This window comes from Pipistrellus hanaki, assembly GCF_964339955.1.
Source record: "Pipistrellus hanaki genome assembly, chromosome: 7".
Taxonomy (NCBI): domain Eukaryota; kingdom Metazoa; phylum Chordata; class Mammalia; order Chiroptera; family Vespertilionidae; genus Pipistrellus; species Pipistrellus hanaki.
In genome coordinates this window covers 87,367,955-87,647,715 of record NC_140509.1, presented here as the reverse complement: position 1 = coordinate 87,647,715, position 279,761 = coordinate 87,367,955, and the positions used below count along the sequence as shown (strand labels likewise).

At 57.5% G+C, this 279,761-nt stretch overlaps 4 protein-coding genes across 10 annotated transcripts in view; all 4 read left to right on the top strand.

Moving 5' to 3' along the window:
- SFT2D1 (SFT2 domain containing 1) overlaps positions 1–7,428 on the top strand; it is a 10,281-nt gene extending 2,853 nt beyond the window's left edge. Inside the window, exons 2-9 of one of the 3 annotated variants that reach the window (XM_084890962.1) lie at positions 1,236–1,258; positions 2,223–2,309; positions 2,901–2,983; positions 3,092–3,173; positions 4,624–4,659; positions 5,390–5,448; positions 6,388–6,417; positions 7,032–7,428. In XM_084890962.1, coding sequence (XP_084747088.1) covers positions 1,249–1,258; positions 2,223–2,309; positions 2,901–2,983; positions 3,092–3,173; positions 4,624–4,659; positions 5,390–5,448; positions 6,388–6,417; positions 7,032–7,181 — 537 coding nt within the window. In that variant the 5' untranslated portion in view covers positions 1,236–1,248 and the 3' untranslated portion in view covers positions 7,182–7,428. The remainder of the gene's footprint in view (positions 1–1,235; positions 1,259–2,222; positions 2,310–2,900; positions 2,984–3,091; positions 3,174–4,623; positions 4,660–5,389; positions 5,449–6,387; positions 6,418–7,031) is intronic. The other 2 variants (XM_084890964.1, XM_084890963.1) reach the window with 2 other exon arrangements.
- A 26,188-nt stretch (positions 7,429–33,616) lies between these two features.
- On the top strand, positions 33,617–40,025 carry TBXT (T-box transcription factor T; the record flags this gene model as incomplete). The annotated part of the gene is made up of 8 exons (XM_084889759.1): positions 33,617–33,834; positions 34,122–34,386; positions 35,146–35,280; positions 36,474–36,535; positions 36,634–36,695; positions 37,935–38,111; positions 39,001–39,130; positions 39,767–40,025. The coding sequence occupies 8 exons, from the start codon at positions 33,617–33,619 to the stop codon at positions 40,023–40,025; spliced, it is 1,308 nt and encodes a 435-aa protein (XP_084745885.1).
- Positions 40,026–66,444: 26,419 nt separating this feature from the next.
- On the top strand, positions 66,445–223,452 carry PDE10A (phosphodiesterase 10A). Of its 5 annotated transcripts, none has more exons than XM_084890946.1 (23): positions 66,445–66,712; positions 107,909–108,043; positions 177,508–177,636; positions 182,236–182,264; positions 183,019–183,139; positions 184,286–184,335; positions 192,263–192,403; positions 194,049–194,204; positions 195,720–195,770; positions 196,643–196,701; positions 198,444–198,495; positions 199,854–199,996; positions 202,315–202,407; positions 204,544–204,730; positions 208,144–208,286; positions 210,581–210,664; positions 212,044–212,194; positions 213,458–213,613; positions 216,302–216,474; positions 217,889–218,011; positions 218,856–219,015; positions 221,862–221,950; positions 222,671–223,452. In XM_084890946.1, exons 2-23 carry the CDS (start codon positions 107,995–107,997, stop codon positions 222,789–222,791), a joined length of 2,460 nt encoding a protein of 819 aa, XP_084747072.1. In that variant the 5' UTR covers positions 66,445–66,712; positions 107,909–107,994; the 3' UTR covers positions 222,792–223,452. The 5 variants fall into 5 exon arrangements, with proteins under 5 accessions (XP_084747072.1, XP_084747069.1, XP_084747071.1 ...); XM_084890943.1 differs by lacking the exon at positions 66,445–66,712 and adding an exon at positions 67,797–68,005 and having other exon boundaries at positions 217,889–218,000; positions 218,935–219,015; XM_084890945.1 differs by lacking the exons at positions 66,445–66,712; positions 107,909–108,043 and adding exons at positions 84,962–84,976; positions 126,044–126,129.
- A 5,265-nt stretch (positions 223,453–228,717) lies between these two features.
- LOC311626044 (uncharacterized protein C6orf118) lies at positions 228,718–245,669 on the top strand (the record flags this gene model as incomplete). Its single annotated transcript, XM_084890866.1, has 10 exons — positions 228,718–228,742; positions 230,518–231,149; positions 232,103–232,225; positions 232,794–232,853; positions 233,177–233,301; positions 234,553–234,611; positions 239,654–239,841; positions 243,100–243,153; positions 243,653–243,714; positions 245,451–245,669. 10 exons carry the CDS (start codon positions 228,718–228,720, stop codon positions 245,497–245,499), a joined length of 1,377 nt encoding a protein of 458 aa, XP_084746992.1. The 3' UTR covers positions 245,500–245,669.
- Positions 245,670–279,761: the final 34,092 nt, after the last annotated feature.

The following is a 279,761-nucleotide window of genomic DNA, read 5'->3' as shown; positions in this document are numbered from 1 at the left end:
GTGGGGGTAAATGGATGGGTGGGTGGATGGATGGATGGGAGGGTTGGTGGGTGTGTGGGTGTGTGGGTGGGTGGGTGTGTGGGTGGTGGGTAAATGGGTGGGTGCATGGAGGGGAGGTTGTGGCTGGGTGAGCTAGCCAGCAGAGGCTGAGGGTGAAGTCATAGAAAGCTTCCCTGTAAGGTGGGGAGCGCGTCAGCAGGTCTCGGGCGGTGGAGATGGTCTCGGGCGGTGGAGACGGTCTCGGAGAGAACAGGGCTCTCCATGGAGGGAGGGGAGGCCGGTCAGTTCCCTGGGGCTCCAAGGGTTGGGCCTGAGGCTGGGAGCCGGCCGTGATCCAGGGCAGGGGAGGGCAGGGAGGAGGTCTGGAGGGGGCTTGCTGGTTGGTGGCAGCTGGCAGTGGGGCCTTCCACCCACGGCCTCCGTTTGTTTCCAAGGCTGTGGCGGCTGAGCCTTCGAGGAGGGCCGGCCAGAGAGGGCTGTGGTCTGTGCTCCTCCACTTTCTCCCGTCCGCTCGGTGGTTCTGAAGGAGGACGGCAGGAGCTCTGCTCCGAGGTGCCTTAGCCGAGGCCACGTGTTCCTGTTTCGGTGCCGGAGGCGCGCCTGCACAGCTGTGCCCTGTGGTGGCCAGTCTCCCTTCTCCGCAGGAGCCAGCGTCTCCCGCTGGGGCTCGCTCCTCCCTCAACCGGCCGTGCTGTGTTCACGCTGTGTGCTGGCCACCAGCTGGTCCCGGCCGTGTGTGTGTGTGTGTGTGTGTGTGTGTGTGTGTGTGTGTGTGTCCCCGCCCACCGTGACCCACAGCATGCAGGGGGAGCCATACGCTGGGAGGAGAGGTCGCTAGGGTCTGGTTTTCCTGGTTTTGCCCGTCGCTAGGCACGATGGGGGATCTAAAGTGGGTTAGAAAGCGCCCTGCCTGGTTTGGCTCAGGGTAAAGCACCGGCCTGCGGACAAGGTCCCGGGTTCCGGTCCAGGCAAAGGCATGTGTGTACCTCGGTTGCAGGCTCCGCCCCCGCCCGGGCCTTGGTCAGGGCCGTGCAGGAGGCAGCCATCAGTGTGTTTCTCTCACACCAGTGTTTCTGTCTGTCTGTCCCTCTCCCTTCCACTCTCCCTAAAAACCACTGGACACATATCCTCGGGTGAGGATCAACAAAAACAAAATAAAATGGGTTAAGAGTGATGGGTGTTACTTTGACACAATCCTTATTCAGTTATTTTTATCTACTTTCATGCTACGTAAGGATTCACAGATTAATGGACACAGGTAAGGACATAGCAAAGGTATTGGAGCTTTTGCATGTGAAACTGTCTGTTTTTACTTCATTATTCTTGGAAACACATTATCCGCAGGCTTGTTAAGTCTGTGCTGCAGTGTTGGACATTTCAGTTTTGGTGTGTAAGCTCTCACGTGTGTTTCTCCTGTCCCGCCTTACTGGGAAGCTGTGTGTTACTGGCGCCCGTGTACCGGCGTGTGCCCGCTCACGGTCACGCATGCTGCTCTGTCCTGCCTCACCGCGGGCCCAGGCGGCTCCACCGGCCCACGGTGTTAGCCCTTGTGTGATGAGCAGGAATCGCCAACCTTTGGACCTCCCGGGCCGGTGGTCCGCAGACCCAGCTGGGGACGGCCGCTCTGGAGTAGGTGGTTAACCACAGGTGGTTAACGCTGGCCGGCGGCCCCAGCTCTCCCAGCTGCTGCAGTGAGCACTGTACAGTGGAGGCTGTCAGTCAGGGTGTCCGACGGCAGACACTGCTGGCTGTGCAGGTCCCCATCGCCAGGCCGCTGTGCCCCCGGCCTCCAGGCTCTGAGCCGCTGGCGGAGGAAGGTTCCAGAAGGCCTCTCCAGCCCCACCCTCCCCGCAGGCACCTCATCTCAGCCACCCAGACAGGTGCTGGGGGCGGCGTGAGCCCTGTGTGCCATGCCGGCTCAGCCTCTGTGAGAGCTCGCCCGCCTTGCACCTTCCCCTGCTTCTCACACCCCGTGCTTTACCGTCTGTCTGACCTGGGTGCCGTGTCCGTGTGGGAGTGACGTGCTGTCTAACGGGGCACTTCCGGCATCGCGCCCGCCCAGAGGCCAGCGGTTCCTCGGGGCCGCCTGGTCCCGGCCGCCTTGAGCTCCCCTGACCATCGGGCCCTCCTGCCGCGGGCCCGGGGACACACGTCCCGGTTCGGGGACTCCCTGGGTGAGTGTGAAGACGGTGCTGTGGCCCCAGCGCCCTGTCCCCGCCCAGGTCCTGGACGCCTCCTCCCTGAGCTTCAGCACCCGGCTGAGGTGGTTTGCCATCTGCTTCGTGAGCGGCATCTTCTTCTCCATCCTGGTGAGTGGAGGCCGGGCCTGGTCCTCAGCTGCGGCGGCTCCGAGCGGAGCGGCCTGCTCCGTCCGGGAGGTCAGGCCGGGTGGGGCCTGTCAGCCACGTGAAGGAAGGGCAGAGATGTGCAGAGATCTCTGCAGGAGTTAATATCGGGGGCTACGGATTAATGTTTCCTTCAGTTAAATCCGAAGGAGCTGGAGCCAGTAAGTGAGATGTTAATACCTTTAACTCCCTGTAAAAGGAGGGTAAGTAGACGAGACTTACCACACGTGTGAGGAAGCTGGGCTGTGACTCAGCTGTCTGTCCTTGTGACAGACCCAAGATTCAAACTGGCAAGTAACAGTGAAGTTAACATTGAAATGGCCCGGGGCCCGCATCGAGCGCACTTAGGCCTAACACTCCCGTATCCCGAGCCCCCAGCACGGCTCTGGGAGCACGGCTCTGGGAGCACGGCTCTGGGAGCACGGCTCTGGGAGCACAGGTCAGGGAGCACGGCTCTGGGAGCACGGCTCTGGGAGCACGGCTCTGGGAGCACTGCTCTGGGAGCACGGCTCTGGGAGCCCTCACCGTGCAGCCCACCGCTCTCCGTCTCCGCAGGGCACGGGGCTGCTGTGGCTGCCGAGCGGCATCAAGCTCTTCGCCGTCTTCTACACGTTCGGGAACATCGCCGCCCTGGCCAGGTGCGTGCGGGCGCGGCTCCTCCCGGAGGGACGTGCTTCCGTGGCTCTGATCCCGCCACGGCCCGTGTTCCTGCCGTGAGTGTGTGACTCCTGCGCCCCTCCCCACAGCACGTGCTTCCTGATGGGGCCCTTCAAGCAGCTGAAGAAGATGTTCGAGGCCACGCGGCTGCTGGCCACCATCATCATGCTGGTGAGTGACGGGGGCGGGGCCCGGTGATGTGCGTCTGGCCAAGCACCGGCTGACCTCTGCCTCCCCACCACGCCGTCCCTCAGCCTGCCGTCCCCTCCCTCTCGCTGCCCGTGGTGGTGACCGAGGCCCCACAGGACCGGCCCAGCGGGGCTCCGGGGGAGGGAGTCCGAGCCGCCGCCTGTCCTGGTCCGGCCACGCGCGTTCTCGGGGGCTGGTCGCCTGGGGCCTCTCGGGGGCTGGCCGTTGTTCGGTGGCCTGTGCCCTGCGCTGCCCTCCGTCGCTGGCTCCAGCTGCGGGCTGTCCCTGGCCATCGGTCCCACTGCGCCCAGGGCTCTCTGGTCTCTGGGTGTTGGTGTTAGGAACATTTATTTCACTGTCACGCGTGTGGTGTTCACGGACCTCGCTTTGGGCGTGCTGGGCAGAGGGAGCCCCGCCCCTCCCGCCGAGCCTGTCCTGTGCTGCCCTGCATCTCTGCACAGCGCTCCCCTAAGCTGCTTTGAACACGCCTCTGCAGGTCTGTAGGTAGGAAGTGTTCAGGGTAAAGTGGTCTTCTCCCCCCTCCTGGCAGAGAGACCTTTCAGCACAGTTCTTTATTCGTGTCCTTACTCAGTGTCCTCGTCCTCGTAACATTGTGTCCATTGTGTCCATGGGCCTCCTGACTGTCCTGCCGGCTCCTGGAGCAGCAGGGGTGTGACGGCGACCTCTGAGGGGACGGACGCGGTGCCCGCACTGTTAGACCCCGCAGGCCACGCTCACTCAGGTGGCACCCGAGCCCGAGTGCAGCGCCCTGCCTGCACTGCACTCGGACGGTTAGGACACAACCCTCCTGGGGCTGCTCGAGGCCCCTCAGGTCTGACGGTGCTGACTCCGCACTCCTGGCCGGACCTGTGCACAGCCTCGCTGCTGCTGCTGGCGGGATTGTGCCTGACGAAGGCGGAGGCGTGCTGGCACTTACACTTTCTGAGTGCCGCCCCCCACCCCCAGCACATGACAGACATGCTCTGATCTGTTCACTGCAAAGGAAGGAGCAGGTGGGCAGCTGCTGTCCTTTCAGAGAGGAGTGACCGAGGCCCAGACCTCCTGCCTGTCACTGCCCCGTCACTGCCCCTCCGTGGGCCCTGCCTCCCGGCACCGGGTGGGCGTGGGAGCCGCTCTGGGGGCAGGCCTCCTGGCTCCGGGTGGCACCGCTGTGCTGACCGCTGGCGCTGCTGGTCCTGCGCATCAGCATCAGCAGGTGTCCTGAGTCCTGCAGACACCGCGGCGCACTCGGAGAGGACATTCCGGGTGCTTCTGAGTGCAGGGCGCTCGTCGCCTTTGGGGTCTGCTGGCCCGCGGGCCGCAGAGCGGGCGCCTGGCTGCACTGCCCTGGTGGCATCCACGCCAGCGGAGGCGGCGATGTGTGCCCCGTCCAGCTTCTGCGAGGACGCCCTCACCGCTCTCTCCTCCCCAGGTGTGCTTCGCGCTCACGCTGTGTGCTGCTCTGTGGGTGAGTACGTGGGCCCCTGCTTCCCCCTCCCTGTGCCCTCCACGGAGCTCCCCGCCTGCCCTAGACCGCCGACGGTGGTGTCCCCAACGCTGGGGGGGACAGACCTGCCGCGGTGCTGCGGCTGGAACGGCCGGGCTGGCTGTCCTCACTGCAGCCAGGCTGCCGCCCGCCCGCCCGCCCGGGAGAGCTGACACCACGCCCGTGGTGGGAGGGAGACTCCGAACAGTCCTTTCAGGTCCCGGAGGATTGCCTTCTGGCTTTGGAACGGGCTAGCAGCCGTTTATAAGCGGCAGATTACATAAAAAGCAAATAAATGACAATTAAAAATGGACAAGGAATTCTAAAGGTGGATCATGTAAAAAATCATGGAAACTGTTTATTATGCATTATAAAAAGATCCCAATCAAAGGCAGTTTTCCTTCAAAAAATAATTCAAGAAAAGGGGCAAGTGAGACTGAGTAAGATCTGCAAATTCTACGGAGCGGTCAGCTCTGCTAGTTCCGAGGGGGCAGCGGTCACGTGACCCCAGCCCTAGCCGTGCAGAGGCAGCCTGTGCGGCACCAGGCGTGGGGAGGAGTGAAGTCAGCGGTGCGCAGTCAGGCTTCACGCCTGCTGGCGTGTCCTGGTCACGCTGGGCCTGCAGAGGGAGCTGCCGGCTCTCTGTGGAGGGAGAGGGCACAGGAGGTGGGAGGGTCTGCCGGCTCCTCACCGCTCTTGTCTCCCGCTCCAGTGGCACAAGAAGGGGCTGGCCCTGCTCTTCTGCATCCTGCAGTTCCTGTCCATGACCTGGTAAGTCCCGCCCGAGAGGAGTCCAGCTCCTGCGCCTGGAGCAGCTGCTCCGAGCCGGGCTGGAGGCCGTGGGCTCGGCTGGGGGGGTGCCTCGGTGGGCCAGGCCCCGGACCTCCGCTGAGGGAGTCTGCCGTGGACTGCGGGAAGCAGGGAGGTGCGTGTGTGCACGTGTCGGGGCAGGGGAGGGGTCCTGTATAATCACACCAGGTGCCGGTACTTGTCTCTGAGGTTGAAGAAGTGATAACACGTGTAGGTGATGCTGCAGGAGTGCCGGAGGGTGTGCTCTGCCCCTCGCTGGGCAGGCGCTGAGGTTCTGGTTCCGCTGAGGACCGAGGTGGGAGCAGCTGTGGTCCTGCTCTCTGTGCCCGGCACACCCTCCTGCCTCCCTGCGTGGCCCTGAGCCCTCACGGCCGGCCGCACCCAGTGAGGGGCCGAGTGCTCTCCTCCCACCCCCTGCATCTCCAGCGCAGAGTTTGGTCTTTTCCTCCCGGGGCCAGCCCTCCTGCTGGCTGTTTCCCAGCCTGGGCCATCTTTCTTTGGCCCGTCTTCCTTTCCGCCCGTATGTGTACCGTCAGCGGATGTTCCCCCGCGGCCGGGGGCTGCTGGGGGCCGACCCCCCTGCGTGTTCTCTCTCCGGCTCTGGGCCCGCGCCTGGCCCTTCCTCCTGAGCCGGTCACGACCGTTACAGCGTCCCAGCCTAATTTGCATATTACCTCTTTTTATATAGATAGATAACTGTAAAAGGGTAACTTCTTATTACAGCAGCTCAGACTGGAGCAGGCTGGGTGCTCAGAGTTTGGGCTCGGGAGGGTGCGGGGCCAGCGTGTGCGTTTTCAGAGGCGGCGGTGCTGAGCTGCTGGCCCGGTCTCGCTGGGGGGGCTGTGCCGCTCGGGAGGAACTGCGTGAGACTGCGTTTCAACAGCTGCCCTTCCCTTGCAGGTACAGCCTGTCGTACATCCCGTATGCAAGGTGAGCTGTGACTCCCTCCGCGTCAGTTAGTGACACAGAAACCATCGGCTTTAGTCGTTCTCACAGCAAATTGTGACTTAGATGGCGGACTCTGTTCCCACAGGAGACGGTATTCTAAGCGGGATGGGTAAAAGGAAGTCAGTGTGGGGGCACCATGTGACCGTGCTGGCGGGTGGGCTGGGAACGGACTCCTGTCTGGTCAGTCGCCTGGTCCTTTGCTGCCGGCACCTTGGACGAGAGCTTCTGGATCCTTCCACGACGACAGAGAGTCGCTAGATGGGCCACGGAGACTCCAGAAAGACAAATTCTATTTTTTTAAAGAGAAGTTAGTGAGAGAGTGAGGTCTGGCACGTGGGCCGTTCTCAGCCGTAGAAAGGTCTGTCCTGTGTCAGCCGCTGCCCTGTCCCTCAGAGACCTGGGCTTGTCCTGGAGGGCAGACTCGCCTGCCTGGCCGCCCGGGTGGCACGTGGAGGCCGCTCAGCTCGCTGTAACGGAGGCCGGTGCGAATGAGAAGCAGCGAGGCTGTGGCCTACGAGCAGCGGAGGCAGCGGGCAGCGGCAGAGGGGTCCCTGCGCTGGCAGATTCTGACCTGGTTACCACCCCTCCCCCCCCAGGGACGCCGTCATGAAGTGCTGCTCGTCCCTCCTGGGCTGAGGACAGACCGGGCCCCGCCTGTGGAGTGGCTGCTGGTTCGGTGTTTTCTGAGCCGGCGACCACCCTCCCGCCGTGCCATCAGCACACGGACCGCGGCCAGTAAACTGTGACGCTTTCCCCGGAGGCCGACCAGCCCACGAATGCCTGTAGCGTTCTAAGTCCTTCCCAGCCGCACTGAGCTGTGAATATTCAGGGATAAGTCTCCGCTGCACGAATCTTTCTGGCTTTTCTAAATGTTAAGATTTAAAAATACTTTAATGTGAAAGTTTTTACTTTAAACTAAAAATTGCTTATTATATGTAATAAAATAATATATAAATGTTTACAATTTTAAAATAAGCCCATTCTTGGATCGAATTTACAGCCTTTTAAGTGGGCGGAGCCTTGGTTCAGTGGAGTGAAACTTGGGACTCCGTGGGGAGAGTGGGGGCAGCAGGCGGGCAGGTGGGGGACCAGCCGCCGGCCACCCAGGAGCCTGCTGGGGGGGGCCAGAGCTAGAGCATTGGTGGGATTATCACCAAGGACACCCTGGAGGGCCCCTGCCCCCGCAGGTCCCCCGCCCCCCCCCCGCAGGTCCCCCCCAGCCAGGTCCCTCCCCCCAGCCAGGTCCCACCAGGCGGAGGAGCTGCCCTTGCTGCCTGGGTCCATGCAGCCTGGGGGCTGGGGCCCCTCAGGCCGTGCCCACAGGCAGTGGTGCTTGGCCCCTTCCCGCCTCATCCCCAGGCCCCACTCCTGACAAGTCCTCCACTCCGACAAAGCCCCCACTGCTTCCCCACCTGTCCCCCCCACGCCGAAGTGGCAGCACCTGGAGCCAGTGCTGCGCCTTCAGAGCCTGGAGGGGCCTGGGGGCTGGGCTGCCCGCACTCACCACTCCCCCACTCCCTCCTTCCCCCCATCCCCACCTCCCCTCCCCCCAGGACAGGAGCGGGTGGGAGGGGAGAATGAGTGACAGCTGGGGCCGGTCTGGAAGCTGCACTTGCACTGGGAGGAGGGGTGAGTGTGGGGTGGTTTGGGGGTGCTGCTGCAGATGGGGGTGCTAACCCTCCTCTCTTCCGCCCCTCCCGCTGCGGTGCCTGGGATCCTGGCCCCGAAGCTCCCCAGCTGGAACACGGGCGTTGGGGTGCAGGGGGCGGCCAGGGGCTGGGAGGGGTGCCTGCCCCTGGGACCGCTGGCCCAGCTGTCTGAGTCCCCCTCTGACCTCTGGCTGCTGTGCGCTCCCCTGGGCTCCGGGCGCTCCTGCTCCATCAGCCGGTGTGAGATGTAACCGAATGTTCTTGGGGAGCAGGCGCTTCCCTGCGACTGATGTTTAAAATTCATTTGTGTTTATTGATTTCAGAGCGGAGGTGGGAGGGGAGAGAACACCAGTGATCCACCGTGACTGAGCGGGGTGGGTGGGGGCTGACGGGCTGGCTGGTGCACCGCGTCCTAACCGCTCAGGACGCAGCCCCCCTCTGAGGACCAGGGGCGCCCCCCAGCCAGGACCTAACTGGGCGTTCCCATCGGAGCCCACAGGAACCTCAGAAAGGCCCGGCTCCTTCCTGCTCCTGACCCTCAGGCACAAGGACCCCTGTGCCCACCCGCGCTGGGCAGCTGGGCGTTCCTTCCGAAATGCCGGCCCAACGTGAGCGATTCACACGGGGCCTGTCCCCCATCCGCGCCCCAGCCCGGCGTCTCCGCCCGCCCCCGCCTCCGGCTGCGGCCGCCCTGGACCCGGGCAGCGTCCTGGCCGCGCTCCTGCGGGCGCCGGGGCACAGGAGCCCCGGGGAGGGCGGCGGGCGGAGGGGCGCGGCCTCCAGCCCCGGGAGCGCCCGGCGGGCTGAGGAGGGAGGACCGGCCGACGGGGAGGGCCCGGGACTGGGGCCGCCGCTCCTCTCAGCGCTGTGGGGGCTCCGGGCTCCTGCCCTTCCCGCCGCCCCGCTCCCGGCCCCGGGCCCCGCCGCCGGGGAGAGACCGCGGCACCCGGTGCCGCCCCGCTCCAGCCTCCGCCCCGCTCCGGAGGCCCCTCCCTGCCGCGCCCCAGGCCCGGCCCCTGCGCTCCCTCTGGCCCGGCCAGCCCCGTGCGCCCCGCGGGGACCCCGAGGCCCGCCGCGCGCTCCCCCGTGCCCCACCCCGCGGCCCCCGAGGGCCCCCCAGAGAGGCCGCCGCCCCGCCCCGGGCCGCCCTCTCGCCCTCCGACGCCCCGGCCTGGCGGCGGGTCCAGGCCGGGAGGCGGCCCGGGGGGCTGGGCATGCGCCCGACTGCGCTCCCGCCGCTGCCCCGCAGCCTGCAGGCCCCACCCGCCGCCGCCCCCGCTCCGCTCGCTCCCAGGAGGCGCCCAGGCCCCGTGTCCAGTTCTCGGCGTTTAAATAAAAGACAAGCCGGGCCTGCCTTTCTGTTTGAGGAAGATGCGGACGCCCGGCCAGGAAGAGCGAGGTCCCCAGGCGTGCAGAACCCTCACTGGGGCAGAGGGGGGTCCCCATGGTGGCCCCAGTGTCGGGGCTGCAGTTACCGGGGTCAACGTTCAGCGATGACCAGATATGACGACTACGATGAGGCCGGGAGAGCTGCTTCCAGATGCCCCCAAAGAGGGGCCGCCAGGCTCCGGCTGGCCGCTGTGCTGTCGAGCCGCAAGGACTTCCTCCTCTAACACTGTTTCCAAACTTCTGACCTATGTGCACCCCTTCTATAATTTTCGTAACGCTGAGTACCCCTCGTACTCATGAAAACGTAGAATTAGGCGCAGCTAAGCACGGTGCAGTGCATATCCCACCAAACTCCCCGCACCCCTGGGGGTGCGCGTACCGCACTGGGAAACACTGACCTAGAACATCCTTCTTCCGCCAAAAGCAGTTCCTGGGGGCAGGCACAACCATCGGAAGCTGAAGGTCAATGTGAGTGACGGGCGGGCGGGCGGGCGGGCGGGGCTGAGCCTGGCACGGGGCACGGGTGCTGGCCGGCCGGGGCAGTCCTCACTGGCCGGCTGGATCTGCCGTGGGCGCTGACTGGCAGAGCCAGGCGCCCGCGCCTGGGAACGGTGCCCGCTCTGCACCGACGGGGCCTCGGACAAAGGCCCCTTCATGCTTCGAGCAGACAGTCCCCCTCTGAACCCTCAGCGGGTCTGCGGAGAAACACCGGGGTGACAGAGGGCGAACCCCAAACCTCGGAGGAGATCCCTGCGAACAGTCGCCTGTCTGTCCTAAAGCACAGCTGTCCCAGCCCCGGCAGCTGCGGCGCCCACGGCCCCTGGCCTCCTCCAGGGGAGGTGCCGTCTGAGTGACGAGCGTCACTGGACTGTGGACACAGACTGGGCAGTGAGGGCCAGCGCTGGACGAGGCCAGTGGGGGGAAGAAGGACCTCTGCAATGTTTTCAACAACAGATTTTTTTAAATTGGAAAGTCCCAGCACTCTCCCTGAGGACGCCGTCTGTGCTAAGAGCCTACCCGCTCCTCGGAGTCACACCCTCCCGCAGACCGGGAGAAAAGCACGCTCACGTGTTGTAAGTGCAGCACAAAGGTGACCTGCCGACTCCCGTCCGAGGAGAAGGTGGTGCAACAGCACCAGAACCACAGCTTCTGCCCCGCGGAGCCCCAGGGCCGGGGCAGAGCGGGAGTGGACACAGGCCGGGAGGGCGGGACCTGAAGGTCTGCACCGGACCTCAACCTTTGCAGCTGCGGGGCGCTGTCCAGGAGGCTGTGGTACTGAAACCTGAGGTCTCGTGGGGACAAGCGAGCCCCCTTCTGGCCACGGGTTCTCGCCCGGCTTCTGTGTGTTCGAGACGTCAGTGACCTTTCCCCTTAATTAAGATGGAGCCCGGCCCGGGTGGCTCAGTGGCTGAGCACCGACCTATGAACCAGGAGGTCAGGGCACAGGCCTGGGTTGTGTGCTGCAACCCTGGTAGGGGGCGTACAGGAGGCAGCAGATCCGTGATTCTATCTTGTCGCTGATGTTTCTCTCTCCCTCTCCCTTCCTCTCTGAAATCAATGAAAACATACCCCATTTTTTGAAGCTCATTTGGCCCTATTGCTCCCATGAACTCGCTCACACTGTATGTTTGACTCAGACGTGGGGAGGTAAGGAAGCTGGGCCTTCCTCTGTGGGTAACTGCTGACTTCCCGGTGGAGTGAACACGAGCCCGGTGTGCTCAGGGGGAGGCCTGTGGCTCAGGAGGTCACGAGTCTGGAAAGGTCCCCGGAGAAGCCCACGTATTTGGGCAGAGGCCAGGCCTTGGGGAGCAGGTGCGGGTGTGGCCTGAGTGCACGTGACACGGACCTCGTGGTCTTTAACGTCCTCTGTCCGGGCCCTCAGCTCATCCCCGACGCCGGGCCACGGTCGGGGCAGTGACCAGCCCTGTGTCTTTGCGGGCGCCTGCAGCCTGGCCGGCTCGAGCCGAGCTGAGCTGCCCGTTGGGACACAGCTCTGAGCCGAAGCCACTTGCACATGCGTGAGCCCTGCGTGCAGCCTGCCATCCGCAGCCCCATGGAGCACGTGGCAGCTGGAAACCCGCCCGGGACACGAAGCCCATGCTGTCCTGGGTCTCACATTCTTTCTGTCCACTGCTGAGCTGTGCGGCTCCCGGTTCTTGGGCGCCCTCTGGAGGCGGGAGGGGGAGCGGGCGCGGCCGTGGGGGCCGGGGAGCAGGTGCGGGCCTTGGAGACCGCAGCCTCCCCTCACGGCCACGGCCACGCGAGTCGCAGGACAGCGGTGTGCAGGCAGGTCCCCGGATGCAGTGGCGTGGATTTGTGGTAACTCTGGGGCTTCCTGTGTTCTCTGAAGGGGCAGGTTCTGCAGCCGAGGGGTGGGAGGGGGTGAACACGGAACAGTGAGTGCGCCTGCAGCCCGGCCGCCGGCCCCACTGGAGCGCGGGGGTGAGGGAGGCGGGTGGTGGTAAGGGGTGTCAGCAACGAAACCCGAGTCTTTGCTCTTCCTCAGCCACACGCTGCCCGCTGAGCCGCCTGCTCGCCCTGTGCTAAGGGTCAGGGTCTGTAAGAGGCGACACCAGACACCACACCGGGCCAGAGGTGCAGGCGTCAGGGAGTTAATGGTGTAACCCTCGGAGGGATGCCGGCTGGGCTCATGGAGAAAGCTGAGGCAGGTGAGGGGTGAAGGGTGAAGGGGTGAGAGGGTGAGGGGGTGAGGGAGCTGAGCTGGGACTGGGGACCGGCGAGCAGACCATGGGCTTCAGACGGGCCTCTCCCTCTGATCGCGCCTGGGGCGGCGGAAATGAAGCCAGCTGAGGTGCTGACCCGCCATCTCTCCATCTCCATCAGCTGGACCCCAAGGAAGCAAGATAAGAGCAGCTCCCTGATTGGGACCAGTGGTTAGAAATGCTAAGGGAAGACCCACACGGTTCTTAAAAAGAGGAAACCCCCAAACATCCGTACTGGGCAAGTACAGGCCCTGCCACCCAGCACACCTCCCACCCCAAACACACACACATGCCGCACACACACACACACACACCCCACCCCCAAACACACACATGCCACGCGCGCACGCGCGCACACACACACACACACACACACACACACACACACGGGCACACACACATTGCCCTATCACTCACAGGCACACATCGTGCAGGAAACAGGCGGTGAGAGCCAGGGGCTCCGGCAGAGACAGGGTCCGCCTGAGGCCTGGAGCACAGAGCGCCTCACACAGGTCCTTTCTGACGCGGGGGAAACCACGGCCTGGCTGCATCTCACAGGTGAGAGCGGTTACTTCCCGGCGCGGGCGAGACCAGTCAGGATTGCTGTCAGACTGAAACACTCTTCTCACTGACAAGCCACGGAGACTGTGGCAGCTGCCCTGACCCCCGCCTGCCGCCCTGCCGGCAGCCCCCTCTGTCCCAGGTGCGCTCTCCTGTGCAGGGGGGGGGGGGGGGGGGAGCAGTGTTCGTTTTTTTGGTTTTTTAAAAATAGATTTTTTTAACGATTTTTCAGAGAGAGGAAGGGAGAGGGAGAGAAACGTTGGTAAGAGAACGAACAGTGATGGCTGCCTCCTGGCACGCCCCTGCCAGGGATGGAGCGCCCTCATTCTCCAGACGTCACAGGTGGGAGAGACGAGGGCCGGGCCGAGGAGGGAGCAGCCTGCCTGTGTCCCGCGGGTGAGAGCAGAAGCAGGCACAGGTCACAGAGGACTGGGGAGGGAGGTGGAGACGCTGACCAGAGCAGACAGTGCGTAGGACAGACACGGAGGACGGATAGCGGCTGATGGCCGGAGGGGGCAGGGCTGGGTCTGCAGGGAGGGGGCAAAGGGAGGGAGATGGGGGACATCTGTAATAATGTCCACAAAGAAAAAAGAACCTAAAAAGAGACACGCAAAGTAAGCCCAAACCAAGCAGAAGGAAGGAAGGAATAGGGATAAAAGCAAGATTAAATGAAATTGGAAACAGACAAATAATGGGGAGACTCAGAGCTGGCCGGTTGAAAAGGTTAACTGACAAACACGTGGCCAATGGACAGTCACTCCTGTCAGCCACGGGGCGGGACTGTCACTGTGAATGTGAGGCATCGGCCGCTGGCTCCGGGCCTGCGCGTCCACCTGTGAACCGGGAGGTCAGGGTTCGATTCCTGATCGGGGCAGGAGTCAGGCTCTATCCCTAGTAGGGGGCGTGCAGGAGGCGGCTGATCGGTGATCCTCTCTCATCATGGATGTTTCTAAGTCCCTCTCCCTCTCCCTTCCTCTGTGAAATCAATAAAAAACATTAAAAAATAAAAGATAACACAAGAGACAACTCTATACCATAAATTTAACAACTTAGACGTAACGGCCAATTCCTCCCCAGACTGCCACGCCCACCCTGCAGCCGATGTGAGAGAGCCCCTCGAATCGCCTGCAGCTGCTCAGGAAACGGATGGTGTCATTTCAAACTCCCAAAAGCAATCCCCAGGTCGGTATGACTTTCCTGGAGAATCCTGTCCAATACCTGAAGAACGAACATAAACTTTATACAAACTTTCCCGGGAAATAGGAGTGAACACCCCAGTTAATTTCACGGAGTTGCTTTCAATCCAATACCAAAACCAGAGACCCTGGAAAACGAGCCAAAAAATCCCACCCCCAACCCAAAACACCTGCACAGCAATGTTCCTCCTGAATACAGACCCAAATCCTCAACAAAATGCACAATACAATGTGGCCGTGCACAGTCACACCGCACAGCAGGCTGGGTCTGCTGTGCAGGGCGGGCTTGGCGTCTGGTGATCCCATAATCGAGACCACCCACCAGAGAGAGCATGGGACAGAGGCCCACCCAGGTTCCGGGTACGAGCTGTCAGAGTCTCGGTCAGAGGGACACTCACTCCGGGCTAAGGATCTGGAGGAAGAGCCCTCACACTGCTTCAGGGGACGGCTAACTGTCCCTCCGAGGCTGCCCTGAGGGGCGAGGGGGAGGCGGGTGCTGGGCCCCTTGGATTTAACGGTCAGGCAGGCTGGCCCGGAGCCGCTGGGAGGAGGGGAGGCGGCCGGTGGGTCTCGGGGTCTGAGGGTCCAGGGAGGAGCAGCAGGTGCCAGGCCCTGCGGACCGGGAGACACCGGGTCTGGAGGGCAGAGAGGCTGAGCTGAGGGTGGTGGGGAGCGCAGAGGGCAGGGGGGGCGCTGTGCCCGGGGCCTAGCCAGGCTGTGGCTCTGTCTCTGGGTACAGAGCCCCACAGGGCGGAGCAGCGAGGGCATGAGCTTTGCTTCCCGTCACAGCCCCCTCCCTCAGGCACAGCCCCCTCCTCCCTCAGGAACAGCCCCCTCCCTCAGGCACAGCCCCTTCTCCCTCAGGAACAGCCCCCTCCCTCAGGCACAGCCCCTTCTCCCTCAGCATCTGCCTGCCTCTGGGTGTCTGCCGCTGAGGAGGGGCCGGCTGTGTGTGTGGTGCTCTGTCCCCAGGGCTCATTCCCCGCCCGCCCTGTGGGAGCTCGTCTCCTGATAGCGGGGGCCTCCCCGTTTACCAAGGACCCAGTGTGGCCATTCCCGTCCATTAGCTGCCCAGGCAGGTGGCTGCTGGGGGGCAGCCGGCAGCCCTGTGGGGGGCAGTGCAGGGGGGGGATGGAGGGGGATGGGGGGACTTGCCCCACAGAGGGGAGTCGCCCGCGGGGAGTGCAAAGGAGCTTAAACTGTGTCCCTCAGAGGCGGATGGGACTCTGGAAAGAAAGTCTTGAAGACCAGTTAGAACCAGGCCGTACGGGAGGGGCACCAGGACTGGGGTCCCCACCGAAGGGAGACGGCACACCGGGCGGCGGAGGAGGTGCTGCCTGGGTCCCGGCAGCCAGACGAGGCTGGGGCCATGGGTGGTCCCCGGCCAGCGGGCGGTGTTCTGGGAACCCGTAGAAATGCAGGGTCTCAGGCCCCGGCCGCTGGGGGCGGGGCTGTGCACCTGGAGGGCTGGGGCGATGCCGTGCCCATGGCGGGGCCCTGGGTGTGGGGGCACAGGGGCGGGGGGTGAAGACACAGCCCCAGCCACCTGCAGACGAGGTGGGGTTCTGCAGAGGCCCCTGGATGTGCAGCACCCCGGGGTGGCCCCCACCTGGAGGTCAGGCTCGGGGAGGTCAGGCCCACTCCCCGTCAGGGATCTCCCTCCGCCCCCGCCCCCCACCTCGATGGGGTCAGAAACACCCACCTCCCTGAGGGCGTCCTCGGTGTCAGTGCTCCGGCTCCGCTCATTAGCATCCGGAATATGTGCATGCGGCGTCTGCGCTGAATACACAGCCCAATCAAAGCCGCTTCCCACCTTTTGCCGCTCCTCCTGCGGCTGTTTGTTTTAAAGCCGCTTCCTCCCGGGTTTCCTTCCTTCCAGGAACTCCTCTCCATTTTAAAGGACAATTACCCCTTATTCCCCGCCGACTTCTGAGGACCCTAATGGGGCCCCAGACGCACTCCCGCCTTTAGGGCCGGGAGCCGCCCTTGATGACCACAAAGGCCCGGTTCCCAGCCGGTGCCTGGGGGGGGGGGGGGGGACACTGAGCCGGCCCGGGAGGTCAGTGTGGAAAGGAGGGTCTCTGGTGTCTGTAAGGACATTAAAGAACAGGTTTCCTCCCCGAAGTAGCACGCCCGGACAGAAGACTGAGAACGGCTCTGAGCGCAAACACAGGAAAGCACTGAATGTCCAGTGGGAAGGCTAGGGTGTACCGAGGCACCTCTGATGCTTCCAAAAGTCAAAATTGGGTGTGTGTGTGTGTGGGGGGGGGCGGTGGACCAACACTGTCTGCCTCTGAGACCGGTTCCTGGCGGCGTCAGTAACGGCTTTAATGGCCTTCTCTCCGTTTTCTCACGGCCAAAGGCCTGACCGTCTCCAGCTTGGTGCCCTTGGGGACCCTTGGCTCCAGCATCACTCCCAGGGAGGGGGGGGGGGGGAGGGGGCATGTGGGCTGCAGAGACAGTGCCTTTTGTGAAGGTTTAACCGTCCTTTGTCCCTGAAGCGGCCGTGGTCTCACCGAGAAGTGAGGGCCAGGCAGGTTACCTGTCGGTCTCACTGAGAAGAAGTGAGGGCCAGGCAGGTTACCTGTCGGCCGTGCATCCTGGTCGAGGCCGCGGAGCCCTGGTCTGTAAAGTTTAGTCAAGACTCGACCGCGGGGAAGTCTCCGGCCCTTTCCCATAAGCCCCTGCAGACCAGAAAGTTCTGGACTGGACTCCAGAGGGGGTTTGAGCTTAGCATTGCAAATCCTAGGGCCCCTGGCCCCTCACCCACTCAGCCTCCGTTTCCTGCCTTGTGGGTGGATGGCTGAGCAGGGAGGGCGGTGGGGGGAGGGGGCTCCGTGGGGCGGGGGGCAGATGGGCTGGATCTCATTTGCTATCGTGTTTGGGGATTCTCTCCGAGTAGCATGGCCTCTGTTAGGCCCCGTCGTCCTCACCAGATCCTGGGTCCCTCCCTCGGGCACAGAGCCCAGGACTCCGCTGTGCTGGGCACAGTCCCGCTGGAAGACACGTCTTCACGGCAGTGAAATGAGGCTGGGGGGCGGGGCATGGCGTCGGGGGTGGTCCCCGCCAGCAGGCAGGTTTCAGGCCATTCTGTTTACAAGAAGCTTCATCGGGGTGAGTTTCCAGCTTAAAGTGACGCACTGTTTCCTGGCTCGGTATGGAAAGCAGGACTTAGAATTCCCAGAACAGCTGCCCCATGAGTCACCCACCGGCAGTTCGAACCCATCTGAGAGGAAGGTGGTGTCGCTGGGCAAAAGCAAAAACCAGTTATCTTCTGGTTTGTTTTCTGCGGCCACGCTGGATACATCGCCCTGCCATGGAAGGAGGCACATCCCCGCGGCAGTTCCACGCTGGAGGAGCACAGGATGGCGATGGCTCCTGGGTCTGTCCGGCGTTACAGGAAGTAGGAGCAGCAGGAATTTTCCAATCCGTTCAGGAGACCTGTGTTTCCCAGTGAGGAGAACGAGGACCGGGAAGCCGGGGTGACAACAGGCCTCTTCCCCAGGGGCTCGCAGGCCGGAGCGCCGAGGGAAGGAGTCCCAGTAAGTCTGGGTGCGCAGCCCTTTAAGAGGAACTGCCTGGGACTCCAGCCGCCTCAGCCTCCGCAGTCAATCCTGCTGGGGTTCACAGCCAGACATAATGGGGCCTCCCTTCCTGGCGCTGGGACCTCCCTGCTGGGGGCCTGGTGTGGCGCTGGGACCCCGCTCCTGAGGAGTGACCTCCACATCTGAGGTATCCCTCCGATGTTTACCCACCACTCACGGGTGGGACCCGCCTGCTCCGCCTTGCCACCCTCCCCACAGTGTCCACGCGGCTTCTCCTTTAGATACCAGTCGTAGGACTTCCCTGCAGCCGGGTTTCGGCAGTTCTGTGGTTGAGCTGTACTGGGGCTGTGGCTGTGGCTGTGGCGGTGGCTGTGGCTGTGGCTGTGGCGGTGGCGGTGGCGGTGGCGGTGGCTGTGGCTGTGGGAGGAGGCGAGGCCCACGTTACCTATGTTGCCCTCTTGGCCGGCAGCCTGGTCGTTCTGTCACTTAGAGGATTTGGCTGCTTTAACCGAGTTAGTTGGTTAAACATCCAGTCTGCTGCTGACGGAGCAGCGCAGAGCAGCGCAGTGCGACTCGGAATTTGCAGGCAGAGCTGGAACCAGGGCTGCCCCCCACACCCGCCCCCCATCCTCCCCAGCCCCGGCCGGGCGTTTATCTCCTGGGTGTGTGCTTCAGACCGCTGGGAACACGTGTGCAGGACCAGGCCAGCGACCGCTTTCCCCTTTCTAGAAGCTGCTGGCAGGGCTGCCGCTCATTTTCCACACCCAGAGGCTGCGCGGGGCGTGGCTGCTGAGAGCAGTCATCTCCCCGCCGTGGGAGGGCTAGGGAAACGCAGAGCCCGGTGTCAGGCCAGCGGTCAGCAAACTGCGGCTCGCAAGCCACATGCAGCTCACACGCCGCGGTTTGCCGCTCTGCTGACTAATGAGTTCGCCGACCACTACTTAGGCAGGGGAAAACCCTTCAAAAACATTTTAACAACGTCCTAACGGGTGAGGTAATGCCGTAGCAGTGGTCAGAAACTCATTACCCTCACCCAGAGGCTTTGACTTCAGGTGAGAGACATTAGGACGTTATTAAAATGTTTTTGAAGTGTTTTCCCCTAAGAAGTGGTCGGTGAACTCATTAGTCAGCAGAGCGGCGCACCGTGGCTCTCAAACTGCAGTTTGCCGACCACTGTCTTAGGCAGAGCTGGCCACGGGACGGCCACCAGTTCTGGGAGGACAGCAGGTCTGGGTCCGGCAATGAGCTCAGTCCTTCCACACAGAACGTGGGGCTCTCGGTCCAAATAAAGCCACCACCCAGCCCCACTCACCTACGCGATAGCGGGTCTCCCAGCCGCCATCCCCCTGATTTCAGGATCTCCATTTTTTTTAAATTGATTTCAGGAGGGAGGGGGAGAGAGAGAGAGAGAGAGAGAGAGAGAGAGAGAGAGAGAGAGAGAGAGAGAGAGAGAGAGAGAGAAACGTCAATGATGCCCTAACGCAGTGTTCGGCAAACTGGCTCGTGAGCAGCGGTTTGCAGTTCTGTTGACAATGAGTTTGCCAACCACTGACCTAACCGGTTTGGCTCAGTGGATAGAGCGTCGGTCTGTGGACTGAAAGGTCCCGGGTTCGATTCCGGTCAAGGGCATATACCTTGATTGCGGGCACATCCCCAGTGGGGGGTGTATGGGAGGCAGCTGATCCATGTTTCTCTCTCATCGATGTTTCTAACTCTCTATCCCTCTCCCTTCCTCTCTGTAAAAAATAAAATATATTAAAAAGAAACGTCAGTGATGAGAGAATCATGGGACGGAACCGCAGCCCGGACACCTGCCTTGATGGGGAATCCAGCCATGACCTCCTGGTTCACAGGTCAACACGCAACCCCTGCGCCACGCGGGTGGGGCTCAGGATCCCGTTTTAAGCCTGAAGAGGGCAGACTGTCATCGCTCCCATTTCCGAAACCACCCACACAGCCTCCTCATGGAGCGAGAGCTCCAGGCCCCGGTCCCGAGAGTGACACCCTCGGGACCGTCCCTCGGTGTGAGTGGGTGGCGGAGCGGCCCGGGGTGCAAGTGCCAGCCTGCACAGATCTCCGCGGTTCAAAGATCGTCTCACCCCTTATTCTCAGCAAACGTTTTCCAGGGACCGGTCATTGTCCTCCCGATAAGTACACTTGACATTAATATCAACTAGGTAATCAGTACAAACCTACGGATCAGCAATGGGGAAAAGGCCGGCCATTAAATAATTATTTCTGGAACCAGAGGTAATGGAATGGTTTTCAAAATGACAGGAAATCCATTTCCTTTGCTACGCTGCATGCATTAAGGGCAATAAATATTGGTTTCACGGCTTTGCCTGCAAAACAGCAAAACAATCCATTGTTTGATCAAAGTAGTGCAGTCCAGCATACGATTTCCTCTGACCCGGAACTCAGCGGAGAGGACTAGACCCTGGAAACTCACATTGTACCCCAAAACAGTGGCCAGAATCCACCGAGACACCCCCTCCCGGCAGCGGGCGCTGCTGTTTTGTTACAGTGGAGAGCTTTCTGCCGGGCACAGTGGCGTGAAGTCTACATTTATCATTTTCACGGACGGATGCGTGAGCTGTTTGCACGGCTTGCTGTGCCGTGTTTCAGACTTTCCTTCACAATGTGGTTCGGGCTCCTCTGGGCCACAGCAGCTGGAGGCAGGCTTTCTGGTTGGTTCCCTGCCCCGTGGGCCCGGGACCCTGTCCAGTTCTCTGCGCCCTCCAGACGGGCCGGGCCGGGCTGGGCCTCGCACCGGTGCCAGGCACACCGTCCCTGCGGCAGACGGGGCGGTGCTCGGGGCCGGGCTGGGTGGAGGGGCGGCCGCAGGTTTGCTTGGTGCCGAGCGTGTGTCTCTGTCTGCGTCCCGGTCAGGGGGCCACAGCCTCAGGGCCGTGGACTCGGCCTCCATGCAGCACGCCGGTGGAACAGGTCTTCCCTCTGTACGAGGAAAGCGTTTCCCACACAAAGTCAGAGCCGAGCTCCCGAAGACGCAGCAGCGCAGAGCAGGAGCCTGGAAAGCAAGCGCTGCCTCCGCGGAGGGCGGGGCTCCCTCTCCCGGGGCGGTCCCTGCACCCCCGCACCCCTGTACTCCCGGGCGGACCCGGTACCCCCACCCCCCCGGGCGGACCCGGTACCCCCACCCCCCCGGGCGGACCCGGTACCCCCACCCCCCCGGGCGGACCCCGCACCCCTGTACTCCCGGGCGGACCCGGTACCCCCCCCCCCACCCGGAGCAGGTGCCGCTGGGGCGTTCCCTCGGGAGAGTGGGAGGGATCTTCGCAGACCACTGGGGAGGCTGGAGGTTTCAGGACGCCGATGGGAATTTAAAAAGAGCTCTGGATGGCGAGGCTCCGGAAGTTTCCAGCAGAAAGCCTCGCACAAGGCTCCCTGAGCTCAGAGGACACAGCAGAAGGGTGTCCGCCCCAGGCCCCAGGCCCCGGGCCCCCTTGAGGTTCCTGTTGGTTCCCGTCCAACGAGCACATGCAGTGCGTACGTGTCCCCGTGTCCCTGAGACCAGACCAGGGCCAGGGGGAGCGATGGCGTGAGAGGGGCCGTGTCAGACCACAGGTGGGCCCGGGCAGGCCGGCTCTGACCCTGTTTGTGCCGCCCGGCTCCCTCGGCCCGCCCCCCACAAGCCGCCCAGGCCCGGGCGTGGCTGCTGCCCTCCACGGCTCTGCCGGCCGGAGCCTGTTTGGTTTGCGCCCGATGGCAAACACGCTCAGCACGGCCTCCAGGAGCTGCCCGGACGGATCGCGGGAAGGTGAGAGAAAATAGAACGCGATGGAAAGCAGAGCGGCTGGGAATGCACTCCAGCATGAGCGCTCGGAGAGCTCAGCCTGTGCCCCCGGAGGGCAAATGTGTGTGACAAACCCGCTTCAGGGAGCGGCCGGAGCCTAAAGAAAACAGGAGCCGCAGGTGTGCCCGGCGGGCGGGCGCCGACCCAGGAACCAGGAGGACACGGCTCGGTTCCCGGGGAGCCCACAGCCCGGGTGCAGGCCTGACCCCGGGTGTGTGTGTGTGTGTGTGTGTGTGTGTGAAGGAGGCAGCCACCCGTGATTCTCTCTCACCATAGATGTTTCTCTCTCCCTCCCTCGCCCTTCCTCTCATGTCCTCCATTCCTCTTTCAGGAATAATTATCTGTGTCTATGTTGCACCCCCAAACTTTGGGACGGGGCAGAATCCACGGGGCCACAGAGACGTGTCTTTTTCCACGCCGGGCCAGGGGGCGGGGCCACGCGTGGGAACACGCTGCAGCTGACGGAGCTGCTGGCCGTCCCCAGGTTCAGAAGCCCCCGTCCCCGCCCCCGTCCTGGCTCCGGCCCGGCTGCTGATGGCGGGCCCTGTGTGCCATCGGGCCGTCCCGCTGCGGGCGCCCCGTGTCAGCGGCCGGCGGCGAGGGGAGGCAGAGCTCCTGTGGCACCAGCGGCCCCAGGGCCTCACACAGCACACGCAGAGCGGAGGGGCTGGCTTGGAGCCGACGCGCTGGGGGCAGGTGTGGCTTTTCCGCTGCTCCTGCCCTGTCACGCCTGCCCCGTCCGGGACGGGAAGGGCAGCAGCGGGCACAGTGCCCGTCCGCTCAGGTGGCCTTCTCGCCTCCTCTCTGGGAAAGCCGCGTTCGCTCCCGTTCCTTCGAGGAAACGTGCTCCCAGGCTGCCGAGCAGAAGCGGCAGAGACGGTTAGACTGAACGAAGCTGCTCTTTCCGCCTTATTTCCCGCAATCCCGTCACAAAGCCGGAGGCCAGTGAGCCGGGGGCGGCGCGGTCCATCCCGGCAGGCGGCACGGTCTGCGGACTCCTCCCTCGCCTCGGGGAGAAGCCGAGGCCACGGCCGTGCTCACCAGCCGGCGCAGAGCCCGCGGCGGAGCACCAGCCCCTGTGGGCGGGGAACAGGCGGGTCCCCAGGTTTGGGGGCGCTCTCCACAGCTCTGGCTGCGGGCCCGGCTCTGTGCTAACCCGGGACCCGTGCGGGGGTGAGGGGCTCCCTCTCCCCAGGGGGTCGGCGGCCGTGGCCGTGTGCCGGGCTGTCCCGGAGGCTCCGGGGGCTCGGACCGGCCTCGCCCAGCCCTGCCCTCCGCTGTGCCGTGGGGAGAGGCCTGCTCGCCCCCCCCCCGGCCCCCCGCAGGCAGCCGCCTGAGGCCCCGCCCCCAGCTCAGCGTGGGTGTCAGGGAAATCATTAAGGCGGCCCACACCTGGGCGGCTTCCCCGGCCACTTTATGGCCCCAGGAGGCAGGTTTGACGCCAGGAACAGCTCTGCCAACAGCTGCGCGGCCGCTCCCGACAGTAAAATGTAAAGAGGCAGGGGCGGCTTTGAAGTTTACAAAAAGCACGACTTTGACCACTTCCTCTTCCCTCCTCAACGGGGTCCCAGGTGTGCTCCCCCCCCAAATCAGGGCTGTGGGGCTCCGGCCCCTCCCAGCCCCTGGCCTCTCCCGGGCCCGGCCTCTCCCAGCTTCTCCCGGCCTCTCCCGGCCTCTCCCAGCCTCTCCCGGCCTCTCCCAGCTTCTCCCGGCCTCTCCCGGCCTTTCCCAGCCTCTCCCAGCCTCTCCCGGCCTCTCCCAGCTTCTCCCGGCCTCTCCCGGCCTCTCCCAGCCTCTCCCAGCCTCTCCCAGCCTCTCCCGGCCCCGGCCTCTCCCGGCCTCTCCCAGCCTCTCCCGGCCCCGGCCTCCTGCTTCGGGGACTCCCGGGGAGGAGGCAGGGGAGGCCGCACCCCTGCGGGGACACGGGGCCGGGGACGCCGCGCACCGGAGCTCGGGCTCAAGGTGAAGGTGGAGGGCAGGCCGCCCGGCCATGTCCTCCCCTCTTCACTCTGCCTGGGGCCATTTTTAAGTCTGTGTTTATTGGTGTCAGAGAGGGAGGGAGAGGGAAAGAGAGAGAGAAACAATGATGAGAATCACTGATCGGCTGCCTCCTGCACGCCCCACACTGGGGATCCAGCCCGGCCTGTGCCTGACGGGGAATCGAACCCTGACCTCCTGGGTTGGAGCCCTGCCGGCCGGGCTGGGTCACCTTGCTTCTGTCAAAGGAGCATGAGGACATGAACCGAAGCTCCCATGACCTCTTCCTCCCGTTCCTCACCTCGGCGTCCATCCCTGAGCCATGCTCTCCTCCCGCACTTCTTGTCTAAAAAAGGAGTTGAGCATTCGAGTTGTCCTGTCACTTTGCACAGTGTAGCATGAACTGTCTCGGAGGTGTGCGCGTGCACGTGTGTGTGCTTGAGTGTGTGCGCGTGCTCAGGGTGGCCACAGCGTGGCCTCCGGGGACCGCGCTGGGCCCGGCGCTGCGTCTCCGGTGGGACCGCGCCCGCGGGAAGTGCAGCAGGTGCTGTTCGCGGAGGCAGCCCCGCCCTCGGCAGCGCGGTGTCCAGGGGAGCTTCGTGCGGAGGACGGCCGTGCTCTGGCTGGGGGAGGGCAGGCAGAGCGGACGGCGTGTTGAATCTGTGTTGGATCTGGAGCAGGAACTGGGGGCGCTGTGAAAGGCGGCTCAGAGCGAGAGAACGACGGTGCCACGGCCTCAGACCAGCCCTCAGCTCCTGGGCTCCGGTCCCGCTGGGAAAGCTGGTCCGGCCTCCTCTCTCCAGGGCTGGAGCCACCAGTCCGCGGGACACTCACCTGTGAAGGTACCGGCCGAGGACACGGACATGCAGTTCCCCGATGGCCCGGCACACGCGTGCTCCGGTACACGGGGGCAGGCACGGGGCGGTCCCGACGGGCACAGAGCCCGCGGGCGGCACTGGCAGGTGGAGCGGTGCCCCCACGGGTGGCGGGGAGCAGAGCCCGCACTCCAGCCTGACCTTCCGCCCACCCGCCCCCGACGGCGGAACGTTGTGCTCCCATGTTACTGGCCGCGTGGAGCCGCCGGCTCCCTGAACACGCACCGAACACGTCCCCTATGGAACGTTCCGGGCCCGCGGCCGCGTTGGGCACGCGTGGGCCCAGGAGACACCGTGACTTCTCCAGGAAGAGGGTCAAGGTCCAGGCCGCCTGCCGGCTGGGGCAGGCGCCCCTCGGTGAGCCGGGTCTGGGGACAGGCTGTCACAGCTCCAGGTCCCACCAAATTGCAGGTATTTTTAATTCTCAGATTCCCTCCCCCGGGGCCGGGGGAGAGCGGCCCTTTGATCCCCCGGCTATGCTAATGCGGCGCAGGAAGCCCCCCAGCGCCCCCCGCGGGGCTCGCTCAGCCCATTCATCTCCCTGGGCCTGAATAAGGCCGGACTTGAAAGGCCCGGTTCCGGCCTATTTACATCAGCTGTGTCCATCGGGAGGGACCGGCCTTTAGGAAAAGTGTCTGAGGGACTCGCTGGTTAATTAGGATCCACAGGCAGAGAGGATGGGGGACTTTTAGTTTCCCATGGTGTGCAGGTCCTTCTGTACAGGGGGGTGTGGGCGGGGGCGGGTGGGGCGGGTGGGGGTGGGTAGGGATGGGCGGGCCAGGTGGGGAGGGGGTGGGTGGGGGCAGGGCGGGCTTCACCCTCCTTAGGGAACCAGGACCACTCCTGCCATCACCTTTCCTCGCACAGCCTCTCACCCCTCACCAGAGCGCTCTCTAATCTGCGTTTGTGGCAGCCCGCCCACCTGGCGATGCCACCCAGCCTGCCAGGCCGCCAGACCCGCTGGTTCCCAGGCCACGCTGGTCCCTCCAGGACAGAACGTGACCTCTTTGGTCTCTCCTCAGGGTCTCTTTTACCTTTTATTTATTTGTTTGTTTAAAATATATTTTATTGATTTTTTACAGAGAGGAAGGGAGAGGGATAGAGAGTTAGAAACATCAGAGAGAGTCATCGATCAGCTGCCTCTTGCACACCCCCCCCCCTCCCCGCCCCACTGGGGATGTGCCCTCAACCAAGGTACATGCCCTTGACTGGAATTGAACCTGGGACCCTTCAGTCTGCCGGCCGATGCTCTATCCACTGAGCCACACTGGTCAGGGCCGCTTTTACCTTTAAATGACGCTGCTCAAGCTGCCCGGTCTTGTCTTTCTCGGGCTGAGCCGCTGTTGGTGTGACATCGGAAACGCTCACTGCCCCAGGGCACCGGGTCTGCTCCCGCGTCATTTTATAGAAGTTTCATAGTTTTGCATTCGCATTTAGGGCTGCGATCCGCTTTGAGTTCCTTTTCCTGGAAAAGGGTGAGGTCTGTCTGCAGGGTTTTGCAGATTGCTGGAGATGTCCTCCGTCGGCGGCCACTGCACCTGCCTGAAGCCACTTTCATCCTTCCCTTCCCGCTGCGCTGCGTCCTCACTTCCTGCGTTTGCTGGGCCCTCAGCGCCGGGCCGAGGACCAGCGCCGGGTGGAGCACCCCCGCCTCCTCCCAGGCTCGGGGGGGGGGGGGGGGGGGGCTCCACGCTCAGCCTCGGACAGGGAGGCCGGGGCGCCGGGCCTCGGTCGGTCTGTGGGTGAGGGCGCTGCCTGCGGAGACTGGCCGACGTGCTGGGGCAGCACCTGGCCAGAGGCCTTTCCATTTTTTAAAATGTATTTCAAATATTTTTATTGATTTTCAGAGACAGAGGAAGGGAGAGGGAGAGAGAAACCCACTGACAGCTCCCCAAGGACGCAGGGTGGAGGAGGACTGGGGGAGCCGGGCCTTTCCGTGGAGCCCCCGGACCAAGGCCCCTCAGGACGAGGGTGCGTGAGGGGGGCAGCCACAGCCAGGCTTTCCCAGCACAGAGTCCAGAGCCCACCAGGCCCGCCCCGTCTCCCTGCCCCCCCACTCCCTCCCCCCACTCTGCCCATCTCCCTGCCCCCAATCCCTCCCCCCACTCTGCCCATCTCCCTGCCCCCAATCCCTCCCCCCAACCTGCCCCGTCTCCCTGCCCCCCAATCCCTTCCTCCCACCTTCCCCCCCCCCCCCCCCCCCCGTCTCCTTTCGCCCATCTCCCTGCCCCGTCTCCCTGCCCCGTGTCTCCCTGCCCGGGTCTCCCGCTCCTGTGCCGGGGCAGCTCCGAGGGGCCAGGCCTGGGAGAGCGTGTTAGGGGAGGCCTCTCTGGCTGCCCCAGCCCCGGCGCGGAGTGACACCGGCTCATTGGGGGGAAAAGCGTGTCCAGGCGTGTCCGTGGCCCTGGACGAGGCCACGGTTTCCACGGAAGAGAGACGTGGCCTTGGTCGTCGCCCTCTGGGGCCACGTGATGCGGGTCCCCTTTAACCGGGCGCAGAGTGGGAGCTGGCAGCGCGGCGGGAGGGGCGGGAGGGGCGGCCGGGAGGCGGAGGCGGACGCTGTGGGGCCAGCGGCCCTCGGTGGCGTCCGTGCCCACAGCCTCCGTCTGGAACTCAGGTGATTGCTGGTCGCCCCACCCGCGCCCTCCCGGTGGGCAGGCGGCTCCCCACTCCTGCGGGACGCCCCGGGTTTGCCGCCTCCCGGTCCCACCACGCCTCCCGGTGGCATTCCTCAGCTCGGGCTGCCTGATGACTGTCCCCCTGTCCCCTCTGGCAGGCAGAGCGGTTGCCAGGAAGAGCTGTTTGCCAAACAGCCGGTGCTGGTGCAGCTAATAAAGGCTGTTTGCTTCCCCCGTGGTGGCTGTTTGCAGTTCCTTGGCACCTGTCTCGTCCCAGAGGGACGGGCGCCCATGCGGGGGCCACCGCCCTCGTCCCTCACCCGCTCCGAGCCCCCAGCCGTGCTGGCCCCCCTTCCCCCCGGCCGTGCTGGCCCCCCTTCCCCCCGGCCGTGCTGCCCCCCCCCGGGCCGTGCTGGCCCCCCTTCCCCCCGGCCGTGCTGCCCCCCCACCGGGCCGTGCTGGCCCCCCCCCCCGGGCCGTGCTGGCCCCCCCACCCGGGCCGTGCTGGCCCCCCTTCCCCCCAGCTGTGCTGCCCCCCCCCCCGCCCCCGGGCCGTGCTGGTCCCCGGGCCCCTGAGATGAGACGTTGTGTTGTTTGGTTGGCTCTAGGTGCTGTGTCCGCAGTCATCCCCCTCCTCCCATCTGCGGGGCCTGTGGGCACCAGGAGGGATGAGGTGGAGGGACCCTCGGCTGCCACTGGAGGGTCCATAATGTCACCCAACTGTGACCCCCGGCTCCCTGGCCGCTGGGGCTGATGGGGCCGCAGGGAATCCCCCAGTCTCCCCGCCTCTGTCCCCACGTCCCCACGTCCCCATGGCCAGGGCGGCACGCTGACAGATGTGGAGGGTGGGCGCAGTGGCCGGTGGGTGGACGGCAGTGGCCGGTGGGTGGACGGCCAGCGGTCAGGAGCACCCTCTCCCCGGCCTTGGCCCCCCTGTCGAGCAGCCTCGTAAGTGGCTGTGCTGTGAGGAGCCTGAAGGAGTAGAAGGAAAATCCGGTTTCCGGGGCAGCTGGGATGGGGTCCACAGGCTTCCCGCACAGCCCCGGCCACCGTCCTCGGGGGGCCCGGGGGGCCCTCGATGCCCCTCCGCCGCCCCAGCCCTTTCCCAGGAGCCGCGGGCCCGGGTGCCAGCGAGGCCCGGCCCCTGAGGCCCAGCAGCGCGTGCAGGGTGCCCCGGCCCAGCTGGCTGTTTGCTTTTCTCAGTTTGCTGCGACCCCGCGGGACCCTGAGGAGGGCTGGCCAGATGTGCCCGGGGCCGGGCTGGAGGTCCGGGGGCCGCACAGTGAGGCTCTGCCCCGGCGAGGGGGCGGGCGAGGGGCCAGCGGGGACTGACCCTGTGGGAGGGCGGCCGGAGGCCGGGTCGCCACAGAATAAAGTGACGATGCTGAACGGTGTCTGTGCTGAGCTGTTCCCGTTCTGGGCCTGGGACCCGTGACCGGAGGACAGAGGCCGTTCCGATTTGGAGAAAGTGTCACCATGCATGGACACACCGGTGCATGCACACACACACACACACACACACACAGGCGCACCGGTGCACGCACACACACACGCACATACATGCACGGGCACACCGGTGCGTGCATGGACACGCACGCACACATGCACAGGCACACTGGTGCATGCACACACACATGCATGCAGGGCACACTGGTGCATACACACACGCGCACACACACATGCACAGACACACTGCTGCATGCACACACACACATACATGCATGGGCACACCGGCACGCACGCACACACACACATACATGCACGGACACACCGGTACACACACATACACGCACACACGCACACACATGCACACACACCCTGTCCGGCGTGCTTTGCTTCTGTTTCTCTGAGAATCGGTTTTGGTGAAGGCTGGTTTGTCTCGCTGGAAGCAGGTGCTGTTTTGTTTGGCCGATGCCGAGGCTCCCAGAACATTCTCCAAACCGGGGTGATGGAACACGGGACGCTACTCTAGGGTCTGTGTCTGTGTTTCCAGAACTCTGAGGACTGCCCCGATGTCCCCCGGGGGCAGATGTCCGTTGGAGGCACAAAACCTCGGGGTGCACTGACCAGGAGGGGTGGTGGGATGTGGGCAGCGTGTACTTGTGTGCAACCACGCGTGTGCAAGTGAAATTCAGGGAGCCACTGAGCAGGCAATTCACTGACCAACTTATTACAGACCCAGCGCATCCGCTGGCGGGTGTGTGTGTGTGTGTGTGTGTGTGTAATTGTATGTGATTCCATTCCATTGTGTGATTTTTCAGGAGAGAAGATTCATAGGGTGTTTTTGAAAAATTTCGGTTTTTAAGGAGGTCTGTGATCCAAAACATGATAATACTGGGAAGTTTAATAAAGTGGAAGAAGTCACAGGTGTAGGAACATATGTGCTGGAGTGGCCACCATTTTCAGAAGAAAATGACTGAAATACAGTTTTTAAAAAGAGAAGCCATGTCTTTTCTCTAGAGCTGACCTTCCAGAACACTCAGGGTGACCCCGCTCCTCCCGGCCACAGCGCCCGCCCGGACGCCGCAGACGCCGCTGTGCGTGGCTCCTGCCCCCCTCCACGTGGGCGAGGGGGTCCGGGACCTGGCTGGGACCCTGTTTGGAGGCTTAGTGTCTGCTGACCGCTGGACTGCGAGCAGCCGGGGGTTTCCTTGTCCAGCTCCCACTGTATCGTCACCTTCATACAGTTATGTCCATAACTCCCTCTCCCCAGGGCTCAGCACTCGCTAAGCCAACCAGTCCCGTGTCCTCCAGTGTCTGTGTCCTCCTGTGTCTGTGTTCTCCTGTGTCCGTGTCCTCCTGTGTCTGTGTCCTCCTGTGTCCGTGTCCTCCTGTGTCTCTGTCCTCCTGTGTCCATGTCCTCCTGTGTCAGTGTCCTCCTGTGTCCGTGCCTTCCTGTGCCCTGTGTCCTCCTGTCCTCCTGTGTCCGTGCCCTCCTGTGCCCTGTGTCCGCCTGTGTCCAGTCTGTGAAGGCTGCAGCACCCGGCAGTCCCTGGCAGCCGTGGGCCGGGCTGCGGTGTGTGGGGGCCTCATGCCCAGGGCCTCCTCCTCGGAGGTTCTGTCCAGCTGGAAAGGGGGTGGGAAGGCTGGGGGAGTCTTTCTCACAGACGTGCCAGCCCTCCTCCGTCTCATTTCTCCTGTCTGTCTGGAGCTTGTAGGCAGCTCTTAGCTCCTCCTCCCCCTCCCAGCAGGTGCTGGGGCCCGGTCTGCCCCCTCTCCTGGCCCCTCCCCCAGGGTCTACCCCTCTCCTGGCCCCTCCCCCGGCCGGGCAGGCTTCTGCTGGGCCTCTGAGCTCCCCTGTCCTGGCCCGCCAGCTGTCCGCGTGCGATCCCCTCTGCTGGTCCTCTGCCGGCTTGTCTGTCTGCGGTATGCACGGGGTTTCCACGGGAGGCCACAGGGCCCGCAGGCCTTTCCCAGCCTCTTCCTGCTCGCTCTCCTTTCCCGCTGGTTCGCGAAGACACTGGCATCCCGCCCACGCAGAGTCCGCCCAGCGCCGCGCCCACACCGCCCCCGCCTCCCTCCACACCCACACTCAGCGCGTCTGACGGGAAACGGCCTCCGCTGGGCCTCCTGTCTCAGCACCCCCCACGCTCCCGGGAGCAGGCGTCTGTCCCTCCAGTCTCCACTGCCATGAGCATCCACCCTTGCCCAGCCTGTGCGGCTCAGTGGTTGAGTGTCGACCTATGAACCAAGAGGTCAGGGCCCAGGCCCAGGCTGTGGGCTTGATCCCCAGTGGGGGACGTGCAGGAGGCAGCCGGTCAATCAATGGTGTTCTCTCTCGCCGATGTTCCTATCCATCCCTCTCTCTCTAAAAATCAACAAAAATGTATTGAAGAAAAAAGTCAACTCTCTGCAGTTGCTTTCGCACCGTGGCTCTAGCATCAACGGGTGCTGCTGCCTTCCCGGGAGCCGGACGGCTGAGCGGTCACACGGTCTCACACAGGAGACCCCGGTGGGCAGCGCTCCCTGCACCCAGATCGACCCAGACCCGACTGCACGGAGGAAACCGAGCTGCCCGCCGGACACCAGACCACGGCCAGCCTGTCAGGGAGCAGGTGGCTCCTCTGCAGCCTTGAACTTCCAATGAGCCATGGCCCGAGTTTCCAGGAGAAACGTCACAACCAGAGCTAATGTGTGGACGCCCGTCACGGAGCCACGCCCTGTCCTGTGTGCGGAAGCCGCTGGCTCCCACGGCCACGGCCACGGCCACGGCCACAGGCAGTGAGGTGAGGTGGGCGTGGTCTTGAAGTGCTTCCTTCCTGTTGGTCCTGGAGCTCCAGCCTGCAAAGGCCACCTCCCGCCCGCAGCGCAGGGACAGCTGTCCACGCTCACGCCACGGCCTCGGCTGCCGTGGGGGGTCAGCCACCACGGAGCTGGGCCACTGCCCTGAGAAAAAGACTAAAAACAAGCAAGCAAACAAACAAACAAACAAAAAACCCCAAACAAGTCTTCATTCTTCTCCACAAACAGAGACGCCCAGCAGCCCGCGGCCTGTTAACCAGGGTCGGCGCTGCGGTCTGAGGGTTTATGGTGCCCCTTTAAAACCGTAAACTTCACTGGCCAGTAAACCACCGGGGCAGGGACGTGACGTCTGTTAAGTCCGGGCCGCCAGGCGTGGGAAGTCGCTGAGCAGCGTGGGAGAGAGCTCGCCTGCCCGCGTGGCCCAGCGGCTGAGCGCGGACCACGATCCCGGGGGTCAGGCACAGGCTCCATCTGTGCGGGGCGTGCAGGAGGCAGCCGTCCACGATTCTCCCTCGTCACCGACGCTTCTCTCTCCCTCCCCCTTCCTCTCTGACGTCAATAAAAAAAATAAAAGGAGGGGAATGGGGAGGAACACAATGAAAAGGCGAGGAGGACACAGAGCTGTGAGCGGTGGCAGTGCTCAGGTTTTTATTTTCACACACACACACACACACACACACGTTACATGCATGACATTCTAGGTCGAGCACAGATCACATCAAAAAATAAATGTTTTCCTTCCGGAAGAGAAGGCGCTGAGCACGGTGCCCCCGCCCGGCCTGAGCCTGTCCAGCTCCCGCAGAGAGGGAGGGGGGAGGGGGAAGGGAGAGGGGGGAGGGGGGCGGTGGGCGGTGGGAGGGGGACGGCCTCTCTGGGACTGAGGCTGAGTGCTTGGGATGTCTTGTAAAGTGCTCCCTATTTGGGGGATCCCCCTATTTTGTGGGGAACCCGTGGCATCTCGAGGCCTCTTTCTGTTCTCTCCTGGCCGGGCTTCCCGAGGGGGAGATCTGGGGAGAAACGGCTGGAGCGCCCGCCTCCAGGTGCCTCCAGGGGAGCAGCGGCCAGCACCGGGCCGTCCTTCCCGGGGGGCCAGGGAGCTTCTCTGCAGCCGGTCAGGCACCGGCCGCCCCAAAGGCCGAGCGGAGACCAGTCCTGAGGACGGAGAGGCTGCAGGGAGAGGCCGGGGAGGCGCAGTGAGGGCGGAGGCCCCGCTCCAGCGGCTCAGCCTGCGCCCCGCGCCCTGCGCTCCGAGCCCCACGCTCACACTGGAGCGCAGTATTCCGGCGTTCGAAGGGAGCCGCCTCTGCCGGGCTGTGCTCCCTGGCCCGGCCCCGGCGCTGGAGCGGAACGGAGGCCAGGCCCATGGGGAGCGGCCTGGGGACTTGGGGGTCGGGAGCTTCCTCCAGCCCCGGGACGTCCCCCCTTCTCACCGCAGGTGGGGCCGGCGGTGTGCCCGCGGGGATAGCCCCCAGCCCGGGCCCCGGAGACTCCGCCCAGCCCCCCCGCCCAGCCCCGGGGCGCAGGGGTAGGCGCTCTGGAGCGCGGGCCGGCGGCCGGGAGGGTCACGGGGTGCAGGTCCGTCCGGCCCCAGAGCCGTTTCCAGGGCGCGGGCTGCTCCGTATCGGGGCGCCCGCCCGGTGCGCCGGCTTCTCCCAGGGGCGCGGAGGCTGGGACCTGAGGCCGCTGGGCACGGGGGGGCACGGGGGGCGCGGGGGCGCGGGGAGCAGGGCCTTGCACCTCCCAGCTTCTCCTGGTCCCGTCCCCTGGGGCGGCTCCTGAGGAATGCGGTGTAAAGCAGCCGGACCGCTTCCTGCCCATCGTCACCTCCTGCTCCCGGGGAGGGGGGGGAGTTCCCACCAAAAGGCCATAAACCCGGTGCTGGGGCCGGGCCGGGGCTGCGGCGGGGAGACCACCCAGCCCCCTGGCCCGCGGGAGCCCGGGCCGCCCCTCGGCCGCTGCCCCAAAGCAGAGCAGGAACGGGGCCCAGGCCGCGCAGCCCGGCCCCAGGCCCCTCGGGGAGCGCGTCCGGAGAGGCTCGGGTTGGTGCGCCTCTGTCTCCGTCTCCGCTCCGAGGGGACGGCCGGGTGGACACGGCCCCTCCAGGCGGGAGGGACGCGGAGGGCTGGGCCGGGGGGAGGGGGTGCCGGGGCTGGTGGGGGGGGGTCCCGTGGGCTCCCGGCGGCACACCTGTGGGCCGGAGCGCCGTGGGCGGCCGCAGCCCCTCCGCCCTGGGACAGGAGCCCGGCGGCCGCCCACCGGCTCCGCCCGCTTTGATGGAGGCGCACACATCTGGGGGCGGGGAGAGGGCGGGGGTGTGGGTGCCGGGGAGCCCGGCCGGTCTGATGTGGCCGCAGCCAATGGGCGGCCCCGGACTTGAAAGGACGCGGCCTGCCCGCCGCCCCAGCCGCCCCTCCGGCCGCTATTTATGGGCCAGGACGCCACTCCGAGCCGCTCCGTCCGGAGGGAGTTCAAGTGGAACCCCCGCCCGCCCGCCCAGCACCGCCCCCCACCGCCCCGGGCTGTGCCGGCTCCTCTCCGGAGCGATCGGGGCGGCCGGGGCGAGGGCGGCCGCCGGGTGGGGGCGGCCGGAGGATGAGCGCCCCGGCCGAGGGTGCGGGGCCGGGCCCGCAGCTCCCGCAGCTCCCGCACCGCGTGGACCACCTGCTGAGCGCGGTGGAGAGCGAGCTGCGCGCGGGCAGCGAGAAGGGCGACCCCACGGAGCGCGAGCTGCGCGTGGGGCTGGAGGAGCGGGAGCTGTGGCTGCGCTTCCAGGAGCTCACCAACGAGATGATCGTCACCAAGAACGGCAGGTGGGCGGCCGGCGGGGGCGCCCCCGGGTCCCAGGGTGCCCTTCTGCTCAGTCCCCTCGGGGGAGCGCCCGGGCCGTGGTCTGGGGGCCCTGTGCGTGGGGGGCGGGGAGGGTGTTCCAGAGGAGTCGGACGCCCTGGCCGCTCCTGCCCCACGGGACCTGCACCGGTGGCGGCGCCTGGGCCGGGGTGCGGGGTTTGGGGTGGGGGTACGAGGGGGTCTGGGACCTGGAAGCCCCCAGAGGGCCCTGTCCGCCAGCCTCCTGTGGCCCCGGCCCCCGTGGTTCCAGGCGCATGTTCCCGGTGCTGAAGGTGAGCGTGTCCGGCCTGGACCCCAACGCCATGTACTCGCTCCTGCTGGACTTCGTGGCGGCGGACGGCCACCGCTGGAAGTACGTGAACGGCGAGTGGGTGCCGGGCGGCAAGCCCGAGCCGCAGGCGCCCAGCTGCGTCTACATCCACCCCGACTCGCCCAACTTCGGGGCGCACTGGATGAAGGCGCCCGTGTCCTTCAGCAAGGTCAAGCTCACCAACAAGCTCGGCAGCGGCGGCCAGGTGGGGCGCGGGGGGGGGGCGGGGGTGCGGAGGGGGCCGGGGCCCAGGGGCCACGCCCTCCCCCGGAGCCCCCGGCGGTACCTGCGGCAGCCCCTGACCCTGACCCTGACCCTCAGTGGGGCGCAGTGCTGCCTACAGTGGCCCTATGTGAGGTGACCAGATCGCCCCGCTTTGGGTGGGACAGTCCTGATTTCTAACAATTTCCCCCGCGTCCCTCAGCATTTTAAAAAGTCTCGATTTTTTTTTTTTTTTTAAACGCCGAGGGACACCGGAAAAATTGCTAGAAATCAGGACTGTCCAGCCAAAAGCCGGACGATCTGGTCACCTTACCTATGGGGGTCACAGCACGCCCGGGGGATGCAGAGGGGCGCAGCCTAACCTGGAACGGGCAGGTCTTGTGGGGGGCTCATAGCGCCCCACTTCTTAGGGGCGACGGCCCCCTGGCGCGAGCGGCTGCCCAGAGGTGAGAGGCCCCGTCCGCGCTGAGCGTCCTGAGCTGGACCCGGGCCTGTCCCCGCAGCGGCCTGAGGCCCGCAGACCCGGGCCTTGGCGTCGCCGGAGGCCGTGGGCCAGGATTCCCTGGTCCCAGGGTGAGGGTCCCAGGCTGTCACCGGGGCCCGGGGCTGTTGATGCCCACTGGCCTCTGGCTCCTTCCTCCTGGCCCGGCCGCGCCCCAGGGGAGCCCGCGGGGCCGGCAGCAGGGGCAGCGGCGCTGGGACCCTCCCCGGGACACGTCTCACTCCGTGTCTGTCCCCCCAGATCATGCTCAACTCCTTGCATAAGTATGAGCCTCGCATCCACATCGTGAGGGTGGGGGGCCCGCAGCGCATGATCACCAGCCACTGCTTCCCCGAGACGCAGTTCATCGCCGTGACGGCCTACCAGAACGAGGAGGTGAGGGTGAGGGGCGAGAGGGGCGAGGGAGAGGGGCCTGCTCCCTGGCAGTCCCGGGGGGATGGCCGATGTGTTAGCGGACCTCAGACCCAGCCTAGCTGGTGCCTTTACAAACACGTGAGGGTTTTTGTCACCAAATGACTTTTTATTTTCAAAATTTACTTTTCTTGTTGGTAGTGTTACAGGTGGTGCCCATGCCCCCTCCCCGCCCCCGTCCTCACCCCCATGGCCGTGCCCATGGGCTGGGCATGAGTGTGCAAGCTCTTCGGCTTCTCCCTCCCCGTCCCCAGCCCACATCGCCAGCCCCACATCGCCAGCCCCACATCGCCCAGCCCCACATCGCCCAGCCCCACATCGCCCAGCCCCACATTGCCCAGCCCACATCGAGGTGCCGCCTGCTCCAGCCCCGTCTTGTTTTGTGGGTCAGCTCCTTTTGTCCACTGGGTCCCACAAATCAGTGAGGCATGTGACGTTGTGGTCCTCGCTTTCCGTGATTTCCCGTGACCACGGTCCGGGCAGCGGGGAGGGTCTCAGCCAGTCCTCCTGCGGGTCCCGCCGTCCGTCCCTCTGTGGAAGCGGCACTGGCTCACAGGGAGCCCGGCGCCCGTTTAGGGAAAAACCCGGGACTTCCCTCCACAGCTGGGTGGGGGCTCCTATTCCGGAACCTCCCCGAAAGGGCCCACGTCCGCCTGGGCCGGCGGAGCGGGTGTGGGCTGCCGCCGGGTTCGAGCTCGGGTGCTGGCTTATGCTCAGAGTGTTGTCCAGAGGAGGCCCCGTTCCTTGTGAATTCCACTCGGAAATCGGCCATGGAGAATGCCCATAAATGCCCTGTTCTTCTTGTGTGTTTTATATGTTTGTACTGATGTCAGAGGGGAAAGGAGAGGGAGGGAAGCATCCATGACGAGAGAGAATCACTGATCGGCTGCCTCCCGCACGCCCCGCACTGGGGACCGAGCCCGCCACCCAGGCCTGTGCCCTGATGGGGAGTCGATGTCAACCCCTGGGCCATGCGGGCCCCAGTGCTGCTCTGTACAGAGTGGCCCCTTCCCCAGCGTGCAGGCTGCCAGAGAGCCCCGACAGGAGCCGGCCACATCGGAATATAAAGGGCCGGACGCGGCTGCCTCCGGTCTCTCAGTGCCGGTAAACCCTCGCTGCCATCAGCATACGAGGACGTGTGACTTCTTGTTTTTCAGATCACGGCTCTCAAGATCAAGTACAACCCCTTCGCCAAGGCCTTCCTGGACGCCAAGGAGAGGTGAGCGGGCCGCCCGCCGGCCGCAGCGTTAGCGCCGTTCCTGCCCCCCACCCCCCCACCCCCGTCCTCCTCTGACGCTGCCTGCGCTTTTTGGACAGAAGCGACCACAAGGACGTGCTGGATGACCCCGGGGCCGGCCAGCAGCCTGGGTTCTCCCAATGTACGGTTTGTGGGCTGCCGGGGGCGGGGGCGGGGGCGGGGGCCGCCTGGGTCTGCGTGGGGCGGGCAGGCCCTTTGGCTGGGCAAGTGACAGACACGGTGGGGTGCCCGCTCCTCTCAGCCCTGTCTCAGCCCCGTCTCTGCCCCGTGGCCTTGAACCTCTGCTCCCCCCGGGGCGGTGGGCCTCGCCCGCCGTGGCACCCTCCAGGGAGGGCTGGGCAGAGGTTCCTGCCTCTCTCCTCCGCCCCAGGCGGCCTCCGCCGGTGGGCTGGGTCCTGAGGCCTGGGGGTGATTAGAATGGGTGCGGTGGGAGGGAACAGGCTTTTGTGGCCGCCCTGGGGTGGCTTGGTTTCTGTTACCGAGAGGCAGGGCCTCTGAGGAGCCAAGCTTGGGAAGGGGTGGCTTCTCCCATGGGCGCCGCTCTGGAAGGGCAGGTTAACGTGCTGGTTTGGGGGAGACGGGCGGCTGGGGGCCAGGCGGCTCCTAGTCCAGCTTCTCCGGGCGCCCGGGAGCCGAGCAGAGGGAGGAGGTCTGCTGGAGGAGGAGGGAGAGCAGCTGGTCTCCTCCGCCCGGCGGGGAGGCCGAGTGGCTGCACCTGGGGGAGAGGCCGGCCTGCCGTCCTCCGGAGGTGGGGGCAGCCAGCACGCTCCCCAGGCGATCCCCACGCGCTCCGGCTGCCCCTTCCCTGGGCTGCGGGCCGGACTGGGGCGAGCAGCCCCCTGAGGTGGCTTTTGAGCCGAGAGGCCAGCACCGGAGGCCTGGCTGCGGGCCCAGCAGGAGAATGAGCCTGAAACAGGAAAACAGCAGAACACGGGGTCCACCGCCCCGGAGGACAGGGGCTCTCCTGGGTGAGGGACGCAGGGTCACTGCGCCCGCCTGGCCCCGCGTTGGCCGTTGCGTTGGCTTCAGGCTCAGCAGCGAGTGCCGGGGGCCGGCCGGGGAGTCTGAGGGGCCGGGGCTGGGCTGCAGGCTCCTCGGGCAGGGCGGCTGGAACCCTGGTCCCAGGGGCCTGGGGACAGAGCCGTGCCCACGAGGCCCCCACGTGGCGGGACACCCAGTGTGATGCCCGGTGTGACGGCCGGTGCCCCCCACAGGCTCCGAGGACAAGGCCTCCCTGTGGGCTCTGCTGGCCTCTGGGCCGGAGGGCAGAGGGCAGAGGGCGGAGGGCGGGGGGCGGGGGGTGGGGGGCGGGGGGCGGAGGGCGGAGGCCGATGCCAGCCACCAGCTTCCGTCCTCACAGCAGGGGGCTGGCTCCTGCCCGGCACCAGCGCGCTGTGCCCCCCGGCCACCCCGCACCCCCAGTTCGGAGGCCCCCTGTCGCTGCCCCCCACGCACGGCTGTGAGCGGTACCCCGCCCTGAGGAGCCACCGGCCGGCGCCCTACCCCAGCCCCTACGCGCATCGGAACAGCTCCCCCAGTAAGCCGGCCCGATGGGGGGGTGGGGGGGGGCGCTGCTGGGGAGGCATCAGCAGGACCCAGAGGGAGGAGAGAACTCTCCGGAACGCACCCCAAGCCAGGCCTCCACTCCCATCCTCAGCCTGGAGCCCTGGCGCAGCCGTCCCACCCCCACCTCACCCACACCCCCACCCTGCGCCCCTCTCCCACCCGGCGCCCCTCCAGCGCCCAGGCCCGGAGGCCTCAGCCTCCCCAGGGGTGTGGGTCAGCAGCACAGCCGCCCCTGCTGGCTCAGAGCCGTGTTTGTCCGAGGGTGTGGCCCCGTCCCCGCAGCCTGTCGCCGGCCCTCAGGTGGCCGGTGCAGGTGTGAGCACCCTCAGGTGGCCGGTGCAGGTGTGAGCACCCTCAGGTGGCCGGTGCAGGTGTGAGCACCCTCAGGTGGCCGGTGCAGGTGTGAGCACTGAGCCCCAGGCTGGGCCCCCGGGTGCCCCCCTTTCCGTCGCTCCCGCACCGCCTCCCAGCCCGGGCTGAGCAGCAGCTGAGGACCGCGCTGGGGCAGCCACGGCCCGGGAAGGGAGGGGGTCGCAGGGCCAGGTCCCCCCGAGGCCGGGCCCGGGCGAGAAGGTCCTCCGCTCTGCAGGAAGGCTTGGGGACGGGCAGGGGATGGACGGAGGCAAAGCCTGGTCAGTGGGCACGCTGTCAGTGCCAGGCAGGGCGAGCCAGGGCACGGCCGCCCTCGGGGGAGCCCGGCTGGGTGCAGAGCAGCTCCCGCAGCTCCAGGCCTGGCTCAGGCTCAGCGCTCCGAGCCCCGCCCGCACCCAGAGCCTCGCCTGCGGGGTGGGCCGTGTCCGGGGTGTGCCCTGCGCCTGCCGCCCGTGGGGGACCGCTGACCGCCACGCTCTCGCCCGCAGCCTATGCCGACGCCTCGCCCGCCTGCGTGCCCATGCTCCAGCCCCACGAGAACTGGCCGGGCCTCGGGGTGCCCGCCCACCCCGGGGTGCTGCCCGTGAGCGCCGGCTCCGGCCCCCCCGCGGGCGCCAGGTGAGGTGTGCCGGAACCATGCGGCCCTGGGACCCTGTGCCCGCTGCGGCCTTGGTTCTGCTGGGAGGAGAAAGACGTTTTTGGCTGGTTTGGCTCAGTGGGTTGGGTCGGCCTGCAGACGGAAGGGTCCTGGGTTCGATGACGGTCAAGGGCACATGCCCGGTGTGGCGTGATCCCTAGGCCCCTCCTCTCTGCTGTGCCCAGTGCCCGGGGCCGGCCCCGCTGTCTCAGCTCAGAGTGCAGGCCTGGCGCCTGGGGGGGCTCGGAGGGACGTGTCCCCAGACCCCGTTCTCGGGTGCTGTCTCCGTCCCCGAGTCCCTGGGTGGGGGAGTCACACGGGTGCCTCGTGAAGCACACCTTTGGACTTGGGTTCCGTCCATCTGGGGTCCTCGGTTCCATCCTGGACTCTGGGAGCAAACCCTGCAGGGCCGGCCCGAGCCGCCTGTGTGCCTATGCTGTGCGCCCGGCTTCCCGGGGGCTCTCCTGTCGACAGGGGTGACGCTGACACGCGCCTCAGCGGGTCCGACATGGGACTGCGGCTGCAAGGCCCTGTCCCCGTTCTCGGGCGCTGGGTTTGGGGTCTGGGCCTGACGGTCCGGGCCCAGCCCGGCCCCTGACGGTGTCCTCCCCTTGCAGCCAGTACCCCGGCCTGTGGTCCATGAGCAGCGGCGCCAGCACACCAGGCGCTCCGCCGGCCGCGATGCCCCCGTTCTTCCGGGGGCCGTCCCCCCACCCCGCAGCCCTGGGTCCCCCAGGCCCGGCCCCCTCCTCCTCGGGGTCCCCGCTGTACGACGGGGCAGCCGCGGCCCCGGACGTGCCCGACAGCCAGTACGACACTTCGGCCCTGGCCTGCCTCATCGCCTCCTGGACGCCCACGTCACCGCCCTCCATGTGACCTCAGTCCTCCATGTGACCTGGTCCTCCATGTGACCCGGTCCTCCATGTGACCTGGGTCCTCCATGTGACCCCGGTCCTCCATGTGACCCCGGTCCTCCATGTGACCCGGTCCTCCGTGTGATCCCGGTCCTCCATGTGACCCCGGTCCTCCATGTGACCTGGTCCTCCATGTGACCTGGTCCTCCGTGTGACCTGGTCCTCCATGTGACCCCGGTCCTCCATGTGACCCCGGTCCTCCGTGTGACCTGGTCCTCCGTGTGACCTGGTCCTCCGTGTGACCTGGTCCTCCATGTGACCCCGGTCCTCCATGTGACCCCGGTCCTCCATGTGACCCCGGTCCTCCATGTGACGCCCCGGTCTCCAGGCCTCAGGACATAGTGACTCCTCGCCGTACCCGGGCCTGGGAGCCTGTCGGTCCAGGCACTCAGCGCTCACGTCCAGAAGGAAACATGTGACCACAGACAGCCCCTTGGCCACGGGTCCTGGCGGCGCGGCCGGGCCATGTATGTGCTCAGGGGAAGGACACGCGGCGGCCTCGCTCACCGGTCACGGTGAAGGCATTGCTGGGTCGGGATGCTGTCCCCCCGGGCACGGAGAGCACACGGACAGCTCGGCGCCGGACTGTGACGAGGGCCCGCCCGCCCGCCTGCCCGCCCGCCGGGCCTGGGGCACGAAGGACGTCAGCCGCCCGCCTGCCTGTCTGCCGGGGCGGTGGGAGCCTGGCAGCCATTGCTTGTCTGTCAAACCCGCAGCCGTTTCCGCTTGGTCCTGACCCCGCAGCCGACGACAATCAGCAGAAAGCCTCTCTGCACAATAAAGGCTCCGCACGCCGCTGGTGTCCGCCCCTTCCCTTCCCTTCCCTCCGGGGACGCGCTGGCCGGGGGCCGGGGAGACGGGGCCGGGGTGGCAGCTGGCGGCAGAGACCGGTCCCACAGACACCCCTCCGTCTGCTGCGTCCGTCTGTGAGGAGGCAGATGGGGGAGGCGGACAGGGGGACGGCCGGGGGGTGGGCGGACAGGGGAGGGTGTACGGGGGCGGCCCCAGCCCAGGCCAGCGCACCAGGGAGTGGACACAGTCGGTGCCTAAAAGACCCGCTGTGGGTGTGTAGGCCCTGGGGCTGTGGGGCCCCTGGAGGTATGGGGGCCCCTGGGTGTGGGGCCCCTGGGGTGTCCCGGTGACCAGGGCTGTGGGAACTTCCCGGAGCAGCGGGAGGTGCCTGTCACTGCCGCCGTCCAGCCCTCGCTCCCTGCCGCCACCCGCACCTGCCGTGTCCGGGACGCGGGTCCTGGGCTCACGGAGCGTCCCCGGACGGAGGTGAGCGCCCTGGGCTTTGGTAGCTGTGCTCCTGCTCCCGGCGGGCACGCTGCTGGTGCGGGCCTGCCACGTGTACCAGGGCAGCGTGGCCGGGCCAGCAGGTGTGGCCGTGGGCATGTCTGGGTGAGCCGCTGCCCGAGGAGGATTGGGTGGCTTCAGCCCGAGGGAGGGTGGCTGGGGGCGAGGGCCCTCAGGGGAGGAGCGGGTGGGGCGGGGCACCCCGTGACCATGGCTCTGGGACCCCTCGCTGAGCCCGGGTCCCCGTCACCAGCCGCTGTGGGGGCTGGGCCAGGATTTTGTGTTCCGGGGGTCCCCCAGCGCCACCCCCGCCCGGGCCTTCGGAATCGGGGGACCCACACTCTGTGTGGGCGACCGAGACCGTTTCACACAGATGGCCGGGCCTGACGGGCCGCGTTCCTACGGGGCCCATTGTTCACGGAATTCACATTTCAGCCAACAGGATGGGGTTTCGGGTCCCACCGTGGGGCCGAGGGCGTGCGGTTTGTGCCAAGGGCCTGGGTCTGAGCATCTGCCCCTCACTGGCCGTGGGACCGGAGAGCGGGTTCCTCCTCCGCCCGCTCCCTCTGGAGCCGTCGTGACTGACGCACCGGTTTCCGGTTTGCAGAGCCTGAGCTCCAGGGCGTGCTGCTGCTTCTCCTTTTAAATGCACGTAACTGACTTTACAGAGAGGAAGGGAGAGGGACAGAGAGCTAGAAACATCGATGAGAGAGAGTCATCAATCAGCTGCCTCCTGCACTCCCCCTACTGGGGATGTGCCCGCAACCAAGGTCCATGCCCCTGAGCGGAATCGAACCCGGGACCCTCAGTCCGCAGGCCGATGCTCTATCCACTGAGCCACACCGGGTAGGATGACATGCTTCTTAAATAAAACTGGTTCTGGAAACAGGAAGGGGAGATGCCACAATCACAGACACTCGGTGACGTGGGCGGCAGGCCCGTTAGAAGGCAGCAGCCCGAATAGAGCCCCCCAGCGCCTAACCATGTGGGAGGCGCCGAGCGGGGAGCGGTGGCCTCTGGTCCGGGCGTGAGCGGACTGGCCAGGCCCCCCTCACTGCGCGTTCCTGACACAGCCTGCCGGGGAGGTTTCGGGGCCCCCGCCCCGCCCCACCCCCATTGTTCTTCCTCTGGAAGGGAAGGCTTATTGCTGCCTGGTCTTCGTGGCTCAGGCGTAGAAACCTCCGGGCGTAACTGAAAGGTCCTGTTTTGTTCCGGGGCCTCCGACAAGACCCCCAAATGCCCCCCCCCCGCCCCCGTAAATCCCAGCGGGAGCCCCCGCGGGGACCCGCCCCTCCCGCACCAGAGGCCACCACGTGTTCCCGCTCAGCGCACCGCATCTTCCGAGGACGGAGGGGAGGCCGTCCTCCGGTGCTAAACGTGTTTTTCCCACCGTGCATGGGGCTCACCGCCGTACACGTATGTCTGCGCTTCCCCGGGGCGTGTGTGATGTTTATTACAGACACACACCTGCTCCCTCTGTGTGGCTACTTTCCATTCTGCTCCATGGATCTGTTTCCTGACCGCGTGCCAGTGCTTCCTGTCTCACTGCCGGAGCCTTGTAATAGTCCTCTCCCTTTTTAAAGAAGAGTTTACTGATTCTCAGAGAGAGGGGAGGGGGATGGAGAGCGAAAAATATCTCTGTGAGAGCGTAACACCCATCGGCTGCCTCCTGCACGTCCCCTACTGGGGATCCAGCCTGCACCCCGGGCATGGGGACCCCGGGCTTTCTCTGAGCCGCCACACTTGGGGATGAGGGGGGCCATGGGGAACCCCGGGCATGTGGGACCCCGGGCATGGGGGACCTGGGCATGGGGGACCCCTGGCATGGGGGACCTGGGCATGGGGGACCCGGGCTTTCTCTGAGCCACCACATTGGGGATGAGGGGGGCCGATGATCGCCCTCCGGTTGCGGACACACCTCCTCCCAGGCGCTCTGTGTGCTCTGCACTTAGAGGGCGAGTGTGAGAAATGACGGCCATTCCTCACCTCCAGGAGAGTTTTCTCATCAGGAGGGACATTCCTGGCGGAGTGGCTGAGGGAGGCAGGCTGAGGGAGGGCGGGCGGGAGCGGGGGTGTGTGCTCAGGGCAGGGGCACAGGGTGTGAAGGGCCCGCAGTTTCCAAGGTTTATCCGGACCTGGGTCCCAGGCCGCAGCCTGTAGGATGACTCCCGCGCCAGGCGTCTCTCGTACGGCTACACCTGCCTCCCGGGTCCGTTCCCAGCACGGCTTCCCCTTCAGGGCGAACCGGGAGGAGCCGCCTCCGGCACAGCCCGGAGAACAGCGCCTGTGGACCAGGCTGGGTCTGGGGGTTTGACATTGTTACTTGATAGATTGACAGGAGGTGAAGGCAACGACCCACAGTTTCCTTAGAACTAGAAACAGCCTCGCTCCGTCTCTTCCCAAGAACCCGACGTGCCGAGCGGTTCTGAGGCAGGAAGGATCCACTGGGAGAGCATGCATTGTACCGCTCATCACATACTACTTATTCATTTATCTAATATATCTTATTGATTTTCACAGAGAGGAAGGGAGAGGGATGGAGAGTCAGAAACATCGACGAGAGAGAAACATTGACCAGCTGCCTCCTGCACGCCCCCCCTGGGGATGTGCCCACAACCAAGGCACATGCCCTTCCTTGACCAGAATCGAACTTGGGACCCTCAGTCCGCAGGCCGACGCTCCATCCACTGAGCCACACCGGTTAGGGCTCATATTAATGATTCGTTGCAATGCGTAGTTGACTGTAGATCAAATAGTCCCAGAAAGCAAAGTTTCGTCGTGTTCCTCGCTCATGCTCCAGTGTCTGGTTTTGAAGATGCGCCTGCTGCCACGGGTGAAGTCCCAGGAAACGTCGGAGCGCGATGACCGGTCCTCACGCCGGGGTCCCCGCCTCGCTTCCCGTCTGATGGCGCCCGGGGTGAGTGTGCGCCTGGGCCCCTCGTTTTATCATTATTGCTCATGCTCCCCGTTTGGGCCAGAATCACCTTCCGTACCAGGACTAGCTCTCCCCTCGCCGGCCCCTGGTGTCCGTGTTTCGGAGTTGTGCCCCTCGCTCTGCCCGGCTTCCGGACGGCGGGGCGGGCGCAGCTCCCACTGGCCTGGGCCTGGGCGCGGGTGCGAGTACTTTGCCCCAGGTGAGGGCGCTGATGGGATTTTTAGAGAAAAAAACGTGTGAGCGGGAGCTCCTGAGGGTGGGGTTTTTGTTTAATTACTTCTCCGGCATCTTGGCGGGGACTGCGGGCGGGTGGACGGGTGTCGGAGGCGGTGATGGATGACTCCGGTGATTGCGGTCCGGACGGCGGGAACATTCCCTCCCCGTGAGGCAAACAGCCGTGTGTGCTCAGATGCCGGCCGTCGGAGGTAAACAGGCGGCCGGGGCTCCTGGGCAAACAGCAAGGCGCGGGGCCCGGGGCGCGGGGCGGGCTGACAGAGCACCTTGTCTGCCCTCGCTCGCCCTCGTGCCTGAGGCTTCTCCGGGCAAAAGGAGAGCCGTGACTGGGATTAACAGCAGGAGGAGGTGGAGACACAGAGAACGGGAGACGAGCGAGTCGGGTGCGGAGAGAAGGCTCATTGCTGCCTGGGTCCCCGTGGGCTCACGTGTGAAAACCTCTGGCATAACCGGGGCCCTTGTTTTGTTCCGGGCCTCGGACAGGTCCTCAAATGCTGCCCCCCCCACGTAAATCCCCGCGGGAGCCTCGCAGGGACCCCCCCCCCGTAAATCCCCGCGGGAGCCTGGCAGGGACACCCCCTCTCCAGCTCACTGGCCCAGGAAGGTTCAGAGACGTCCTCTGTGATCCCCACCCGGGGACAGCCACGCCGGCAGCCGGACGGAGACGCAGCTTCGGCGTCCACATACACAGGGAACATCCCCGAGTCACAAGAGAACCAACCGCTGCTACGTTCCAACATCCCATAGTCTTAAAACACCCGTGCGCCTAACGGAGGGCAGACAACAGCACACGGTGTGATGTTATTTATGGCGTGTTATTCCGTGTATGCACTTATCTGACAAACAGATGTGTAGCCGCGGGGCAGCCGGTGTGGGAAGCCGGAGAGGGAGGGTGAGAGCGTCTGGACGCCATGGCGTGTCAGGGCCCCATGGAGCACATGCCAGAGCCCTCTGACCATGTGACTTCACACGGACACTCGTCACGTGTCCGTACGCACCGTGAGATGGTGCGAAGCTCAGGTGAAAAGGGAGTGCCAGGTGCCTGAGGGCAGCCGGGGCAGCGGGGTCACATGGGGGCGTGCACGAGGCAGGAGGCTGAGGTCCGGGTGAGGAAGCGGGGTGAGTGGGGTGACTGGGGTGTCCGGGGCGTGTGGGGTGTGGGGTGGCTGTGAGTGGTTCTAGCTTCAGCAGGCACACCAGCCACGCCGCTGTTCCGAAGACTGGGTGCGGGCTGGGGCTGCAGAGCCCCCTCAGGGCGGGGCTCCCTCAGGGCGGGGCAGGGCAGGCTGGAGGTGGAGCTCCCTCAGGGTGGGGCAGGCTGGGGGCGGGGCTCTGGGAGGAAGGGTCCCGCTAGGAGGCCTCCTGCTGGGATTGGGGGGGGGGATGGGCCACGGGAGGCCTGGCCCAACTGGGGCCGGGGACATGGAAATAGTCATGAAACAGCCACTCTGTATGCAATGGACATATACCTATATATGCAATGGTCATGTACATACATGCACATTCATACAGCATATACACATTCCAAATATATTCACAGGGCTACATTTACATACATGGACACACACGCTCATATAGCATACAAACACATGGCCACACAATATACACACAGCACACACACATATCCAGGCGCGTGCACACATGTATATTTGTATATGTACGCACGTTCACACAGCACACATATACATACAATGCATATACATATTAATACAACACGCACGTATTCAGATACAACTATACATGTACACATTTATATATGTGCGCACATGTCCGTGTAGCATACACATGCTTGTATACACACACACGTGCACACATTCCCACACAGACACATATCCATGTGTAGCACGCACACACGCACACGCACACATGCACACGCACACACAGTTTTAACCGCTATCACAGTCTGTCAGGTGCGGCTTCTCCCCGTTGTCCACGAGGAGCGGCAGTTGGAGGGGGACTCTGCACTGAGGGGTACCCCCTCCCTCCCAGCCACTCTGCCTCCTGCCTCCCCCCCACACTTCCTCGCCTGGCCGTGTGCCCTGCACCCCGTCCTGCAGCTGCGACACGGCTCAGTCCCGTCTGCGCCCGCAGGGCAGCGCCCCACACCCGCCTCCCGCTGCTCAGCGGCGGGCCAGGGCTCAGGTCTGAGCAGGAGGGGGAGGGGGCACCCCAGGGCGGACACGGCCCTTCATGTTGGTCTCCCCACCCTGGCCAGGAGAGGCCAGGAGAGGCGGGGGGTGGACCTGGAGAAGGCTTATGTGACTCAGCGTGAAGGGCAGGTGCTAGTTTTCACACCGTCCTCTGGCCTTGTGTCTTCCCAGGGGAGAGGGAGGGGGAGGGGGTCGGAGGGCGGGGGTGGAGGGTGAAGGAGCAGAATCGCACTGGAAGGCTGGGAGCCACATGGGCCGTTTGGAGTGCCCCTGCCTGGCCAGAGGCACGCCAGGGAGGCACGGAGCCCAGGACGGCTGTGGGTCTGCACGGCTGTGTCCCCACCTGTGGATGGAGCACCCCAAACACGTCCCAAACCCGTTTTCCTGGCCGCTCCCATCTCTCTGTCTAAGGAGCCTCAGGGCGGCGGCTCCCAGCATCCCGTGGGGTCCCAGGGCTCGGCCGGGGATGAAGGACAGGAGCCGCCTGGCGAGGAGCGAGGGCCAGGCCACAGCCCTCTTCGCTGTCCTCCCTGCGACGCAGAGGAGGTCTGTCTGCGTCCCCCGAAGACCGTCTCCATGGGGATCAGAGGGCTGGCCACATTTGGGGGGCTGTGTGGTTGCTGGGCACTGGCCACTGTTTGCCGTTGAAGCTGTGGGTCATCGATGCCAACACAGATGTCTGAACCGTGTGGGGTTCAGAGACCGCCCCGCCCCCAGCGGGCAGATGGCATCCCTCTGTGAACCCAGGTCAACTGGGGGCACCGGACAAATGCTCTCCCTCCCCCTTCCCCCCTGGGCCAGAGGGCATCTCGGGAGAAAGGTTTCCCTCTGGATGCTTCCAGCAGTGGCCCTGGGCGGTGGCTTACGAACGCCGTCAAGAGCTTGAACCTGGGACCCAGGGCGGGGTGGGGGCGGGGTGTAGGGGAGTGGGGGTTGGGGTTGGGGTGGGGATGTGGGTGGAAGTGGGGTGGAGGCGGGGGTGGGGGTAGGGGTGGTGGTGGTGGGGGGGCTCTGGACAGTCACAGATTAATAGCGTTGGTTGTGATAAGTTTTGTGTTGTCTTTTTAAATGTGTACTTTCCTCGAATACTTTGCTATAAAAACACACATGCAAAGCTTCAAAGACTAATGCAGTAACAACCTCGCTGTCCAGCGTGCAGCTTGTAGAGAACAATCCTGCGAGCGTCGATGAAGCCACCGCTCCCTACACCTCCCTAACGTATTCTCCTCGCTGCGGGCAGACACTCCCTGGACTTCGGGGCTCGTTTCCATGGAAACGGCTATGTTTTGACAGCATACATACTTATTCCCGAATAGTATACCGTACTTTAAACCTTTTATTGGGCAGTAATCTTACACATACAGAAATGTTTCAGAAATAGCACAGAGACCGGTGTGACTTACCCCAGGGATGCAAGGATGGTTCAACATCTACAGATCAGCCAGCACGATGCACACGTAACATCTCACACTCTCAGCAGGAGCAGAGGAAGCTGAGAAGGAACCCAGCAGGCACCCAGGACACAGACCCCCAGCACGTGGGCCTGGAAGGCCGGTACTCACCATGGTCAGGGCCCTTAGGACCAGCCCATCGCCAACACCGGCTCGGCAGGAACGGCCAGAAGCTTTCCCTCCAAGGTCAGGGACAGGCTCACCACTTCCATCCACGGGAAGGCCCAGCCAGAGAAATTAGGCCAAAAGGAAAAACAGCCGGGCCGGCCTGGCTCCGTGGTTGAGTGTTGACCTACGAGCCAGGAGTCCCGGTTTGATTCCCGGTCGGGGCACAGGCCTGGGTTCTGGGCTCCACCCCCAGGGGGAGTGCAGGAGGCAGCCCATCAGTGACTCTCTCATCAGTGATGTTTTTATCTTTCCCTCTCCCCTCCTCTCTGAAATGAATAAAAATTACATTTTTTAATAGAAATTAAATTTAAAAGAGGAAGTGAAATGCCTCCATGTGGGAAAGGGAGACTGTCCCTGTCTGAGGGGACAGTGTCACAGGGCGGGACCAGGTGGGCTCAGTGGTGAGGAGGTGAGACAGATGGTCCTGGGATTACTGCTCATTCATCACTGTGTTAGCTTCCATTCCAGCAACTGTAGGCCCACTCTTGTCCTGCCTTGAATATAGAAAACCCTAAGGCCATGGTCGGCAAACTGCGGCTCGGGAGCCACATGCGGCTCTTTGGCCCTTTGAGTGTGGCTCTTCCACAAAATACCACGGCCTGGGAGAGTCTATGTTGAAGAAGTGGAGTTAGAAGAAGTTTAAGTTTAAAAAACGTGGCTCTCACAGGTAATTTCAATCATTGTCCTGTTGATATTTGGCTCTGCTGACTGATGAGTTTGCCGACCACGGGGCTAAGGAATCCATTGAAAACAGTTAGAGCTAACCAATATGCTCAGTAAGACAGCAGGACACAGAACCGATCCACAGAAACAGTGCGAACGATGGACTAAGGAAATGAGGAGCAATCCCCGTACAGCTGCACCAGAAAGACAAACGTGCCTGGCAGAGATCTAACCAGGAGGGCACTCTGGACACGGAAATGTGAGGGCGACGAGGGAGGCACTCAGGAGGCCAGAGGGTGAGGGACCACGGGTTTATTTATTTATTTATTTATTTGCTTTTAAGTTTTTTTTTTTTGTTTTTTTTTTTAAAAATATATTTTATTGATTTTTTTATAGAGAGGAAAAGTAAGGGATAGAGAGTCAGAAACATCGATGAGAGAATCATCGATCAGTTGCCTCTTGCACACCCCCTCCTGGGGATGTGCCCGCAACCAAGGTACATGCCCTTGACCGGAATCGAACCCAGGACCCTTCAGTCTGCAGGATGACGCTCTATCCAGTGAGCCAAACCGGTTTCGGCGGAACCACGGGTTTATTCGATCGTCCGCACTGGGTGGCTGAGCCCGGTGGCTCCAGCGCCCCAGGAGGGAGCCGGCGGCTCTAAGAAGACTCTGGAGGGATTCTCAGTGCAGATCAGAGGGGAGAGGCTGGAATGTGGTCCCCACAGGTGGAAGGTGGTCTCCTCGGAGGGACGGTCCTAAGGGAAATGGCCTGAGAAGCCAGTTCCTGGGGGAGGGGCATCAACTCCATTGCTGGATCCAACCCAACAGAAAACCACGGGACAAACACAGGTGGAGAGAGTCGTGCTCACGGGCTGGGAGAGTAAGTATTCACATGGCCGCACCCCCCAGAGCAGCCTGCAGACCCAGTGCCTCCCATCACGGCTCCAACGCTTCCTGCAGAGAAGCAGCAGCTGTGGGTCATAGCACACGGGTAACAGAATTACCGGTGAGAACAGCAGAGGCCGCGCGTGGACCCCGGGGAGGCCGGCTCTGAGGGGTGTGAACGGAGGGACAGGGAGGGAGGGAGGGAGAAGGAGGCCTGTTAGCTTCTGACTCAGTCCCACCCGCCAAAGGGGAACAAGAAGGACCCACAGGGCACCCTGACTTGTCAAAACGTGCTGTGCGGCTGCGATACTCCAAACGGCCACACGATGGCAGCACAACACCAGCCAGCTCCCCAGTGTAAAACCTCCCCTTCATCCACCCTCCGCTGGCCCGCGTGCTCAGTCCTCACTGGTCCCGCAGACACTGAGGGGTTGTTGCCACGCGGCACGTTCTGGCACTAGCGCTGCAGACGGGAGTTTCCGCCAGGTGGGGGTTAACGGAGCCTGAAGGGGAGCTCAGAGGGTAGGTCTGAGAATGACCGAGCTGGGGTTCTGAGAGCAGGCTGTGCTGGTGGGAGGCAGGACCATGGACAGGACTCAGCCATCACTGGGGTCCCCACCGCAGGAGTGCACCCCCACAGCTGTCCTGGGACGGGCTCCACGCACATCCCACACGTGGGCTCCAGCTGCCACTCACCGCTGTGGGTTGTTCAGCCTCTCTCTTGCCTGGTTGTTGTGTGACTTTCCTTTTGCTGTATGCATCCAGTTTATAAATCAATCAGTTTATATATCAGTCTATGCTAATAGAAGGGTAATATGCTAATTAGAGTGGTGTCTTCCGGACATCCTTCCGGACGGAGCCACAGGCTGCGAGGGCCGAGGCTCAGGCCGGCAGTGGCAGCAGCAGTGGGGTAATGGGGGCGGTGCCTTCCCTGATCCACAGGTCGCCTCCTGCAGAGGGAGGCCAGACTGGGGGCCGAGGCACCGGCAGTCAGGGGCGGTCAGGCCGGCAGGGGGCCAAGATAGGGGCGATCAGGCTGGCAGGCAGGCGAGCAATTAGGAGCCAGCAGTCCTGGATTGGAGAGGGATGTCTGACTGCCGTGGATCGGGCCTAAACGAGTGGTCAGTCATACCCGAGGGGCCCCAGATTGGAGAGGGTGCAGGCCGGGCCGAGGAACCCCCCTCTGTGCACGGATCTTGTGAAGGGGCCTCTAGTAATAATAATAGAAGAATGGGTTCAGACGTATTTAAAAATTAACATCCAGCCCAGTTTGGCTCAGTGGATGGGTCTTGGCCTGCGGACCAAAGGGTTCGATTCCGGTGAAGGGCACGGACCTCGGTGGCAGGCTCCTCCCCGGCCCGGGCTCTGGCGGGCCTCATGCAGGAGGCGCCCGATCTGTGTGTTTCTCTCTCACTGATATTTCAGTGCCCACAGCCGAGCGGTTTCCTTCGGAGTGAAACAGACGGGACCCTTTCTCCTGCGTCCCTCGGTCCCTCGGGGCCTGAGGGCAAGGAGCCTGGCCCGGCCGTGAGACCAGCCACACAGGAACCCAGGGGCCCGGCGTGTCCTCGGCGGGCAAGCCTCTCCGCCCACAGGGGGCCCTCAGGGTGCCGGCAGCGTGACCGGCAGAGCCGTTCCGGGAGCGGTCACACCCGTGGCCGTAAAAAAGGAGGTTTGGGGTCCGAGTTCTGACTCCCTGATCTCACCACGAAATTCAACTCTGACAGCGTTGTGGGCGTTTCTCATTATGTAACCGACAGAGATGAGACCACACGAACCTCCGTGGCCGCAGGGACCGCCCCCGCGGGGCCCTGCCGCCCTGCGGGCAGCCTGCCTGCCGAGCCAGCCCTCCGGCCACGCCGAGCCGTCCACGGCAGCCCCAGCCCCGGGCACAGTTGGCGGCCCAGCTGGCGCCGATCTGGGGGCGGCTCTGACGTCAGCTGGCAGGCCCGCTGGCAGCAGCCACACGGCCGCCCACACGCTCCCTCCCTCCCGCACTGCGCGCGGCTGCTTCCTGGTGTTCAGATTCCGCTTCTGCCGTTTCCCCAGCGAGAGAGCGTGTCCCCGCTCTGGCCCTCAGCCCGTGGGAAGAACACGTCGTTACGTGTGGACGCCTGCCATAGGGGCCCTTGGTGACACATTCATTCCTCAGAGCTTGGCGTAAACTTTTTTGGGGCTAATCCTCCCCCGAGAATGATGATCACCTGACTTTGCCGCACGTTCATCTTGCTGCTTCCGCGTTTTGGGGCTGGCCTTCTGGTCATTTGTTTTTCGGTATTTTACTATCAGCCTCTCAGTGCCTTTCTATAGATATATATATTTGCCTTTAAATTGGACTGTTTAGACCAGAAGTCAGCACACTAAGGCCCCTAGGCCCCAACCAGCATCTGGTCTGTAAGTAGACGTGGCTGGGTCATGGCCCCGTCCACGGATTCGGGCTCACAGCGGCCGGCTTCGTGCCGCCACAGCGGAGAGGAGGCTGCACGCCGAGTGTAACGTGGTTACTCCCTGGCCTTGGCAGAAAGCCCCGGGTGAGACCGAGCTGCGTCATCACTGCGCCTGGGCTTACACCTATTATCTTGCTGCTGGTTTTGGTTTTTCCGTCTGTTGTCTATTCTCCTCTTTTCCCGTCTTCCTTGGGCTGGCTGTGTGTTAATAACTCAATGTTACTGTGTCAGCTGCATTCCTCGGGCCTGCGTGGCTGCTCTGGGGTCGGCCACGGACCTTAAAAATGGATCAGGTCCCCTTCACAGAACGTGAGACACTTGTTCATATTCCGGTCCCCAAGAAGCCGGCGATGGTCTCCTGCTCCTTGTCCTTTTTCTCTTCTGTGCAGATGCGTTTTACCTTCTCGCCCGTTATAAACCCCAGAATAAGTTTTTATTACGTTCACTTTAAGCCACCATCTCTTAAAACCCATCTTCTCTGCGAGAATCCCTGTTACCTGTGTTCCACATTTCGGTTCTCCAGGCTGAGGGATACACAGCCCCTCCGCTCCTGCTGTGATCGCTGACAGATTCTAAACCAAAGGAAAATGGAGGGTCTGCACCATGCTGCTGTTTCTGGGCATTTCCACCTGCGGAGTCTCCCTCCGTCCACCTGGGGGATGACACCGTTATTCACGTTTTATAAATGACTGGAGACCCGGTGCACGAATTCCTGCACAGGTGAGGTCCGGTCCTCCTGAGCGATTGCGCACATGGAAAAGCACCTAAAACTGAAATCCCATAAAGCTTCCTTCGCTCCCCTCCCTTCCCCCCCCCCCCCCCCGGCCTAGCCCATGCAGCCAGAGCACATGTCTGTTCCTACAGCGGCTGGTGGATGTTGGCACAGAGGGGGGCTCCCCATTGTCAAACCCCTCCTCACCGAGCCCCTCCTCACTCGGTGATAGACAGGAAGATGAGTGGGGATATGAAACTTAAGAGATACACATGTGTGTGAGCAATTGCAGGCAGCACATGTTCTCTGGGCTCCTAACCCTTGTATGGATCAGAGTTTCTGTGGAACCCTAGCACTAATCCTAACCCTAACCCTAACTCTAAGGCTAACTCTAACCCTAGTCTTAACCCTAGTCCTGACTCTAACCCTAGCCCTAACTCTAATCCTAACCCTAATCCTAGCCCTAACCCTCGTCCTGACTCTAAACCTAACCCTAACTTTAAGCCTAACCCTAGCTCTAACCCTAACCCTAACTCTAACCCTAATACTAATCCTATCCCTAACCCTAGCCCTGACCCTAACTCTAACCCTAAGGCAGGCACACACAGGCACATACACACATGTACACACATGCACACGAGCACACACAGTGCAGTCCTCTTGAAGGGAAGGGAGGGAGCTGGCACCTTTGACGTTGCCATCTCAGAGTGTGCACTGTCCCGGGATTCCCCTCTCCGGGAGCCCTGCTATAGGCATGCGTCCTCAGAGCCCGTGGTGGCTCAGCCAGCACCAGAGCGCCTCCCTCTGTCTCCGCCCGGCCCGGCTGGGAGCTGAGGCATGCGTCTGCCACCAGGTGCGGGCCTCCAGCCTCCTTCAAGGGCAGGTGTGTCCCCTCCTGCAGGGCACCGCTGGTGGCCTTTGCTGGCTGGGGAGCCACAGGGGCGGAGCCAGGGCTGGCAGGTGCCTCCCACCGTCTGTGGTTGATGACTGGGCAGGACCCACCCCTCTGCCCTTACAGACCCCGTTCCTCCCATCAGAGCAGGCCTGCTCCCAGTTCCCCGAAGACACCCTCACATCTGCCTCCTTCGTATTTGCAAAATGGGTCCTTCCTTCCCTTTGGATGGAAACGTGAGCCAATTTCCTGGGCGCTTTCCTGGCGTCTGCCTCTCTCATTTTGTATAAAACACCGTTCCGCAGTAAGACCAAGTGTGACTTATGGTACATGATACGCAGGCTGCCCCAAAGGGGATTTTCCCGGAAGTCCCTCCGGTGTGAACCAGGGTTTGTGCTGAGGGACCGGCCTGTTTGCTGAGCCGCTGGCAGCCCGGTGGATAGGGGCGTAGCCAGGAGGGAGGCTGTGTTTGAGTGAGTCCTAAGGCTACAGTGTCCTCATGCTGACCTTTGCCCCTTCTGCTCCCTAAGGCTGCTGGGCCCACTTTTTAGAAAAGGGGTCTCACTGGCATCTGTGGGTTCCATTGAGGCACATCCTGGTGTGAGGATTCGGCTTTTCAGGCTCTCTCTTTGCCTCCCCACCTCCCCACCTCCCCGGCTCCGGAGTTCTCACCTCCATCTGCAGGAGGGAATGTGGGGATTAAGGCGTTGACCATAGCCTCCTGCACTGGCCATAGCTGACTCATTAACACCTTGAACCCTTGTTCTACAGTCAGTTCTCTGCAGTGAGAACTCGGGGGGGGGGGTAATTTGGGGGGGAAAAGAGGAGGCCATCTTCCTTGACGTGCAGACCTGGGTTTCCAGCTCAGGGACACCTGCTGCTGTTTTCTATTTATTTTATCATCTTATTTCCCCCAGTTTTCTTGAATAGCTCATACTTTTTTATTGGAAGCAGCCCATTGTCCTCACTGGCAGAGAGATGTGGACAAGGAACCCTGAAGGTTGGTCAGCCTTGAAGCTCTGAAAGGTCAGAGCCAACCACCCCCTGACTAGTGGAGACAATGGTAGCTGAAGCAACCTCCACCTTTCAGTCTTAGGTAAATCCTTGCTGATTGGCTATTATTGGAATTGTCTGCCTAAAGGCTATGGGTGGGTCCCACAGTCTTAATAAAAGGGACAGCAAGACCAGAGTATGGTAGAGTCCTTCCCCTGGAGTTGGGCTCCCGCCTGGCCCCAATATTTCCAAATCAATATTTTCTAGTCTTTCATTTGCATGCAGCCTCCTCCAGAGCCCGAACCCTGAGCACTGGCTGTGTGTGTGGGACACTCGCAACTGGTGCCCAACCTGGGGTATAGAACCTTTTCTTTTTTTCCTTATTTTTAAATTATCGTTCAAAGTATTGCAAATAGTAATGCATATGTCTCCTTTCCCTCCATTGACCTCTCCCTGCTCCTCCCCGCCACACATGCCCTCACCCCCCCGTATCTGTGTCCATTGGTGATGCTCATATGCATGCATACAAGCCCCTTGGTTGACCACGTACCCCCAGCCCCACCCCTCCCCTGCCTTCCTGCTGAAGTTGGACAGTCTGTTTGGTGCTTCTTTGTCTCTAGATATATTGTTGTTCATCAGTTTATGTTTTTTATTATCATTGGAGGCCCGGTGCACAGATTTGTGCACTGGTGGGGTCCCTCAGCCTGGCTGGAGGACGTCCCTCCAGGGGTCCAAGCAGAGGGACCCCATCAGTGCCAGATCAGTGTCCGGGAGGGACTGAGGGAGGGCTCCAGGGCATGCCCAGACTGCCTCACCCAGTCCGGTTGGGGCCAATCAGGGGCCAGGGAGGGATCGCTGAAGGGCTCCAGGGCACATCTGGCCCACCTCACCCAGGCCCAATCGGCCAGACCCCAGGAGTAAGCTAACCTACCAGTTGGAGCATCGGCCCCCTGGTGGCCAGTGTGAGTCATAGCAACTGGTTGTAGAGTTGAATGGTTGGATACTTAGCATTGTTAACGAAAAAAACAAAACGAAACAAAACAAAACAAAACACCATTGAAACCTGTAAAGAATTTTGGTGAGTTTATTTGAGCCAAACTGTCGACTTATGCCGGGAAGCAGAACCTCAATGGATTGAGATAATGCTCCGGAGAATGGCGGGTTACACCTGTGTTTATACATTGCCAAAAGAGGAGGGACATGGGTGGGTTACATGAAATCCATTGGTGATGGAGTAAGGAGGCGGGAGAAAGCAAAGCGGTGGGAAACCCCTGGGATTGGATAAAAAGTAAAATGATGGACGTGTACTCAGGTGGGTGCAGGAACAATTAACATGATAGCGAAGGAATTTGAGGCATCTGTCCTGGCGCCCACCACATTTGGTTATGCCCCAGGGGCTCCAGAAAAAGGAAGTTACAAGTTACCCAGACATCTCACAGATATGTTATCTTAGAGGCAAAAAGGCAAATGGGCTCAGTAAAGATCTAAGTTGATCTTTGTCAGGGAGAATATCGGCCTAGGACAGGACTGCCCACTATAACGTGTTTGTAGTTAGATATTTAATTTTCAAATCATCCTTTGTGGTTATTTTAGGTCTCTGAGTTTGCAAGACTGCCACACAGGCCTTCCCTGGGCTTGTCAGGTTAGCATGTGGCTTCACAGCATATTAGGCTTTTATTATATAGGATAAATGAGTGAGGTCATGTGATATTCATCTTTCTCTGCCTGGCTGATTTCACTTAGCAAAATGCTCCCCAGGTCCATCCATGCTGTTGCAAATGGTAAGAGTTTCTTTTTTCACAGCAGTGTAGTATTCTGTTGTGTAGATGTACCACAGTTTTCTAATCCACTCATCTGCTGATGGGCACTTAGGCTGTTTCCAAATCTTAGCTACGGTGAATGGTGCTGCTATGAACAGAGGGGTGCATATATCCTTTCTGATTGTGTTTCTGATTTCTTGGGATGTATTCCTAGAAGTGGGATCACTGGGTCAAATGGGAGTTCCATCTTTAATTTTTTGAGGAAACACCATACTGTTCTCCACAGTGGCTGCACCAGTCTGCACTCTCACCAGCAGTGTTGTTTCTATTTTTATTTTTTTTAAACACTTTTATTGATTTCAGAGAGGAAAGGAGAGGGAGGGAAACATTAATGATGAGAGAGAATCATGGGTTGGCTGCCTCTAGGGATCGAGCCCACAATCTGGGTATGTGGCCTGACTGGGAATCGAACCTTGACCTCCTGCTTCCTAGGTGGACGCTCAGCCTCTGGCCCCGCGGCTGGTGCGGCTGGGCGACCTGCTGCTGTAACTGGCAGTGGGAGCACCAGCCTCTGGCCTGGAAAGGCGGGGACCGGGCGCAGCTGCTGGCTCCTGCCACTGGTGACCTTGAGAGGAGCTGGAGGCCTGGGGGCCACAGGCGGGGAAGGGGAGCTCAGATGACTCTGACTTCACCAAGAGCCACTCCTCCCCAGGCTGCGGGCTCCGCGCCCACTTTAGCTGAAGGGCGCCCTGCAGGGTCCGGAGGGAGGAGCCCGGGCAGGGCAGGTGGCAGGCAGCCTGCAGAGCCTGTGTTTCCGCGGGGCGCAGCCTGAATGCCTGGGGGTCCAGGGTGGGGAAGGGGGGGGGGCTCCTGAGTGGGAGGGGCTCTCCGGGGAGACCCTGGGCTGAGCCGGCCTCCCCTGCAGAGCAGCCGGGCTGGGGACTGTGGCTGGGGCGGCAGCGGGTGGAGCGGCTGTTTGTCTTGTGAGATCTGCCTGTCCCCCTCCCCCCCCCCCCCCCCAATGCAGGAGCAGCAGGTCCCTGCGCCCAGACTGCGTCCTGCTGACGCATTTGCCGTGATTTGCATTCGCTGTGGCTCTGCTCTGTGTCTGTCAACAACACCCGCAAAAAGCAGGGGGGGGGGGGGGAGGAGGGAGCTCCTGACCTGCACCCCCCCCAGGGGGGCAATGGTGTGTGTGCGGCCCCTCCCTTCCCGGGGGTGGGGTGGGGTGGGGGCTGTTTGCCTGCAGATCCCGGTTTTCCCGGCGCCTGTCTGTGCACTGGGCCTGGGTCTGCGGAGGGGGGTGCAGGGGGGGAAGGGGAGGGGGCGGCGGAGTGATCGGGCGGATAACGGACCCCCGGGCGGGGGACTCATTGAGAAAACCGAGCGGACCGCCCACACCATTGACGCAGGCGGCTCTGACGTCAGCGCCGCGGGGCGGGCGGCCGCAAGGGGTGCGCGAGGGCCGGCTCCGAGCCTCCCCGCCCGCCCCGCTGCCGGTCCCCCGCCCCCCGCGGCCACTGCACCCCCCTCGGGGGACCCCGCGTCCCCGCCACCCCTCCCTCTCCCCGTCCCGCACTCTCCGGCGGCTCCCAGCTCTCCCTCCCCTTTCTCCCCTCCCCTCCCCCCTCTGCGATCCCCAGGCCGGCCTGCAGCACCTGCCCCCCCCCCCAGCACCCTCTGCTGGGAGAGTGGGGAGGGGCGGGCGGGCGGGAGGCTGGGTGTCTGGGGTGGGGGGGCCTCTGGGAACAGCGGGTCTGAAAGGTCCCGGGTTCGATTCCAGCCAAGGGCATGTACCTAGGTTGCGGGCACATCCCCAGTAGGGGGCGTGCAAGAGGCAGCTGGTCGATGATTCTCATTGATGTTTCTAACTATCACTCTCCCTTCCGCTCTGTAAAAAATATATCTAAAAATATTTTTAAAAATGGACCCTCTGCTGCCATGAAAGCAGCAGGAGATGAGACCCTCTCATATTTTGCCAAAGAAACGGTCACACGTGTGAGAAGGTTTGGGATCTTCCCTCTGACAATGTCTCGCATCTAACGGATTTTTTTAATGAGAAATAATTTCAGCGTCTTGGTTCCTGCTAATTTGGTGCATTGGCTTCACGTTACTCTGTAAATGGCCACACATTGAGAGGCTTCAGATAACGGAGTTTCTCCCCCGGCTCAGATCAAGGCGTCTGCAGCCTGCATCCCTCCAGAGGGGCTCCTGGCCCTCCTCGTCTCCCAGCCAGCCCCGCCCGCTCCCTCCGACAGCAGCAATTGGGGGGGGCCCTCCCCTTTAAGGATGTCTGTGGCTCACCTGGTCACCCAGATCAGCCATCGCTGGGCCGTGGCTCTGCCATCATGCCAAGGCGTCTGCCAGGGTCCAGTCTGTCCCTGGGAAATAGCTGCCACACAGGACCCGGAGGCATGGAGCCAGCGTGGTCACAGCTTCGCCACGCTCAGGGAAGACATAAACTAAGGTTCTCCCGCGTGACTGTGTATTTTATAATGTAAATTTTTATTTCATTTTATTTTCAGAGAGGGAGGGAGAGGGAGGGATGGATCAACGAGGAGAGAGGATCACGGGTCGGCTGCCTCCTGCACGCCCCCCACTGGGGATGGAGCCCACAACCCGGGCCTGTGCCCTGGCTGGAATCGAACTGTGACCTCCTGGTGCAGAGGCCGATGCTCACCACAGTAAACCTGCTTCTGCCCGCCCTGTCCATCCTGTTTGCTCGCTCACACCTGCAGAGCTGAGCTGGGACTGACTCCGTGGACGGCGCAGGGAGAGCCAGAACCCGACAGGACCGGACGAAGGCCGCGCCCCATTGCCGGGGCCCCCGGGCCTATAGCACCCCCAGAGGAACAGATTGGGTTCCAGACGCGCCGGCTCCGTCCGGAGGACGGAGATCAGAAGGTGCGTGTGCACAGCCGCTGAGCTCATCCCGCCCCCCGAGGCCGGGCTGGCGCCCGGCCCGCCCCAGCAGGAGCCAATCACCCCCTCAGCACGGGAGCAGCGGCCGCGCAGCAGGTCTCTCACGCGTGGGGATTGTTTTCTCTGAGAGAGAAGAGCGGCCACTGTAAACGGCACAAACACTTTGCAGGAGCATCCGACACAATCTGACACAACCATGTTCACATCCCCTGCGGCTCCGCAATGAGACATAGGACTCCTGACTTCTAGACATGTGACATTATGTGTATGTGCACATGTATGTGCATGCGTGTTTGTGCGTGTATCTCTGTGTGCATGCATGCGTGCTCACTTATTGCCTAGACCTGTCGCGGTGAGGTCCAAGGAGAACAGACGGCCCAGCAGCAGCGAGCACCCTGCTTCTCACATCGTGGTCTCTACCACCCCCAGGACCACCTTCTCAGCAACGGCTGACCTCAGCATGGGGTCGCCCTGGGGTCAGGCTGGGGTCAGGCTGGGGTCAGGCAGGGGCAGGTGCCCCGGAAACACCTCGCTGTGCCGGGAGTAAGGGAAGTTCAGAGGAAGCCGGACGCGCTGTGTGGACACAGGAGCCGGCTTCAAGGGACTCTCTCTGGCTCTTCTCATGGACCAAGAGGAGCAATAACCGCCTCAGAAATGAGGGAGTGGAAGGTGCTTTTGGTTTGTCTCACTGACCAGACACTGATCTCAGGACTGGAGTCCTGACCCGCTGGACGAGAGGGATGTGAACACACAGCAGGGCAGGCAGAGGAGAGGACCCTGGCGCTCGGAGACACTGCTGTTCCTGGGCCACCCGAGGTCGATACGGGACCACCGGCTGTGCGGGCGCGGGGTGGGCAGCCTGGGCAGAGCCGCAGCCGGGTGGGGGTGGGGGTGGGGCAGAGGAACCAGGAGCGTGTCAGCGGGTTGTGGCAGGGACGTGGGGGCTGGACACAGGTAAGGGTCAGGGGACAGCTCGCTGGCTGAGGGGACGTGGAGACAGAACAGGGGCACAGAGGGGAGTGCTCACCTTCCTGGGGTTGGGAGCACCGACCGGACCAGACCTGGCGGGTGGGGGGGAGGGGAACCGAAGACCGTTAGTTTTCCTGTTGGTGACACAGACACCAGTTGGGGGGGAGGTCCCAGAGGGAGTTGCATCCGTGCTGAGGGCAGGGGACGGGCTTCGGGTGGTGGCACCAGGGCATGTGCAGGTGATGGTGTGCAGAATCGCACCCGTGGAACCCGGACAATCCTATTCACCAGCGTCACCCATGCAGGTGACCAACAGGGAAGCCAGGGTTCCCGAGCCCTCCCCACCCCAGGCCGGGGCTGGCGGGGGACAGGCCTGAGCCGCACACGCACGCACACATCTCCGTGGGGAAGGGTGGGGGAGGAGGGGGCCTGCCCTCTGCCCGGGCTGTGAGACAGGCCGGCGAGGACTGGCTGTGCGGGGGGCTGCGCAGCACGGGGCTGGCACGTGGGTGACAGTGGGTGTGGCTGGGCCGCGGGGACGGAGCCCAGGGACCCCGCGGGGCAAGATCCTCCCGGCGGGGGCCAGGCCGTGAGAGGGGGAGCCCGAGCCGGAGCCAGGGGCCTCACGTCGTCAGGGAACAAGGGGATGGGGTGGGAGCAGATGGGTCAGGAATGTTTTTAAAAATATATATTTTATTGATTTTTTACAGAGAGGAAGGGAGAGAGATTGTCAGAAACATCGACAAGAGAGACACATCGATCAGCTGCCTCCTGCACACCCCCCACTGGGGTTGTTCCTGCAACAAGGTACATGCCCTTGACCAGAATCGAACCCTGGACCTTTCAGTCCGCAGGCCGATGCTCTATCCACTGAGCCACACCGGTTTAGGCTAGGAATGTTTTTTAAAAACATATTTTTATTGATGTCAGAGAGGGAGAGGGAGAGAGAGAGAGAAACACCAATGATGAGAGAGAATCGGCTGCCTCCTGCACGCCCCACACTGGGGATGGAGGCCGTAACCCGGGCCTGTGCCCTGACCGGGAATCAAACCGTGACCTCCTGGTTCAGAGGTCCCGCTGAACCCCTGAGCCCGCGGCCGGCAGGAGTGTGTGTGTGTGTGTGTGCGTGTGTGTGTGTGTTTTCACAGAGGAAGTGGCAGTGTGTGAGATGGGAGGACCAGGAGAGGAGTTGGAGGGAGAGGAGGGAGAGGAGCGGCGGGGCCCAGGGCCAGGGCACAGCTGGCCGCGGGCTCCGGAGGCCTGGGCAGGCTGCCACCCTGACCAGCCCTGACTGCGCCCGGGGAGGCCGGTGTCTGAGGGGAGTCTGGGTGTCTGAGGGGAGGCCGGGTGTCTGAGGGGAGGCCGGTGTCTGAGGGGAGGCCGGTGTCTGAGGGGAGGCCGGGTGTCTGAGGGGAGGCCGGGTGTCTGAGGGGAGTCTGGGTGTCTGAGGGGAGTCTGGGTGTCTGAGGGGAGGCCGGTGTCTGAGGGGAGGCCGGGTGTCTGAGGGGAGTCTGGGTGTCTGAGGGGAGGCCGGGTGTTTGAGGGGAGTCTGGGTGTCTGAGGGGAGTCTGGGTGTCTGAGGGGAGGCCGGTGTCTGAGGGGAGGCCGGTGTCTGAGGGGAGTCTGGGTGTCTGAGGGGAGGCCGGGTGTCTGAGGGGAGGCCGGGTGTCTGAGGGGAGGCCGGTGTCTGAGGGGAGGCCGGGTGTCTGAGGGGAGTCTGGGTGTCTGAGGGGAGTCTGGGTGTCTGAGGGGAGTCTGGGTGTCTGAGGGGAGTCTGGGTGTCTGAGGGGAGGCCGGTGTCTGAGGGGAGGCCGGGTGTCTGAGGGGAGTCTGGGTGTCTGAGGGGAGGCCGGGTGTCTGAGGGGAGGCCGGTGTCTGAGGGGAGGCCGGTGTCTGAGGGGAGTCTGGGTGTCTGAGGGGAGGCCGGGTGTCTGAGGGGAGGCCGGGTGTGTGAGGGGAGGCCGGTGTCTGAGGGGAGGCCGGGTGTCTGAGGGGAGTCTGGGTGTCTGAGGGGAGGCCGGTGTCTGAGGGGAGGCCGGTGTCTGAGGGGAGGCCGGGTGTCTGAGGGGAGTCTGGGTGTCTGAGGGGAGGCCGGGTGTGTGAGGGGAGGCCGGGTGTGTGAGGGGAGGCCGGTGTCTGAGGGGAGGCCGGGTGTCTGAGGGGAGTCTGGGTGTCTGAGGGGAGGCCGGTGTCTGAGGGGAGGCCGGTGTCTGAGGGGAGGCCGGGTGTGTGAGGGGAGGCCGGGTGTCTGAGGGGAGTCTGGGTGTCTGAGGGGAGTCTGGGTGTCTGAGGGGAGGCCGGTGTCTGGGGGGAGTCTGGGTGTCTGAGGGGAGGCCGGTGTCTGGGGGGAGTCTGGGTGTCTGAGGGGAGTCTGGGTGTCTGAGGGGAGTCTGGGTGTCTGAGGGGAGGCCGGTGTCTGGGGGGAGTCTGGGTGTCTGAGGGGAGGCCGGTGTCTGAGGGGAGGCCGGTGTCTGAGGGGAGGCCGGGTGTCTGAGGGGAGGCCGGTGTCTGAGGGGAGGCCGGTGTCTGAGGGGAGGCCGGGTGTCTGAGGGGAGTCTGGGTGTCTGAGGGGAGGCCGGGTGTGTGAGGGGAGTCTGGGTGTCTGAGGGGAGGCCGGGTGTCTGAGGGGAGGCCGGGTGTGTGAGGGGAGGCCGGGTGTCTGAGGGGAGGCCGGGTGTGTGAGGGGAGGCTGGTGTCTGAGGGGAGGCCGGTGTCTGAGGGGAGGCCGGGTGTCTGAGGGGAGGCCGGGTGTCTGAGGGGAGGCCGGGTGTGTGAGGGGAGGCCGGGTGTGTGAGGGGAGGCCGGTGTCTGAGGGGAGTCTGGGTGTCTGAGGGGAGGCCGGGTGTCTGAGGGGAGGCCGGGTGTCTGAGGGGAGGCCGGTGTCTGAGGGGAGGCCGGGTGTCTGAGGGGAGTCTGGGTGTCTGAGGGGAGGCCGGTGTCTGAGGGGAGGCCGGTGTCTGAGGGGAGGCCGGGTGTCTGAGGGGAGGCCGGGTGTCTGAGGGGAGTCTGGGTGTCTGAGGGGAGGCCGGGTGTGTGAGGGGAGGCCGGGTGTGTGAGGGGAGGCCGGTGTCTGAGGGGAGGCCGGGTGTCTGAGGGGAGTCTGGGTGTCTGAGGGGAGGCCGGTGTCTGAGGGGAGGCCGGTGTCTGAGGGGAGGCCGGGTGTGTGAGGGGAGGCCGGGTGTCTGAGGGGAGTCTGGGTGTCTGAGGGGAGTCTGGGTGTCTGAGGGGAGGCCGGTGTCTGGGGGGAGTCTGGGTGTCTGAGGGGAGGCCGGTGTCTGGGGGGAGTCTGGGTGTCTGAGGGGAGTCTGGGTGTCTGAGGGGAGTCTGGGTGTCTGAGGGGAGGCCGGTGTCTGAGGGGAGGCCGGTGTCTGAGGGGAGGCCGGGTGTCTGAGGGGAGGCCGGTGTCTGAGGGGAGGCCGGTGTCTGAGGGGAGGCCGGGTGTCTGAGGGGAGGCCGGGTGTGTGAGGGGAGTCTGGGTGTCTGAGGGGAGGCCGGGTGTCTGAGGGGAGGCCGGGTGTGTGAGGGGAGGCCGGGTGTCTGAGGGGAGGCCGGGTGTGTGAGGGGAGGCTGGTGTCTGAGGGGAGGCCGGTGTCTGAGGGGAGGCCGGGTGTCTGAGGGGAGGCCGGGTGTCTGAGGGGAGGCCGGGTGTGTGAGGGGAGTCTGGGTGTCTGAGGGGAGGCCGGTGTCTGAGGGGAGGCCGGGTGTCTGAGGGGAGGCCGGGTGTCTGAGGGGAGGCCGGTGTCTGAGGGGAGTCCGGGTGTCTGAGGGGAGTCTGGGTGTCTGAGGGGAGGCCGGGTGTTTGAGGGGAGTCTGGGTGTCTGAGGGGAGTCTGGGTGTCTGAGGGGAGGCCGGTGTCTGAGGGGAGTCCGGGTGTCTGAGGGGAGTCTGGGTGTCTGAGGGGAGGCCGGGTGTGTGAGGGGAGTCTGGGTGTCTGAGGGGAGGCTGGTGTCTGAGGGGAGGCCGGTGTCTGAGGGGAGGCCGGGTGTCTGAGGGGAGGCCGGGTGTCTGAGGGGAGGCCGGGTGTGTGAGGGGAGTCTGGGTGTCTGAGGGGAGGCCGGTGTCTGAGGGGAGGCCGGGTGTCTGAGGGGAGGCCGGGTGTCTGAGGGGAGGCCGGTGTCTGAGGGGAGGCCGGGTGTCTGAGGGGAGGCCGGGTGTCTGAGGGGAGGCCGGTGTTGGGGGGAGGCCGGTGTCTGAGGGGAGTCCGGGTGTCTGAGGGGAGGCCGGGTGTCTGAGGGGAGTCTGGGTGTCTGAGGGGAGGCCGGGTGTCTGAGGGGAGTCTGGGTGTCTGAGGGGAGGCCGGTGTCTGAGGGGAGTCTGGGTGTCTGAGGGGAGTCTGGGTGTCTGAGGGGAGTCTGGGTGTCTGAGGGGAGGCCGGTGTCTGAGGGGAGTCCGGGTGTCTGAGGGGAGTCTGGGTGTCTGAGGGGAGGCCGGTGTCTGAGGGGAGTCTGGGTGTCTGAGGGGAGGCCGGGTGTTTGAGGGGAGTCTGGGTGTCTGAGGGGAGTCTGGGTGTCTGAGGGGAGGCCGGTGTCTGAGGGGAGGCCGGTGTCTGAGGGGAGGCCGGGTGTCTGAGGGGAGGCCGGGTGTGTGAGGGGAGTCTGGGTGTCTGAGGGGAGGCCGGTGTCTGGGGGAGGCCGGGTGTGGGTGCCCCGGGTCCAGCCCTCAGCCCTCTGCCCGGCCAGCAGCGGGGGCAGCGCCAGCGGGGCCGGGTCCGCCAGGGGCTGGCCAGGCCCCCCCAGCGGCAGCGCCAGGTCTCCGCCCCGAACTGGGGCGCCCCCTGTGGTCCTCAACCCGCACAGCGGCCCCTCTGGCCCCGCTCCCCACACCCGCCCCGCACAGCGTCCCCTCCCGGGGGTGGCGAGGGGCGGGCGGGCTTGGCCGCCTGCTGTGTGCGGGAGGGGGGGGGGGAGCCCTGGGCCCGCGCCGCTCGGGGCCGGAGGGGGGCGGGGCTTCCCGGGGGGGGGGGGACCGGCTGAGGGGGGCGGACCGGCCCCTTGGGGAGCCTCGGAGGCTCTGACTCCCCCCCCCCCCCCGGGGGCCGTGTCCCCGCGGCGGAGCGCCCCCTGCGGCCGGCGGCCCGGGGTCCCCGCGGCTCCTCCATTCACAGGCGCCGCGGTCCGTGGATCTGTGAATGGAGCGGCTCCGGCCGAGCCCCGCCCCGCCCTCCCTGTCTCCCCTCCCCCCCTTCACCCGCCCCGTGCCCCTCCCCCTCCCCTCCGCTCCCCTCCCCTCCCCTCCCCGGGGGGGGGGAGTGGGGGGCCCAGTCTGGCCGGTGACGCCCATTGATAAGCTCACCCCGCTCCGGGCGGGCCGCCCTCCCTCCCCTCTCCCCCTCCTCCCGCGGGGGCGGCCGTGCGGGCGGGGTGGGTGCCCGCGGGGCGGCGGGGCGGTGCGGGGGCGCCGTCTCCCGGGAGCCGTGCCCGTGCTGACGTCAGAGCGGACGTCATCGCCCCCCGGTGGCCGCGGGGGAGTCCGGGCGCCGCTCGGCTTAAAGGAAAACTCCCCGAGTTCCCGCCGGAGAGGCCGAGCCCGCGCCCGCCCGCACCCGGCCCGCACCCTCCCCGCGGGCACCCCGCCGGCACCCACCCCGCCGGCACCCACCCCGCCGGCACCCGCGCACACACACACCCGCACAGACACACACACACACGCACAGAGACACACACACACTCACACACACACTCACACGCACCCCCGCGCGCACCCCGGGCTGTGGGTCCAAAGTTGCGGCGCAGGAGCACCGGCGAGATGCCCGTCTCCAGGGGGTCCGGGCACAGGGGTCCGGGCCGGTCCGGCCCCACAGGAAAGGAGGGACCAGGAGCCCCCTTTCGGAGAGGAGAGCCCCGGAGTGCGGGACCGGGCGCCGCAGCGGACGGAGCGGCTGGCGAGCGGGAGCCCCGGAGAGCGGGCCCTGGTTTGGCGCAGCTGCCCTGGAGCGGACCGGACCGGACCCGGACCCGGACCCAGACCCCGTGCCTTCCTCTCGGACCTGGACCCGGACCCTGACCCGAACTCCGTGCCTTCCTCTCGGACCCGGACCCCGGACCCCGGACCCTGGACCCAAACCCCGTGCCTTCCTCTCGGACCCGGACCCCGGACCCCGGACCCAAACCCCGTGCCTTCCTCTTGGATAAGCGTCTCAACTTGACCGGCGCTGGCCAGCGGGCTGGGCGGTGAGTGGAGAGTCACCTGCGATTTAACCCCTGGGAGCCCGGAAACTTAGTGCTTCATCCACTTTCCAACAAACTGGCCGCCGTGTGAGTGCGCGCGCGTGTGTATGTGTGTGTGTGTGTGTGTGTGTGTGTGAGTGTGTGTGTGGTTGGGGTGACTGCTCGGAGCCGATGCAGAGCGCAGTGACCCCCGTTTTAAGCAGGAGAGCCAGGGCTGCAGAGGGGAGACCGCAGCCCCCGCCCAGCCCGGGAGGTCCCCTGGGCCAGCCAGTGGCCAGTGCCCGCAGGGTCTCTCCAGCTCCGGGTCCCAGCCGGGTCCTGGGTCCTCCCGCGGCAAACCGCAGCCTCGGTGCCAGGCCGGTGCCAGGCCGGTGCCGGTGCTGGTGACGCCAGAGCGGCAGGTGCCTCCTGAGGCTGCAGAGAAGCTGGCGGCCCTCCTCCCTCCTCCTCCCAGCCCCGCTCCCTCTGGTTCTGAATGGGGACGAATCCTCCCCCCTCCCCTCTGCGCTGCTCCCCTCCAGCCCCTCCCTCTTCCCTGTCCCCCCCCTCCCCAGTCCCCCCCAGCCCCCCCTCCCAGCCCCCCCCCAAAGCTCCTGTGATGTCACTGGCAGGGGGTCCTGTCCCCAGCACCCCAGGCACCGCTAGGTTTTATTTCCTCCCTCCCACCCCTTTTCCACTGCAAGTCTCTGCCCCCCACACATGCTGCCCCCCACATCGTCAGGGCCGGGGCTCCAATGTATGCCCCCATCAGAAAGCCATCGGCCGAACCAAGGGCCCAGGCGCTTCTCCGCTCGGGTTTGATTTCTCTTCCCCTCTCAGCTCACCCTTCCAGTGAGGGAAGAGGGGAAGGAGGACGCAGAGAGGGAGAGAGGGAGAGAGGGAGACAGCGAGAGAGCGAGCCCCTAGACGGAGGCTCGGCACGGAGCAGGCTGCACCGCCCGCGTCTGTCCCTGCCTCCTCCTGCCTCCCTCTCCCTCTCCTCTCCCTCTCCCTCTCCCTCTCCCTCTCCCTCTCTCTCTCCCTCTCCCTCTCCCTCTCCCTCTCCCTCTCCCTCCCAAGTGCCTGCCCCTCTGGAAGCCCAGGTCCCTTCCCCGCCGCCATCTCCAGCCGGCCTCTCCCCCCTCTCCAGCCCCACCTCTCGCTCCCTCCGCGGGGGAGGCGGGGGTGGGGAAGGACCCGAGCCCGGGGCAGAGATGTCCAAGAAACGCAAAGCCCTGGAGGGTGGAGGTGGCGCCGAGCCCCCGCGCCCAGAGGAGGAGCCCGCCTGGTCCGGGGGACGCGGCAGCCAGGAGCCAGGTAGGGGGGGTAGGGAGGAGGGGAGGAGCAGGGCAGGGAGCCGGGAGCCGGGGAGCCGGGAGCCGGGCCTCTGCAGGAATGTCCCCGTCCCCTGTCCCCTCCGTCGCAGCGCCCCATGGCCAGGCAACTTGGGTGGACTTCCTTCGCTGCCGCAGACCGGTTTTCCGTGTGCCTTCCGGAACCCGGGGGTGGGTGGGGGCGACCCGGTGAGGCCGGGGTGGAGACCGAGGCCCAAACCTGGGTGCACGAGAGGCGGTGGGGAGGAAGCCAGGTGGGGTGGGGCGGAGGGCAGCAGGCGCTGGGCACGGGGTCTGGCCGCTGGGCGTCCTGGGCAGGGGTGTGGGCAGCCGGTCGCCGGGTCTGGAGGGTGGGGTGGCGGGCAGTCCCGGTGTGTGTGGCCCGGAGGGGCGGGAGGGAGGCGGTGGCCTGCCCCCAGGCTCCTCCAGCCGGCTGCTCGGCTGCATCATGGAGAAGCCTGCCTGTGCGTGGCCCTGACGTTGGAGGTGAGGCCGGCTGCAGGGAGGGGTGGGGGCCAGGGCACTCCTCAGCAGAGTGATGCCAGGCCTGAGGGAGGATGGGGTTTCCTGTGGGCACCGGGGTCCTGCCTGGAGTCGGGGTGCCCAGGAAGGAGCCCAGGCGGGAGGCAGGAGGAGCAGTCTGGTTTGGGGGAGCAGTAGGCCAAGAAGCCAGGCTAGCTTCCCCAGGCTGTGGCTCAGAGGCAGAGGAGAGAGGGCCAGATGGAAGGTTTGGTGCTGGCGCTTGGGGGCAGGAGAGGGGGCGGCCTCCCGGCAGACGGAGCCTGTAGGCTGTGGGGCTGCTGGCCGGGGTGGTCCGAGCAGGGCACCCAGAGACATGGGCGTGTGTCTCCAACATGGAGTCCCTGCCTGCTCCGTGACGTCATAAGACACACAGGGTCCCGGAGTCCTCCCTGCACAGGGGTCTGCGTGCCCAGGCGGGCTCTGGGCGCGGCCGTGGGCACCTGGGGCCTGCGGGAGGGCGAGCCACTGCCCAGGCTGGGCTGGCTCCCTGTGATCTCAGAGCCAAAGCCCGGGCGTTGCTTACCAGGATTTTCCTGGGACACTGGCATTTGGTAAGAAATTCAAATATTGCCAATGACTCGGTCCGGATGGTTGGTGTTTTTCCATCTCGGGGAGAAGGACTGGCCTTGCCAGGAGCGGCTGACAGCCCGTCAGCTCCGTGCCCGGCTCCTGGCCGGGACCCGGGCTGCTCTCGAGGCACAGCCCGCCAGCGGCGTCCAGGAAGTGGCGTCGTTACCGCTCGATGCCATTTGAATCGTCATGGGTGTGTGGCTGCTGGCTATGGAAATTGCATCTTAACAAACCTTTCTCGTCCTTCTTCGAGGGAACCTGTGGGGTTTGGGATGTGACAGCCATGCCCAGGGGTCCCGCCCTCCCAGCAGCTGACCAGCCCCCCACCCCGGGAGCCAGGCGGCCAGGGCACCCTGCCGGCCAGACTGGGCGCCCGCGGGCCTCCCTCCTCACCCCTCAGAGGCGTCACAGCTAGAAGCCGCCTTGTTTCGGGCCCAGAGACCCGGTGGTTCGCCTGCAGTCCTCGCCTTTGGCCGATAGGCATGCTGCCCGGTGAGGCCGTGAACGAGTCACGGGACCACTGAGTGTGGGCACTCCATGCCCACGTGTGTGGCCGCGTCTCCCTGGGCGGCGGTGTGGCGCCCCCTGGGGTGGTGCAGACCTGTCTGCGGGGCGGGCGCCTGGCTGGTGCTTGCTGACCTGCGGGAGGCGGAGTTCAGGTGGGAGCCTGAGCCTGCGTGACCGGGGTTGGGCACGTGCCCAGACGTGTAAAAGGAGCCGCACACGCCCGGGAACGGGGTCCCCCCCAGCACTGTTGATTCTCCAGCCCGTCTGGACCGCGTGCACCAGGGAGCAGAGGGAGGCCGACCTGGGTGCGCTGGGCATCAGAGGGGCTTCCTCCCCGTTCACCAGACTCCGCCGTGGCGTTGGTTCTTGTCAGCCGGTGCACGCACACCCTGGCATGTGTTCAATGATGGCCCAGGAGAGCGAGTCTTCATGGCGTTCATTGATGTTAAGACTGCCCATCAGCACGTCGGGCTGGCCTGGTGTCTTCACAGCTGGGAAGCACACAGGCGCCCGAGTCAGTGCTTCTCTGCCCTCCCCTCCAGCCAGGCCCGCGGTGGGTGCTCACTCCCGCCCCCTGTGGGCGTGTCCTGTCTTGGTGTCATGCTCCGGTTTTGCTCATCATCGTTTCTCTCTGGTTCCTCTGGGGGTGGGGGGAGCTCCTCACGGGCCATGCAGTGGCCATGCTGGTTCTGGTCTCCCTGACCACGTGGCTCCGTCCGGGTCTGTTCAGGGCAAGAGGAAAGCAGGCGGCTGTCCCAGCTCCGGCTGAAACTTCTCTGGATGTCCTTGACTTGTGTGCGTGTTTGCGTGTGTGTGTGTGCATGTGCACATGCGTGTAAAATCATGGTCTGAGTGTGGTCCTCTCGTGGCTCCCGCCGGCTCTGTGTCCTGTGTGTGTCCAGACTGCACCGATGGAAGGTAAATGTATAAACTGTTAAACGTATAAGGCTTTGTCCGTACAACGTAGGGACGTTCGGTGTGGAAATACGGACAATGTCGGACAATTTCTGTTTCGCTTCTTCTCTTCTTCATGGCTTTGAGCTTAGAAGTGACAGTGTCTCAGTGCCCAGGCAGCTGTGGAGGTGACGGGTGTGTGTGGAAGAGACTGACGAAAACAATGAGGAATTACAGTTATTGATGTTAAATCAGATCAAGAGAACCATCCTCTACTTAGAGACCTGGGTTTAGTCACAACATATTTCATTCGATCCTCGACACCGGAGCATAACACTCCCGCCTGTTTCCCCAGTCACACTCCAGTTAGAAGCCATCCGCTCGGCCACATGGGTTCTCTGACATCCATCTCCACCCTCCTTCCCCCACTCCTACTTGTTCTATGTTTTGTCTTCTAGTTCTTTCTTTCTTTCTTTTTCTTTCTTTCTTTTTTTTTTTAATCTTTATTGATTTCAGAGAGGAAGTGAGACGGACTTAGAAACATCAATGATGATAAGAGAATCATTGATTGGTTGCTTCCTGTGCATCCCCCACTGGGGATTGAGCATGCAACCCGGGTATACGCCCCGACCAGGAATTGAACCGGTGACCTCTTGGTTCATAGGCTGACACTCAGCTGCTGAGCCACACCTGGCTGGGCGTATTCTCATTTTAACTCTCCTTTCTTTTAAGATGACTTTTTCATTTGTTAAATGATACCGATCGCTTACTGTTAATCAGGAAATTCCCAGTTTGGACTCTCGGGTACTCCTTAGCGATGAGGGTGAGGTGAGCAGCGTGGACCAGGACGTTACCGGGGTGACTCTGTCCTCTCAGCATGCCCCACGCTCGAGAAGGCGCGGATGCCGCGGTCCCCTCCTGAGCGAGGGGAGCTTGGTCAGCGGGTTACAGGAACACCTCCCAGTGTCCCGCGGAAAGAGAAGTGGACACATGCCCAGAGGACACACTGCTGCACCGAGCGAGACTCTGGCTAAAAATATAAACGGCTGAACACGAAATTCCAGAACAGAAGCCAACTTATAACTGTACGCATTTCCATCTCGCTCAAATGCTGCCATCTTCCTTTTTAATTGAGCTGTAACGTTTCTAGAAAGTTCATCCTCTGAGGTGAACACTGTCAGTGAGTCATAGGTGGACGGTGTAGTTCATGTTAACACGTGTGCACACCCAGGTGGAAGTCTAGGGTGTTTCCAAGCTCCACATGCGCCCTGTGCTCTGCCCAATCAGATCCCTGCTCAGAGGTCAGTGATTTAATTCTGCCCAATCAGATCCCTGCTCAGAGGCCACAGGTTCAGTTCTGCCCAATCAGATCCCTGCTCAGCAGCCAGGACTACTCATAGCAGCTCCCGGTCAGACCTTCCCCATCTGAGAGCAGAGAGGGGGGTAAAAGAACATATTTGCCTGCTAGTCTGGCCCCAGATACCCCGGGACAGAATTCCTCCTGCTGATGAGGGAGGGGTGTCTCTGGAAGGAAGCAGGAGGGCAGCCTGGGCCCCAAGCACAGCGGTCACCCCGCTCAGTCCGCTCCGTCCGGCCCCGTGGGCCTCGGAGTCGGAGGCCCCTCCCGCTCCTCCAATAAGGAAGCCGCCCGCTGCCTTCCCTCTCTGGTCACACTCAGCACAGCCCCCTCTCGGCACTGAGGGCCCGAAGGAGATGCGCATGGGCGATGGACATGCCAGTGCTCTGTCCCCTGTGAGCAGCGACAAAAGCAGAGCCTTCCTGTCCCCCCGCTTCCTCCCCACGGGGCCGCACCCAGATCCCTGAGGCTGGCTGTTTTCTTCTTTTAAATAGTGTTGTTGTTTTGTAAAATATATTTTATTGACTTTCCACAGAAAGGAAGGGAGAGAGATAGAGTTAGAAACATCAACCAGCTGCCTCCTGCACATCCCCTACTAGGGATGTGCCCACAACCAAGGTACATGCCCTTGACCGGAATCGAACCTGGGACCTTTCAGTCCGCAGGCCGACGCTCTATCCACTGAGCCAAACCAGTTTCGGCTTAAATAGTGTTTTTGTTGTTAATATTTTTATTTTGATTTCTGAGAGGAAGGGAGAGGGAGAGAGGGAGAAACGTCAATGGTGAGAATCATTATTTGCTGCCTCCTGTGTACCTCCTACCGGGGTCCAGGCCTGCCCACTGGGCACGTGCCCCGGCTGGAAATCGAACCAGGGTTCCGAGGTCGACCCTCAGCACCGAGTCACTCCCGCGGGCAGTTGAGGCCGCTGCTGGTGAGAGCTTCGGAACGCCTCTCCCGGCCTCCGGGGCTCCCTCCCGGCCTCCCTGGGCGGCTCCTCCTCCCGGATCCTCCGGCCTCGGGACTCCCCTCCTCTTGTCTCCCCGAGGCCACAGCGCCTCCGCGGGCGGGCCCGCCCCCGAGTCCTGACCCCTGGCTGGTGTCTCACGTTCCCTGCGTGAGGACCATCCCAGTACCATTTGGGTCCCTCTTCCTCCCGCTGGCCCGGAAGATTCCAGAAGGGCTCGTTTCTGACACATCCTTGCAGCCCTCAGAGTAGCGAGTTGTCACTTGTTAGAAATGTAATGCGTGATCCTCTCCGGGCTGATTCCTGCTGACAGTCCCTATAGGGCGCGGGGAAGCCGTGACACCGTTACTGTGGACGTTCGCTGCGTGGCACAAGGGTTGTTCAGTACTTTGGTAGCCCGGGTCCCGTGGTGTTTTGTGGCTGATGGAGGATAAGGGTAGACGTTTGCACGGCAGCGGCGGGTTCACAGGGTGGGGAGTTCCTGAGCCAGAATGCCTACGTTCGGCCTCGCCGGTGTGGCTCGGGCTTGAGCGTCCACCCATGAACCAAGAGGTTGCTGGTTCAATTCTGGGTCAGGGCACACGTCCGGGTTGTGGGCTTCAACCCCAGCAAGGGGTGTGCAGGGGGCGGCTGATCAGTGATGTTTCCATCTCTTTATCCTCCCTTCTCTCTCTCTAAGATCAATAAAAACACACATATTTTTTTAAAAAAATAATGCTCATGTTCTGGTAAGGAGTTCGGTCAGGTGGTTGAAGGGCGTGTCTAGATGTTGAAGTTACACTGTGACCGTATGGCCACGTTTATACGTGGCGCCCGCTAGCCCGGCCAGTCCACGTACCCGCGGTTCCCCGGAAAGCCCTGTCCTCACAGCCTGCCACCTGTCTGCTGGGGCCACCTACGCCCCACGTGGCCTCACGTGGCCTCACGTGGCCTGCCGAGGACTACGTGTTGGCTGTGTGCCCTCACCCATGCCCTCACCTCTGCACATGGCCCTCCGCTGCTGCTTCTGCACCAGGCCTGGCCCGAGGCCCCGCGGCTGGGACTGGAGAGTCTGGCTCCCCGTGTGCTGGCCCCTGAGGCTGAGCCATGGTTCCCAGAGCAGCTCGGACACTGAAGGCGACCAGGGAAGCATCAGAAATGATGCTGAACCCTAACCCTAACCCTGTTGTTTCCGACGCTTCCTTCTAACCCCACAGGCCCAGGCTCGCTGCACTGCCCCCTCGCACACAGTGTCTCCGTGCCTTCTCCTTCCCGCTGAGCCTGCGCCCTTCGCTGTGTGACGGGCACGCACAGCCCTGCTGCTCGCTGCTCCGTGAAGGGGGCCGTGGACGCTGAGGCCCGGGGAGCCTGGCCCGAGGCAGGTGCCCGGCAAGCGGGAGCTGATTCGGGCCCTCTGTGCCAGGCCTGGAACCGTCTGCCCAGCTCTGTGCCACCGTCCGCACACCACCCTCTGCTCCCCACCCTGGGACCCCCCAGGCCACACGCTTCTCCCTCAGAGGGAGGGCGTCGGCTCTTGTCCTCTTATTGGTCTGAGCCGCTTGCCCCCAAAAAGATGCTGGGCCCAGAGGCCGGGGGACCTGGTGCCGGTCACTCCTGCGGTCACTCCTGTCCCCACGCAGCCTGGCCTGAGTCCTTCCTGAACAGGTGCTGCCGGCGGGCGGTGAGCACCGGCCTGGGACTCCAAACCCAGGCCTCCTGGGGGCGCCTGGTGCAGCGCCGGCCCTGGCACCGGGGCACCGGCTGTGGAGTCGCCATCGCATTTGCTTCTTCGGTGAGTCCGGGGCAGTCCGTCCGTTCGCAGCTGACACCCCACCGAGCACGCCCCGTTCTGTGAGCGCCTCGCCTTCCCCGGGAACCGAGGGCCCTTCGCCGTCTGGGCCATGAGCCGTGTCCGGGCAGGCGGCACCGGGCGGCGGGCAGACACACTCGTGGCCCGGGAAAACCAATGTCGCCGGCGGCGTGGCTCAGTGGGCCAGCGTCGACCTATGAACCAGGAGGTCACAGTTCGGTTCCCGGTCCAGGTTGTGGGCTCCATCCCCAGGGAGGGGCATGCAGGAGGCAGGCGATCCATGATTCTCTCTCACCATTGATGTTTCTCTCTGTCTCCCGCTCCCTTCCTCTCTGACATCAATCAAAAAGGTATTTTAAAAAGTGATGAACAACTAACAAAGGAAGCATGTCAGTCTCTCACCCCTTGAGCAGTGCCGTGCAGACCCACGTGTTCACTGGGTGCTGTAAGGGGTGGGGAGGGCACTGCTTTCTTTCTTTCTTTTCTTTAAAAAAAAAAATATTTTATTGACTTTTTACACAGAGGAAGGGAGAGGGATAGAGAGTCAGAAACATCAATGAGAGAGAAACATCGATCAGCTGCCTCCTGCACACCCCCCACTGGGGATGTGCCCACAACCAAGGTACATGCCCTTGAACGGCATCGAACCCGGAACCCTAGAGTCCGCAGGCCGACGCTCTATCCACTGAGCCAAACGGGTTTTGGCGACTCCACGCTTTCAAAGCACGAAAGGCCAGTCACGGAGGAAGCCAAGCAGCACAGTCTAATCTCGAATCGGAATGGTGGTTCCCAGCAGCCCGGAGCCGGCGTCTCGGGTTTCGGGCCTCCCTGGCCGTTCCCAGCTCCCTCGGGGCTGGTTCGCAGCCTGGAGCTGGTGGGCGGGAGGGGCAGCCGGCCGGCCAGGGCCTGAGTGGATGGAAACCGACATCAGGCTAGGAGCTCTGTGAACCTGCAGCCTCGGAGGAACATAAAGACCCTCCGCACGGCAAGTGGCCAGGCGGGGACGGGCTGCCTGGGCGCGGGTGGGGCGTGGGGCGCTCCCAGCCAGGACTTGGGGTGGTCTCCGCCTCCCCGCCAGGCGCTGGTGAGCCCCACATTGCTGAGCAGATGGCATGGGAACTAGGGACCCGGACACGTTACGGTGCGGCGATAGCGAGGGCGGCCGGACAGAGCCAGGGAGGCTCAGAGCCGGGGTCCGCGGGACCTGACCCCAGGAGCTGGGCCCCTCCACGCGGTTACCCGTCACTCAGGACATGGCTCAGAGCGGGCGGGTCTGGGGCCACCTGGTGGGGGGCTGGGTACACTCGGTGTGAGGATGGGGTACACTTGGGGGGGCTGGGTACACTCGGTGTGAGGATGGGGTACACTTGAGGGGCTGGGTACACTCGGTGTGAGGATGGGGTACACTTGGGGGGCTGGGTACACTCGGTGTGAGGATGGGGTACACTTGGGGGAGCTGGGTACACTCGGTGTGAGGATGGGGTACACTTGGGGGGGCTGGGTACACTCGGTGTGAGGATGACGGGTCTGGTGGGCCCCAGGGAGGCAGACAGGTGAGTGCTGGGAGTGGACGGGCCCTGGAGAGGAGGGGGGGTGGGAACGTCTGGATCGGTGGTCGGCAAACTCCTCAGAGCCCAAATGTCAACAGGACAACGATTGACATTTCTTTGGAGAACCACATTTTTAAAACTTAAACTTCTTCCAACGCCACTTCTTCAACATAGACTCGCCCAGGCCGTGGTACCTTGTGGGAGAGCCACACTCCAGGAGCCAGAGAGCCGCCTGTGGCTCAGGAACCGCGGTTTGCAGACCACGGTTCGGGAACACCGGGCCGCTCCCGCCCCTGCAGGTGCGAGACACCGAGGTGACTGGCAGGTTCTCAGCACCGTTCATGGCCATCATCCTCAGGTGGACAAACAGGGCGGCAATCAGCGGCGGAGACGGTGTTCCGGGAGGATTTTAGGTCACAAATGAGCGTTTTTGGCCCCGAGTCCCCGGTGGAGACGGGGCTCACCCAGCGGGCTGGCGGCCAGCCGGAGCGGGACGCGGGGAACCCGGGGGTGCCGCCCCGCAGGTGCTGGCAGCGCCCGGGAGGCGGGGACCCTCGCGCAGACAGCGGCGCGCAGACAGCGGCTGGACGGGGAAGGAGGAGGCGCTGAGGGGGAGACACCGTGCCCTGGGCTCGGACCCGCTGCAGAGAGGACGGGGGGTGGAGTCTGGTCTGAAAGAAAAGGGTGTGGCCAGCTGGCGTGGCTCAGTGGCCGAGGGTCCACCCATAAGTCAGGAGCTCCCCGTTCGGTCCGGTCAGGGCCATGCCGGGCTGGGGCTCGATCCCCAATGGAGGGCGTGCAGGGGCAGCGGATCCAGTGTCTCTCATCGATGTTTCTCTCTCTCCCTCTGCCTTTCTCTCTCTAGAAGTCAGTGGAAACATATTTAAAGAGAAGAGGGGGTTGCGCCCGGCGGGGGGCCGCGTCCCGTCAGGTGTCAGGTGGGGGCCGGTGGGTTGGCAGGGCCTCCCGGCCCCTGCCACGCCCCCTGCCCGTCCCCAGGCTGCAGGGACGGGAGTGTGTGTGTGTGTGTGGGGGGCCTGCCGGTTCCACAGCTGTGTCCACGGCCCGGTGGCTAGCGGTGAGCTATGAATGGCTCTTATTCTCCAGCCCTCATTCTCAGTGGCCACCATCTCCTTTCAGCGACAGCAGCCCCCGCTGATGTGAGGGGACCGAAGGGGGACAGTGTGTTAGTGCCTAAGGTCACATGGCCGCGCCGTCTCAGATTCAGGCGCAAACCTCAGGCTGACTCCCCACCGGCCGGCTCCTGTCCGTCTCCCCCACGGCCTCCCCTGCTGGGCCGGCAGGGGGGGCTGGATGTGTCTGCAGAGCCTCCGGAAGTTTCTGGGGCTATGCTTTTGGGAAAGACGTAGCAACCAGCCCAGCCACATGCTGCTCAGTGGCTGAGCGTTGACCTAGGAACCAGGAGGTCCTGGTTCGATTCCCGGTCGGGGCACACACCTGAGTGGCAGGCTTGATCCCCAGTGGGGGGCGAGCAGGAGGCAGCTGATTCTGATGATCGATGTTTCTATCTCCATCCTTCTCCCTCTAAAAACCAATGAAAACATTTAAAAAAGAAAAGACGTAAAAATCAAACAATCCGAGTTCTGTGTTTTGCGTAGGAAAACGGGTGCTGGCCTCAAACTTTGGAGAAAACTGGCTTTATTCTCTCATTTCATCCCCGACGCAGGCGCTGACACGTGTGAGCCATTGTCACTCCCAGGAAGCAGCGGCGTTTAAAACCGGGCCGTGGCCTGAGGGAGGGGCGGACCAGCCCGGGGAGGACCCGCCGGTGGGATCCCGGGAAGGGCTGCTGCGGGGCGCTGGGCGGCCTGAGGGAGGGCGCCCGGGTGCGGGGGTGTGTGTGTGCGCGCGTATGTGGGGGAGGGCCTGCAGGGGGAGCAGGTGTGCCTGCAGAGCACCAGCCTTCGCTGGGAAAGGGCCCGCCTCCCGGCCCAGGAGTGAGGCCAGGCTGTTCCCAGCCGGCTCCGCCCACCAGTGGGAAGCGGGTGGTGGACCTGCCCTGACCACGCTTTCCCCGGCTGGCAGCTGGCAGGAGGCTCAGGCCCTCCCTGTGCCCGTGATGGGTGTCCACTCGTGTTTTAACCAGCAGTCCTGTCCCACATGCGCAGGCCAGCCCGTCCGCCCCGTCCATCACATCCGAGGCCCCACGGTCTTGTTCTGAGGCAGAGCCACGCCTGGGAATGCTGGACAGTCGGTGCTCCCCGTGGGGCTGGGTCTGTGCTCCCCGTGCCGCCCGAGAGCACGGAAACCCGCCTGCAGGAGGCCCGGGAGCAGGGAGGGACTTGGGCGTTAGGAGGACGGGTGGCCCATCCAGGCTCTGAGCCGGTGAGCTCCAGCGTGACCCACCCGAGGCCGGGAGGCTCTGGCGAGGACAGTGTGACACGTGCCGTGTTCCGCCCGCTGCCTCACGCCCGTGTGCAGGCGTGTGTGTCCCACGGGGCGTGTCTCTCCCAGCACCCATCTCGAACATCTCGCTTCTCAACCTGATGACTCTTCATGCCGGTACCTGTGGGATCAGTCTCAGGACAGACCAAGGAGAGTGCAATGTGAGTTAGTTTCCTGTTAACATCTCAGGATATTTTGTGTTTTGTTTTTTATTTTGCTTTTGCTGTTTATAATTATTATTAAAGTTTCTTTCCTCCCTCCCTCCCTCCCTCCCTCCCTCCCTCCCTCCCTCCCTCCCTCCCTCCCTCCCTCCCTCCCTCCCTTCCTTCCTTTGCATTTCCTTTCCTTTTTGTTAAATTTTCATTTACATTTCTTTTCCTTTTAAAGTTTAAGTGAGAGCGCCTGCCCTCTGGTGGTCAGTGCATGTCATAGCGAGCAGCTGAACAGCTTTAACATATTATTAGCATATTATGCTTTGATTGGTTAAATGGCCGACTGGACAACCAGACACTTAGCATGTTAGGCTTTTATTCTATAGGATTAAGCAGTAGAATAGGCATGTACTATACATGTGAAAGGTTAAAACAGGGAATCATTGGTGGTCTGGGATGGGTTATCCAATTTACATTATTTCTTTAAAAAAATATATATTTTATTGATTTTGTACAGAGAGGAAGGGAGAGAGATAGAGAGTTAGAAACATCAATGAGAGAGAGTCATCGATCAGGTGCCTCCCGCACACCCCCTACTGGGGATATGCCCGCAACCAAGGTACATGCCCTTGACCGGAATCGAACCTGGGACATTTCAGTCCCCAAGCCGACACTCTATCCACTGAGCCAAACCGGTTTCGGCCAATTTACATTATTTCTAACGGGAAAAATGACTCGGTTTTGAACAGCCTTCTGGAAAGAGTTACGCTGGAGAAGTCAGCTCACTGTCCAGGAATAAAATGCCAGGAGGAGCCAAGGGACACCAATTAAAACAACGCTCCTGTTCCATTTCTTATAAAACTGTGTGTAGAAATTTATTGTATTTTTATAAATGCAAAAAGGTGAGATTTCATAATACTGCTTATTGGTTTACAGATAGAAATATTTATACATGTACATAGCAGATATCCTTCACTATGTGAAACCTCATTTATCTGAACTTGCTACCTGAACTTAAGAACAAGAGGATTTGGAGAGAAAAGTGTATATACACACACACACACACACACACACACACACACACATACACATATACACACACACATATACACACACATATACATACACACATACACACACACATATACATATATGGCTTTTGTGCTATTGTTTTATGAAAGAAGGACATTCTGGATATTTCCCATACCTTGCTTTATCAGCAGTACTTCTCAGAAGTCTTGCTGGGTAGGCTGTATGTCTAAGTTCCGTGTCAGCTGCATGACATTCTGCAGAGTAAATGTGCCACATTGTTCCACACTTTACTCATTCCCCCCTTGATGAGCATTTGCGCTTTCCAGTCTTCTGACACAAGCAATGCCGGGGTGAATGTTCTCGCACATATACCCACTGTGCCGAGGATTTTCCTTCTCCAACGGAAACTTTATTCCGGTCTCCAACCAGAATTCCATTTCCCATGTGTCCAGTCTGCTCTTACACACACACATGCACACACGCACACATGCACACGCACACGCATACACACCAGTCATTCACACTGAGTGTTTTTGTTGTGGTCACATCTCCGATATCTCTGACTTCTCTGTCTCTGCTCCTGAGTGAGCGCCCGATAAGGGGTTTAGGGACCGGTGTTTTAAAAAGATCGGCCCCCCTCCGCCCCCTAGAAGAAGTCCCCAGAAGGTTCTCTGGGGACCTGGACCAGCACCTGGGACAGACCTCCCTGCCGGTGACCTCAGGCGCAGGTGGCCTCCCCTGGAACTCTCCGGCTTAGTGGCCTCTCAGCTGAAAGCCGGCTCCATGGACCAATCTCATCAGAAAATGTTGTTTCCGATGAGATAGGTGAAAAGAGGCAGAAAGCCATTTTAGTGAAATGTCTAGCCATGACGAGCAGTGGACATGGATGCTCTCTTTGACTTGGGAGACTTACCCCTGTTTCTGCCATTCACCGGGGCACCCATGATTATCAATGAATCCTACTCTGCAGTTTTATGAAATTTGCTTTTAAAAATATACACGGAGTGGCCAGATGATGATGACCTCTGAATGCATAATAATCTGGCCACTCAGTGTATATCCTATATGATAAAAGGCTAATATGAAAATTGTGCCCTCAACCTGGAGTTCGACCAGTAGGCATGCTGGTCAACTGCCCATGTCCCCTACCCCTGGCCAGGCTGGCTGGACCCCACCCATGCACGAATTCATGCACTGAGCCTCTAACATACACACACACACACACACACACACACGCACACACACACTGAGTGGCCAGATTATTATGCGTTCAGAGATCATAATCTGTCAGAGGTCATCATAATCTGGCCACTCAGTCCATATTTTTATTGATTTTAGAGAGGAAGGAAGGGGGAGAGAGAGAAACATCAGTGACAAGAGAGTATCATTGTCAGCTGCCTCCTGCATGGCCCCTACTGGGAATCAAGTCCACAACCTGGGCATGCGCGTTGGCTGGGAATCAGAGCCGGGCTCCTTCAGTCTGCAGGCTGACGCTCTATCCAGTGAGCCACACCGGCCAGGGCTGAGTTCGCTTTTGATGACACAGCTGTTTGGTTGTGTCCTCAGCGGTCTGGTTTCGGGCTCCTCCCACTGGTGTTTCACCTGGAGTCGCTGACGGGCCCAGCCGTGCCCCTGGGTCCCCACAGCCACTGCTGGGTCACGGAGGAGGCAGAATGTCTGGCCTTCCGATGCCACCGTCCAGCTGTTGGCTCTGGTGCGTTTGTGGGGAGGGCCGAGGAGGGGGCTGACCTGGGCCCTCTGCGGGGCGGGGTCTGGGCAGAGGCCTGGCTCCTTGACCTTGGCCATCAGCTTTGGACGCAGGGGCTGGCCACAGGGCCCTGGGGAGGCCCGGCAGGTGAGGCTTTCCAGGGAGGAAGGATGCTGGGATAGCAGCTCGGAAAGGCTGATGTGCCGTTTACAGAACGGGGTCCACGCTGCTTTAAAATCGCGATTTTCTGCTCTCGACAGCCAGCTCTGCGGAGCTGACCACCGTGCGCCAGAGCCTGCCTTATCTTGTGCGCCTGTTCGCCACTCTCTCACTCAGTGACCCCCGTGGACGCCTTGCTCAACACCTGTTCACAAGCCCTACTGTGCGCCAGGCACCAGGGAGCCCGGAGCGTCTGGACAGGCGACGTGCCCCTCGCCCGTAAATGCTTCTCCTACAGGCTGTGAACACTCCTACTCAGAGCCACACACGCAGAGGAGCTGCTGTGGGCGGTCCTCTCATGGGGACCTGCATTTGGGGCCCCACGTGGAGCGGATCGCACTGCGCCTGTGCGAAGACAATGTGTACATCTCCCCATTCGCACGGTCTAGGTCGGAGGAAAGCCTCTCTGCCAGCTAGCAGCCGCTCCGGAAAAAGCGGCAGCTGACAGAATCTGAATGCGCGCCGATGTCTTACCGGGCACTCTGGCCAGAAAAAGGGCCAACAGAAGTCCTGTTAGGTCTCCAGCTGGGCCCTGGGCCCTTCCGCATTGACTCTTGGCCAGGCGGCCAGGCCGTGGGCGAGCCAGGGGTGGGGGACAGGCTGGGCTGTGCTCAGCTCTGAAGGGGCGTCTCCTCGAGGGTGCCCACAGCCCAGGTGCCCAGCTGGTGCCCCCAGGGGAGCCGCGTCCAGGTGGCGCGGTCTGGGGTCAGAGAGCAGGGCCACACTGGATGGAAAGGGAAGACACAGGTTCCTGCTGCCCTCTAGGGGCAGAGCATTGAAGTCTGTCTTCAGATGGACCTGGCTTAGTGCAGAGCAGAGTGTCTGCGGGCCATCGGCCAGCCTGCCACAAAGCACGAATTCCCTGCCACTGCGGCTGCTAACCAGTTATTGTGGGAAAGGGCCGCTGGCGCCCCCTGCAGGCCGGTGGTGGAATTTACAACCATTTCAGAATGGCAGGCAGGCTCCAAATGGAAATGAGCCGAGCTGGACTCGCTCTAAGCCTGAGGTGCAACACCCAGGCTCAGGATAGACCCAGCACGTGCCGGCCCCGGCCCTGCCTCCACGCCTCTGGGTTTGTAAAGGGAACCCTCTCCCTGCGCCTGAGCTGTTGTCCACGTGATTTGGGAAAACGTGTTTTTCCGTTTTTAACTCCAATAGTTGTAGGACCTCTGGTCGATGGGAACAGGACACGGAGAAGGAAATCCGTCTCACCAGGACCAGAATTAGACTTTGGTTCTTGCAGACCAGATCGCCCCCCAGCAGTGATGGAGGACCTCCAGAGTGCGTGCACGCTGGCACCGCCGCCCACTCCGTGCGGCTGCCTGAGCATCCCTGCAGGAGCGCTGCCCTCAGCGGCCTGGTCAGGGCTCCTGAGCCCGTCTGGCTGCAGGATGGCCATGGCAGCCGCCATCTGTGCCCAGTGAGAGTCGGGGCGAGTGCCCTGGCTGCCGTCCGGCTCCGGGCACCCAACGCTGGGTCGCTCGGGGGAACTTGTCACCGACGCTCCTTGACCTTGGCCGTGCCGAGCCGGACCCCGCAGGTGGCTCCCTCCCTCCAGGGGGTTTCCACCCCCTCACGTCGCACCATCCACCTACGTGGTTCTGAGCCCCGAGTCCACGCCGGACACGGTCCCGGCCCCAGGAACATGGCGGAGGGGAAGCCGGAGCGGGATGCTCCGGGCAGTGTGGTGTGAAGAGAGGAGGAGCCAAGACGGACACTGAGAGCAGCAGTAACGCCCCGGCCGGCGTGGCTCCGTGGTTGGACATTGACCTATGAACCCGGAGGTTAGGGTTCAATCCTGGTCAGGGCACAGGCCTAGGTTGTGGGCTCCATCCCCAGTGTGGGGCGTGCAGGAGGCAGCCGATCCATGATTCTCTCTCGTCATTGATCTTCTTATCTATTTATTTATTTTTTTTATTTTAAAACATATATTTTATTGATTTTTTACAGAAGGGAAAGGAGAGGGATAGAGAGTTAGAAACATCAATCAGCTGCCTCCTGCACACCTCCTACTGGGAATGTGTCCGCAACCAAGGTGCATGCCCTTGAGCGGAATCAAACTTGGGACCCTTGAGTCTGCAGGCCGACGCTCTATCCACTGAGCCACACCGGTTAGGGCTCATCACTGATTTTCTAAGTCCCTCTCCCTTCCTCTCTGATATCAGTAAAAAAAACCAACAGTGATGAGTGCTAAGAAAAAATAAAGCAAAAAACAGAGCAGGGGGCAGGTGTTCAAAATGGGTGGGGTGGGGCGGGAGCAAATGAGGAACGCCTGGCCTTCAGCGCCAGCCTCACGTCCTGTCCAGTGAGGTGCGTGTGCGCACGGGAGAGGCTGCGGACGCCCGGCCGATGCCCTTCCTCCGAGTGACCACTGGGAGGACTGGTCTCTGGAAACCTGCGTGGCCTCTGCCCTCGTGGCCTCCACCCTCAGTGGCCTCCACCCTCGTGGCCTCCGCCCTCGTGGCCTCTGTTCTCTTCAGCATCTGCCCTCAGTGGCCGCCGCCCTCTACGGGCTCTGCCCTCTGCGGCCTCCGCCCTCCGTGGCCTCCGCCCTCCATGGCCTCCGCCCTCCGTGGCCTCCGCCCTCGTGGCCTCCGCCCTCCGTGGTCTCCGCCCTCGTGGCCTCCGCCCTCGTGGCCTCCACCCTCGTGGCCTCCGCCCTCTGCGGCCTCTGTCCTCTTCAGCATCTGCCCTCAGTGGCCGCCGCCCTCTACGGTCTCCGCCCTCTGCGGCCTCCGCCCTCCGTGGCCTCCGCCCTCCATGGCCTCCGCCCTCCGTGGTCTCCGCCCTCGTGGCCTCCGCCCTCCAGGGCCTCCTGGGGCAGCAGGCCCGGCTCCACGTGGTGACATCACGCCCGTTGGCTCTCCAGGGACGTGTTGGGCCGCCCTGACCACTCAGACGTGCGGACGAGGGACCCAGGGCCGGTGAGAGACCAGCAGGCGGAGGTTCAGACGGAGAAGAGGGGGGCCGGGTTGCTGGGCAACCATGTGCGTCAGCGGAGGGATGCTATTTTTACACCGGGAGGCGAGGCGACTTTGTAACCGACGCCGGGGGGCCGGGTCCTCCGAGGAGCCACCGGCAGCGCCTCTCGGGTCCGGCTTCGGCACCCCATTCAGGCTCAGGCCGTGCCACCTCTGCCCGGGAGCCCCGCGCCTGTGTCCCCAGGTCCCGTCTCCCCTGCAGAGCACGCCGACTGCAGTGTCTCTGCGTCTCTCCCCGCTGGACGGCGGGCAGGGCGGCCCGGTCCCGCTGTGTCCGCACACGGCCCGGCCACGGCCGGGGGGTGGGCAGCCTCGGGGAAGGGCCCTGTGAGCCAGCAAGGACCCGGCTGGGCTCAGCGGGTTGGGTCCAATTGGTATTAATGTCAACTCCAGTCAGCACATGGCAGGCCAGGCCCTGGCTGGTGTGACTCAGTGGATAGAACACTGCCCGTGGACTGCAGGGCCCCGGGTTCGACTCCGGTCAAGGGCATGTACCTCAGTTGCAGGCTCCGCCAGGCCCAGTCCCTGGTCGGGTGTGTGCAGGAGGCAGCCAGTCGATGTGTTTCTCTCACATCGATGTTTCTCTCTCTCCCTCTCCCTCTCCCTCTCTCTCTCTCTCTCTCTCTCTCTCTCTCTCTCTCTCTCTCTCTCTCTCTCTCTCTCTCTCGTCAATGGACATGTCCCCGGGTGAGGTTAATAACAAGCACAAACACGTGGTGGCCCTCAGGGGTTTCCGTTCAAGAAACGTTCTGCAGCAGGAAGCAACCCGATTCCGGCAGCCGCAGGTGGAGTGCCCCCCAGTCAGCCAGCACACAGCACCCCCACCCCCAGTCTACTGAGCACGTGCGGCTCAGCCGTGCTCTGAGGGGGACAGACCCAGCGTGTTGGTGTGGAAACACACTCTGTGTTTGGGGAGCTTGAGGGCCACAGGAACTGAGCGGGAAGGACCGCGCTCCGGAGCCCCTCCCCCAGGCCCGGACACCCCAGACCGCACCTGTCCCTGCCCGGGACCCGGACACCCCAGACCGCACCTGTCCCTGCCCGGGACCCGGACACCCCAGACCGCACCTGTCCCTGCCCGGGACCCGGACACCCCAGACCACACCTGTCCCTGCCCAGGCCCCGGACACCCCAGACCACACCTGTCCCTGCCCGGGACCCGGACACCCCAGACCACACCTGTCCCTCCCCCAGGCCCCGGACACCCCAGACCACACCTGTCCCTCCCCCAGGCCCGGACACCCCAGACCACACCTGTCCCTCCCCCAGGCCCGGACACCCCAGACCGCACCTGTCCCTGCCCGGGACCCGGACACCCCAGACCGCACCTGTCCCTGCCCGGGACCCGGACACCCCAGACCGCACCTGTCCCTGCCCGGGACCCGGACACCCCAGACCGCACCTGTCCCTGCCCGGGACCCGGACACCCCAGACCACACCTGTCCCTGCCCGGGACCCGGACACCCCAGACCACACCTGTCCCTCCCCCAGGCCCCGGACACCCCAGACCACACCTGTCCCTCCCCCAGGCCCCGGATACCCCAGACCGCACCTGTCCCTGCCCGGGACCCGGACACCGCAGACCACACCTGTCCCTGCCCGGGACCCGGACACCGCAGACCACACCTGTCCCTGCCCGGGACCCGGATACCCCAGACCACACCTGTCCCTGCCCAGGCCCCGGATACCCCAGACCACACCTGTCCCTCCCCCAGGCCCTGGACACCGCAGACCGCACCTGTCCCTCCTCCAGGCCCGGACACCGCAGACCGCACCTGTCCCTCCTCCAGGCCCGGACACCGCAGACCACACCTGTCCTGCCCGGGACCCGGACACACCACCACGGGGTACTTACGGCTCAGAGGGGTGGGAGGCAGCTGTCCACACACGCATGACCTTCCTGTGAGGCCCACACACAGCCTGCGGGTCATGCCCTGAGGACGGAGCCCAGAGGCTGGGGTACTGTTTCCCCCCACCCCCTCCTCCCCCCTCTACCTAAACCCCCGCCCAGAAAGCCAGCCCCTCCCCCCAGGACCCAGCCGCCCTCCTCCTTCCTTCTCCCTCCGTCCCTCCTCCCTCCCTCCCTCCCTCCCTCCCTCCCTCCTTCCCTCCCTCCCTCTCTCCCTCCCTCCCTCCCTCCCCCCTCCCTCCCTCCCCTCTCCATGTCTCTGCTGCCGCCCGTGGCTGGGACCCGGCGTCTGCTGGGCGAGGGTCCCCGGAGCCTGGGAGCGGCTCTTAGACTGCAGCCATGGCCCAGGCGGCGCCCGCAGGGACCGGCTGCACAGCCCGCCACAGGCAGCGGCACTTCGAAGGCTCAGGAACCTCTGGCCTGGCGGTCCCCGGGTTGGCAGTGCCCGTGGCCTGGTGCCAGCTCGGTGGGCCGTCGCTGGGATGCTAGAGGAGCGAATCCACGCAGTGACATGGGCTCAGAGACCCCCTCAGGCCGGGTCCCCTGTGCAGGCCTCTCCCTGCATGCGTGTACACCACACTGTACACACATGTGTCTGTGTGCACACAGATCACTTACATCAGTCTCCCTGCCCTCAGCATGCACCGCTCACACAAATCTGCATGCACACACATGCACACACATGGACACACAGAGACATACATGCACACATGTGGACACACATGGACTCACACATGGACACACATGCACACGCGTGGACAGGTCTAAAAGAGGACCATGGAACATGCTGCTCACTTGGCATTTCCGTGTGCAGAGGGCCCAGGGCGCAGGGAGCTCCATAAACAGCGCTGTCCCTGCCTGGCTGCAGACCCACCACCCCCTCCCTGAACGGGGCCCACTCCCTCCGGCCTTCCAGGTGATTCTGAGACACCCCTTCCCAAAGCTCCCCACCAGCCTGTGCTGTGCCCGCTGTCCACAGGCCCCTGTGTGCCCCTCTGTCCACAGGCCCCTGTGTGTCCCTCTGTCCACAGGCCCCTGTGTGTCCCCTGTCCACAGGCCCCTGTGTGTCCCCCGCTGTCCACAGGCCCCTGTGTGTCCCCCTGTCCACAGACCCCTGTGTGTCCCCCGCTGTCCACAGGCCCTGTAGACCACGCGGGGGTCTTTGTTTCTCTGCCTGAAGCTCCCCCTCCTGCACCCTCCCCTCCGCGGCCGATGCAGGCCAGAGCCACTGACATGCATTTTGGAACCTTTACCCTGGACCAGCAGACCCCCACTTCCCATCCTGTCCTCTGGGGCCCGGCTCTACTGGCGTGTGGCTCCCTCTAGTGGCTCCCGGGAGCGTCGCCTGCAGAGTGTCCCCGTGGGCCTCCCCGGATTCTGTAATTACACCCCACACAGCAGTGACCCAAACCTGCAATTACAGGGCTGGTCTCCGTCTTCCCCCGAATTCCGTGGGCACCCCTCCTTCCGCTGGGTCTCTCCCGTTATCCCGAAGCCCCACCACGCAGGCACTGCCCGGCCACCTCAGACAACACCCGCTCCTTGCACAGCCACCCTCGCCGTCCTGGGCGGCCACAGGCCACGGGCACCCCGTTCTCTCTCTGTCTGAGCGGACGCCGTGCTTAAAGCTCAGTTCAGCTCGAGCTCATTTGTCCACCTCAGGTTCCCTGTGAGTCCCGCACACCACGCGGTTCACACGGGTGACAGTGGGTGCGTGTCCAGGAGACGCCGTCTAGGGGCACATCAGGGGCAACCGGGCACAGGCGGGCAGGAGGGAGGCTCAGCCCCTGGTCCCGGCCACGGCCACGGCCACGCTGCCACCCCTCCGGGCCCCGCCCAGAGCCGGGGGCCGCTCCTCCCCCGCTCTCTGAGGGGTCGGCCGTGGGGCGCGGGCTTTTATCGCTCGGCCTTCCTGTCAGTTGGTGTGTGCGTCTGTCTGAAGTGAGTCTCATGTAGGCAGCGTGTCAGGGCCTTGTTTTCCTTGTCCATTCGGCCTAGACATGTGTTTTGATTGAAGCACTTAAGCCATTTGCATTTAGGGTGACTGTTGGTAAATACGTATTGCCATTTTATTATTCACGTTTAAAAATGTTCCCTTGTTTTTCTGAAGAAGGCCTGAACACCCCGGGGGCTGCGGTCGGTGGTGACAGGTCCACGGCTCCCTCCCGGAAGCTCTTCCTCGCGCCTCCGTTCTCAGCGGGGGCCTCGCTGGGGAGGTGGTTGGGTTTACTGTCCGGGAGGCGGACAGCGCCTCACCCCCTGCCCGCCCCGCCCGCCCCGCCCGCAGGGCCTCACGGAGGGCCGCTCGCCTGCTGTGAGACGTCTGCAGTGGACAGGGACCCGCCGGGGCCAGTGGTGGGGCCATTGGTGGGATATTTCATTCGGATTATTAGTGACCTGTGGGAGCCAGGTCAGTCCTTGGTAAGTCTGAACAGTTCCACCGCTTCTCTCTGTTTCACGAGGGACCGTGACGCAAACGTACGCAAACCCTGAGTAACACTCAGACGTCCGTGCTCACGCGGTGCGTGTGGCCGTGACCCTCCTCGGCTGTGACGACAGGACAGTGGCCGGCCCGGGGCGGACCACGGCAGGAAGCTCTCTTCTGGTTAATGGACGTGTCCCTCCGCGCCTGCTTTCTCTTGTGTTCACCCGTTCACTCTCTTCCTCTCTCCACACACACACATACACTCACCGCTCACACGTGTGTAGACCCGAATACAATACCCCACACATGTGCACACACGCGCACCCATGCACACACAAACACACACATGCAACCACAAACACAGATGCACCCATGCACACACACAGGTGCACATGCACACACAAACACAGGTGCACACACACAATCACACACATGCGCGCCCCCCCACACAAACACGTGTGCACACGCACGCACACACGCTGTAGGAACCTCACGGGATGCTGGACGTGCTGCGGAAACTTGAACGGCACCAGGTGTTTTCACTCAGGCTGAAATCCGGCATAATAATATCGGCTCTTTAAACGCATTTTAATTGTTGACATTAAATGAATTATGAGGCTGAAAGAAACCCTGAAAACCTTGAATCTGGCCCGAAGGGGTTTCCACCCCACCCCCCATGAGGAGAACTGGGAGGGCCCGCTGGGCGGTCCTGCTCCTCCCGGCCGGCAATCCCGCCGCTGGCCAGCAGAGGGCGCCGTCCCCAGGCACCCGCACTTCCTAACCGAGGCCAGAGAAAACCCATCCCGCTGGGAGTGAATGAGCCGTGTTTTGAGAGCGTGTCCTTCTGGTCGGAGACAGGTTTTCTCCAGGTGCTTCCTCCCAGCGCGGCTCCAGGCTCAGGCATCCCCCGTCCCCCTGTCTCCTATGGAGTCAGGATGGCAGCGATGTGCATATGTAAACTCTTTCACAGTGACCTCTCTGCTCAGTGATGATCTTATCCCTCTCCCTCTCCTCTCTCCTCTGACATCAATAAACATAATTTAACGACAGCAGCGAACACGGAGTCCTGGCGCTGGCGAGTGGCGCTGTCTTCTGAGAACAGTGTGCTCCGCGGGGCCGTGGCCAGCCGCCCTGTGGTCGCCGCTGAGCGCGGGGCCCGGGGGCGCTGGGGCCCTCGCAGAGCCGCGGGCAGGGGCGCTCGGGCTCCGGGGAGGGCCGAGCGGGGGCTCCCGCTCCGGGTGTGGCATTCACGCCTCCGCACGCTCCCCTCCGTTTCTCCCTCGTCCGGCTCCGCGGCTCCTGCCTCCTCCTCCTCCGACCGCTGGCGGGGACACTCCTTCTGGGTCCTCCAGGGGGTCCCCGCCCCCGGACTTTGAGCTGAGACGAGGCTCAGCACCCACGGACTGGCCAGGAGCCGGGGAGAGGGCGGGGGCCCAGGAGCTGCCTCCCGAAGGAGCCCGGACGGCTCTCACCTGCCCGCAGCTGGCGGGCGGGTCTGCGTGTCGGCAAACAGAATAAGGGGCCACGTGGGCGGTTTCCTTTTAAAGGAGAATCTCCCGGACAGCGTTGCTGACCTGTCACCACATCCCTCCGAAGGCTCCTCTCAGACCCTGGGCTGTCCTGGGTGTGCTTGCCCCACCGGCCACAGCTCGCCGCAGCCTGCCTCTCCCTGCCCCTCTGCTCGGGGGCAGTCAGGACCCTGGAGGAGGACACAGAGCCGTGGCCTGTGCAGCCGTGAGCCCCCGCCGAGTCAGCAAGGGCGGCCCTGGGCTGTCGCTGCTGGACGTGGCCCCAAGAGGTCACCCGCCCCCAAGCTCATCCCAGACCCGGGCCTCGCTCCGTGAGTGTTACCCACGGGTGGCACCACGTGGCTTGTGGGGTGGCATCGTGGCTCCGTTGTGGGCTCGGTGACAGCGAGATCAGGGCTGTGTCTGTGCTGAGTGCCTGGCTCTGCCGGCTGGACCGCCGGTGACAGTTCTAACCGGAGCGTGTGCGGCCCCTTCCCGCCCTCACGCCGGAGGCTGCTCCCGCGGTGCCGCACCGGCACACCTGGGCCCGCGTCCGCGTGTGCGTCTGTTTCTCTCGGGGCTTCTCTCCGGGAGCTGCCAGCACGAGAAGGGCCAGAGAGGACGGGGAAGGGCCAAGTCGCTCAGTGTCCGGCGGAGGGGAGACCCCGGCGGAGAGGGCACCTGCAGCAGAGGTGGCCCTGCCCAGGGCGGAGGTGGAAGGGGGGGGAGTCAGGCTGCTTCCGCCCTGGTGCCCCTCGTGCCACGCTGAGCAGGGACGGCACCTGCCTCTCCCTGGGCACGGGGACGGGAGCGGAGCCGCTGGCCCGCAGCCGGGAGTGGGGGCCGCGCTCTCTGTTCCCTCCACACGGGGGCTCTGCGCCCTGAGAGCGGGCAGCTCCCCGGGGCCGCCTTCGCACCAGAGAGTGGGGACCCAGCCAATGTCCCGGAGCCCACGGGGAGGGGCGGTAAAGCCCAAGGAGCAGAGGTCACCGGGCCTGCAGGTCTCAGAGGCTCTGCCTGGGGCGGCGAGCACCCTCGGAGCAGCAGCCGCCCCACCGCAGAGGCGAGCACAGCGGCAGGAGCCACGGCTCACGGGGCCCCGGCTCGGAGGCCGGCCTGCCGTGGCTGTGTCGCCCCCGCCTGGTCCCGGCGCGTGGCCCGGCCCGGAGCCCAGGGCTGGGGGAAGGGGGTGTTTCTGTTTCTCGGGGTTCGGGGAGACCACGTTTGGAGGCACACTGGCCATGCCGGTCAGTGATCTGGGAAGGCTGAGTTCCCCACAGCAGCTCCTAGTGGAGGTGGGGGCAGGAGGGGGGGGCACAGCGCGGGTTCGAATCCTGCCCTCCGCTCCGCACTAACACGGCGGGTGCTTTGCATCGGAACTCATTAATGCAGGGGCCGCCGCGGGCAGGTGGGCGGTGACTAACCGGAACCGCAATGGCCAGCGGCGGAGGCTGGGGGTGGAGGCGAGTTGCCACTCTTTCCGGAGAGTTCTTTTCTCGGTTCTCGGCCTGGCCACCAGGAGGGGTGACCTCGGGGCTTCCCCGCACAGCCAGGTGCTCCCTGTCCTCTCACTCTGCCCCCCCCCCCTGGGTGGCAGACTCCTCCCCGTCGGGGCTGGTGCAGGAGGCCAGCAGTGGACGTGCAGCTCTCACACCGTGTTCCTCTCTGCCTCCGCCTCCCGCCCACTCTCCCCGAACCAGTGGAAACGCCTCGGCGAGGACGACCACCCACGACAGAAAGACGAGACGCCCGCAGCCCCTCAGGCCCGCGAGCGGGAAGACCAGCGAGCGGCGCGTTAGCCTTCGTCCGCGCTCCCCGCGCCCCCGCGAGCTCCCGCGGCTCCGTAATGACCGCAGTTCGCGTCCCAGCGCGTCCCCGTCCCGGCGGCTTCTCCTGCGCTCGCTGTCAGGGTGACGGCTGCCGGCCTCGTCTGAGAGGGCGAAGGGAGGAGGGCCGGGCTGGGGGTGAGGGCAGACCCCGAGGCGAATGGGAGCTGTGGTGCCCCCACCGGGCTGAGCCCTCTGAGCCCGCCCGCCGGGCCGCTGGGCCGGAAGCTCCTGGGTCCGACCAGCTGTGGCAAAGTGAGCTCTCAGCCCTCCGTCCTTCATTCCCTGGAGAGGGGGCCTGAGTGCCCCTCCGCCCCGGTCCCCAGCGGCCGCCTGCCCTCGCTCAGGACACACAGCCGCGCCCCAGAGCTGGTCCCCAGCCCAGCTGCCCTGCTCCTGGCTTTGAGGCTGGGCGTGAGTGACTGAGTTGGAATGAGTCGTGTTCGCGGACGTAAAGGACATTAGCCGGCAGGTGTCCGTGGCGTCTCATTCACAGTCAGGCTGGGCAGAGCTGGCACTCAGGGCCGCTCAGTCTTCCCGGTGGGACCGAGAGGAGCCCGTCCCCTTTCTGGCTAAGAGCCGTCGGCACCGGCTGCCTGGGCTTCCCTGAAATCCGGGAACAGCTCCGGTGCCGCTGGTGGACCCCATCCCCTCGTTAACGGAGAGCGTCCGCGGCTGTCTTAGAAAAGCCGCGTGTTCACCGGCCGCAGGGCTCAGGGGCTGAGCGTGGGCCTGGGAACCAGGAGGTCAGGGTTCGAGTCCCGGTCAGGGCACTGGCCCCGGTTGTGGGTTTGATCGCATTGTGGGATCTATGATTCTCTCTGTCTGTGATGTTTCTCTCTCTCCCTCTCCCTTCCTCTCTGAAATACATTTAAAAATGTACATATATCTTTAAGAGCTGTGGTTTCACACCAGCAACATGTGGAGAACACGTTGGAGGCTGCAGGGCCCTGCTCTTTGGGGGTTCACTCACTCTGCGGGGGTTAATTAACACCGCGGGCTCCCACACCAGGGCCCGCTCTCTGGGGTTAACGCTCCCTGGCGCCCCCGGGCCACTCTCCCGCGGGCTGGGCCACGGCCGTGGTGGGACGGCCACCTTCTGCGCCACGTGCAGGGGTGGGAGTCACGGGCAGGGCAGCCTTCAGCTCGCGGTGCGATTTCTGAAGCGATAAATCAGGCTCCTGAGGAGGATGACAGCGCGTCCCGGAGGGCAATTAACTTGTCAGGAGCCCACATGACGGCGTCCTTCCCGGAGCTACGTGCGCGGGGTGAGGAGCTGCTGACTTAGGAGGAACTCTGGCTTTCGGGATCCGAGGTGCGCTGCTCCAGTGAGAACTTCCAGGTGCCGCCGCCTCCCCGCCAGCCTGCGGCCGCCGCCCCCGCCGGTCCTCCCCGGGGCAGGTGTGCGGGGGGGGCGGGCAGGTGTGTGTGTGTGTGGGGGGGTGGCGGACGTTCCTGTCGGGCTGCAGAACAGAGAACTAACACTGGTGGCTGCAGATGACCCTCCGGCAGCTCTGAGCTCCACGCCCTGCGTCTGGGCTGAGGCCAAGCGTCCTGCAGGCCTCTCTCCTCTTGGGCTCCAGGGCAGGTCCGTGGCCTCCAGCTCTGAAGGCCGCCAGCCATCCCTCCCCCCCCCCCCGCACCTCCCACAGCCCCGCCCCGGCCTCCCCGGCCTCCCAGCGTCCCCTCCCCAGGGCCCGAGAGTCAGGACCCCACCCCGGTAACCCAGGGCGGCCCCTCCGGCTCCAGGCCTGTCGCTTAATCACGTGGAAGTCCCTTCGGCCACGGGAGGCAGCGTTCCCAGGTTCCAGACGAGGACCTTTGGGCGTCGTGGGGCGGGGGGGCCCTGATTCCGCCGCCCGGGCTCTTGGCATCATGGGAGCCTCACGGCTGAGCGCTGAGCACCGGCACCGAAAGCTAAACGAGATGGTCTGTGGCTGGAACAAAGTGATCTGCTTTCTGTTCAGCCCACATTGATTGTATGGATTTATTTGTTTTAACTTTACTTTTGTTGTTGACCCTATTATAACTGTCCCCGTTTCCCCTCCTCCCTCCCCCCCCCCACCCCATCCACCTGCACCCAGTCCCCACCCCTCCCTGCGCCATGCTGCCCTGTCAGCTGTGTCCGTGCCCCGGCTGTCCCCTCCCTCCCCGCCAGGCCCTCTGCGGCGGCCCTGCCCCTGCAGCTCAGCGGTCCGATTCCAGCAGCTTCCTGCTTCCTGCCGGCCAGCAGCAGAGCCGAACGCAGGCGGTGAACACGGGTCATCTTCCACGGCCCCCAAATGGCACCGCGCTTCCCGGTGAACACCCGCCCCGCGGGGCCGGCCTTCCTCCGGAGCTCAGTGTTTGCTTTCCCGAGGGGAGGTTTCCAGAGAGGGAGGGGTGCGTGCGGCCGGGGAGGGCGCGGGCGTGTCCAAGGCCCTCGGGGAGGTCACGACCTGCTCACAGCCATCCCGCCGCCAAAATAACAGGATTTCAAAGCGCCCGGCCAGGCGCCGAGGAGGTGGTGACACCGGATGCTGTCGTGCGGGCCACGTGGTGGATGGCCGCGGGGGAGGTTAGGAAAACACGCCCCCTTCCTCAGAGGCTGGGCCCCCGGCCTCGCCCACAGCGGAGGCTGGGCCCCCCTCCCCCGGCCTCGCCCACAGCGGAGGCTGGCCTCCCCCCCCCCCCCCCCGGCCTCGCCCACAGCGGAGGCTGGCCTCTCCCCCCCCCCCGGCCTTGCCCACAGTGGAGGATGACCCCCCCTCCCCAGGCCTCACCCACAGCGGAGGCTGGGCCCCCCCAGCCTCCTCACACCCTCGATCGCGGGGAACCGTGTGGTAGCAGCAGGTGCTCCGTGCGTGCAGAGGGCTCCGAGTGGCGGCTTCCGTGCTCCCTCTGACTGTCGTTGCCAGTGTCAGTGCGATGAGGAGGAACGTGCTCCTGTGCGGCCCCGCAGGCGGCGTTCCCACGGGGGCTGGCTGACCGGGGCCTCTCCCAGGTCCCCGAGCGGCCCGTCTCCTCGCCCGCGGTGGCAGCAGCCCTCAGCGACGACACGGAGAGGCCCAGGGCACCGCTGCTGGCTCTGGGGCGCTCACCAGGCCCCCCCCCCTCAAAAAAAGCGATGAGACCAAGTGTCCGAGGGAAATGATTGAGCAGCTCCAGGTGCAGCTCTCTTCGCTTAGGCTGGAAGGTGAGCTAGAAGCGGGGCGTGCGACTGTGAGCCAGCAAACCTCTCTCTATAAAAGCCCAAGTGACCGTTATAACTGAACGGCCAGAATGACCGATCGACCAGGCGCTATGACGTGCAATGAGCACCAGGGGGCAGACGCTCAATGCAGGAGCTGCCCCCTGGTGGTCTGTGTGCTCCCACAGCCAACCGCCTGCAGCCCCTCCCCGGGCCCGCCAGCTTCCTGCGGCCAGGCGGCAGGACCCCACCCCAGCCCACCTTCGTGCCCTGGGCCTCTGGTTCTGTCAGAAAACAGCACAGAGGGTTAGGTAGGTGGCGTCATCTTCAGTCAGGTTGCGTGTTAGGCCATCCTCCGGCGGCCGCATAAAGAGCGTCCGCACCCACCGCGACTGCACGCATCTCACGGGTTTATGTGAGGGAGGCCACCCACACCTGTTCCCACTGACGGGTGTGTCCCCCCTCCCGGCGGCTGTGTCCCTGCGGCGGCGGCGGCGGCGGCTCTCGGACGGGGAGGCGGGCCAGGCGGAGCCGGCGGGCCTGGCGGCTGTTTCCTGGACAGACTGCCGGCAGGAAGCGTGGCCCACAAAACAAACAAACAATAACGGGGGCAGGAACCTGTCCCACTCGCCCCGTCTGCCAAGCAACACAACCGCACGGGGAACGGAGCCTGATGGCCACGCTGGGGGGTCCTCCCCTCGGTTTCCCCTTCTCTGTGGGTGTGACGTGGCGTTCTGACCCTTTTAAAAATATAGATTTATTTTATTGACTTTCACAGAGAGGAGGGGAGAGGGATGGAGTTAGAAACATCGAGCAGCTGCCTCCTGCACACCCCCCACTGGGGATGTGCCCACAACCAAGGTACATGCCCTTGACCGGAATCGAACCTGGGACCCTTCAGTCCGCAGACCGACGCTCTAGCCACTGAGCCACACCGGTTATGTGTTCTGACTCTGGGTGGCCAGGCCAAGTTAAGAGTGAGGAGAAGACAAATCAAATTTCAACACATTCTTGCCGAGGCTTTATAAGCAGCGTGTAACCAGGGAAGATAAGCATAGATACGGATAACTCATTTAAGACAATTTTTGTTGTTTTTGGCTTTTTTGAATAAATGTATTGGGGTGATATCGGGTAGTAAGATTATACAGGTTTCAAGTTGTGTGGCCCATGGTCACTATACTGCACTGAGTCCACCACCCCAGGTCCCATCTCCTTCTGTCCCCCTCTACTTACCCCCTTCACCCTATGCGACCCTCTCCCCCGTCCCTCGGGAGCCGCCGTCCTGCTGTCTGTGTCCCTGAGATTTTGTCGGTTTATCTCGTTTGTTCCCGCCGTTGCATATCCGATGTGTGAGTGACAGCACGTGGGCCTCGGCCGCCTCTGACGGATGCTCTCAAGCGGGCGGCCTGTCCCTGGCACAGCCGCCATGCACACAGCACGGTGGTCCCGCCAGCAATCAGGAAGAGGCTCACCCAGCAGCCCTTCTCCTGGGCATCTCGCCAGGAATGTTGAAAACATTGATTTGCAGATAGATATGCCCCTACGTTAAGGTGACCAGACGCCCCGCTTTTGGCGGGACAGTCCCGATTTTTAACAATTTGTCCCACGTCCCGCGGCGTTTTAAAAAAGTCCCGATTTTTCAAACGGGACAAATTGTTAAAAATCCGACTGTCCCGCCAAAAGCGGGGCGTCTGGTCACCTTACCCTGTGTTCGCTGCAGCAGTGTTCATGGCAGCCAGGACATGGAGACGGCCAAGGGGACTGAGAGACGGGCGGGTGGAGGAGATGAGGTGATGCACACAGTGGGACATGGGTCAGCCTGAGAGAGGGACGTGCACACAGTGGGACGCCGGCTGGCCTGAGGGAGGCGGAGCACTGCCACTGCGGCCGGTCTTTCTCGATCGCAAACCCCTGCTCTTTCCAGGCTAAACGCACTCCCTGTGCGCGGGCGTGAACGCCGACGCCAGGCCACGCAGGATGTGTGAGCAGCTGGGTACAGCCCTCGCTCGGTTCCCGCCCCCACAGCTCTCACGGCTGTCACTCCGCCGTCTCCACACCTGCCCTCACCCTCACCGGCGTGTCCCCGTGGGCGGAGGACGGGCGAGTGAGGGTGACACCAGCCCTCGGGGGTGAGAGGTTTGCTGTGTTCGCGGAGGGGCTGTGTCCTAGCTCGGTCCTTCAAGATGCTTTCTGCACTTTTAGAGGAAATGTTCTAGAAAAATGCGTTCCACAGTTAAAGGATGGAAATCCAGAGTTTTCCACTTATTGCTTAGATTCTAGTGGCTCTAGAATATGACCGAGACCATCCCTAACTGCACACTCCCACAGGGGGCTGCCATCGGCAGACAGGCTTTTTAATCCATTAAAACCGGCGTGGTTTCTAAATCGGTCCTAATCGTGTGGCTCCTTGCTTGGGTGCACGTGAGGAAAGTCCTAATATCGGCGTGACTTTCCAGATGGCAGAGTGAGATTTTTAAAAATACAACGGACACGCCCGAGGCCCACCACTTCTGTTCAATTTTAAAAGCAAACTTTTATGACGGACACAAAAGTCTGCTTTCTACACGATGTCCCACTAAAACACGGGCATCTGGGGGCCGCTCACATGCGTCGCTGTAAGGAAGGTGCTCAGGTGAGAGGGAAATATCGATTCTTGACCCGAAGGCAGTGACGGCCCCATGTTTCAGCTAGCTCCTAACAACACACGTGTTGAATGAGGTCCTTTATGCAGACGGGGAAACGGAGGCTGAGGAGATGCAGTGACCCGTCCGAGCTCACGCAGTCCCGAATCCAAAGCCATGGCCGAGCCACCGAAGTCACATTCGTGTGAAGTACCTTTGCCTGTCCATACCTACGGAACTGCTGAGAACGGTTTTTATGGAATTTATTGGGGTGACTTTGGCTAATAAAATATATGGGGTTCAGGTGTACAACTCTGTGCTACATCTTCTGAATTTCGTGTTGTGTGCTCACCACCCCAGTCACGTCTCCTTCCATCCCATTTGTCCCCCATTTGCCTCCTTCGGCCAGTACTGCCCTCCACCCCCCTTCCCCGGCAATCACCACATGCTGACTGTGCCCGGGAGACCTGAGGAGGGTGAAGGGATTAAGCAAAGAAAAAACATTTAACATTTTTTAAAACGACTTCTAAAGCAATGGCATGCTCATTGGCATTAGCCATGTCAGGATTAGGAGGGCCAGCTCTCCGTCCTCGGCAGCAGGAGAAGGATTTGTTCTTGTTTGTTTTCTGGGAAGATGTTTCCTGTCTGTGCTTCGAACGCATTGGGGTCAGGAATATAGAAAAGACATGCTTTCCAACACCAATAACGGGGTAAAGAAGCCAGACCTGGGGGTGACCGGAGTGAATTTGTAAGTGTTCCAGTAGAGCAGGGAGTAAAAAGGTGCAGCCAATGGGAAATGCTAGGGGCCTGACCACTATTTTAGAAGCTTTGACTATTACCTAGTTTGGATTTATCGTTTTTTATAACTTTACTTGAAGGAATAGTCCATGGATGATGATGTTAACAGATGATGAGGATGATGGGTGTGGAGGTGGTGACAATGGTGGTGACAGTGATGATGGTGATGATGAGGCTGTTGGTGATGACTATGATGGTGGTGGTGATGATGATGGTGGTGACAGTGGTGTTGATGACTGTAATAATGATGAAGGTGGTGGTGATGATGATGGTGATGATGATGGTGATGATGGTGGTGACAGTGATGATGGTGATGGTGATGATGATGATGTTGGTGGTGACGATGGTGATGGTGATGGTGATGGTGATGATGATGGTGGTGACAGTGGTATTGATGACTGTAATAATGATGAAGGTGGTGGTGATGATAGTGGTGATGATGATGGTGATGATGGTGGTGACAGTGATGACGGTGGTAGTGGTGATGACTGTAATGATGATGGTGATGGTGATGATGGTGGTGGTGACAGTGGTGATGGTGATGATGATGTTGGTGGTGGTGGTGATGACTGTGATGATGATGAAGGTGATGGTGATGGTTACATTGATGGTAGCCATTTTCTTTTTATCGAGCACTTCGTATGCACCAGATTCAGTTCTCACGTGTGTTACTCTAAAGTACATGAACTCATTTCCTTATCAGAGCAGCTTTGCAAGGTTGGTGCTATGATTACCCTCGTTTTACATGTGAGGAAACTGAGGCAGAGGGGTGCGAGCTTGTCCAGAGCCAGGAGCAGAGCCAGGGCCGCCTTCCCGCCGCGGTCAGCGGCAGCTCCTGGGTGCTCCCTCGGCTCAGCGATACGCTGCCCGTTTCTCCAGTCTCACCGCCTGTGGCTGTGCTCCTGGCAGCTGCTCTTCGTTTCCTCTCCGATCTGCCCGCTCCTCTTCCGATGGTGGCTCGGAGCCCTGTCTCAGCATTTGAACAGGCCACCGATTCTCCCGGCCCCCACCCCTGCCGGCGGGAGTGCGGCCGGGGTGCTGTCGTGAAGGTAATCTCCTGTGTCTTCTCCCTCCGGCTGGCCGTTTTCACTCTGACGTCCTTTCTGTGGGACACGCGTTGGTGCCGGTTGTGGCAAGTTCCCTCCAGTGGATTCGTCCCTGTTTCTGGCGGACCTGGCTCCACGCTGATGCCCCTCTGAGAGGGTGTACCCACCTCCGATGTGTGCGGCCCCACAGCCTCGGCCGCCTCCCCGCCCGGAGGGGATCCCCGGGACCCTCCATCAGCCCTGACTGGGGTGCGGCTGTCCCAGGGCTCTGCTCTCCCTCTCCTCCTGGCTCAGGTTTTCTCTTCCGGGTGCGTCTGCCGGTAACCTTTCACAGTGGAACTTTCTGAACTCCGGGGAAGCTGGGTGCAGGGGAGGGAGTGCGGGACTTTCTGAACTCCGGGGAAGTTGGGTGCAGGGGGAGAGAGTGTGGGGTGCGGAAAGTGAAGGAGGAGCATCATGACTTCGGAGACAAGAGAACAGTTTAATTTTCTCCTGTCAAACATCGGGGTGGGTTAATCATCTCAGCCTTTTAAAGCCTCAGACTTTTAAGTTTCCTTCCATCTTTGACACGATTTCTCTCTGCACGCCACCCACGCCCGGAGAATAATAGCGCTAATGTTCTATGCTCCCGAGCTTTTGTGCGGGAACGCCAGGCACTTTGCAGACGCTGCCATTTATCCTGACAACACCTTTGCACGCCCTGGAGACCAGCTTGTGAGCAGGGAGTTGGTTTAATGGAAACGAGGCCCAGGTAGCTACCTGCGACCAGGCGGGAGGCAGAAGGTCCGATGGTGCCGGGACCTCGGCCACAGAAACGCCACCAGCAATACAGGGAGGCCGGCCCCCTTCCCAGCCCAGCAGAGCCGTGGTCTGACCTGAAACCATAGGCAAGAAGGTGGATCGCCGTCCTAGACGGTCTTAAAGGGGCAGGCTTACCGCGAGAGCGTCTTGCTTGGCTGTTTTTTGTCTTGGGCCTCGTGGTGGCATGGCCGGCGAGGGTCCCTGTGGCGGGAGAGAAGCCAGTGCCCGCAATGCCGCCTGGCAGGGCCTGGCATGAAGGGCAGGTGCTCTCGGAGCGGCCACCTCTGCTGGCACTGGGGGCCCGGGGGTGTGGAGCAGGCGGCAGGTTGTCACCCGGGCGGCGGCAGCCCAGGAACTGTCCCTGGGGCCCCGGGTGGAGGAGCCAGTGCCCCCGGCACCCATAAGAGATGGAGGTGAGGGGTTGCCCAGCCGCAGGGCGCTGGCTTACCCACTGCTGCCTGGACTGGGCTCCCGCTGCTTCCGACCCTCCTCCCCGGACGGTCCCGGCTCCCTCCTTCGCTCCTGTAGTGCCTCTGCTCACCGCCCGCTTGGCAAAGGGGCTCCCGGGCTCCCCGCCCTCCGGGCCTCCCGGGACCGTGCTGGCCGCGCCCACACCGGCCCCCACGCCTCCGCCTCTCCTCGCCGCCCGCTCTGCGGGGGGAGCGATTGCAGCTCACCTGCTCTGTCGCCGGGACCCAGGGTGGCAGCTCCCCAGGGGGACACGCGGGGGACCCCGTGCTCTGGGTGCGGCTGTGTGGCTGCGGCTGGCAGGTGTGACCCTCGGTGAGCCGCACTCTGTAGCCGCCGGAGCGGGGATAGCGCAGACTCTGCCGCCAGCGGGAGGCCGGGTGGCACGGCCGGGGCCACGGAGGCTGCAGAGCAAAGGCCCGGGAGGGCGCTGGAGGGGGCGGGCGGCCGGAGACCGGAGGCGCGGTGCACGGCGCCCGCTCTGCCTGTGCCGTGTCGGGTCCTGCGGGTCCTCGGCCTGGAGTTTGGGGTTTTGTCATCGTTTCACTGGAATGCATCTTCCCGGGATATGTTTCAAGAAACGTATGCAGGTGGCATGTTTACTGAAAACATACGTACATACACCTGTGACTTTCATGTGTTCACATGGGTATGTCAGTTGCCTTCAGACAGCGTGGCTGCGGAGAGGGTCCTTCCATGACAAGCAGCAGACCCAGCCCCTGCCCCCGGCCCCCGGTGTGTGTGTTTCCGGACGCCGGAGGCCTGGCTGTGTGTCCTTCCCCCTGGCCCGGGCATTCTCCTGCCGAGGAGCACGCAGTAGGCTCTTTGAGGACAGACGCGAGGGCCTCACACACGGGCAGCTCTGAAGTGATCCCCGTGGGCCCCACCGAGCCGGCGTCTAAGGAATCTAAGTCAGGGCTTTGCTGAGACACGGGCTGATCCCCGGGGACCGGATCCAGGCGGTCAGGCCCCAGGTTACCCATCTGGCTCCCAAGTCGGCTGAGTCTGGGTGACTGCCCCCCAGTGGTGGTGGGAGCATGTGGGATGATTATTTTATTATTATCTTTATCTTTAAACTAGGGGCCCGGTGCACGAAATTCATGCACGAGTAGAGTCCCTAGGCCTGGCCAGCGATCAGGGCCGATCGGGGCCTGCCTTCATTCCACACCGCCCCTGGTGGTCAGCGCATGTCATAGCGAGCAATCAAACTCCCGGCCTCCTGGTCCAGCTCCCGAGGGGACACTGCCTATTAGCCATATATCCCAACACCATCCCTTTTTAAAAACAGATTCCCGCCCTCCCGTAGCTGAGAATACTGTCCCCGGAGCAACTTATCCCCGTATCCCGGTGTGTTTTAATCTCTCAAGTCCGTTAGGACAAAGTCGGGATGAAGAACACCCCGCTGTATGCCCGGGATTTTCCATCTGAAGAGGCTGCTATTCAGTTCCACTGACATTGACTTCTGACTGGGGGAGGTTTAAATATATCCCCTTTCCCCAGCCTCTCTTTAATTAGCCTCGTTTCAAATGATAATTCTCTTTCTTTATATTAAATGTTCATAACTCTTACATAACATAACTGACGGGAAGCAGGGCCAGCTCATGCCCAGGGGTGCTTTTCTTGGCCCCACGTGGTTTAACCTTCACCGGGACCCGGTCCTGGGGGCCGAGTGTCCCTGAGGCCAGGCCCCGTCACCTCTGTCTCCTTCCAGGCTGTTTGCATCCCCACTCTCTCATCGCCATGCTGGGAGGGTTAACACACACTTTTGCCCAAGAATGTTACCCTTCACCCCTCCCTTTATCCCGGCCTCCCCCAGCCTGTCACTCCAGGGCCCAGAATGCACGCCACTCCCCGCAGCTCCGCGCCCTGCACCCACGTCCCCGGGATTGGGTGGGGCCAGCGCTGGGGGCTGACGGGCGCGCACTTCCATCCTGCATGCGGTGGGGACGCTGGCCGGCCTGTCAGCAGCCCGGAGTGTGCCCAGGGCGGCGTGCACATCTGGGTTTGTGTGGAATCGAGAGGAATTGTTATTGTGTGGAATTCAGACAAACGTGTGGTCCAAAGGAAGCTTCCGGAGGCAAAACACACGCTTATTCACTTAGGGCCAGACTTTGTACAGGATCCCTGAGGCTGCCAGGCTGCCTGGCCCCCCACCCACACCCCCGGCCGAGGGTGGCAGGGCGATGGCCTGTGTGTTCAGGGCGCTCAGTAGCAGCACAGAGGCCCCAGGGTCAGAGTGAGAGTGAGCAAACCTTAACCTCTGGCAGCGAGCGGGAGTGACACGCGTGGCAGGTTTAGGGGGGAGGGAGGCACCTCGCTCTCCGCACAGCGGGCGGCAGCAAGGCCGTCCCTGTCTGCTTCCTGTCGGGCCAGGCGGGCCCGGGGACCAGCCTTGAACGCTCACCTCCTGCCCAGAGGAGACTCCGGAATCACCGACACACTCATGGAGTTCCTCTGTCCCACGCAGCACATTGGGGGGTTACGTTTGATGAAATTACAAACCTGCGGTTAGTCCGTGCCACCTGCTGACCACCCGGAGCCGGGGCGTGGGGATGTGCGATTCCTGACCTCCCAGCACCAGCGGCCGGTGCACACTGACGGGGCCGTCCTGTGTGGTCACGGGGGCTTCGGCAGCCTTGGGGTCCCTAAGCCTCCGCTCTCCTCATTCCCACGGCGGCGCCGCCCTGGGGGCCGTGCTCGCTGTGAGGCCTGAGGAGGTCACAGTGAGCCGACGGGTTTCCTAAGAGGCGACGGACCCGATGGGACGCGGGCCCTGCAGGCAAGCGGGTCCCGGGGGCTGCGTGCTCAGCGAGTGCCCAGCGCAGGGGCCTCGGGGGCCTCGGGGAGCTCCTTCCTGTCCCGCCCACTTCCCGGACAGACAGGGGCCAGTTTGCCGGGAAGGCGTCCGGAGCCCATCATGCTCGTCTCTGTCTGGGCGCGGCGGGATCTGGGACCACTTACGGCGTCAGCGTCTGTAAGTGGCACTGAGGGTGCGGACAGGAAGGAAGAGTGACGGACCGGCTGTCCGGAGCCACCGAGGAGTGGAGGCCCCCTTCCTTCTTAGGGCATTTTCTTAGATCTTAATTCATAGCTCACGTGTCACACATCAGGAAGCGAATAGAAAGCAACAGGGTGTAGTCCGGCCCGTGTGGCTCAGGGGCTGAGCGTCGACCTATGAACCAGGAGGTCACGGTTCAATTCCCAGTCGGGGCACAGGCCCAGGTTGTGGGCTCCATCCCCAGTGGGGGGCGTGCAGGAGGCAGCCGATCCATGATCCTCTCTCATCACGGATGTTTCTCTCTCTCCCGCTCCCTGCCTCTCTCTGAAATCAATGTATTTCTTTTTTAACTGGTTCTTGCCGAGTGTGGGTCTCCGGGGAGAAGCAGAATGCATCCAGAGTAAACCTTCCTGCCGGAGGGCTGGTCTGCGGCGAGAACACTCACCACGGCTCCGGGCCCAGGCCGCAGGGGCCGAACCCGGCAGCGCGGACACTTCACGCCGGAAGGGCTGTGAGAGCCGGGCAGCCCTGCCTGCCACGGAGCCGGCCTCCCTCTCATGGCAGCCTTCTGGCCCCCCTCAGGAAGGCCGGCGGGCTGCTCTGTGGCCGCCCTCCTCCTGAGGTGGTTCCAGACCGTGTCCGCACGGTCCGTGTGCTGCCCTGGGTCTCTCTCGCCTGGGATCCCATGTGAACACACCACGGACCTCCGGGGACCCCGGGCAGGAGGGCTTGGGGTCGCTTCCATGTCTTAAACCCGGGCTTCCGTCTGTTCCTCCTCCGATGCATGGCATGTCCTTCCTCTTCGCCATGGACCACACCACGGCGCCTCCGCTGAGCCCCTCAGAGGGGCCTGGCCACGCCGCCCCTCACTGGCAGCGGCTACCGGGCCAGCCAGGTCTCATTCCAGGGCGTCTCTCGGGCTGGTGGATCGATGGGGCTGATTCCAGCCACTGTCTGCTATTGAGTATTGGTATTCACACTCCAGCCGGCAGTGTGAGCCCACGCCCAGGGCAGTGTAGGGGATGAGGCTCCCTGGTGGGGCATTTCTGCTGGTTTTCCACATCCCCTTCCCCATCCCTGGTCCACGCGTGGGTCAGCCAGGCCGCCTCCCTGGTGGGACTGCGGGGGTCTGCGGTCGCTCGGCGGTTGCTCAGTCAGGAGTCAGGGAGGCTGACCTCCGGCCGGCCTGCCCTGGGAACCCGCCTGCGCCCCCCGGGCCGCCCGCCTCCCCGTCAGGGGGACCCTGGCCGTGGGCGTGCTGAGTTCATGGGAGCATGGACGGTCCAACTGTCTCCCCAAGCGGGTACCTGTGACCAGTGCCGAAAGCCATCCGGTGCTGAGCCTGTGACCAGTGCCGAAAGCCACCCGGTGCTGAGCCTGTGACGGGTGCTGACAGCCACCGGGTGCCAAGGGGCTGCGAGCAGAATGCAGACGCTCCCCCAGCCCCTGCAGGTCTTGCTTCCAAGAAGCAGCCGCGGAGCCTCTGCTCCTGCTTTTCAGGCGTTGATTTCTTTGTTCCAGAGAATGCACTGTGATTGCTCACGGTCCTTTGTTTGCCGGCCTCGCAGCTGAGTTTCTGTGGTGGAAATGAGGGCCGTCCTCGGCGGGCAGTGGCCCCCGCCCCCCGCGGCCTGCCCCCTGAGAGCCCCGTGCCCTGGTCCATGCAGTTGCTGGGCAGAGCGGTGCCTTGGCGTGTTTGGTCCCTGTCACTAACCCTCGTGCCTGAGCCAAGCAGGGCCTGGGATTCCACCCCCCCTGCCTCCCCCCACAGCTTTCACTCCCCACATCCACGCTGGCCTTGCTCTCAGGAGCTTCATTCTTCAGAGACACCGTGGTCCTGTTTGAAGTGCCCTCCCGGCTCTGTCACCGCTGACCACACAGCTCCCAGACTCTTCCCAACGCGTGTCAGGCGCGTGATCTGAGCATGCGGGCCTGCCCCGGAGTGCTCCCCCTCCCTCCGCTCTGCCCACCCGCCCGGCTCCCCTGCCCTCCCAGCGCCTCTGTCCAGTGAGGTCCCTCTGCACCCCCTCTGGCCTGCTCCCCTTTTCCTCAGCTGACCCCTGTGTTCTGGCACCTCATCTGGGAACTTCCTGGCAAAGGGCCCTGGCGTGAGCAGTCCGTGGCCGCAGAGGCCTAGGAGACAATCGAGGGGAAACGCTTTATGACACGGGGTTTGCTAACGGTTTCCTGGATTGACACGGAACGCTCAGGATCCGGAGAGAAGAGGTCAGCTGGGCTCCATGGAAATGAGAAGCTTGTGTGCCCCCGAGAACACAGCAGGCAGAGCGAAAGGCCCCCACGGAAATACATGTGCACCATAGACCTGATCAGAAGTGGCTGTGCAGGCTATAGGTCAACAACCACAATACCCCACAGCCCAACCCAAAAGCGAATAAAGGCCCTGGCTAGTGTGGCTCAGTGGATAAAGTGTCGGCCTGCAGACTGAAGGGTCCTGGGTTCAATTCTGGTCAAGGGCACAGGCCCGGGTTGCGGGCTCAATACCCAGGGTGGGGCATGCAAGAGGCAGCTGATTCTCTCATCATTGATATTTCTATCTCTCTCTCCCTCTCTCTTCTCCTCTGAAATCAATAAAAATAAAAATAAAAAAGTGAGCAAAGGACTTGAGTAAACATTTCTCCAAGGAAGACAGACAGACGTTTAGTGAGCACAGACACGATGCTTAGCATCCCTGAACACAGGGCGACACAGGCGGAGCCACAGGAAAGTCCCACCTCCTCTCGCCAGCAGCTGATTGGGTCACAGACTGTATTTCATGCAGATGCTGAAGGTTATTTCACAAATAATGGACAGGAAATTTGGGTGGCCTCTCCAGCCCGGGTGGTCCTGTCCATCAGCCTCGGGTTCCCTCACTCCCGCTCCTTCCCCGTCCTTAGAGGTGTGCGCGGAGCCTCGTCCGCCCGGGGGGGGGTCTTCCCCTCCACACGCGTGCTCTCAAACAGACTCGCGTGCACACACACACATGCAAGCACATGCAAGCATACACCCACATGCAAGCACATGCAAGCATACACCCACATGCAAGCATACACACACACACACACACACACACACACACACACGCACACAGACACCCTTCCAGAACTGTTCTCACGGGCACCCCTGTGTCCGTCTCAAACCCAGGACCCGCTCTGGCACTGCTTTCGGGACCGCTCAGGGCTGTGAGAGCAGCGCCCTGCTCCTTGCGCCAGCGGTGGGCACACTCGTGGCTGTTTTCCCGGGTGGTGTCTGTCTTAAGGGAAGGAAGAGCTGTTGCAATAGCAGTTGTGCGCTCTCTGCTCATTCTAATTCCTCTCATCTCAGCCAGTCGTCCCCACGTTGCAGGTTAGGGCTGGGGGTGCCCCACGGGGCAGGCTGACCCAGAACCGCTTCAGAGACCCCCCACGTGGGTTCTCACTCCAGGCCCTGCAATGCTGCTCCCAGCATCCCCGGCGGGTCCGGAGCAGGGGCTGGAGCTGGTGCAGGGCCTGGCCGTCACGGCTCCCGGACCAGAGCGGGGAGCCGTGCGTGTGGGCCTGTGTGGGCGCCACGTCGAGGTCAGCTGCGGCTCTGGGCACCATCTGATGTCCAGAGGGTCTCCCTGGATGGAGACACCCGTGGGGCCTCCGGAGCAGCCGGCATTAACCCGTGTTCCCTTGTCCCCGCAGGCAGCTGCCTCCCCTTCGCACCGACCAGTGGGCGCACAGGGCCCGCCCTGCTGACCCCGAGAGGCAGGACCGACGCCCGGGAGCCGATGAGGGATGAGCCGGCCGCCGGCAGCCCGGACGCCCGCCGCGCCCCAGGTACCGGTGGCCGCTGTGCCCCCTCACGTCCGTCCTGCTCCGGGAGGACCCGGCGTGCGGACCACGTCCCAGTGCGGGGGCCGTGGCTCCGTGTCAGGAAGGACCCGGGTGGGGAGGGCCGGCTCGCGCTCTCTGATGCCCGCGTGGCTCTCACCTGACCGGCCCACGTCCCTCTTACCCGGCGTGGCAGGGGAGGCCAGACACTGGCTAGCACCGCGCCGGACGATCACTGAGCCGTGACACGTACTCCGGCATCCCCACGTGGGCACGTTCCACACCGGCCTCCCCCGCACCCTCTCGCTGACCGTGTCCGTGGCGAGACCCGCGCCCAGCGGAGGGCTCTGCTTGATGGGAACGGAGCTCCGAAACGGGGCAGGAGCCTGCGGCCCGCCGGGTCTCACCGGGGCGGGCGGGCGCCTCCAGGGCCATCAGCCTGCGGTGCGTTCATCGTTCATCACCAAAATGCAGCTCTGGTGGCTGTTCCCGCAGACACACTGAGTGGGGGGCGGAGCCACTGGGGGGCGCTCAGGCCGCCTTCACAACATCTCCGGCTCTGCCGTTTCTCTCTGTCCCGGCCCCGGAACCCAGTCCTGTGGCCGTGGCTCCCGATGGGGCGGGGGACGGAGACGCAGGCCGCCATGAGAGATCGGGCACCGTTGGAAGACGCGGTTGGGGTCTGGCTGGCGGCGTGGCGGGACGCGCACAGGAAGGGAGGGGGGGAGAGCCGTGGTCCCGCCCACTGGGGGCTCTGGCTTCGGCCCAGGCCACGGTCCAGGCGGGAAGACGGGGCTGGGGAGGGAGAAGGAGAGCGGGTCTCGGCGTGTGAGGGGCGGAGCCTGTTAGACGGCATCTGAAGGGTGCTGAGTGGACAGTGAGGTGGGTGCCCCTGGGCTGAGGGACCCACAGGAGCCGGGAGTCATTGGAGACACTGAGAGAGCAGTGTCCTGGCAGCTGAGATCCGTGCCCGCCCGCCGGGGCACTTAGAGTGCGGGGAGCGGGATGCCGCAGGGCGGGAGGGAGGGAGGGATGGAGGGAGGGGCCGCTGTGCAAGGCCCAGAGGCCGAGACGGGAGCGGCTCGAGGAGCCAGTGAGCCACTGGGACCCGCGCAGAGCGGGGACGTGGTGCCTGGGTCGGCCGTGTGATGCGGTGTGGCTGGCAGCACTGTCCTGTGGCGGGAGGCGAGCCTGGGGCAGAGGTTCCAGGAGATGAGGGCAGGGGTGGCGTGCCCAGAGGCCTCCTCCAGGAGTGGCTACAGACTGCGGGGAGCCTGCTGACAGGTGGGGGGCCCGGGAGCCCACAGGCATTGAGCAGGGCATCTCACCTCGAGGGGGAGGGGTCTCTCTTTTGTGCAGGAGGATCGACCTCCAAAAAGAGAGCATCTCAATGGGGAGACCGGCCCGGCTGGGGGGCTCGGGGTGAGCGTCGACCTGTGAGCTTGAGGCTGTGATTCCATTCCCGTCAGGGCACAGGCCGGGCTGCAGACTCGATCCCCTGCTCGGGGCGTGCAGGAGGCAGCCGGTCCCTGATTCTCTCTCATCATTGATGCTTCTCTCTCTCTCTCCCTCCCTGAATCAGTACAAATCTGTTTAAAAACAGTTTTCACCGGTGCCACCGGGAGGACCGCAGAGCTCGCAGCCGCGGGAGGGGTCTCGGCGACGGCTCGGAGTCCTCCGCCCCGTGTGTGACGTGGGGGAGCCCTGGGGTTCAGGGTGGAAACGTTCTTCACAGGGAAAGCGTGTGATGGAGATGCGGCCAGACACGAACACGGTTTCCACCGAGGCTTCTCCCGGAGCCGCCGGCCGGAAGCTGCCGGCGTGTGGACCGGTTCCAGGCGTCGGTGCTCAGTGACAGGTTCTTGTTCTTGTTTTGTTTCCGAGCTGGTTTTGTCCTGACTGCACCTCTGCTGTCAACAAGCTGCCCTCTGCAGCCTCCGTCCACTCCCACACGGAGGGACCCGGGCCTGGGGCCAGCCATGAGGTGTGCCCAGTGGGGACGGACAGGCCAGGGAGCAGGGAGCAGGGCCAGGGAGCAGGGGGCAGGGCCAGAAACCCAGGGGTCAGGGCCATGCTGGCGGGCGAGCAGGAGTCTGTCAAGGCCAATGAGGGTGAGGGTGACACAGGGCGTGCCCGAGGCTGCGTCCTGAATCCCGCCTCACCCTCACCCTCACCCTCACCCTCACCCTCACCCACGGAGGCCTGTACCTCTCACGGTGCACCATCTGCTATGAAGTGACGCCCCAGAATCTAAGCTACCCCCCCCCCGCCCGAATACGAGGAGAACACAGGTGTGGGCTCAGGCCCTTCGCGGGCTCCCAGCACCCGGAGGCCGGGGCTGGGGTCCTCTCCCCTGGGAGCAGGTGGATGGGGGTGTGGCTGGCCGTGAACCCCGTCCCACTGCCCCCAGGGCCTGTGGGGTCACTCTTTCCCCCCTGCCCCCCCGCACTCCTGTCCGTGGGCTCAGGGTCAGACCTCTATGTCAGGGTGAGTTCTGTATTAATTAGATGCGTTTAAAGACCCGACTTTCCACCCACAATTACTGAGCAGAGGGACCTGGTCAGGGCTGACTCATCCTAGGGCTCCGGGATGAGCCAGCGCCTGCTCATTGCCTGCTCCGGGCGCCTCCTGCCGGCCCCAGGGTGCAATTCAACAAAACGGCAAACAAGCCCCACTCAGAGGTCACGGCCGCATGGCGATGGGCCAGGGTGCACAGGGCCGAGAGGGGAGGGAGCTGGGGGTCCGGGCAGGTGTGGGGGGCAGCGCCCCCTTCATCCAGGCAGCACCGGCCACCGTCACCTCCAGGGTCCGGGCGCTGAGCTCAGCGGCTCCACCAGAGCCGCACGCGCAGGTGGACGGCTCAGCATGGAGCCAGGTCTGAGGGCGGAGCACCGACGTGCAGTCCACACCCACCCACCCGCCAATGCCCGTCACCCACACGCCCCCGCCCGTCCGTGGCTGCAGACATGGTGCCGCCGGGGTGTGTGTGTGGTGTGTGTGCTTTTGTTTAGCGTGACTTCACACCCCAACCGTTCAGCTGAGCTGGTTTTAAATAAGAGCCGTTCAGACGGGAGACCTGTGAGGTGGCCTCCGGCCCTGCCGCCTCCCACACTCCCGCCATGTGGGTCCCCGGGCACAGGCCTCGCGGGTGGAGGTACCCCCCCCCCCCCGCTGAGATGCCGGCGGGGGTGGGCCTGCAGGTCGCACTGTGGGAAGGGCGCTCTTAGAGGCCGTCCTTGTGTTGCTACCACACGTGACCGTGTGCGCTGGAAGTGGCCTCTTGCTGACGGACCTCGTGGGAAAGCCAAGTGGGAGCGACAGGAAGCAGAGTCCGTCTCACTGCCGGGCGCTTGTTCTGAGCAGAAACCTTTTATTGCGCCAACTGCTCCATTTGGCAATCCTTCCTTTTTTTTTTTTTTTTTTTTAAGTCCTCACGCTAGGATATGTCTTTCTCTGATTCTAGAGAGCGAGGGAGGGAGAGGGAGAGAGAAACATTGACCGGCTGCCTCGCGTACACACCATGACCGGGGATCGAACCCATAAACCTTCCTGCAATGTCCCAACCACTGAGCCACACCAACTAGGCAATTCCTCTGGTCTGATCAGAGGGAAACACGGGGGCGGGGGGGTAAACCTCCTCTTTATTTTAAAGGGCCAGCCTGGGCCCTCGGGTGGTAGCTGACTCTGTGGCTCAGAGAGCCTCTGAGCTCCGTGGATACACAGCTCCCTACAGTGAGCACCTAGCCCTCCGCGGCCTGCCTGAGCGTGGGGAGCTGTGTGTGTGTGTGTGTGTGTGTGTGTGTGTGTGTGTGGAGGGGGAGGGGCCTGTGCCTACAGGGCAGGGAGGTGGGGCGGTGTGGGCGCACCTGGGGGCGGGCAGAGGGGGGAGAGGACCTGGGACCCAGCGCGCTCGGAGTTATTTTTGGGGCGCTTGCTGTGAGTGGAGAGAATCGGATGACATTTAAAAGAACGTTGCTTTCGTTCTCATGTCACTCATGTCACTCTCCTGCACATCAAACTGCTTTGCATTTTCCAAAGCCTCGCTGAGCGCACTTCCCGGAGGAGGCGGCTCGGGGGCGGGGGCCGGGGGGGGGGGGCTGGTGTGGGTGAGCCACACCCGCCGGGAGGAACGGGGTGGCCTAGCATGGCGGCCCCAGCCTGGGCTTCCATATATTATTAACTTTTCTATAGAGAGGAAGGGAGAGGGGTAGAGAGTTAGAAACATCAATGATGATATTTCTGGGGATGTGCCCGCAACCAAGGTACATGCCCTTGACCGGGATCGAACCTGGGACCCTTCAGTCCGCAGGCCGACGCTCTGTCCACTGAGCCAAACGGGTTAGGGCTGAACTCTTCTTCTAAAGTTTACCTCGTTCTGTAGACCTCGGACCCACGCGCTGGGAGGATGGCGTTTTGTTCCTTTTTGAGCAGCAGATGTCACTGTCCTCCCCTCGGGCGCTGACCTCATGTTGGAGACTCTGATGTCCGTCACGGGGGCGTGTGGAGGAGGCAAACTGACCGCCTAGTGCCCCACGAACAGGCGCTGCTGAGTGAACGGGCTCGGACGGCCTGTCTCACACTCCGGGGGTCCCCCGGGCGCTCTCAGGGGCTCCATGGGGCCCAGGAAGGGCCTGAGCGTCTTCAGAATCACCGGGTTCGCGGGACCGCAGCGATGGGAGCACGGAAGCACACATTTCGTGCCTCTGAGACGCGGCAGGAAGCGGGTCACTCGGGCCGGGGCGGTCTGCACGGCCGTGTTTCCACATGTCTGTGTCTGTGATGCAGCGGACGGCGCTCAAGGTTCCTTTATCTGAAAATCTCCCGCAGAGTGTGACTCTCGTTCGAGGTCAGTTTATGCCGTCAGGACTCCGTCTCTCCTTTCCTCCCTGCGCCCGCGGGCGGCCCGTCCCCCGGGACGCCCCTCGCGTTGCGGCTGGGAGTCCCCGTCTGGTGAATGAGCAGGAGCCGCTTTCCCGTTTGGCTGCCCGTGGGCGTGGCTGCGGCTGAACTGGGTCCTTCCTGGCTCGTTTGGTGGCAGCTCACTCAGGTTTTAGAATTTGCAAAATATCCCATCATGCCTTCCGTGTCTCCCTAGTATCCGACTCCCAAAACCCCAGGGGAGAAATTTCACTTCTCCCACCGAAAGGTCAGACTCCTCCAGAGAAAAACCGAAGAACCAACTCTGTGATTGCTTTTGTCTCTATCCCAGGACTTACTGTGCACCCAACAGTACCCACCGTGCCCACCATAGGTGCCGACACCAGCACAGGTGCCCAACAGCACCCAGCAGCACTCGCTGTAGGTATCCAATAGGACATCCACGATGGGTACCCAGCGGTACCCACCAGCACCAACCAGCACCCAGTGGTACCCAGCCATCGCCACCACGGGTACCAATAGCACCTACTAGTGGTCACCATGGGTACTCAACAGTACCCACTTCGGGGACTAACTAGTACTCAACAGCACCCACCATGGGTCCCGGCAAGAGCCCTGGTGATTGTAAGACAGAGGCTTCTCCCCAAGTGCCACTTCCCATCATCCTCTCTGCACGCTAAACTGGACACACGAAACCCGTATCTTAAAAGGAAACCGAGAGAGGGCCTCGCTCCGCATGCGGCTGGGCCGTGTGACATGCCCTGTCCACGGGCGGACACGGCTGAGCAGCCCCCGTGGGGACCTTCTGTGACACGCCCGGCGCTCCGGGGGCGGGCACTGCTGTGTCCTTGGTGTTGGGGAGCGTCGATGGCTCCGGGCCCGGCCTCGCTGGGCGGGCAGGCTCTCCAGAGGGTGTCTGCGGGGGGAGGAGGCGGCCCCACAGCCCCCCAAGGCATGGGAGGTCAGAGCTGCGTCAGAATCCAGACTTGCCTTTTCCCCGCCGCCGTTTCCGGCCCACCTCCTCTCTGGAAGGTTCTTTGTGACTTTTCTGTGTCACCTTTGATGCTTTCTGCTCGCACCCGAGGCCGGTCCCTGCTGCACAAAGACACCAGGCGAGGCTCCGGTTCCCCAGCTTCCCCCGAGAGGCGCTGCCTCGGTGAGCTCTCAGGCCCCCCTCCTGCAGGCCGCCCCCCGGGCGGTGTCCTGCAGTAAACCGGGCGGTGGACAGCACAGCCCCGCGCACTGGCCACCCCGGCCACCCTGACCGGGCTGGACACAGGCTGCGGGCGTGTGCCAGCACACCGTGGGCACGGCGGGTCTCCAAGGCCCTCGTGTCAATGAGCCTTTCAGACGGCCTCCGTCTCCTCTCTGAGGAAGTGTGAGCGCAGCCGGGGGCGGCGGGCGGGCTGCTGCGACTCCCTTTCTCGGAGGAAGCAGAGTGTCCGTGTGGGTGACAGCGGCTTTGGTGGCTGTTGCTAGGATAGGGTGTCCGCCTGGGGGGTGCTAATTTGCCATTCAGAGGGATTTTTTTCTCTTTGGTGAGAGCTGATGTACAAACGCGTTAGTAGGAAGGGAGAGAGGGAGAAGCGGAGGGGGCGGGCGAGGCTGGGTGGCAGGAGGGTTTCAGACGCGTGTGGGGAGGGGCGCTGGCGGGGGCGGGGCCGGCACGGATCTCGGCACACAGAACCGTCTGGAAGGGAGAGCGGGAAGGGGGCGGGGACACCCTTTAATCACTGAATTCTGGAGCCCACAGGAAATGGCCACGGGGATCTGAGCTTTGCCAACTAGAGGTCACATTTCAAAAGGCAATCCCAGAATGTTCCTGATTCTTAAGGGGGTCACCGAGGGTATTTCTCTCCCAGAAAAACAGAAGAGAAAGGGGTGAAGACGAAGGCCGTGGCCTGGCGACATAGGAGGAACCCCAGGGAAGGGTGTTATTCCGGAGTCTCCGGAGAAACAGAATGGGGGGGGGGGGAGAGGAGAGAGAGAGAGAGAGAGAGAGAGAGAGAGAGAGAGGAACTTGTCCCTCTTATGTGTTCGTTCATCTGTTGAGTCTTGTCTGTGCCCTAAGTGGGGTTTGAACCCACGACCTTGGCGTCTCATTACAATGTTTCAGCCAATTGAGCTACTGAGCGGGGCTGTTGTGCAAAGCTTTTTACTGTGAATCTATACTTTTACTTTCAGATTGCGATTTACCCGCCCTGAGAGGACCCCCCCCCTCGGCCCCTCCTCTCCCAGCACAGCCATCAGGTGCCCCGGAGCCGAAGGCAGTTCCTCCGCTGGGCGGCGCTCTAAAGTGAAACGGGAATTGTATAAGTCAAATCAAGGGTTTGAAAAAAAGGTTTCATTTCCCTAATTACTTTCTATTGAGTTATCCTGCGCCCGGCGACGGGCTTCTGGGTGAGCTGGCTCAGCGACGGCTGGGCCGGGGCCGCTGGGCAGCTCCTGCCAGCTTAGCTGCTGGAGCCCGCGGGCCCGCAGCCCGAACTGTGTTAGTCTGCGTGGCGGGCGGGGCGACCTCTTACACCCGATGAAGACGGTGCCCGTGGCCGGGCACGGGGGAGGTGTGAGAGGTGTGAGAGCCGGGCCAGTTCCTGGGCCCAGCTCCGCCCTGGGCCGCGGGGGAGGGGGGGGGCAGTGAGCCAGGCAGACCTGTGTCCCTCGTGGCAAACTCCGTGGAAACTTTGATAAACTTGGTGGAAATCTTTTTTCCCCTTTATAACTAGAATGCAGGATTCAGGGGAATATTTTAGTGAGTCTGCTTGCGTGCTCTCTCTTCTGAAAACGTGTTTATACTGGTTTCTGTAAATCCCAGTGCAAACACGTAAAGCCAGACTCTGCCGGTGTCTCACTGTAACCTAAGACAGACATCTGGCTGAGCACAGACAGACAGACAGATCTCCCGAGCGCACATCTGCCCAGCGTTGAGCCGGCGGCGTTGGGGGCACGCTGCCGCTGTGCAGGCGAGCACTCCAGTAGGTCCTCCTCAGTGACCTCGCCTCCCGCCGGCACGGGGCTGGGCTGGGGCAGCCCAGCGGGCAGTGCGGACACCCTGCCTGGACAGGAGAGCGCGGGCCTGCTCAGGGGAGACCCAAAGCCTGGGCTGGCCGTAGCGGCTGTTATAATCCCGGTGTGCCAGGGCTCAAAGCCGACCGGAGACCCAGCCGGAGAGGCCGCCGGGGTGCGGGGCGCCGGGAGCAGCCCCGACAGCGGCCACAGGAGCACCCTCCCCGGAGACACGGGGCCGTGCGGGAAGGTGGCGCAGGCACAGGCACTTTCTCCTCCCGGGACGCCTCGCCGGGCTGTGCCGATGGCGTGTGCTCAGCTCGGAGAAGGCCAGGAGGACGTGGCCGTTTTATGCTCTTTGGGGCTCCCCGTGCTCCCGGTCCCGCTGGGTCACTGCGGCCGTGGAATCCATGAAAATGAAGTTTCCAGGCTCTCAGTCCCCGGCTGAGAGGGTGAGGAACCGCCGCCCACACAGTCAGAAGCAGAGAGGCTCTCCCCGGCGGTCCCTGGGGGACAGTCACAGAGACGAGTGGACTCTGGGGGCTCATGACAAGGATGGCTGTTTCCCCAAATGTGTGCACACTGAGCAGCAGAGAGCTCATGTTTGAAAATGAGTCTAATTTAGTTAACACTGCCTTTGTAATTATTCAAAGTGTGTGTGCACATTTCGGGACACCATCTACACATCTTTTATTAAACTTACTGGAGTTATCTTACCTAATAATAGACAAACATGTAAATTGACCGTACCCCCCCCCCCCACGGCACCAGCCAATAAGAAGTGATATGCAAATTAACCCAACAAAGATGGCAGTTAATTTGCATACATAGGCACTGAGTGCCTGCGACACAGGCTTTCTGTCCCACCCCCGGTCTCTCAGGGCCTCTGGGCAGCATGGGGAGGGACTGGGCCAGGGTGGAGAGGTGCTGGCAGCCAGGGAAAGGAAGGCCCATTCTAGCACGAATCTTCCTGCATTGGGCTTCTAGTTAGTTAATAAGATTGTGTATGCTTGAGGTGTACGGTTCTATAACACGTCATCATATATTGTATCACGTGTTCACCACCCAAAGCCACGTCTCCTTCCGTCACGTGTGTCCCCCTCACACTCTTCGGCCTGCCCCAGCCCCCCTCCCTCTGGTCATCAGCGTGCTGTTGTCTGTGTCTATGAGTTTTGTTTTTCTGCTTAATCCCTCCACTTCTCTCCCCCAGCGCCCCCAGCTTCTCCAGCTCCCCCAGCTCCCCCGCCTCCAGACTCATAGAGAACACAGCAGGAGGGCAGACAGACAGCGGCCAGCGGGCAGGGGGCTCGGAGCCGGGTGAAACAGGTGAGGGGATTAAGTGAAAATAAGAAAAAGACGGTTTACTCTTTATTCTTCAAGAAACAGTGAACTTCTTGCCCCCAGAGGGCAACTGTACATTGTCACATTGAAAACCTGTGACATCATCTCTTCACCGTGCCGCCGTTCGGAAAGGTGGCTGAGACAGCCATGGGCCGTGGGTGTGTCTGTGGCCACTTGCTAAGGTTCTAGCGGCCAAGGAGAAGGTGGCAGAGTGGGATCCGCGGACCCCTGGCAGCTGTCAGTAATGTGACCGATGTATACAGGGCGGGCAGAAGCAGGCCTTACAGTTGCAAGTACATGAAACAGAGTTTATTCTTGCATTATCACTTATTAATTATTACTTTATTTTCCATGTGAGCAACTGTAAGCTGACTTTTGCCTCTCCCTGTATTGGGGCTCAATCGTAATTCATCTGAAGGGTCCCCAGTCCACTGGGACTTCTCCATTTGCTCAAATACATTAGCCCCCATTCTTGGTCCTCACCGAAAGCATGGATGATTCTCAAAGTTCGGGCCCTCTGAGACCCCAAACATCGTCAGCCTCTCTCTCACCTCCAACCTGACCATGAACAACGCTTCCACTGGGCAACTCCAGAGTTCAGAAGAGGCCATCACAGGAAACACTGGCATTTTAGTGAAGGGGCCATACCGTAACTTATGTGCACCAGTGAGGCCCCTCGGCCTGGCCTGTAGGATCGAGCTGAAACCGGCTCTCCAGCATCCCCGGAGGGGTCCCGGATGGCGAGAGGATATAGGCCACACTGAGGGACCCCACCATGCACGAGTGGGTCAGGGAGGGATGTGGGCAGTTGGCCAGCTATGGAGGGGCTGAGGGAGGGCTCCAGGGCATGTCTGGCCCATCTTGCTCAGTCCTGATCGGCAGGACCCCAGCAGCAAGCTATCCTACCAGTCGGAGCATCTGCCCTCTGGTGGTCAGTGCACATCATAGCGACTGGTCGACTGACTCTCTTCTCCCCTGGTGGTCATAGCCAGTGGTTGAGTGACCTTAACATATCATTAGCTTATTATGCTTTTTGATTGGTTGAACAGAAGACGGGACACATAGCATATTAGGCTTTTATTATATAGGATCGTTAGATGAGCATCACAATCATTTTTAACTTGGTTTAATTGTTCAAAGCCGAAAAGTAGGAGAATCTTCAGAAGGTGCCTGCCAGCATTTCTAAGCTCCCATCGCCAGAGGAGTGCCCGGAGCTAATGATGCCCCATTAGGTGTCTCAGTGGCCCCGGGGAAGGCCGTTAGCTGTGGCTGCCAAACACCGCTGAGTGGTGACACGTGATTGGTGACTCATCTAGGAGAAGGTCAGTGTGCGCACCATAAAACCCGGCCCTTGGGCCACACTCCAGGGTCTGAGGCCACCGGAGCCTGTGGGAGGAGAGGGCAGAGGAAGTCTACATAGGAGGTGCCAATGGCCCGCCCGCCCGAGGCCTCTCTCTCTGGCTTCCCACCGTGAGCGCCCACGTGCGGTGGGCTGTTTTCGGGTCCCTGCCAGGTGTCCCGGCGCGAGCTGATGCAGATGGTCCCGCCCTGCCCGGTTCCACCTCAGGTGGAGAACTTGGGTTTGGGCCAGCTGGGCCCTTTCAAGTGACCCATGAGGCATGGTACGCTGAGCCAACCAGTGATTCATGCCACTCAGCTCCGGGGGGTAAAGACGCATTACCCTGTCTGCCAGGCCGGGCCCTTCGACCTGAGGTTGCCGGTCCACAGCGGACTCACATCGCATGGCGAGAAAGGAAAACAAAGATTTATTATGGAGATTTCCAATCAGGAGAAGGCAGTTGGCTTTCCAGTCCATTTTTCCGGTCGGGGTGATACGCTGAGTTGGTTTCTGTCACTGACAGCAGGGGTGGTGGCCACCTGCGTAGGGCTGTGTCCTCACGCAGGACGAGTTTGGATGCCCGTGGGCGTAGGGCACGATAATGGGCAGGAGCACACGTCTCCTGGGTGGAGATTTCTGGAAACTTCCAGGGGAAGCGACTACCAGCATGAAGGCTGGAGGGAGGAGGAGAGAAGCAAACTTCCTCCCAGGCTGGCGGGTCACCCGCAGGGTCCTCACCGGAGGGAGACGTGCAGGGCGGTCCGCGTGGGGACCAGCGGGCGGGCGTTCAGGGGGCTGCTCGCCGAGGCCACACCTCTGCTCAGGCTGCTGCGTCCGGCGCCGTGAGACCCCGCCCGACAGCTGCTCACACGTCATAACGTGGTGCACATGAGCTGTGCGGGGGGCGAGGGGGGGGGAATCGCACTTAAAATATTAGTGTTGATTTCAGAGAGGAAGGGGGAGAGAGCGAAACATCAATGATGAGAGACTCATTGATTGGTTCCCTTCTGCACCCGCGCCCCCCCTCCCCCCCCCGCCCGGCCCCACACTAGGATTGAGCCCACAACCCTGGCATGTGCCCTTGACCGGAATGAAACCCAGGACCCTTCAGTTCTTAGGCCTATGCTCTACCCACTGAGCCACACCGGCCAGGGCAGAAACCCCCCTTTTTCGACCAAACCCCCCTTTTTCGACCATAGTGACTACGATGTTACCGAGCGCCACCCTAACTTATTAAGCCCCGGAGTGCGAACAAGCAGAATGGACGTGGCAGGGAATCATGGGAGAGGCGCTGCCTCAGTTTCTCCTTCCTCCGCTGCCCGGCTGATCTGGCAGGTTTCTCTGGCTCTCGTGGGGTGGTGATGGCCAGCGGGCGAGAAGCACAGGCTGCTGCCCTTGGGCGTTTGTGAGTTACTTTTCTCACCAGCCCCACTCCGTCACAGAGTTCTAGTGGTAGAGCACATGCAGGTAGCTTTCACAGACTCGGGGGAGCTGTCTGTCCTCTGGCGCTCTCTCTGTCCCTCTGGGGGCTTCCACAGAGACGCACAGGGCGAGCCTGTCCCCCTGAGTCAGCCTGACGCCCCAGCGGCTCCCTGAGCCTGCTGCCCGCCTTCAGTGCCGTCCATCCTGGTCTGGACCAGGCACCCCCATGTGCCCGCCTGTGCCCGGGCTCTTTTTTCTTAAAGAACAAAAAGGAGCACATTCTCCTGATTGAATGAGCCACGTTGGTCCTTGTTGTTGAGACAAAGCTGTCAGACCCAACCACTCTTCTTTTCCCCGAAACTGCGTCCGGCCCCTTGGGTAAAGGCCAGGGCTCCTTCTGAAAACGCGGCTTTTGGAATAACGGGCCGTTTGAGAGAAAACGGTGTCCAAGCCACGGGCAAGCCCCGCTTGTGGCAAACGCAGTGACCCCTGCAAACATCACAGCTGCCATCGCGCCTCGCGGTGGGACAGACGCGGAGGGATGTGGAGGCAGCCGCCGGGGAACGCTGCTCTCACGGTGCCTAAGGGTCCCCGGGGCTCAGGGCACCCCTCCCCGGGGGGATGTAAGCTGCTCCCGGACCCCAGCTTCCAACCCCTAATGCTGCTCTGTGCTCCCTTTCTTCCTTGTTAAAAAGTTGTTTTTATTGATTTTTAGATAGAGAGGAAGAGAGAGGGAGAGAGAGAAACACGGATGAGAGAGACACATTGATGGGCTGCCTTCCACATGCTCCCTACTGGGGACCAAACCTGAAACCTAGACATGTGCCCTGCCTGGGAATGGAGCCTGGCACCTCCTGGGCCATGAGGCAGTGCTCAACCCACTGAGCCACACTGTCCACTCAAATGCTTCCATGGGGCTCGGACTTTCTTAAAGAAACGTCTCTCTCAGGCGCCTTCTATACAACATCTGCACACGGTTCTACCACACGGCGTCTATCGGCTCTGAAAGCGCGGTCTTACACGGAATGGACACCGGACCTGGGAAAGTCTGGTGGAAGCGCTGGTTCACCTGGTCTCTGTTTCTCGTCTGACGTGCATGCTTCTGAGAAACAAAAACTGCCTCAGCATGCCTCAGCCTCACGGGCTTCCAGAGCAACTCCCCGTTTTTCTTCAATGGCAGCGTCTTTGTTACTTAGTGTTGTGTCCTGACGCGGCCGCGTTATGTAAGAGACTCCGTGCTCACATGGTTACCACAAGAATGTGGCATCGATTACGTAACCTGAGCGGCTTTACCGCCGGGTCCTCGGGCTCCCACAGCCATTAGTAGAGCGACCTTCCGGGGGCTGAGACGCTGAGCGTTTAATTAACAAGCATTCACCTTTGGCTCGTACCATTCATCACAGACACGCCTCACCTCCCCCCATGGAAGGCAGGAGACTTAAGGTTCATTCGGAACATTAATGTTTTAACCACCTGCCTATTATCAATACTGCCGTTGACAAGGAAACACTACTTTTCAAATGAAGATAATATCATCTATACGGACGCTTAGTTGTTTTAGAACATAAAGCAACAGTAAGATTGTAGGTTATTTTATAGTGAATTTGTTTGAATTCATAAAAATAACTTAAGTGAAACAGAAGCTCTAGAAATATTAGGGGTTGCTGGAGTGGTTTTTAAAAAATCACCTTTGGTCTTTTTTCCACAGGTGTCTTGCTCAGTGGGTTGACTTTATAATATTTTTCTAACTAAAATGATAAGAGCCCCCTTCCCTTGCAGGCTCCACTACAGCAATACTGTAAGGAGGCATCCCTCAGTTTACCCAAGGTTTGTTAGCATCCACACCCATAGGAAGTGTAACCAGTTGGCACGCAGGTGATGTGCAAGCGGCAACCATTGAGTGCCCCGTGTCCCGGCCTCTGTGAAAGGGGACAGGGGGACCCCCAAGCCTGCCCTGAGATCAGCTGTTTAGAATGGAGTCGCCAGTTCAACTAATCCGCGAGGAAACTTGTTGGGAAGAGGGTCAGTGCCACCTGCTCACACGCACAGAGGAGAGGCGTCCGTTCCGGGAGACGAGGGGGGGGCTCTGGTGTCTGAGGTGGGAAGTGCTGCAGGCGGCTTTCCACAGAGCACACCTGTGGCGAGTGACAGGGTTCCGAGGTGTGGGAGGGAGGGGGTGTCTGGCCACCGAGCTCCCTGCAGAGCTGCCCGAGGAGGGATCCTGGACCTCCTTAGTCTGTGGGACGTGAGCGGTCACACCTCGTGACAACACGCTGGTCGTTTTGTAGCAATGACATGGGAAAGCCTCGCAGGTGAGCCCCATGTTTCCACTGCTGCCTGCTTAGGAGCTGCTGTGCTCAGAGGACTGTATTTTAAGTAAGTCACACGTATTAAAACCAATGGGGAAAATGTGGCTTTTGCTTAGACTTTATCTGTATAAGTAGACGAGTTCTCCATTTACTCAAGCTTGGTTTGATATTTTATAAAGTTTACAAGCATTTTCGAAAGAGAACACAGGAGATTCAAGAATCAGTGAGCGATGTGAAATTGACAGCTCCAAGCACTAAGGTTGTAAAGTAAAATCAATTATGACACAAACCTGCTTGTTGACCAGAATTCATCAAATGCTAATCGGACTTGTTGTAAACATCCCTCTTAGGCTACTATAAAGAAATCTCATAACGGGAGGAGGAAAACCATAATTTTAAAATGTCTTGGGGCTCTGCCTTGACCCTATTTTAAAATGTTTTTAGGAACACAGAATTCAGATTACTGGTAGATCACGATCGGGTGGATATTGCTTTCTCTATAAGTGAATTATTATGCATAAAGCACTAAAACAAATGTAGACAGGACTCTGTTTGAAAATAACAATGTCTGGAAGTGTGTTTGGATAATCAGGATGTCCCCGTGGCGGCATGGACAGACGGACGGGGAGGTTTCATCCCTGCATCCATTCCGTCTTCATCCTGTCCCTGGGGAGACGCTGTCTGACAAGGCTGACCTACCAGTCTGAACCTCCCCCGTCCTGGCACTTTTTACTGGGGTCGAACTGCCCTCTTCACACTCTCTGCGTTTTCATTCTCTGCAGAGCGGACTGGAACGAGGAAGGTCATTTATTTCACAAAGAGCCCTCCCTGTGGCATCGGTCACAGCCCCACGGAGTTACAACCCCGATTCCGGAGGCGCTGAAATCCTACAGCGATCAGATGCCACCGGACCCGACCTGAGGCCACCTGGCAAACCGTCTGGGGACCGCCGGATGCTGTGTTCTCTTAGTTGGGGACCAATGTGTGCATCAGTCCAAACAAGGCTTGGAGTGCAGGGGCTGTCTCCTCCTTTCCGGACACACCCTCGGGAGGCCGGAGGGCAGGGAAGGCATCCCCAGGGAACTCCCGGCAGGTGTGGAGGCGCCTGAGCGGCGGGAGTGGCCGCTTGCGCCTGGTGTCTGGCACGGGAACCTCTGCTGCATGTTTCCGGAGAAGGAAAGTGGCCGGGCGCCCCCCGGCACTCAGAGCAACAGAACCGGCCTCCGGGGTGCAGCGGGGAGCGCGCATAACAAATGCCATCAACGCGCAGCCAGCACCCGCTCTGGCGGCCCTCTGCCCTTCCCCGCGGTCCCGCCTCTTCTCTCCGGTTTGTCCAGGAAGCCCGTGCCTTCCCGCAAGCTTTCGGAGCGCGGGAGGACAGGTAGCGGGTTGGGTCCAGAAAAGGGTCGGTGAAGTGTGTTAGAGCGCGCCCAGATGGGAGATGGGACAGACCCGCAGGACCACATGGGATGGCTTCCCGCCCGCACAGGTCCGAGGCTGCAATCCAAGCTCCAGGGGAACGTGTTTGTGGCGGGAAGTCACGTTAGTGACCCCAAAAGGCAGCCAAGGGGACGTCAACAAGAAGCACGCCGCGTGCACAGGGATGAACAGCGGACACTAGGAGGTGGAGCCCGGCCTCCCCAGGGCCGGTGGGCAGCCACGGAGATGGGCGCACGGAGCCCGCCTTCCCGGGAGTTACCGGCGTCAGGGGAGCGCTGCCCAGAGAGCGCAGCACCGGGAGGCCGGGCAGCCCGGACCCCGGGGCAGGGGCCTCTCCTCCTCTCCCTGGCCGCCCTCACCCCAAAACAAAGCAGAACGGCACAGCCCCCCTGAGTGAGATAAGAGCGCCTGGATCCCGTCCTCCAGGCTCAGAGACCGGGCCCCTGGTGCCAGGGCCGGCGCCCACGCTCCCTCCCCGCGATCCGCCGCGGGAGCGCCTGGCGGTGTCCGGAGCCCGCTTGGCCATTGGCTTCCGATGCCAACACGCACTCCCTGGCTCGGCGCCTGGAGGGAGCGGGCGAAGCCTCGCCAGGGGGGACTCTGCGGCCAGCTTCCCCAGAGAAACACCGGGAACCGGCTGGAGAGACGAAATCTTGGAGAGCGCTTACGAGCCGGCCCGGGGATGGGCGCCGCCGCCTTCGCCAACGCCTCGGCTTAGGGGACGGCTCGCCCTTCGCCCCGCCGGCCTGGGCGCGCTCCGGTCCCGGCAGGTGACCTGGCCCAGGAGCCCGGGAGCCCGTCCCGCCGCCCGCACTGCACCCGGCGGCGGGGGTGCCGCCGCGCTCCCCATGCAGCCGGCCGTAGGGACACCGGCGCCTCCGCGCTCCGGGCTCCTCGCTCAGCGCTCTCCGGGGCCGTGTCCGCGGCAGCGCAGCCTGGATTCAGGCAGGAGAGGAAGGACCGGCTCCCAGAGGCCGGCAGGGGGGCCTCGGGGCGTTGGGGTCCGGATCGCGGGGGTTTGAGCCCTGTTTGCCCTTCCATTCTCGGTCACCGGGCACAGGAGGCGGGCGGCCTGAGGGACGGGGAGGGCCTGTCTGCGCCTTCCTGTACGGGGACCCTGTGCGGGGCTGAACCCCAGCCCGCGTCCAGTGTGAACCCCGGGGAGAGGGGTCCTCCGCGCACAGCTCCGCGGGCCGCAGGCCGCCGCCAGGCCAGGGGCTCCGGCGCGGAGGGGGCCGCAGAGGGGACAGCACAGTCGCCCCTGCCCCCTGCCCACGTGGCCCTGTCCGCCGGTCCGGGTGCCGGAGCCTGCGCGCTGCGTGGGCGCCCCCGCGGCGTGGGAGCTGCTCCGCCGGGTCCTCCGCCTCCGCCTCCGCCACCACGGCCACGGCCACCGCCTCCGCCTCCGCCTCCCGGGCGGCGGCACCGCGGCGCCTCCCCCGCGGCTCCGGGCCGGGGCCGCCGGACGCGCACCCCCTACGCCGCGCTCCAGCCCCGCCGCCGGGGAACGCGGACCGCGCGCCGGCACCGAGGCCGGGCCCTCGCCCCAAAGTGGACGCGGGGTGAGGACTGGGCCGCGAGGGGCGCGGAGACGGAGAGGAGCTCCGGACGGGCTTGGCCTGGCCGGCCGCGGAGGGCAGGACTGCGGGGCGGAGCCGGGGGCCGGGCCTCCGGAGGGGAGGGCCATGGCCAACCGCGAGGCGCCGCGCGCTCCCCGCCCCCAGGCCCCCCTGCCCGCCGCCGGGGACCCGCCTGGCTCCGGCCCGGCTCCGGCCGACTCCGCCCGGAGCCCCGGCGCGGCCGACCGAGCGCGCCCCGCCCCGCGCCCGCCCCGCGGGGGCCTCGCCGCCTGGGTCCCGGGCCGCGCTCCCGGCGCGCCCGCCTCCCCCCGCCGCCCTCCCCCTTCCCCGCCCCTCCCCCCCGCGCTCCGGGCCGCCGCCCCCGCGGCCCCCTCCTCCCGCCCGCCTCCCCTCCCTCCTCCCTCCTCCCCATCAGCCTCCCGCCTCCCGCCGCTGCCGGAGGGGCGGGCGCAGCGGCGGGAGAGGCGGCGGCGATGCCGGCGGCCCGGAGGCAGCTCCGCTGAGCGGCCCCGGTGGCGGTCCCCGCGGCGGCGGCGGGCGGCGGCCCCTCCTCGCCCGGCGCTCCGGTCTCCGCGGCTCCGGCCCCGCCGCGCCCGCCCGCCGCCGCCCCGGCTCCGCGGCTCCGGCCCGGCTCCGGCCCGGCCCCGGCGGGGAGGCGGCGGCCGGACCCCGCGGCGGCCCCAGGCGCAAGCTTCGCCCGCGGCCCCGCCATGGCAGATGGACCCTCGCACCACGCGAGCTGCTTCCGAAGGCTGACCGAGTGCCTGCTGAGCCCCAGTGAGTGCCCCGCGCCCGCGCCCCCGCCCCGCGCCCCCGCCCCGGCGCCTGCGGGACCCCGGCTTCCCCGCGCCGCGCGCCGGGCAGGGCGGTCCGGAGGCTCCAGAACCCGACCCGCTGTCCGCGGGGCCGCCCGGCCACAGTCCCCGGCGCTGTCCGCTCCCAACGCGGACCGGCCCGGCTCCTCCTCCGCCGGGCCCTGGGCTGGAGGACCGAGCGCCCCTCTCCCCGGGAGGCGGGTCCCCGGAGACCCCCCTGGGAGGGGCTGGCCGGGTCCGAGCCCCGAGCCCCGAGGTGCAGCTCCCTCGTGTTCCCCGGGTCCCGTGTCCCCGCCCCCCCTGACCCTGTGCCACCCCCTGACCCTGTGCCACCCCCTGACCCTGTGCCACCCCGGAGCCTGTCCACCCCGGAGCCTGTCCACCCCCTAACCCTGTGCCACCCCGGAGCCTGTCCACCCCCTAACCCTGTGCCACCCCGGAGCCTGTGCCACCCCTAGCCCGTGCCCCCCCCCCCCCCCCCAGAGCGCGGACCGGCCGGTGTCCGGCTGCCAGTGCCTCACCCCCCGCACCGCTCTCCGGTCGGGGCCGCGGCGCTCCGGGGAGGCGAGGACAATGGGCTTGGGGCGGAGGAGGCGGCGGGCCGCGGGTTCGGGGCCACCTCGCCCCCAGCCCGGGGTGAGGGGTGCGGGGGGCAGGGGCAGGGGCAGAGGCGTGCCGCGGGGAGGGGAGGGAGCGGGCAGAGGTTCCAGGGAGCGGAGGGAGCGGAGATGGCGGGGCTGGAGGCGCCGGGCACGCACAGGAGGGCAGCGCCTTCGCCGCCGATGGAGGGGATGGAGGGCGAGCCAGGTGAGGTGGGTGCGGGCGCGGCCGGGACACCGTTACTCCGGCGCCGGCTCCTGGGGCCCTGCGCGCGGGGCCGGGCGCAGCATCACCGCGTGCGCCAGCCTTTGTCTGCGCCTCCGGAGCCCGCTCTGGCGCCTCTCTCCCGGGCCGCCTTCCCTCCCCGGGCCGGGGCTCCCTGGCAGGCCGGGGCTCCCTGGCAGCCGCACCGGGTCCAGCCCCTTCTCGCGGCGGAAACTTGTCCGGTGCCCAGCCGCCGGCGTGCTGGCCTGGCCCTACGGGGACCGGGCTGGCCACTCCCCTCCCGGCGGCGGGTGGAGATCGCAGAGACAGCGTGGCCAGTGGCCTCTCACCCCCCTGGCCAGCTCCGGCCTCCGCGCCTTCTGGCTGCTGGGCCGGATCTGCTGGGCATGGGCCCTGGTCTCGGAGCAGAGCCCCCTCCGGTACCCCCCCCCCCCACCCCCCGCCGGTGGGTGCAGCGCCCAGTGTCTGCAGCCCCGCCCCACCTGCAGGGCTGACCGCTCAGAGAGGTGGCTGTGGAGGAGGGATGGGGTCTGGGCACCAGGGCTGCCTGCAGCCAGGATGCCTTCCCGTGGACACTGGCACCTGCTGAGACAGCCGCTGTGATGGGAGGGAGCAGAGCTGTCAGTGCTCAGGACTGGCCTCCCTCCTCCTCTTGTCAATCCCTTCCTTAAAAAATCCACGTGTACTTTTTACAGCCGCCCGTGGGCCGGCTGCAGGCTGCCCCCTCTCCCTGGGACAGCGTGGCCCTGGGAGGGCGGGTGCTGCGGGACAGGGTGCAGGCATCCGATGGGACCCGTTTCTTGAAGTGATGAGGTTTTGTTTGCAGGTGGTGGTTCCTGCTGCGGAGTGTGTGTGTGTGTGTGTGTGTGTGTGTCTGTGTGTCTCTCTGTGTGTATCTGTGTCTCTCTCTGTGTGTGTGTCTCTGTGTATCTGTGTGTGTCTATGTGTGTATCTGTGTGTGTATGTGTCTGTGTGTGTATGTGTCTGTGTGTGTCTCTCTGTGTGTGTCTGTGTGTCTCTCTGTGTATCTGTGTGTATGTGTATGTCTCTCTGTGTGTCTCTGCGTATCTGTGTGTGTATGTGTATGTCTCTCTGTGTGTCTCTGTGTCTCTGTGTCTCTGTGTGTATCTGTGTGTGTGTGTCTGTGTGTGTGTCTGTGTCTCTGTGTGTGGGGGGGGCCTGGGCGTGTGGTGGGGGGTGTTGTGGAGTAGAGAGAAGGTGACCAGGTCAGTGGGGTGAAGTCCCAGGCGAACCCCCAGCAGGCTTCCCCTGTGGAAGGACGGGGGTCTGGAGGGGACGGGCCACGGGGAGAGGCCCAGCCGGGGCCCCTTCAGGAGCTGCTGTGGCCCCGTCGGGGGAGGGAGGGGTGCCTGGTGTGTGAGCAGGAGCAGAGTCCGGGACGCGCTGAGGCGGTGGCAGGACCTGCACGGTCAGTCTGCTGTCAGACCGCCTCGGGGAGGTGGGCCGTGCTAGACCCATGCTCACAAGACAGGCCAGTTCCTGCCGGGACGCGGTGCCCTACCCACTGGGGTCTTTGTCCGGTCACTGCTGACCACCGCCCTTGTCTGGATTGCTCAAATGTCTCAAGTGGGCAGACTTTTTAGGTACTGGGCAGTTAAAAAGAGACTTTTGGGGGGGAAAACCTGGATTCTATGAGAAGTAAAGATGCCCACACACATGCAGATGTGTCTAATTATTTGTAAGTCCTCACCTGAGGGTGTTTTTTTTTTTTTTCCCCATTGATTTCTAGAGAGAGTTGGGGGTGGGGGTGAGAGAAGCATGGATGTGAGATGAGACACATCAACTAGTTGCCTCCCACTCGAGGCCTGACTGGGGCTAGGGGTCCAACTTGCGATCAAGGTACGTGCCCTTGACCAGGAATTGAACCTTTGACCTTTTGGGTAGCAGGCCAACACTCTGACCACTGAGCCAAACCGGCCAGGACACAGACGCCCTCTTCCCTTTCAGTGGGACCTCTTGGTCTGATCAGTGAGTGGTTGTGTAAAGGGCTGCGGTCAGTTACCGTTAGAGCGGTGGTTACCACAGGGGGGATCATGCCCCACAGGGGAGCGATTTGATTTTGAAGGGGGGCAATTCGAGAATTATTAACAGCGAATGTTTTGCATTTCTTATAGCTCTAGTGCCCCATATGCGGTATATAAATATATATTATGACATACTTCTGCATTTCAGTTCTCTGTTATATGTTTTGAAACTTTATTTGCTATTTTTTCATATCACTTCATATTACTATTTTTTAACAATTTCTTAGTGATTTCTTCCTCAGTCCTTCAGCTGTCCTTTCGTTCTTTTCTTTTTCTCTCTTCCGTGGATGCCATGTTCTCTGGAAGCGTGTTTAGACCAAGTCCATGGCCTTTTAGGCTTCTTCTGTGTGACTCGGAGCTCGCCTTGTGAAGAATAAGAATTATGTGTCACGGGCGGGCATCAGGGTTTTAGAGATGCTTGGGACGGGGGTGGGTGGGGAGGGGGGGCGCGGAGCCACAAGCAGGCTGGGAGCCGCTGCTGAAGGAAGGCCTGTCTTACCGTGGTCGCCACGGAAAGCGCCCCGTGCAGCAGCTCTGATACCAGTGACACTCCCGTCCCGCGGCCGGCGTCGGCTTCTCGCCGATTTGCCGTTTCGCTCGGTCACGCACAGAACAAGCTCATTCAGGCGCTGCCCTGGCCAGGCCTCCGTCCCGAGGAACCACCGCCCACGGGGGAGAGCCCCTGGACGCGGGCTCAGCGCTGATGCCCGGGCTCCGTCCCATCAGGCCGTCCTGACCTCACCTCACCCCACCGTCTGCGGAGTGCTGGCCTCTGAGCTCTTCAGGACGTTGCTGGTCTGCACAGGGACAGCACCAGGCCCCTGGGGGGCTGAGCAGCCAACTCTGCAGGGGCACACACGTGTGTGCATGCGTGTGTGTGTGTGTGTGTGTGTGTGTTCCAGTGAAGCCGAGAAGTGCCGCTGTGATAGGCCAGCGGGAGCCTCAAAGACCTTGAACGTGGCTCTCGCTCTCCCCGCGCCCACCTCCCCGAGGGTGTGGAGTCCCAGCGGCTGCTTGGAATGAGGCAGAGAGGGAGAGAGAACGGAGGGCGGGCGGGCGGGCCGGCGGGCACAGAGAGCAGGGGACAGACGGGCGATGCCGGCCGCAGGGCACTGGCGGTTTCTCACTCACTCAGCACAGAAAGTGCGTGTTTTCAGGAGCTGTGGCTGGAAATACGCTGTGTGTGTATCCCTCTCGCTCTGCTTCTTGAGGCTATGACACTGTGGCTAACCCTTAGACACACGGACACAAACAGGGTCCGTCGGGTTAGCCAGAGAGAGGAGCGCGTGGACGCTCCCTGGACTTCACACCTCCATGTGCCTGTGGGCCGGGGAGGTGAGGTCACCGATGTCAGGGACGCGGGGGCCAGGCCGGCCGCAGAGCAGAGGCGGTGCGAGCCCACTGACGGTCGCCTGCAGGCAGTGGTGCGGCCTGTGCCGTGCGAGCCGCTGGAGGAGAGGAAGTCATGAACGGTGTCCTCGGAGGACCTGGGCTGAGGGTGGACACCTGCCCGGGAGCAGCAGAGCCAGGGCGGGCCGGGCAGACCAGGCGTCCCGGAGAGCCAGCGACCAGAGTCCTCAGAAAGGACCGCCCCCACGGGCGCGCGCTGTGAGCGGGGTGGATGATGTAGGGCCCTGACCTTAAATTGCACGACAGTTCTCTTCTTAAATACATTTTTTTTTTTTTACTGATTTCAGAGAGGAGGAGAGAGGGAGGGAGAGAGAGAAGCATCCATGTTGAGAGAGAATCATGGATCGGCTGCCTCCTGCTCGGTCGGGGATTGAGCTGGGAGTCCATCTGTGACTTCCTGGTTCATAGGTCGATGCTCAGCCACTGAGCCATGCATGCTGGGCACAACATGTCTCTTTTAATGAAAAACAAAACAAACAAAACAAAACAAAGCACACACTCCTGGGCGAATGTAGAAAATCTGCAAAACTTGGAATGAGCGTGCCATAGGACACGGGGTGTCTTCCTTCGTCCCCGCCTGACAGGGTCACCGTAGATGTCTGATCACACAGCTGCTGCTTCCCACAGGAGAAGCAGGCAGGCGGTGCCGTGAGCAAGCCGGCCCGGGCTGGGCAGGGTGCAGCGTGGCACCGGCGGGTCACAGGGCTGGGGCGCGGGTTTGAAAGTTGCTAAGAGACCAGGTCCTAGAAGTTCTCATCGCGAGGGAGCCACGCCTGGCGCCGTGACTGAGCAGAGGTGAAGCTGTGTTTGCGGAGCAGCAGGTGGAAGGCGGAGTGGGAACCTCCTCCCGCAATTAACACCGAGATTAACGCTGCCGATGGTTTGTTTGGGAAGGCTGGGGAGTGTGACCGGAGGGAAGGGACTTCCAGGAAGGCTGTTTCTCCCTGGAAAGGAAAGCTCCTGCAGGTGTAATCCTTCGAGAGCACTTTCCTCTCCTCCGAGACCAGAATGAGCTGCTCCAGCCGATCCCCTTGGTTGGCAAACTCCTTAGTCAGCAGAGCCAAATGCCAGCAGCACAATGACTGAAATTTCTTTCCAGAACCACATTTTTAAACTTAAACTTCTTCTAACTTCACTTCTTCAAAATAGACTCTCCTAAGCTGAGGTATTTTGTGGAAGAGCCACACTCAAGGGGCCAGAGAGCCGCATGTGGCTCTCCAGCCGCGGTTTGCCGACCACGGCCCTGGGCTAAGGGCGGGCGCAGTGCGGTGCGGTGGGCTCCCTGAGGCCGGGGAGATGCCGCTGTCCGGGCTGAGTGAGCGCTGGCCACGCTCTGGAAGCTTCTGGCTTACGGCTGGCCTGCTCGCTCACTTGTGCCCGCCCGTGCCCTCCCCTCCGCCCCCCTCCGTGCGGAGCCGGCCGCCGAGGGCCCCGGACTGCGGGGGGGCTGGCACAGAGAGAGATGGGAGGTGCTCAGGTGTTGGATGAAGAGAAACAGTGGGCAGCGGGTGTCGTCTGCCAGGCCCGAGGACAGGGAAGGCCACGCAGCCCACGCTCTGGGCCTCCGTGGGGCCAGGACTCACCCGGGGAGGCCGTCCTTGATGTTTCTATCCCTCTCTCCCTCTCCCTTCTTCTTTGGAATAAATAAAAATATATTTAAAGAAATAAATGGAGCCCTAGCTGGTTTGGCTCGCTGGGTAGAGCGTCGGCCTGGGGAGGTCAGGGCACATACAGGAGTCTGCCAATGGCCCTGGCTGGTCGACTTAGTGGACAGAGCGTCGGTCTGGGGACTGAAGGGACCCTGGTTCGATTCCGGTCAAGGGCATGTACCTCGGTTGCGGGCACATACCCAGTAGGGGGTGTGCAGGAGGCAGCTGATCGATGTTTCTGACTATCCCTCTTCATTCCTCTCTGTAAAAAATCAGTAAAATATTTTAAAAAACTAAGTGGAACCAGAGAGAAGGAACGCCCTCACGCCCTCCGCACATGCTGGGCGCTGCCGGCAGGAGGTGCGGGGGGAGGCCGGTGCGGAGCGGAGGGAGAGACCCCGGGCGGAGGTCCGGTGAGAGCCCGGAGGTGAGAGCTCGGAGAACAGCGAGAGGATGGCGGCTGGGCTGCCCGAGGATGGTGCGGGGAGGGCGGTGGCGGGCAGGAGGTCTCTGACGCGTCTGTGGGGCGGTGGGTGGGGAGACACAGTGTCCTGAGTGTCACATGCCCCTGCCCGTGGCCGTGCCAGCGGCCGCTCGCCCTGCCAGAGGCCTGCGGACACACCTGCTCCCGGCCTTCAGGGCCGCTGTCACCGGCGAGGACACGAGGTCAGAGCCGCCTCCGCTGCTGCCGGCCGTGGACAGGGAGCGTGTGGGGCGGACGGAACGCCGTCTGGCGGCCGCCTGCCCACGAGGAGCCCTCCTCCCTCACCTGCTCCGGACGGTCTCCCCCGGGCACCTCGCGTCCTCCGCGGCCCCCACCGCCTGGTCCTGGCGTCGCCCCTCCTGGAGCCCGGCCGCCCGGTTGCCCGTGGGGTCCCCCGGGTCCCGCCTCCTCCCTCTGGCTCCGGGCCCTCCGCTGGGCTCCCGGAAGCCGTGCCCGCAGACCTGTGCGCTGCTGTGTGTCCCGCCGGCGTGTGCCCCTTCACTCACCTCCACCCGTGCCCGGCGCCTGCCCAGCCCCACACACGGCCCTTTCCGGAGACCAGGCCTCCCGAGAGGAAGGACACCGTGGGATGAAGTGCTTGCTGGGCGTTGCTGGTGACGTGGAACCCTGTTCGATGCGTCGTCACTGCTGATTTTTTTAATTTTATTTAATACATTTTATTGATTTTTTACAAGAGGAAGGGAGAGGGAGAGAAAGACAGAAACATCGATGAGAGGGAAACATCTTTCAGCCGCCTCCTGCACACCCCCCACCGGGGATCTGCCCACAACCAAGGTACATGCCCCTGGCCGGAATGGAACCCAGGACCCTTGAGTCCACAGGCTGACCCTCTAGCCACTGAGCCACACCGGCCAGGGCATCGCTGTTGTGTTGATGTGACCCAGGCACACGACGCGGCCCTGGGGCCAGGGCGCCGGCGGGAGAGCCTGCTCTGCTCCGCAGCCGCAGGGCAGCGCGTCCCGGGCGCGGAGGGCAGGAGGGGGGCTCGGGGCACGTGGTATCCTCCCGAGGAGTCAACGAAACGCTCTTTGCTTGGACGGAAACAGCTCCTGCGCCCGCAGAGGGATGCGCACGGAGTCCTGCCGCGTGCTCGGAGGCGAGGGATGGCTTACAAAAACACGGGTGGCACTCTGTAAAGGTGGCAGGTCTGTGTCAGAGCCAGTCTGCACGGAGAGCTGGTCCCTGTGCCGGAGCAAAGGCTCGAAGGAACCTTCCAGAATCGCGGCCAGCCCGGGAGGAGCCGCTGGGTGAGGAGGCCCGCACCGCACCCCGTGTGCCTGCACCGGGCTCAGGTGGTCCGTCCTCGTGGGTGGCGGGCGGCGCCTGCCTGGGCCGTGGCTTCAGACGTGGCAGAGGAAGACAGGAGGCCTGGCTCCGTGGCTCCGGGAGGCAGTGATCCGGGGTCATCTCGCCGGGCCGGGGTCACACGCTGTCCCTGGTCTCTGGGCCCCGGACGCAGGCGTCTGCTGTCACAGGGGTCGTGGCCCGTTGGCAGCCACGCCTCCAGAATCATGCTGGCTGGGTCCCCGATTAATGACGGCCTCTGCTCCTTCTGAGGCAGATCGGAGACCTGGTTCTAACCCGCAGCAGCGAAAGCCCGGGGATCGGGTGTGCGGCTGGAAGAGCAATCTGCGGGATGGAAGAGTCTGAGGAGAGACCGAGCCCCCGGGGAACTCGGTGTGTTTTTACGGCGTCTTCCCGCCCAGGAGGAGTGGCGACTGGGGACCCAGCACAGGCGTGAGACACCTCATCGCCCAGGCGAAATGCAGTCCGGTCGTCCTTTTACCAGAAACACAGCGCTCGTTGGATCCGAATGGACCCAAGGTTTGCACAGAGGGCGCGCCCCCGAGTGTGTCCCCGCACACTGAGTAGTTCTGAGGGCAGCGTTTATTTTATTTTTTAAAAATGTATTTTATTGACTTTTTACAGAGAGGAAGAGAGAGGGATAGAGAGTTAGAAACGGCAACCAAGGTACATGTCTTTGCCTGGAATCGAACCCGGGACCTTTCAGTCCGCAGGCTGTCGCTCTATCCACTGAGCCACACGGGTTTCGGCTGAGGGCAGCGTTTATTGAAGTGCACCTCATTTTCAAGACTGAGCTCTCGCTGTGAAAGTGTGTGTATGTTGGGACACCCTGTATGTATACCTTTGACCTTGGTGCCCCAACCCCATACAGTTGAAAGTCTTTGTACAACCTTTGACCTCCCCAATAACCCGTCTGCAGTCATCCCTTGGTTCCGGGGGGACGGGCTCCGGGAGCCCCGAGTCACCCCGTCTGTGGATGCGTGTGCCCCTCCTGTGGAAGGAGGCAGAGCAGCACCCGGCCGGCCCCTCCATGGACTCCCTGCCGCCATCAGCTTATCGCTGGATTCACAGCTGGTTGAATCTGCAGACGCAAAACCTGGGTTTAAGGAAGGTGGAATTTAAAAATTCTGGCCCGGCCGGCATGGCTCAGTGGTTGAGGTCATGGTTTGATTCCTGGTCAGGGCACATGTCTGGGTTGTGCGCTCGATCCCCAGGAGGCAGCTGAGCGATGATTCTCTCTCAGTATGGATGTTTCTCTCTTTCTCTCTTTCCCTCTCCGAAATCAATAAAAACATCTGTAAGTCTTTAGTGTCTAAGTGTCCACTGCATATGAAAGAAACCCTAGCAACACAAGGGCATTTCTGGCCTTGGAGTGCGGAGAGCCTTTGCATGTCACTCCACGGGCAGAAGGGTTAAAAGGAAAGCTTGATGTTTGTCATTGACAACATTTTTTATGGCCCTGACGACTGACCGCCAGCCAGTGCACCCTGTCCTGGGCCTGCGCGGTGGCCCTGCCCTCCGCCCGCCCTCGCCGCTTCCTGCCGGGCCTTTGAAGCTCGGGCAGCACCGCTGCGGGCAGGCTCGGACGTCTGCCCAGAAACGGAGACGCTCGGCGCTCAGATCCCAGCAGAGAGTTTCCCTCCCTGGCGCGGAGAGAGCTCCAGGAACGGGAGGAGAAAGCAGGGCAGGGCACGGGGGGCCGCTTTTAGAACGCGGACAAAGGAAGGATGCTCACCTCCACCACGGTGACAGCAGCGACTAAAAGAGCGCCGGCGCCAGCCGCCGGCCGGGCGTGCAGAGCCCGGGACCTTCGCCCGCCGCGGGCTTCGTGAGCAGGCGGCACCGGGTCTGCTCCCGGCAGTACCGATCGGTATTTAAAAATGCATGTCTCCATTGACCCAGCAATTCTGCTTCTGGGAATTTACTGATAGACTAACACCGTGGTTGGCAAACTGCGGCTCAAGAGCCACATGCGGCTCTTTGGTCCCTTGAGTGTGGCTCCTTCCCAGCCCGGGGCCGTGGACGGTGGCGGCGGTGGTGCTGTGACCGTCCGCTCCTGGGTCTGGCTCCTCACCGGCCGCAGCGCCGCCGTGGGGCCGGCTCCGCGCTGGTGCCGTCGCTCCGTCCGGGCCCCTCGGGGAGCGCCCTCTCCCCCTGCGGGTCCTCGGGTTCTGTCTGTGCGGGTGTGGTTCGGAGCCGTCCCGGCCAGATGTGAGAGCCGGTCGTGCTGTGAAGCCCCGTCTCCGGGTTCAGCGGGCAGCGCCGTGGTGCGGGGACACGAGGCTCTCAGCTCGGGGTGAGGTGACCTCAGCGATGCACAGAGGCCATTGTTAGCAGCCGGCCTCAGGGCAGTGTGTGTGCGTGTGTGTGTGTGTGTGTGTGAGAGAGAGAGAGAGAGAGAGAGAGAGAGAGAGGGAGAGAGAGAGGGAGAGAGGATACACACAGGGCACTCCCACTCCTGTCCCTTCTTGGCTGGCCCTTGCGGTGTTGCCTGGCCCCGCGGTTGGCAAACTCTTCAGTCCACAGAGCCAAACACTAACGACTGAAATCTCTTTGGAGAGCCACATTTTTAAAACTTAAACAACTTCTAACGCCACTTCTTCAAAGTAGACTCGCCCAGGCCGTGGCGTTTTGTGGAAGAGCCGCACTGCGGGCCTGGTCTGCGTTTCCCTGGAACAAACTCCCTGCGTGTCACCTTTAACCTGACCCTCCCCGCGGCTTTGGGCATCTGCGCTGTCCTCTGCCACGCTCTGTGGAGCTGTGAGGCCACGGAGGGCACACGGGCGTTTTTAAGTGATGAAGTGGATTCGCTTTTCCGTGGGCCTTAGATGGACTCCAGACGGCGTGGCCGTGGCCCGTGGCCCTGCCCCCGCCCTCTGCCCCCGCCCTCCGCCCCCGCCCTCAGCCCCTGCGCCACGAGTGTGCCAGGAGGCGGAGCGATCGCCTGTCCTCTGTCTCTCCCGGACCCTGTGCTGTGCGGTCGGCTGAGTTGATGTCGCAGAGGGCCCAGTGCGGGTCCCCCGCTCAGCAGGGGTTGGGTGAAGCGTTCCCGGGAAGGGGGGTGCCCTGGCGGCATGAATTTTACTGTCCCATTGGGACTCCAACCTTAGCTCGGCTCAGTGCCCAGAATTCCCTTTTCTGCAGAATGGGTGCTCGGTGGATGTTAATTTACCCTTAAGACGTTTCCTTCAGACGGGAACCAGCACATCTGGTTTAAGTCAAAACCTTTTGAGATTTTCTCAGGTTGTAAACATTTTACATCTGTAACGTTTCCATTTCGCGCCTGCATTATGTTAAGAGGCTCACCTGGGTGTTTTAATATAGAAAGAGAAAGAAGCCGAAACTGGTGTGGCTCAGTGCATAGAGCATCGGCCTTCGGACTGAAGGGTCCGGGGTTCGATTCCGGTCCAGGGCATGTACTTTGGTTGCGGGCACATCCCCAGTGGGGGGTGTGCAGGAGGCAGCTGATGGATGTTTCTAACTCTCTATCCCTCTCTCTTCCTCTCTGTAAAAAATCAATAAAATATATTTAAAAAGAAAAGAAAAGAACATGCAGAGCAGCGTGCAGGAATCCTCGGTGTGCGGCCTGTGCTTTGGGGAGGAAGCTCTGACCTGGGAGGGGCCCGGGGCTGCCCTGGGCCCGGGCCGCACGGGGCCGAGGCAGGGAGGCCCCGCCGCCGCCGTCCTGGTGTGGAGCCGCCGTCCCGGCCGCTCCCAGTCTGGCCCGCTTCCTGGGAAGACTCAGCGGCTCCTATTTTAGGATCTGACGCTGCCCAGCGCTGGCCCGTGTGCCCTCTCCGCTCCCAGCCCCGACCGCGGGCCCTCAGGTGGGGAGCCGTGGCAGGTGGATGGTGCCCCGCGGTGAGGGGCGGGGACGAGGGGGCGGTGTGATGGTTACTGACCTGGAAATGGGGTAAAACCTCAATACTGGCCACGCAGCATTAACACAGAGACACGTCGTGCGGGTTCTAAAGGAATCTCTGGAACTGGGGTAAACAAAAGCCACCAGGATGTTTCTTCCTTGAAAGCGTCTTGGCAGCTTCAAAGCGTTTTCAACATCTGGAGGCTTTACCGTTTCTGCGTTTCTGTGTTCTCACGGAGAAGGGGGCAGGCAGGCCGTTCTGAGAACTGGGACCCAGTGGATGTCACGTGGGTTCCTCTTTATTCTGCCTTCGTTTTGTTTTATTTTAAATATACTTTTATTGATTTCATAAAGGAAGGGGGAGGGAGAGAGAAACATCAATGAGGAGAGAGAATCACTGATCGGCTGCCTCCTGCACGCCCCCCTCTGGGGATGGAGCCCGCAACCCGGGCCTGTGCCCTGACCGGGAACCGAACCCTGAGCTCCTGGTTCATGGGTGGATGCAGCCCCTGCGCCCGCCGGCCGGGCTGTGAGGTGGGCAGCACCTCCCCTCCCCCTCCCCGTTGGCTCAGATGAAATGAATGGTGAACACTCGCCCTGCAGGCTGGACGTCCGCACACGGAGCCTTTGTGAGCGTCCGGGACACAGGGTGACAGCGCACAATCCCCTTTGTTATACCACGTGCGTGTGGCCCCTGGCTCTCCTCCCTCCTGGCGCCGTGATTGGCATTGTTCCTCCACAGCCCGCCCTGGGCTCCAAGGGGGCAGGGAGCACACCTGTGGGCACCGCATGGGCGGGGAGGACACACCTGTGGGACCGTGTGGGCGGGGAGCACACCTGTGGGACCGTGTGGGCGGGGAGCACACACCTGTGGGACCGTGTGGGCGGGGAGCACACCCGTGGGCGCCCTGTGGGTGGGGAGCACACCTGTGGGACCGTGTGGGCGGGGAGCACACACCTGTGGGCACCGCGTGGGCAGGGAGCACACCTGTGGGCACCGCGTGGGCGGGGAGCACACATCTGTGGGCACCGCGTGGGCGGGGAGCACACACCTGTGGGCACCGAGTGGGCGGGGAGGACACACCTGTGGGCACCGCGTGGGCAGGGAGCACACACCTGTGGGACCGTGTGGGCGGGGAGCACACCTGTGGGACCGTGTGGGCGGGGAGCACACACCTGTGGGACCGTGTGGGCGGGGAGCACACCCGTGGGCGCCCTGTGGGTGGGGAGCACACCTGTGGGACCGTGTGGGCGGGGAGCACACACCTGTGGGCACCGCGTGGGCAGGGAGCACACCTGTGGGCACCGCGTGGGCGGGGAGCACACATCTGTGGGCACCGCGTGGGCGGGGAGCACACACCTGTGGGCACCGAGTGGGCGGGGAGGACACACCTGTGGGCACCGCGTGGGCAGGGAGCACACACCTGTGGGACCGTGTGGGCGGGGAGCACACCTGTGGGACCGTGTGGGCGGGGAGCACACACCTGTGGGACCGTGTGGGCGGGGAGCACACCCGTGGGCGCCCTGTGGGTGGGGAGCACACCCGTGGGCGCCCTGTGGGTGCTCTCTCCAGGGAGGACGAGCCCCACGTGTTCTGACTTTGCCGCAGGGTCGTTAGTGTCGGCGCTTTAAGACTTCAGGGCCGCTGCTTTTTGGTTTCCTGTTCCTGTTGCTTGGATCCCGGCGGCGGTGTTTCCAGCAGAGACTGTGTGACGAGTGAGCGCGGTCTCAGGCCCACACGGTCAGATCCGGAGCGGGGACCACACGCATCCCCGCAGACAGCTCAGCACTGGGACGAGAAAACAGTGACTTTGCTTGAGAGCTAGATTTTTTTTTTTTTAAATATATTTTATTGCTTTTGTACAGAGAGGAAGGGAGAGAGATAGAGAGCTAGAAACATCAATGAGAGAGAGTCATCGATCAGCTGCCTCTTGCACACCCCCCACTGGGGATATGCCCGCAACCAAGGTACATGCCCTTGACCGGAATCGAAGCCGGGTCCCTTCAGTCCCCAAGCCGACGCTCTATCCACTGAGCCAAACCGGTTTCGGCAAGATTTTGTTTTTGATATAAAATGACAAAATGACTGAGTCAGCCCTCCCCCCCCCACCTCTCCTCTGTTAAAAAGCCCTTTGCATTTGGCTCTCTTTCCTTCTAGCTTTCACTCCCGCTGCGCCTGAAATGATGAGAGTGAGTGGAAGTCAGAGGGAGGGTGGGTGTGCTGCCGGTTAGATCATTTCCAAATGGAAAAGCTCAAAAAGCCTTTTTTTTTTTTTTTTTTTGTAAAAGTCGGAGCCCTTCTGCGGAGGTGTTTCTCTGAGGTAGGGGTGTCGAACTCAATCAGAGAAGGGGCCAAAATCTAAAATCCAGCCTAAATCGCGGGCCGAATGGTTTACTGAACAGTCATAAACTGACAATGTCATAAACTGACAGCGGAGTGCGGTGATGACAGCGCGGTGCGGGCCACATTGCAAGGCCTGGCGGGCTGGATTTGGCCCGCGGGCCTTGTGTTTGACACATGTGCTAAGGCCTGCGCTCCGTCTGACCGGGCGTCCCTCCGCGCGGGACCCTCCCCCAGCGTGGAGCCGGGCGGGGTCTGGAGGAGAAGCACCCACAGCATCTCCAGCCAGAGCGGGAGGGGCCGGGAGAGGGCACCTGGGGAAGGGTGTGGGGCGTAAAGGTCTGTCTGCGATGAGGTGGTGCGCCTGGCGTTTGCAGAAGCAAGAAGCACAGAGGCTGGGGCTCCCCAGGGCCCCGGTGTCGCCCGGCAGAGCACGGGGCTGTGATGTGTCCCGGGGACCTTGCCGGCGGCGGCTCACGGTAACGGTGCAGCCGGCACCCTTTCCTGTTAGCACGGGCTCCGGTGTTCGCTGCATTCACCGGCACACTCCTATTTATTTCTCCGCTCGTCCTGTTTGCTCAGGTGGCTGTTAACGATGTCTTCTGTCTTTTAAAAAATATATATATTTTATTGATTTTTTACAGAGAGGAAGGGAGAGAGACAGAGAGATAGAAACGTCGATGAGAGAGAAACATCGACCAGCTGCCTCTTGCACACCCCCCACTGGGGATGTGCCCACAACCAATGTACATGCCCTTGACCGGAACCGAACCTGGGACCTTTCAGTCTGCAGGCCGACGCTCCATCCACTGAGCCACACCGGTTTCGGTTTCTTCTGTCTTAATGCCCCGGATTTCACATCTCACCAGAGCAGACTGTGCTCTGCTCACGGTCTTCGCCACGTTGGACGGAGCAGGCCTGCCATTGGGCACAAAGGGAGGTCCCGGGGACGTTTACAAAGCCAGAGGTGAGAAGAAGCCGGCCCGTCACCGACCGTCTGTTTCTTTCTCTCTCCTTCTCCCTTCCTCTCTGAGAACACACATCAGTGTGCTCACCTGCAGCACCCACTTCCTCCACCGCAGTGCCTGGGCCCCGGCCGGCGGGCTCAGTGGATAGAGCGTCGGCTGCGGACTGAAGGGCCCCAGGTTCGATTCCGGTCAAGGGCATGTACCTTGGTTGCAGGCCCATCTCCAGTGGGGGGTGTGAGGAGGCAGCTGGTCGATGTTTCTCTCTCATCGATGTTTCTAGCTCTCTATCCTTCTCCCTTTTTCTCTGTTAAAAAAATCAATAAAATATATTTAAAAATAAATAAATGAAATAAAACCAAAACCTAATATTAAAAAAAAAAAAAAAAAAAAGCTCACCCGAGGCGGTTCCCGCAGTGCGTCTGCCCCCTCCCCCGCCCCCCGGCCCCCAGGGAGACTCGGGGCCCAGCGACCTGCTCTTCGCTGTGGGAAGCGCGGAGTGTTCATTTCGGGGGACAATCACTGTTTCGCTGAGGGCCCCTTCCGGTCTCTGTGCGAGGCCTCGGTCCGGTTTGATCTGCAGCTTTGGGGCAGCATCTGGCTGGAAAGGGGACTTTCCTAAAGTGAGGATGGCCCGGCTCTCCCATCCCCCTTCGCCCAGACTCCGCTTCCCCAGGGGATGGCCGGTGCTCTCGGTGGGCGGCTTCTCCTCTCCATGCCCGTCCTCTCACCGGGCCGGCGGGTCTCTGGTTCCGGCCGCAGAGTCTGTAACTGGGGCCCTGGGGGGGATGGGGGATTACTGGAGTGACCGCCTTCGGAGGGCCGGCCCAGGACACCCTCCCGGGCTCCGGGCTCCGGGCTCCGTCCTGGCCCCGCGGGAGGGCGGGGTCCGGAGCCCCCCGGCGGGAGCAGCAGTCCCCAGCTGGAGGGGGTCAGCCTCATGGCGCGGCCGCTGGCCGCTCTGGTGAGCTCCCCCCCCGCCCCCTGCGGAGCGGCTGCAGGGGCTCCCAGCGGCTGGTTGTCACATCGAGAAGCCAGTCAACATCTCGCAAGGCCTACACCCGCGGCCCGGGCTGTGTTCCACAGATAACACCGGGGAGACCAAACCCCTTACCCACAGCGACTGTCTATTCTCAGCCACAGGTGCGGGCCCGGCCAGCGGGGCTCAGCGGCTGAGCATCCACCTGTGAACCAGGAGGTCAGGGTTTGACTCCCGGTCAGGGCCCAGGCCTGGGCTGCAGGCTCCATCCCCAGGATGGGGCGTGCTTCTCTCTTATCATTCATGCTTTATTCTCTCTCCCTCTCCCTTCCTCTCTGACATCAACAATACATAAATAAATAAGTGAACAAGAAATGGGCCTGGGATGCCCCTCCGTGAGGCCGGGATAGCCTCCAGCCACTGGCTGACGGGACGGTGTGCCCAGCAAGAGGGGGCCCTCTGCCCGGGGTCTGAGCAGAGAGGTCTGGGCCGCAGCGTGTCTGTGCGGTGGTGTGTGCAGCACCGAGGGCCGCGTCTCACAGGAGCTGGCAGAGGGCCCGGCGCTGGTGTTCGCAGCCACAAGGCCTGTTTCTGCTTTGTTTACGGGCCCAGAGGGACACTCCGTGTTTGTGACGAGGGCTGCTGGACACACCGTCTGTCCCCTCTGACGTGTGCACTCAGACCTCCTCCCCCGGGGCACCATCTGGGCTGAGATCCTCGGACCAGTATTTGCCGAGATGCTTGGATCGAGGTCAGAGTCAGCCCGTTGTATTTTGTTCTTAATTTGAAATCACAAAATTATTATTGGAAGACTAGTGGCCCATGGGCAGATCCATGCACATAGAAAGGAAATTAATTAGAAGAAATATTTTAATATCACTATTTGCTCTTTCTCTATAATAGAAGTAGCAGAGATGATAGATAATTAGTAAAATGTGCATGAAAATAATATATAAATTGATTGATAATAAACAATAACATGATACAATAACAACAAAGACATGACATAAAAACATGATATAACAACACTGATAAAAACAATGACTGATGATTAAACTTATTCTGATGTCTCCCCGTACAGCACATTAGGAGTAAAAACACTCAGAGTGCGTGACTAATGTCCCTTGTGATGAAGTACTTACTACAACTTTAACCTCACACGCTCTTCGAACGCGTGGCTTTCCGTGTGACACCTGTGGGCGTGACGTCTGTGGTCCCGGCTTGCTCTGTGGGCTCGCTGGGCAGAGTCACCGAGGCCCATTCCAGTCCGCACGGCCGTGGGCGCCGGGTGCGGGGGCAGCCGCTCGGCTCCGCGCTGTCTCAGGGAAGCCGGGCGCCCCGGGGAGCCGCCGACCGCAGATGTGTCCCCGAGGTTCCCTGATCGCGCTGGTCTTCCTGTCGGTGCTGGTGTTTGATTAGCACCGGGGATGAGTGTGTGTGTACGGAGGACTCGCTGGATGACAGTTTATGCTGGTGAGTGTTTAATGGGAAGCCATTGCTGCTCCTCAGCTCGTTAAAACTCTCTCGTGGGCCTTAATTTAAAGCAACGCAGGACTCAACGAGGCTAATTGAAAGTAGATTTTAATATTTCCTTTTCATGCTGTACTTGGGTAGTTTGTGCACTCATTTACATCGGATTGAAAAATAAAAGTTTAGATTTGAAAATGCCACCAAACGACTTGTTTTCTGAATTTCTGAATGTGGTGTCATGCTTTTTAAAAATTCTGGGCCCAGCCGGCATGGCTCGGTGGCCGAGAGTCGACCTATGAGCCGGGAGGTCAAGGCTTGATTCTGGGTCAGGGCTCAGGCCCGGGTTGCAGGCTGGATTCCCAGTGTGGGGCGCGCAGGAGGCAGCCGACCCATGATTCTTCGCATCACTGATGTTTCTCTCTCCCTCTCCTCTCCCTTCCTCTCCGGGATCAGTGAAAATGCGTGTTAAAGAATGAATAACTGTAAGTCAGGGGCAGCTGTTCCCGTGGAACCTTAGCCACGGGCTATCCACGTCCTACCCCGAGCTGGCTCAGAGCACATGGCTTTCTGGGACCCTCCTTGGCTCTGTGCTCCCCGTGTGTCTGAGGAGGAGGAAGAGCCCTGTCCGCTGCTGACGGTGGATAGTTCTGTCCTCCTCCCGGCTCTGTGCTCCCCGTGTGTCTGAGGAGGAGGAGGAGCCACGGTGCGCAGTGGACGGTGTGTAATGCGTGTCCTCCCGGTGGTGGCGGACGTGGTCTTGGAGGAGCTGCCGCGAAGCTGTCTGATCTTCTCACTCCACAGCCCAGTCCCCGGTGCTCAGGAGCTCCTCCGAAGTTTCTCCATCACTTAGTCACCCGCCTCCCCCCGCCCGCCCCCCGCCCATTAGATCCCGAAATAGCGCCCAGGCCCTCATCTCTGTTCTCGGCTCCGGTGCAGCCGCGCCGCTCCTGCCCGGGGTCGCTGGGCAGTGGCAGAGGCCAGCTCCCCGCCCCCGCCCCCCCGGATGCCCCCGAGGTCAGGCCTCCGCAGTGTCTGCGTGCGGTCAAGTGCAGCACTTGCAGGTTCAGAGCGTTTCTGTCCTGTTTATGAGGAAGATGCATGGTCACCCCCCCTGCCCCCCGCCGTTCTGGGGCTCCCACCCGGGGCCGGGGGACAGGGGACTTGCACCCCCATGGGAAGCCCCTCCTTTTGGAGGGAAAAAACCTTTCAAACTTCGCTTCAAAAAGGAAGTGTGCTTCTCCGGCTTCCAGGTCAGAGCAGCTGGTCTCACTCACGCTGGTCCTGGTGGACGTGATGGACATGAGCAGCGTTGGCTGCGGGCGGCGCTGTGCGGGGCCTCGGCCGGGATTATTGTCACGGCCCCAGCCCCTCCCATGCAGGGTGACGCCCCTCGCTGCACACAGCAGGGACGGGGGTCAGGGAGGGGGCACGTGTGCTGTGCTCTTAATTTCTGAGTGTATGTAATACCGGTGCACGGATTCATGCACATTGAAAGGAAATTAATTAGAAGAAATATTTTAATGTCGCTATTCGCCCTTTCTCTATGATCGAAGTGCCAACCAAATTCACAGTGACAGGTCGAAACGTGTGTGCAACTTGCGCCAGCGAGAGCTTTATATGATCATGCATGCACCAGTCAACTTAGCCTTTTATAGACACAGAATAAACTTGCATAATTAGACCTGCTTTCTGGTGTAGCTAAACTTTTCCAGCCCAGTGAAGCACCCAACTTCTCTTCCAGGTAATTGTCAGCCACACGAATATCAACATGAAGCAGGTTATTATTGTAGATCACGCAGGGAGAACAAAGGGTGAGATATGTAACTGCAGCAGTGTTTGCCTATATTCTGCGCAGTGAGAAAACCTGAAGTCATTTTTAAGGTCCACCATTTCTTAATTCCTTTAATTTGGGTCAATTTTCTCAGCTTCTTAAATCTCCGTTTTCTGGCTAATGAAAAGCAAATAGGATTCCCCTGAGTCTCCTGTCTGCCTCCTCCAGGACTTCTGTGAGGATCAATGAGAGGAGGCAGGGAAAACGCTTCACAGACATTGAAATGTGTGCACCTGGCTATAAAGCAGGTCGAGTTCCTGGGCTGCAGAAACTCCACGGAGGCTAGTTGCTAGGGAGAGGAAGCTGAGTGTTGCTATGTGACGTCATTACCCGGCATCGACAGCCACTGTTTCTGGGCTGGGCTGTGGGCCACGTTTTGTACCATGAGGTCTCGGCAACATTAGCTGCGATTTGGTGGGCTGCCACTCGGGTGGTGGCGGGGCCTGTGTCCCACTTGGGGGAAGCTGAGTGTTGCTTTATGGGTGCCAGGTCCGGGGCGCCTTTTCTCTGTAAATGGCCAGTGTGCGTCACGGCAGCTCCTGTGTTGAGCATCTGCCCACTGGTGGTCAGTGCCTGTCCTAGTGACCAGTCAGATGGTCAGACACTTAGCATATTAGACTTTTATATAGATAGATAGTACATATTACTTATTACACGTGTATCTATAAAATAAAAGCATAAGTGACCAGTATGGCAGAACAACCAGAACAACCGGTTGCTATGATGTGCACTGACCACCAGAAGGCAGACACTCAACACAGGAGCTGCCCCCTGGTGGTCAGTGCACTCTCATAGGGAGAGCGCCGCTCAGCCAGAAGCTGGGCTCAGGGCTGATGAATGTAGTGGTGATAGTAGGAGCCTCTCCTGCTTCTGTGGCAGCGCTAAGGAGCAGCGAGCCGAGCAGTAAGGAGCTGTGAGCAGGCGAGTGGTAAGGACGGAGGGGTCCTGATTGTGAGAGGGATGTCCCACTGCTGGCTTAGGCGGTCCCCGCAGGGAGCGGGCCTAAGCCAGCAGGCAGACATCCCCTGAGGGGTCCTGGACTGAGAGAGGGTGCAGGCCAGGCTGAGGGATCCCTGCCCCACTGAGTGCACAGTTTCGTGCACCGGGCCTCTAGTATAATATACTAGCACAGTACAGTCTTCTCTGCTCTGCTCCTCCAGTCTGTGTTTGGTTCGCCCTGCAGCCACCTTTGTGCTGGGCAGGTGGCCCCCTGACCATAGGCTGGCCTGGGACTTCAGGAAGGACCCCCACATCCTGGGAAACCCTCAGCCCAGAAACTCTCCGTTCTGAAGGCTAGGAGGCCATGTTCACCCCGAGCCCATTCACCCCGGTGCCCATTCACCCCGGTGCCCTTTCACCCCAGTGCCCTTTCACCCCAGTGCCCTTTCACCCTGGTGCCCTTTCACCATGGTGCCCTTTCACCCCTGTGCCCTTTCACCTCCGTGCCCTTTCACCCCGGTGCCCTTTCACCCCGGTGCCCTTTCATCTGGTGCCCATCAACCCCGGTGCCCTTTCACCCCAGTGCCCTTTCACCCTGAGCCCATTCACCTGGTGCCCGTTCACCCCGGTGCCCTTTCACCCCGGTGCCCTTTCACCTGGTGCCCGTTCACCTGGTGCCCTTTCACCTGGTGCCCTTTAATACCAGTGCCCTTTTACCCCAGTGCTCTTTCACCCCAGTGCCCTTTCAACTGGTGCCCTTTCACCCCAGTGCCCTTTCACCTGGTGCCCGTTCACCCCGGTGCCCTTTCACCTGGTGCCCTTTCACCCCAGTGCCCATTTATCCCAGTGCCCGTTTACCCAGTGCCCCTTCACCCCGGTGCCCGTTCACCCCGGTGCCCGTTCACCCCGGTGCCCTTTCACCTGGTGCCCTTTCACCCCAGTGCCCATTTATCCCAGTGCCCGTTCACCCCGGTGCCCGTTCACCCCGGTGCCCGTTCGCCCCGGTGCCAGATGCTGGGAGGAGCGCAGGTCTGGGTTGGCCCCACCCAAAACGCTGGCTGCCCAGAGGCCAAGGCTCTGTGAGTGGATTGGGGGTGGCCCACAGGACCTGTGAGTCCTACAGCCGACCCCACCTGACTTCCAGGCCCTGCTCTCCGGTATGTGTTTGGCTTCTTAAAAGTACATTTTTATTGATTTCCGAGAGGAAGGGAGAGGGAGAGGGAGCGAAACATCAATGACGAGAGAGAATCATCTATCAGCTGCCTCCTGCACGCCCCACACGGGAGTGGGGGATCGAGCCCACAACCCTAACCCTAACCCTGACCGGGAATCACACCATGCCAACCAGCCGGGCCTTCTTTGGCTTTTTGCGGGGTCCGCCTGCCGTGGAGCGGGCGGCAGGCAGGGACTCTCTGTGGTGGTGGCTGTCCCGAGCTTGGCCTGCAGCCCAGGACGCAGCCCGGGTCCTTTGTCGTCGTGAGCGGCTCTGGTCACGTCGCTGCTCTTGAAGTTGTGCCCGCAGTTTTCATTGTAGCATCTGAGACGGGAAGAGCATTGACTCATCACAGACACTCAGGAGGCGCTGCCAGCAGAACTAAACAAAATATTTACTCTCAGGGAAACACATCGGAAAAAAACACGACCTGTTTGCAAACGTGTACAGAAAGCGGTTTAGTTTTTCTCAGAAAATACTGGTCGTTACAGCGTCACGGGGGCCCTTGGCTCTGTGGCTTGCAGGTCACTCCATTCTCCTCCTCTCTGTGCAGGAAACGGGAGCGCACATCAGAGGGCTGGCTGTCCGGTGATGCTGGCCGGCGGTGTGGCTGGCAGGAGTTGGCAGGCAGCGGCCGTGGGGGACGGGCTGGTAGGACACGCACTGGGCATCCACGCCGAGTGCACGCGGCAGCGGCATGGACAGCGGCCAACCCAGAAACCTTAGAAAAGTCACAGCGTCCCCGCCCCCTGCAGGCCCTCCGCCTCCTCCGCCTACAGAACATGCTTCTCCGAAGGAGGGAGGCTACTTGGGGGGAAACATCACTAAGTTTTTCATTAATTAATTAATTAGTTAATTTGAAGACTTTAAAGATATGTTTTTATTGATTTCAGAGAGAGGAAGGGAGAGGGAGAGAGAGATAGAAACATCAGTGATGAGGAGAATCATTCATCACCTGCCTACCACACGTTTTACACTGGAGATCGAGCCCACAAGCAGGGCCTGTGCCCCGACCGGGAATCGGACGGTGACCTCCTGGGTCATAGGTCGGTGCTCAGCCACTGAGCCACACCAGCCGGGCTGTCATTGCTTTTTGAAGTGTGCTTGCTACTGTCTGCCATGGAGCAGCCCCTGCAGGGCCCCGGCCACGGCTCCTGCGGGCTGCCGGGGCCCTTACGCTGTGTCCTTGCTGAAGATGGGGAGGGAGTCTTGCCGGTTCCAAACCAGGCTCTGTCGCCCGGTCAGCGGGGCTCAGGGGCTGAGCGTCGACCTCTGACCCAGGAGCTCAGGGTTCCGTTCCCGGTCAGGGCACAGGCCGGTTGTGGGCTCCATCCCCAGTGTGGGGGGTGCAGGAGGCGGCCGATCCCTGATTCTCTCTCATCATTAATGTTTCTCTCTCCCTCTCCCTTCCTCTCTGAAATCAGTAATAAAAACATATTTAAAAACAAAATACACATACAGCAGGCTCTGGGCTCCATCGGAGGACATGTTGTTACAGTTCGGTTCCTCCGAGGCCCTGGGTGCGGACTGCAGGCTGGAACGGCGGCCGCTTCCACGGGGCTCTGCTCCATGTGTGCCGTGTCCGTGCGCAGGGCGGGGCAGGCAGCTGTGACCTGGAGAGGCCTCGGGGCACTTGGGAAGAACAACAGAGGCGAGAAGTCCCGGGCTCACGCTGCCAGGCCGGCCAGGCCGCCGCCGGGTCCGGCTCAGGAAGGAAGCCGCTGTGGCAGAGTGGGACGGGGTGGGGGGGACGGGGGTAAGGGGGGGCCTCCGTGCACACGGCCGGGCTGTTCCCCGGCTCGGCCTGCAGGGTGTGGGCCCCGCATTCCCGGGCGGTGAGCGCTGCACAGCGGGGGTGCGGCTCAGGTCACGGGAAGCAGAAAGCGAAAGTGACCGCAGCGGGGGCGGGGACCGGGCTGGGCGCCGGGAGGTGCGGGGAGGCGGCCGGGTGCGCGGGGGTTCTGGGGTTTTAGCAAAACGAACCTGGCGTGATCTCACCAGCTTCCTCTGCACCGAGCACAGAGCTCTGGGCAGGCCAGCCCTGGCCGGGGGAGCTGGAAATCAAACTGGCTTTCTGCATTTGGACACACGCCACAGCTCAAAGGACCTTAAACTCCCATGTGGGAGGTTTCATTGCTTTTGACCAAAATTCTTTTTTAAAAATATATTTTATTGACTTTTTACAGAGCAGAAGAGAGAGGGATAGAGAGTTAGAAACATCGATGAGAGAGAAACATCGACCAGCTGCCTCTTGCACACCCCCCACTGGGGATGTGCCCGCAGCCAAGGTCCATGCCCCTGACCGGAATCGAACCCGGGACCTCTCAGTCCGCAGGCCGACGCTCCATCCACTGAGCCACACCGGTTTCAGCTGACCAGAATTCTTTTACGAAGATAACCCAGAGGCGATGTCTCCTCGCCCCTCGGAGCGGGTCCCCTCGCCGTCTGCTCCTGCTTGTCTCCGTCTCCACGGCTGTGGAGTCAGAGGCGTTGGGCAGGGTGGTCGGAGCATGCGAACATGTGCCTTTGGACAGGGGCACTGACGATGACAGGCCGGGCAGTGCTGTGGCTGAGGGGGCCAGCGCATCAGTTTTGTTTTATCGGAATGGAAGGCATGGACTTAACTCCTCACGCCCTGCGGGTGCGTTCTGTCCGGGTCTCAGCCTGGGCCTGGGTGATGATTTGATGGGATCCCCACGGCGAGCAGCACCCCGTTGTGCTCCTTACCCCTGGCTCACAGGAAGGTCACTGACCCTGTTCGGGGTGTTTCTCCGGTTGGGTGCTTAGTCCGGCATTCCGACGTTACTACATGCCTCCTGTGTGCCAGGACTCTGCGAGGCTCACACACACAACAGGGAGCAACATCCACAGTCCTCATCGCCCGGCCCGGCGGGGCCCAGTGGGGAGTGTCGACCTAGGAACCAGGAGGTACAGTTTGATTCCCAGTCAGGGCACAGGCCCAGGTTGTGGGCTCGACCCCCAGTGTGGGGCGTGCAGGAGGCAGCCGGCCCATGATTCTCTCTCATCCTTTATGTCTCTCTCTCTCTCTCTCTCTCTCTCTCTCTCCCCCTCTCCCTCGCCCTCGCCCTCGCCCTCGCCCTCTCCCTTCCTCCCGGAAACAATATTAGAGAAGAAGATGCCCCTTCCCCCGATGAGGAATGAGGTTACCTGGCCTCGCAGCCTCACTTTGCAGAGGGCTAGTCCGCGCCCTTTTCCTAGACGGCGGCTCCTGGCAGGGCCCTTCTGCCCCGGGGAGAGCTGCTGGGAAGGCTGAGCCTCTGGCCAGGCGTCCCAGCAGGGGCCACTGGAAGCCCAGCGGGTCCTCTGGGGCCTCCAGGAGAGAAGGTGATGGGTGGCGAGGTGTCACCTCGTTCGGGGAGGGAGTGCTGACTGAGATGGAGCCTCTGCCGAGGAGGCTGTGGGAGGTGCGGGGTGCGGGTTCCGGGTCACTGTGATGTCAGCGGCTCAGGGCCCAGGCCGGCCCAGCCTGGCAGTTGGAATCTGTTGGAGGCGGTTGGTGGGTCCTGGGCCGGAGAGAGTGGGGCAGCAGAGGGCGCCCCCGTCCCCGAGGCCCAGCTCTGCCTCGGGTAGGAGGTGACTGGCCAGCCCGGGCCGGGCCGTCTGCATGCCCGTGCTGGGGCTCGGGTGCCCGCCGGCCGGGCCAGAGGTGCCTGCATAGAGGCTCCGTGCTGGTGGGGGACAGGTGCTCCTGCTTCTGCCTGCGCCCCTGGCCTGCCCATGGCGAAGCCCCGTTCTATGGTCAAGATCTACGGTGAGGAGGGCGCCTGTTTGAGTGACGGGGCGGTGAGTGCTCTGCACCAGGGGCGCTGCCGAGCCTCAAAAGGCCCTGGGAGCCGGCCGGCGGGCTCGGGCTGAGCATCGACCTAGGAACCAGGAGGTCACGGTTGGATCCGGGTCAGGGCACAGGCCAGAGTTGTGAGCTCCATCCCCAGTAGGGGGCGTGCAGGAGGTGGCTGATCCATGATTCGCCCTCATCCTTGCTGTTTCTACCTCTCTCTCCCTCCCCCTCTCACTCTGAAAGTCAATAAAGACATTTAAGGATAAATAAGTAAAGACCATGGGGTTCTCCAAGGAGCTGTTTATAATGCCCCCATGTGACGGAGGCGCCCGATGTTTGCTGATGCGTGGGATTAGCTGATGGGAGCAGAGACTCCTGCGGCTCCTCGGACTCCCGTTATTCCTGAGCTCAGGGCGACGCTGAGGAAACAAACCAACCTGGTTGGCTTGTGTGTTACTGGGGAGAAGCCGGCCGAGGGCTGGGCCAGGGAGACGGGCACCTTGGGGGCCGAGCATTGGAGGGCCCGACCGCACCTCGGGCCGGGAAGGTTTGCTGCCTCGGGAACGTGGCCCGGGTTTTGTGGTTCTGTGGCCCCGCCTGTGTATTTTTCCTTGTTGTGGCTGCTTTGTTCCCAGCGGAGCCTGTAGGACCTGCCCCAAGCTCCATCCTGGTGGGGAGAGTTGGCCTGACATGTGTTCTGATTGCTTATATTCCTTAACCCTCCACCGTTCCTGCAGCCTGGCCTCCGGAAAGGGGGCGGAGGGCAGGAGGTGTTGGGATCTGGGAGCACGGGGAGTGGAGTTCAGCTAACCCTGGGGCACTGCCCGGCAGGGCTGTTCTACGGCTTTGGGAGGGTTGGGGGCACCCATGGGGGTGGTGAGAAGCAGGAGGGAGTGCTTCCGTGGTCACCTGGGTCCCTCGGGAGGCCAAGGGTGCAGCCATGCCAGACAGCCACAGCGTGCTGGCCCGGTCACCATATTGCCGTTACCAAGTCCATGGCCGCCCCCGAGGTGGCAGAAAACCACTTCCTGACTCTGAATCCAGGAGCTCGGCGTCAACATTTTCCCAATTTACTTGAAAAGGGATAGGTAGGTAGGGATAGTGGAATTCTTTTCTTTAAAAATTGACTGTATGGGCTTAATAAAAAATAGAAGAACCCAAGGAATCAGGTATTTTTTAATTTTTTAATTTTTTAATTTTTATTTTTTAGTAATTATTGTGTTCTAGACCAGCAGTTGCCAACCTTGAGGACCTCACTGACTGCCAGTTGGCGACCGCGGTTCTAGCCGGTATATGGAGACTTCTCCATGCATCACCTTCACCCTCCTCACAGTCGTCCTTATAAAACGGTGGTTATCATCACTTCCCCGGTGGGAACGCTAGGGTAGCCCATTTCCCGGGGCCCCCAGCAGGGGCCCTGCCCCCGGTGCCCGGATTCTCAGCGGACGGAAGGCCTTCCCTTCCCAGGCTGTGGAACAGCTCTGCACCGGTGTCTTCAGTTTGTCAAAACTTAAGCAAAGTTTTTGCTAAAAAACGCATTTTTCCTGTTTCAGAAGACACTTTGACAATACATTTGCTTGTCCCTCTTAAAAGCTGTGTTTTTGAGGGCTCTCTGATACTGCTGGTCTTTTGGGGCGCTCTCTCCATGACCTGGAAGGAAGGAAAACAGGAACTGAGGAGGCTTGGAGAGTTTCCTTCAGAGCTGTGCAAACAGTGAGCGTCCCCATTCCCAGGAGAGATTAAGTCATGGCTATCGTGTGTGTTGGTATTTTAAGGTCTGCCCAGCAGATGAATAGGTTTGGGGGTTTTCTATCCACAGAAAATTCGAATTGCGTGCACTGAGCCTCTAGCAAACACGTAAGCACAGGCATGGCGCCCCCGGCTGGTGGAATTGGCAGGGAGAAAAGGGCTAAGGGTATGGAGTGCAGTCAGACTCTGATTGGCGAGGGCAGGGAGGGCCGCTCCAGGCAGGTGAGACCTGAGTGAGGATTCCCGCAGGAAGCGGGAGCCGTGCAGACCGCGGTGCCAAGGCCCGCCAGCCGGGGGACGAGCAGCAAGTGCAGGCCCTCACCCGAGAGCACTCTGGGCGCTCAGGACCCACCACGGAGCTCCTCGGTCCTCGGCGACACGGGAGCCCGAGGGTTTTAAGCAGGGGGTGGCCTGATCTGCTGAATGAAGTCACCCTGGCTGCTGCGCTGAGGACCGAGGCCGGGAGAGGAAGGGCGGAAACGGGGGGACCAGTCAGGAGGCCAGTGACCCAGTGCTGGTGGCCATGCTGGATGAGGGCAGCATGCTGGATGAGAGGTGGTGGGACTGTGAGTGCATTTTAAAGGTACAGCCCACCTGTGAGTGAAGAAACTGAGATTGGGTGGGAGACCCAATGTCATGTACAGATGGCGTACCATAGACTTGTATACTTGAAGCCCATATAGTCTTATTAACCCGATACATGCGGAAAAAAAAAGAAAAAGTGTAGGCCAAGCTCTGTTGTTTTTCCTGAAGTCTGTAAGATGGAGGGTCAGGTTTGTAGGAAGAGCAGGTGTTCGTTGTTACACAGGGTAATTTAGGGTACTGACTAGGCTTTTGGCTGTTCGGATAGAGGTCTGGGTGTTGGTGTTAAAAATCGATTAGGATAAGGGTTGATTTTCATTTGAGGCTGTTATAATGGATTCCAGGTAAGCATTTCATGGGTATGTTTCATGGTTGATTTTATTTAGTTATTTCATTGGACCAGAACAGTCCTATATAATATCCTATATAATAAAGAGCTAATATGCTAATTAGACCAAACAGTAGAACGACTGACCATCTGGATGACCTTCACGACGAAGCTGGGGTTTCGAGGAACAAGTCCCTTGCAAGAATTTCATGCATCGGGCCTCTAGTAAGATGATAATACCCCTTTAATTTGGGGTGTTCTGTAGGCTTAACCTTTGCAGGCATCCTTCGTTATCTTAGGGCAGTTGAATCAGTTTTCCTGCCTCTGACACAGCCCAGGATTCCCAGCCCTGACTCTGCAGTGCTGCCGTGGGCTTGATGGGCTGCTCCTGTTGAAGCTCATGAGGACTGAAGCAGCGACAGCTGGTTTGCAGTGTTTCCCAAACTTCTCTCATGATGAGAATCGCCTGGTGGAGCTGTTAAAATAGATTCTTGTATTTTAAGTAGGTAAAATTGTATTTTAAGTAGGTAAAATATTTTAATATAGGTAAAATTGTATACTTAACTAGTTTAGCACTTCTTGGTTGGGATTCAGGAATCTGTAATTTAACAACTCCACCAGGTGATTCTCATCATGAGAGAAGTCTGGGAGACACTGGTCTAGGGGAACAGGCCTGAGGTGAGGGCTGGCCCCTGGGGAGTGGGCCAGGGTTTGAGGGAGCCACCCACCCTTGGCTGGACCCGGACTTTAGACGGGAGGGTGGGTGGGAGGCCAGGCTCCTGTCGACTGTGTAATCGAGTTTTAGAATCAGACAGAGCTGGTCCCGAGTCCCGCTTTGCCACTCACAAGGGAACTTGGCTTTGAGAGTCATCTACAATAGCTTTTCTGAATTCAGTTTCTCCACCCACCGATTGGACGACGAGGCCTGGATCTTATTGTCCTGCTGCCCCTTTCCGCGATGGTTCTCTCTCAGACTGTGCGGACGGTCCCTGGTTCCCTGGTTTCGCATGGGCTCTCAACGGCGTCATTCAGCGACAGTCCTGTGTATGGTGATGTGAGATTTGCTCGCGGGGTTCAGATGGCGGCGGCTGCTGTCTCCACTGGGACGGTATCTTTTCTGCTTTGTGACACTCCTCAGTGGGTGGTTGATGACGATGGTGTAACGTATTTCAGGTTTGGGCATTCATGGATTGCTTTGCCTGGACTATTTTGGGGGAGGAGGGGCTGGGAGCTCACAGGATGATGGTATTTGAAGAATTCTACTCTTCCTTCTACATCTAACCCTTGAGCTCTTCTCACCTTCCCCCCCATCTCCTTTTCCTTTGCTTCGGGTATGAGCATGGACTCGGGGATCCCTTTGGTATTCAGTGTTGTAATAATACAAGCCCGTATTTATTCTTTTCCCTTTTACGTGCAATGTGTGACATACAGCCCACTGCGGTGTTTATTCGTTCTGATCCTCACGGGCCCAGACGGGGCCCATTCCGCACCGTCTCCTCAGCCCGCGATGCCGCTTGCCCTGCTGGCACAGAAGGTCCCGTGTGTACTTGATGCTTTCCTGCCTCCGACATGGAGCCAGCCTTTTCTCCAAGGAGCCCCGGTCCTGCTCGTGGCCACGGGTGTTGGTAATTCAGACCTCACCCCTCCGTGCTCTCACCCCTTCGGGCCCTCTCCGCTTATAAAGCCGGGGGTGTGCACTCAAATGCACCCCCCAATGCTTGCTCCAGCCGAAACCCAATACCGTAGGCTTCTTCTCACCAGCAAATGGCATTTTGAAGATTATTATATAATCAGCACTGAAAGCAATTATTAGAAAGCTTATGTGTTATGGGCTTCTATGATTCAACCTGAATCTCAGCTTATGGTGAAAGCATGCCTGTTGGCGGTTTCGTTCACTTAGAACATGTATGTCCCTTCGTGCGGTGTGCTAGAATGAGAAGGCGGGGCAGTTCTGGGTCTCTGGAGTTTTGACCTGCTGCCATTTGAGTCCCGTTACTCAGACTGGCCTGAGTGATGAAGGGAGGGGAGAGTCTAGGAGCACACGTGTCCTTTAAATGTCCTGTTAGGATAAAAAGCTCTTCACCGAAGCCAGTGCTTACTGCTGAATACTTAAAGACACTACAATGTGACCAATCAGTGTCTTCACAGAAGTAGGCGATGTTTTGTTGATGTAAATTGTGAATTTTGAGATTCGTGTTATCTTCTTGCAGGAGCCCCTGTGGCTGCTCTGCTCACTTCAGAATGTTGACTCATCAGCTCCTGCCTAGGGCATTTCGGACTTGAGCATTTGTCGGTGAGGATTTGAATGAAAACTTAAAGCTGGTGTTTCCTTCTAGCAGGGCCTCTGTCTGCTGGGATAGTAACACAGATCCTCCGTTCTGAACGCGTATGCCCTCTCTTCAGTGGGCAGCACTGATGCGGACGGGCCAGCTTCCCGGGTTAAGCTCCTTTCTTTCGCGAGCAGCCAACCTTAGGCGGGCGGTCTTCCTCACTTAGGTCTGGAGGATGTATGCGCAGCAGCCACTTACACGTTTTGTTTATGTCTTTTTTTAAATTTATTTTTTAAAATATATTTTATTGATTTTTTACAGAGAGGAAGGGAGAGGAATAGAGAGCTAGAAACATCGATGAGAGAGAAACATCAACCAGCTGCCTCCTGCACATCCCCTACTGAGGATGTGCCCGCAACCAATGTACATGCCCTTGCCCGGAATCGAACCCGGGAACCTTCAGTCCGCAGGCTGACGCTCCATCCACTGAGTCACACCGGCTTCGGCTGTTTATGCCTTTTGAGGAGCCTTGTTTGTGAGTCTCAGGTTTAAGGTGAACTTGACATTGCCCTTTGGCCCAGATTGCAGAGCAGGGCTGGGCCAGACGAGCGATGGGTGTGAGCTCGCACTCTGGCAGGCCCGCCGGACGGCTGTGCTGCTGGGGACCCGGGCCTTGGAGGAGGAAAGGCAGCCGGGAGCGGCAGGTTCGCTCTACAGGAGCCGAGCGGGCAGACACTGCCGCAGCCGGGCCACTCCCACGTGGACGCCGTTTCATGTCACGTGCGGAACCTGAGCCCCGTCCAGGCTGTGCTTTCAAAGAGCAAAGGCGGCAGAGAACCCTCAGCAGGGCAAAGGCCACCTCTCCCACTGTGTGGGGCTATAGAAACAGCTCCCCTCTGGACCAGGCCGGTTAATTGACAGTGAATTGTGTCTATTTTAACCTTCCCTCCTCTCCTTCCACCCTTTGCTCCTCTGCTCCTGTTCTCCTGCTGGTGGGATCCAGATGACTGATAAGATGTAATGAGAGAGAATCTGGGCAAAGCAGCTCTTTCCCATTTTGGGGTTTATTTTGATTTAAGCTCTTAGTTGAGGGGAAATAACTCTACAAACCTGTGATTTCATTAAGGTTGTTTTAATTGAGTTAAATGCCCACACTACTTATCAAAATAGATACTCGATGCTTTCATTATGAACATGGAATATTGATCTTCCTTTAGCCCGGATGGCATGGCTCAGTGGCTGACCATCGACCTATGAACCAGGAGGTCACGGTTTGATTCCGAGTCAGGGCACATGCCTGGGTTGTGGGCTTGATCCCCAGTGTGAGGCATGCAGGAGGCAGCCGGTCGATGATTCTCTCTCATCATTGATGTTTCTCTCTCTCTCTCTCTCTCCCCCTCTTCTTTCCTCTCTGAAATCAATAAAAATATATTTTGTCAAATGATCTTTAACAAAAATCACACCTTAGTCTCTACCTCAAAACACTGTGCACGTGTGCAATAAGAGGAGGAAAAAGGCGGCTACGGGTGTGGCTGCATGCTGGAGCACTCAGGAAGCTTCGGGTGATGAACGTGAGGGCCTATGTCTGGTGGCCCCTTGCACACGGTCAGGGCTGATTCAGCAGGTGCTGCCCCTCGTGACTGAGGAGTGGGGCCTGGAGGCTCAGCCCTGGCTCTGGACCGCCAGCCGTGTGACCACCTGTCTCCGCGTTCTCTGCTTCCGCGCCCTCCTCTGTAAAATGGAGGGAATAATGACTCTTACCTGGCAGACTCATCAAGAATAAATGAGCTAAAACAGCTTCAGCCCTAGTTACTGTGACTACTTGCATGGAAGTCGGTGTTGCTTGGTTGTGAATTGTAAAATGGAGAGAGAAAGCCCTAAGATCCAAGGTTTTCTTGAATACTGGTATTGTTAAAAATGGAAAGCGAGTCGTTAAAGATTAGTCAGTGTTATCCTATTTCTGAACCTCTTCTAGTCTTTATAAATATCTCTGAAACACAGTCACTGATAATCCAAAAATTATCTCAATCTCAAATGAAAATCCAAATTCTTTAAGTAACCTTCAGAATACTATTTTTTATACTTAAAAAAAAAATCTTATTTTGTCATATAAAATGAACATAGTAAGCATATCAGAATTTAAAATTTTGATAGTTGAAGTGTTTTTAACACCTTAAATTAAAAAATTACACGTAACATAATAATTTAATAAAAAATTAAAAAATAAAATAAAAAATTACACGTATACGTTGATGCAGTTTTAAATACAAATGAAAAATGTTAATGCACCTAGATGGTCAGGCCGTTGAAAACCTATTCGCTAGCTTTCTAGTTTGATATGAAAGTTGCAATTTGTTTCACATTGCAGAGAAGTGCATTAGCCTGAGCACACAGAACACTCCAGTTATGGCTTCCCTCCCCAAATTTACATCCCCCCCACCCATTTGGCTTTCCATCATCTGCCTGTCTGTCCATCCATCTAGTAGCAAACATCCTCTATGCCAGGCACTGTATGTGTCTGGGATAAACGCAATTACTTTAAAAATGAGGATAAAATGAAGAACCACACACTCACAAACCAGTGTAACAAATACTAACTTGATTTCCAAAGTAGAAAAAAAAAAAAAAAGCTTGTGGTGTTCATTTTCTTCAGTTTGTGAGTAAGTCTTCACCTTATTGAAAACTGATATAAGGAAGTAAAATACCTTTCTTAAATTTCAAACTTTCTTAACGTAGAGTGATAGAGAATAGTTACAAGTGGGAAGATGGGATGCCATCTACTCACAGACGTGTGCAGGTCGTGTGCGCTGGGCGCAGGGCGGGAGAGTCGTTGGCATTTCAGTTTACCCAGCTTGCTGTTCTCCGGAGCCGTGTCCAGTAAGCAGAATTAGAAGCTGAGAAAGGCCTGCAGTATTTTAATGGCACTGCTCTGTTTGCAGTTGATTAAATTTTTATCTCTTTACTTTATGGACTTTAGCAATTTGCAGAGAAATATACAAGCGAGTTGATAAATGTTGGCAGTATATTAACCTGTCTTAAATATATTAGTTTTCTGGTCATGGCTGATTTAAAAGTAACTTTATAATTATACTTTCTTAATGATTTCATTGCATACGAGAATATTTTTTCAAAAGCACAAATATTTAAATATTTGTGCTGTGTGTTCCATCCTATATGACTTTAACACCCAAACAGAATTTTCTTCGGTTAGGGAAGGACTTTACTGAGGTTGGTGGTAAAATGATGAAGGTAATAGATGTAGAGACAAACTTTGGAACCCAGAAACAGAGTCTGTTTTATAAGCACTGATGTCTGTATTCTGTGTATTTTACCTGTATGCACTCTCCCAACCTCTGGAGAAGATGTCATGTGTGATACTGTGTTTATTTCAGGACATGAGTTTGTGTTAGTACCAGAAATCGCTGTAGTGAATAGTAAACTATTACTGTATATTTTTAAATTTTTCTAATGTTTTAGTGACTGAGAACATGCACATATGGCATTACATTTTCCTTAGAGACAGAACTCTCGAAAAGTTAGGTTTTGTAGAGAAGTTATACAGACTCATTTTCCTGTTTATGAAAGGATTGTAATTCCCCCCCCCCCCCCCAATGCCTTCTAACAGATAAGAAAATGTAACTAAAATAAAGGTCATTTACTTCGGAATATATTTGCAAGTACTGACTTGAGGGCAGGGGACCCAGTGAAATCAAAAAGCTCATTCCCCAATACTTTAATGCCACCGAGATGTTTCTCTGATACTGAGTTGGGTTTGGGGTGGGGAGGTATTTCCCGCTAGTGTCTATCATACTAAGAGTAATATAGTTTGAAACGGCAGGACAAGCTGTTAAAAACCCATTTTTATAGTAGTATTTAGCAACTTTATAAATTACCTTCAGGGCTGAAGATAACCTTCTGGTTGATGATTGGAAAAGAATGTAAAGGCTGATGCTAGTGAAGAGAGAACGGGGTCCCCTGGTCTTGCAGGAGCGGCAGCAGAAAGGAAACTTGAGGGAGGCCTGGGGCTGGGAGTATTGGAACTTGTTCTGGTGGCTGGTCTCTGAGCCCTGCCAGCCCGGGCAGCGGACACCCTCTGCTTTCTGGGCGTTCTCTGGGCAGACACCCTCGGGAGATGCTCACCCTCGTGGAATATCTGTCGTCTGCAACCTTGGATTCTAAAAAGGCAAAAATAATCGTCCCCTTTCCTGGAAATGTGTGACAGTGTAGCTTGCATTTCGTTTAACAGTACTTTATGCCTTAGGCCTCTTACCACGCGGAAGGAAGGATTCATAGATTGGGAGAAACCTGCAGAATACCTGCGGGCACGGCGGGTCTCAGGTCGGCTTCGGCCAGGCCCGAACTGGGTCCTCCAGGAAGCGGGGCGCAGAGGGGCTAACACCCCATCGCCTCCGTGCTGTAGGGGCCACCCCATCCTCTAGCCATTGTCTCTAAGCTCAGAGTCGCTGGGCTGTGTGTTGGGCTTTGAATGCCGTTTGTAAAGCCTAGAAGCTGTGAGCGGGCTCCGCGCTGGTGGCTGGGCCGTTTCCGTTTCCGGTGTGCGTGCGACGTGGCCGGAAGTGCTTGGTGCTTGGCGCCCAGCGCCGCGTGGCGGGAGGGGCGAAGGCCCTGAGGGCCCGAGGCCGCCTCCGGGGGCGGGGCGGGGCTGGAAGCGCCGGAGACCGGCGGGCGGCGTGGAGGGGCCGGAGGTGGGTGCTGTGGGGGGTCGCGGGGGCGCCGGGGGCCGCCAGGTGCTGGGTGGGCCCAGGCGCGGGGTCTCCCAGGCCCAGGCGCAGGGCGGTCAGGGGCGGCAGGACTCCGCCCTGGAGGCCGGCGTGGGCCCGAGGCCGTGGGGGACTTGGTGCGGGGGTGAGGGGGTGGGTCGGGGCGGCGGCTGCCCCGGGCCTTTGATGGCCACAGCGCGGGCGCCTCCCGCCCTCACAGGCCCAGGCCGCCTGCCCCGGGGGTGCCTCCTGCGGTGCGGAGGGACTGCTGCGGCCGGAGCCGGCGGGTGGCCGTGCGGCTGGCCGGTGCCCTCCCCTGAGCCCGGGGAGCCCGGGGAGCCCGGCGGTGGCGGTGCGGCTGGCCGGTGCCCTCCCCTGAGCCCGGGGAGCCCGGGGAGCGGTGCGGCTGCCCGGTGCCCTCCCCTGCGGCCGGAGTCCGGGGAGCCCGGCGGTGGCGGTGCGGCTGCCCGGTGCCCTCCCCTGAGCCCGGGGAGCCGGCCCCACGGCCTGCGCCAGGGAGGAGAGGCCCAGGATGGGTGCCCTCGGGGCCGCCCTCCCCGCTGCCCTGCGCTTCGGTGGGAGCTCCCGGGGTGGCGGACACGTGGAGGAGCCTGGCCTTTCCCTGGCGATGGCCACACGGCGGCCCGTCCTCGCAGGAAGTTGTCTCCATGGCTGTTCTGAGCTGAGACGGGACCTGCCCTGGCCTTGGCGGAAGTGGCGCCGGCCGCCGTGCCCTGGGCAGAGGCAGTGCCGGGGCCGGGGATGGACGGGAGGAAGGACAGGGGGATGGACGGGGGGAAGGACAGGGGGATGGACGGGGGGGTGGACAGGGGGATGGACGGGGGGGTGGACAGGGGGAAGGACAGGGGGATGGACAAGGGGATGGACAAGGGGATGGATGAAGGGACGGACAGGGGGATGACAGGGGGATGACAGGGGGAAGGACAGGGGGGACGGACAGGGGGGACCGACAGGGGGAAGGACGGGGGATGGACAGGGGGAAGGACACGGGGATGATGGGGATGGACAGGGGGACGGACAGGGGGGACGGACAGGGGGACGGACAGGGGGATGGACAGGGGGACGGACAGGGGGACGGACAGGGGGGACGGACAGGGGGGACGGACAGGGGGGACGGACAGGGGGACGGACAGGGGGAAGGACAGGGGGATGGACAGGGGGAAGGACAGGGGGGATGGACAGGGGGACGGACAGGGGGGATGGACAGGGGGATGGACAGGGGGAAGGACAGGGGGACGGACAGGGGGGATGGACGGGGGGAAGGACAGGGGGAAGGACAGCCTGGCGGGCGGACCGCGGTGCGGGCGGCGGAGCGGACGCAGGCAGTGCACGGGTTGGAGGGTGGCGGGGGTTTGGCCTCGGTGGCGGGGAGGAGGAGGTTTGACCTAAAAAGAGATGCAGTGCGGGAGGTGGTGGTGGTTTCAGGGTTGTGGGGAAGACTCGTTAGAAGCCTGTGAGGGGATGGAGAGCTTGGCTCTGAGGGAGGGAGTGGGATGAGGGCTTAATTGAAGGCGGAGGAGGACTCTCCCTCTGAGAGGCAGAGCGGCCGCCTTAGGAGAGGAGGTAGGAAACAAGGAGAAGTTCAGAGAAACGTCCATTGCTGTTTTCAATAAGCTGGCGATTACAACAGAGCGACCCAGCCGCCATGTGCTGTCTGCTGCCAGCCCTCCAGGTCCCGTTCGCTGCCTCAGGCTCCCCCTGTCCATCCGGGATTTCCCTTCCTCCTCCTCCGCCTTCTTTCCCAGCCTCCTCTCCCCTGTCCCCGGGCTCTGGGGAATGAGGAGGTCAGCTCGTGGCAGGGGATAGCAGGTGTGGGCGGGCCTGACTGCCCATGGGGATGGGAGTCTCGGGGGAGAAGAACCGGCACGGCTGCCTTTTCTCTTAAGTGATGAATTAAACACATGGTAGCTCTTATAAACAGTGAGAAATGTCAGCGAAGGGAATGGCACGCTTGTGTTAGGTACTGCTGGGGATGAGCAAGGGTTCCGTGGTGGCAGCTGAGGCTTTGCTGTAGTAATTGGCAGAGCTTTTCGGAATCAGCAGGGACACAAGGTTTAGGCAGAGAAGCCAGGCGATCAGGGGCCAAAGTTGAGGCAGAGGTCAGACTCTGGAATGGACTGAGGCGTGCGGACAGGAAGTGTCTTAGCCTGCCCGGCTTGCTCTGATCAAACCCCAGGGCTGAGGCCTCCCCAGCACACATTTCTCTCGGATCTGAGGGCTGAGGGCCAGGAGCAGGGGCGGGCCATTCAGTCCTGGTGAGCATTCCTCCCGGGCCGGGCCGCAGGGGGCTCTCTCCTCCCTGGTTCTCACCCGGCGGAGGGCCCTGCAGCTCTGATAAACGGCATCTCCCATCTCGGGCCGCTCCCAGGACCTGTCAGCTGCGAAGGCCCCGTTCTGAGGCCATCCCCCAGGGGCAGAGCTGCTTCACAGGCTGCAGTGGGGGAACACAGCCTTTGGCTCCAGAGCGGGAGGAAGTGGGCTGGGAGAAAACATTTTTCCCACAAGGTTCATTCGTGGTTTATAAGAGCTTGACCGCCAACCCATGTACAAGAGTATCTGGGTTAAAACTAATTGTATGTATTCTACTGTAACGGTGAGCTTGAAGGAATGGGAAGGGGTGGGTTTAAATACGGTGGGTTAGCTGTGTAACCAGTGTGGTGAGCTAATTGTGAGTCATGTTTTTAGTAGAGGACTATTTAACATGCACACTTTGAGTTGACAGTAGTAAATAGTTTTTGTTTTGGATATTAAAAATACAATATTATGACATCAGAAAGTTAGTTTTTACTTAGCAAGTGTGATGTCTAAGTACTTAAAATTTCTTCTAAAGTGATGTTAAAATCACTTAAAAACGTTAATTTCCGGGTAGTTCTTCTCAGGCTCCTTTCTCTTCAGGAAACTCTCTGTCTGGGTTTGAGCGGTGGACTGGGCCTCGCAGGGCCCTCGAGTGTCCCTCTCCCGCCTCCAGACCTGATCTGAGAGATGCAGACGCTAGCCAGCATTTGGAAGCAGTTTTCGTCTTACTCACGACCCCAAAGACCTGCTTTACTGGGGCGACTGAGGGCTCCGTGTGCATTTCCTAAGGAATTGCCCTTCCGTAGCTCTGCCGGGAGTCTAATGGACTCTCCCGACAGTCTAGGAGAGCGGTGGTCACAGAGCTGGAGCACCTCGTGGCAAGCTCTCCTTTAAGGCTGGGTTCGAGGCCAGAAACTTCCATCGGCATTGCCGTGCTGGCTGTTTGTTTTGTTAACAAGTGGCCGGTGCTTAGCGCACACCTTCCTTCCTCTCAGGTTCACGCACCGGGTGAAGTGCCAGACACTTAGCTGATAAGATAAGGAACACGCGGTCCTGGCCAGCCAGGGCCCTCCTGGCGCTGACGCACGCAGCCCGCTCTGATGTCAGCCCGCTGATAAGGAGCCTGGCACCCTGCCCGCATTCTGTGCCGAGTGAGCGGGAAGGCTTTGTCTGAAAGCGCAGCTCTACTGAAGTGTTTTTTTAAAATACATGATTGCTTTTCTTGACTGTAGGCCAGATTCCTGTCTGTTTAAATGGCTCAGTATTTCTGAATTGTTTGGCGGAAATAAATGTTTGTTGGCACAAATGTGTTTAATTCATCAGGAATGATATTCTATGATATGTCTGTGGGTTTATTGTGCGTGTGTGTGTGTGTGTGTGTGTGAAGAAATAAGTGCGGCAAGCTGATGAAGGGGTTCGTTGAGTGGGTCTCAGAAACTCCTGGGGTTGCTCTGTCTGTCGCCAGTGACTCGAGCTCTGTCTGATTCTAATAAACCCCGAGGAGGGGAAACGGAGTAAGGACCAGGACCAGTTTGGCAACACTTAACATCAGAGAGGCTGCTTGTCTCACATACTTATTGGCATTTCCACGGAAGTGTGGAGAGGGACTTGGTTCATGAGGTTGGACTCACTGAGACCGGGGGTAGTCCGAGCATGTGCTCACCTTTCCTCTCTCCTGATTGAAAAGATCCAGACGGAACAGAACATGCTCCAGAGCCAAACTGTCATCGGATTGACAGTCTGAGCAGAATCGCGTCTGGTGTGGTGTGTGCTTCACTGTCTTCATGGCTCATTATGAAATCCTAAAGCCGGGGTGGGGAACATCAGCCCTCTGGCTGTAAAAAGCCCTTGAAATCATTGGGGCTGGCCCTGCCACGGCATTAGGGGTGAGGTAATTAAATGTTTGGCCAGATAGAGCAGGCTCATGTTTAAGTTGACAATTTGGTATGGCCTGAGAATGATGTTATAAATATCCAAATGGCTCTTGGCAGGGAAAAGGTCCCCCATCCCTGCCCTAAAGGATAAAGATAACTTCTCCCTGTCGCTCTGTGCTTGCCTTGCTAAAAAGGGGAGCCCGAGGTGCCTATCGCAAAGCCAACGCTCTAAAAGCCTAAACAGCTAGCATGTTACATATCAAAATCATCAGTTACTGTTCTTAAGACCAGCTCAGGTTAGTGAGGTTCAAGTTTGCATCATCATGTAAACTACATTTTGAACTACACAGGAGTTAAATAAAATGAGCAGTGAGAACTGGTGATTACAAAAATAAACTCATACCACTTAAAGCCATGAAGAATGGTGAAATGCATATGTAGACATTGAAAATCGGAGCATGACTGTTTAATATCTGTTTTTTGTCTCCGAGGAAGCTGAAAAGAAGTGTTTGGTAGTTCAGCGATGCCTCTCCGTTCCTCAGGGTCCATTTCTAGGCTGTGATAGACTGCCGAGGCCGCTTTCTAACAGCTTAGTCCTCTTCGTTGACTGCTACATAATCCATTATCATACTTAGTGTTAGCAATAGAAAACATGTACTGAGCACTGTTTAAGCAGTTTTTACCTATTATTATTTAATCCTCAAAACAAACGTATGAGGTATAGGTACTGTCATTATCTCCCTTTTTCAGATGGAAATGGAGGCCCAGAAGGTTAGCTGACTCGCTGCGTGAGTGAGCATGAGGTGGAGCTCAGAGGCTGTCTGCTCTAATTATGATGCCCTCTGCCCAGAAAAACAGTGCCCCTCTGCTGAGCTGCTAACTTCCTACCATTAAGTGATTAGTACTGAGTGAGTGGGCTGGAGTTTTAAAGGTAATAAGTGACATTCAGGAAAGGATGTGCTTTGTTTTTACTTAACCCTTTCTCTGCTAGAAAGAGAAATAGCCCATTCTGTGCATTACTGTTTCTGTGCAGTGCGTTTGCGTTGGTTGTGTGCGGAATGATGGGTGTGTGCCCAGCCATGGGCTTATTTCTGAGTCGCTGGGAGGATCTGGCTCACTGATTGTAAAGAGGAGCTGGCAGCAGCCGTGAGCTGGGTGACAGCGAGGCAGCAGGCTGAGGCGGAAAGGGTCTGCACCGGAGACGGTAGAATGCCGTGAAAAAACTTTTGTATGTTTTTGTGGCACAACTTGGAACGGTGGCGAATGCCTGTGGCTTGTGAGAAATAAACATCACAGGCCGCCCACCTGGGGCTGAACACCAGTAAATGGGAATTTTTGTTGTTAATCCTCACCCAAGGACATCTCTCCGTTGGTTTTTAGGGAGAGAGGGGGAAAGACAGAGAGACATATAGGTTGTTTGCCTCCTGCCTGAGCCCTGAGGAGGGCCCGGCCGGAGAGGAGCCTGCAACTGAGGTACATGCTGTTGACCGGAATCAAACCCAAGGACCCTTTGGCCCATAGTGCGGCGCTCTGCCCACCAGCCAAACCAGCACGAGGTCCGAATCGAACCTTTGAAAGAGCAGTCAGTTTGCCCACGAGGGCGGTGTGACACTCCCCAGGGTGCCACATGTTCTCAGACGGCTCAGGTCACCAGTGAGAAAGAGCTGTCTTTCCAAGAACACCTTGTGACCGCCCGCGGGCAGCCAGCAGCTGCCCCTCTCCCTCGGAGAGCGCATTATCCGCGGCGGGGACTGACCCAGCACAGGACTGTTACTGCCCCGCGCTGGGCCTGCGTGGTGGGCGATTTCTTGTTCCAGCTGGTGGAGGGACTGAATGAAGTCCATACCTTCCCAGCAGAACTGGATGACTCTTGTAGCAGGGTCACACTCAGCAGCAGAGCGGCGGGATAAGCCAGGCGAGTAGCCTGTGCGCTAGCAGGGCGGGGCCGAGTGCCAGGTCCGCCCGGGCCACAGTGCGTGCTGCGGTCTCTAGTGGGTCCATGTCACGTGGATCAAAATGATGATGTTGCTGGAGATCACGGGAACACCTGATTATGATAATTCATTCACTCCCTCTTCATCCCTGAGCATTTCTCACATGCCTGCTGGGTGAACACAGAGTCTGTCCTCATTGTGGGTAGGTTCTGTCCTCGAAGTCCGTCTGCTCACTGGGATGTGTGTGTAGCCTGGAAGTGGGGCTCTGCTCTCGCTGTCACTGGAGCGGGCACGTGTGTGGGCAGAGCTGTGGGAGGCGGGAGTTATCCTGGTGTGGCACGTTCTGGTGAGGCTGCACCATGCCGCACTCTGCCCTTTGGTCTCAGCTCTCTGGAGACAGGAAGCCTGTTTGCTGTGGATTTAGTACCGTGTTTTTTCATTCCCCTGCATTTAAAAATATTTTTATTAATTTCAGCGCAGAAGGGAGGGGGGGGGAGAGAGAGACATCAAAGATGAGAGAGAGCCCTAACCAGCTTGGCTCAATTGATAGAGCATCTGCCTGTGGACTGGAGGGTCTCAGGTTCAATTCCCGTCAAGGGCATGTACCTTGGTGTGCAGGAGGTAGATTTTCGATGCTTCTCTCTCATCAATGTTTCTAACTCTATCCGTCTCCCTTTCTCTCTGTAAAAAAAATCAATGAAATATATTTAAAAAAACGATGAGAGAGAATCATGGATCAGCTGCCTCCTGCACACCCCAAACTGGGGATCAAGCCTGTAACCCAGGCATGTATCCTGACCGGGAATTGAACTGTGACCTCCTGGTTCATAGGTCAACACTCAACCACTTAACCACACTGGCTGGGTTCTGTGCCTTGTTTTGTGGACCTTGCTGTATAAAGTGGCCCAGGCCTAGTGCTGTTGCTCTGTCTGGGGTCCTGATAGGCACTAGGAGGCAGCGATGAGCCTTGTGAGGCCTGAGTTAGGGTGCAGTGCTCATGAACCCACAGTGTAGACTAAAAAAGGTCTTTGAAGAGAAACACATGCAAGACACGTTACGTAGTGATCGGTGGATGGGAGTGTGACCAGAAGTCCAAGGAGCCTGACTTCCTGAGGCAGTGACTCCCGGTCAGCTAACCCGGTGCCGGTGGCAGCTGGAGAGAACGGGAATTCTGCTCTTGAGGGGACTTGGCCATTGTTGCAGGCTCTGGGGATGTGATGAGGATGCAGTGTCGTTCTTGCCTTTGAAAATCACACGGATGGTCGAGAGAGACTTAATGTTTGAAATGGATTTACTAAAAATGCCACCTAGCATACATCTTTCACCCAATACTTGGAAGATGTCTTTTAGTTGAGATGCTAGTTTATTACTTTATTAAAGACAATTAAGTTGTTCCTATTTTAAAATTAAGTAGTACTTGAGAAAATTGGTTTTGATTCTGAAAACATCATAAACAAAATATGCTCTCTTTTTGATATTAATATACTAAAGTAACCTGAATTGCCATAATTTCCCGCTTGTGTTTGTGAAAGCAGATGGTAAAACACATTATTATATGCATTGCATTAATTCTCATGAAAGCACTCTCATTTATCTTGATTGTTTCTCCTGGTGGAAGCAACTAAATGTGAACATTAGGAAGACTGTAGGCATACATTTGCATGCTGTACATATCAGAGCAGATTAATAGTCTGTTTTTGCGTGTTTATAATTTCTTCGCACAGTGCAGTTGTGAAGAAGATCAGCTCAGTCTTTGAACGTATTTTAGGAAGAAGTGTGAGATGGGCAGCAAGGAGGGCTGTTAGTTTGCCAGGGCTGCTGCCGGGACGCAGTCACCGGGATAATCCAGTCACATCCTTCACACCACCTGCCGTTACTTTTCAGTGGTTTTCCATTAACTTCTGGAGCCGAATTGCCTGGAAGGCTGGCCGTCCTCTGGATGGCGCTCCTCTGTGTTAGTGTGAGCCAAAAATGTCTTAAGATCAATAACCACTCAAGAGACTTGTCAGCGTTAGCATGTAGACACACCCATGAGGGAGTGGGGGCGTGTGGCCCGTCGAGCGCGCAGCCTCGCCTTTACTTAGCCTGCGTGACACAGGCTCCTCACTGCGGCAGGTGTTGCTGGCTCCGGAGGAGGCCGGTTTCATCGGACTGAGGCATCGACTGAGGAAGGAGGAGGCCCAGGAGCCGGGTGGTCCTAGTGCTGGTGCCGCCTCTTAATATCGTCCTGATCGTAAAAGTCCATGTGACCGGTGTATGTACTTGCATCAAACAAAATAAAACCGAGGCCCAGGGACAAGTGCTTCATCCAAAACCACAGCTACCACCTGTTAGAGACACCTTTTGGGTCCAGGTCTGCCCGACTCGACTCCAAATCCTCACCTTTTCCCTAATATTTTTCACTGTTTCCGGGGATGCCAACCAGGGCTTGGGAACCGAGGACAGAGCCATGCTCCCCTCCACGACCACCCCCTCCCCCCCCCCCCCCCCAGCTCCCTACCCTCAGCCTAACTACAGAGTCTGACTATGACCTTATTTGGAGAAAGTCTTCGCAGATGTGATGAAGTTAAGGATCTTGAAATAAGTTAATTCTGGGTGACTCGGTTGGGCACTAAGTCCGGTGACAAGTGTCTTTGTAGGAGCGGCAGAGGGGGAGAGGGCACACCTGAGGGGAGGAGGCAGTGGGGCCTGGGGGCCAGAGGTGCCTACCCTCCGAGACAGGTTCTCCCCGAGGCCCCGGAGGCAGGTGCAGGACCGGGACGGTGAGTTTCTGTCGGTGAAGCCCCAGTTGTGGGGATTGTCGGCAGCCACGGACACGGATAGAGAGCAGCTGCTTTCTCGGAACGCGCTGAGGCGGGTCTGGGATCCAACTCAAGTCCGCTCTGCCAGTGACTAGCCCTGTGTTCCTGGCACATGGCTTCCCCTGGGCCAGGTGCTCCGTCACAGGAGGGGGCAGCCCTGCCCCGTCTTTCCCATCCTGCATGGGACACTGTACGGGGGCACAGCGCCTTCCAGGCCGGGGTGGCCTTACCCGTGTGCATCAACGTTCATTAAACAGCGTAAAGGTTTATCTGGAAGTTATCTGAAGAACAGCTAATGCTAGTGTTTTCATATAAAACTAGAGGCCCGATGCACAAAAGTCGTGCAAGAGCAGGCCTTCCTCCCCCGGCTGCCCGCACCACTCCCCTCTGGCACCCAGGACCGGGCTTGCCTCGCAGCCCTGCTTGTCTGGAGGGTTGTCCAGAAGGACATGGGTCTAATTAGCATATTACACTTTTATTATTATAGATTATTATAGGTAGGTGAAAAATTGAGACCTTTCATGTTGACTTAAGAAGGTCAAATTCATTACTTCCCCAGGCTTGTGGGATTGATAAGGAAGTTTGTTCCAAAGAAACTCCACCCTGTGAGTGGACATTTGGTTTCTCTCTCTTGAACTATTTAAATGTTACAATTTTTAGTGTTAAAATAAGGAACGAGGACAGAGCGACTAGTAAAGCAGCGGCAGTCATGCTGAGCCGGGCTTCACCAGGCTGGGCTTAGAGAGAGAGACACGCTTCCTTTCCTGACGCCAGCCTCAGAGGGCCCTGTCAGCGTTGTTTATTTCCTCTTTAATGCGGTTACGTAGGAAATAGATGTTCTTATTGCCCGTCATTCCGATGCAATTAACTTCATTAAAATACTTAGCTTGTTTCCAATTCTGATGTTGGAATTTTGAAACACAATGGCACTAAAAATTAATGGAAAGGACTTCCTACATGATCCAGAAAAACCAATTTTAATGCTTCGTAAAACTTTATATTTTGGGGTTTAAATACAGAATTGAAGTTAATATGAACAACCTGTTATGCGTTCCTGTTGGTCAATTATTGGCCTACTTTCGTTTATCAGCTGTGAACATGACGTTGGAGGAGAATTCCGACCTTGTTCTACAGAAGTAGAGGGAGGCAGAGGGGCGGTTACCCAAGGTGCCCTTCGGCTGTGCTCTGACGTGCCACTCCTTGGCTGACGTCACGTGTCTGGCTCCTGGGCTGCGGGCTTGTCCTCACCACAGGGAGCGGGGAGGTGTGGCCTCGGGAGCAGGGACAGCCTGGGTCCGGGCTTGTTAATGGGGCCAGGACTGGCCCAGGAGCAGGAAGTTCAGATGTGGAGACAGAGGATAAAGAATTAATCTTGTCAGAATGTCGTCTTGGGTGAACTCCTTTGGTGTATGTATGGAAGACAAAAGCTTAGAGCTTTTGCTAGTATTTCTTAGAGTTTTTCTTCCTTTTTTCTTTGGACAACATGAAGGAGCAGTTGCTGCGGCCGCCCCCTCTGTGGGCAGGGAGCCTCCCCTCTCGGTGCTGCAGGGCAGGGACCGCTGTGTGCAGCAGCGTGAGAGGTGGCGTCAGTGTCTCTCTTCTCTCCAAACGCTTTCTTTTAGCTGAGGATCAGAGACCAACTCATCCACTTTTGTTGGATTTCATTTTATCTAATTCTGATTTTTGATGATTTGAATAAAGAGGTGAATGATCAAAGGATTTATTATACAATCCAATTGGAAGACATACATGCATGATTTTTATGGAATGACTTAATTTTTTATTGAATGACTTAATCTTTCTAATGAGACTATTTACGATAATTTTCTTCCATAATTAAAAAAAATCAGGGTGAAGATGGGAATTAACATTTTCTTTTGCCATATGGGATGCACCGCAGTATTCCTTGGCAACCTGGTGTGTTAGTAAATCAATAATCAATATGGGTGACTTCTGAGCCGCAAATTAATTAGTATTTCCTGCTGGCTCCTCAACGTCACCCTATAGGTGGCCCAACAGTCACCTGCAGGTCAGCTTCTTTTCCATGAACTTGCCCTGCTCTCTGCCTTCCGTACGCCCGCCAGTCACCTGAGCTGGCAGCGCTGGGTCACCTTCGACATTGCTGCTGGCTCATTAATTTGTAACTAGTCTCTGTTGGCTAGCCTTACCTGGCATTAAAGATAATTTCAAAATTCCACAAGGTTAAGGATGTGGTTTCCTATATATCAGCCACAGAGATAAGTCTGGTTCATAGAAGCACTCAATAAACATTTATTGAGTGAATCAAGGAATCCCAGTGTTTAGAGTTGATCATGCCTGACACACTTTATGTTCATTTATGCACCTTATTAACCTTTCAGCTTAGTTATGTGTCTGACTACTCATCTTCCTACTATTTCTTGAGTCCCCTGATTTAAGATGTGATATAATGCTTGACACTGTAAAAACTTAACAATGTTTTTAAATGAGTTACTGCATTGACGGGAGAAGTATGAATAGTGATATACTTTTATAGAGGAAGTCCAGGAAAGGCTATTTCTCGGTCAACTTGTAATAAAATCTTAAGAAGGTATGCTTTGTAAGCAAAGAGAGAAAATGTATGCCTTTTACATTTTTTTGAGTAAACTCTATTTTTTATTTTCTTTGTTTCAAATTTCTTTATGAATATTATGGTTTTGAAAAATCTCATTGAAAAAGCAATAAAAAGAAGTGGTTCCTAGAAATTGCCAACATACGGGATTTGCATACATTCACCTTTAGGGTATAATTCCTTTACACTTAGATGAATGAAAATACTGATGGAAATACTTAAAAATCACCATTAAAAATTACAATTGTTATTCTGCTTGTCTTATCTAAATCCAAGTTTTAAACCACTGAGATTATGAATTCAAAGTCTGCCTATATATTATTATCCCCCTACTTTTGTGCCTCTCTTTTCTCCATTTTTATCTTCTTTTTACTTCACTAGATTAAAATGTATCACATGAAACCTATATTCTTTCTATTTTAAAGCTTTCTTAAAATATTGTTTGCTATGAAAGGCTTATTTCTGTGGCGCTATCTATCATTGGTTTTTTTTTTTTTGGTTTTTTTTTTGACATTTTATTAAACGCTTCCTGAAAATCTCAGCATAGCATGGTAGATGACATTCTCTCTGTTGCTGCTCCTTTCCTGTAGGTTGTGCTTGGTCTTCGGCAGCTGGGCTTGCCACAGGTTCACTGTCTGTGGGCTGCGGCGCAGGCTGTGCTCAGGGTCAGGCTTGTCTGCCTGTCGTGCTGTTGTCCAACATTGGAGACATCACGTTCGCCTTCAGGTGGCAGCTTGACGTTAGTCTTTGGTTATGGTTACCAGCTGGTTTGTGTTAATACCATATTGATTCTATCTGCATGTTTCAAAGTCAGTAATTACTCAGTCCTTGTGCTTTTAATCCCCATCTGTAACCCTGACCAGGGCACCACCATCCAAGGAGAGCCTGTCCATCCCGCTGTCTTCTCGGCCACAGCCTCTGGCTTCTTGGGAGACCTGCTGCCTCTGCTTGCTCCTTACTTCTCTTCCCCATCTCCCGCCACTGCCCTGCCTCTGCCTCCAGGGCAGCTCTTCAGGCTGCTGATCTCCTCTCCCTCCCACTGTGGGGACCGTTTTGGGTGGGCCCTTGGGCCTGGGGTCTTCACATGTTTGGTGACCCTGCAAGCATTGGCCTGGCCTTTCCGGGGTGTGTGAGAGCAGGCGGCCAGGAGGGTGCAGTGACACCCTCAGAGAACACAGATCCTGTGACCTCCAATCCGGGGGCCAGGGTAGCGGTCTCCTCTGGGGACCTGGGTGCCAGGCAGAGTGCTGAGAGTATGAGAGTATGAGAAATTTTCTTAAAAATTTTTTATTTTTATTTTTTACAGAGAGGAGGGGAGAGGGATAGAGAGTTAGAAACATCGATGAGAGAGAGACATCAATCGGCTACCTCCTGCACACCCCCCACTGGGGATGTGTCTGCAACCAAGGTACATGCCCTTGATTGGAATCGAACCCTTCAGTCCGCAGGCCGACACTCTATCTACTGAGCCAAACCAGTTAGGGCGAGTATGGAGTTCTTTATGCTGCACGGCCTCTTCCCGTTGGGTCCTGGGAGGACGGGTTTTGGGTACGTAAGCTTACTCCTGCAGCTCTACTCCAAACCGTGCTGATGGTTCTCCTGCTCGTGTGAGGGCATCAGTGTGTTTGTCTGGCTTCCTCCGCCCCAGAAGCCGGCGTGGCTGGCCGCGCCGAGGGAGGGCCCTCTCACCTGGTGCCGCAGGGCTGTGGCGGGGCATGTTGGAGGCGTGTGGGATGGAAGTGATGTGGTGGGAACCCTGGCAGGGTGTTCAGCTGGGGCTCAGTAAGGGTTGCTTTTAGGTCATAGACACACTCGTTTCAGTAGGAATGGAGGATAATTAGAAGACAAACACATTTTTCAGTTTTATTGGAGTGATTGACTCATAGGTACGCTTAAGGTGTACAACTTGATGATTCACGCACATGTGTGTTGAGAATGATGGCCCCAATAAGGTTAGCTAACACCCCCTTCCCTCACATAACTGCCTCTTTTGGGATAACTTTGAAGATCTGCTCTGTTGACTTTCAAGTTTACTGTACAGTGCAGCAGTGTTGATTCCCGTCACCCTGCTGTCTGTGAATTAGGTCTCCAGAACTTCCTTAGCTTATGGCTGGCAGGCTGTACCACGCCCCTCCCACCCCTGCCCCGTGCTCCGCCCATTCGGCTCCCTCCCTCCTGAGCACGCGCTCGTACTCCCTCCCTCATCCCCTCCCCCCTCATTTTGCTTCCCCCGGATGTTGTATGTATGATTGGGGTTTGATAGTACGTAGCCTTTTCAGACTGCCCTCGGTGCTGTGCATTTTAGAGCGACATCTCTTTCCAAGGCTGCTCTCTTTTTATTGCTAAATCATATCTAATGCCACGGACATGCCACAGGACCTGGGTGCTTGCTGTTAGGGTCACAAGGAGAGCTGCTATCACAGTCACATGCAGGGTTTTGTTCAGAAATAAGTCTTTGTGGTGAGTCCCTGTGGTGAGTCCCCTGGACCACGTGGTGAGACCATACTGAGCTTGAGGAGAAGTTGCCAGAGAAGGCTTCGCAGCGGCCACTGCTCTGCATTCTCACCAGCAGTGAGTGAGGGGCCTTGTCACGCTGCAGCCTCAGCACCAACTGGTCCTGGTGACTGGTTACAGCCGTTCTCATAGGGATGTAATTTGATCTCACTTCTTACTTTATCTCCGGTTCATTGATGACAGTTGAGCATCTTTTCATAGGCTTATCTGCCATCCATGTATCATCTTTGGTGAAGGATCTGTTTAGATATTGGATTCACTTTTAATTCGTTCGTTTTTCTTGTTGAGTTTTAAGAATTCTTTGTTTATTTTGTTAGATATGTAATTTTGTAACTTGGCAAATAAGACTTGAATAATAATGCCCTAACATGAGATGACAAGGAGGGATGAGTCAATTACGGCCTTTTATCTTCCATCTGGGTTTCTGAGGAAAGGGAGAGTAACAGAAAAGGGAAGAAATAGGAAGGACAAGGATCGTTGAGGTTTGCGTCAAGGGGAGCTTGTGGTTATGGAGGACATCCACGGCTAGAGATCAAGCATACGTTCAGACCCTGGTTTAGAGCTCACTGAGTCAGCATCGCTTATTGCAGAAAGCAGAGGCTCACCATCGGCAGTTAGGGTAGGAACCGGGGAAGCTGAGCCACCTCAGCTCCCGCTGTGAGGTGCGGAGAAGCTCAGGAGCACGCGCTGTGCATTGTCTGTCTGCCTGAAGGCCAGGTCAGAGGTCATCTCCCTTCACACCCTGTTTCTCCTGCGCTGGGAGGGCAGCTTGCTCCTCGGGAGCTCTCTAATGAGTCATGTGCGGCCCCTATAGGATTTCTTCAGTAGGATTTTACAGCATGGGGCTCTTTTGTAGGGTGAACATAGGTTCTCATTAAAAAAAATCTATTACCAATATCCATCTCTGTATAAATCTGTATTTCTGTATCTCTACCTTTATCTCTAGCCCTCTATAAATCTGTTGTTTAAGTTGCCTAAGTACTAATTCACTGGAAGAAACCATCTGCCGTCTCAGTTACACTGTCCTGTTGTAGGGTCGTCAGAGGTGTGACTTCATCCCCTGAGAATCATACCCATGAATCCTGGCCTATCTGGTGGGGAAGCACCCAGCCTGTTCCCTGGGGTCAGACAGATTTACTTTTTTATTTTTTAAAATATATTTTATTTGATTTCAGAGAGGAAGGGAGAGGGAGAGATAGAAACATCAATGATGAGAGAGAATCATTGACCAGCTGCCTCCTGCATGCCCCAAACTGGGGATTGAGCCCACAGCCTGGGTATGTGCCCTTGACCAGAATTGAACCCAGGACCCTTTAGTTCACAGGCCAGCGCTCTGTCCACTGAGCCAAACTGGTTAGACTATTTTTTTCTTTACAAAGTAGAATCTATCTATTGTCTTTTTTCACCTAACCATCCCTCAGGAGGGCAGTTCTATTGACTGATTTACAGCGAGGCTACAGAGTGGAAACGACGACCGTTAGTAATAATTGAGGGTAACCTGTTTGGGATTTGGAGTTCACAAAATGGCACAGCAACAGGAAGCACCAAATGCAAAACATGGTTTATGTATTCATATGGTGGAAACATGCGAAAGTGCTTTGAAAATCCTGGGTGTAGTAAGGGGCAGCTATCATTAGACAAGGAAGTTATTTCGGTGAAACAGACCACGGACATAGAATCTCTGTGAACACATTTCACGATGACTCTGCACCTACATTTAGCGCCCCAGGCAAGGGGCGAATTTGTGTTGTAAACAATAACTGATAAGAGCGTACTCATGAAACATGCCTGGGACCTGACGTGTGCCAGTGGTCCGTTCTCCTGTTTGGACTGTCACTAGAGCTTCCTTTGCCCTGAGTATTAAACCCAGGATAGCTGCAGACACCACAGATGAGTACGCTGTACTCTGTAGGGCATGGCTGCACAGCTGGGACACAGCCTCAGTTCCAGGGTAACGTGGCCGTGGGCCGTCGGAACACAGCTGCTTCGTGATGTAATGTCTGTAGTTTACATCACTGAGGCTCTAACTTTACTTGTTCTGTTTTTTATGGTGGTAACATCTATAACAGGAAATCGCCATTTTTGCCGTTCCTAGTGTGCCATTGAGGGCATTCATCATACTCACAGGGTGCCGTCATCACTGTCTGCTTCCAGAGCGTGCCTCCACTCAAAGTAGAAATGGTACCCATCAAGCTGTACTTCCCATCCTCCGCTGCCCAAGGGCCAGACCCCCTTCAGTGCCGAGTCTCTGTGCGTCTGCTTCCTTAGGCACGTCATGTGAACGGAAATGTAGGGTGAACGTCTGCCCTTCACTGGCTTATTGACTTGTTTTTAAGGCTCCTTCATGGGGTACATGTATAAGAACATGGTCCCTTTGTATGCTGGGTATTATTCCATTGTATGCACACACACTTTGTATTCTTCTTATATTTACTATGTTTTAAATCAGTCAGTATTATTACATCTTTTATGTATGTGAAGATGTCATGTGGGTTAATTTTATTCTTTTCAATTCTTTTACAGGTTTGACAGATGAAAAAGTAAAGGCATATCTTTCTCTTCACCCTGAGATATTAGATGAATTTGTATCTGAAAGTGTTAGTGTGGAGACGGTAGAGAAATGGCTGAAGAGGAAGAATAGCAAAGCAGAAGGTGAGATCTCATTCAGACTGAATGTGGGTTATTTCCCACTTTATGTGACAAAGGATAGGCATTTTATACATGCTGGAAAGGAAACGCGGGGTAGACATAGAGCTTTGTGATCATTTTATTCCGTCTAAAGAGATAACTTGACTTTAGAGTGAGGGGGACTAGGCAGAAAAGAAAAACCCTTGATTAAAAAGAAAGACCTTGACAGGTATTACCTGAAAGTTTATTTAGATGTGAACGCATTGAAAAATGCAGTGTTAGACTTGGTTTTGTTTAATGATGATTATTAATGACTCTAAAATTTTTTTTATATTGCAAAGCTATATTTATGTTAATATATCTTGCCAAAAGAAGTTTTCACGCAGTTTTTACCTGTGCTCAGTAGGAAAACTGTTGACTTGGCATTAGATTTTCATTCAGATCTGTCCCTGGAAGAAGCAGCTCTGATGAAAAAAGAAATGTGGGCTCAGGAGGGATGTGAAGTTCATTTCCTGCCAGATTGAATGCACATATTAATATGTAGGATCTGAATAATGTCATATAATTTAGGTTTTATATGAATTGCATTTGTCCAAATATTCGTTTCTAAGATATTGTTTCAGAGTGGAAATTAATTTTAAATAAACAAGACCTTTTATATTAAAATAAATACTGTCCTTCTGGAAATGTGTTTAGTATAGCAAAAGTGCTGTATTTAAAGTTAAAGGGATCCTTGTTGAAATGTTGTGTTGTGAGGAGGGTGCTACCAGCATGTTGCTCAGAGCTGATTCTCCTTACTCTGGTTTTGAAAGTTTCTGCATTTGATACTCAAGAGGGTGATTGATTGAACTCAAATGATCTAAAAGTTATGAGCAGCGGAGATTAAAAATGGTGGCAGAGTAAGCGGATGCTGCAGGGACATGCGCCCAGGAACAAACTGGCATTACAACTAGAATACAGAGAAACGTCCTGAGCAGTCATTGGAAAACTCACAGGAGAGAACCCGGATACCTGAGGACTGGAAGTGGAGACCACATACAGACTGGTTTTGTTCTGTATATTGTAAAAAAAAAAAAAAAAAAAAAAAAAAGAAAGAAGGAAAGAAAGGAAAGTTCTGCAGTAAAAAATAAAAATAATGAGCTGCAATGCTGTGTTTTATGGCCAATACTTTTTATTATAATTCTATGATCATTCAGTAGCAGACCATGTAGCTATTGGTGTATTTATAAATGTCAAATAATTAATAATAGAAATACTGGTGTTTTCAGCTGCCTTGAATATTGTTCATAAAATACATGAAGTTTCTTGTTTTTTTTTTGTTTTTTTTTTTTACTCTATCTACTATGTATTTCTTGCTGTCAGTCATTCTATTAATAAGACTTAATGTTCATTCTGATAGTTCATGCTCGGAAGAAGTGAGATTTGTCAGTACACATCACAAGTAAGGAAAACACAGGTCGTTGAAATGGTTTACTTGGAACTTCATTTGGTGTGCTCTCTCTCCTTTCTCTGAGAAACCTCTAAGATACTGAAACTACACTTCCACTTAAATAGAACTTTCATATCTTTTTTTTTTTGTTTGTGTGTAATACAAAACCAGAAGATGTGTCAAATGCCTTGATGTGAACTGAAAGTCAATGAGTTCACCATATATTCCTTAAAAGCTTCCTGGAGGTTTAACATTGGCCTGGATAATTTAATCAATGTTGGATAATAATTTCTGGAAACATTTATTTGAGTGGTGACTAGAGCAGGAATGTGACCAGGTTCTCCTCATTGCTCTTCAGTGTGTCAACAAACAGATATTTATTGAGCACCTGTGTATGTGATTGTAGAATAAGCAATATATAAACTTGATACCCTCAAGGTCATTTTCTTACAGGGAAGACAGATGATAAACAATAAAAAATAAGATTACTTCAGATTTGTTGACTGTGTATTTGAAAATATCTAGCAAGTAGACATTTTAAAAAATTTTTATTTGTATTTCAGAGAGGAGGGGAGAAGGGGAGAGAGATAGAAGCATCAATGATGAGAGAGAATCATTGATTGGATGCTTCTTGCATGCCCCACACTGGGGATCGAGTCCACAACCTGAGCATGTGCTCTGACCAGGAACCCAACCTTCACCTCCTGGTTCATAGGTCAACGCTCAACCACTGAGCCATGCTGGCCAGGTACTTGCAGATGTCTTGTAACAAGTAACACAGTAGCTCAGTCCCTTAAAATCAAAGCAAAAACGGTTTCTCTCCCGCGTTCGTGAAATGTCAAGGAGTAAAGTTTTGCTGGGACATTTCATAGAGCCTCCGTGATGTCTTACCTCTCCCAGCCTTACCACTTCAGTAAGGAAATATTTTTATTTGATTCCAGTGATGTATTTTTGTCATTTTATTTGTGCTCTCCATTTACTCTTAATAATTTGCTCTGCTCTCATAATTTGTGGATAGAATAAAGCCGTGATTTTTAAAAGACAGTGTTTTCTAGCAATATTATAACATTGGGTAAGACTATTTGGGACCGGACAACTCTGCGTTGAAGTGTGGGCACGGTGTGCCTACCTTTGAATCCTTAGCAGAATGTGGCTGCGCGTGTCACTGGTGTGTCCCTGGTGCTGTGGAGCGAGAGTTACCCACTTCTCTGCTGAAGCACGTGCAGTGACTTCCCGCTCCGGAGAATTCCGAGTGACATTCGTGCTGTCTTAAGTAACGCCCCACAATGAGAAATGCTGGTGTTAATTGCTTTTACTGGAGTGTTTTTATGTGCTGACCACTTATCTCACGTTTTTGTCTCTGGTGTGATTTGAATTTCACTCTGATAGATAGAGGTATGCGAGTCTTCTGAGTCTGTCTGAGACTTGTGTTAACACGTGTGAAAAGTGCCCGTCTCATGCATCCCTACTTTACTTCCATTTCATAGATACTTTGTGAACTAGTTTTTAAATTTTAAGAAGGAATCATTGAATCCCTTTTAGTAAGAGCTCTCCATGCATCGGCTGAGTCTCTAAATGTCTTCTGCAGTGTTTGACATATGGGCCACATTAAATCTCACTTAATGAATAAAAGATTGAATGAGTGAATAAATAATTTAAAAGCATTCATGTCTATTAGATTAATTTTGACACAGGGTTGATAGCAAGATAAGGTTGTATTTCTTAGCATATTCTGTTAAAATATAGCCTTTATATTAATTGGAAACTATGGTCTTTAGACTAATTTATTTGTGCCTTACCACAGAAAATGAGCCTTCTTTGTTACCTAAAGGTAGCTGTAAATTTATTCTGCTTTGGCCTTGTTGCTGTTGAACATGGTAAAGGGACTAATTATGTATGTAATTTAAAGAGAAATACTGTATTACCAAGATTATTTTATTTTTTTAATTTTAAAATATATTTTATTGATTTTTATGGAGAGGAAGGGAGAGAGATAGTTAGAAACATCGATGAGAGAGAAACATCAATCAGCTGCCTCTTGTATACCCCCCACTGGGGATGTGCCCGAAACCAAGGTACATGCCCTTGACCAGAATTGAACCCAGGACCCTTCAGTCTTCAGGCCGGCGTTCTATCCACTGAGCCAAACCAGTCAGGGCTATCATGATGATTTTAAATACCATTTTTAATTGCTAGAGGTTCCCCTGTGGATTTTTCTGGATAAATGATAGCGATGCTTATAAACCATTACAATATTGCCTCCTATCCATGACTGTGGGCTGTGCTTTCAGTATGCTTCCTTTACCTCTTCCACCAATATTTTGTAGATTTTATTGTACAAGTCTTTCATCTCTTTGGTTAATTCCTAAGTATTGTATTATTTTTGAAGCTACTGTAAATGGAATTTTTTTTTTTTGTTTCCTTTTGAATTGTTTATTGTTATGTACAGAAATGCAACTGATTTTTGTGTGCTTGCTTTTTATCTTGCTACTTTGTTGAATTCTAAGTGTGGTGTTTTTTTTTTGTGTGTGTGTGTGTGTGAAATATTCGGGTTTTTACCTATGAGATCATATCACCTACAAACAGATCAATTTACTACTTCTTTCAAATTTGATGTCTTTTATTTTCTTGCCTAATTCCTCTGCCTAGAACTGTGCTCTATGGTGAGTGGAAGTGGGCATTCTGGCCCGTTCCTGATGGCTCCCAGCCTGGACAGCCGCACGCACACTGCCTTAGTGTGAGAGCTGGGACCGGGCTGGCCACTCAGAACCGGGGCTTCAGTGGTCTGGGCCAGCTGTTTCTTGTGTCCTGTTGGTCACACAGTATGTTCTTGCCATGTAGCCAGCCCTGCAGGGAGATCTCTCTTCCACACGGGTGCCTGTCCCAGTTACACACCCTTTTCCGTGCACATATGTGAACAAGCCACAGTGTAGCATGTTTGCAGGTACAGCCGTTTGTAGGTAACTGAAATGACAAGCAAGTCGGGTCAGTTCAGTTCCCTCCAAAATTCACATGCCCATCTAGCTCTAAAGTTGTGTGTTTAACACTTATTTAAAGGTTTTACAATCCAGGTTCTAGATTTCATACAAGGAAGCATTGCAGTGAAGCCTTCTGTTTATTGAAAGACATGTTGCGTGTTCCAGACCCTGCACCGAGTGCGTTCTAATTGTGTTTCCCTCCTTCTCCCTCCCCAGATGAGCCAGTGCCTAAGGAAGTCAGCCGGGTGAGTGCGGGGACCTCTCTCTGCCTCCACTGGATGGGAAAGGCGCCTTTTGTGTGCTTCCTCAGGGCTCTGCGAGCTGAAGGATCGGGCTGAGGATAAGGGATGGGAGAGCTGAGTGCAAGGGGAGCGGCAGTGACAGAATTCCCTTTTATTTTCCAAGTTCCCCTGGCTGGTGTGAGGAGAAGGGGCCTAGGGGGGAGCTGGAGCACAGGGAGCTGCCGGTAGGAGTCTGCTTCTCAGTGGTTTTACAGAGGCCCCGGCATGGCTTGTGCTGGGGCAGCGCAGGTTCCGCTGCCACCTCTCCCAGCCCCACCTGCCTGCTGTGTCCCTGGTCCCTGGATGGAGCCCGGGACGGCCCTAGACGCAGCGGCCATGGAGGTGGTGGAGTGGGGCGGGCTAGGTGGCAGCCACAGGGATGCAGAGGTGGACGGCGATGCTCTCGGTTTCCCGGTGGTGCAGGAGCTTGGCCTCTTGATGCTTCACTCACTGGCACATTTGGACCGTTTTCACTGATGAAGGTGCCGGCAGCATATGTAAAACCTGAGAAACAGCTGCGATATTTGATATAAATAGGCATGCATGGGGTCTGTGCTAACTCTAAGTAGCTCATAGCAGTTTTACTTTGTCCCCTATTTTATCGTAGAATATATTAAACCATGCTGTGTAAAAGTATATAAAGTCATACAGTTGGGTATGTTTTATGAAGGAAGGAATTTTATTATATTTAATCGTGCCGTTTATGTTTTTATTGAAGTACCAAGATACGAACATGCAGGGAGTCGTGTATGAACTGAACAGCTACATCGAGCAGCGGCTGGACACGGGCGGGGACAACCAGCTGCTGCTGTATGAGCTGAGCAGCATCATCAGAACAGGTGAGACCGCGTGGCTTACACGGAGGACAGCTGGCTCGCCACTGCCTGGCAGAGAAGGGCGCCACCATGTGCTCACGGAGAGGCAGGGGGCGCCATGTGCTTCCTTCTGTTCTTGGGCTAACGTTGGAAGTGAAAACGTTTTATTCTGAAACTCTCAGAATCCCAAAAACAGCATCTGCCTGAAGTTTAAATGGAGTGTACTATGCCTTCTCATTCAAACCTGGCTTCCTTTGTATAGTTTTATTGGACCAAGTCACATTTAAACAAGAAATCACTAATTTTAGGGAAAAAGCAGCATTTTAAATTTATTTGGGCAGGTGACAACTTTATGTACTATTATGACCATCCGGCTGCTGAGAGAGCTGCGGTAGGGACAGGCCACACTGCGGGAAGGAGTGAGATTCGGGCGTTGCTCTGAGCCGTACTCTCTGCTGGGGGAGCTGCCGCCAGCCCACCCCGAAGCATGCTAGCGAAGTCCAGCATGCTCTCGTCAGTGACGATGTGCAGATGCGAGCAGAATTCTTTTATTTTTTATTTTTTATTTTATTGATTTTTTACAGAGAGGAAGGGAGAGAGATAGAGAGCCAGAAACGTCGATGAGAGAGAAACATCGACCAGCTGCCTCCTGCACACCCCCCACGGGGGATGTGCCCGAAATCAATGTACATGCCCTTGACCGGAATCGAACCCGGAACCTTTCAGTCCGCAGACTGATGCTCTACCACTGAGCCACACCGGTTTCGGCAGAATTCTTTTTGGCTGATGCTTATATTGATTATTCAATATTCTGAAAATCAATTCTGGTATTTTTAATACTTTGAAAATTAAATACAACTCTCAGATTGTAAAAATATTTTTTCAATAATTCTGATTTTCAAGTTTGCCAAGTACGTTATCACATATTACCCTGCCTGCTCTGTGAGTTGAGGATGTCACATCCTAGACGTGGCCATGGCTGATGAAAGTAAATGAAAACGCTCTACGTGTGTAAAGGGGTAAAGCCACAGGCCATTGCGTCCAGTTTGCCGCACGACTGGCGACTGTTAGAGAACCACTGACCGTCTCGGTGCCGAGGCCTGGCCTCGAGGGCTCCCGTGCTGTGTCTTCTGTTCCCATCAGTCTCTTCCTCTCTCATTGCCTTGGCAGCCACAAAAGCGGATGGATTTGCACTGTATTTCCTTGGCGAGTGCAATAATGTAAGTATCTACATTTAGATTTTGGCGCCCTAGTTAAGAAAATGTCATAAGCTTTTTAGAAAGTAAACTGTTACGTTAACATCGTAATAGACATATTGGAATGAAGTGCTTTAAGTTCCCCTTACTGTTTGTTTCTGTATGTGGTGTTTACAGCCGAGAATTTTACCAACATGGCACAGTGAGGGGTAAAGTCTTATAATTTACTGATTGCTTGGGTTGTGGTGTGTGGTGTTCTACCTTACAGATGACATTTCTAGATTATGGTTTTGTGAAGAAGCTATTTCACCCTGTGGACAGCCCTGTTACACACCATCTGCAGCAGAGCAAAGTGAGAACAGAAGGTCAGCATTGTTAAAACCTGAGGCGGCTCTCTGCCCGGCCGGTGCGGCTCAGCAGGTGGGGCAGAGCCCCTGCACTGGAAGGCTGCTGTAGATGTCGGGCAGGGCACCTGCTTGGTGGTGGGCTCGGTCCCCAGTGGGGAGTTCAGGAGGCAGTCAATTGATGCTCCCCTCTCACATTGATGTTTCTCTTTCTTTCCCTCTCATTCTAAAAGTCAATAAAGAACCTTTTTTAAGAAATAAAATAAAATGTAACTTTAGATTGTTGAAGACAACTCAGTGTTTTGGGAGGGAGATTCTCGGAAGTGACTCCCTGAGCTGCATGGCCCGGTTTGGCCCTCCCGGGGCGGCCTTGGCGTGGCTGCTCTGCCTTCCTCCGGGGCGGACTGGCCGTGTCGCTGGTTTACCTGGCGGCGTGCAGAGTCTCACGTGTCCACTTCCCGGCCTCTCAGTGCCATTGCGGCATTAAACACACGTACGCGTTTTAGAAGGATGTTCTTACACTCAGAGCTTAAATATTGCAACTCCGTTATAAATTGGTTTGGCAAGCTCCTGTGGTGCGTCTGGCGTTATGGTTTGAGATTGGCATGTGTTTTTGCAGCGTGATACTCAGGTCCTGGGCTGTTCGTGTGTGTAAATGGGGATGGGAGTGGAGACGCAGTAGCTGAGGGTTCGTTGTGGTCTCCTGAGTCTACAGCAGGGCAGGCCGGAAAGTGAGGTGCGGGCAGTGCCGACTGGCTGGATTCCCTAGCTCGTAGGGGACCCCGCACCTCCCCAGCCCTGTGTTCTCACTGTTACGGGATAGGAAGGTCTTTAGGGACCTTTTCTCAGCCATTTCGGTATTCCCCCAGCATCTCCTTCGGTGGGTTCATACAGTCAGCCACCAGAGTGCTTATGAAGGGGCCTTACCCAGGTGCCCCTCTGTCTCCACCTGCTCTGCCTGTCCCGTGCTGGTGGGACTTGAAGGTGGCTAAGATACTAAGGTAACAAATGGATCTCACTGTTCTCTGTTCATTCTAAAAAGTTACTTCTACATTTTGGGATTTTTATTAAAAAGTAACAATTTCTTTTAGAAAATTCTGGTATGATTGCATTTATTCTTATTTACTGCCGGGCATATGAGCTCAGGGTGGAAGGGAGTCCACCTGTTGATATTTGCTTTGTGGACTAAAGAATTTTCTGACCACTGGCCTAGAACATAAGCTTTTGGAGCAGAGGGCTGATCTGGGAGGGGAGCCTTAGGGTGGGTGCTGTATTCTGTTGACTGTATTTTCTCGTTTGTGTAATCGACGTGGGGGCGAGGCCTTGGTGTCTGTGGGTGGGAGACACTGACGCTCCGAGCGTCTCCTCAGCTGTGTCTGCAGCTGCCCTTCGCTCTCCCTTCTTGCTTTTCTGCTCCATCTGGAGTCCTTCCTCTGGGCTGGTGATTTCCCTAAGCAAGAACCTGTGATGGGAGCCAGTGTTTGCCTGTCTGAATATGTCTGTCACCACGCTCTCTAAAGATGCTTTGGCTGGATAAAGGGTCCAGGTTGGTGTATATCATCTCTCTGTAGATTGCTAGAAGACAGTTACTTTTTGGTTATGTTCCATTTGTCTCAGTCCTTCATTACAGTGTTTAATCCCCTGGACTTATCTTTTATTTCTTGAAATAGATGAATTATACCTTCTTTATATTCTTTCTGAATTTAGTTTCCTTCCTTTCATTTCTTCCATCTTTCATAGAAGGTGACTTATTTCTTTATATGTTTTATGTTTTCCATTTTTCAACTGTGAATCTTATTATTTCTTGGACCTTTTACAATGAGTATTTTTTTTTTAGAAATATACTTTTATTGATTTTTAACAGAGAGGAAGGGGGAGGGATAGAGAGTTAGAAACCTCAATGAGAGAGAAAGATCAATCAGCTACCTCCTGCTGGGGGATCAAGCCCACAACCAAGGTACATGGCCTTGGTTGGAATCGAAACTGAGACCCAGTAAACAGGCCATGCTCTATCCACTGAGCCAAACAGGTTAGGGCTACAGTGGGTGTTCTTTAAGCTCATGTGGCAGTTTCTTTCCTAGAGATAGGTTATGCATTTGTTTCTGACCATCGCTTGCGGAAGGCGTGGCCGATCCAAGACCATTAAACTAATTATCTAATTGAGTTGTTTTCTGCCTACAAGTGGTTGATTCTCTGGTCTCCACCCACGGGACGCACAGCTAGTTTCTCAGCGGAGAGTTCCGTTCTCGCTCGGCAGTAAGTGCACGAGGCTCTGGTGCCCTTGTGACTGTGAGTGTGTTTGCCTTCAGGCTCAGCGGGGCGGCCCCCCAGGTCTCCCCGAGCTTTCCCTGGAGAGGACCCCGGCTTCTCTTCCTCCGGGTCACCAGGCGGCTTTCCCGAGGGAACGTCGCGATGTCCAGGCTTTGGTTGCTTCCCAGTTTGGGGTTGGCTTACCCAGAATCCCCGTCTGCACTTCCTCCTCGATGTTTGTGGGTCCTCCTTGCTCCTCAGCCCAGCACTGCGTTTTAAAGGATTTGCAAATGATACTACACCCACCTTCACATAATTTTAAAGTTGTTTTTTTTCAAGAGTGTCAAATGATCTAATCTGCCATATTGCTTGCAACAGATGTTGGCATACTTCTGCAATGTAAGCTAATACCCCCATTAAATAAAATAAAACACTTCTTTGCACAGATGAGCAGATGCATGTATATTTCCTTATATTCCTTCCTTTTGCACATGAAAGTTACCATTTATACGAGTTTATCAATGTTTTTAAAGATTGCCCATGGATTTTGAATCATAGTTAGAAAGCTTTTCTTAAATAACTTACTTTCAAAACAAAATGTATATGCTTTGGTGACAAAGTTACAATATGCAACCTAAATAGAATGAGATAATTTTAAGTGTAGATCAATAAATACCATGGATTGAGATAGAGATAGAAGGAATTATAAAATTCTTATATTTGTAAAAGTATTCTTTTTTTCATGAATGAGAATGAGTAGAAATAGTTAATTTTCTGGAATTGATGTATTGAGAAACACAATTTTAAGTAATATTTAAATATATCAAAAGTTTCAGTAGTATAATTAAATATCGGCATTAATATTACAACAGAGGTAAAATGTAAAGAAAATACCAAGTTACTAGTATAGAAAATGAGCTACATAGCATTAAAACACTAATAAAACATCAAGTGTGATTATGAAACTCATCGTAAAAATATGTCACAACAAAATTACACGTAGAATAGGTCCACCTATTGAAAGAAAGAAAAAAGTCAGGCTGAAGCCCCCACAGCTTATCTGCTTCCTGGAGGGACGTGCAGGCCTGGGGGAAAGGACGTCTCAGCCGGAGCGAACCTGCTCCCGAAGATGCCGACCGGAGGGCACGTGCCACGAGAGCAGGAGCCGCTGAGCCGAGGGAGGAAAGGGTTCGGGGAGGGAGGTCACCTGACTTGTGGAGGCTCAGTCTACAGTGAAGGTCGAGCTCCCCCAAAGTTTACACAGTAAACATTGGAACATTGGAATCTATAATGCAAAACACTCACCGAAAATGGGCAGAAAATGCAGGAGTCTTTTTAGTTGCTGACAGATCAAAAAAGTCATATTTTTAATTCAGTTTCTTATTTTAGGATTTACCAACTTGGGGTTCCCTTTCTTTAAATCATATTCTGCATTGATGTATTTAGCTCCTATTTAAGAAATTCAGATCCCCATGATGGCTGAAAACAAGGAAATTTCACCTTTATATTTAAATGTAAACAATAAGCCAGTTACTCTTTGAACAAAGAAAAGAACAGATACAGTGAGTGGAATATTTAGAGAACAATGGTGATGAAACTGAATTACAATTTTGCTAAAGTTGTGAACTTACTTAGTTCACAGTGGAAAATTCACATCCTTAAAGTATTAAACATTTTAATACATTTTTGGAGCATTAATAAATAAGAGAAGAAGAGTGAGTGGATGTATTGCTTGGACACGTTTTTACTGGGCTTGACCACGTGACCCACATGATTTTAATCGTCAATTAAAATCCCTGCCTCTGGCATTGAGCAATTTCACTTATGGATACAGGAAAAGAAACCCCGGATCCTTTAAAGATAAGCCACTGCCAACCTATTGACAAGGAAGAGAAAACACTCATATGCCTAAGGATTTAAAAATAGCAAAACATTGGTTACAGTGAAAACGACAAATATAGGAGGGTCTTAGACAGTTAAAAGTGAAAGTCTAACTAAAATGGAAAGTTTCCGAGGAATTCTAAGGTACTCTATTTAATGCAAACAGTGATAGAAACCCTGCAGACCAGTAAGTGGAAGACACTGAAGATGGATCTCAAGTAGTGCTTTTCTGAAAACTACCCGTGTTTCCCCGAAAATAAGACATCCTCCGAAAATAAGACCTAGCGCATGGAAAGATAAGACATCCCCTGAAAATAAGACCTAGCGCAACTTTGGGAGAAAAAATTAATATAAGACACTGTCTTATTTTCGGGGAAACAGGGTAGTAGGAGTTGATCAGCACTGTTTAAGTAGTTTTCCACAAGAGTTTGATTCTGGAGGCAGACTAGTGAGTGCGATTCACTACTTGGTGACTTTGACAAGAGTCTTACATTTCCTCAGAGGTCATTTAACCTGCATGCTTAAATGTTACTTCATGAGAACGTTATTCAACAAGCCATTTTAACACCTGCAACGTACCAGAAACGGTGCTCCGTTGCAGAGCACACAAAGGCAAAGAACAAGTCCTTTCTGTGGTCAAGGAATGTGCAGCCAGAGGGGAGATGGAGAAATCCACACTAAATCACTGCACGTGGCATTGAAGGGATCAGGGAGGCACGACGGTGCTCCGAGTCCCGGCATTGGGGGGGTGCTGGGGCGGGTCCCATTGAAAGCCGTTGTCTGATTGGCTCTGTTGAGCAGAGCTTGGAAGACCTCGCTCAGAGGTAAGGGGGAAATAAAGGCCTTTTTGGGGAGAAGTGAACCTGTGAGAGCGGGGAGCTGGGAGAGGAAGCAGGTGCCGCTGAGTTCGGGCCAGAGCAGCGCCTGGCACGTGACTGCCAGGTGTTCTAGAAACGCCGTGGGACAACCCCAGTGTTTCCAAGGCTAACACCGGGCTCACTCCACCCTCGGGTTCTTATGTTCTTCTCTCATGCCTGCTCACACCCCCCGCTGGTTGGCACCTGGCATACTTCATGGCATTGTCATTAGTGCTCCTGTGTTACCCATAGAGCTCTGTAACAGCTGAGCACCGTGTAGAGTCTAATAATACATAAATAGTTTTTAATATATCAAGTAAGTTCCTAGATAGCTGTCTGCCTGTTGGTTTTAGCAGCCAGTTTGGAGCCAGGAGTTTACAGTAATTGTGTGGCTTTTCAGTTGTGTAATAAACTAGCAGGTTTATTTTTAAGAAATGAGCAAACCAAGTCACCAATCTACTTCCAGGTCCAGTTGCCTATGGGCTCAGCCATCTTCATGGACCTAGGTTCACTTGCCACCTAGCGCCATCTAGTGTCTCCTGGGAGAAATAACGGTCCACCTAAAGAACTCCCTCTTAAAAAGTGTTTCTGAAGTTTGACTGGTTGTGAGTTAGAGCCTTCCCATAAAATGAAGTTTCATGAATAAAGTGACCTTTGAATTGCATATAGAAGGAAAAATGAGAGCAAGTGTTTACCAAAGGAAGTAGAATTGTCGATTTAGTGATGGTAATGAATCACACATTCCCATTTCATTTAAAAATTAGGTATTTAAAATAAATTGTGAGAGTCTGTTCTGTCTCCCACTAAATCATTTTTTCAAACTTGCTTTTTTATGATGCTGTAAGTATAACGTGAAGATAATATTAAATTTATTCTTAATGCCGTTGAGCAAAGTCATCCAAAACGACAAACAGCAGTCAGCACAACGATAATCAGTAAGAGCTGCTGCTGGGCGCTGCTGGGCACAGGCCTTCCATCCGCACGGGAAGCTCCTCAAGAGCTGTCTGCGCCTCTCGGTTCGCCTGCAGTTCATTTCCGGAGCCTGTCTGGCGGAGACAGGAGTGCCGGCACCTCCTCCTGATGGATTTCCCCAGGGCTTGGGAAAACCAACGTCCATCCCGATTTGTCTGCAAGCCAAATATACCGCATCCTGTAAATGTCTGTCTTGAAATCCTCTCTCTTCCTGTTCTTGACTCATTTTTACGCTCCGCCCAGTCGCGCACATGGAATTATTGCGACGAGGGTGGCACACGCAGTGAAGACCTTGCCGCCTCGGTGCCATGTGCACATAGAACGATAGCAGCTTCACACCCAGGGACTGGTATCTGCCTCTTTAAAATAAACGAGGTGGAATGGTTATTCATCATCTTGTGTATTACAGTGTAAATGTTTGTATTCTTTAAAGTGTGTGACTTGTATTTAAATACTTTAAAATAGAAGCACTTAAGTATAGTTCCACCGTCACGTACTCAGTAGCCAGTGCTGCGCGAGCACTGCCCTGGCTGAGGCAGGGCGCTTGTGACTGGAGCGGAGCTGCCCGCCAGGACGGGATGTGTGAGGCAGCGGTGTCCCGTCCCTCTCCCCGTCCGTTCCCGCCATGGGAGGGCCAGGTGTAGGCAGCTCACGTCTTGTGATTATCGATGAGATTTTATGTGAAAAAGGAGTCTCTGACATTACAAAGCTAGCAAACCACTCAACTAAAAAGTTGATAAACACCCAACTCCTGCCTTTCCCTAGAGCAGCATGGGGCTGGCCTGAGCTCAGAGGGACGTGCTTGGCATGAGGGGTGGTCCAGTGCTTGTAGCTCCAGGCCTTCCGCCTGGAAGTCCGGCGGTCCGATCGAACCTGGCAGTCGGCTGGGAGACATCACCCAGCCTCAGTGCTTTCCATGTTGGGTTTATGTTGTCATGGAGTCATGTCAGAGTGCTGCCCAGCGCCCAGGGGATGCCCATAGGCGAGCCATTCTGGTTTAGTAGATCTTTGAGATATGATTTGATTTAGCCAAAATAAGGGATCATATTTTTAAAAACATTAATTTGAAAATGATGTCAGAACTAGACCCTCCCACCCAGTCACCTGACAAGGGCAGGTGCCCCCAGACACGTCCAGAACTTGTGCGCAGAGCCGGGTCCTGACTGCTGTCGTGCGTGGCCTTCACAGCGTGTGGCAGGCGGCCCCTCCCAGCGGGGAGGGACTGTGTGTGCGGAGGAGACTGGGCTCTGAGGAGGGAAGGTTCAGGGAAGGGACAGAGCCGCACCCTCGGGCGTTGTTACTCACCCGCTGCAGATGGTGGCCCGGGCTGCAGGGAGAGTGGGTCTGGTTCTTGTCAGACACCATCTTGAGCCCTAGGACAGCTTCCTTTTCTTCCAGGCCATTGTTACGGAGAGAGCAAGCCCGGCTCCTGAAGAGCCTTTCTGTGCACATTCACTCAAGTCCCGCATCGCCCTGTGTGTGTGAGGGTGTGAGTTTCAGCTCAGGCGCTCCAGGCCGGCCACTGCGCCTCTCCCTCGCGTCTGCTCCTCCCCAGCACCCGCCGCCTCGGGACTGTCACGAAACGCCAGGAGTCTCTGCCCCATGCACGGTGCACGGAAGCCTACAAACTGTTCTCTCTTCTCCCAGAGCCTGTGTGTGTTCACGCCCCCTGGCTTCAACGAGGGCAAACCCCGGCTCATCCCTGCGGGGCCCATCGCCAATGGCACCACCACCTCCGCCTACGTGGCCAAGTCCCGGAAGACGCTGCTCGTGGAAGACATCCTTGGGGTACGTGGCTCCTCAGTGCCGCCCCCTCCAGGAGGTGGGGGGAAGTGTTAATTGAGAGAGAAGACTTATCACGTTGATGGTATAATTTAAGCCATTTTATTAAAGCATCAAAGCAAGACACACGTCAGTCATGACTTTGTATGTGAACAAAGTTTTTGTACTCAGAAAACCATGTCTCACATGCTCACTAAGTGTATGCCAGTATAACTAATCATGAAAATGTATATTTATCCTCATGCAGACTAAGTGGTAACTGCCGGTAGGTCACATTTTAGCAGGATATGTGTGAATGGATAGCCATCGCGGGGGGACCCCGAGTTTGGTTGTCACACAACCACCACCTGGTGTTCCCATAAGTCTGGATGGGCCCTCCTGCTGGTCTGGGCTGGGCCTGGCTGGTTGCTTACACCGCTGCCATTAGCTGGCCACACCTCGGAGCTGGCCGGCCTCAGATGGCCTCGGCTCTCCAGGGGTGTCCCCACCACTCGGAGGGTGGCCTGGCACACTCTTACGGTGGCGGCCGGGGTCCTGGAGAGGAAGTCAGACCTGCCTGTGAGGTTCCGAGTCTGTGCTCCGATCACATGTTCTGCCCTGTCGTTGGCCAGAGCAGACGCCGGGGCAAGCGCAGTTTTAGGGACCCGATGAAGCACGGGTGCAGAGACTGTAATACAAAGTGAAGTTCTCCGAGTGACGAGGTGCCACCAGGTTTCTGGGTGCCATCCATTTGCTCTGAAAACTACCGAACAAGACTCAGAAATGTGGGTTTTCATTGTGGTTCTGCCTCCAACTATCTGTGTGACCTTGAACAAATCAGATAACTAGTTATTTAGAAAAAAAGAAAACAAAGCAGATTTCACTTTTAAAAAGTATTAAAGGTAGATACTGTGTAAGTTGTCATCTGAAAATGCTCTATTGTATATGCAAACTTCCAAAAGGTTTGTAAATTATACTATAAGTGTAGATTTACTATAAGTGTAAATTATACTATAAGTGTAGATTTGTGCTGTTCTAGATTCATGAAAAGTGTCCCGCAGACAACAGAAGCTGAACAAGTAGAATTAGTGTCTTGTTACTCATTTGGGAGATTTGGCTAAGCTAGAAAATTATTAAATTCAAAGAACCAATTTTTCTTTTGATAAAAAATTGACAATTATTGGATGACTTGAATATTTAATATCAGTCTTGGAGGTTCAGGTAAAAGGAACATCCACTTTTGTGTTATTCTAACCTTCAAAATAAAAGAGAAACGTTTAATATATAATTTCCTTCATATGATACTTACATTTGAATGTTCACTTGTGGCATTGTACTTAACACACCATTATAGAAGTCCTAGAACTGTAGCAGGTGGTGAATAACATGTTAGCCATCACCCTTTCTTTGGTTATTGCATGAAATGAATGTGTGTGAGTGGGTGAAGCCTGTTGCACAAAGCTAAGGCTCAGGGCTGGTTTGTCCAGGAGCCACACTGCTGACGCCAGTTTCCTGAAGCACTGCCGATGGTGGCCATGGTCCCTTGGCTTTTCCTTGAAAGGGACTGCTTGTTATTGATTGAGTATGAGGTGATTTCACAGGAATCAGGGCCATAAGTGCATTATTCCATTCATTTTACTGAGCTGCTACCTTCCCCCATTTAATTTTCCAGGATGAACGATTTCCAGGCGGTACTGGACTGGAATCAGGGACTCGGATCAAGTCTGTTCTCTGTTTGCCGATCGTCACGGCGATTGGCGACCTGGTGGGCATCCTGGAGCTGTACCGGCACTGGGGCAAGGACTCCTTCTCCCTGCGCCAGCAGGAGGTGAGGCGGCAGGGCTGGGGCTGTGCTGGCCGAGGTGCTCCGTCAGAGTCGCAGTGAATGAATGAATGAATGAATGAATAGTTAAAGCCAGTTTGCTTTTGATTCTATACTAATGACTTTTAAAACTTGTTTTGTTTTCTGGTTATTTAGAGAGGGGACTGATTAAACTGGAAATTAGGCATTTTAGAGTGAGAATCCATTGAGACAATAAAAGTCAGAGGACGTCCTGTTGTAAACCAGACAAAGCAGAAGATAACCCCAGACAGTTCCCATATTCTGGAGGTCTCACATTTTCCTAAAACGTTAGCTTCCTTGAGACTGTCGTGCATGAGGCGCCAGCACTAGATCCACGCGAGGACAGTGCGTTCTGTCCCTCTTCCCTGAGCGGGGATTGGCTCATCAGTGCACAGTGCAGTGTGCCTGCCACACCCTCCTGGCCGCACCTGTCCTCTGCCCGGTGGCACACCCCGTCCCCACCGGCCCCTCCCGCACCAGCCCCTGCAACAAGGCTGCAGGGCTCCTAGTCAGAGCCTGTGTGTGCCCTCGTCCTTGCCAGCTCCCGCCCTTCTGCAGGGGTGCTTCCTGTGGCCCCCCAGGCAGCCTCCCGGAGCGTGTGCACACCGAGGCTCCCCTGCTCCTGTCCTCACTGCTGGTCCTCCCCCGGGCCTCTGCGGCTCCACTGCCAGCTGAAGCGCTGCGCACGCGCTTGCTCTTTCTTACCTCTTTTTCCAATGCACTAGTAAAATTCCCTCCAGCACCTGGGGCCCAGGCTACTTCCTTCTAGCCACAGCCAGCACCCGGGACCCAGGTGGCTTCACCTGGAAGGACATGAGGTCTAATTATCATATTACCTTCTTGTTGTTATAGATTGATTTCAGAGAGGAAGAGAGAAGAAGAGAGAGAGAATCATTGATGAGAGAGAATCACTGATCGTCTGCCTCCTGCATGCCCCACATTGGGGATGGAGCCCACAACCTAGGCATGTGCCCTGACCGGGAATTGAACTGTGATCTCCCCGTTCATAGGTTGACTTTCAGCCACTGAGCCATGCTGGCTGAGCTCTCCTTTTCTGTCCCCACAGTCAGCTATTCTGTGTCCCTGGGCCCTGTCTTCAGCACCGAGGACAGTGCCCAGCACCTGGTGGACACCAGGTAAATACTCGCTAGGTGAATGGGTAGCAGAAGAAGTAGAATAGTGAGTAATGTGAGCACTCGTGAGCAAAGTTTTAGAAATGCTTCATTGTAGAGTTGCTGTTAGAGGCCTTTTTAATAGTATTGTTATTACACTAAAATTATTTTATATTGAAGTCCGTGGACTCTAGCTCTTTTAACCCATTTATGTTCCTTTCTATCCAAAATGAAGGGGAACAAGGAAGCACTTGGTTCCATTGTAAAGGCAGGAGGGATGTAAGAGAGAGGTCCTGTCATAACACAGGATGCTTTGTGCTGGCACCTCAGACAGTGTTCCTGCACGCGGTGGCTGGCGCACCCAGCTAACCGTGTTCTCTCCCCTTAGGTGGCCACAGCGAACCTCGCCTGGGCGTCGGTCGCCATTCACCAGGTGCAGGTGGGTCCCTGTCCCGGCTTTCTGTTTGCATCTTAGCGATGTTGTTATTTCTGAAACCTTCCCGCTGGCTTCACTAAGTGGCGGTGATTTTTATACACTCATATACAGTTGCCCATCGTTTATGCAATAAAGGGTAGGTGTCCTACTGGGATTTTTGTTTCCCCCGAAAGCCCAGGATCAGTCTCCTCCTGGTAGGGACATTGATACTTCTCTGACTCCGTTTCCTAAGTCCAGGCATCCTCTCCACCCAATGGCGTATGGAAACATGAACATTGAATTTCAGAAAAAACACCTCACTCACACACTGCACAGCTTTCGTGGGGCTGGACTTGTGAAGCTCAGGGGACGCGGGTACAGTTCTGCGTTGTATCTTCGCTGCTGCTCCTTGTGCTTTGCTTTTCTGAGTCCCCACGGCCAGCTCGGGTCAACGAGGGACCGGGCGATGCAGAGAAAGTCCTAAGTGTGGGGAAGGGGGCTGAGGAGCAGGACTTGGGAGCTGACACGAGAGAGTGGATGGAAGATGTGCCCACGGCAGTTTGCCAAGTGGGAAGGGTTTGGAAGAGCGAGCGCTGGAGGCAGAGTGCCAGACCAGATGCTGGCTCCGCCCCGCACCCCGCCCCCTTGGGTCTGAGCAAGGCTCTGAGCTCCTCCCGCCTCAGCTCCACAGGCAGTCCCTCACCGGCAGGGCTCGTGGTGGTCAGATGAGGCCCTGAGTACCAAGTGCTTGTCAGCACATCTAAGCCTTCAGGAAAAATGAGCTGGGATTGATGGATTCCACCTTTTACATGAAACAAGGCCGGTGGTGGTCTGGAATGGTGACTTGTAAAGAGGCAAATGTCTGCTCTCCTTAATGGCCTTTGTTTCCCACGCAGCTATGCAGAGGCCTCGCCAAACAGACTGAGCTGAATGACTTTCTACTCGACGTGTCAAAGTGAGTGTGCGCTTCGGGGGGCGGGCGGCTGCTGCTGCTGGGGACTGCGCTGGGCAGGTGGTGGGCCGAGAGGGTTGGGGGCACTCTCGTCCTCCTTCCCTCCCTCACGCTGCCGGGGCGGGGCAGGGACAGTTAGGCGATGGTTCTCATCTGCAGTTTGCTGTGCGTTTCTTTAATGGGTCTTTATTGTTGAAAGTACTATGGGTGTCCCCTTTCTCCCCGCATTGGCCCTTCTACCCTACCCCATGTGTCCATGGGCTGTGCATATGGTACAGACACGGGGTGTCTGTTTGTGGGAGAAAACTAACAGCAGTAGAGAGGAATGTCCTAGTTAGTTCCTTTCAAAAAGACCTCTCCAGCGTTTTCTGTAAAAGTCAGCGAAATGCTATTATTACTATTTAATTTTCCTGTGTACAGTAGCTGAGACAGGATTTTAGAGGCTGGACCTGAGAAACTCCGGACAGGGGTGGCGCAGGACCAGGAACTTGATGGAGCCCAGGCGCACAGGGGTCCCGCTTGTGCTTGCCCTCGAGGCCTGAGGCTGCCGCAGGTGCGGTCGGGGTCACCCGGGGAGGCGGCCTGCCTTCCAGGCTGCCAGCAGCCCTCGGGCTTGCTCTACCCTCCCCGCTCTCCTGGCGTCCGTGACTAGTTAATCTGAAGCCGCTGCTGTGTGTTACACTTAGTTTCTTAAATATGAAGTTAGAGAAACATGAAATTGAAGGAGATCCTCTTTGATCCCCTAATCGTTGAGATAAAGTGAAATGATAGCTGTGGGGCACGTGATACTATTTCAGAACACACCCAAAGGGAGGCCTTTCTCGTCCATGGGCTTGAATCTCTTGTGAATTTTCCAAAACCCCGCTCCTTCCCGCCTGTGACATGTCACTTTGCTTGGCGGGGTAGCCAGTTTGCTTTCCGCTTCCTGGCCATGCGTTCCTCAGTGTGCGGGGCCCTGAGCCTAAGTCTTAGTGTGTTCCAGCTAACGACGTCTTTCGATGAAAGGCACGTTTGTTTATACGCTGTCCTTATTACGAGGGCATTGCTGGATGGGCGCAAACTTGGCTGAAAGCGTGCCTCGCCAACACGGCCCTCGCTGAGAAGCCGCCTTTGCGGGGACTGGCACATCCCTGCACGCCATGCCCCCTGACAGTCCTCTGTGCATCAGGTCTGTGTTTTTGTGGTGTGCCAGCCACCTCCAAACACTTCCTTCCACTCCTCCGGCTGAACGTATATTCACTGCGGGTCCCCGGCCTCCCCAGCGTGTTTATTCTGGTGTTTCTTCTCAGTGAGTGACGCTGGTGCCTCAGTGCAGCTCAGCTGCATTCGAACCTGTCGGGTTTTCAGTGGTAAATCCACATCTTAGCCACATTAATGAGGTGTAGCACATTTACACGTTTTTCATTTCAGATCAAAATTATTAATGGCAGTATTACATGTAGTGAACCTAGTTTTATTCTTTTCTACTTTTAGTTAAACGCTATAGATTTCCTTCCTGCATCAGTACTTATCAATGAAAGAATTCCTTAATGCTCCCTCTGAAATGAGAGTCTGCAGGCCAAAGTCGGTGATAACGTTCTGTGAAGCTCTTTAAAATAATATTAAGGATTGTTCCAGAAATGGCAAGAATCAGACATATATCGTTATGCTTTCATTTCAGTGAGGACACACCTGGGGGATGTGCTCAAAGTGCCCTAGCTCTGTTCTCGCTGAGGTCGCTCACCGTTTCCTGTCCTCTCTTGCAGAACGTATTTTGATAACATAGTCGCCATAGATTCTCTACTGGAACACATAATGGTAGGTTGCTGTTTGTTCTGACAATGCTTTTACTACCTTATAGTCACGCCTAGTGTATGGTGGATGTGTAATGTACCAGGCATTTAATGTACCAGTATCTAAAGGGGTGAGAAGGGATCCGGAGGTGTTGCCTGGGTTTTGGGGTCACTTCTATGTATTTGGAGGGTGGGTGCCAAGTAACGTTTTGAAAAATACCTCAGAGTTGTTTTTTTTTTACTTAGTGGCGAGCATGGGAAACATTTATACCTTGAAAACATTGAGTTTCTTTCTATGGTCTCCAAAGGCCTTTGTGCATGTGCTGGTAGGGAATTCCTAGCCGATCTTCCTGACATGGAGGTCCCCGTACTTCACCTCCGCGTCATCTCATTTCTAGGCTCTTGGTCCTACCCCGCCATCTGTCTGTCTTCCTCAAGGACAGTGTCACACTGTCTGGGTTACTGTTGTTTGGTAGAAAGTTTTGGGAAGTGACAGTCCTCCAAATTTGTTCTTTTTCAATAATTTTTGGTTCCTTGCAATTTCGTATACCTTTTAGAAATTTACTTGTCAGTTTATACAAATAATTCAGATGAGAGTCTGAGAGGGATTGTCTTTAATTCATAGATCAGTTTGGCATCTTAACAACATTAGTATTCCAGCATGAACATGGGGTCTTTTTTTATTTATTTACATTATCTTTACTTTTAGAGCAACGTTTGTAATTTCCAAAACATAACTATTGTTCTTATTTTGGTAAAGTTATTTCTTAATATTTTATTTTTAATGCTATTGTAAATGGAATTGCCTTTCTTAAATTTGTTATCAGATTTTTATTAAAAATGTATAGAAGTAAAATTGATTTTTGTCTATTGATCTTGTATCCTTCAAACTTGATGAGATCGTTATCCTCAGCAGTTTCTTAAGTGGGTTCTTCAGGGTTTTCTGTGGGTGGAATTATGTCATCTAGAATTGATGGTAGTTTCACTTTCTCCGGTCCCAGCTGGATGCCCTTCTTTTTCCGTGGAGTTGTCCTGTGTAGAACCTCCAGCACGATGTGGAGTAGAGGTTGAGAGTGTGTACATCCTTGTCTTATTGCTGAGTTTAGAGGAGAAGTATCCAGTCTTTCACTGTGAAGTATATTTGTTGTGTTTTTTTGTAGATGGTCTTTATCAGATTGAGGAAGTTCCTTCTGTTCCTAGTTTTTTAAAATCATAATTGGGTTTCAACCTCCACTTTCTCCGCATTCATTGAGATAATCATGTTTTTGTTTTTGTTTTTTTTTAAACTTTATTTTGTTGCTATAGCTGAACTGAGTATGTATTTCTGATGCGAAATTGATGCCTTTCTCGTCGGCTTACCAGTGCTTTACCGTCTGCCCTTAGATTTATGCCAAGAACCTGGTGAACGCCGACCGCTGCGCCCTCTTCCAGGTGGACCACAAGAACCAGGAGCTGTACTCGGACCTCTTCGACATCGGGGAGGTGAAGGAGGGCAGGCCCGTCTTCAAGAAGACCAAGGAGATCAGGTACACAGCGCGGCTGCCGCGTGCAGCGCCAGGTCCTGCCCCGCTCTGCCCGCAGGTGCGCTGACGCTTGTCACACTGTGGTATCACTCCCACCAGGCCCCGCCTCCCGAAGGCAGTGCTTCTGGGATGGCATTGCAGTGCTGGCCAACCGTGCCGAGAAGGTTAGCGTCCGTCTTCGGAGGCGGTCCTTTTGGAAATCATGTTGGAAAAACTGACTAGTGCTCCCAGGTAGGTAAAGGCGCCCGCCTGGATGGAGGCGGCAGGTTCCCTGTGTCTAGCGGCAGGCGAGCTTCGCGGGGCGCCCACTCTCCGCACCAGGGCCACCTCTCACAGGCCAGCCGCAGTGGCGCTGAGCTGCAGTGTTGGTGACGTCAGCTCTGTCCTGTCACTGAGCAGGCGGTGTGATCGGCCATGTGACACTCCTGTTGCCTCTTGACACCAAAGCCGCCTCGTGCTGTGAGTGGCAGCTTTTGTCACGAGCGGAGCGGAGCGGGTCTGTGTGGCTGGCGGGCTCCGTCCTGTCGCAGTCCGATGCCTGCAGGGAGCACTGTCAGGACGGGGGGGAATCTGACATGGATTTTCTTTTTTTTTTTTTCCTTCATTTTTTTTCTTCTTTATGTGCTTTGTGTAACGGCTCTCACACAACCCTCTAAATGCTTGGGTGGTCACAGCACCCAGGAAAGCAGTGTCCTTGTTCACTAGGAACCGCTGTTCATTTGGGCCATTGTCTGTCCCACAGGGCTGACCAGGCGTGAAGAGGACCACGTGATCCTGCAGGCGCTCACCACTGCCCCCCAGTGGGCAGCCCTGCTTTAGGTCCTAGGTCAGTGGTCCGCAAACTCCTTAATCAACAGAGCCAAATGTCAACAGGACAACGATTGAAATTTTTTTGAGAGCCAAATTTTTTAACTTAAACTTCTTTAAAGTAGACTCGCCCAGGCCATAGTATTTTATGGAAGAGCCACACTCAAGGGGCCAAAGAGCCGCATGTGGCTCTTGAGTCGCAGCTTGCCTACCACGGCCCTAGGGGAGAGTCCTATATTCCACTCATGTGACCGGCTGACAGGCACTGCCTAGGATTTTAATTGTGATATTTAGGCTGGTGGTTTTCCGGTCGGTCCGCCTGGATCTGCTCTGTAGGTGAAGTCCTCTCTCTGGCGGAAGCGCTGGTGCCCTCACGTGCGAGACGGGCCCTTGTGGACAGTGAGGGGCCAGCCGCCGGGATGTGTTTGCGGGGCAGCCACCTGAGGTGGGGATAAAGGGACAGTCAGGCCACCCCTGACCACGCCGTCCCGCGCAGATCCCACAGTGCATTCTGACTCCCGCTCCGGGCGTCAGCGCTGCCATGGCCACGCGGGTCCCAGCCCAGGAAAACGCCACCTGGAGGCGATCTTGTTCCGTGCCGTCAGTGTCACACCCACCTTCTTCTGAATATTTTCCGTGACCGTCATTGGGGTGGAGCTTTATTCAGTAATGCTTATCTCCTGTAAAGTGGAAACCTGGATAAAGTTCTGTCTAGCTGCAGAAGTATGACGATGTGTGCATTGCAGACATCTTTGCTAACTACATTTCAAAATAAGTGCATGACTGACGATAATATTGTATCAGAAAACTATGAGAGAACGTGTTTATAATAGAAAATGTTGATATTAAATATCAAAACCTAAGTATAGACAATGCTTGTGTTTTGACTATTTTTAAATTTAACAACTTAGAGAAATAAAAACACGAGCAGTGTTAACGTGTGTTATTTTTATAGCGTGCTGTAATTGCAAATGCCTTAGCATTCCAGTTATGTCCTCTCTCAGAAATCGGTAGCGTGTGGTTCTAGTTATATGTGTGGTAGGGCGTGCACGGCTAGAGAGCTGTGTTCGTGCTTTCCTTGTACCATTGACATGTTACAAATTTTAGCAAATTATGGAACCCATATGGGCCTCAGTTCCCACCACAGTGAGAATTAACGCAGAAAATGTAGGTTGAAGCGTATTGTAAATGATAATGTACATTGTCAATACGAAGGATTGCTGTTGGTCAGTGCAGGAGAATGCTAATTAATTTTCAGTTTCAATTTGTGGTTCAGTATAAGTTCACATATTTTGAATTATATTTTAAAATCAAGGTCTCAAGTGATTACCGTACAACGTTTTTCTGCTTTCTCTTTGCACAGTTTATAATAATATGGTTTAGAATGTGTGAATGTAAAGTGGACCCAAGCATTTAAAGTGCTTTTCTGTTCAATGTTTGGTGGCAGGAGGCGGTTTCAAAGTGGGCCCAGCACCTGTGCTTAGTGAGCATGCTCCTCTCTCCTGTGTTGGCAGGTTTTCCATCGAGAAGGGGATTGCTGGCCAGGTGGCGAGGACGGGGGAAGTGCTGAACATTCCCGATGCCTACGCAGACCCGCGCTTCAACAGGTCAGCAAGCAGCTCTTGGCCCCCCTTGGCTTCTGCCCTCCTGCCCGCTGGGCTGAGACCCCTGTGCCAAGACCCCTGGCTGAGACCCCTGTGCCAAGACCCCTGGGCGAGACCCCTGGCCGAGAGCCCTGGGCGAGACCCCTGGCCGAGAGCCCTGGCTGAGGTGGCTGTGCAGCCCGAGCTCACACCCCATCGAAGTCCCTCCTTTCCTCTCAGCTCTGAGAATTCTCTGCAGCGGCCCTGCTATCAGGAGCCAGTGCTTTCCGATATTTCAGATGATGGCACCAGACCGTTAGTGATTCCCTGCTAACGGGTTTAAAACACTGTAAAAGCAACAAAAGCAAACGTGTGCTGTCACACAGCTGCTTGTTTCTGTGGTGCCAGCACTCTGTCCTGCCCACTCTGGTAGCACCCAGGTGTACGGGCCTCTTTAGGGTGACTGTCAGTCACTTAGGGCTCTGGGTGACCTTGTAAGTGACTCCATCTCTGAGCCTTAGTTTCCTCCTCTTTAACCTGGCTGCGGCCATGCCTCTCTGTGCTCTGTGTTTATTACGAGGAGAGGAGATACTTACAGGTGTCTGTCGGCTGTGCCGACACGCCGTGCGGGAAGGGGGATGGCTGCGGCGGCTGCTCTCTGCGGCCAGAGGCTGAGAGTCAGAGCAGGAGGACAGAGGTTCTGTTCTGTTCTGTTCTGTTCTGTTCTGTGTTTCTTTGGAGAACTAGAAACCAAATCGTGTAATAATAATTTTAATAAATCTAGAAATTGAGTCTTGAGATTGCTGCTATGATTATTAGGGTGTTATAGTTCAGATATTTTGACCATTCACTTTATTTTAAGAGACACTTAAGTAAAATAAACAACAGGAAGTTCTATCCGGTATTTTTTGATTAACGTCAAACACACACAACTTGGATATAAACACAGATTGTATCTCTTCTAGTGATGTGTTTTATCAATAAAGACTATGCTGAGTATCTGCTTTTTCAAAAACAACACAAACTCTATTTGATAAATAGGGCACAGGTCTTAGCAGGCACCGCACAAAAGAAGCTGTGAGCGGCCAATAAACGCAGGACTTTTGAGGTGAGGGAACAGAAACTTAATTGAGGGTGAGATCCCACTACACCGACGGAAGGGCTGAGATTTTCAAAGATGGGCATTAGCAAGGGCTGACGGCCGAGGGCCTGGGACGCTCCGCTTTGCAGGTGGATAGCGCAGCACTTCAGAAAGCAATTGTGGTTCCTCATAAAGATAAGCAGAGGCTGGCTATTCTTGGTCAGCTCTACTGGGTGTGTCTCCAAGAAACACGCTGATCCCTGTCCACAGAGTAGAAGCCAATCTTCAGCGCGGCATTGTTCATGCTGCCTCACGCTGGGTCACTCATTGGTCATGTCCGTGAGCTGGTGAACGGGTAAAGAAACATCCTGACCATAGGTTCCTACTCGGCCATCAGAGGCCTGACCCTGCTCCACCAGCCACGTGGCTGTGTCTATGAACAATGGCCTCTGGGAGAAGCCAGGCACACAGACCCATCCCTCTGGTTGCCAGACTTCACGGCTGCATCTGTGGAGTGGAGTCTTACTTTCAGCCTTACTTTCCTTGACATCAAAGTTGGTAAACTTTTGAGAATCAGAGAGCAGTGCTCTGGGCTTCGCAGGTCATGGCGTCTGCTGGGGCTGGGCGCAGTGTTCGGGGGTGTGGTCTCGTCCACCAGAGCTCTGTGCAGACAGGAACGCTGGTGCGGCCGCTCTGCACGCCCATGTGTGCCTGCTCAGTTCACCTCAGTGTAGCCAAGGCCCAAGGCACATGCTTGCTTACCACATTGATTCTAGTTTCCTCTGGATGGACAGTTGGTGTTTTCCCAGTAATGCTGGGTCCTTCAAACTGAGCAGTAAGCCGAAGCCTCTGGATCCTGATCTGAAAAGCTCTGAGAACAAAGAACAAACTAGTTAGAATGTTTTTGAAAAGGTTTAAGGAGAACACTTCCAAATGCCACGTGTCCTTGAATTTGGAAGCTGACGGCTCCATTAGAGGTATTTGTAATAGGAGCATGTAACTTGCAAAGCGGAGTTGAGCTTTATGGTAGAATAAGTCATTTACCTTCTGTGGTTGCTTGTCCCCCTACCCCCCCACAGGGAGGTGGACCTGTACACGGGCTACACCACACGCAACATCCTGTGCATGCCCATCGTGAGCCGCGGCAGCGTGATCGGCGTGGTGCAGATGGTGAACAAGATCAGCGGCAGCGCCTTCTCCAAAACGGACGAGAACAACTTCAAGATGTTTGCCGTCTTCTGTGCGTTAGCCTTGCACTGTGCCAACGTGAGCCCTGCTTTTAATACCTTCCTCACTGCTCAATAGTAGCTTCAAAACGATGGGAATAACATAGTGTGAGGGTGTCTTTTTGCCATTTAAGATTCCTTCATTAAACCAGTTCCTGGTGGCTCAAACTTAGAAAAAAAAATGCCCTAGTATTTTGCATTTATTTCAAGGTGAGAATTTGTTCTTTAAATAGTTGAAATTGCCCTAGCCGGTTTGGCTCAGTGGATAAAGCATTGGCCTGAGGACTGAAGGATCGTGGGCTTGACTCTGGTCAGGGGCACATGCCCAGGTTGCAGGCTCAGTCCCCAGTAGGGGGTGTGCAGGAGGCAGCCGATGGATGATTCTCAATGATTGTCTCTCATCATTGATGTTTCTGTCTCTCCCTCTCCCTTCCTGTCTGAAATCAATAAAAATACATTGGGAGGTGGGGGGGGTGTTGGAGAGGTTAAAGGAGGTGAAATGTTCAAACCTCACGTCCATGGAGAGGAGTGAGGAGGGCGGTGCCCAGGAGCAGGTGCTCCCTGTCCTGCCTGCGTGCCACTGCAGGAGGGGCTTCCGCTCACCCTGTGCACTCTCACGTTAGAGCAGTTGAATTTTCCATCTTTTCCATTTTCAGTGAGTGGGACATTTGGTGTCCAGGATTCCTTTCATGACAGGACTGGGATTTAGAAGTTAGGGAACATTTTACTAACCTTTTGATAAGGTGCAATCAGTAGAAATGGAAGTTACTACTTCAATAATTTAGAGAAGTAGCTTTTTTGTAAATGGAACCACGTTCCAGAGGATTAATTTGGTAATTAATGGAAACCGCTTAACAGGTCTACGACCCCAAATCAGGGTAAGAGTACTTCAGGGGCTGAGGAAACCAGCTCAGAGCGCCTTCCCGAGAGCCCAGCTTCCTTTGTGGTGCCAGGGCGCCCTCTGCTGGGGACACTGAGTGTTGCGTGGCTCATTAGAAAGAAACAGTATCAGCTATCTTTTTTTTTTCAGGTTCTGTCTCCCCCATAAATAAAAACAGTGACGGCTTGCCTCTGTTTAGCTTCAGAGTTGCAGAGAATGTAGCTCAGTATGTTTTGAGCATGACTTTTACATGAATCCAGTGGAATCCAAGCGCTGTAGCAACTTGGTACCTACACATCCCGTTTAAAAAGCAGGGGCAAGTGCCAGTGACGGGGAAGGCAGCATCACCCTCCTCCCTCTCCGCACCTGTTTCTGCTGCCCACCCACGTTATTCTAACGCACCGTGTGTGTGCTCCTCCTCAGTATTTCTGTCTGTCTGCAAGCTCCTCTCCTTGCAAGGACTCTCGTTGTATTGGGTCAGGGCCCACCCTGCTGACCTCGTTTTGCTTTAATTACCTCTTAAAGATCCAGTCTACAAACACGGGCACATTTGAAGGGCTAAGGTCTCAACATCTGAGCTGTGGGGACACACCCAGCCCTGTGCTAAGTACTGGAGCCGACCCCGGGCCTTCCCCTCCTCTCCGTCCTGCAGCCGGGGGCGGTGAGCATGCAGTCCAGTCACTTTGAGGAGTTCTCAATTTGCTTCGCCTGCTGTTTACTGGTTATAACCTGCTCTGAGGTTATAACTTTGACGGGAATATCACAGTGAAGTGCTTTCGAACCCCTGCCGGCAGGTACCTCCCATTCCTGGTGATGTGACCCCAGTGGGACATGCCCCTGTGTCTCATTGTTTCAGCAGAGAGTTTACCCAGAAGCCTCTGCGTCCATTTCTCTCTCTGTTCTCTGGTTGCATGTTGTCAGCTCTAGTCTGACCCCCAGAGCCCTTGGAGCCGTCTCACTTTGTGTCCGGAACCTGCTCTGCCCGGAGGTGCAGCATCACGTGTGCCTGGCTGTCCCTTTGCGGTGAAGGGGCCACGAGCGTTGCTCTCGCTCACGAGCAGGTGGAAGCATGGAGAGTCTCCCTGCAGCAGTTTCTCTGACGTTGACTCCAGATGAGCTGAGGAAAGTGGACACAGGGAGCTTACGGATTTTGCTCACGGCCACAGCACGCGGCATTAACCCCAAACAAGAAAGCAATGGCTTTCCCACTAGCTCCCATGCCGGAGAGGGCACTTGGGAGACAGATGGTTGCCGTGGTTTCCTCGGCTTGAGCCTGTCGGACGGTCCAGGGTGGGCAGAAGTTGTCCGTACGGACCATAGCACAGCGATCAACTGGAATACAGAACGAGCTCTCTTCCGCTCCTCACAGCTGTGAGCCTCTGCTTACATGAACACTCCGCTGCTGAGTTTCCAGGATTAACTGATTGAGATTCCTGCACACAGAAATGTATCTGAGTTTCAACCAAAATGTTAGCTGTTAGGGAACAAAGCTACAGTGGCTGTTTAAGAACTGGCAGGACGAGTGTCGCTCCATTGGGATCCACATGCTTTCTGGCACAGCCGCCAGCGCTCTGAAAACCAGCCTGGAAACGTGAAACCGAGAGGACGTCAGTGTCACCACCCACCTAGGAGTAAAGGAGCATGCCGACTGATAGCAGGCTCTCAGTTACCTCACAGTGCTGTTATTTAATGCCTGTCATTGTTCAGTAAACAGAAGGCCGTGTGCAGTAAGCATGGACATATGTATGTTTAAACATGTCTGTTTCAGTGTGTTTTTATAAAGCACGTGACCTGTCGCGCAGTGCGTGTGCACACAGTTGCTAAAGGAATGTCCATGTATTGGGCCGGAGTCTCCATGTTCTTGACCAGCGAAGGCCCTCACAGTCAAGCACCTGGACTCCTGGACGGGAGGGCGACATCGCCCAGGATGAAGCTCCACGTTGTAAAAGGAGACAGAAAAAACACCTTCGTTCTTGACTCACTCAGTCTCTGCCTGTCTCCATCCAGGCTTTATAATGAGATCCACCGCATGGCCTGTTCCGTGCCTGTAGCTGCAAGTCCAAGGATGAGGTGCCAGCCGGGGAATAGCCAGTCTCCCTCCCAGAGAGAAGGCTGGTAAAGATAGCCGGCCCTGGCCGGTGTGGCTCAGGGGATAGCGTGTCGGCTTGCAGGGTCCCGGGTTTGATTCCGGTCAAGGGCACATACCTTGGTTCCAGGCTCCATCCCAGGCCTTGGTTGGGGCGTGTGCAGGAGGCAACCAATCGATGTGTTTCTCTCACATCAATATTTCTCTCTGCCTTTCCTTCTCTCATTTTTTCTAAAAAATTAATGGGAAAATATCTTTGGGTGAGGATTAACGACAACAAAAAGACAGCTGTTCCAGTATTACTCAGCCTTTCACACACACGTGGTCCTCTGTTCTGTCTCCGCCAGGCCGCATGTGTGGGGCGCTGCAGGGTTCGTGGAGGTAGAAATGAAATAGGTTCACGGGTGGAGGTGGTGCCATCGCTGCTCCACTTCTCCCGGCCAGGCCCTGAACTGTAATGACGCACGTTCCCCCCGTCTGCCTGCAGATGTACCACCGGATCCGCCACTCGGAGTGCATCTACCGCGTGACCATGGAGAAGCTGTCCTACCACAGCATCTGCACGGCCGAGGAGTGGCAGGGCCTCATGCGCTTCACGCTGCCCGGGCGCCTCTGCAAGGAGGTGGAGCTGTGAGTCCCCCGGTGCGCCGGGAGGGAGCCGGCCACGGGCCAGGGCACGGACACCGCAGTGCCGGTGCCGCCGCACGCTGCCCCTGCTCCCTCGCGAGGGGATTCCGGTACACCCTGTCCGGGTCTCATATTTACAAAAACACTGAACGCAATTTTGAAATGAGTTAACCTAAATGTTAGCTGTCCTCTTTAGTCTTTTGTACAGGTAACACTATATAATAGTTAATGTTTAAATGGCATTTAATATCAGATTCCAACAGTTTTCTGTATAATTTTACAATTACAAATTGGAAAAGCTAATAATTCAACTTTTACAGTTTGTTTTCCAAGCCTGTGCTCTGTGCTAATATATGCAATTGCTGGTGGTAGAACTTCTGGTAATGTGTACAGCCATTGCAAGAACAAGCCAACACTAACGGCATAGAAACTTCCCAGAAGTGATCCAGAGCTGATAGTTGCTTTATAACGGGGCATACAGTGGTGTCAATTAAACAAGGAGGCCCTGAATGAGGCAGTCTTACTGCCCTGGTGGCCTAGGTAACAGGTAGAAACACTGGGACAGCCCAATTCCAAAGAGCCAGCCACTTCACCTGCAGCCAATCAATGAGCGCCTCTCTCTGCTGCAGCCACTCAGTGAGCTCCTCTCTCTGCTACAGCCAATCAGTGAGCGCCTCTTATGCCCCTTCTCTGTGGTCTTCCTCCCCTGGGTGCAGCCCTCCTCACCACTTCAGGGCTGGCACTGCTGGTTATTTGCTCAGATCCGCTCAAAAAATGTTTGCTCAGATCCGCTCAAAAAAATGTCAGTTCTGTCTTAGTTTATCTTTTAATGATATATATAGTGTACATCTGTCTATAATATTAAAAGCATAATATACTAATTAGACCGGACAGCCGGAAGACCTTCAGGACAAAGCCTGAGCTGTGAGAGCCAAGGCAGCTGCGTGGGCTGAGGCAGCTGCCTCGGCTGCCAGGGCTGAGCCCTGTGCACGAATTGTGTGCATCGGGCCTCTCGTATTTATGTAAAAGCCTACCGGCTTTTACATAAGTGACCATCCAACCATCCGATCAGATCAGTAGCCGTGAAGTGCACTGACCGCCAGGGGGCAGACGCTCAACACAGGAGCTGCAGAGCTGCAGTGACTTGGCAGCTGCGGTTCTCGGGTGACACACCTGGAGCCAGACAGGAGGGAGCCTAATTTTGGGGTGAGAGCCAGTTTTGGCCCCATCCCTGCAGGCCAGGCTGAGGGACCCCACTGGTGCATGAATCTGTGCATGGGGCGGAGCAGGAGCAGCCATGTGATTAGGACTTCTGGGGGTGCAGGAGGTGGGGATGAGGTCATCATCAAAGGCCAGTGACTTAGTCATGCCTGGGGGAAGGCCTCCAGGAAAACCCTGAAATAGGGTTCGAGAGTTGTCCGCAGACGCATCCCATCCTGGGGAGGGGGAGCCTGAGAGCATGGAGCCAGTGCCCCTGCCCACAGCTGGCCTGTGCCTCCCTCTCCCTCACTCCCCCCACCCCGTCTCCTCCTGACGTCCGTCCTTCCTAGTGAACCCCAAGTAGTCAGCAAAGTGCTCCCTGGAGTCACACCTCAGCTTCGTAGCTGCTTGGCCGGAAACGGTGCCCGGACTTGCAGTTGTTCTGTAGAGTGAGGGGCAGTCCGGGGGGCTGAGGACTGAGCCTGGGCTCTGCTAATTCCAGGCGGCTCAGACTGAGCTGCATTGTGAGCATCATTGGTGTCCGCAGAGGACTGGAGAACTGCTTGGTGCAGAAAACTCACACCTTTGGTGTCAGAAACGTTATGACTGGAGGATGTTTTTTTAAATACTATACCATATGCCACTCTGTTTATTTGGGTTAAATGTCAGTAAATTAGCAAATTAAAAGTAGGTAAAAACTGTGGATGTGTTCATATTTATGAAATTTTTTTCCTGTGGATTTAAAGAGAAGTTAGGATAATCTTCAGCTCTAAGATTTTTTATGATCTTTTTTATCCCCTCATCTATGAGTTATGTAATGTCTGTGCATTTTTCATAATATAACTTTTTTACTTTTTTATTGCTCTGATAGTAACCACAGCATCCCTTTTTACAGACTGTTTGATAGAGAATTAAGCAGTGACCATTAAGCACATATTGCACTAAGTTCCTGAAGGCAGGAGTGGATTTCCTTCTGGAAACCTGTCCGTACAGCAGAGATGTGACTGAGGCAGGAGACAGAGCGACCTGCTTTCTCTCTCGCTGGTGTGTGTGAGCTGATGTAGGCGTAAACCGAGTCTCTCTGCGTTCCTTTTCAGCTTCCACTTTGACATCGGTCCCTTTGAGAACATGTGGCCTGGGATTTTCGTCTACATGATCCATCGCTCCTGTGGGACGTCCTGGTACGAAGGGCCTGGAGTGACACGGCACCTCCCTCCCTTATCGGACGCCCTGTCACTTTCGGGGCGGGGGGTGGGGGGAGTGATGGTGGTGGTGGTGGTGGTGGTGGTTATTAACACCTTTTCTAGAACTTAATGTTAAAAGGCTAGTAGACTTGGACAGAGCCACAGCCTTCTCATTCTCCCCGTAGCAGCTGTGAGCTCTCTGTCCCTCGGCTCACAGCATGGATAGAACCAGGTGGTCAAAATGTGGGGGAGGCACGTAGGCTGTCTAACTGAGAGAGGTAGGAGTCCCCAGCACATACTTGCACGCCGTTGGAAGTGTGCTTGGAATGTATGCGTACATTTGTATCAGCCTTCAGCTTCCATTGTGCACCAGTCAGGGCGGGTGGAAAGAAGCAGGTGTCCCCTCCACAGCCTAGACCTGTGCCGGGCACTCCCTGGGGCTGCTGTGCGCACTGCGGGCCCCTCGCCGCGGCCAGAGGAGCGCCTGCTCCGCGCACCCACTCCGGAGTGGCCGGGTCCTGAGCGTCTCCAGAACCGCTGGCGCCGTGTCTCCCTCCGTCCAGCGGTGACTAAGTTACTCTTTACAGAGGACGCTCACAGGCGGCCACTCAGTTAGTTCTCACATGGCTCACTGGAGGATGACTATTGGAACTCTTAAATTTAAATGGCATCCTTACACTTCAAGGACATTGGAAAACTTTGAGTGGAGAAAATATAGGTTACATGTTTTTAGAAGCTTTTTGAACCCTCATTTGTTATTTCAAAAAGCCCTGTTTTGTCTTGTGCTGTTGATTTCAGCAGCCTTAAAATCCACTGGGAAAAGTGGTAAGCCCTTAGGTAGGTGTGAATACATGTTATATTATAAAATAACATGATAGCCATTTTGTATAACGAAATTCCATTTCTACCATGTACTGTGTCAGGATAGTCAGGGCGACTCATAGTTGGCCATTTAATTTGGATTCGTTTTAAAAAGGTACTACTCATCTAGAAAATCCCCATGGTAAATGTATTTCTAGTCTGTGAAATGAGGCATGATTAGCTCAGAATGCTAATGGTCAGCAGATGGTCACAGGCTGTCTGCTGAGCTCTGGGTCGGGATGCCTGCCAGGTGAGGAGGCGACGGGCGGAGTGATGGGGAGCTGCAGGCGGTCAGCCCTGCTTCCTGGTGCGTGGCTAGCACCTCAGAGAAGCACTTGCAGAGCCCTCGCTCCGCACTGGCCAGAGCATCGGGGAAGCATGAGTGAGGGCCTTGGGTGCCTGGACGCAACTCCAGACCCTCACGGTCACGGACATTCAGTATAGACGGCGTGAGCTACAGACCAGAAGCCTCTCCTGGGCGTATTGACTGCCAGCTCCTGTCTCTCTTCCCACAGCTTTGACTTTGAGAAGCTGTGCCGCTTCATCATGTCTGTGAAGAAGAACTACAGGCGGGTGCCCTACCACAACTGGAAGCATGCGGTGACAGTGGCGCACTGCATGTACGCCATCCTGCAGAACAACCTGGGGCTCTTCTCCGACCTGGAGGTGCGCGCTGTGGGCCCCTCCCCGGGACCCGCGTTCCTGTCCCCCTCGGCGTCGGGCACACGGGTGGTGTGGATGTGCTACAGGCTCCGGGACAGACCCTGGCTCTGTGACTCATAGGAGCACGCTGTGTAGACGGCCACACCAGGCTGGTGCCGTAGGGTTTTGAGTGAGAAGTGCAGATGCGCAGACTCCCGCCTCACTGACCGGTGCCCAGGGAAGAGGGGTGTCTGTGGCCTTTGCTCCTGTCCGTCTTCTGAGGGAGGAGCTGTGGCTGCCCGTGGCCTTGTGCTCTGGGTACATGGACACACCACTAAGGGGCCACCGATCCCGACCGCAGTGCCACATGCTCCCCTCTCGCAGGGAAGCGGGCCCTGGGGTGTGTCACTGCCCCCCTGCCTTCCCATACCTGGCGTGGGTCCCAGGAGGTTTCCAGCTCGGAGCCGGGAGGTTCTGAGACAGCTCGTCCATTCTCGCCCCACTGTGTGCTGGGCCCACTGTGCGTTGGGGGGTTGGAGCTTAGCCCCTCTTGCAAGCATTCCAGATCTGGAGCTGCCTAATGCCGCATGCCTCCTCTCCACCTGGCCCCTGTGCAGCCCTCCTGTGGTCCCCTCTCCTCTTCCATCACCAGTGTCCTCGTCCAGGAGACCTCTAGCCATGGAGGGAAGGGAGCCCTCATCTCTGATGACCAAGTTGCCTTGTCGCATTCCCTGGCTCATGCAGGGTACTAGGCCTATGAGGTCCTTAGCCTCCCCGCCTCCATCTCGCCGTCCTCCTCTCCCCGCTGTCCCTGACCCGCTGGCTTTCAGGGAGGGCCCTCCTGCAGCAGGTGTCTACCCACTGTGTGCCCACTGGCCTCCCAGAGCCGCCTGCCCTCCTTGTCTTCAGGCCCCTGCTCACCTGTGCCCTCCCTGGGCTGCAGCCTGCTCTGCTCTCTGGTTTACGGTGCCTGACGCGTTACTATCTCACAGGAGCAGGTTTCTCAGGAGGACAAGGCTGCCCTCTCCTGGCACATTGGTTTCTCTCTTGGGGGCCTTGTCTTTCTTGGGTCCCCCCTACACACTTCTCAGAGCGAAGGAGGGATCCTTTGATTCAAGTTCATGAGCAGGAAAGCCCAGAGGAGTAGAAGCAGTTAGACTTGTTGTCAGAGCTCGCTGAGGGGCTGCTGGTGGCGGGCGGCAGCGGCAGTGTGGCAGGAGTGACGGCCGTGGGCCTCCCTGGCCCATGCTCGGTTTTCAACGCCTGTGCCCCGGGTGGTGTTCACAGCGCAAAGGACTGCTCATCGCCTGTCTGTGCCACGACCTGGACCACAGGGGCTTCAGCAACAGCTACCTGCAGAAGTTCGACCACCCGCTGGCCGCGCTCTACTCCACGTCCACCATGGAGCAGCACCACTTCTCCCAGACCGTGTCCATCCTGCAGGTGGGCCGGCCGCTCCGGGCGGCGCTTGGGCAGGGTTGGGCAGGGGGCTTCGTCCCGGAGCCCGGCGCACAGCGCTAGTGACAGGTGCAGGTCAAGAACCCTTTGTGACACTCGGAGCGCACTGGAGTGCATTTGCTGTTTCAGTCCACGGCGCCTGCCCTCTGTAGTCAGACATTTTGTCACGCTGGGCCTTGGACACAGCAGGTCCTGAGCTGCTTGCATCCACACACACAGGGAGGGAAGCCCCGCGGGCTGAGCATCTGGGAATGAGCACTGGTGACCCGCATTTGTGATGGAAGATGTGGCTGAGGCAGGAGAGTGTGCTCCAGTGGGCGGGGCGCTGCGTCCTAGCACCCCCATGGCTAGGGCTGGAGGCCTCAGCACTGGGAGGGTCTCAGCTGCGGGCAGGGGCAGGTCTCAGTACTGGGCAGGTGTAGCACCAGGCAGGTGTAGCACCGGGCAGGGTTAGCACCGGGCAGGTGTAGCACTGGGCAGTGTAGCACCGGGCAGGGTAGCACCGGGCAGAGTAGCACCGGGCAGGGGCAGGTCTCAGTACTGGGCAGGTGTAGCACCAGGCAGGTGTAGTACCGGGCAGGGTAGCACCGGGCAGGTTAGCACGGGGCAGGGTAGCACTGGGCAGGGTAACACTGGGCAGGTGTAGTACCAGTGGACTCTCTGATGTGTCTGACCTTAGGATCTGGAGTACCTACAGAACCCACTCACCTGTGTCCATGGAGATGAGAATGTATGGGCTGTTCACCCATTTGGGGGCTTTAGAAACATTCTTGTGTTTACAGTTCTTTACCAATTGGGATACCCATTGTATTATCTCATGGGGGTTTAAGTTATTAGCTAATGTGAAATTGGAGTTTTAAACATATTTTTGTATCCAATAATACTTTATTTATGGATACGAAAATTAGAATTTCATAGATACTCTTCTTTTTAAATTACCTTTTAAATTAAATTCTGGGGGTGACATTGGTTAATAGAATTATAGGTTTCAAGTGAACAATTCTATGCCACATCATCTGTATATTACCCTATGTGCCCACCACCCAGTGTCATGTTACTTCCATCCCCATATATTTGATCCCCTTTACCCTTTACTGCAGTACTACCCCTTCCCTCTGGGAACCCTTCCCTCTGGGAACCCCTCCCTCACGTGTCACACACACACACACACACACACACACACACACACACACGCGCGCGCGCGCCCCTGGTGTTTTGGTGCCAGATGCCACTGCCTGTGCCTATGCGTTTTGTTAGCTTATTTGTCTTGTCTGTTCACTTATGCCTTTCAGTTTTATCTCCCAGACAAGAGTGCAGTCATATGGCTCCTCAGTGTTTCTGTCTGACTTATTTCACTGAGCATGATGGGGATTCATCACAAACGCAGCATTCCATTGTGTGTATGTGCCACATCTTTAGCCAGTCATCTAGTGAAGGCCACTTAAAGCTGTTTATCTGGTGTGTTTGGTTGCATATATCCCCTTTATTTCCCCTTTGTTTTTATAGCAAAATATTGACAATATATTTAGTCTAGAGTCTCTTGAGGGGAAGGGGGCATTTTTGTTTGTTCACTTCCTTTAATCTCATAAAATTAAAGGAGGCAGCAAAAGGGTCCCGGTTACCACTTTGCATTCTGAAGGTCCTGTCCTGAACTCTTCCTCCTTCAGCATTGAAAAGTAGTAAAAGGAATAGTGACTCCACAGTACCTGGCAGAATATGCAGACTCTGAAATGGTCCTCGTTGTCTTAGACCAGGGACACTTAGAATGGGATGGAAACATGGTCACGAATGACACACTAACATAGCTGCAGTGGTTGTAGCTACAAGTGAAAACACGTGCAGATCAACTAATGGTCAGACTCTGATGACTGATAATGAAATCATTAAAACCTAAGTGATGAGCCCACACATTTACTGCATCTTAATTATCTCAACCTCTCTGTCCCTTTTTATCTTAATTACAAGTACAGACTTAAAATTCTTCGAGGGTGGGATTGTTGTGGGGAATTGTAGAAGATTCCCAGGAGGAAGACTGCTGGGGCAGTAGCAGCCAGAGGAGTGTCTGGGCCGTGTGGAGAGGCTGCCTGAGGACCGCAGGGAGGGCCCTGCGGCCATGCCCCTGGCCACGTGTTTGTGTGAAGTTCTGTGGGAGCTGTGGACATGCTGAATGTAGGTTGAGCTTGTGGGACGTGTTCTTCTTGGGGAAAGCCAAGGAGGCTGGTACTCATTGGGCTGGAGTGGACAAGGATATTGATGACTTTTGAGCCCAATGATTTTCAGTACAGATGAGGACTTAATATAAAATAAGTAAGTAATATAAATAAAAATTACTACTGTTTCAATTTAAGAAGAAATACTTAGATATTTTACACTTTCCAGTCCTTTAATAACTTATGAGAAATATCCAAAAACTAGGTGTATCATTAAATCATTGGAGTTTGGTGATAGCAAACGATGCCACTGGTTTCACAGTTCATTTAAGTGACAGCTTAAAGAGAAACCAAACCATTCCATTCGTCGTTTCAGTGCCTCTGACGATACAGTGTGGCTGAAGTAGGGTTACAGTTGTCCTGTGGGGACACACAGTGACTAACAAACAGCACAGGAATAAGCCCTGAAACGTAACCCTGCTCAGTGGAGGAGCAGGTGCCTGTCACTGCGCTGTCTCCACAGCTAGAAGGGCACAACATCTTCTCCACCCTGAGCTCCAGCGAGTACGAGCAGGTGCTCGAGATCATCCGCAAAGCCATCATCGCCACAGACCTCGCCCTCTACTTCGGCAACCGGAAGCAGCTGGAGGAGATGCACCAGACGGGCTCTCTGAACCTCAACAACCAGTCCCACAGGTGCCCGTCCTGTGCAGTGTGCGGGGCCGGGAGGGCACGGTGCTCTGGGGGGTCCAGTGGAGTGTCACTGGTCCTTTCAAATGTCCTCGCCCACCCGTCATTCATTCCAGTCAATGTCTTATACTAGAGGCCCGGTCATGAAAAGTCATGCAATGGAGTGGGGGGGGGGGTCCCTCAGCCTGGCCTGCCCCCTCTCACAGTCTGGGAGCCCTCAGGGGTGGGAGGCGATCCGGTGATCAGGGGAAGGCAACACCCCCATCACACCTCTGCTGCTGCCACTGCTGGCAGTGCAAGCCATGGCTAGCCCTGGTTACCTGAGGCTGGGGCAGCCCTGCGCGGCTGGGGAGTTGAAGGATTAGGGGATTCCAGAGGCAGGTGCAAGGAGCAGCCCGACTTGCATAGGGGCGGGCCTGGCCATGCCATGCACCTGCTACCCCGGCAGGGCTGAGGGGACTGGGTGTGGCCATCTTGTGGCTGTGGGTGCCGCCATCTTTGAGGGTGTGACAGGCAATTAGCATATTCCCTCCTTATTGGCTGTGGGCATTGCCATCTTTGTGAGGGCATGATGGTCAATTAGCATATTCCCTCTTTATTAGGCTTTGTGCATGAAATTTGTGCACTGGTAGGGCCCCTAGCGGCTGCCGCTGCCAGCTCGCGCTTTTCTCCCTTCCCCTGCTGCCACCACTGCTGCCAGGTAGGGCCTCCCTCTCCTCCCCCAGCCAGACCCGCCCCCTGACGATACAGAGTGGCTGAAGTAGGGTTACAGTTGTCCTGTGGGGACACACAGTGACTAACAAACAGCACAGGAATAAGCTCTGTAACGTAGCCCTGCTCAGTGGAGGAGCGGAATGCCACGGTGTGAGCAGGTGCCTGTAGACCGAAATCCCGGTCTAGAGGACTATTTGCATACTACACTTTTATTATGTAGGATTGAGATTCTTTTCCGGCTCATTTTTATAGCTTCTGTATCTCTCGTAAAATATCTAATTTCTTCACCCATTGTAGCCAAATATATATTTCCCTAAAGGTTCCCCAACACGTTTGTCAGTTACTAAGTCCTTGTCTGTGAACAGAGCGGCAGTGCCTCCCAGATGTGCTGTCCAGAGGGTCTGCAGCCGTCAAGGCAGCTCTGACAAAGCAAAAGCCAAGTTTGCACACCTTGACCCGACGTGAGCTTCCTGTTAAGGAACAGCCATCAGATGATGTGCTGGTGTTGGTGTGGCAGAGGCGAACGATTGCGGGAGGCTCACGCTAGACTCACGTTTGTTCTAGAAAGTGGTGCAGGCTGAGGTCCTGATTCCCAGAACGTTACCATGGGAGACAGGACTTTAAAGAAGTTACGGTAAAACGAGGGCGTACAGGTAGGCCTTGTCCAACATGAGTGCTGCTGACCACTCTGTGTCCTCTGTTCCAGAGACCGCGTCATTGGCTTGATGATGACTGCCTGTGACCTTTGTTCTGTGACGAAGCTGTGGCCGGTTACAAAGTTGACGGCCAACGACATTTATGCAGAGTTCTGGGCTGAGGTAGGTCGTTGGTTTTCACGTGACTCCATAATGTGGAGGAACGGGGAAAGTGAAGAGAAAGTAAGGATACGGGTGACGGAGAAGCTCTGAGTTAGCTGCTTGCGTCACAGGTTATTCCAGAAGGCTGCAGTCGGTCACACCGACCGGCTTAGCGCTGGCACAGGAGGTGCGCGCAGGGGTGGTCAGCTCTGATCCACCGGGAGGGGCCTGCTTCCGAACAGTGCCAGTCTTCCTCCCAGAGCAGCAGGCCCCTCGCTCAGGAGTAAGCATGCTCATCTGTGGGGACAGGCCTGACCAGGCACCGGGGGCCGCAGTCGGGGGCAGGGCAGGCAGAAATGTGAGGGAGTCTTGCTGACCCACGGGCCTGGGGGCTGTCCGTGCACCTGTCCACAGTGTGTGCAGGACGCTCGCGGCCTGGGAGCCATCATGGGAGGCACTGGTTTGTGAACACCTGTCCTGCCTGAGGCCTGGACGGTCAGAAATGTGAGTTTCCCTTCTGAGTTGTCCCAAGTGAGAAGATGCCATCTCGTTCCCTTGGCTCCACAAGGCCGAGGGCCCCGCTGGCCGCCTCGAGTGGCTGCGGCATTCACACCAGCATGGTCTGGCCCGTGCTCCGCTCCTGGCCCACTTCCCCGCTCAGCACGGGAGAGACACCAGGGGAAACGCCACGGAAGGGCTTGGAGTTGCTCCGCGTTTCTCTTCACTCGTGCCTCGGCCTCCTCTTAAAAACGCCTGCCTCCTGCAGAGGGAGCAGGCAGCTGGGTTCTGGGCAGCGAGTGCAGAGGGACCTCAGGAGAGCGACCCACAGCGACCTGAGGCTCATTGTGGGCTTTGTCCCGTCAGGCACCACTGCAGGTTCACTGTGAGGAGAGGGAGTGACTGGAGGGAAGAGCCCGGGACTGAGAGAAAGCATGACTGTCCCCGCTCCTTTCAGGGCGACGAGATGAAGAAGCTGGGGATACAGCCCATCCCCATGATGGACCGGGACAAGAGGGATGAGGTCCCACAAGGCCAGGTATGATGCTGTGGCTCGGGAGTGTGAGGCGGTCGGCCGTCGGGCATGGACAAAGCACACGCCGTCTGTGTTCCGTGTGCACGGGCGGCTCCTGCCGGTCTGGCAGCTCATAGAGGAGCTTTAGTGCTTTGTCCGAGAGCGGCTGTCAGGCGTCATCTCTGCCCGACTCCCTGCCCCGAGCCGAGCCTGCCGGGCCCAGAGCTCAGGCGCTCCCTAGCAGTGGACCCTGCCAAGTCTGCAGCCTGGCCGAAGCTTCGGTTCTCTGTTCAGTTCCCAGGCCGCATGGATGGGGTGAGGGTGGGCTGGTCTTGTTCCGAGGGCAGAACCGTGAGCCACATGAGCGCCTTGAGGAGCTTAAGGCCACGGCTGGGAAACCGAGTCCACGCTCCCCTCATCAGCAGCCCCCGCCCCGCAGACGCTGTGCCGTGAACAGACTTCTTTCCTGATCTGAGACACAGGGGCTGGAGGAGTGTGAGTGTTAATATTTTTTAACACGCAGAAAATATTATACTTTGTCTTTGAATAAACAGGTACTTTTTTGAAGGTTAGCATTATAGATTTTGATTAGGCCCATTTTTGCTAACAAATAATGCATAGACTTTTAGTACATTTGAGTTTTATCTTGCCATAAATTGACAGTCATTCCCTGTCCAGGAACACACATTAAATACTTTATGTCTTGAGAGTTCTTGTGCCTTGTTAACTTCCATGTGCACACGGGTGGTGTAATGACTTTTGCAAGATTATTGCCTTTTTACCTTCCCATCCTCCAATGCCACAATTAGGAAGTTAGTTATGGACAAATAGTTATCATGAATTCAGGGTAGAAATACTTTCAGAAAATTTACAGGATGATGGTGTTTTTAAAGTATATATTTTTATTGATTTCAGAAAGGAAGGGAGAGAGAGAAACATCAATGATGAGAGAGAATCATTGATTGGCTGCCTCCTGCACGCCTCACTCTGGGATCCCGACCACAACCTGGGAATATGCCTTTACTGGGAATTGAACCATGACCTCCTGGTTCATAGGACGCTCAACTACTGAGCCACGCTGGCTGGGCTACAGGATGATGGTTTTTAAAAAAAATACATTTTATTGATTTTTTACAGAGAAGAAGAGAGAGGGATAGAGAGTTAGAAACATTGATGAGAGAGAATTATCAACAAGCTGCCTCTTGCACACGCCCTACTGGGGAAGTGCCTGCAACCAAGGTACATGCCCTTGACCGGAATCGAACCTGGGACCTTTCAGTCCGCAGGCCAACGCTCTATCCACTGAGCCAAACTGGTTTCGGCAGGATGATGGTTTTGACTAAGTTCTCCAGTTTTCCTACTTTGTTTGAAGTTGGTTGGTTGACTGCTCATCCAAGGGTCTGTGTATGGAGGGCGCCAGCCCAGCAAGAGTTGCAGGCTCCTGCATCTCCACAGCTCTATGAGCAACAGCCCGCTGCTTACCAGCTCCTCGAGGGCTGCCCCCTGCCTCTGCGCAGATACCCGCTCGCCTGGCACACGTGCGGCCGGGCATTGGGCTGAGCGGCTCTGTCCCAGTGGCCAGTCTGCAGCCTGATGTGTGAGCTCCCGTGGGAAAGGCTCTGTCCCAGCGGCCAGTCTCTGCAGCCTGATGTGTGAGCCCCTGTGGGAAAGGCTCTGTGCCCAGTGGCCAGTCTCTGCAGCCTGATGTGTGAGCTCCCGTGGGAAAGGCTCTGTCCCAGTGGCCAGTCTGCAGCCTGATGTGTGAGCTCCCGTGGGAAAGGCTCTGTGCCCAGTGGCCAGTCTCTGCAGCCTGATGTGTGAGCTCCCGTGGGAAAGGCTCTGTCCCAGTGGCCAGTCTGCAGCCTGATGTGTGAGCTCCCGTGGGAAGGGCTCTGCGCCCGGGACTGTGCCACTCGTGCCACGGGGCTTTCCACACCGTCTCACCCTGCACACGTGTGGGGAGTTGGTTTGAGGGGGCCCTGACGATGCTTTTCTTTGTGGAGAGCTGGGCGGTCATCCCAGCAGCACGCACAGGGCGGCTGGCCGTGTCGCCAAGACCGGGCTGAGCGCTCGTGTTACTGAAGTTAAGAGGAGTTGGATGTTTCCAAACGCCACAGGCTCGTTACGGGGTGAGCGTGTTTTAGATAAAGCACTTCTGTGGTCACTGACACCGGGCCAACTGCGCATGCGTCTCTGCTGCCGGAGGCATGCCGCCTCCAGCCCCTCGCGCTCCCCCAGCTTGTGCTCCGTGAGGTCTGCTCCATGCTAAAGAGGCAGGTCTCCGCCTCGCCGCAGCGGAGGGTGGAAATGCGTGGGCGCGAGCTAGTAAGGGGCGGTGAGGCAGACTTTCCGGCAGGAGCACCGCGAGGAGCACCGGGCTCCTCCCCCAGTCGCTCCGACCCTCTCTCATTGGCACGTCCCACAGAAGGCCAGGGCCGTTTTCTTGAAAGGCATTGGGAAGCCATGGGAAACGGTGGGGTTTGACGAGTTGAGGGAGCTGGATCCAGTCCCTGCGATTTGTGGTGGGTCAGGAAAGGGGTGGGGGCTGAGTGTAACATTAGGAGAGAACTAGGCACCAGAGCTGCAGGCGTGGGGGTTGGGCTTAGAGGCAGGTGCCGGACCTGGCCACGCCTTGGGGGACTCCAGAGCGACCAGAGGTAAGCACAGAGTCTGGATCACAGTTGCTTCATTCGAAGCAGGTCCCACGGAAGGCGGTGCTGGGCTACAGTAACGGAGGTGCGTTAAGCTTCCTCGTGCTTCCCTTCGAGAGTGACGCACAGTCAGGTAGCTCAGTGAGACCTTCCCTGTGGCAGGCAGTGCTGCCGGGTGGCTAACGTGCGTGTGTTTCTTGCCGGTGGCTCCACGGGCAGCTTGGCTTCTACAACGCGGTGGCCATCCCCTGCTACACCACCCTCACCCGGATCTTCCCGCCCACGGAGCCGCTCCTCAGAGCCTGCAGGTGCGTACAGCCCGGGGAGAGACTCAGACTCTTCCTGTGACAGGGTCACAGATGGCCCCTTTGCTGAGCCCCTCCCGCCCCGCCCCCTCCTCTGACCCACACCGGCAGGTGTGTCCACAAGCCGTGCAGAGATGTCAGCCCCTCCTTCCATCCAGGACCCAGCCCTGCGCTGCCGTGTCTGTCCTGGGAGCCAGTCTCTGGTTCTGTTTGTTCCCCAGCTTATTCTGTCCATCAGACTCCACACCTAAGGGAGATGGTGTGACACTGTCCTTCTCTGCCTGGCTGATGCACTCAGCAGAGGGTGCTCCAGGTCCCTCCGGCTGCTCAGAGGCAGGAGAGCCTTCTTTTTCACGGCTGGTGCCACCTGTTCATAGAAAGGTGCCACCTGTTCCTCAGCAAGTCACCCAACAGCACATCCCCTCGCTGCCACCCCTGCTAACTGGGTGACAGGCTCTGTCCTGAGCCTCGTTGGCCTGCCCTTGCCATCTGGGACCCGGGCTCCTCCCCCAGGCTTAGGTGGCTTCTGGCTCTTCTGGGGACACTGAGCTGTGGTGTCCAGTCAGGGAGGCCAATGGGAGCCTGCTTGGCCTAGCAAGCGAGTTACATCAGTCAGAACAGCACCCGAAGCCCTGGTGCGGAGCCGTGCTGCAGGAGCGTGGGGTCTGCGCTGAGGCGCAGGCCAGGACCCCAGCAAACAGTGTCGCTGGTCGTCTGTCCTAGGAACAACCTCATCCAGTGGGAGAAGGTGATCCGCGGGGAGGAGACCTCATCCTGGGCCTCGTCCCCGCCGGCGGCCCCAGGCCCCATGGAGAAGAAGCTGTCTGTGAAGATGGAGGACTGATGGCCCGGGAGCTGTCCCACACAGACGCTCCTCTTGCTTCTGTGACTTTTCTACCTTTTATTTTCGTGGGGGAAACCTACACCTGGCCCCGGATGCCACCTCGTGCAGAAGGTCCCATCAGGTGACTCCGCCCACAGCTGACACCTGCCAGTCTCACCCTCGCCGCGGACGGACGGCGACCGCGGGGACATGCTGACGCCTTACTGGGGACGACTCGCTCTTCACAAAGGGTGCTTTGCCACCGGTCTTCTAGCGAGGGTTGGAAACGGTACTATACGGCAGTGTACTCTGGCTCTCACCGTCGCTTCGGTGGTGTTGGCTATAAATAGGAGTTTCACGCATTCGATTGTGGGTGTCCGTGCGTGGCTGCCTGTGATGGGCGTGCGCGCAGGCAGTCGCAGGACCCAGGCCACCCAGCTTCCCGCGGACCATGTCCTCACGGCGGGAGGAGTGGGCTCCAGAGCGCGCTCTGCGTGTGCCCAGGGCTCCCTCCCGGGGCAGAGGCGGCCTGCAGCGGGCAGCCTTCCCTCCCGGGGAGGAGGCGCTGGGTGAGGGCAGGCTCGGAGCCCTGCAGGGGTGTGAAGGGCATTTGCAGCCTTGGCACAGTACGTCATTTTGCAGAGAACAAAATAAAGCAAGGCATGTGCATCTTTTTAGCAGACAGGCTTCTGTGGTGTAAAATGTTGAGTTTTGAATGATGATTTATTTATAGTTTCATTTTGTGTCGTGGCAGAAGTTTAGGTCCACATTCATATTGAAAGGCTGCTTCCTTCATTACCATTGATTTCTCCCAAATCAAGTTAAACCTAGAACTTCTCTCCATTTCCTTCCGCCTGCTACTTCAGCGCTCAGGTCCCAGCCTCCTGCTGCCCTTGTCCTGCCCGAGCTGCCTGTCAGGACGGGAAGGAGCCAGAGCGAGGGCTGGAGTGGATTTCTTTTTTAAAATATATTTTTACTGATTTCAGAGAGGAACGGAGAGGAGGGAGAGAGAGAAACATCAATGAGGAGAGAGAATCACTGATCGGCTCCCTCCTGCCTGCCGCCTATTGGGAATCGAACCTGTAACCTGGGGTACTTGCCCTAAATAGGATGGAACCGTGACCTCCTGGTTCATAGGTCAACACTCAACCACTGAGGCACCCAGCCAGGCTGGAGCTGACTCCTGTCTTCTCTGCTCAACGCCCAACATCCACAGAGTCCTGTGTGTGAGCTCCTTCTGCATAGCCTCTGGCGGACTCCCATCATGCCATAGTGTAAATGTTTGTGAGAAATCCACAGAAGTAACAGCCTGGCCCCCACAGGATGCCGAGCCGAGCAGGGCACCTCCGGGGACGTGGTGCTGCCGTGGCTTTCAGCGCACGGTCACTGGGGTCGGAACCGCTGGAATTAGCTGGAGGCCACAGTGTGACAGGCCGGTCCGTGCCCAATAGCGAGTCCCCTGGTCCCGGGCCAGGAAGCCAGAATGAGGCCGTTCCTAACGGAGATTTTTAAAATGTCATCTACATACGCCATGCTGTGCACACGGTGGTCCATAGGAGCTTGGTTCTTGTGAAGATAAGCCAGTTGTTTCTACAGCATGGTTTATTTACGTGCGGCAGAGAGCTGTGCATAAACTTTGTTCTTTAAAATGAACACTATGTGTTCAATTTCCTCACGGGGCGGGGGAGTTCTGGATGTGGGCGCCACCCCTCCTCAGAGCCCCGTCTGCTGTTGTAATTTTACAATACGAGGGAGGGCGGAACAGCGGGAGAGAGAAAGGCCACTCTGGCTAGGTACACCGGTGTGTGTAGCTTTACACTCCTGTACATATGTAGATACACACTTGTATGTAGACACGTGTGAGAGCGAGAGAGAAGCAACCACGCGGAAAATAAAAAACAGCCACATTCTTCAAAGACTGGTTTTCCTCGTAAAAACGGTGTCATTTGCTAAGAGCTGGCTGGAGCGGCCGTGCCTGTGCGTGTGCTCAGGGAAGTGAGCGGTGCCGCGGCCGCGATTCTGGCCTCCCCCCGGATCCCCCTGCAGCCCCGAAGTGCCATCGGCATCGATGAACTTGGAGCCCCAGTTGCACGGCGGCGGGGTGGGGGGTGGCTCACTGCAGGATGCTGCCTGACACATGGTGGGGGGGCGGCCCGGGCTCCGCTGCTCGCTCTCCAGCTGCTTTCCCGGTTGGTCCGGCGGCGTGTGTGGCCGGCTGCTGTGCTGGTAGGCTGATCGCACACAGCAGGGGTATGGCGTGATCTCCAGTTCCCCACAGGAATGCGTGTGGGTTTATGGGTGGGACTGCTGTGGACTGTTGTCAGGGGAGAAACAGGTGTGAGCGCCGGGCTGTGTTCTGAAGGGAACGAGTGAGACCTGCTTAAGGTCAGAGATTTGCCCAGAGTGCGAGGTTCCAGCGTGCGGTCACATGCAGCTAATCCGTGTTGGAAAAGAAACATAGAGTTGGGCGTATTTTTTCTATGTTGACAGATCTATAGGGTGCCCTGGAACAACGTCTGCACACACGGAGTGATTATGAAGGCGGCCTTTATTAAAATCCATTTCATCTTCTAAATCCAGCCACCAGCTGTTAAAGCGCGGGTACTTTTTTTTGGGGGGGCGGGGCGGGGGTCTCCCTGTATTTAGCAGACAACCTTGAGAGTTCTGTTCTCACCCTTTCTCCAAATCCTGTTTTGAAAGGGAAGATGGTTTTCGCCACTGGAAGTTGTGACGAGTTTCTCACTAAGGTGGCATTTGATTTGGGCCAGTGTCCCTGTTGGTGGGAATCCGGTGATGCCGTGAGGAGAGGGAGACTGGTCCGAGGCGTGGTCCTGGGGTGCTGTTGCCATGCCATGGCCCCGCTCCCCTCCACGCCGGGATGTGTGCGGAGCGGAGATGTTGTGGGACGTGCCGTGGCCTGGAATAGGGACCGGGCTGGGGTCCGTTCTGGAAATGCCAGCCCTGCAGTGCTCAGGAGTGGACGGCGGCTCATGAATTCGGGAAGTTCAAAGAAACGCCTTGGCTTTGGAAAGGAATTCTCAAAAACGGCCTTTCCCAGGCCGGTTATCTCTAAGAAGCCGGGGAGGAACCTTGTTCTCTCCCTGCCGACCCTGACCCTCCCCCCGCAGAGCGCCTGTGCGGTGACCACGGTCCCCGGGGCTGTCCCGGCAGCACAGCAGCGCCTGGGAAACAAGGCCGCCCCTGTAGGTTTCCTCCTGCATGCTTCTGGTTTGCTTTCTAATTGTGTGCCGCCGACCGCAGTGAATTTTGCTTTCTGGGCATGTTCTCGTACACAAGACCTGTGGCGACATCAGTCCTTACAGCTCCCTGGATACTTTTAATATGTTTAGTTTTGAGTATTTTAGTCTCTGAACTCAAAATTAATGCTTGAGCTTTCAATAGGACTAAATTATTCACCATGGCTCGGTCCCTACCATTTTTTCAATACTGTAATGTTTCTGTTACCTGTGTGTATTTATTTTGCTTTCCTTAACTGCAGTTGGAGACAGGGAAAGGGACGCATCCATGGCTAACCTCACTGCGCTGAGTGACTAGACCCGTCCCCTCCTCACTGATTTCTGCCTTTTGTTCCATTTTATTCACATAACACCCTGCCGGCTGCCGCTGGTGAGCTGTGCCCCCCTGTTTGCGCCCCCAGCTGTGGCCGACTGTGGTGTGCCATGTGATTTTGGTGGGTTCCAGGCACACATGCATGGTGTGGGTTTTGAAAAACTCTTCTGTCTTTACATATTTCCAACATGCTTTCTACACTTCGCTGAGTTAGCGAAGTTTAATTCTTTAAAGACATTAGTTTACTCACATGAGTGTATGCCTTCTGTTGTGAGAACTGGTCTGACTTTCCAGTCCGTACACTGTGTCTTGGCCGGGCGCTGCCGGGCCTCCCCCGTGCTGCCGGGTTGTTCTAGGTGCGTGGTGCATGAACCTGTCCGGGTCCATGTGTCGCCGATTGCTTTAAAGTCTCGTTCTGTGCGCACGTTTTTGGAGGCGTTGTACACCAGGCCCCTGACCCCGTTGCCAGGAACGCGCTGCCCAAACACTGAGAACAGTCGCCACGGTTTGAAGAAGTGCCGCGCTTTGGATCTTTCTGAGAAGAAAAGGTGACTTTCTTTAAGTCCTAAGCCCCCACCTCGCTGAGAGTCTGGGCGACCCTCCTGCTGACCACACCCCGGAATGCAGCGCGGTGACACGGCGCCAAACCCACGTGCCCCACGCCCACCTCCCGCCGTGGATCTGTGCCCGAGGCCACGGGCCGTCTGCAGAGTGAGGAGAAGGACTGTCAGGTGCACGATGGCCAGCTGCGTGTACTGAGTAAATCCCGCCTTTATTTGTACACGTCACGGAAGTCTGTGTAAAACGCTCAAGGGCAGCGACTGCGTCTAAGTGACATGCGCTGTGCACGCGTGTACCTTCTTCGTGTTCACTTGCCCTCTTTGTATGTGAGAGAACCCGCTCCTGTCACCTGTGTACGGTGAACAGCAGCCGTGTATAACCCCAGGCGAGTTGTACGTCCACGCGGCGTCCCAGCCGCCGGCACGCGCGTCCGTGTGGTGCCACCGCAGAGCCCACCTCCGCTCCACAGCACACGCTTCGAGGCAGCGAGCAGTCCTGTGTCGATATGTAACTATACATATGAAGTATATATATATGTATGATACACGAACTATTCAGAAGCGGTTCATAATTTTAACAGGTACCCTTGGGTGTGAATAATTGAATACAGTTTTTAACCACCTCGTATACCTGTGCTGTCATTTGTGGGATGTGAGCAGCCTCGCGGGCGTGGAGAGGTGCCCGCGGGGGCGCTGGGGGGGTGTGAAGGATGTGCGTGGGGCCTGCACAGGGGCGGGGGGGGGGGCGGAGCCTCCGCCTGGGAGACACAGAACTGCCAGGTGGCAGGGGGCAGAGGCTCGTGTCCTCACAAGCGCTGGTCCCAGGAAACCCTGGGGGTCCACGCGGTCTTAGCTTTTTTTTTTTTTTTTTTTTAATATATTTTATTGATTTTTTACAGAGAGGAAGGGAGAGCGATAGAGAGCTAGAAACGCCGTGGATGAGAGAGAATCATCGATCAGCTGCCTCTTGCACAACCCCTACTGGGGATGTTCCCGCAACCAATGTACATGCCCTTGACCGGAATCGAACCTGGGACTTTTCAGTCCGCGGACCGACGCTCTACCACTGAGCCAAATGGGTTTCTGTGGTCTTAGCTTTTAATGAAGGAGATTGGAGACCAAGCACTTCCTGTCCAGGGCCAAGGCTTAGCCCCCAGGCAACGGCATTTTCCTGCCAACTTCCTGCTGCGCTGGGCCCCTCAGCTGTCTGCCCTGGAGAACTACCCTCCTCCCCAGCAGGGCTCCTGAGTCAGGCCCTGCAAGGCGCTGCCGGGGCTGCGCACTGGGGATGGCACCCGGCAAAGACCGCCGTGGCTGCTCCGGGCTTCGGAGCGGAGTTAGACAGCGCCAGGGCCCGCATGGCTCAGGGCTGAGCATCGAGCTCTGACCCAGGGGTCACAGTTCAGTTCCCGGTCCAGTTCACAGTTCATGCCAGGGTTGCGGGCTCTATCCCCGGTGTGGGGCGTGCAGAAGGCAGCCGGTCAGTGATTTTCTTCCTCATTGATGTTTCTCTTTCCCCCTCTTACGTCTGCTCTGAAATCAGTAAAAATAGATTTAAAAAAAGAAAGTGCCAGGGTATTTGGATATTTTCTCCCATTACGAAAAGTGTGTTCTTTTAAAGCGACAACAGGCAAGCAGACCCAGTGCTCGGGGAGGAAGGCAGAGGCCCTAGAGGGGGAGGGTCCCAGGGAGAGTCCCTGGGGGCTAGTGGCCTGTTGCCTGGCAGCAGAGGACCTGGAGGGGGAGGGACAGAATGTTTGGCTGTCTCCTTGGTAACCAGCGCAGCCCAGCCCAGCCCAGAGCCTGTGGGAAGGAGGATGGAGGAGGACTCGGATTCTGAGTGTGAGTGCACTGAGCGCTTTCACTGTTGGGGGTGTGTGTGTTGGATGTCAGGTTGCTGGGAGGCTCGTGTCTCTGAGCTCCGTGTGGAAATGACCTTCCTGGGGGCTGCAGCTCGGCTCCGGGGTCCCAGGGTTTTGGGAGTGGGTCTGTGGGTGAGTTGCCAACACAGGAAACCTACCAACAACTCTCAGAGGAGACCAGAGGAGAGCGGTTAGGGGTGTGTGTGTGTGTGTGTATGAGTGTGTGTTTGTGTGTAAGAGTGTCTGTGTGTGTGTGTATGAGTGTGTAAGAGTGTCTCTGTGTGTGTGTATGAGTGTGTGTGTAAGAGTGTGTGTGTGTAAGTATGTGTGTGTGTGTGAGTGTGTATGATTGTACATATGAGTGTGTGTATGAGTGTGTGTGTGAGTGTGTGTAAGAGTGTGTATTTGTGTGTAAGTGTGTGTGAGTGTGTATCTCCTTGGAAGGCGGGGTGTGGGAGGTTTGGGAAGTGGCCTGCTGGCTCTGAGGTGGAGGGGCCGTGAGTCTGGAGAAGGGGTTCCCCCAAGGAGCTCGGTCACCCCCACCAACAGCGGGCGGGGCGGTCCGCTCCCACAACAGTAGGATCTGGGCGATGCCAGCAATAGGGCAGCTGGAGGCGATGGTCCGGTCCCCCAGACCTGCCAGCACCCCGCCAGGCCACCCCTTCATCTCCGGTGCCGCCTGAGCTGAGACCCAGCTCCAGCCCCCCAGGCTGCGGTTGTGACCGGGATCTGCAGCTGCTGCCATGTTCGGGGCTGTGTGTGGGGTCACTTGTCAGACGGCTATCACCCCCTCATCCCTTTGGAGCCTCGCTTCCGTGCTGAGGAGAACCCCGTGTCCTGCTTCAGGGCCAGAGCTGGCCTGGCAAATGGGTTCAATGTTGTCCTCGCAGCCGAGCGCTTCCCCCCTCCTCCCCCTCCTCCTCCCCCTCCTCCCCCTCCTCCCCCTCCTCTCCCTCCTTCTCCTCTCCCTCCTCCTCCTCCTCTTCCCCCCCCTCCTCCCCCTCCTCCTCCCCCTCCTCCCCCTCCTCCTCCCCCTCCTCCTCCTCCCCCTCCTCCTCCCTCCTCCTCCTCCTCCTCCTCCTCTTCCCCCCCCTCCTCCCCCTCCTCCTCCTCCTCCTCCCCCTCCTCCCTCTCCTCCCCCTCCTCCTCCTCCCCCCTCCCCCTCTCTCCCTCCTCCTCCTCCTCCCCTCCTCCTCCTCTTCCCCCCCCTCCCCCTCCTCCTCCCCTCCTCCCCCTCCTCCCTCTCCTCCCCCTCCTCCCCTCTCCTCCCCCTCCTCCCCTCCTCTCCCCCCTCCTCCTCCTCCTCTCCCCCCCCTCCTCCTCCTCCCCCCTCCTCCCTCTCCTCTCCCTCCTTCTCCTCTCCCTCCTCCTCTCTCTCCTCCTCCCCCTCTTCCCCTCCTCCCCCTCCTCCCCCTCCTCCTCCTCCTCCCCCTCCTCCCCCCTCCCCCTCCTCCCCCCCTCCCCCTCCTCCCCCTCCTCCCCCTCCTCCTCCTCCTCTTCCCCCCTCCTCCCCCTCCCCCCTCCCCCTCTTCCCCTCCTCCTCCCCCTCCTCCCCCTCCTCCCCCTCCTCCCCCTCCTCCCTCTCCTCTCCCTCCTTCTCCTCTCCCTCCTCCTCCTCCTCTTCCCCCCCCTCCTCCCCTCCCCCCTCCCCCTCTTCCCCCTCCTCCTCCCCCTCCTCCCGGGCTCGGGCGCAGCCTCGGGCAGCGGGCAGCTGCGGTCCTGGCAGCCAGTGGCAGGAGCCCTCTCCCTGCGCAGCGGGCCAGCCATGGAGACGCCCGGCGGCCAGGAGAGTGGACGTGCTGTGGAACCTCAGGAGCCTCCTGCAGAGGCTGGAGAAAGGCCAGCACCGTGACATCGCCCTCTACACCACCGGACACCTGAACCACGACAACCTCTACCGGCCCCCCGAGAAGATCGTGTGCCACTGGCGCAACGCCCGCCGGCCCCTGGTGCCCAGGCGCGCGGCCAGCCCGGCGGACCGGGCGGCGGCCATGAAGGAGGCGCTGGCCCGCTTCGCCCTGCACACGGCGCTGCGGCCCAGCGAGGCCCCGGGCACCCCGCTCTTCCGGTACCTGCACCCGGCGGGCGCCGCGGCCCCCGCGGAGGAGGAGGAGCAGCTGGGCCCGCCGCGCCCGCGGGAGGAGCTCACCTGGCCGGAGGTGCGGGTGCTGCAGCCCCAGGCCGCGCGGTCCAGCCGCCAGTGCGCGCTGCCCCCGGGCCCCGACCGCTACCGCCGCCTCACCGCCTACCTGGCCGGCCTCACCCGCGCCGACCGGCTCGCCAAGTTCCTGCACTTCCAGCGCCGCGTGCTGGCCACGCAGGACCTCCGCCAGCCGGCCTTCACCAGCGCCCGGGCCGCCCGGCGCCACGAGAGGAAGTTGGAGCAGGTGAGGGGGCGGGGGCACCCCCAGCAGTGTGACCGCTGCCGTCCCGGGACATCACCGCATGGAGACGGTGACTGACAGGCAGGGTGGGGGGGCGGCTGACAGGCAGGGTGGGGGGGCGGCTGACAGGCAGGGTGAGGGTGACTGACAGGCAGGGTGGGGGGGTGACTGACAGGCAGGGTGAGGGGTGGCTGACAGGCAGGGTGCGGGGGCGGCTGACAGGCAGGGTGAGGGGTGACTGACAGGCAGGGTGCGGGGGCGGCTGACAGGCAGGGTGAGGGGTGACTGACAGGCAGGGTGTGGGGGCGGCTGACAGGCAGGGTGGGGGGCGGCTGACAGGCAGGGTGGGGGGGAGGCAGGGTGGGGGGGCGGCTGACAGGCAGGGTGGGGGGGCGGCTGACAGGCAGGGTGAGGGGTGACTGACAGGCAGGGTGGGGGGTGACTGACAGGCAGGGTGAGGGGTGGCTGACAGGCAGGGTGCGGGGGCGGCTGACAGGCAGGGTGAGGGGTGACTGACAGGCAGGGTGCGGGGGCGGGCTGACAGGCAGGGTGAGGGGTGACTGACAGGCAGGGTGCGGGGGCGGCTGACAGGCAGGGTGGGGGGGCGGCTGACAGGCAGGGTGGGGGGGAGGCAGGGTGGGGGGGCGGCTGACAGGCAGGGTGAGGGGGTGACTCACAGGCAGGTGACAGGTAACGGAAGGTTCTCAGCTCCGGTTAGAGGGCGTCAGGTGCACCATAGTGTGTCCCTGGCTGATCCTTGAATGTGGGAGCTGTCAGTCACCCTCCGATGGAAGCCCGGCTCTGATTCCTCTGACCAGCCCCAGAGGTGGCCGGAGGGGAGCAGGAGGCCTGAGGGGCCGGAGGGGAGGGGAGGGAAAGGGAGGGGAGCAGGAGGCCTCAGCGGCGGTCGGGAGGCGGGGGGAGGTGGGCAGAGGTGCTAAGTGCCTGCTTCCCAGGAGCTCCAGGCGGTGTGCGAGTGTGACCCGCAGGAGCTGCACCGGCTGGAGGTGTGCAGCCGGGCCTTCGAGGACATCTGCAGCAGCTCCCTGCTGTTCGGCGGCATCCTGAGAGAGGTGAAGGTGAGGACACTCACCCCCTTCATGGCGGGAATCGGGGTCCGCTAGCTCCGCCCGAGCCCGTCTCTCCCTGGAGCGCCCCCTCCATGTGGCTGTGAACACACGTGCCCTGTGACCCTTCAGGGGGGCCTGGGTAAGCCTGCTGGGCCCGGGCGTGTGCCCGCGGTGGCGAGGCCGCGCGGAGGTGGGTGCCACAGCCGCCGCCTCCAGGCCGTTAGGGCACTGAGTGCCTAACGCAGCCCTGGGTGCCCACCCCGGCCGGCAGGGCACGGCCCGCCCGGGGAGCTGGCCGCCCGCTGGCCAGCCGGACCCACCCAGGGGCTTCCGTGTGGAGGAGGTCGCGCGTGGACGCCTGCAGACAGTCTATGACCCTGTCCTAAGGGGACTGATGGCTCACACTCAAATAGGCTGCACGGATGGTGAGGGCGTGTGCAGTCAGTGTGTGCCTTGTTTGGTAGAACGCTAAAATGCTTGGTATTTTCTACAAATAACCTCCATGTTACTTGTACCTGCAAAACCTGCACGTTGTGCTGTGAGCTCAGAGCAGCCTCGCTCCTCCCGCTCCGTGTAGGATGAATACGAGCTCTACATGGCCATCCTGCTGAGCGCGCAGCCCACGGCCAAGTTCCAGGTAAGCTCCCCACGCAGTGCCGCCCGGAGCCCATTTCTGCCTCGTTCACCAGCAGCGGGAACACCTGGAACCCGAGAAGACCCGTCCGTGCCTATTCTATGTAATACCGGTTTCAGGGAAAAGGGAGGGGGGAAACATCAATACTGCACGCCCCCCGCGGGGGATCAGGTCTGCAACCGGGCCTGTGCCCTGCCCGGGAATCAAACCCGGACCCCGAGCCCCGCCTGCTGGGCCCATCTCCCCTGGAACTGATGTCAGGGCTCAGGGCAGCCCGGTTGCTCTGGACCAGCCAGGAAAGGGACACCCTCCCGTGTGTCGCGCAGACGCTGATGGAGGAGGCCCGGGGGCTGGCGAGCAGCTCGGTGAAGACGGCGGACGTCACCCAGGCCCGCGAGGAGCTGAGGGCGCTCGTGGCGGCCACCAACGCGGCCCTGGAGCGCAACGACAGGTGAGGCCGTGCCGCTCCCCGCGGGCTCTCACCGCTTACAGTGCGCACACACGCGACACACGTGTCATCACCATAGTTCATAGTGTCCACACACGTGACATGTGTTGCTATCAGTTTACAGTGCTCACACACGTGACACACGCGTCACCGCCATAGTTTATAGTGTCCACACGTGACATGTGTTATCATGGTTTACAGTGTTCACACATGTGACACACATGTTACCATCGTTTAGTATTCACACACGTGACACACGTGTTACCATCATCTTTTACAGTGTTTACACACGCGACACGTAGGTTACTCCTACAGTTTACACATGTGACTCAGAGTTTATAGTGTTTACACATGTGACATTTACACTACACTCACATTTCACACTGTCAACACACATGACATGCATGTCACCCTCATGGTTTACACATGCGACACATGTTCTCACAGCTCACACACACGACACATGTCACACTGTCACACGTGACATGCGCTACTCTCACAGTTTACAGTGTGTGACACGTTACTCACATAGTTTTATAGTACCACACATGCGACACATATATGTTACTCTCACCGTTACACACATGACACATTACCCTCACTGTTTACATTCTTTACACACATGACACGCACATTCTCTCACTGTTTACAGTGTCCACAGCACATGGCTGGTGTATGTTACGTCCGTCCTGCATCCCCGGGGGGACAGGGCCTCTTCACAAGCCGCCCCGAGCGCCCAGGACCCCGAGGGCTGGCCTGGCCCGGGAGGGGTGTCCTGCGGCTCTCAGTCTCCTCTGGGGCCCGAGGAGGCCGTGGATGGGCGAGAGCGGCCAAGGCAGTCGCCCTGATGGACCCGACGGTGTCTTTAACCTGAAACACCTCTGGAGCTAGTCTTCCTGAGGAAATGACTCGTAAATGACTTTAAAAAATAGGCAGATCCGACTCCCAGAATTCCCTCAGGAAAACAAAACAGGAAACAGAGAAACTCAACACACCAGGGCGTCAGGGACGGGAGACAGCAGCCTTTCGGAAGCCAGAATCCCTGCAAACACAGCCAGCGCCCGGCCCGAGGCATAAAACCATCGCACAACGCTCTCTGGTGTCCTCAGCGGTGGGCACACGCTCACCCCAAACGCCCCTTTTGTGGCAAATAAAAAAGATCAGTGTTTATTTCTCAGTTTTAAAAAGGACATGAAGTAGGAGAAGGCAGAGGGCAGGGAGGGCTCTCACCACCCTGTGTTGTCATCGCCGCAGGCTCAGGGGCGAGCTGGCGGAGGAGCAGCGGCAGCTGCAGTGTGCGCAGGAGCGGGCAGGTGAGCCCCATGTCCTCTTCCCAGCGCGCCCCCGACCTCCCTGCAGGTCCCCCGTCCTCCCTGCAGGTCCCCCTCCTCCCTGCAGGTCCCCCTCCTCCCTGCAGGTCCCCCTCCTCCCTGCAGGTCCCCCTCCTCCCTGCAGGTCCCCCTCCTCCCTGCAGGTCCCCCCTCCTCTCTGCAGGTCCCCCCTTCTCCCTGCAGGTCCCCCCTCCTCTCTGCAGGTCCCCCCTCCTCCCTGCAGGTCCCCCCTCCTCCCTGCAGGTCCCCCCTCCTCTCTGCAGGTCCCCTGTCCTGGCCCGCTCTCCAGGGTCTCCCGCCGTTCCTCATGTCAAAGGGTATTTTTTTTTGTTTTTCAGAGAAGTGATCACATTTTACTAATTTTCCCATCAAGTTCTTTAGAAACACAGTGAGTTTAATTTTATTCGAAGTGTCTTTTTAAATATATTTTTACTGATTCCAGAGAGAACTAGAAACATCAGTGATGAGAGAATCAGTGATCAGCTGCCTCCTGCATACCCCCTGCTGGGGATGGAGCCTGGGACCCGGGCCTGTGCCCTCTCCGGGAATGGAGCTGTGACCTCCTGGCTCACAGGGGCCGCGCAGCCGCGGAGCCTGCGGCGGCGTGGGGGAGGCGTGTAGCTGAGACCCTCGGACACGGGCCGGGTGACCGGGAGCCTCTGTCAGGGTGCAGATGCCCCCCGCTCCCGGGCTCTGGCAGCTGGGCTGGCTCCTGTCCCCGGACACGGAACCTGGCCCGTTTCTTCTTCTCTGAGCTTGTGTGGGTTCTGGGGCTCAGTGGGACCTTGTGAAGAGAGCCAGGTCAGGTTTCACCAAGACACTGGGAACCCATTGTTTCACCTTCTGTCTGTCTATCTGTCTGTCTGTCCCCCAGGGCAATGCTTCCCCTGCTTCAGTCTGTCGGTCTGTCCCCCAGGGCAGTGCTTCCCCTGCTGTCTGTCTGTCTGTCTGTCCCCCAGGGCAGTGCTTCCCCTGCTGTCTGTCTGTCGGTCTGTCCCCCAGGGCAGTGCTTCCCCTGCTGTCTGTCTGTCGGTCTGTCCCCCAGGGCAGTGCTTCCCCTGCTGTCTGTCTGTCTGTCTGTCCCCCAGGGCAGTGCTTCCCCTGCTGTCTGTCTGTCGGTCTGTCCCCCAGGGCAGTGCTTCCCCTGCTGTCTGTCGGTCTGTCCCCCAGGGCAGTGCTTCCCCTGCTGTCTGTCTGTCGGTCTGTCCCCCAGGGCAGTGCTTCCCCTGCTGTCTGTCTGTCGGTCTGTCCCCCAGGGCAGTGCTTCCCCTGCTGTCTGTCTGTCGGTCTGTCCCCCAGGGCAGTGCTTCCCCTGCTGTCTGTCTGTCGGTCTGTCCCCCAGGGCAGTGCTTCCCCTGCTGTCTGTCTGTCGGTCTGTCCCCCAGGGCAGTGCTTCCCCTGCTGTCTGTCTGTCTGTCTGTCCCCCAGGGCAGTGCTTCCCCTGCTGTCTGTCTGTCTGTCTGTCCCCCAGGGCAGTGCTTCCCCTGCTGTCTGTCTGTCTGTCTGTCCCCCAGGGCAGTGCTTCCCCTGCTGTCTGTCTGTCTGTCTGTCCCCCAGGGCAGTGCTTCCCCTGCTGTCTGTCTGTCTGTCTGTCCCCCAGGGCAGTGCTTCCCCTGCTGTCTGTCTGTCTGTCTGTCCCCCAGGGCAGTGCTTCCCCTGCTGTCTGTCTGTCTGTCTGTCCCCCAGGGCAGTGCTTCCCCTGCTGTCTGTCTGTCTGTCTGTCCCCCAGGGCAGTGCTTCCCCTGCTGTCTGTCTGTCTGTCTGTCCCCCAGGGCAGTGCTTCCCCTGCTGTCTGTCTGTCTGTCTGTCCCCCAGGGCAGTGCTTCCCCTGCTGTCTGTCTGTCTGTCTGTCCCCCAGGGCAGTGCTTCCCCTGCTGTCTGTCTGTCTGTCTGTCCCCCAGGGCAGTGCTTCCCCTGCTGTCTGTCTGTCTGTCTGTCCCCCAGGGCAGTGCTTCCCCTGCTGTCTGTCTGTCTGTCTGTCCCCCAGGGCAGTGCTTCCCCTGCTGTCTGTCTGTCTGTCTGTCCCCCAGGGCAGTGCTTCCCCTGCTGTCTGTCTGTCTGTCTGTCCCCCAGGGCAGTGCTTCCCCTGCTGTCTGTCTGTCGGTCTGTCCCCCAGGGCAGTGCTTCCCCTGCTGTCTGTCTGTCTGTCCCCCAGGGCAGTGCTTCCCCTGCTGTCTGTCTGTCTGTCTGTCCCCCAGGGCAGTGCTTCCCCTGCTGTCTGTCTGTCTGTCTGTCCCCCAGGGCAGTGCTTCCCCTGCTGTCTGTCTGTCGGTCTGTCCCCCAGGGCAGTGCTTCCCCTGCTGTCCGTCTGTCTGTCCCCCAGGGCAGTGCTTCCCCTGCTGTCTGTCTGTCTGTCCCCCAGGGCAGTGCTTCCCCTGCTGTCTGTCTGTCTGTCTGTCCCCCAGGGCAGTGCTTCCCCTGCTGTCTGTCTGTCTGTCTGTCCCCCAGGGCAGTGCTTCCCCTGCTGTCTGTCTGTCTGTCTGTCCCCCAGGGCAGTGCTTCCCCTGCTGTCTGTCTGTCGGTCTGTCCCCCAGGGCAGTGCTTCCCCTGCTGTCTGTCTGTCGGTCTGTCCCCCAGGGCAGTGCTTCCCCTGCTGTCTGTCTGTCTGTCTGTCCCCCAGGGCAGTGCTTCCCCTGCTGTCTGTCTGTCTGTCTGTCCCCCAGGGCAGTGCTTCCCCTGCTGTCTGTCTGTCTGTCTGTCCCCCAGGGCAGTGCTTCCCCTGCTGTCTGTCTGTCGGTCTGTCCCCCAGGGCAGTGCTTCCCCTGCTGTCTGTCTGTCGGTCTGTCCCCCAGGGCAGTGCTTCCCCTGCTGTCAGTCTGTCTGTCTGTCCCCCAGGGCAGTGCTTCCCCTGCTGTCTGTCTGTCTGTCTGTCCCCCAGGGCAGTGCTTCCCTGCTGTCTGTCTGTCTGTCGGTCTGTCCCCCAGGGCAGTGCTTCCCCTGCTGTCTGTCTGTCGGTCTGTCCCCCAGGGCAGTGCTTCCCCTGCTGTCTGTCTGTCGGTCTGTCCCCCAGGGCAGTGCTTCCCCTGCTGTCTGTCTGTCTGTCTGTCCCCCAGGGCAGTGCTTCCCCTGCTGTCTGTCTGTCTGTCTGTCCCCCAGGGCAGTGCTTCCCCTGCTGTCTGTCTGTCTGTCGGTCTGTCCCCCAGGGCAGTGCTTCCCCTGCTGTCTGTCTGTCGGTCTGTCCCCCAGGGCAGTGCTTCCCCTGCTGTCTGTCTGTCGGTCTGTCCCCCAGGGCAGTGCTTCCCCTGCTGTCTGTCTGTCTGTCTGTCCCCCAGGGCAGTGCTTCCCCTGCTGTCTGTCTGTCTGTCTGTCCCCCAGGGCAGTGCTTCCCCTGCTGTCTGTCTGTCGGTCTGTCCCCCAGGGCAGTGCTTCCCCTGCTGTCTGTCTGTCTGTCTGTCCCCCAGGGCAGTGCTTCCCCTGCTGTCTGTCTGTCGGTCTGTCCCCCAGGGCAGTGCTTCCCCTGCTGTCTGTCTGTCGGTCTGTCCCCCAGGGCAGTGCTTCCCCTGCTGTCTGTCTGTCTGTCTGTCCCCCAGGGCAGTGCTTCCCCTGCTGTCTGTCTGTCTGTCTGTCCCCCAGGGCAGTGCTTCCCCTGCTGTCTGTCTGTCTGTCTGTCCCCCAGGGCAGTGCTTCCCCTGCTGTCTGTCTGTCTGTCTGTCCCCCAGGGCAGTGCTTCCCCTGCTGTCTGTCTGTCTGTCTGTCCCCCAGGGCAGTGCTTCCCCTGCTGTCTGTCTGTCTGTCTGTCCCCCAGGGCAGTGCTTCCCCTGCTGTCTGTCTGTCGGTCTGTCCCCCAGGGCAGTGCTTCCCCTGCTGTCTGTCTGTCTGTCTGTCCCCCAGGGCAGTGCTTCCCCTGCTGTCTGTCTGTCGGTCTGTCCCCCAGGGCAGTGCTTCCCCTGCTGTCTGTCTGTCGGTCTGTCCCCCAGGGCAGTGCTTCCCCTGCTGTCTGTCTGTCTGTCTGTCCCCCAGGGCAGTGCTTCCCCTGCTGTCTGTCTGTCTGTCTGTCCCCCAGGGCAGTGCTTCCCCTGCTGTCTGTCTGTCTGTCTGTCCCCCAGGGCAGTGCTTCCCCTGCTGTCTGTCTGTCGGTCTGTCCCCCAGGGCAGTGCTTCCCCTGCTGTCTGTCTGTCTGTCTGTCCCCCAGGGCAGTGCTTCCCCTGCTGTCTGTCTGTCTGTCTGTCCCCCAGGGCAGTGCTTCCCCTGCTGTCTGTCTGTCGGTCTGTCCCCCAGGGCAGTGCTTCCCCTGCTGTCTGTCTGTCTGTCTGTCCCCCAGGGCAGTGCTTCCCCTGCTGTCTGTCTGTCTGTCTGTCCCCCAGGGCAGTGCTTCCCCTGCTGTCTGTCTGTCGGTCTGTCCCCCAGGGCAGTGCTTCCCCTGCTGTCTGTCTGTCTGTCTGTCCCCCAGGGCAGTGCTTCCCCTGCTGTCTGTCTGTCGGTCTGTCCCCCAGGGCAGTGCTTCCCCTGCTGTCTGTCTGTCTGTCTGTCCCCCAGGGCAGTGCTTCCCCTGCTGTCGGTCTGTCCCCCAGGGCAGTGCTTCCCCTGCTGTCTGTCTGTCTGTCTGTCTGTCCCCCAGGGCAGTGCTTCCCCTGCTGTCTGTCTGTCGGTCTGTCCCCCAGGGCAGTGCTTCCCCTGCTGTCTGTCTGTCGGTCTGTCCCCCTTTCCTAGTATCCTCTCTCGATGTTACGCCCTGTGCTCAGCCCGCCCCACGGGGTAACCTTTTTAGTGACAGCGCCAGGTCCCGCTCCTCTTTCGCTTGCTTAACTCCTGTCTGCCTGTCTAGTCTCAGTGTGGTCACTCCCCTCTGGCTAAGACCCTCTGTGTTTCCCCACGCGGTCTTAGCTGCCCACATGAGCCACTCAAGAAGCATTCCTCAATCCCATAATGTTTGTTGGCGTGCTTGGAGTTTGGGCTACATTACAACTTATAGCTGTAACACATTAGCGATGTAAGACATAATGTTGTTAATAATACATAATACTATCTCTAAGGGCCATGCTGTTAAACACAGTAACGCTTTGCTTTTAAAAAAACATCTCCAGAATCTTCTGAGAAAGAAGTAAGGAGCGAGGGGGAGGAGCAGCTCACGCTCATCGACAAGGTGGAGAGGAAGAGATGCGAAGTCCTCCAGAAGCTGGACGAGATCCGAGATCTGGAGCGAGAAATGAAAACCGCTCTGGTCCACACGGGGACTTTACAAGTCATAGAGAGCAGGGTCAAGAGCATCGAGGTAGGGGACCGACCGATTCCCATGTCTGCATTGTTCTTCCTCCTGCCGACCAAAGCAAACACGTGAAGTGATCTCATTTGCAACAGGATAAACAATTACATGACATTGGTGCAAATATATTTTTATTGCAAAACTAGAGGCCCGGTGCACGAATTTGTGCTCAGGTGGGTCTGGCAAGCCCTTCTCCATTCGGGGCCCATCGGGGCCAGGCTGGCTGGGGAGAGGGGCTGCGGGAGGTTGGCTGGCTGTCCCGTCTCCCGCAGTGCACGGCATAGGGACTGGTTATTCTGGTCATTCCGGTGGTTCTCGCAGCTTAAGGTCTTAAACATATAGACATTTGTAGCCAACGATGAAGAAAGGCTTAGAATGATTAAGAGATCTAAACAAATGAAACAAAATGAAGGTGACAAAAAATTACGTAGAGTTCAGTTTGGGGTCAAATCTCTTTCAAGTGTGTTGAAAATTTAGTATTTTGCATAGAAAATGCTCGTTATAGAATTAACGGTCATCATTTAGTGTCGAGTATGTACTAGGCAGTGTAAGTGTGGCTCGGAGCAGTTAGGTGGCCCGCCCACCATGAAACCAGGTAGAGGTGACAAAGTTGGGTTTAAGCCCCCTTTGGGGGTTCCAACCCCTGGAATTGCTGCGACACACAGCCTCAGAGTTAGACTTTGAGCTGGTGGCGCAGTTCTGCTGGCAGAGAGGACTGAGTGACGGCCACTGGAGAGTCCACTGAGTTAAAAGCAGTTTTTTACAACGACTGTATCAGCTTTGTTGACGAATAGTACATGATAGTCTGTTTTAAAATGCTATGGTGCCTATGTTACCTCCTCACTTTTATTTGGGCAGAATCTGACTCAATTTAACTTCTAGTTACAGAGTTTGTAATTGACATAAGAGGCCCAGTGCATGAAATTTGTGTGCTAGGGGGAGTGGGGGAGGGCAGTGTCCCTCAGCACAGCCTATACCCTCTCCAAACTGGGACCCCTTGGAAATCCCTCTCACAATCCAGGACTGTTGGCTCTCAACTGCTTGCCTGGCTGCTAGCCTGATCACCCCATAACCACTCCCCTGCCAGCCTCATCAACAACTAACTGCTCCTCTGCCAGCCCGATTGCCCCTAACTGCCCTCTCCTGCTGGCCTGGTCACCCTCAACTGCCCTCCTCTGCAGGCATGATCCTTCCCAATGCCCTTCCCTGCTGGCCATCTTTGACCATAGTGGGGTGCCCATCTTGTGTGTTGGAGTGATGGTCAATTTGCATATTACTCTTTTATTAGATAGGATGGGATTATTCTTTCTTATTGTGGTTATATATATTTTGCTAGCACCACTTTTTCTTCTTTTTAAGCAGAATATAAAATATATGGGAAGTTGGTAGTAGTTCAAACTGGCTTTGATTTCTCTCTCTTTCTCTCTTAATCATATGTTCAGATCTCCTTCTGTGTTTTCCTTTAGATTCTTCTCTTTTCTTATAAAAACTAAATAATGTCCTGAGAACAGACACTAATTTATAGTTGAAAATAAAAGTTATATCTTTACATATTATAAACATGATGCCAAAATCATATAAACTCTTTTTTCATAATTAACATCTCTTTAAATGGGTTGAATCAATGAAACAGAAGATGCTCTATAATGAATCCATATCATGAACTTATATTAGTTTTTTTTATTATTTATACTTGGCTCCTTAATTCAAACAATGGCAGATAAATAAAATTGCATGTATTGTCCTATAAGTCATTGATTTCTGGTTCTGCATATAAAATACATTGTTTCCAACCCAATGAAAAATAACTAAATGCATCATCTACAAACAATGCACCAGATACTGCTACAAACATTTAAAAATGCATTTCATTTAATTTCCAGCAGCCGTAGAGATAGTAAGAGACAGCTGCTGCTGTTAACCTCCTTTCCCGGTGAGGAAACCAAGACACAGATACGCTATGTAACATGACTCGGGGCACAGAGAGTGGGTAGAGGTGTGAGGGTTTAAACGCAGCCCACGGTCTTCATTGCATACTGTGCAGCCTGGCTGATGTAACTGCCAATCCTTTTCGAGCTGGATATCTGGTAGAGCAAGTTGTTACAACCCCTGCTCATCATTATTTGCTCACAGTTATGTTGGATATTTTAGTTCATAGCGTTAACTACATTTTTAGTCTCAATAATAGTACTCTTGGCATCTTCATTGGGTTTCCAAGGAATTTATAGATTCACTAGAGGCCCGAATTCCTGCACCGGTGAGGTCCCTCGCACTGGCCTGAGGGATGGGGCCGAAACCAGTTCTCTGACATCCCCCAAGGGGTCCCGGATTGCGAGAGGGCACAGAGCAGGTCAAGGGACCCCACCGGTGCATGATCAGGGCAGGGGAGGGACGCGGGAGGTTGGCCAGCTGGGGAGGGACCACTGGAGGGCTCCAGGGCGTGTCCAGCCTGTCTTGCTCAGTCCTGATTGGCCAGACCCCAGTTAACCTACCAGTCTGAGCATCTGCCTCCTGGTGGTCAGTGCATGTCATAGTGACTGGTCGACTGGTTGACGTATCTGGTGGTCAGTGCATGTCATAATGAGTAGTTGAGTGGCCTTAGCATATCATTAGCATATTATGCTTTGATTGGTTGAGTGGATGACTGGACAACTGGACACTTAGCATATTAGGCTTTAATTATATAGGATTTGGGGCCAGGCCACAGCTTTATAATGTTAACATTCCCATCAAGGATCATCTTATGTTAATTTTATTTTGTGCATTGCTTTTAAATATTTGTTGTTGTTTATTTTTGTGACTTTGTCATCTGTTAGTATTGTGTATGAAAACTTTAGCAAATGTTACCTTACAGTTTACACACAGTTATTGCTGGTGTGTGTGTGACTTGTTGATATTGTATTTTTATATTATATCCAGTCACCCTAACGAATTCTATTATTAGTTCTGAAAAGTGAGGGACTCTTCTATTCTGAAATTTCCCTAAAATTCTCTTGTCTTTTCCAACACCAATCTCCACCTCTTCTAGCTTATTACCTAAGGGGCCGTGCTCTGTCTATCTTACTCCATAGCCCCAGTCATGCTTTCTCATTCATCCGTTTTAAGTGGTGTGCAATTCGTATTTTTGAAACCAGAATAACAGTCTAACACATTTTGTTCCAGAAATGGGGAAACTACTTTATTATATTGTTTTATATTTATTATATTAATTTATATTATTATATTATTAACCAGGTATCTTTCTCTTATAATTATTTCCCCCTACAGACTGAAACTATAAAATTAGAAAGAGCAAATACAATTTTAAAGAAGAAAATAAATGTAAGTTTTTGTGAATCAATGCTTTTCAATAGAACCTTTTTTCTCTAGTGCCTTCTTGTACTATGTCAAAAATCAAACTAGAATACATGCATTAGCTTTCTCAATGATAACTCTCTGTTATCAATGCCAGGAATAGCTGGCTGTACAGATATTAGCTCCACATCAGAGAAGCGCAAGCTAAGGTAGTAAACAATCTTTCTGAACAGGTGAATGTGTCAGAATTTACTGCTTCTCTAACCCTCCGCACATAACCATTACTTTTAATGAGCTGACACGGTTACAGGAAATGCAATGGACTGGCATCGGACAGCTTTCAGCTTACCCTTCCCAAGTGCCTGCTAGCCATTTCCTGCGTCACAGACTACACCTCCGCTCCTGTCATGTGTGTCTGTGACACACAGTAGGAAAGCAGAGTGCCGTGTCCGATCTGGAGGCGGCAGGCTGTTTGGACGCAGTGTCATTGCCCGCGCACGTGACCGATGACTTTCCGTCTTGGCAGGACACTTACAGCCAGGTGAAGCAGGGCCTGGGGAAGAGCCTGCCGAGTGCGGAGGAGCAGCAGTAAGTCTGACGCCCGCCGTGAAAGCACTGGCACCGGCGTGCTGTCCGCCACACCGCGTGTTCACAGTGAGATCGGACCGACAGTGCTTGTGCAGTGTTCATAGCCGCGAGTCTTCACTTTCCATAGCAATGTCACTCCCTCCTATGCTTAGGGATGGTCAGCCCAAGATTTAAACCTCTGTCTCTGTATCTCTCTATCATCTATCTATCTATCTATCTATCTATATCTATATTTATATCTATATATAGTTATATCTATCATCTCTATCTGTCATCTATTTCTATCTATACCTATATATATCTATCTATCATCTATCTATTTATCATCTATCTATCTATTTATCTATCTATCTATATCTATCTCATCTACCAATCATCTATGTATCTCTATCTATCTATCTATCTATCTATCTATCTATCATCTCTATATCTATCAATATATCAATCAACCTGTCTATCTATAACCTATCTATCATCTATCTATATCTATCTATCTATCTATCTATCTATCTATCTATCTATCTCTATCATCTACCAACCATCTATCTATCTATATCTGTCATCTCTCTATTTATCTATCTATCTATTATCTATATCTATCATCTATCTATCTATCTATCTATCATCTACTCTATATCTATCTATATCAATCGACCTGTCTATCTATAACCTATCTATCATCTATCATCTATCTATATCATCTATCTGTCATCATCTATCTCATCTCTATCTACCTACCTACCTACCTACCTATCATCTATCTCTATATCTATCAGTCTATCTATCTAGCTAACTATATGTTCCTATCATCTATATAAAAATAAATTCTTTGGAAAAAGCTGAAGAGTCAAGGGTTGACTCTCATGGGCAGGATCCAGAAGGAAGGGAGACTGTGCTGTGAGTGGCTTTCCCCCCTCAATTATAGGTGCTTATGATATTAAATCTTTGGAAAACTCTGTACATCCATTGCTCTAAAGCTTTTAATTGAAAGACAAAATGCCTGGTTTATATTATCTGTCAGGTAAGTTAATACTTTATATAGTTAACGTCCTTAGAGTTTGTAATACGGCTCAAATCTTACGGTTGGGTGAGGCTGGGAGCACAGAAAACCATGGTGACTTAGATGTGAACGGGCACGTTTGTATCAACAGTCACAGGCATCTCAGATGTGGGCTGGCTCAGATGACAAACACCAGTTCTCCATCTTTCTTCCGCGTTTTCCGAGTGTGGCTCTCCTCAGAGCCTCTGGGGATGATGCTCAGGTGCTGGCCTGTGCCCTGGAGGGAGACGGGAGAGGAAGGACCGTGGGAAAGCTCCTCAGGGGCGTGTCCACTGAGGAGAAAAGCCCTCCTGCAGCCTCAGCTCAGCGCCCGCCAAGGACTCCTTGGCCGCAAAGGGTCCGGGCACAGGGAGAGGCGGGGAGGCTGGAGCGGGCCCAGGGCGCGCACAGGGTCCGGCTCCCCCACACGCAGGGGCCCCGGAGGAGAGGGCAGGCCCCTTCCATGGCGGCAGAGAGAACAAACGGGTCTGGAAGGAAATGGCGTCTGCTGGCGCCCCTCTCCGGGCTGCGGGGGCCTCTCCGGGGTCCCCCCGGGAAGGCTGACGGGAAGGGGCGCTGCGAAGACTCAGGCTGTGTCTCTGAGTGAACGTACCCCGAAACAGGTGCATGTGGACATTTTCGCTTACGCTTCATGTCCGTTCACTCATCCCTGACCTGTATTTCTCATTGTTCCAAGGAGCCTTTGGGAGTTCATTGAAGAATACGCAGGCCTGAAGGAAGCATAGCATCGCCGAGGCGGCCGGACGTGTGGGCGCCGGGCAGACGGAGGGTGTGCGCCCGAGTACACGTCCGTGAAGATGCATCTCCTTTGTCACTTTTAATTCCCAATAAAATTAGCGTGAGTCTTACTCAAGATACGGAAATAAACGCACGTGTGTAACTTTGTAAACACATTCAGAGCGCTGGTAGTTCTGAGAGTTGGTTTTGCTTTGTTGGATGGGAAAGTCCATTCTGTTATTTGACGGGAGTAAGGAATTCAGGGCTCTGCACAGAGACCGAACCTGCCGTGGCGAGCGCGGCCCCCGGGGACGGAGAGCGCGGCCCCCGGGGACGGAGAGAGGAGCCCCCAGGGATGGAGAGAGGGGCCCCCGGGGGCGGAGAGAGGGGCCCCCGGGGATGGAGAGAGGGGCCCCCGGGGATGGAGAGAGGGGCCCCGGGGACGGAGAGAGGGGCCCCCGGGGATGGAGAGAGGGGCCCCGGGGACGGAGAGAGGGGCCCCCGGGGATGGAGAGAGGGGCCCCGGGGACGGAGAGAGGGACCCCGGGGATGGAGAGAGGGGCCCCCGGGGACGGAGAGAGGGGCCCCCGGGGACGGAGAGAGGGGCCCCGGGGATGGAGAGCGCGGCCCCCGGGGATAGAGAGCGTGGCCCGCGGGGAGAAGCAGGAGACAGCAGACACCGGCTGGTCCCAGCACTGAGACCCTGGCGCAGCCCACATACACAGAAGGGGCAGGTGGGCCTGAGGGAGGCCGGGGGAGGGGGCGATTTGCAGTCAGGAGGGATGTTTTGGGGTGATGGGAATTTGTGCATGTTGGGGGGACAGTAACCTTTTGTCTACCTTGGTTGGTCAAAACTCTTGAACTGTAAACTCAATACGTGACTCAATAAGTTTGTTCAGCGAAATGGTCCTCATGAATTTTTTTAAAAAAATATTTTACTGATGTCAGAGAGGAAGCGAGAGGGATAGCGAGATAGAAACATCAGTGATGAGGAGAATCATTGACAGGCTGCCTCCTGCCGTGCCCAGACTGAGGACCAAACCTGCAACCCAGGCCTGTGCCCCGACCGGAATCGAACCTGGGACCCTTTAGTCCGCTCTGTCCACTGAGCCCCACCCGCTAGGACTCCTCATGAAATCTGACTGAGAGTTTCTAATGTGTTCCATCAACACGGGGCCCAGGTGGTGGCCCCGCCGTCTGCTCTTCTACCGTGTTTCCCTGAAAATAAGACCTCCTCCGAAAATAAGACCTACTTACAGGTTTCCTTCTGAGTGAAATATAAGGCATCCCCCCGAAAATAAGGCCCCCCTAGGCTAAACAGAGATTTGGTCCACTGATTCTGAAAGAAATGGAGACACAAGAAATTCACCAGGAAATTCAGGAATTGGATTGTTATGATGATGTTCCAGATGATGACATGATTGTCATTCAATAAATGAGTAAATTCTTGATACTGTAGGATTCAGTTTGTCTGGTTTGTGTTGACAACTACCGTACTACCGTACCGTATACAGGTAATAAATTTCCTTTATTCTCATTTAACAATCAATGTGTACCGTTTTCTTCATGGAAAAATAAGACATCCCCTGAAAATAAGACCTAGCGCATCTTTGGGAGCAAAAATTAATAAAAGACCCTGTCTTATTTTCGGGGAAACGGTAGTGCAGTTTTCTGGAACATTCTGTTCAGAATGGGGTTCCGGGCGTCCCTCTGGAGCAGGGAGCCGCTGGTGTGTGGCCACCAGGTGGCAGAGCAGCCTGCCTGGCGGCAGGTGAGCAGGGGTGCAGCTTCGCCCGCAGACATGCTCCTGACTGAGTGTTGGCCTTGGGACGGCGGCAGCCTCTGGGGGACAGGCTGCGGGGGGCTGTGGTTCACCCCCTCCTATCACCCCCCCTTCCCCCGCCCCAGTGAAGCGCGTGCGCAGAGACCTGCTGCTGAGGTGCCTTTTCAGTCACCTCAAAGGCGGCATGGGGTGCCCACACTGAGCTGGGGCAGGCCCCGCGCAGCCCCGGAGCTGCGTCACGGTGGGAACACGGAGGGCTGGCCCCCATTTGCAGGTGCCAGCCCCTGTGGGGAGGGGGCAGCAGGGGGAGGTGAGGGGGTGTAGGGGGAGGAGGGGGCACCAGAGGGGCCTGGGACCAGTTCTCCCCGGGAGTGGCTGCTGCAGAGCTGCCTCAGGAGGGATTGGTGGCAAGGCCCTGTGTGTGTGTGTGTGTATGTGTGAGCATGTGTGAATGTATGTGTATGTGTGCGTATGCGTAGGTGAGCATGTGTGAGTGTGTGTGAGTGAGTGAGTGTGTGTGTGTGTGCCTGCGCTCGGTCAGGAGCATGTGGCTTCCGCAGTGAGATGGCGAAGGGCACGCGTGTGGGGATTTGCCATTCGGAGCACGGATATAAATATCTTCAGCTCGGAGCGGAGCAGATAGAACAGAAAAGGCTCTATATTAAGCACACTAGCGGGTGCTTAAAAAGAGCATGCCCGGATGTTGCTGGTAACCATGTAAATTAGTCCAAATATTCCCGAGAGCAATTGGCAGGATGTTCAAGGCTTACACGGTGCATGGTGTTCGCAGTTTCAACTCTGCCAGTTCCCGGCCAGGGATGTGTCCTGGGAGAATAGAGCCCGGGTGCGAGTGTGGGTGGGGGTGAGGGTGAGGGTGGGGGTGAGGGTGAGGGTGAGGGTGGGGGTGAGGGTGAGGGTGAGGGTGTGGGTGAGGGTGAGGGTGTGGGTGTGGGTGAGGGTGTGGGTGTGGATGAGGGTGAGGGTGTGGGTGAGGGTGAGGGTGTGGGTGAGGGTGAGGGTGTGGGTGAGGGTGTGGGTGTGGATGAGGGTGAGGGTGTGGGTGAGGGTGAGGGTGAGGGTGAGGGTGAGGGTGAGGGTGAGGATGAGGGTGAGGGTGAGGGTGTGGGTGAGGGTGTGGGTGTGGATGAGGGTGTGGGTGTGGATGAGGGTGAGGGTGTGGGTGAGGGTGTCCCCTTGCCTAGAGCCGTGGGCGTTTGTCAATAGCGTCAGTGTCCCTCCACCTCTGACCTTTCCGGTCCAGCGTGGAGTCTGCCCCTTTTCTCAGATGTTGTATTTTTCTCACAAGGGCTTGGGCTCGGCCGTTGACACACCCTCATTTGCAGGAGGGAAGAAAAGTGGGAGAAACCAGCATTTGGGCCTTTCAAACACATACACTGATTTACCTTAACTCTTTGTGGTGAAATCATTGTGAAGTTTGAAAGGTAACACACGCTCACACTCATACACACACATGCTCACACACACACACACATTCTCACACACACTCAATGCTCACACACACATGCTCACTCCCACTCCCACACACTCACATGCTCACATGCTCACACACACACTTCAGCAGGAACAGACCCTGTGAGCCTGCGGGCAGGGGCCGGCGGAGGCTCTGGCCCGGAGGGGCCCGCCGGGCTCCTGTGCCCCCGGCTGCCGTCACCGCGGGGGGGGCGGGGGTGAGAGCCCTCCTCCCAAGCGGAGGTCCCGGGAACCGCTGTGGCCCCGGCTCCTTCGTGACCGGTGTCTTCCCGCCGGAGGCCGGGCTCGGCGGCTGTGGTGCGGCCGCCTGCGGGAATGAGGGCTGCGTTCGGGGCTGTCCGAGCGGGACAGTGGACCGGACACAGGAGGCCAGGCTGCCAGCCTCTGGGCCGGGCAGGGCGGAGGCACGTGGCAGGCAGCCGGCCTGGCTCGCTGACCGCACCCCGGGGCCCGGGCCCAGGATGCCCCTGGCAGGGCCGGGGGCCTCCCTTTGTGATGAGCCCGCTGCTGAGGTTTAACAGACACATAGCAGGTCAGTCTCCGGGATCAGAGCAAAGGCCTGTCAGACCAGGAGAGCCTCAGCCTGAGGACGCAGGCGGCCAGCAGGTGGCAGCGTCGGGCCACGCAGAGCATCTCCTGGGCGGCCTGGGGTGTGTGTGTGAGACTGTGTGTGTGTGTGTGTGACAGAGTGAGTGTGTGTGTGAGTTGTGTGTGTGTGTGTGAGTGTGTGTGTGTGACAGAGTGTGTGTGTGACAGAGTGTGTGTGTGAGTGTGTGTGTGTGTGACAGTGTGTGTGTGTGTGTGTGTGTGTGTGAGTGTGTGTGTGACAGAGTGAGTGTGTGTGTGTGAGTGTGTGTGTGACAGAGTGTGTGTGTGAGTGTGTGTGTGTGTGTGTGTGTGTGAGTGTGTGTGTGTGACAGAGTGAGTGTGTGTGTGTGTGTGTGTGTGACAGAGTGTGTGTGTGAGTGTGTGTGTGTGTGTGTGTGAGTGTGTGTGTGTGTGCAGACCAGACCGTGTCGGGTGTGTGTGAGTGTGTGTGTGTGTGTGTGTGTGCAGACCAGACCGTGTCGGGTGCACAGAGGTGAGGAAGGTTGGCAGGAGGCCACTGTGTGCTGGAGAAGCCATTGTGGGCCGCAGCGAGGACCGTCGGGAGGGGCCTGTGCAGGGCCCGCTGGTCGCCTCCGAGGGGGGAAGAGGAGGAGGAGGGGGGAGGAGGGGGCAGGAGGACAAGCGGTCACACCTGTCAGGCGCTGGAGGGCATGGCAGGGCACAGACAGCCGGTCGCCATCGGCGCCGGGCAGGTGCTGCTCGCAAGGGAGGTCTGGGTGGTGCATGTGGCCTGGCCTCTCTCTGCTGCCCACAGGCCGGTCAGGCCTGGGACACGGCCTCGCAGGCCAGGCTGGCGTGTGACTGCAGCGCCCATGGGGCTGTTCCACCGGCGCTTCTGACCCCGGCCCTGCCGTTACCGTCCCAACGGGCTCACCGATGGCCGCCGGCGGCTGGGCCATGCACCGGCCCGCCCTGAGCAGCTCAGGAGACGTTGTGTCACATGGGGTGGAGGCCACAGCGGCATCCGGAGGCTGACTGAGCTCCAAGGCGACTGTGGGGCTCCCCCAGGACTGAGGGCATCGCGCACGGGGCTGCCCCTCGCCGCCCGGGCGCCGGACTGGGGCCGGGGTGCCGAGTTCCAGGACAGCCCGAGGCCGCGTGGACTCTGGCTTCTCGCCGAGACAGGTGCTGCTCTAGTCTGTGGGGGCAGTGACGTGGGGACGGGAAGGTGAGGAAGGGGCTGGGAGGTGGCTGGGCGGGGGGCTCGGAGCCACGTGTGGGGGGACCAGCAGCGCAGCCCGCAGCGCAGCGTGGCAGCCCCCGTTCCGTGTGGCGTGGCCTTCCTGCCAGAGCGACCACCTGCTCCCCACGCCGGAGGCCCCGGGCAACTCGAGAGCCGTGTGGGGGATTTTGGCTTGGCCAATTCCACTGCCTCCAGCAGCTAAGTTCCCCAACATGGCTTCTCTGGCTCCTCACACAAACGCTCCGCCATTTGCAAATAGCTCTGACTCCACCCAGCCCCGGTGCACGCAATCACCGCTCGACCGACACTCAGCCTGGCGTTCTCCTTCTGGAAAGCTCTAGTTCTGGGCTCCTCCCCCAACGCCCCTCCCTCTCCCCCCTCTGTGGCCCCCACGCTCACTTCTCTTCTCAGAGCGTCTCTCTTGGAGCAGCTCCCTCTCTTTGGTGCACTAGGAAAGGAGAGGGATTGCCAGGGTCTCTGCTCTCCTGTGCTTCTAGAAGCTTATCCCACCACAATCCCTCAACAATCCCTTTTCCTTTCAACCCTCCCCATCTGGTCCTCTTCAAACCCCCGAGGGTGCTGGTCTCTGGACCGGCCGGGGACTCGGGCGCCTCTTGTCCTCTCTGCCCCGTCCAGGCCAGTGGGATGTGGACAGGGACCGGCCTGGAACAGGACAGTCACACGTCCTGCCTCCTGGATGTGCCACAGACACAGGCTTCCTCCCTCGGCCAGTCTTCCTTTCCGAGCGTCTTACAGTGAGAAGGAGGCTCGTTTCCAAGGCTAACCCTTCCAGCTGGCCTCTCTGTGTCCCTCAAGGCTTTTCCTCCTAATTGTTCCTTTGTCTCCCTTCTATCTCAGCACCCTTCCTCCCACTGCTCTGTGTGCTGACAGACACAGATGGCTCCCTGGAGAGTGAAGCGGCTGAGCACTGCCCTGGAATGTTGTCAAGAATCCCTCTAAGGCCAACAGAATGGCCCTTTCTGCGAAAATCCCCTTAGCAAGTCAGTGTCTTTCCTCTGGAACGGGGCAGTAGTCACGTAATTGGTTTCTTGTCTTCCTCTCATGTCCCATCCACTCCATTCCTCATGCATCAGCAGGAATGATTTATTTTAAACAAATTCGCATGTCAATTTCTGCCTAAAACCCTCCCATATGTTCCGATGGCTCTTAGAATGAACACTAGGCTTCTCACCATGTTGGGCAAGACCCGTCCACAGACGGGGGCTCTGCTTCACCACAAACCCGCTTTGTGCCCTTTAGTCCTGTGTGTCCACCGGTGCCACTCCACCTCGGTTACTGTCACACCCCGCGGGGTCTTCGTCTGCCGTAGTCACTCTGCCTACTGCTGTGATCAGATCCCACTGAGTTCTTGACACCACACTCCTTCACGCTGGCTGTTCCCTCTACCGGGATGCTCTTCCCCACCACTCAGTCTTTCAGTGTTACTAATCCTGAGCCCTCCAACTCTTGAGGAAAAAAAATTCCCCTGTTGTTTTATCTACTCAGATAGTGTTGGGAGCTACGTACCCAAGACAATCTATAAGGAAAGTTAGGTAGGGAACCAGACGGTCGTCAGCTTTGGATCAAAAGAGGTTCTCTGTGTACATATTGTTAAAATATGTACACAGATAATGATTTAATAATAAAAAAAGAGGTTCTCAAATGGGTATTCAGGCAGCAATTTTCATCACAGTCTACTCACAGCAGTGGGGGTGCGTGTTTGCGTGGAGATGGCAGTGAAAAATGAGCTCATGATATGGCGCTCATGCACAGGTGTGGCCATGGCGAAGGCGCGCTTAAAATCAGTCAGGGCCACCCCCCGTTGGAGAAAAATGCTCCGACACAGATCAAAACAGCTTTGTGCTTTGGGTAGAGGATACCAGCCACTTCCCACCACTCGAGTGCTCAGCGGCTGTGAGACTCCTTCCAACCAAGATGCTCTGGATCGAGGCACCAAAGGCCAGGCTCACAGGCGGAGGCTTAGGAGACAATAGAGAAGGAGGCATTGGGGTGAGCGAGGAGTTGAGGAATAAGAATAGAAACTATAATTTTCAGAAAGCAACAGCACTGATTGCCACTCAAGTCTGAATGAATAGCAGACGGATTCCGGGGAGACGGTTGAGGTGAAGCCGCGTGCTCGAACGAGAGTTGGAAGCAAACGCTAAGTCAGAAGGAGGGACACGGCGGGGAGGGTGGCCCCGCCCTCCTCCTCCCTCCGGGAGAAGAGAGCTCAGGAGTCTGAGCTGGTCTGCTGCTCCGCTCTCCTCCAAACTGCTCGCCTGTTGGGAGGAATGCAATTCATTCATTTGACAACCGCTTGATGGAGCACCAATTGTGCTCCAGACATCGGCTTGGCACTTGTGATTCATCGGGGAGAGAAGCAGACAAAGCTTCTTGCACTCTGGAGTTTATACTCCAGCGGAATCGGTGGAGGTTTGAAGACAGAAAGCAATAAAAACATGATAGTCTTAAGTTGTAATTTGTTATGAGATGATGAGGACTACGAGGAAAAACACATGGAAAGCAGAGCAGGGTGTGGAGATAAGAGAGAACAGTCAGGGTGAGTAGGGCTTTTAGGAACAAATCAGTAAAGTGTGCCTGTGACCCGAACATATCTTTCTCACTATTTTTCCTTTTCAGGGGCCCAACGCTTTGGGCCCAGAAGGTGGACTGACATATAACCAGGGTGGGCAGTCTGCCTCTAGCACTGCATCTGCATCTAGCACGAACATAACCAGGATGGGCAGTCTGCATCTAGCACGGGCCAGCCTGTTCTCACAGAGAAAGGAGTTCGTAGCTAATCCATCTAAAGAGACGTAGAGCTGATTACAAAAGAAGGTAATAGGAGGAATGGATGAAGTGCCAAAGGTTACCCTCCGCTGGAAACGAGCATGTTGTTGGTTTTCTGAGTGCCCCCCCCCCCCCCCCCCCCACCACCCCGTGGGAGGCTGGGAGAGCTGGCCCGGTGTTACAGGTCTCAGCGGGCCTGTCTGCGTGGGATGAATGTCTTTGACCCTCAGACTCCCATTAGTGACCCAGAGGGACACTGACTTTGAATGAACCTTGCTGTGGGCTGGCATCAGTCACTAGGGGACCATTTCCAAACAGACCGCCAAGCAATCTGAGCCCGGGCCTGATCACAGGGCAGGCGCCGAGAACTCTCACAGGCTGATGGCAGCAAGAGAAACGGGCGGAGAGGCGTCTGGCCCACCCAGAGACCGGGAGCGGCCCGGCAGGCGGCGTGGCCCCGAGCGGGCGTCTTCAGCCTTCTCTGGTCTACCCCGCGGGTGCAGCATAGGTGTCTGTCTCTTTGAGACGTCGTCCACATCACAACGATCCACTGGAATGGCCGGCTCTTCGGGGACTCCAGCCGGTTTAATTGAATTTCTCCAGCTCCCCAGCTGCTCATCCGAGACGCCATCAAATATTGCCTGTGTTACAGCAATTCCGTGTAAAAGACCACTCTGCTTCCGCTCCTTCCCTCCGCAGCCTGCCACCTGCACAGGACCCCTCAGTCACATTTCACCCGGGCGTCCAGCGACACGTGCTGCACCCGGAAAAAAGACTCCGCCTCTTTCCCGCGACCGGCTCTTCACTCTGGGCCTGCCCAGCGCTCTTTGCTTTCACGGCACCACCAACACGGTGTCAATGGCAAGGGTAGCCAAACAGTACCTTCCCTGGGCCTGTGGCTGGCGGCAAATATCTTCTCCCATTTTATTCATACCTGGATGGGGGCAGAGGGCACAGGCAGGTTTTCCACTTCAGATTCACCCTTGTGCAAAGTGGAAAGCCTGCAGTCCTCTTGAAAACTCTCTCCGAGACAATCCTCAGTCTGTCTCTTCCTGCCCAGTGTCCTTCCGCAGCTGGGAGAGCCGCACAGAGCTGTCCCGCCTTGTGTGTGGCCTGCTGGGGTTGGCTACGATTTCTCCGTAGAATACGGGGTGCTTAAAGCCAACAGTGCTCAGTAGGAATTAGGAACGGGAAAGTCTAACTTCAGGCACGTAGTAACTTAGCTCCTCTACAGGTAGCTTAGATCTGACCCTTGAGCAAACCAGTGTCAGGAGAGGTGGCGAGGTTGGCTGACCCCCAGGGCTAGGCCTGTGCTCACATGAAGTTCTCAGAAGGTGGCAGAGCTTGCTGCCTGCTGGCAGAGGTGGGGCAAAGGCAGCTCATCCCGGGGCACTGTGAGTGTGCCCAGCATAAGTGTAATTAGTGTAACTTCCACAATGATCCGTCATTTCCTTACCCACTTTTTACAGGCAGGAGCACAAGTTCACACCAGTTACGTGACTTTTTTTTTTCTTTTTTTTTTTCCGTTTTCTGGAAAAAAGGGAGCAAATATTTCAATCGGCCGCATTGATGAGAAGATCACCCAGTGACACTGTGTTTTATTTCCTGTGTTCCATTTGATAAATAATTTCAGTTTCATTGCTTTGCTCATTATCAACCCGCTCAGGAGTAGAATGGTGATCAACTTGAACTTCCCGTGTGTTCCCTTTAACGTTCATGTTTTATTTCACATTAATATCTCGTCACCCATGGGATGCATGCATTTTTCTTCAGCGTTGATGGGAGTGGACCATGCTAGTTAATTCTTATTCTGATTTTTAAAATCATCCTGGACCATTAACAGTAACAGTCCTTCTCGGTCCTTCCACAATGACCGCGTCCTTGTCACCACCGCCACCTTCTCTCCACGCGTGCTGCAGCGTCGGCCTGCGGTGTCTGGACTCTAGGAGCCAGTCTCCGCTGAGAAGAGGTGGAAGCATCAGCGTAAGACTCCAGGGAGCCTGGCCGGCCCCCTTATCTGCCGCACAGAGAATGGAGGAGTAGTTGTCAAGTACCTGTTAGCCTCCGGAGAGATAAGAGACTCCTTTGCACCTTCCCATTTATCACGCCCATTGGCATGCTTATCCAGCCTCCGGAAAACAAGCCCGCATCAGTGTCTGCTCCAATCCCCGGCCAGACGCACAGACCCAGGAGACGCTGTGTGTGCAGATATGCTCGTTGCCATTACTCTCGCTGTCCGCTGATCGTGTATTCCCGGTGTAACAAGCTTACAATGCGCAGCACGGCATGACAAGGGCTGGGTGTGTGATAGCTCGGACGGGCGGTGCTGGGCGCTGGCCTGGCTGACCAGCCGGCGGCGTCTCTCGGTGGGAGAATGTGACCCCATCAGTCACACGGCCAGCCTGTGCTGTCAGAGCTAATGGGATGCAGAATTTAAACAAAAAAATGATCCCAGCAGCTCTGTCAGCGTTCCTCTCAGAGAAGCAGCTGTGCCCACACACTGTCCCCCTCTCTCCCCGAACCCGTCTACGTGTGAGAGGTCAGAGGTCACCGTTGCTTACAGCTGTGGTTCCCCCAGATCCTTCATCAGGATAACTGGCTTTGGGTGAGGCCATCTGTCTTCATTTATCTCTGCAGAGTGTCCCGTTTGGAAAGATGAAATGTCTCTATGAGTTTCAGGTTTTCCGCGAGGGGAAGCCAAGTCGACATCTCCATCAATTAGTTGATTGGTTTTCCCTGCTATTGGCTAATCGACTGTAATGCAGGAACGGCAGGCACGCAAATGCAGACACAATGGAAGATGAAGGCACAGAACGTTTTTTTGGCTTGGGGACAGACCAAACTGGATGTTTTTGGGGCGATCGTGAATACTGCCCGTCTGCATGACTTGCAAGAAAGCACTGGTGAGCCTGGCCGGAGCGCGAAGGCCAGCCGGTCCCCCGGGAAGAGGGGCAGCGGTGTCAGCGGTGTGATGCGCAGCCAGTCATGATTCTGCTCAAGGCGAGGATGCCGAGCGTAAATACTGACCCTGAGCTGCAGCGGAAATATTAGGTCCACAAGATGGAATGACTGGCCTGAAGGCTGACCGGGTCACAGAACAATGCCCCGGGGGGCCTCCTGAGAGCCGGGGAGAGAGGTGGGAAGCACGTCCCACCCACGGAGCCCCGGGGGCGGGTGCCTGGAGGCGGCGATGAGCGCCCTCAGGGCCCTCGCTGGCCAGAAACGGAGATTCACAGACACTGTGCTCTCAAGGTCACCATCACATGATGGCGCTGCCCTGTTTGCGTTCTCTCCTAGTTCACACGAAGCCTCACTCTAGCCCACACGCTGCACACAGGTTACCGGGCAGACACACCTGCAGCGGGAGTGCCGTCTGCGCGGCAGCCAGGGGGCTGAGGGGCGTCCGTCAGCGCCAGCAGCCCCCCTGCCCGGTGTGAACGGAACGCGCCCTCAGTGATTGCCTCCAATCGCAGGCCGGCCACCGGCCCTCGCAGCGTGTAATCACCGGTGCTCACCGCTGCCCGCTGATTTCCGTCTGAAACGCTTCCGTCCTGGAGCGGGATTCAGAAGCGAGAGGAGGAATGATGATGGCCACGCTGAGGGTCCCGACGAATGGGAACAAGCTGCCCGCTGTTCCCGCCTCATCTCCGTGTCCATGTCACAGTCCGCCCCGATGCTGCTGGGCAGCTGGGATCCTTACAGAACGATGATGTTTCTAAGTAATGCATGGGTTTGGCAGCAGCCCTGAGTTTGAGATAATAAGAAACAAATACATACATCTTAAATGAGAATGGACCGCTGTCAGCTCCCCTCTTTGCTTGAAGCTAATTACACAAGAGCCTATTGCTAATTCGAATGAAACGCCTAAATGTAGTCAAAATGTAGATCCTGGCCAGTGTGGCTCAGTGGTTGAGCATCGACTCATGAACCAATAGGTCTCGGGTTTGATTCAGCTCAGGCACATGCCAATCCCCATTAGGGGGCGTGCAGGAGGCAGTTAATTGATGTTTCTCTTTCACTTATGTTTCAATCTCTCTCTCCTTTCCCATTTTAAAATCAATAAAAACATATTTTTTAAAAATGTAGGAAGAAACAAGACAAATGACCAAAATAGTGTCTTAAAAAAAGCTAAATGAGCTATAAGAAAAAAGTTATGGGGAAAATCATTAAGAATAAAGTAAAATATTTCTTAATGACAAGAGCAAAACTTTACCAAGATGATAAAAATCACATCCCTAATTTCATGGCCTCACAATATTTAAAGCAATAGAAAAGGGTGGGTATAAAACTCATCAGCAGATCTACCTTCAAAGCAGAGATTATAATAAACCAATAGGTGAAATTGATAGGCCATTTCCCATGGCTTGTACTGCCTCATCTCATTCTGACTACAATACTCATTTAATCCGTATAGTAATCCTACGAGACAGGATTTTTATCTCAGCTGAGAAAACTGGAAGCACAGAGTGGCTAAGTAACTTGCCCCGGGGCACACAGCTAGTGAGCAGCAGAGCCTGGGACAGCTGAGCTCTGAGGCAGAGGAAAGAGCTAGCTCATCAGCTGTGACCTCACGTGGCCTCAAAGCAGCGTGCATTGCTTCGTCCTCAGCCTTCCTTCCGGAAAAGGAATGACATGATCGGGTGCAGGTGCCTGGTACAACGTGGTCTCGGTACGTGGAACTCAGCAGCCCCAGCTGCTCTGCCATCCACCCACCCCACCCCGCTGCCGAGCTCTCTGTGGGGACTGTCTGCTCACCCCGGTTCCTCTCTGGCCAATTAGTCTAATTTGTGTCCCCATGTTTAAAAAGTTAAAGGAAAACCTAAGAGAGGCATTGCCAAAGGACAAGCACAAATAACTCACAACAGAAAACACAATAGGCTAGTAATTTCAATAAAGACAAAGACCACCCGGACGAGTATTCAAAGACATGAAAAATTAAAACAGCGTTTTCAAAGATCAGCTTGGAAAATACTTTAAAAAGCATTGCTACTGCCCTAGCTGGTGTTGCTCAGTGGATAGAATGTCGGCCTGTGGACCAAAGGGTCCTGGGTTGGATTCTGATCAAGGAGGGCATGTACCTCAGTTACAGCCTCATCCCTGGCCTGGGCCCTGGTCAGGTGCATTCAGGAGGCCACCAGTCGATGCATTTCTCTCACATCGATGTTTCTCTCTGTCTCTTCCTCTCTCTCCCTCTCTCCCTAAAAACCATGGGCCGGGCCCACGGCAGGGAAGGCAGCCGGATGGTGCGGGCTCCCCGCACGCACGGGTGCATCGGGGATGCCGAGAGAGGTTTGCAGAGGGCCTGAGAAATGCACGGATCTCCAGACCCCTGCCCGCTGGGTGCCCACCGTATTGTGAATTCTGGGCATTCAGGGCAGCCGCTCGGACTGTCTGGCCGCGCAGTTCCATCAGCCTTGCCTCTGGCCCACCTGCTCCCGGGAGGGCGGTAGTTAGTGCGTGTCATAGCTACCAGTCTACCAGTCACTTAGGCTTTTATATGTATAGATTATTTATATTCTATCTACAATCTACCTAGCTTCTATTTATCATTTATCTATCTACTATCTACTGCCTATTTACTACCTATCTCTCATCTATCTATTTATCTATCTATCTATTATCTTCTATAATCTATCTACTATCTAGCTTTTTATCTATCTGTCTATCTATCTATCTATCTATCTATCTATCTATCTATCTTCTGTCTATTTACTATCTATTATCTATCTATTTATCATCTATCTATCTATCTATCTATCTATCTACTTTCTTCTATCATCTATCTACTATCTTCTATCTATCTACTATATACCTATCATCTATCTATCTATCTATCTATCTATCTATCTATCATCTATCCACCTATCTGATTTCAGTAAGTGTGGACAGCGCTGTTCCTTTCTAGCCGTGCACTGCAGACTGCTTGGTGCAGCACTTCCCTGAGCATCGTCAATGCTGCACACCATCGTCTGTGTCTGCTCACACCACCCTGAGGTGCTGCTCAGAGCCGTGTCTAACTATAACTCACTCTCGGAGTAAATCACTTGTCCTCTCGGGACTGGGTTGCTTTTATGCTAATGTGGTAATGAGGTTATGCCTAGGTCCGTGCTGTGCACTCCATCACATTTCGAGGTCTCAGCAACAGTTAGCAGCAAGCCCAAAGTGCCACTTTGTGTGAGGGGATTAACTCGTTAGCTTCTTTTGCAGTAATAACAGTACATTTACGCTGCTACTCCTTTCTGTTCTAATTTTAAAAACTTAATCTCATAGTTGAGTCTATTAGACATAAGAATAATTAAGGAAATAATTATAAATTGTTACAAGAAAACAATTACTAATGCAGTTTTGTATTTATATCTAGTAGTTTCTATGCAAATACACATAAACTTATGTTTATATAATGAAAAAATGTGCGATACAAATATATGCATAGAGAACAAAATTGGGGTAACCCTGTAATATACAATATACATGACATTGTATATTACAGAACTACAAATCGTTTTAAATTAAAATGATAAGTAAGCATTCCTAATATTATTTATTAAATTAAATATTTAAAAAATTACCTAACAGAACGGCATCAAACTTCATTATAGATTTGCATTTTAACCATTCTCTTTTATTGGTGCTTTGTTTTCTGATATAAATAATGCTGTTAACGGTATTATTATTATAGTTTCTTTCAAATAAATTCTTGGGAATTTAATCACTGACTTAGATTGTTTAGTTAGGCACACTGTTTTGTTTGTTTTTAAAACCTGCAGTGATTTACACTCACACCAATAATGCACATTTGTGAAATCAGTCCTTTGGCTTTAAAATCTTTAGGATGAGCTATGAATGCATGGTTCCGGTCACATGGTCTTCCTGCCATCCCTGAGGCTGGCCTTCGCCCTATTTGCATCAGCATCTGTGCTCGCCCTCTGCCGCTGACGTCCTGGTCTCAGCATGAAGAACAGATCCGCGAGAAGAGGCGTCCCATTACCTCCAGACGCTGATCACTGACTCAGAGCCTCCCCACCTTCTGTGTGTTTGACCTCGATCGCTTACTTTGAACGCTCACCTGTGGAAAGAACAAGCATAAAGGACCGGGGCGGCGGGGGGGGGGGGGGGGGGGGGGGGCCTGGCGGCCGCAGGTGGACTTCAAGAGTCAGGGAGGCGGGGTTGGAGGGCGTGGTAATCAGGGCCAATCAGCCGCAGGGCATGCTGGGATTCTGGCCAGGGCCAATCAGCCGCAGGGCATGCTGGGATTGATAGCAGTCTCCCTTCTCATCCAGTGGGAGCATTGGGAGGTGCCTCCTGGCCGGACAGAGCCCACCCCGCTGGCCGTCTCCTGAGCACCCGGCCTGGATGCGGCGTGTCCTGCTCTGAGGATGGGCCAGGGACCTGGATGGTGACCAAGGTAAGGCCGGTGGTGGAGGAGACTCGCTGGCGGGAAAGCTGCTGGGGACTGGTCTCTCCTGGAGGCCACTGGGCAGGCAGGACTGGACAGGGCAGGGCTCGGGGAAGGGCCTGGGGAGGAGGCGGCTGCTGAGGCCGCAAAGGGGGGTGGGGAGGTGAATGACGGTTTGTTGCAATCAGCTGCCTTCGGTATAGGTCTAGGCCAGTGGTCGGCAAATTCATTAATCAGCAGAGCCAAATATCGACAGCACAACAATTGAAATTTCTTTGGAGAGCCACATTTTTTAAACTTAAATTTCTTCTAACGCCACTTCTTCAAAATAGACTCGCCCAGGCCGTGGCATTTTGTGGAAGAGCCACACTCAAGGGGCCAAAGAGCCTCTATGTGGCTTGTGAATCGCAGTTTGCCGACCAGGGGTCTAGGCAGAAAGGAGAATTAAGGTACTTTTCCATTTGAAGCTGAAAAAATGTGTCTTCTGTGTGATTTTATTTTTTCTATTTTTAATGTATGTATTTTATTGTTGCTAGTATTACAATGTCTCTCATTCCCCCCCCCCCCCCCTCCTCTCTGCCCCTACCCACCACTCCAGGTCTTCACCACCCTGCTGCCAGGGCCCCTGGACTGAGCATGTAAGTACATGCCTTCTTTGGTTTGTCTCTTCTCGTCCCCCCAGCTCCCCATCGAGGTATGTCAGTGTTCCACGCCTCTCTGCTTGGGTGTTCTTCTGTTGGTCAATTCATTTTGCTCATTGGATCTCACAGACAAGTGAGATCATATGATGTCTGTCTTTTTTCTGAGTGGTTTACTCATTTAGTAAAATAGTGCCCAGGCCCATCATGCTGGCCCAGAAAGGTAAGGGACCCTCTTATTTACAGCTGCAGAGTATTCCCTGGTGTGAACGTATCACAGCGTTTTACCACCATCCGCTGATGGGCTGTTCCCAGACCTTTGTTTCCGTTGCCAATTTTTACTTTTCTTGTGCTGCTGTGAACATAGGGCACATATATTCTTTCTGAGTGGCGATTTGGGGGTTTGGGGATATATTCCCAGGAGTGGGACTGCTGGGCAGAAGGAAGTTCCATTTTTAATTCTTTGAGGAAACTCCCTGCTGTTCTCCACAGCGGCTGCACCTGTCCGCACTCCCGCCCGCAGTGCAAAGGGCTCCCTTTTCCCCATCCTCGCCAGCACTGTCGTTTGTTGATTTGCAGCCATTCTGACCGGTGTGAGGTGGTACCTCATTGTGCTTATAACTTGCATCTCTCTGATGATCAGTGACTTGGAGCATTTTTTTCATATATCTCTTGGCCTTCTTTGGAGATATGTCTATTTAGGGCCTCTGCCATTTTTTAATTGTGTTCCCTTTGGTGATTTGTATGAGTTCCCGATACATTTTGGAGGTTAACCGTTATCAGAGTTCTCACTGGCAAACATGTTCTCCCATACAGTGGGCTTCCTTTTCATTCTGACGGCGGTGCATTTTGCTGTGCAGAAGCATTGTATTTGGATGTGGTCCCATTTGTTTTATTTTTTTCCTTTGTTTCGATGAATTGGCAAAAATTCTGCTACGTGAGATGTCTGAGACTTTCCTGCGCATCTCTTCTTCTAAGGTGTTTACGGTGGTTTTAGTTTATTGTTGCCCGGCAGAACTTCCCACAGAGCCCACCAACAATGGGCATGTGGTTGGTGCGGCCGAGGAACTTGCACAGTTTCTCTGTCAATTACTTAATTATTTAAAATTTGTCTTTATTGTTGAAATTATTACACATGTCCCCCTCCCCTCCCCCCTGTGACCCCTTCTGCCCTGCTCCCCACCCCCAGGCCTTCACCACACTGTTATCTGTGCTCATAGGTTATAATGAACTTATATACACACATAAGTTCCCCAGTTCACCTCTTCCCACCCAACCCCTGACCCCGACGCCTGCCTTCCCGCTGAAGTTCAGTCTGTTCATGCCTCCAGGTCTCTGGATCTATTTTGTTCATCAGTTTATTTTGTTCATTAGATTCCACACATGAGTGCGATCATGTGATACTTGTCTTTCTCTGACTGGCTTATTTCGCTTAGCACAGTACTCTTCAGGTCCTTTAAAGAGCAAAATCTTGAGGAAGTTCAATTTTTTTTTTAAAGAATAGTTTAATGAATATTAGGGAGGGAGGGAGAGAAGGAGAGAGAGAGAGAAACATTAATGTGAGAGTGAAACATTGGTCAGTTGCCTCCTGCATGCCCCCCACCAGGGTGGAGCCAGCAACTCTGGCAGTGCCCTACCTCAGCCTCCGGTGCAGGGGGTGGTGCCCCAGCAGGGTGAGGGAGTTCACCTGGCAGTGTTGCTTTATGGCTGTGTTTCTTGTGTGCTTTCTTAGAGACCTATTACCACCCACAGTCGAATTTTTAACTCAAAACACAGCCGTAGCTTTATTTTTAGTTCCACGAGGATTTAATGTTTGCTTCCAGCGTGAGGTGAGGACTGAGGTGTCCTGTGGTGTGTGAGCCATTATCCGGCTCCTCCGCCAGCAGGCGAGCCGCCTCCTGACTCAGGGAAGCCTGGCAGGCGCCCTCTGCAGTGGGATTGGACATTATTAAGCTACTTAAACCCACATCGCTTAGAGAAATAGCCTTTAGAACTGTTCACATCCTTAGTTTCACTAAAACCTTAGTAATCCTTTGGGGAGAGATTAAGATTTAGGTTAAATTAACCAGTTAAATACAAGCAGGAATTCTGAGGGGTTTTGCAGAGGAAATGCACCTCTGACAGCTCGTGGTGCCTTCCTTGTTGTCAGAAAACTCTGAGGACCCGCCTCTGGGAGCACCTCTGCTCCTGAAGAATGCTCCCGGGCTCCTCCTGCATCGAAACAAGTCGAACCTGCCATCCCTCCTCTCCCATCTCATCAGGCCTGGCGCTTGGGCCTCAGGATTTGGTGGAACCTGCCTGGACTTTTCTCTGTCTGTTTAGGGACTCAAGTGTAGATGTTTGCCTGAAGCATCCACCCCATTGACCGTTAGGTGCTCGGCAATGCGGGGCCAGCTCAATGGTTTAAAACTCAGATGTGGATGAAGACACACGGGCGGCCGCCGACTTGCCTCTGTCTCGCATCCATTTTACAAGCGTCTCAATCTTCTCTTCCCAGCGGATCAAAGTGGTGAACAGGTGGTTGTGATGATGACTAACGAGGTCGGGAGCTGTTCGTGGGAGTTGGGAGGAGTGGGAGGACCCCGAGGGAACAAGCTGCAGCCCTGAGTGGATCTTCACGCCCGTGCCGAAGCTAGCCTCACGCTCTCTCCCCTCGGGGCTCCTGGATTAGTATTGGAAGAGGTTAAAGCTGGCCCTCCCAGCTGGGTGGCTCAGTGGTTGGTGCTGATGAAAAGGGTGCTCTTTGGGCAGGGCTCAGCTGGGCTGAGTGTTCCACAAACGTGAGCAGTGCTCCTCTTCTGTGCTGGAATTTGAACTCCTCACCTCCCTCCCGCCTCCTCCCCGGGCCTCCGGGAAAACTTGATCTAATACTCCTCGTTCTGAGCCTTCCGTGTTATCTTCTTACACAATGAAATTCTCATATCTGGATTTCCTGACTTTATATATATATATATAATCTGGTATTTGCTATGTCATTTCTTATAAAAATCCTCATTCACAGACCCTAGTTTCTGAGAAAGTAGAATATTGTATGACAAAACAGAGAGAGAAAAGATAAGATAGAGCAATCCTCTAACACTGGAACATTGTCACATTCCTGCGTATGCCTACTGTCTTTCTCTTCCCGGCTTTTATCTGGAATTCCTCTGTCTCCGATCCTACGTGAGCTGGAAGGCCTAGCTCCATGGCAGGGTCTGCAGGGAGCCTTCCTTCATTTTCTCACCGCAGTGACGGCTGTGCAAACCCTCACAGATGCCTGAGTCGGACACTCCTGCCCAGGGGCTCTGAGCACTGTGTGCACTCCCACCGCAGCACATGCCCCCTTTGTCTGGTGTCCTCGTAATTTGTAAAAATGACCCTGAGGAAAGAGCTAATTTTTATAGACATTTTCCTCAAAGCACTTACAGGGTAAAGCATATACTAAGCCCTTATCAAGTCTTTGACGAGCTTAAGCTATAATACAGAAAGCATTAAGATTTCACAACAGAGCAATGAAGACAAAAGTAATAAAAATTATTTGAATTTTCCTGTTAACTGTTCTCAGTCATCCCCTCGGTATCTATGGTTCAAACAGGTCAATTCCTAATGTCAGTGATGTATTGAAAGAGCAGGTCTCATCTTCATCCTTCTCCTTAGCATCTATCAGTAGCAATGATCTATTTCTATATCCATTATACATATATTTTTTTTCACGTCACATGTAAAATTCAAACACTGTTTGCATGTGCTAATGCCTCAATGTAGGAAATGAATCTTAAGGACATGCACCTTGAAATAAACACAAAAACTATAAAGTTAACCATATAAATCATAAAAACATTTCAATAGGTCTTTTCTACATAACATTGTATGTAACAGAAAATTTATTGTACACATATTTTTGTACATTTAGGATATTTTTGTCTTGTAGCCACACACACACACACACACACACACACACACACTGTTCACATATAGCCAATTCCCCCAGTGCATTAAAATTGGGACTTAAAATTGAGTGCTATTCCTCCCACTTTAAGACGTCGAGGTTTTGTTGTTAGTTAAGTTTTCATTAGAGTTAGTTTCTCAAGGCTTTCTTCATGTCCTGTGTTACTGGATGCTAACCTAGACCTGTGTGTGGTTGTGGGGCTCTTAGCTTTCATGCTTTAGGTAAGAAGTTAAGAATTATCTTGACGTTCCATGGCCCATGACCTCATGAGAGATGTGAATAATTTCTAGTTAAAAAAAAAAAAGAAGAAATGTAGCGCTAAATGGAACTGTGCCTAAGAAATAATCCATTTATACTTATTACACACAACTCATATAATTTAATAAATTCATCATAAAAGGGGATAAATTAAAACATGAAAAAACTTTTAATGTTTGACTAGCAATACATGTCATTACAGCAATTTTACTTCAACATGACACATTCGAAAGCCACAGCGTCATACCAGTGGCTGTGAGGATGAGGAGGGAGTGGAGAGGGTCATTCTCGAAGGCTATGTGAAAGAAGGTGATTGGAAGAAAGCACCGACTAAACTCAGAAACAAATCGTTCCACAAACATTGAAGCGAAGTCTGGGCGACAGTTGGGAGCTGGACTATGAAAGCATTCCTGAAGATCTAACTCCTCTGGGATGGAGAAGAGGTACCTCTTGGTGATAAAACTTCCTCTGTGAAAACCAGAGAGCATGGTCTAAAGCCATGAAGAATTAACTAGTTTGGATTAGGTTTTGCCTTTGTTAGAGGCAACATATTAAAAATGAGAGGTAAAACACGGGTTTTTGGTAATGAGTAGCTGAATGTTTTTATGCTGTAATCAAAGAAAACGTTCCCATGTTTACCCTTTATTACCATTTTTTCAATAAAACTCAAAAGGAGCATCGGGATGTGGGGGAGAGGAGCATTGCTATCTGGAATGTACTTTGGACTAAACAGCGGATTTACTGGGGACAAAATCTCATGTGGTAGTGGAGCATGAGTCTCCGTTTGCACTTTTAGTTTATCTTACTGTTATTTTCTATCTTGGTAACATTTTTAATTCTTACACTTTTGCAGAACAAATGCAATAGCTACTTGCATTTTACGACATACAGAACAGATTTCATATACTATCATATTTCTGTTCTGTCATTTTAATAAATGCACACAGCCTCTCCTATTTATATTTAAGTTGCAGCACACAGTCGGGGGAAGGGAAATATACTATATTGTCCCTCTGATTCCAGTCCTGCTCTAGGCTGTGTATATTCAGGACCACGGACAGCAGGCCAAAGGCTGTAGCCGATTTCTTAGCTCTCTTCTAACACTGAAACTTGCAGGGTTTGTGTTTAATCTCTCTCTTTCCAGTGATCTTGGCTCCCAAATGCGTTGAACAACATGGATTTTTTTTTCTGTACACACTTCTAAAGAAAATACTAGAAGTAGCAATTCATTAATGAAGAAATCTGAATTAAGATATATCTTACAACTTATCAATCCTGTGATAGGATTGCCAGTGTTTTCAGTTCTGTTACTCTAAATTACTGCATCTATTACACATTTTATTATATTTTTGAAATCTATTTTCCACGGATACATTCAGGTTTATGTGTTTTATGGAGGATTAAATAGATATAGTTTTCTGTTTTAATTATGCCTTTACTGGAGGTCATTTGACATCCTATTAAAACTGCAAATCCTCAGACATGACCTGTAGCTTTAATTCTACCTTAGCACAAATGAAAACAAAAACACTCACCTCAGTCCAACTTTATTGCATTTGACCCTTCCAACCACCCTCAGAGCACCTTCCCGTCAGGCTGAGGAGTTCAAACACCATTTCCCGTTGCGGTAAATAGAATTACTTAGAGAAATGGCTCCTTTTCGGTCGGGGGCAGTGCAAGCTTTGGGCACTTTGTGTGCAGAAGGAGGAAAGCCACCTGAGATGACTGGAGCACCTCTGCTGAAGCTTTCCATCGTGGAAATTAGATTCTGTGCTTGGCCTTTCCTCTGTCTGCCTCTGGCGGCAGGATGAGCATCCATTTAAATATTATCCGAGAGGCGCACTGACCTTCACATGAGCTCTAAATTGCGATGAATGGGTGTGAGCCTGTCATTTTTCTCTTCACGGTGTCTGTGACACTGAGAAACATCCACCCAGATCTGCAGTCCTCACCATTCCCACATTCCCCATGGATTTCCCGCCCCCAAGGTCTGAGGTATGGGAAGCGCCAACTTGCCCTGTTTCCATTCTCCACAGCCGCAGGCCTCACAGTCAAACACCTGCGGGCTCGGTCCTTCCAGAGCCCACGTGCCGCCATCACTGCAGCTTCAGTGCCTTTGCCTGGGCCCGCACCCAACCCTCAAACCCCATTTCCTAAGAGGCTGCTGCTTAGGGCCTCGGCCGTCACCACCTGCCTTGGGCTGAGTTCCCGCAAAGCAGTTCCTAACCCGGCACTGGGTGCAGGTGACTGAGAGGCAGCTCCTCCTACAAGGCTGCAGGCCCTGAGGCCTGAGAGGCGGGAGCGGGGCTGAGAGCCGGGCTCAGGGGAGTCAGCGTTGGCCTGACCCACAGCCGACCCGCGGGAGCATAAACCGCCCAGAGCTGACCCCCACCCTGAGGCTGGCAGCCCGTCTTCACCCCCCTCCTCCCACCCCCCTCCCCCCACCGCGTCCGTCAGCCCTGGTTTGGGCCGTCAGCTGTGAGATGGGGGAGTGATTCCAGGCAAGTCGCCTTCCGTCAGCTGGGGAGTTCTCCGGAGACAGGGGCTCGTGTGAGCTCTGGCGGCCTTTACCCAGGCTCCCCGGGATGGGCTGCTGGACCATGAGGTGACCTGGACAGCCACCCAGCACCGCCGACAACCAGCTAACGAGAGGTCTGGGGCTGGAGAGACATGTTAAGGCCTACAGGTAGGCTGTGTGTTCGTTAGGGCTGCTAACAAACCAGGTGACCAATGCACATCTTGATCTTCAGTTCCAGAGGTTGGAAGTCCAAGAGTGAGGTGTCGGCTGGCTTGGTGTCTCCTGGAGCTCTCTCCTGGCTTGCAGGCGGCTGTGACCTCACAGGGGCACCCCTCTCCCTGCCTGTCCTAACGTCCTCTTCCTGTGCAGACACAGTCAGAGTGCACGGGAGCCCGCCCCCATGAATTTCCCCAGGTGCTTATATTGAAGTTGTCATGTTATACCAGTGCCCCAGGGCACAGAGTCCTGCACACTGAAAGGAGATTCATTAGAAGGTGCTGGCGGGGCAGGGCGGGGCAACATGCCCTGGAGCCAGCCCCCCGCAGCCCCACCCAGACTGGCTGCACCTGGGGTGGCGCTGCTGCTCAAAGGGTGTCTGTGGAGTGAGTGGGGTCCCTCCAGCAGGTGGGGTCTCTCAGCCTGGCCTGCAGGGATCGGGCCGATATTGGCTTGCTGACATCCCCTGAGGGGTTCTGGATTCCGAAAAGGTGGTTCTTGGGTGACACACCCGGCAATCAGGCTCCCTTCTCTGGTTTTGGGGTCGTCACCCGAGAACTGCTGCTGCCAAGTCACGGCAGCTCCTGCATTGAGTGTCTACCCTCTGGTGGTCATTGTGCATCATATCTACCAGCCAGTCAGATGGTTGGATTAGACTTTTATGTATATAGATTAACACAAAGACAACATTTTTATGTTAAACATCCGATCTCAAAATATAGCTACATTCTCAGGTCTGGGGAGTTAAAGCTTCAAAATATGCATTTTGGGGAACACAGTGCAGCCCCAGCAGTGGACACTCAACAGGGAAGCCACCCATCTCCGCACCCCGTGTTTCAGGTCTCACTATGGCCCTGCAAGTTCTTATCAGACTGTCTCTGACTCAGTTTCCCACTTTCACCCCCTCTGCTCACCACACTCCTTGCTCACTCTATTCTGCCCCACGTTAAGGTTATTAAAATATTTGTTCTATATTCCCCATTAAAAAGAAAGTGGGTTCCTGAGCACAGAGAATGTGTTTTACGTACCTTGCTATGGCTATTACATTTTTCCCAGGGTCTTGCAAAAATAAATCCTCAATAAATATATGAATTGGCTACAGATTAGGACATTGGGTTCATATTATTTTTTAGTTCCTGTTAAATGTCACACATTACAATTGCTTTGCATGTATTGTTTTATATCCCAATTAATTTGGATCATTTACCCAGAATTTTTTTCTTTTCTGATTAATTTAGTCTTCTGAATATTTCATATCCTGTAATTTGTGTCAATAGGGACACGGGAAGGATCCAGATAATAACTACCATACAGAATTTAATAGGCAAAGGGGAAAGGATGATGTGACCATTGAAATTCCTTCTGCGCACTCTCACACTCTCTCCTTAGGAAGCGTGTGGTCACCATACTGATTGATGGCCACCTGTGAAGTGCTCAACACAACAGTTATGGATTCAGTTAATATCTCCCCAGGACCTCTGCTTGTCAAGGGGCTCCCGGTGTTCCACAGGAGGCAGCATTGAGAGCTTTTAACTTCTTGTGGACTGAAGGCCAGGGAGATGCTGGGGTCTCTCATGGTCTTTCATTCTTTCTCTCTGTGTGTGTCTTTCTCTCGTTTCTGTCTCTTCCTCTCTGTCTCTCTTGCTATAAACCTGGTCCCAGTCAAGGAGCTTGGAAGTGAAGAAGCAGGTGGTGGCGGCGGCTGGAGGGTTGGCGTATTGTGTGCGTTTTGAATCGGCAGCAAACCTCCGTCCCGGTCACCCACCCCGTGATGACATCAGCTTCTTGCCCGCATGTGCCTGCCCACCAGCTGCCCCACGAGAGGCACAGTGGCCCTGACTTCGGTCGGCCATGGAGCTCACCTCCACTTGAGGGAAGACGAATGGTCTTTAGAACCGTGGCTTTGCTGTCCCGCGGGTGGGACTTGGTGAGGAAGGGTGTGTCTGAGGCAATGGCTGCTCTGCCGCAGGGTCATGAGGACAACGGAAATGGCCCCGCCATGAGCGGGCTTGTCACTCACAGCCTGGTGGGGGCCCCCCTACGTGGTGCTGTCCGTGGTCCTGATGGAGCAGAGAGGCCTCGGTTTCCTAGAGAAGATCCATTTTGTGGGGAAGGGTTTGTGCGGTGAGGGGGAGGGGATAAGTGGGAAGCACAGACATGTGTGGACAATATATGTCTTCCAGATCTTCTTGGACTGCATTTCCGAATGCCACAATGCAGCTGGAGGCCACGTTTCTGTCACTGAGAACACCTGAGCCTGCGTTCTACGTGGTGTTCTGCTCATGTCAGAACAAGGTCACGGCCATGACGGCCCATTCCCATGCTGTGGCAGGTCACTGGGGGGAGGAGGGGGTGCATTCGCCCCAGGGTCAGCCTGTCCCTGACCTCCTCCCTTTGCTGGCTGTGTTTTTGAGGGCCGGCGGGGAGAAGATTAACCACCTCCCCCCAAAATGAAAGTGCAAGCCTCTGTCTGATGCAGACTCTCCTCTGGAGGAGTGTCCCCTCCGCAGGCTGGCACGTCCTGTGCTGATGAAAAATGGCGGTTTGTGCCCGGGGCGGCAGGGAGCAAGTCACGGAAAGGTCTCCGGCCCCTGAGGACCCGGATGCAGCAGGAGAGCGCGATCAGCCGCTAATGGCAGCCCCGGAGAGGCATAAAGCCCGCACCGAAGTGCCCGCATTTTTCTTCACGGATTTCCAGAGAACCAAACAAAGAGGGCATGAATGCGGTGGGATAACGGCTCCTTTTATGTGTCTTCCCGGGCGCGATGTGCCTTATCTGCGTAAAAACGTTCATTAAACAGCCGCTAATGGCACGCTGAAGGGCAATAATGCTAATTCCATATCTGAGCCCAGAAATCATTTACAAAAGTTGTTCGTGAGATAAACTTCACCTTGGCTCTAAAGAATGTGCCGGAACAGGGATCCATCAGTTCCAGGCAGGCATGCCTGCTTCTAAGGGGGAAGGGAACATTCTCTGTGGAGTCTGGTGATATTTTCATTGTCTCCTAAGATCCTTTATTTTTCTGAATTTCAAAGATAGTAATCTAATTTTGAGGTCATTGAACCACTTCAGCATGCTCCGGCCACAGCTGGGCGAGCAGTGGTATCATAAAGCCAGCTCGGAATCGCTGACCCGGGGAAGAAGTCATGCACCCAGTTATTTTTATAAATTTCTAAGACTGATATTCATGGTAACAATGTTTTATTTAATTTATTTATTTATTTTTGATTTTAAAATATATTTTTATTGATTTCAAAGAGAAAGGGAGAAAGAGAGATAGAAACATCAATAATGAGAGAGGATCATTGATTGGTTGCCTCCTGCACGTCCTCTACTGGGGGGGTCAAGCCAAGCCTGGGAATTGAACCATGACCTCCTGGTTCTTAGGTTGATGCTCAGTCCTGGAGCCACACTGACTGGGCACAGTGTTCTGATTGTGTATTGTCATAGAATCCATTTACAACGTGACAAGGCACAAGCATGTAGCGGAATGCCTAACCACAGGGACCAGACCTGTGCACCCGCTCTCCAGGGCTTGGAGCTGAATGGTCCAGGCACTTCAGAGGCCCTGATGGTTTTCGAAGTCTTTGCTCCTGAAAATACTCCCTCGTACCCCACAATTTGTTACCAAACACCACCGTTTATTTGTCATGAGGAAAGACCAGGTAAATCCAACTCGAGGAACATTCTCCATGCCTTGTCTGAGGCACTTGGTTTCAAGTCCGTGCATTTGGGCTGGGTGAGCCCATTGGAGAGAAGCGTCCATTTAAATGTGAGAGAGCAGGCCCATTTCCATGCGTCTCCATTTCCTGCCCGCAGAGCAGGGAGGTCCCTGTGCTCCACGCTGGCTATTGTCCTATATGTTAGTCTTCTGAACTTTAGTCATTTCTGTGGGGTGTAGTGATAGCTGGTGGCTTTTTTTTAACTATAAGCTCCTTGGTGATTCATGACACATAATTACTTCCTTGGCTATCTCTGTGTGAAGTGTTTGTTCAAGCCATTTGTCGGTGTTTTGGGGTAATTTTCTCCCTGATTTATGGAAGGCGTTTGCAGATTCTGGATTTGAGGACTTGACAGCTACATGTATGCAGTCCTTCCTCCAACCCTTTAGCTCGCCTTTGACCTGCTCAGTGATGCCATTTGATGGATATAAGTCCTTAATTCACATTCAGGCTCATCCGTCTTCTCCTTTATGGAGAACACTATTTTGTGTTCTATTAAAGCGTCTCCCTACCCCAAGGCCATACAGTCACTTTTAAAAAAAATAAAAATATATCTTACTGATTTTTTACAGAGAGGAAGGGAGAGAGATAGAGTTAGAAACATCAATGTGAGAGAAACATCGACCAGCTGCCTCCTGCACACCCCCCACTGGGGATGTGCCCGCAACCAAGGTATAATAGATGCCCTGGACCGGAATCAAACCCGGGACCTTTCAGTCTGCAGGCCGACGCTCTATCCACTGAGCCAAACCCCTCAGGGCATTTTCTTATGCTGTCAGCTAGCACAGTGATGTTCATCCAGTGGCCATAGCCACAGGAGGAGATTGAAATGAAGTACAACCAAGTAAAAATAAAAATGAGGGTGTTCAGCTGCATGAGTCATATTTCAAGTTACTCAAAATCAGTATGTGGCCAGCGGCTCCAGGTTCAAGGTGCAGGCCTGAGGCAATTCCATCATGGAGGACAGTTCTGTGGTGCCTACAGAGCTCTCCCGTGTGATCTTCCACATTTCGAACTGCAGCCGGAAAGCAGGAGGCTGCTGGTGTGGTGTGAGATGGTGAGAGAGGAAGGTCATCTCAGTCCTCCCTGTGTTGATAGCCAATTGGCCCAGCCCGACCTTGTGGAAATGCCATTTATCTGCACCGCCCGGGGGTCAGACTCGCCATCGCTGCGTGTCCGCTGCCGGAGGCTCTGTGTCTGGTGCTCCGCGCGTTATTCCTGTTGGTGTGGCTTTACGTCATTCTTCGTGTCCAGTAAATTATCTACTAACCCCGGCTGTCTGTTTCTGTGCCAGTGTTAGAGACATCTTAGGGATTTCTACCAGAATGTTAACTAGTAAAGTACTCCTTTTCATTAAAAAAAAAAAATCAGGGCACGGCGCCTTCTCTGGGATGTATCCACTTATTGGGACAATGGACAACTTCAGCTCACCCTGTTCCTCCTGCTTGTCCTCCGCCGCCGTGTCCCTTTCGCCGGACGCTCTCCGCTGGGATTCGCTGCGTGGCCTGCTCCCCTCACTCAGCTCTGAGCTCCGGGCGGGTTCACCCCAATTCCGGGCCTCCCTCCCGCCTGCGGTTCTGATGCTGCTCCTCGGGCCTGCCTCTGCCAGGCGAGACACTGGGGAGCTGCTGGTCAGTGAGGGTGCCCCTCCTGGTCCCTGGCTCCCAGACCCACCCCGGCCCTGGCCCCTCAGCATGCTGCTCTGCTCCCCTCCCCTTTCCCTCCCCTCCCCTCCGCTCCCCTCCGCTCCCCTCCCCTCCCCTCCCCTCCCCTCCCCTCCCCTTTCCCTCCCCTCCCCTCCCCTCCCCTCCAGGGCGCTAGGACCGCACGGCCAGGAGGAGGGAGGGCAGAGGCAGCCGCCTCTCTGTAGCTTGCTCTTTGTTTGCTGCTGCTGCTATAGAAAGTGTTTGGATTTTTATTTTTTTAAATTTTGTATTTATAGCAAGGTTACCAGATAGATCAACCATTTAAACACACCTATTAATTCTAATACATTATTTATAGATTCTATTAAAACATTCAGTACATAGTTATGTCTCTCATAAATAATTTCATATTTAATTTCTCCCTTCCCTCTCCCCTGACTGCGCTGCTTGGGTCCGCGTGTAACGGCGATGGCAGGTGTGTCCTCAGCTCCCGGTCCCGGAAGGAAAGAGTCCATTTCACTGCTGCCTGTGTTTGCACGTGTGCCCAGCTGCACTTTATCAGGCTAATTGATTGTGTTCTGTTTCCTGTTTCCCGGAGGATTTTTATCACTAATAGATACATTATAAAAACGTTGTCTGTAGTTATTGATTTAATTATATGATTTTTCACTCTTTCTATTGATTTGGGGGATTGCATTGCCTCCTGATTGATAGATACCTTGCTTTTGGAATCAGCTCCGCCTGTCTCAGCCCGTTATCCTTTCCATTTGCCACTGGGTTAGGATTTCCTGCAGTTCGGGGTGCTGGTGTCTGTCTTTGAGGGCCTGGCCGGAGTGTCCTCCCTGTGCCCTCCGCGTGCGGAGGCTCCTGCCCCCCCCCCCGTGCGTGTGCACACGCGTGGCGCTCCTTCCTCAGGTCTGAGGACTCTGCACTGAGGCCTGGCGGCTGCACCTCTCTTTCTGGGAGCTGAGCCCCAGGTTTACTCACTGCATCCAAACAGCGCAGCTCAGGTGCGGTCATTGTGCGGATGCAGGAAGTGGTGCTTCTTAAGGCATTTGCTCATTTTGTGTAAAATTGCAAACCTCTTGCTTACCGCTAACACAGCAGTCAGCTGTGGGCAACGCCTCATCGCCTAAGGCTGTCATTTCCTCTGAGGCCGGCACGTCCGGGTGGATCTTAAAAACCTGGACAGGGAGAAGGAATCTGAAGAACTCAGATAGATGTGTCTTGAGATCTTCACAGGTGTGTGTGTGTGTGTGTGTGTGCAGAGGTGCGTGGCCAGGGAAGGCGGTGGGCGGGGGTGGCGCCAGCCCGCCGCCTCCGCCCGGTCTGTGCACAGCTGGGAGCAGAAGTGAAGGCAGCCCGGGAGCGGCCTGAGGGGCACCACAGTCTCACACAGACCCACGTGGCTGAGGGCATGGGGTGGGGAAAGCATGGCCGGCTCCCACTACATCATACCGACCCAGGGGGACCCACCGGAGCCCGTTTTCAAAATGAACGTGAGGACTAAGGAAAAGGTTAGCAGAGAACTCCGTGGGCACCAATCCCACTGGATGGAATCTACAGAATTAATACAGGAAAGCAGCAGACAAGTGAGCTGCCCCAGGAGAAAATAAAACCAGCACGCAAGCAAGCTCTGTAGGGGGAGTGGAGAAGGAATCCAATACGGGAGTTGTCCAAACACATTGCTGAAAAGGCCGAATTTGCCCTGGTTCAGTGGCCCTGTGGTTGTAGCATCATGCCGGACACAGATCTCATGGGCACAGTCCAAGGCTGAGGGTTCAGTCCCTGATTGGGAGACAACTAATTGGTCTTTCTCACATTGATGTTTCTCTCCCGTCCTCGCTCTAAAACTAATAAACATATCCTCGGGTGGGGATTAAACAGTAAAATGAAATAAAATAAATGGTCAGGCTTCAACAAAATGGTATGAGACATGCAAAGAAGGAAGAAAGCATGTCCCATTCCTAGTAGAAAGGAAATAGCTGATATAAAAATCCCTACAGGGCTCAGATTTGTATTTAGTAAAGGAGGATGTCTAAACAGTTAAAGGACAGCAGGGTGACAATGCAAGCCAGTCAGAGAATACCAATGAGGGGTGAAAGCAGGGCCTGGGCCCACCGATGGAAGTGTGCTCAGGAATGCTGAGTGAGGAATTTGAAGGGAGAATGCTCTAGAAGTTCTAGGAGGATAGCTATTGTAGCTGAAGCCTACTTTAAGGAGAAAAGACCATGCCCTCACTCATCCACTCGGTAACTCAGTGAGCTTCCAGTTAAGTCACTGCCATCAAGACTACATTATAAAATTTCCAAAAGCCTCTAATATTTAAATAAAAAAGGGAGGATAGAAGAAGAATATCATGTAAGGAAAAATACCTTGTAAGTAAACTACATCTAGAAAATTTTTACTTTAGAAAATTAACTTTCATTTGTAATGCTAACAGCAAGACAACCATGTAAAACATACAAGGTGTCAAAACAAGCCAAAGGAAAATTATTTGGGCAAAAAATGAAAAAGGATCGCAAGTCAAATTTATAGAAAAATTCCTTTATTAACTTTTGGTCAAGAATATGTTTGTATATTTTCAGAAAACAAGTCCGAGACCATGTGGATTTCTGCAACTGAGAGGAATTGACAGGACTACTCCAGCCATGAAGACAGAAGAGAAGCAGTCCAGAGATGGAGACGCTGACAATACCTCGCCATACTAGCAGTCAGCAGCTGTGTCGCTAAAGGTTGCCCAGGACCAAACCAGAGACGGTCGGACCTGCATCACTACCATTTGTCCACCATTCAGAACTGAAATTTCATTGCTGACATGTACACATAAGGAACTGTTTGACATTGAAATTGGGTCTCAAAAGAACTGTTGGCCCAGAAAGAAACTCACTACAGACTGATTCATTTGCCTCTCAGCATTACCATCATAGCTTGTCTCATTTTAGGTTCTTATAGGTGTATTCCTTGTATCACATGCTCTCACTCATCTAGGGGAAATGATGAACAACATAGACTGATGAACAAGAACAGACTCAGACAAGGAGGCATGGATCAGACTGTTGGACCTCAGAGGGAAGGTGGGGGGGGGGGAAGTGGGAGAGATCAAAGAACTTGTGTGCATGCTTATGAGCCTAACCCGTGGTCACAGACAACGGGGGGGGGGGTATGTGTGGGGAGGGGTTTGGGATGGGAATGGGGGGATGAGGACAAATATGTGATACCTTAATCAATAAAGAAATTAAACACACACACACACACACACACACACACACCACCACCACCACCACCACCACCATCACCACCACCACCACCACCACCACCACCACCACCACCACCACCACTCAGCCCAGCTCAGAGCAGTGCTCAGGGCCGGGAAGGGGGCGCCTTGGCTCCCAGCCTCCCGCTGGGGAGGGCCGTGTTCCAGAGAGCCTGGATGGCCCCCAGCTCCAGCAATGCCTCAGGGGCACTCAGGAGGGCGCGGAGAAGGGGCTGAGCTTCTGTTCCTTCATGTGGATGCAGGGTGTGGAGGGACAGGAAGGAGGCTCATCCCCTTGCCCCGCCCCCTGCCCCCCTCACCCCCCCCCCCCATCATGCACAGGACTGATGCACCAACTGGCACCTGTCACCGTGTCAAACAGTGTGACCTCACATTAGGGCATTGGCTTATGTCTCCCCGTTTGGAACCTCCCGAGGAGCTCTCAGTTACTTAGGCCGTTTCCCACCTGCGGGCGCACTGCCCTCCGCGGGGAGCCTCCGCTCAGGCCCCTGTGCAGGGAAGGCCTGTTCGGGGAGCACGCAGCTGGCTGAATGCCATTGGCACGGGCTACGGCGGAGCTGGCGGCGGAGGAGAACATCTGCCATCACTGCGAGTATCGTGCCTCAGCCTCTCCACCCTGGGCGCTGATGCCAGTGCAGCCAGGGCGGCGCCTCCGTGCCATCACCGCCGGCTTCTCCCGGACACCTGAGCACCGCACCCTTTCCGGCACAGAGAACCCTGCGCCTGTTCTCCCCCAGACCCTGCGGATTCATGCTGTTCCAACTATGCCACCCGCTCACTGCGCCACCCGCTCACTGCGCCACCCGCTCACTACGCCACCCGCTCACTGTGCCACCCGCTCAGTGCCACCCGCTCACTGTGCCACCCGCTCAGTGCCACCTGCTCACTACGCCACCCGCTCAGTGCCACCCGCTCACTACGCCACCCGCTCACTGTGCCACCCGCTCACTGTGCCACCTGCTCAGTGCCACCCGCTCACTGCGCCACCCGCTCACTGTGCCACCCGCTCACTACGCCACCCGCTCACTACGCCCACCCGCTCACTACGCCACCCGCTCACTGTGCCACCCGCTCACTGTGCCACCCGCTCACTACGCCACCCGCTCACTACGCCACCCGCTCACTACGCCACCCGCTCACTACGCCACCCGCTCAGTGCCACCCGCTCACTGTGCCACCCGCTCACTGTGCCACCCGCTCAGTGCCACCCTCTCACTGTGCCACCCGCTCACTACGCCACCCGCTCAGTGCCACCCGCTCACTGTGCCACCCGCTCACTACGCCCACCCGCTCACTGTGCCACCCGCTCACTGTGCCCCCTCCACTGCGCCTCCCGAAGGTAACGTAGTCTCTTTGAAGGAGAGAACGCCTTCCGCGTGGCCTGCTCGGGGCAGCAGCTTAGACGGGGCTGGAAGGCGGGCTGTTTTCTGAGCTTCCTGCGCAAAGGGGATTAAAATGAGCTCAGGACCCAGGAAGGCGGGCTGACGCATTGATAGCCGTTCAGAAGCCCTTTTGGCCTGTGGCCCCGGAGAGGGGTCCCTGCCTGGGGAGCAGCACATCCTCTCCACCAGCCGGGCCGTCCGGGGCCAGAACCCGTCACCTGCCGCGGGGCCCCCTCAGAATGCTTCCGGGAGCCGCGCCTCCTGTGGGTCACGTGCATGTCTTCGGAAGACCCCCCAGGCTGTCTCCTTAAGTGAGTGTTTACTCATCTCATCAAGCCAGTCCCGTTAGAAGTTAGATACCGAATACACAAATGCTGACGATGCTCAGGCCTTGGAAACGTGCTCATTGTGGTGCACAGGAAGTGAAGTATCTTCAAACGCAGAGAAGTCTATTAAGAGAAACAGCAGTGGCTCCTTGTCTTCTCCAGGAACATGGCTGCCTGACTCTGAGGACGGCTGCAGGCCTCTCCAGGGGAAATTGGCGCAGACAGCCACCTGCTTTAGAAGTTTGTTTTCAGCCATTACTTACTTTCCAAAGGGAAATAGTGCTGGATTGCCCAATATCTGTGACCATCAACATTCCAGTGTGTCAGGCAGCATATCGTGGTGATTTCATGCATGTGTGCATCCATTTATTTATCCCATCCATTATTCCACCCACTCATTCATCCATCTCTCCATCCATTCATCCTTTTATCCATCCATTATCTACTCAACACGTATTTATGAAAGTTCTCTATGCACAGAATTTTTTGTTAGTTTCTGGATGCAAAGTGAAAGAAAACACATATCTTAGTCAAAGTTTGATAGAAACAAATAATTTTAATGCAGTTTAATTCTAAAACTTATGGTAAGTGCCCAGTTTAACTCCACGTGAACATCAGTAGGCCTCACTTTGCCTTCTCCCAGAAAATGATAGATGAGTCCTTTGTTCTCCGAGGAGAAAATCAAGTATGCCCGTAGGACACAGTCACTGTGTTTATAGAGCGAGGGGTTGGGACACTGTGTGCCCCAGTTGTGAAGTCTCAGTGAGTGGAGGGCTTTAATTCGAACTGTAGATCACCATAAATGAGGATAAGAGCAGCCTGGTAAAGCACTCTGCAGATTTAGAAATAGATTCACTGTTTAGCCTTAGGAACTCAGGCTTGTACAAAGCCTTATTTATGGTGACGGGCTTTTTCAGACAGCGATTTTAATTGAGGATCTGTGGTGTCAGGAAGAAAAACTGTCAATCTTGCCATCGTAGGAGAGCGACATTCAAAGCTATGGCTTTAGAAAAAATTTATATTCCCAAAGCAAAAACATACAACTTCGAAATACGTTCGCTATTAGAAAACACTCCGTACAGGAAGCTCCGTATGCCAAGCCGCAC

What these genes read in the sequence shown, in the direction of transcription:
- PDE10A (XM_084890943.1), top strand. Translation starts at nt 67,903, where the DNA reads ATGTCCAAGAAACGCAAAGCCCTGGAGGGTGGAGGTGGCGCCGAGCCC. An exon ending in GAAGAATAGCAAAGCAGAAG is followed by an intron (nt 177,637 to 182,235) that starts GTGAGATCTCAT and finishes CTCCCTCCCCAG; the next exon opens with ATGAGCCAGTGCCTAAGGAA. An exon ending in AGACCGTGTCCATCCTGCAG is followed by an intron (nt 213,614 to 216,301) that starts GTGGGCCGGCCG and finishes CTGTCTCCACAG; the next exon opens with CTAGAAGGGCACAACATCTT.